Raw genomic sequence first — 240,605 nt, forward strand, 5'->3', positions numbered from 1 at the left:
ATCCACTCATGGTGTCTGCTGGAGACAGGATCAGTATCAGCTTGATGGATCTCAGCCAGGCCCAGCACAACCATTCTTCTTTTATGTTCTAGTTACTGCTCTGTGAAACGATCGTAATCCTCAGGAGCTTTCAGGCTGAGGTACATTGACGGAGACTGCTATTTTGCTGGAAATGCCATCACAGAATGGCAGGCAGCCCAGTCTAAAACCACTCTGGGTCAATAAGCCTGAAATAAGCAACACCTTTAATTCCCAAAGAGTCAGGAAGACAGAAGAATGCTGGCAAGGGGAAGAGCTCACTGTGCATGTTAAGCTCAGTTGTGTTTGCATCTTAGAGGTAAGTTTGAGACTTGACATCAGGCCAGAAAATATGATGATATTTGTATCCTTTTCTTTGAGTTCCACGTATAAAACCCAATGAAATTTATTTCTTTAGGCAGCAAGCCACCAAATGCCCACGTTTTCAGAGGTGTCAAAGCTATTCAGTTAACTTTGTAAATCAATTTACCTCTTTTACTCTCGAGTTGCACTTTTACTTATAGTCTGGTATCTGGTGAAATGAGGTATTTTCAGACATTTCCTGTGAGCAATCTGAAAAAGTATTTATGAACTAGAGTTAATAAAACTAATCCTAGAGTTTGACTTCCAGGGAGATGCAGCACATTTTCCTGATATTATGCAGCCCAAGGAGGTGAATGATTATAAACACACAGCATAGTCTAAAACAAAAAAATCTAAACTTCCATCATATTATTAACAATCGGTGAAGTCTGAAATTCAACTTAAAATCTGGTCCATCAGAGAAAGATTAATACTTATTGAACACTGCTACTTTGGAGTGAATATAAAAATCTTATTTTTATCTTTTGGAGGATATAACTCACCTTTTTCTGTTCAAAGCTTCATTTTGAATGGCCACACTGTATAGGGGAAGTTTGTGCACCCATCAACAAGTAACTCCTGCACATCAGAACCACACTGGATGGTGATGTAGGTGCCCAAGCACACATCAGTCTCCCTGCAAACTACAACTGCTCCTGGGAAGCTGCTTGCCTTGCAGTGCTCTTGAAGAAGCAGCACAAGAGGGCGCCTGATGCCTCAAATATCCGAAGCCTGACTTTCACATACCATCTTTTCTGCAATAGTATATTTCCAATGTCAAATTCGTATCAAAAACTGATTACAGCGAGGTGGGTTATGAAAGGGCATGACAAAGCCCTGAGCAGCACCTTAGCTGCATATGGTTTAGCCCTAGTTGTGGTAACCTACTGATAGCATTTGAGAGTATTTTCATCATCTATTAAATAGACCGGAGTCTCTGTTAACAAATCTGTGTTTTCTCAATAAAAGCCTGTATTAATTTTTGCAGAAAATGCAAGATTCAAATAGTAAGAAGCAGGAGAAACATCTCCAGAGAACGGTAAGACAAAAGCAAAAAAGGTTAAATAATTTTATGTCAAATTTAGCATGGCAACCACTCAAACCATGGACTTTGGCAGACTGCTTGTTGGTTATAACAGAAGCCACTTCCTCTGCAGCAACAAGCATATCAACACTATTGTCTGCTTCCTGGGGACAGGCTTGGGGTGTTTCAGTCCTCTGGGTGGGAGCTCGAAGCTGCACAACGTTGCTTATGAGGAGCTGAGTGATTGAAAAACACAAAGCCACAACTCCCCACCAGTAGCCCTGTGGGGAATTGTCCCATGCACATCTCGTTAGGAAAATGAATCAGGTACTTTTCTCCCTGCCCTGGCTCCGGGCACTCTGACAGCTCCATTCAGCACTGGGGAGGAAGGCTCTGCCCAGGGCTTCTCTACAGCTGCACATGATTCATGCTGGAAGAGCCCCTTTCAGCCAGAGTTAAGGGGTCTAAGTCTTCCAGAAGTTTTTCCAAGTTCATTCTAACATGCTGATTTCTCTTACTTTGAAGCTTTCTTCATAATTGCTGCTTGCACAGCAGAGTCTGGCCTGGTGCACACTGACGGATCTGACAGGCAGAAGAGGAGCAAGCCCAGGCTGCTCCCCAGAAGTCACACTCCTTCTCCTGCAGCAACATCCCCAAGGAGAAACCACTCCATCCTTGCTGCCTTCTTGGGACACGCAGGAGAACCAGAGGCACCCTGGGTTGGTGCCTGCCGCTCTCCTGGTCCATGAAAGTAGCACAGGGACTTTCTCAGTGCTTTCCTCCCATGACCAGCACTGCCTGGCCAGAGCAGCAGGGCCCTATTCGAAGCTCCCATTCTCACTTTCAACTGCTTTGTTTGCCTTAGGGATTCACAACTTCCCTACCCTTTTCTTCCCCTTTACAGCTCCATATGGGGTTATGGAGGCACAGGCAAAGTTTTGCAGGGTCCAGTTGCTCACCCACACCAGGTGAAGACAAACAGCCCTGTAAGCAGCTTCCTACAGAAGACGGAGCAAGGAAGGTGCTTCTGCTGCATCCTCCTCTCGCTCTGCTCCCCAATTCCATACAGGGGAAGCTCAAAAAAGGGACATTCCACTTGGATTTCAGCTGCCAGAGTAGAGGCAAAGTCTTCTCATAGGAGAGTGAGAAAGCCTTTCTTGGTTTGGGCAGAGCACACCACCACGCTCCCCCACAGCAGTGTGCAAGAACAACATTGCGCTAATATATGAGACAGGAAGTGCAACCAAGCAGAAAAACCACTGAAAGTGAATATCTATGAAGTGCTGCCAAGAATGCTAACAACAGCACTAAATAGAAAATGAGAAAAGAGGTTTAGTTAATCTAACTTCTTCCAGTTTTAGTAATCTCTAGTATCACTCATAACAGCAGGTAGAAAAAACAGGTCCTTGGACAGATGCTGCTCAGGGACTTTAAACTTTTACATGGAAAGATGGAGATTTTTTTTCCAAGGTGATGGTGACCTTCTAATGTCTTACCCCAGTCCACAAATTTAAGTCAGTACCTTTGACACCAGTCTGATGATTCAGATAAACTGGCTGGGATTTGTAAACCTTCACCGCATCCCCCACCTTTTTTTATATTTGTACTAGTTCATTACCCATTATCTTAGTTATCCATTCTTGTGTGGTCATCTGAACCATACTTTTATAAGACTTTCCTCAATCAATCCTACCAAGATCTTAGAAGCTCATAGTCAGCTGAGTTTGTATCCCCTACCTGCCTCTACGTCAAGCAGCTGCCAAACAGGACGGCAGTGCCCAGTGGCACTCGGCTGCGGGGAAGTGATGCCTTCAATGACCACAGCTTTCCAGAAAGTTATCCATGCGTGTATAACTTACAGATACAATTTCATGAAACCATAAAGCCAATGTGATTGCTGACTGTTGCCAAAATGGGAGGTTCCCCCTCCTGCTTCCTTGCACTGGCACTCATTTAACCCTATAGCAAGCTGTTCACAAAGCTACACTGACAACAAGTCAACCACTGCAAGAAAAGTGAGTTTTTTCTGCTGACCCAGCTCACTGCAAGTTCACTGACTGCCAGTGCTGGTACGCAGGTGGACTGGGGAGAGAAGGAAGCTCACATGGACTGGGGTACACGACCTTCTTGGCTGAATCACTGAATGATGCACCACATTACTGAATGGGTTGAAGTGAACAGGTAGAGACCCCCATATGGACATCTGTTTAGAGTCTGTAACTCTATTACTGAGCAATTGATTCCACTGAGTGTGCCTCAGTGTGCAGGTTCCAATTTTAATTCCTCAGGACTAATGACCTAGTAAAGCAGACAGGGCAGCTCACAGCAGCCAGAGCTGGTGCTTCAGTGCTGTGCAGCATTCGAGAGGTCCTCCACAGAGCACACCTCCAATCTTCTACGGTTTCTAAAAGCTCTTTCCTGTACAAATTGTGTTAATTTAAATCACTACCAGTTGCAAGATTTTTGGAGCCGAGGTCACTGATATATGGCTCTGCTTCTTTGATTTATGATAGAGTATCTGTACAGCATAACACAAAATATTGCAGCCTTAGCAACATATCATTCCCCTCAAAAGCTTATTCAGAAAACATCATTTTCTACAACATAAACAACCCCCCACAAAAATTATTAAATGAATAACAAGCAGGTGTCACTGTTATTCACAAGACATTTTCAACTCGCTGCTGTTGTACCTATATAATCTACCTAATGTTTGGAAAATACAGTAATTAAATGTGTCATTACTTCCCCTTATAAGTCAGCATCGGATCCTATAAACCTGGAGGTATTAAAAAGATAATTAATCTCCTTAAACTTCAGAAAATTTGATTCAATAATCCTATTTTTTAACTCTCATTCAATTGAATTATGATGAAACTATCACTGTTTTATGTAGCGAATACAACAGATCAATCCAGCCCAAATTTTTAAGTGGGCTTCTGTACAAAATAGCCCCAGAAACCAGAGACCTTTCAAAAAAATCCCAACCTTAAATAGGATTAAGCAGTTTTAGAATAACCAGTTGTCTTATCAGCAGACTACCATCAAATTAAGGTGGTCTGCTTTCTCTCATTTGTAACTCCTCTGTAGTCCAGGGCAAAGAATTGGACCCTCTAGAAACAAAAGCTGTGTACAGCTGTGACAATGACACTACTACTGAGTACAGACACTTGTGGTATGAGCTACAGGCCCTGAATTTACCTTCCTTAATTTTCTAACTGCGCTCTTCATTGTAAATGCTTTGAAAAGAAACCAAACAAGAGAAAGAGAATAGCAACTGCTGATTTAGAACCTACAGCAAACAGTTCTTTGCTGTGGTGATGATAGGGGGTACACAAATGAGTGAAAATGCTGCTTTTGAGGGTGGCAGGAACTGGGTTGGCGTCCCCTGTTCCCAGGGCTGTTCTCTCTACTTCTTTTTACCAGGTGGAAGAAAAAAAAAAAAAAAAGGAGAGCTTCTGGCCTACATTTCTTCAGACAACTGAAAATTCTCAGTGCTGCTATTCGTTCAAAGCCTCCCACCAAGACCAATTATGGGAAGCTTAACAGTTTCTGTTCAGAGTCGCCTCTAAAGAAAGGTAATGGCAGTAAGCGTAGGGCTGTGCTCCCTCAAAGGCACCGAGCAGCCTTCCATCCTGTAGCAATCTCTATCACACTCCTCACTGACACCCAGTAGCACATCAACAATGCGACTATAACACTAGACAGGCTGGAACGCAGCCATGTGAATTTATGGATTCCTGTTCTTTTAAGGAGAATTATTACAATTGTAGCTTTGCCTGTGGATGAAAGCCTCCATGCTGTGGTATACAGCAGCACCTCTAGGAAGCCAAGACAAGGCCGTCAGTGTCCGAAGCCTCACTCTTGGCACAAGAGGACCACTACTGACTGAACCATTCCCCTGGTGACTAGCAGCCACTGGAAAAGTAGAAGGGCAAAAGCCATCCGACACAAGATTTTTAAAAGAATAGAAGAGAAAAAGAGATGCGGTGAAAGGAACATGACTCTGAAGGCTTTGCACCCTGATATCCCATGCAGTGTAATCATGAACAGTGGCAATGACAGCCTGAACTACTGAGGGCAGGACTGGATGCAGGGAGCAGGTCTGGAAATGCTCCTCACCAAGGCTGAAAATGTAATTTATTCTTAACAAAGAACTCAAAAGTACTGAAACTGCAGACTAAGACCATTCAAGATTGTGTACTTTAAACAGAACAGGCTTGATGGGACCACACAATCATAGAAGAAACACACTATTATCCACCAATATAACACTGTGCTTACAGACACACTAAGGTTTTTAGCTTTAAGCAGCTACTTACCCTTGAACGCAATTCACAAAAGCACTGGGCCACTCCAGCAATACTGTGCAGTTAATGACGGATACAGCTGTACGTTCACTGCAGATTTTTGGCAGCTATAGCAACATCATGGGACTGGTCATTTACTGCTACACACAGACACAGAAGCGATTATTTTCCCTTAACTTGTAATTGGGTGTGTCCTTCCAAAAACACTGCAAGGGGACTCTATTGTGCCAGCCAACCCTGGAGGAGACTATTCCCAAAACTTGGGCATAGCCTAGGTACTCTCAAACCTGTGGTGTCACCAAGAGGAGAGATCATCCCTGGCTAGAGAATAAGGCTGCAGCACCAGGTGAAATCACACAGGAGCTCCACATGAAAAAGCAAATCTCATCCCGAGGGAAATTCTGTTTACTTGAATGCCTTTCCTATAATCCTATTTTATGGGCCACACGTTTTGGGAATGCTGCAGAGTCAGGAGACTGGCAGTGACTAAAAGGAGGTGATTTCTTTCAGAAAACTGCAGAAAAGCAGGATACAGCCTCAAACACTCTCATGGCAGCCTTGTGCTTAGCTTCATCTCTATTATCATAACAAATGTTTTGGTCCTAAATAGGTACCGAACTCTAGCAAGAAATCTATAATAAGAGAACTTTAAAATTCACATTGAAACACTCTTTTCTGTTTTGAAAATGGAACATGAAGAATAGCACCTCAGCTTTTTAAAAAATAAGCTCCAAGATGATAGTGTAGATGAAACAGATTTTAAAAAGAAAAGAAGAGTGAACAAATTTTCCTCTATTTGGATTGATGGCTCCCTTCTTTATGGATAGGTCCATTAACTTCCAGATGGAATAGCACACAACTCAGCAATAAGCACAGGTAGAGATTCAAAAACACTAACTACCCCATTTCTTTGGCAGGTTACTAGACCCAGATACTCCATTCTCTCTTTTTGCTGGAATGGCTGAGCAGGGGTGAAGCAATGTCAAGGGTAATCCACCATGCTTGAAGCAAACCACATACCCTGTAACTTTCCCTGCTCCCAAAGACAGTAAATACTGGCAAAGCTGCAAACAACTTTCAGGCTTAAAAGTCAGTTATCAATTGATTCACATTAAAAAAACCCCACTCTCAGCTGTTTTTACCAACACAGCACTTTTGTTCTCCAGCCATGGAACATAATGTTTTAATCCCCTCTACCCCTCGGCCTCCCATTTCAGTAAGAGCAGAGCACTCAGTACCTGGCAGGCCCAAGCACTTGTTAAGCTGCTGTGGTTCCTTTGCATTAGTATTTTCCATACAGTACTTTGAAAAAGAAGGCAGGCAGCAAATACAGTGACTTATAATCCTGAAGAACAATGGGCATTTCTGTGAGCTGGTTTTCTACACAGGATGTGGGGTGGGCCTTCTTGAGCTTGTGTAATCTGTCTGGAAGTCCCAAAACCACGCTCTGAAAACAGGCTTTTCCTTTAACAAATAGTCACACACACAGAGAGTCTAACATTAGTTTACATACCAGTAAGGAAAATTTTCATTAAAAAATGCTTGGAAAAAACCTTACTATCTCAAATAATGTACATGGACCCTACCTAATTAAAATATAAAGCCTTTCTTACTCCAGTAAGAACTACATTTAGGGATGGAAGCTTCACTTATTTAAAATGGAATGAGGAGTTGCATCTCTGGTAGTGCTTTAAGTGCTAATTCATGCCTTAGGATCACTAGAAACCAGAGACAAACTCAAAGGTGCTGGAAACATTTTCATGGAATGTGCTGGGAAGGACTTAAAAACTGAAACACTTTCAGATTATCCTATGAAGTAGGTTTCTCTAGATGCCCTAGTTTTAAGACACTAGATTTAACAAACTTAACAAACTCCACTAAGATCAAGTCTTCCCCCTTCCTCCAAGCAGCACCAGAATACGGTCCACCACAAGAAATTATCTGCTGTACAAGTACTGGACCAAGTATAGCAGAGGTCAAAAACGTAGGAGACAAACGGCTTCCTCCAGAGCTCTCCTCTGGCACTGCGGGGTAACAAGACAGCAGATCTGAAGCAGCATATGAAAAAAGTGCATACAGGAGTAATGCACTCTTTCATACTACTCCAAGCTCAGAAAGCTTAAGCAAGAGTTTTTGTATTTATTTCAAAAGCATTCCCATTTATCTGATAGGTCGCCTGAAAAAAGGACGGACTTCCACCACAGAAATATTTCGATCACAAACGCCTGTGCTGTATCATAGATACGGCACAATAAACGAACTAGAGTCTTTAGATTGGTCCTTGAACTTAGGTCTCAGAGGAATACGCTTCCCAGTAAACAGCAGGCTAATAATTCTGAGCACTGGAAGGCATATCACTGCATTACAGAAGTGCTAGACTTAATTGAGGTGATCACCAAGGAAAGGAACAGGTACTGGGTATGTTCTTCCTTTTAAAGACTGTTTATTGGAACTGTCTGCCTGAAAATTCGACTACTCCTATTTGCTTCTTGAAGCTGTACGACCTGGTTATTCATGAACAATTACTGAAGAAGTAGAGTCATATGAATTCTCCTAAAGTTTGTGTTCATAGTAAACACACAAATCTTATATTTGACAATAAAATTCAGTACCGTAACAAACTGTTAGGAATACTTCCAGGAAGTAAACAGCTGTATGAAACAGGTATATGTTTCAAAAATACTGTATCAATTTACTACTGTAACTCCAGGGCTACATATTTTTAATTCCTAGTGAAACTAGACAGTAATTTGAAGTTTTATCATATTTCCAGTGCTCACAGTTTTCCGAGTTAATCTTTTGGATGCTACAGCTTTTTCTTCTGCAAGTAGCTTATCTTTCCTTCTGTGGGAAATCAGAAAGAATGGAAGTTAAGATTGAGCAACTTCAAAAAAACCCACCAACACTCAAGCATACTGAAATTTATTTTTGCACACTATCAGGTTTCAAATAGCTAGAAAACATCAATAAATCTTTTCCCCACTTTCATATGTTAATTGAGATTAGCAGATGATATTTTTTTAGGCAAATTATGACGGGATGAATCCTCAGCAACATTAAGACAGAGCAGTTCCTACCACACCCTATGATATTTTGACAATTACCACACAATTTGAGTCAGAAACTATTACATTCTGCGCAGAACTGTTTGGCTTCTGTCTTCATCTCCAACAAGTTCCTGCCTGAGCACATGCACTACGCAAAACCAGCTCCTGCAGCTACAGGGGGGAAAGCTACAAGGAAATCCCAAACCTCAACAGGAAGCAACATTCCTGTGATTCAACATGTTGAGTCTTTTCCTCTGAGATGACACCAACCAGCATACAAAGCACAGCTTTAATGGCACGAAAATACGTTTATCCTGTCTGCATTACAGATCCTGGGACCACTTAAGTTTTGGGTGACTGAGCCTATGTCCCGGATCAAATTCCACGGAGTATTACTTTAGTGCTCTGTGTACTTTCAGCTAGGGTAGCGTAAGGGAGAAAAGAGAAACATTTGTTACATGTTGCAAACAACTGCATTTCACCTCCATCACCTGGATTTACTAGCTGTTGATCCTTTCACTTGGGAAAAAAAAAAAAAAAAAAAAGAATATGCTTATACCATAGCATATCCCTATATTGAGAGTAAAATGTTTCTGAGTAAAGGCTTACCGCAGTTACCCTAACACGCTGGAAGAAGACTGCACATCACAATGACTGGACAGGAGGAAGGCGCAAGCCATTTTCTAGGCAAAATAACAATGAAAATACCCAAGGAGTTTTGTTAACATCACAAGCCACAAAACAGAATTAAATTCCATTCTGCTCCCTGCAGTTCCCATCTGGTTTTCATTTGCTAGAGAAGACTGAAGCTTGTATTCAAAAAACAGACTGAGTTGTAAACATTAGTCTCTGCCAGCATTACTAGTAACTCATGAGGTACTGGAGTTACCATGGAAAGGCAAGGGGGACGGTGGGAGAAGTCTATTAAAGTAAGACTTGCTCTGTCATTAAGCTCACTGTTCTAATTGCATTGTTTTAATCCACTAAATGAAAGTGAAAAATGTTTGATTGTCAGAAGAAACACACTTGCAGAAAATCCAGTTCTACTCTTCTCTGTTTTGTAACATCATGAAATCCAACAGGGTAAAGTTGAGAAATGTCAGAACAGACTGCCTGGGCGTCCTTGTTTTATAAAGTTTGTAATTACAGGCCACATACTGTTGCCTAATTTATTTATTGTCATGTTATCAGTAAAAGATCCCTGCTTCATTTCCTGCAGAAAGAGTTTTGTTAAATTGTGACAAACTAGACTACAGCTAAGAGCATCTCATGCTAATATTTAACAACACACCTTTTGAAAGACTTTGCCCCCTATCTCTACCTTAGACTTCCCATGAAACAAAATTCTTCAAACCAAATTTTTCACCGATCACCAGTTATTAGTTTCTAGTTACCCATACCCCTGACGTGCTTTGAAAATCCACTTAGGCAGTTTAAATACAAGTGAAAAAGGAGGGAGAAGTGTTTCTGCAACAATATGGGCCTGGAGGGATTCTGTTTCACATTACACAAGAGTTCTCCCTTCACTTTGATGGATCTTAGATCCATGCTGAGCCCCAGCTCAAAAATTAAATTCAGGGGCAGTAGAAAGTAATCTCCTTGTTAAACAGATCAATCCCTTGTTCACAGCATACTCTCAAAAATGAACACAACTGAGGTGATAGAGCACTACGCCCTGGCATCAGACAATAACCCATACGAGTGGTGAAGAGCAACCAGAGATAACACTTTAAGCCACTTGGGCCTCCCGCACCCACAGCAGGACCTGACACACCACTTCCTAGTTACGGCTCATTAAGCAGCTGGCAGCGTTACAACACCAACTTGAACTTGTTCAGTCACCATCAACACAGCCCTACTGCTATCTATCACTTTTTACTTTGTTGGGTTATTATTTAACTCAGTATTTCTTCCAACTAGCCGCAACACTTCCATGGCTCCTCCAACCCCTAGGCCAAGCTACAACCCCATCAGCTGCCTCAGTGCCATTGTGTCAATCCCTTGCTTCCAGATCCAGCAGACTTCTGTGCTGATAGCCATTAAGTTTCAGCAAGTCCTCATGTAAGGCTTCCTTTTCTTTAACTGTTGTTAAAGGTGGCTCTCATCATCATAGGACCTCCTCTTACTCTTAGATTTGCTCATTGCACTTTTCCGTTTCATAACCTCTCATCTCACCAACTCTCCCCTCCTTTCTCTAGCTCTCAGGGCTGCCTTCATTCTTGGTAGCCCTCAATTTCATCTTAATGCACTCCCTTTAGCCTTGCTATGAACATATGTCAATCTACCACCTGCTTCCTGTTGTTATTGATCTTTCGCCACCACGAACAAAAAATGCTTAAATTTTTAACCAAGTGGTTTCTTCTTCCTTTCTGCTCAGATGCCAGTGTAATTACAAGCAATTAACAGTAATACATGCTCATACATTCAGCTTAGAGTAGTCCAGAGTGACCATTATATGAAAAATTTACCCAAGTCTTCTAGATGTAGTTAATGTTATTCTCAGCCTCCAAGAGATCCTTGTGAACAGGCCACATTATACATGTCTAAGATATGTATAATCTGACCAGCATCTGAAATTGTGAAAGGCTCATTTTGAAATATAAGCTTCTTAAACCCCACCCACCCCAAATCCCCACCCACTACTTACAGACACTTTTCCCACGAAAGGATCACAACTCAGACAAGATTTTGGTGAGTTCTCATACAAGCAGCAAGAGGCTTTATTCTAAAGCATAAAACCAATAACTGGAGCATGATTCCCCCAGCACCCTGAGCTCTACTATCTACAACTTCAACACTGGGACTCGAGAGACTAAAAACATGCCAAGAACAACAGGTGGTGCTACCAGCCCTGCTTATGTTGGGATCTTTCAATACCCACAAAGGACTTGTGTGCAGTTAGCAGACCCCACTGTTCGAATAGAACATACACTGACTTAAGCCCCTGTCCTTCATGTGATTCACTGCTTTACCTTCTGTTTATACACTATGTAATAAAAAATGGTTCCTTTTTATTTTTATAGGGGTAGTTTTAACAATATCCAACTATCTAAGTGTTCATACAGTTATTAAATTGCTGTAAGAACATGATCATCTCTTGGATGGAGTTGCAAAGCAAACTGCACAACAAGCCCACAGAATTGCAATGAAAAAAATTTAACAAGCAGCAAAATTCTTGATTTTCATCTACAAACTAAAAATGTATTTGAGGGCAAATGGAATTGCTCAACTTTCTCACTAGTCCAGGGACCATACTGCTGTTTCTCTTTAATTTAATTTACATGATTCAGACATCATGTGATTAAGGATTTACTGTTTGTGCCTAAACAGTGATGCAAGAGGTTGCAAGTCCTTCTGTAAGCAGACAGCCAGTTTTTTCCAGAGTTCAAGATCCTGAAAACTGTATTCTCAATCAGCACTCTGACACAGTTTTCCAAGGCAGCTAATAGTAGCAAAGTTTTGCTTCAGCAGGAAGAATCACAAGTAGCTGAGATCTGTTCAGTTTTCCAAAATCCTAAATTTAAATGAAACAAGAACTCAGATCAAACTGCAAACCAACATACCCAAATGGAGCATAACCACCACTGCTAAATAAGTGCAAAATATATAGTGGATAATACAGAGAAGACTGGAGGAAGGGAAAACACAGTTCTAAACAGCAGTGATGCTTCTGTGTAGCTGCTGGAGGAGCGTGCTAGGGCAAGCCTGCTGTTTCTATCTTTGTTCCAGACATGGGGACACTTCTGCATGCTAAAGCTAGTATTTATCTGCCTCTTGCCTGAGTGATTCCAGGCCTGTTCTGCACATGCTTTGCAGTGCCAAGAGGCTTCATACTTCTAGGTGGATTGCTGCAAACTGATTTGTCAAGATTATTTATACTAAGGGTATGTGCACACTGATTGCAAATGTAATGAGATCTACATAATAACCCCAGACACATTTCCTTGCAAATTTAAACACCTGTGTACTACTGCCAATAAACTCATGCAACAAGAAAACTGTGGTCTTATACAATTTTTACAGTACCAGTAACCAGGACCATATGCATTTTTTGCATTTCTGTCTCAGGAGAAAATCCAGGGGACTGCTATGGGTTTCTTTATGCCCCTACAGATCAAAGGAGCAATTTAGTATGGCAGAGTGTGTTTTGTTTTTTAATTTTTATTATCATTATTATTATTATTATTATTTTTCTTGTGTGTGTGTTGTTAAGCAGAAGCAGTTTGGCATAGCTCAAATCAGACAGATACTGTTACCAAGTTAGCATATTGATTTGCTTTCTAACATGGATATGTACCAAAAACCTACAACCAACAGTAAATTCTAGCTATGGATAAGAGGAGAAGTAGCAGTTGATGTGAAGACATTAATGGTTATTACCTAAATATATTCATGTTACAATGACTAAGAGGCACTACAGTATTCAGTTTCACTGATTTCTCATATTAGCCGTGCCCGTGCACAGCAAAGTTCCCATGACAGCAACTGGAGAAGCAGTAATTCTAGTTATGAGCTTTAGTAGCTACGTTCTGGGGACTATCCATATACAAGTAAGCTGCATTCTTTTTTCAGTTGAGAGGCTTGATGCCTTTGTGTTGTTTGAAAAGAAATACTACTGTTGAAATGCTGCAATGTAACTGCAGTGGCTGTACTACCCCCTACACAAAGGTCAGCATATGGTTCAATTGGAGCCGATAAACCAGCTCAGGGTTCCTGTGGTGTGGTGCTCCCGCCCCGGCCCTCTCAGCCTTCTCTAAGGTACCCAAGGTTTTGGGGGGAGGGGAACACAGGAAACAAGCGCTCTTCCTGCTCCCCAAACCTAAAAATAACTGAGACAGTATTGCTACAACATTTAAGCCACACAAGTACTCAGTAAAGCCTGAAGTATTTATACTCTCTGCAAACGGTCACACAACTCTTGGGTTTTACCCAGTATCTCTATCGTTATCCAAACAGATCAGTAGATTGTGGCAGGGAAGTTTACTTTTCTGAGGGGTAGAGATGAGCCTGTTGCCAGATGTGTTTTTCAACTATAGGGTTTTTTTTTTTTCCTACAAGTATCTCAGAAGTCAGTTAAGCAAAAGCTACAAGACTATTCTGGCTGGTAAACTCACACACGAGCTTCCCACCATCAAGCACCTCTTGCTCCATTGTGAAAAAAAAATCAGTAAATTTAAGAGAGTGTCTCTTTCACATTAGAATACAAAGGAAAAACACCTTTACATTTCATTTGGGTACAATGTTCTGGAGAAAACCTGAAGTTAATACAAACAGCATGAATAAGCAGCTAGAAAAAAGTCACATACTATACACAACATTTAGAAAAAAATTGCAGCCAGCTGACACTAGACAGATTTTCAATGATGGCATGAAATCAGACTGCACTAAATTATGTTTTTTCTACTTCCATCTATAATAAACATGGAAGTTAAATTCCTATCAATTTAGACTTTTAAAAAATGAACGATTGATTAAGCCATGCAGATAAATTTAAGTCATACAGACGATTTGCAGGACTTCAGAGGCATGCTTACAGGCTTCAGCATTCCATCTCTCCTGCATTTAATGAGGCTACCAATGTGGTGGTTAGAGCTTCTACTCTTTCAGACAGCTACAAAACAAGATTGGGCATGAACATCTAGTTCCAAAACAAGCTTCCAAGTAAAAAGCAGACCTAACTGAACACCCTCCTTTTCTGTGCTGCTCATTCTTGAGCAATCTTCCTCATTCTTCAGCCAGTTTCCATGGCTTCTTTATGTACTTCACAGTATCCATTTGTTGCACAGGAAACCTACAAGCTGACTCTGGAGAAGTCTGGTAGACAGGTGGAAATATAAGCATAAAATTACCATTCTTTGAGCTAGCCTCCAGCCCAGTAATTTTCTTTTGATGTTTAGAAATAACACAGGGTGTCACTCAGATATAAAAAACTATCTTAAGTTTTGAAAGGACGAATCCTTCAGTTTGAGAATGTTTAAATAGGTCTTATGTGCTATATTGTTAACCTATACATACTATTGGTTGACTATCACATACCACAATACACCTAGTTGTACCTATCCAGAAATCTGGGGAAACAATCATGGAATGGCTTTCTAATCCCACAGAAAGATGGCTCCCAGTCACTCTCTCAACCCCAGGAGTCCAAAGCTTACTTAAATTTCACATGTGGGCAGGAAACCAAGGTATTCCACATGGCAGATTAAGTGCCAGAAATCCGTAATAGTTCAGACACAAGTTCCCAACAGGAAGGAAGTTATAGTTAAATACAAGTTCAATCTGTGTTTCCCTCTTTGAGCTCCATAAGATGAATGGAAAAAAACCAAGGCATTCCTGTTACACAACAGCTAGCAATCATGTGATGTAGGATGCAGCACAACTGCTTGCAACAAGGATGCTATTCTCATGCAGAAGATCCCCCTCTAAATTGGTCTCCCAGAATTCTGCAGTTGCATACAATGCCTCTGTTTTCATAATTTTTATTATCTACTCTAGACATAGCCTTGAGCTACCTAAAGTTGTATGCTGTTCCAAGAAGCACAGGTTGGGCCTGCCTTTTTTTTCCTTAGGTGAAAAACAGCTTAGAAAACTCACAAATGCTGATGAGAATACTTTTCCAGTAACTATTCTCCAGCTAACGTCAGGTATACACCCTTTGCTTCAACCCATCTATTCTTTCATCCCTCCCTCTAAAGAGCTGCAGTTACCTCTCAAAGCCTCAATCATCCTTCCTTTGGTCACCCATAACTGTTAAGTATTGCCATTCACATATATTGTTATTTCATGCTTTGACTGTTTATCTTAATGTACTGAAGAACAGTTACTTTTAAAAGGCTAAATGGTAAATGGATCTCAGGTATATGTTGTGAAGGTGGTTTACAGAAGAATGTATTTAATTATTTGGGTTTTTTTCTACTACAGTCAAAAAGGCTAGGAGTCCCCTTCACCCATTTCCAGTTGAACATTTGAGTATTTGATACCAAAGGAGTTTCAAAAAGGTATAAGTCAGACATACTCTTGCTTAATGGGACTCAAATGTTAAACAAAACAACAACCAAAAAAATATCAATGCTTATGTTAGACTTGTATTAAGGGAAAAGCAAATGAGCTTAATGAAGTATCTCATGTGACAAGTAGAGCAAGATTTCAGCTTATGAGCTACAGTAAAAGTGTTTCTAAGCAGCAAAGAAACTTCTCCTTCACTCCAGCAACAGCTGGAGCTCAGACTCAACCAAGAATCTCAGAAAGGCACATAAAGAAAAATAAGGTCTACTGGACTTGTTGGACAACCTGTTCATTTTTTTTTGGTCTTCAATGGGCTGTTACTATATCGGGAATTGATGATGCAGAAGGGTAAAGAGCACCAACTCCAAAACAATACTGATTCTTGCATCATGTAAGAAAAACCTATTTTAAAGTGTTACTTCAGACATCTCTTAAATGATTTTAAATATAGAATGGCTTCTGAACAGCTGTGAAGCTGAAATATCCAAGACTGAAACATGCTATTTCCAGGAAGATGCAACAGATGTTTTACACTTGTTAATATGTACATCCTATTCTAAACAGGATGTAGAGTTGACTTGTGCTGACTGCAATCAGAACATAATTGTTGCTCAACACTTTTCAAGCAAAAAGAAGAGACACCCAAAGCAAGACACTTCCTGTTAAATACATAGGCTGTCTACAGGCAAAAAATCCAAGATTTATGCAGCATGCACAAGTACCCTCCAGCAAGTCACTTCTAGACAGGAGCATTTGTGGACAGCTCAATCCTTGCTTGTGATATGCTGTTTACAAAATACACTGAAAGGATGTGAAGATTAGTCATATGAGAAATTTAAGACATAAGCCTATAGTTCTGATCAGACTAGGTAAGGCAGAGCCATTAAACTGAACAGAAAAGGACCCAAGTATATGAATATTCTTGCAAGGTTACAGAAGCGTGTGGAGTTGAGGGGGTTTCTGTTTTAAATGAGGAAGCAGTTCTGGAACACACATTCCAGTATCACTGCATTGAAACTAAAGGGCATGCTTAAGCAAACAGACAAACAAGAGATCAAGTGCAGAAAGTATCATACCCCTCAAACAGGTTACCTTGCTTTGCTAACTGTAGGATGAGGTTACAACAGATCCAATTATAAGTTTTCCTCCTTCGTATAAGCACTAGCACTTGGTCTATAAGGCAAAATGTAGATAGCTGCTCTGCTCCTTGTATCTGTTAACTACTCCAATGTACTTAAATGGGAACAGGATTATTAATTACACCACTGAAAGAGAAGACAAACCAATTTAGCTAACAGCTGCATTTCCAAGGCCAATAATATTTGTAGTGTACAATCTGCAGCAAAGTGTGGAGAACAAGCTTGCCTGTTCTAGGGAAAACAAAAACAAAACAACAGAACACCACTGCACAACAGAAGACCCTGCACTGCCAACTCTTAGAAGTAGTGCGGGCTTAGCCACAGCCTTCAGAGTATACTCCTAATAATGCTTTGAAACTATGATTCCCTACCATCAATTATGTCTACACTAGCAACTGCACTGTTTGAGGAGTCTCTTGAAAGAGCTCTAAGACATGTAGAACTCAGTATGTTGATTTTGCACTGTATAATTCATCTTACAGCAGCATGATTTTTTCTTCCTGTACTTAGCTCAGTTTGAAATATCCCTGCCTGCCAGCTTTAAAAGATAAACAAAACAAAGTATAAACGGTTCATTGGTATTATTTTTGCTCAAAACTACATAACATATATTCTCTGAAGTGGTCCTTCAATTTTGTAATTCCCTCCCTAGTATAGCAAAAGTATGCTAACATCCATATTCGGTGTTTGCATTTCAGGCCTAATATGAAGTACATGACTTTGGACACAGGGAAGAAAAACCTTAAAATACTAGCCCTACTTGTATATAGAACCCAGATGCATTTTCATGCAATTTTTCAGTGTTAGTGAGAATTTCAATGTAGTATATAGTAGTATGACACAATTATAGTAAAAGGTTTACTGCAAATCAGTAGCAGATTATTAAGCAAAGCTACAATATTTAATATTCACCAGAAGAGATACCATTTAAAGCATTCTGGCTCTCAACTGTTCTTGTACTCCATTAAGTACAGCAAGCAGGTGCTCAACACGAGCTATCAGGATTCCTGTTAAAGTTTGGTTAATCTGTCAAGCACCCCAGACCTGTATCTTTATTATTAAAGGTAGTTACAGCCAAGGACTCAATAGCCTACTGCCACTATTTCCTAGTTACTGCCATTTCCCCTCCTCAACAGAAATCAGTGCAAATTCAACTTGATTATCTCTGAAGAGGAGGCACTCAAGTTCAAAAATTGCTGTTAGCTGAGCCCAGACACAGTGGCTCCTACATGAAGTATAGCCTTTCCTATGCTTGTGCAGAGATAGGAGACAGAAGTGTTTCTCAGAAACAGTTTAAAAATAGGATCTGACAACTACCTAGCATGCCTTTATAAGCTTATGAGATTGCTCCAGCTTACGAATGCTGTGGTAATGGAGCATAGCTTTGGAAATGCACTCAAAGTGTAGCACCACCCCGATAAAAGCAATAGTTTTGTTTTGTGAAGAGTAGTCTTCTAAATCAAGATGGCTGTGACAATGACAATAAGTAACATGCTCTTGTAAAGTTCTTCTAGATGCTATTTGAAACAACTTACCCTGTCTCAGCAGATAAGACTACATCGATCAATCTATCATCAGCCTGACAACACTGGACCACAAACATTGTGGCCCCAAATGAAGCAGCACAACCATTGCACAGTTTAGTACTTACAGGGGAATAAAGCTGGTACAAAACCTCTTAGGCTAGAGACTAAATTACCATCTCGATCTCATGACCAGCTATAGTCTCACAGTCTCTTCAAGGGATTGCTTTGCCTGCACTAGTAGGGCAGCATAGCTTTGCACTTCCAGTTCATTTTCTTTTTCCACTTAAATTTGGGAAATCACATGATGGCCCTCTAACTTGATAAGGAAAGGCAAGGAAAAGAGGGCGTTTAGCACAAGAATGAGATGCTAATGCTTGTTTTCCAGATAGCTCTTCATCTTAAGTTCTTCTTGTGGCCTCCTCACTGGTTTTGACACACTGCAGGTCTGCCACACAAGGTAGTTTTAGATTGCTACTCGGTTGGTCTACAGCAGTTGGACTAACACTGGATCAAGCAGCTATCAAAGATCTGTACATATGACAACCAACTTGACAGAAAAACACTAATTCCTGTGGATCAGATACTAAGAATTTAACTCTACCAATACAAAGCTTCATTCGTTGCCAAGCTACTGAAATTTTCCAGGAAACAAATCCCTTATTATAGCCAGTGGTACTCAATGTCAGAAAGCTACTTATTCTGAGTATACCACTCTGCCTTAAGACTTGCGTACTTCCAAAACTGTTTGAGTCCTGTTAAGGCACGCTGAGTATGACTGCAGCAGTCTTCAAAAGCTAAATGTTTGAAGAGACATGAAATACTGCTGCACTCAAGCTGCATTTCTACTTTTGAATAAGAACAACTGCATGACTGTGCATCATTAACATGCTAGCAGACAGTGCTTCCATACTCGACCACAGGAGTCCAGGAAATTCGTTGAGCCCGTGGTTGTTCCCTACTCTTATTATAAAGCTCCCTCCAGAGGAGTCACAGTAAGAAGTTTCAGCAGAGATAAGGAACCTCTTGTCCAACACTTAATAACCACACAAAGACAGCAGCTAAGTTTTGGTTGGCTTCCAAGATTACATGCAACATGAACACTTGCTTGCTCTGAGACAGGCCCAGCTTTGGCTGCAGTTTTGGGATGCTGGAGCCCATGGCTCAGTAACTTCCTCACTCTAGCACAGCCCAGCTCTCAGAAAGTGGCAGTGTTTTCCCCTCAATTTCTTCCTAGAGATTCTCATTGTGCTTATATTGCCTGCACCTTAGCGTTTACTGAGGACACAGCCTAATTTTGCTCTCCAAAGCAACCAGAAGTTCATCAGAAAGACTATTTCAAATAACAAGGTCATTCTAGGAGAAAACAAATCACCACCCCACTTCACTACATAAAGGTCACACCAGTGAGCTGGACTTGGTGCAAATTCCCACTAATCCTGGGATTAGCAGGCCACACAACAGCTTTAAAAATTGCTCCTTTAAGTGAAGAACTCAACTGTTAAGAATTGTAGAACCAGCCAATAACTCGTTTTCCTTCTAGAGAAAAACCTTACTCGTCTCAACTTTTTCAGAAAAGGTCATGGTAAAATAAAACCTGAAGCAGTGTCCAAAGGAAGCTCCTGCCCTGTCCTGCTGCTGTTCCAGCCTTGAACAGTCTTTCCACATCCAGGTGGATAAACTGATCAGCTAGCAGTCAAACTTGCTCTACTACATGTAAATAATGCATATTCATTTGACTAATGACCACTATGACCCACAGATATCACTTTTTTTTTAAATTTAAGATTAACTCAGAACTCTTCCAGTCGGAGTAATTCTTCACTGAATACTCCAGCTATTAGATTATCAGCCACTTCTGGAAGAAGCAAGCCTATTCAAAGTTTTACCCTGTTCCAAAAAATAAACTCATTGAGTCCAAAATCCTGTGGAAAACTTAACTAAGCTACGGCTGAGAAGAACTAGCATTTCCCTTATTTTTCTAGGTTATCATTTCAGTGAATCCAAAATTATCTTGCCACCTACAACTGCAGGTCAATCGAGGAGTGCTTTACATACTCTTAAAAGGTTTTGAATTTTTTTAATTTTTTTTTTTTAGTATGCTTGACTCTAAGCAGTGATTCTGTACTAGCAAACTGCCTGTAAGAGTTGCCTCTCAAAATTATTTAAGAACTGCATCTTTGCTAAGAATAAACATCTAATTTCACTAATGGTTAAACCCTGCAAGTCTCCATTGTCCCTGCAGCTGCTTCTTCCCACTCCTGTTCAGGCAGGAGTGTTTGCGATGCCAGGCAGTGAACATTTACATCAGAAAACCACCCATTACAATCAGGCTTATGAGCCATTCTTCTCTTGTACTTCCCACATGATCACTTGCACCATCAAAAAAGGATAGCACAGTAGCAAGAATGAACAGCTGGGAAAAGGTGCAGGATCATCTTTCAGCATGAGCACCACTTCAACTGTTTCAACTATGGCATTAATGCATGCTCAGATCTATTACACTGCTAGTATCTCTCTCTCCTTTCTCCCCTACATACCCTTGAACTCGTCAGTCCTTTTGTAGGGCTAAAGGTAAACAACAGTGTTTAAATAACAGGCCTTAGCAAAAGCACAGACCACATATACAAGCACATACAGGCTAACACGGCAAGTTAGAACCACAAGTTTAACTGCTGGAGAATGTCCAGCCAATTGAAATATCCTTAATAAAAGAATTGTAGTTCAGTAGAATTTTTTTTTCCTGGTAAGCTACATGCCTGTCTTTCCCCAGTCTCTCTCACCTACAGCTCCTTTCCTTCCCTTCACCTTCCAGATTAAGACACAGCTTGCATCAGACTGGCCGTTGGGCAAATCCCATTCCCCAGGGTTTCAATCTCAAAGTAGCATGCACATTTAACTCATCTCCCACAGCAGAAGTAATTCAAAATGCATCACTCTGTTTTGAGATTGCACTGTAACACTGCTGGAGTCACTGTTTCTTTGAAGGTAACTAACACAGCTTCCCTGAGAACAGCTAATAGAATAATCTTGAAACAAACAAACAAAAAAATCCTGTGAGCTCATTAAAACTTGCCTTTATTTCTACAGCTTCATAAAAGCATAGAGACACCTCAGTTAAAGTACTGCTGCAATAAGCCACCAGTTATACTGGGAACTATTAAGGTAGTTCACATCTTGGTTTTCATAGCAAAATCTGGTATTAATGTAAGCTACCTAAAAAGGGGCTTTAAAAATTAAAGCTCTAGCTGTCATAGTTTAGCTTTTGATTTCCATATATTCTACATAAACTATAACATAAGCATTCAAACTACTCCCTATTCCATAATTATGGAATACATGCCCAAATGCAAGTACTAATAAAATAGATAAGCGTTTTTTTCCACATCTTCAGTTCAAATTCATGTTTTTCATTCAACACATCTGCAACGAAATACAATGTCAAGTTCCAAATAAATCTGTTCTGTATCAAAAGAATCACTGTACACTGAAAGCCTCTCTGGAAGGTTCCATTACAAACGGAGTATTTACCTTGTGTCATACTATGCCTACACAACAAGAATCAGTAATCCAGTCACTTAAATGTTTGGTCAACAAAGCAACTTCCTCCTCACAACACCATTTCCAGAAAGCTTTACTTTTTTTTTTGAGGGAAAAAAAAAAGCCTCATGACCTCTAGGACTCAAGAATACTGCTCTTTACAGTAGTCTGCCCATAACAAAATTGGTCAGTGCAAATGCTCAGCTGAGAGCCACCATCCGGCAACCAAAAAAAGGGGGGCAGAGGGCTGTTCTTTTAGGAAGCAGAGTTTATGTCCTAAAACCTAGGCTCAAATGATACTTCAAACTTTCAAGACCTCCACACTGTGTCATCCTTAATTACTGTCTCCTCCACTTCTTTCCTGGTATCCTTTATATAACCTACAAAGGAAAAATGTAACACTATTAGATACTTCCAATCCTGTTCTTCTGCCCCTCCCCCGACAACACACAGCTGCCCCGCAGGCTGTATCTGCAACTAATAGGGACTACTTACAGAAGCTCTCAAGTCCCCAGTCGGTTCTTATGTAAGGAGACTCCACCTCACCATATTACTTATGTAACACGTATTAAGTAGCGTCTATTATACAGGAGTCTTCTATGTTAGTCATATACTCAGTTACTTTCATTCCTGTAGTTCTCACACAACACATTCACCAAATATTCAAGCTATATCCCCCACGAGGTTACTACTGTGAAGGAAAAAAAAAATGTTCATATCCATCTGGGCACAGATTAAGAACAGAAAAAGTGCTAGGAAGCATTTTGAAATGGAACAAACCACCACCCTTAAAGCATTAACTATTAGTTTGTTCGTTGGGTTACATGCAGAGGCTAAATTTATGCCCTGCCATACAAGAACAGAACATGGGAACCAGCATCAAATTGCTTTGAAAACATGAGAACCCCACCCAAACAGTAACACAAATTGCATTCTTTAAAGAAAAAAAAAAAAGGTGTTAAATTGGAAAATGTAACTTTTTCACTTCCTCTGTCAGAATATTGAAATTAAAAGAGACCCGGAAAATATATCTGCTAAACTTCCAAGCCTACCCAGACCTGTATGACAAGTCTGTTTTCCTATGAACCTCAGGAAGTAAGACATGGTACGTCTTTACTATATTTGCATACCATAGTTTTCATTTACACTAGGTATATACTTAAATCCCTACGTGAAAGATGCAGGCCATCCACAGCCTAACTTCATAATACATGTCGTATTACCCCACGGAAAGACTCAATGCCTACAACATGATCCGACAACATACACAATTCGATCCATCTCTCCATACAGAAGTTCTGTTCAAATAGAATGAAGTAATTAATAGACCGCAGTTTTTTCCAACCCCCCCCGCCCCCCTAAACCACCAGCAAAGCAACACTGGAAATGCGACGACCTGGTTGTCAGAACAACTCCACATAGCCCGTGCATTTTCCTCAGCCGTTTTAATGAGGTCATTTTACAACATCGCTTAAACTGACTCTTTCGGTAAGTTATTAAGAACCGTTGAATGATTCCGGGGAACCTAACTTACAGACACCAGTGCTCTGACACACGAGCAGGGGGAGCGGGCGGGAAGGCCCAGCCGGGGCCGGGGGAAGGCCCAGCCGCACCGCCCGCTCCCACGCTCGGGCCGAGCGAGGGGAACTTTCCCTTGCGGCCAGCAGAGCCTCACGCAGAGAGGGGGCGGAATGGAAAGCTTTCCCCCGAGAGCGGCTACACCCTGGAGATGGGTGGAGAATGAGAAGCGAGAACCTTCCTCAGCGGCAGCTACACCCTCGTGCATAAGGTTAATGGGGGAAGGGAAAGGAGGACGAACGCAGCACCAACAGCTTTGTGCGGGCAAGGAGAGGGAAACACGGACTCCCCCGGGCAGCCGCCGCCTCAGCCAGTTTGGTCTGCAGCCAAACCCCACAAGAACGCAACGCGGTCACATGACCTCCGGCGGACGTGCAACTCCCTTCCCTCTCCAGGGAGACCCTGCGCCATCTTGTACTGACGCAGTTACAAAAGCAGGCACGAGTTGCTCCTCTCTCGCTCTTCCCCCGCTCCTCTCCTCACAGCCCCGGCTCTGTTAGGGAAGGAGAGGCCAATGCCTGGTCCTGCTCTCCTTTTCACCAGCTCTCCGGGGATCCCCCGCCCGCGAAGTCCTCCCTCGCGCTGAGATCATGGCGCCCGTTTTCTCGCTTTGCACCAGCCTCCCCCGGCAGCTCCCCAACCCTGCCCAGCTGCGGCTGCCCCTGCTGCAGGATGATGTCAGCGCCAGCCAATCAGAGCGTGCCAAGCTACCCCAGCCGGCCTGGCGATTGGCTCCCGCGCAACCCCCTCCCCCCTCCTGACTCAGCCTCCGCCGCGGTTCGCTGCGGAGCCGCAGCCAAGGCACAAGTAGGGGGAGGGGAATAGGAGGGGAACTTAAAAAAAAAAAAAAAAAAAAGCCACCTAACACAGAAAACCGACAACCAAACCCACCAAGACGCCAGCCGCCATTTCGCGCAACAACAGGCAGAACCCGAGCGAGCAGCCCCAGCCAAGCGCCCTAAGGAGAGAGAGAGAGAGACACACAAGAGACACACGCACAGAAGAGTTAGACAGGAAAAAATACCCACAGACTCCGCCATGATCACAAGACGTTTAATCGCCCCCCTCCTCCCTCAGACTCAATGCCCCATTACAGCCGCCTCCTCTGCGTCCAACCAGCTAGCAGATCCCTTCACCTCGGCTCCCTCCTGCCGCAGCAGCAGCTCTTTAGAGCCCCAAACTCTCTCTGCCCGAGGTGTGGGGGGACGCTAGTCTATGGCGCTGCTAACTGCTTCTCCGGTCACCCGCTTGTGGCGGCTCCATCGAGACACGGTAAGAGCTGCCAGCACAGCTTTTATCTGGTGCCCCGAGTTTGCGCACTGAAGGAGGCTCGCTCAGCCCCTGGTGGGCGTCGAATGAAACCCCAGCCGCCGCCTCCCCTCCCTCAATCAGCCGTATCGCTGGAGGGGCTGAAGCCGGGCAGGGGAGGCAGGGCGGTGTGCGGGCAGACGGCAGCTGGCGAGGAACATGGCGAACGGAAGAGGAGCTCGGTACGAACGGCACAGGCTGCGTCCTCCCCGGAACGCTGAGCGAGCCTCTCGCTTTGCCAGCTCCCGCTGGTCCGGATAAAAGCACACCATACCTGCTCCCCGAGTGCCGTTCCCTAAAGGGGAAAACTAAGTTCGTTCGCTGCTCGTCTCGCTCCCTGCAGAGAAGAAACGCCTTCAGCTAGCGCTGTCCCCCTCGCTTTAAGAAAAGAAGCCCTCCCCCACTTGCCTTAAACGCTTCGGGGAAGATTCCCAGCCTCAAGTGCCTTATTGATAGGAGAGATTCTGTGAGAACCTCCACATCGCCCTGAACCGCTCTCCGACAGAGCTCCCCCTCCCTCCCCTTTCTCGCCCCCCTCTTCCCCGCCCCTCCAGTAAGTTCCTCTGCGTGTGCGAGATCCGGTGGGTCTGCCCGGCTTTTCGCGTACTTTGTGGCAAAAATTTACCCCTCGGCTTGAGATTCGTAACGAATAGATGTGCTGAGAATAAGGACGGTCGTGAGGAGGCAGCCGGAGGCGGGGGGGGGGGAGCAGCTGAGGAGGGAGTTCTGGAGTTTCCGCCTCAGAGGATGCAGTTCTGAGTCAGACGTTCTCCCGCCCGCGTTCGGTCCCACAAGAGCCCGGGACGGAACCCCTGCCCCTCCCCCGCGGTCTGCGCCTCCGGGGCTGCGGATCGCCCCCGGCACCAGCCCCAGCTGCAGCCGCCCCTCCTCCGCTGCCCTACTTCCTCCCACACCTCCTCGCAGCCCCCCTGCTCAGCCCCTGCCGCAGTCTGGAGTCTCGGCCGCGCCCAAGACCCGAGCCGTTCGGCGTAACGTGCAAACCGCTGTTGCAAAATGGACACTGAGGGCTCGGCGGGCGCAGACTGCGCTCCGGCCCAAAAGCAAAATGGCGGCTGTTTGGCTTCGCCTTGGTAACCCTGCCCCTGCCAGGCGGGGCGGGTGAGCCCCGTGCAGTGGGAGGGAGGGGAGAGCCGACGCCATTTTCCCAGAGAGAGGCAGTGACATAGAAGGGAGCGTAGGAGGCTGAAAGGAGGGAGACACGGGAGCAGCGGCGGCAGCGGGGTTTGTACATAGGTCCCAAGGCAAAGGCGCTTCCGAGCTGGTCCCTGTAGGGCTCTGCGCACTGAGCTAGGTTTGGGGGGAGGGGGGGTCTCCTCTTTCCCTTTTCTTTCTTTTACCAGAGCCTGCTGGGGGTTCAGTCCTGCCTAGAGTAGGGATATCCGCAGTGGGGCTGTTGCATTGTTTTGGTTGGGATAGAGAAGGGGCTCAGCTGAGGGGTCCTGCTGCCTGGCCTGTGACCATTACAGGTGAGTCTTTGGTTATTACCAGCGTATTCTGCTGTGGGTGCTTGGGGGGGGGAGGGGGGTGGCAAAAAGGGAGTGAAATGCGACGGGAGCGTCTCCTCACCTCCGGTACGAGTATACCTCCCTTCCTACCCGAAATGCGTTTAAATTCTGTTTAAGCTGCCTTTAATTTGCTTTTCCTTTTGTGGGCTTTGGTAAAAAATGGCAGGCTGTCGCTGTATCTTGTGAATATGGCGGGTTACTGTAGCTGGAGGAGCTGAGGAGAATTTTTTTGGCAGTTATGCCAGATTTATGCATTATGCTTGGAAAAAGAACCAAAAGGGGCTATTATGTGACAGCATATGCTTCCTTAGGCTGGTGGTTTTATGAACGGGTTTGTGTGTTATTGGGGCTGCGTATTGAGTTTTATGAAGCTGAGGGAAACCCATTCTCTTCCTCCATCCTGTATATTTTTGCTTTGTGGTGCTAAAATGGCTCGTTATAGGCCTAATCTCTCTGCCTTCCACACCCCCGCCTCCTTTCCTCCCTCCCTGCTAATATCTCCGCTCCATGGTGTAGCCTGGACAAACGGAAAGCAGTCCTCAGGAGTTTCTTTGCCAATTTAAAAGGGGATCATTCTCTCCACCCCCTTTCTTGAGGTTGTAAGTAGTTAGATTGGTGCATCCCTTTCTTGCTTTAGTTCCTGCAGCCGGTATCCGTGTTCCTTGGGCGGCGTATTTCAGTCTTTTTCTTGAAGAAATAAATGTTGGTGGGGTAGACCCTATTGCTGCAGACACAGGGAGGAGAAACAAACGGTTCACTGTGTAGTGCTAAATAGGGTGAGAAACATAATATAGCCTGATTTATAAAGGTCCTATATTCCCCCATACTCAACCATTAGGGAATGTGCAGTGGCTAAAAGCCCTGAGGTCCCCAAAATGGTACGTACTACGTGTCATTAAAAGCAGAAGTTTAGTGGTGCATCTAGATTTAGGAATGTTTCAGTCCTTTTATTTACAGTATGTTAAAGGAATAATAACGAAACGGTTTTGTCATTCAGGGCTCAGATCAGAGAAAAGAAAGAGATAGCCATGGCTGTACTTATAATGCATGATTAATTGATTATAATCACTATACTTCTAGAGCTACTTTTCAAAAAATGTGGAGCAAATTTTTTAATTTCCCTCTTTTGTCCTTTAGAGATTCTAAAAATGGCGGCCTCAGGCTGATGTTGTGGTAATCTAATCAGCTCGGGTCCTCCACACCCCATGCAGTGCGTTTGTCTGCAGCGTATTAGAGACTTATTAGGTTTAAATGAAAAGACTGTTCCCTCCAAATAATGTACGAAACATCTCTTGACTTTACTGCGATTTAAAAATGCTCTGTTCCAGCTGATTAATTTTATTGGTTATGTGTGTGAAAGGCAAGTGAACGAGACCACTCTTGTCGGGGAGAAGAGGGGTGGAAAGAGGTAACAGACTCAAGTAGCTTCTTTGAGGGGTGTGTATAGGTTGCTGTAAGGTAATATGTACGTCGGTTTAACGATTTGGAAAAGCTCCTGTGTTTGTCATAGATCCTGTACATCTGTCCATCTTATTAACGACATAAAAGCAGTAATGTTTATCAAAATAAGTAGTGGATTAAGATCACTAAACCAGCTAAATTCTTTGCAGAATCACATTTGTGACCGTCATGTTCACCTTCCAGGAAATACCTTTGCTGGACATTGGGGTAGTAATTCGATGTATTCATAGTCCGAGAATACTGAAAGAACTTAATACTTACAGAAATAATGTGTTCGATATTATAACCTGTTACTTTATTAAGATGCAGAATTTCTTCTGCCACCACGTAATCCTGGTCTTAGATTTTTTTTCCTTCGGTTTATTTTGTATATTGCTGTATAAATTGTGTATGTGGTAATATGCATACACATACTGAGGGGAAAGTGCAGTCCCTAACCTCTAATTTTTTTCCTAAATGAAATATGAACCTTTTAGTATCACCACTATAAATATGTTCGAGTGGGGGGAAGGGAGGTCACAAGGATTTATTATTTGGTAGTTGGTGTAGTATAGTCTGATACAAACTATGGAGGCTGCAAACTGGATGTTTTAAGCAATTAAAAGAAATTGTCACTTTTTTCTTTTTTGTATGACTGCTTTTAATCTTGTCCTTGGTTTAATGAGGTATGGATTCCTACTCTAGTATAGCTTTGGAACCTTCTGGATTTAAACAATCAAAAGCGAGGTATTGAAATGGCAAAACTGTCTTCAGTCTCTGAAGAATTTTAATTTAGGTACCGTTCAGAAGCACTGATATGTGGCTTAAGGTATACCTGAAGTTGAACAAGAGTTTTAGAGCGTTGGTAATGTGTACCTTTCATGTGTTTTGAGGCCAGAGACTGAGTGATTTTACCCACCAAGTGATGCGTTAATAGTCCAGTACCGCGTGCTTCCATCATACCTTCTTTATAGATTTGATTTTTTTTTTTCAAATAAACCGTGTCTTACTCTGTAAAAAGTACACAAATAAGATTCTAAGAAGTGTATGTACAGGCCTTTTTGGAAACTTTTTGCCTTTTTCTTTCCTTTCCCTAGGTTTAAAGCTCTTGAGAACAGGTTTTTTAACGTTATGACTTAGAGTGCTACACAGCTCTGCAGTCTAACTCCATGGTCTCAGTCGTGTTCTCAAGCAGGCATCTGATTCAAGATTAAAATTAAAAGAAAATAATTTTATACACTTTACAAAAAGTATTATTGGAGGTGAAAGGTAAAATAAACCCAAAGATTGGAATACTCATAGTCACATTTTACAGCTTGTCTTTATAGATTGAATGTTTTATGCACTAAAAACCTCTTGGGAATTTTGACATCTTCCAGAGTTTTCCTGTATGAGTTCTAGTGAGTCAGTTTGCATTTGTGACTCAGTTTCTCCATTTGTAAAAACAGATCTGTGATCTGTTTTAAAGAGACAGTATTACAAAGGAAATTCTACCTTTATTTTTTAACTCTGATGTCAATGTGTTAGAGCATATTCATAAAAAAATGAAATACCCTGCACTAATAAAAACTTCTTGAAAGAGGGGAGGTTAGAAATATAAATTTCTTTTTTTTCAAGAGACATTTCTGATATACAAACATTGTGTTACAAATGCAATAGTATGGACTACAGTTCTAAAACCATTTATGTATCTTCAAGCTTTTCATATCTGAAGGAAAAATCTGTTTAACTGTCACTTAGCCTTTTGGGTGAGGTTTTTTGCCACCTGGGAGATTTCAGAGGGGAAATAATACTGGCTTTTTAGACTATATCTAGGGTAACTTTCTCATAGCAGCAAAATTCAGATTACTTTTAGGAGTTGCATTACCTCATATCTTTGGTACAGTTTCAACGCACACAACTGTTAATATTCTGCAGGAAAGCAACAGAAATACAGAAATCAGTGTCACACTGAAGGCTGTAGTGTCTCTCTAGTCCTGATCTCAGTTTGATTTAAGGACAGTCTTAATTTTGCGTACTTGCTAATACTAATTTTAGTAAGGACTATTTGTGGGACTTAGTTAAGGAGTGGTGTATGTAATTGTAGCATTGTTCTAAATAGATTAAGGTAAATGATGGTTTAATGAAAGTATTTTGCTGGTTTTGTATAACATTCTAACAAAATTGACTAAGGAGATGTGTAGATTGGCGAAGGTATAAAATAAAACCCAATTTGGACTTCTCGAGATATCCTAAGGAAGTCCATCTGTGTTATTGGCCTTGTGACTTCCATACAAATGAGCATTTGTGAGTCTCTCAAAAGCAAATTTTGCTGGACAGTGTTTTTGGAACAGGTACAGTGTTTAAATGTTTCCACTGTGCAAATAGTAGTTTTGATTTATTACTAAGAATGAAACTTAAGGCACCTCTGGGGAAAAAAAAGCTTCAGTGTATGTAGAATGTGGATTAAGAAAAAAAACACTTCATCCTTTCAAATTTTGGGTTGTTTAAAATATTAATTGCAGTGGGCTTTTGAATGGCAAGATGGGCAGGGTGAATATTTCTAACTATGTCAGGGTTTGCATTTTCTTACTAACCAAAGAATTGTCACTACAAAAGATAACCTAGTCTCTTTGAGGATCCGCAATTCTGCTCGTGACCTTCATGTGACAAAAAAAGCCTGCTATAATTGTGTTGAAAGACAAAACTGTTGTTACCTTTAAGGCATAACAAACGAGTTATTTAAAAGAAACCTTGTCAAGGTTCCATACACTTGCTAGGAGATATTGAGATTATTTTTAGTTCCTCCTACAAAACATATTAATGCGGTATTAATGAAACAGGCAAGATTTTAAACTCTTCTGGTTTTTAGAAAATTTTAATGGTTAAGGTTATCTGTAAACCTTTGAAGATGGTTTTGTTGTACAAAGTGTATATATATATTTTTTTAATATGCCTAAGTGGTTTTTTGTATATTTTTTAAAATTTAAATAATAGGTAAGAACTATAGTAAATCACAATGTCCCCTCAAGTTACATGTTTCAAAAGTACAAATGAAGAATATCTTGAAGTATCACACAGATTGCATCCAGTGCAAGTAAAATGTGTTTGTTTTGCATATTTTGTTGAAAGGGTGCTATCTCTCCTTTCACGTGATAATTCATACACTGCTTAGATGGAGATGCAGTGTTATAAAACTTAGGTGAGACTTGGAAGGGACCAGCAGTTTTGCAAATCAGTATGGGAATGCCAAAATAGTATTGATCCTAGTTTTAGAATTTAAAGTTAACATTTTCAATACGTGTAGATATTAAAACGTTGTAGTGCAGGCTCAGGTTTACAGGAGCTTTTTGAAATGTTATTCTCATTTATAGTTGTGTTTTGTGTATTGTTTTATGCCATCATTGTCTAGGTAATCATTTACTTTTATATTTGTATCTCAAAAATAAATTACCATGAAGTTCAAAGACAAGATGATAAGACTAGATTTTAATGACTTTATTGTACTTTATATTACAACTTCAGAAGGAGGATCTATAATCTCTTGTTGGTTATTTTATCTGTCATAGAAAATGATGAAATTAATATCCTATACTAACAAAGTGAAAGTTCAAAATGTATATAGGATGGTAGGTTTGGATCTTTTACCTTGAGGAGCTCTGAATATTTAAATTGGTTTGCTGTTCATTACTCTTTAACTCTTCTAACTTAGCTAGGTCTAAAGATACTTTTTTCCTTTAACAGTGGGTGATATTCTTAACTTGCCTTGAGTAGACAAAAGGAGCTAACTCCTCATTAGTATGGTTATGATGGGGCTGTGTTTAAAACCATATCACAAGTTAGATGATATTCCAAGTCTAGACAGTTAATCCTGTCTTAACTGTTGGCTTAAAGAAACTTTTCCAATGAGAAATGCTTTTAGTAGGTACTACTTAAACTGAAGGTGAAGATTTGAGAGTTACACCAACTTACTTACAGCTTTTTAGGAAGATACAGGGAGATTTCACCTCTCATTTGGTTTCCAAACTTATAGTTCTAGAACTGTGAAAGAAACATGAACACTTTTATATAAAACTGATAAAAAACCCAGTTGTTTTGCTGGTTATAAGGATAAGGTTCCTCCCTCAGATGCTTTGCCATGTAATACAGCTAATTGCTGGTTTTTTTGGTTAGAGTAGAAATGCTTCTTGGGAACCTTCAGTATCATTATGCTGCTTTTTTTTTTTTATGAATGGCTGTAGTGGTTTTTTATAATGTTCATTCTCTACTGTTTCTTTCTAATCATATCTTCTGTACTGGAAGCAATAAAAGACAAACTGCATCTTTTTTTTTCCCTCCCTTCTGTGTGGCAGTAGTATTGAAAGTTAAAAGCTGTGTTTTGTGCTTCCATCGCCAGGCAGAATTTCTTTGTTGTGTTTATTCTAAGGTGACGTATTTTGTATCTTTGTTACTACAATTAAAAATGCATACTGAGATCTCCTTTGAAAACACAAAGATATGAAGCTACAAATCTAAATTTTGTAATGCAAATCAGTCAATAAAGTTTTGGAAGAAAATCGCAATTGAAAATCAAATGTTTTTTGTTTTCTTGAAAGTGGGAAAGATCTTTTGCTCTCTGTATTTTTTTTTTTTTTTGGCTGTCCTTGAGCATGTCATAGTCCCCTCCATCTCTTCCTTCACTCTCTCTTGCCCTCTTCCTCCCAAAATCTTAGTAAAGAGCATTGAAAAATTGCCAAGTTGTTACAGGGAAATATAGTCCAAGTTGAACTGTAGTTGAAATTACTTAAGAGTTCTTCTATGTGCTCTAAAGAATTATTAAAGTTTCTGTTTGAAAGAATGCAACTTTCTGACTTGTGATAAGATTCCTAGGCATAAGCACAGCAATCGGGTGAATGTCTACAAACTGCTTCCACAAGTAAAAGTGCTGTTGTGCTATTCATGTAAGTTAAATGCCACTTGTAAGACAAGGGAACTAGTTTTTGGAATCTGCCAAAGTGAGAACATGTCAAAATAGAAATTTGCTCAATGTCAGATTTGAATTAAGTCAAAAAGAATTTGCTTCTTGTGTAGTAGCTATCTAATACTTACAGTAGATTCTCAGGTCTTATTTAGCAGCATTAAAACAAACAAGGAAGCTTGAATTACTTTGATGTAATGAAATCAGCAAAATATGTTGATTGTTGAAAGCAATACCAGTATGTATTTGTAGCCATTTGTTTTCCCCCCAAAAAGCCACCTTGGAAGGAATACTTGGCCTTAAAATTTAGACCTTCCAGTGACTGAATCACCATGAGGTATACTGTTAGTTTTAATCAAAAATAAATATACTTAGCCCTTACAGTTGTAGATGTGACTTAGAGACTATTCTTACAGTGTGCGGACTATGTGTACTTGCAGAAACACTTTATATTTTGAAAAGTTTGTCAAGAATAATAACAACTTAAGGTAATAATATTTTCTTGGAGAATAATTGGTAAGTCACAGGAATGTTGTGTAAGTTTAATCAACAGTTATTTATAACTGTGATAGAGAAAAATGTTTACAGTAAAACAGCTGATACAAGGAATGACTTAAAGTCAAGATCTTTTTACTGGGAAACTACTTTATTTGTTATCTTAAACTTTGAATTTCTGTTTAAGGGAATTTTATATTGCAGTTGTATTATATGCTACTGTTAGGTAGCTAGTATATACTTCTCCAAGCAATAACCAATATTGCTATCAAAAAGTTTTTTTCTCTTGCTCTTCTTAGTATGCTGTACTTGTTTTGTATTTTACAATTTCCTGACTCTTCAGCTCAAATAATTGATCATTTTTGAATTGATAGGCCATTTTGTGTGTGGTTTCTTTTAAGAAGTATGTCAGGTGTTTAGTAAGCTTACAGACATCAAGTGATTCGCATCTAATTTTCATTTGTGGGGGTCGATTTCTGTAAATATGAAACCTAAAATCTGTAAGCATGGTGTTTTTCTGTGTACGTCTGCTTACTCTTTCTTTGATAGATTTCTGTTCAGTAAAATAATCCTTGTTCTTTCTGTAACTGCGTTTACCTTTACTTCCCTTCTACCACTCATTCTTTTTTTCTTCCTAGTCCGATATTTTGTCTAACTTCCACTGAGAGAAGAAAAAAAGGAGTGAAGAGAGAGAAGAGGTAAGGGGAAGTGTTCCATGTTTTAATGGACTGGCATAAATATTGGAGGAAGAGAGTTCACGTTTCATCCCTTCTTCAGGAACACACAAGAAGGGCATTCTTGGACCAGGTAGTAAAGGGAAGGTAGTCTATGGCCAGTGGAAACTAGCTCTTTATGATGGAAACTTAGGTAACTGACAGACTGATTCAGGGTTTATACTTAAAAGAGCAGCTTTCTTTCCACTGACTGGCATTAGTGTAATGCATGTAATGACCAGTATACTGAAGAATTGATAGTTATGTTATGGAAACTCAGGTTTTTATCCATTAGTCTGGAATACCATGGAGGAGGCAGAGCTTGTTTCATTACTTGTTCTATATCCCAAACTCAAAACCAATTCATGAAGTTTGGCTGTCATTCCAAACATGACTGATGTCTTTGTTGAATGTGAAGTCCTATATTGTATCAGGATGTTCTTAAGTATGATAATTAACTCTTTGGCGTATTTGTTTTTGCTCTGTATTGGCACTGCATTAAAAGCAAAGTAGTAGTAGGAGAAGACTTACTCTTTGGCTGTAGTAACTGGGTTTCTTACATGAATTGGTCTGATGACCACTAGGTCTCCGTCAGTACAACCAGTAACTTAAAAAACCTAAAATTTGGTAGAGTTAGGAATTTAGTACCCTTGAGATCTCTGAAGCTTAGTGAAAATCCAGAAGGGGATGGAAAGGGGCAGGTACATGCAGTGTCCTGGGAGAAGCAGGGAGAGGAAGCATCATGATTTTAGTAATTATCTGTTCTCTGTACTGAAAACTGTCAGGTGTGTAACTCCAAACCAGCCATAGCACCATAGCAGGTGGTTGGTTTTATTTTCTTGTCTGGGAGGTCATGACCGACAGGACACATGAGGAGGAGGTGAAGTGGACCTGGCTGCTGACAACGTGTAGGTCAGTGTGGATGCCATAGGAGGTTTTTGAGGGGCTTGTAGGGGAGGCCAAGAGCAGTTAATATTGCGATGGGGAAGATGTTGAGGAAGAGGGATGTAGGGAACCTTAGGTCAGTAGGAGTGTTTTGGCACAGACTAAAAATACATAGGAAACTTTTAATAGTTTCTTCTATGTGATTTGCAGGAGTTGGTCATCAACGGGTCCTAATTTGTATATTTGAGTGTGCCTGCTGTGTCTCACTTGTACCTACTCCCTTTTTTATCTCAGCACAAATTTGAAGTAGACTGTTAACTTTTCAGTTAGATTACCATTAGGTTAGCAAACAGCAGCAAAGGTCTGAATTTGGACTCATCGCTGTGTCTTAAGCCTGCATACATCATACTGCAACTGCAGTGGTTTAACATTTGGAAATTGGATATCCCTTGTAATCTCTTAGCAAAATCTATACCATGGTGTGGAGCATGTTGGGGGAAACAGAGCAAGAACTTCCTTGTGGGTAAGATTAGTCATTTAGTTGTATATTCTGCTCCTAGGTCTGCTTAAAGACGTGTTATCTCCTTAGAAACAGCCAGCAATAAATAAGTTGAAAGATTTCTTTATATGTATTTATGTTACCTACATATATGCTGCATATATTTTTTCCAGATTACTTTCTGTATAAATACATATGTATATACACACACATGCTCACCCATCTTTGCTATTTGAAGGTTATCTAGAGTATACCATCAAAATGGTGAGTTTCTATCACTAGTTTTCCAAATAACCTAACTATTGTATAGAGAAGAGCAAGTGCTCAGAGCAGTAGTAGAAAGCAGAAGTTTAGCAAAACATTTTTTTCAGTAAAGTCTTTAAATGTTTTCTTCTGTCTCTCAATTAAAAAAAAAACAAAAAAAAAAACCCAAACAAAAAACCACCACCAAAAAAAACCCCCAACCAACCCCCACAGCTCCCTGAATTTATTTTTTTAAATAAATGGGTTTTTTTAAAAAAAGGAAAGGAAAAAAAAAAAGCTTACAGGCAGGGATGCCAAGTGGGAAAGCTCAGTTTGCTGGCTCTGTGAGAGTGTAGGACACTAGTTTTTATGCTGGATTTGTGGACTACAGCACACTGTATTGACAGGGCTTTTTTACTTAGAAATTTATCCTGTGTAGATTGTGCTAGGGCATAGGAGTATCAACTTTTCTTAGGTACATTCTTTTGAATTTCTTTGTAGAAAGGGTGGTTCCCATGACCACAGGTTAAAATTGTTGTCCTGTAGGTCTGAAGGAAGGCATGACAAGAATTGCTTTTGCTAATGATTGCAAAATGTTTATACACATATGATGTAATCAGGGGGAGGGAAGAGGAAAATATTTAGATTGCATGCTCGATAAAAGGCAACTTATACATAGAAGATTTTTTCAAGTATTTGTCCTCAAAATTCTGTTTTTCTCATTTTTCTAGTGCATGCAGTAGGCTTGATTTGTTGTCTCTCAATTACAAGGTACGTAACTGTCGCTGTGTGCTGCATTGAATACCAGCACTTCAAATCTGTTTGTATCCACCTCCCCTTTAAGGGGAAGGAAAGTACCAGCACACCTGGTAGAATATTTTTCTTGGTGTAGCAAAAATCAAAGAGAATATTACATTTTGGTCATCTGTCTCTGTTGCCCGAGATGATTTATGTGAACAACTAATACCAGAATCAGCAGAGGTCTGAAAGCAGTAGTATGATCTTGAAAACCTTTGTATCTTGCCTGACAGACCCTGTTGAGGTGGGAAGCTGTAGTTAGTTTCAGAGTGATCCTGTGTGACTCTGGAGACAACCCGGACCCGCAGTAGCATGAATTTTCTACTGGGAGCAAATAGAAGGTGGAGTTTTGGTGTGGTTTAGTGCTGAATGAGTACAGGTAGACATCTTTTACGTTCAAGTTGACTTTGAAGTTACAATGGGATTAGCATCTTGTGCTGGTTGAACTGAAAGGTCTTGCTTGACTCAAGACTGTCATGCAACTAGTTTGTATATTTTACATCTGAGTGATTTTTTTTTTTTTTTTTTTTTTTTTTAAACCTGTAAATCTGGTAACTGTTCTCTACCCCTCCTCTTCTTCCTTGGTCTGTGCACGAGTAGAAGATAGACTGTACAGATCACTTTGTTTCAGCAATTTCATCTGTTTGTTCCAGCAAGTTTCAAGTTGATTCCCTTAGATTTGTAAATGTCACTTAAAAATGAATCTTTCTGTTTACTGTGTGTATTCTGATCCTTAAATACTCCTTCAGGAAATTGTTACTAAATTTTTGCCTGTAGTCAAAGAGCGTGAGGCAGTCGTTTTACCAGTACTCTTAGTTTAGCACAAGAGAGTTTCTTCTGTACTTGTGCTCAGGGGAAGTGAGCTTGGCTTAAGCATGGGGTGAGCTGCCCATTTCTCCATAGGCTGGGAAACACATGCTGTAAATTGTCAGATGTTCAGGAGTGATAGTTACTCTCAAAAGTTTCAGTTACTCAGTTTACTAAATATGGGTAATTTATCACTTTTACTTTTTACATATTTTGTAATATGTAGTTAAAGTTATATCATTTTGCCTTTAAGGAAAGACAGTTGGTGTATGTGGATAGGTTAGAAGGTTTTGATTTTTTTTTCCCCCCTCTAGTTAGGTATATTTTGTATAGAGACCTTGTGAAGATGCAGAGCAGACGCAGTATAGAGATGATAATTTGGTTAGAATATTAATTTTTCTGTAGTGACATTAGTCAAGGACTTTAAAGTCGCATGCATTAGTATGAAATCTAAATAATTATTTATCTTAGACCAGCACGCTTTCCTCTCAAAAATACCCTAGTTATAGGCTAATCTAATTATAATTAGTGTTGTGGGTTTTGTTTGTTTTTTTTTTTTTAGTCTCTGCATTTAGGGAGAGAAGTGTGGTAATTCTTTCTGCAAAAGCAGAGGTGGTGAAATCCCCAAGTCTTGAAACATGTGAACTATGTAACAACTTTTTTTTTTTTTTCCCTTTTCTTTTTGTCTTGAAATTGAAGATGGGTGGTGACTGAGAGAGGCAATTGCCAGAAAAAATATTGAGGAACTTCAGGTTTATATTAAAGTCATAAAAACAGGAACAAAAAGACTCATAATTTTTGTAATGCTTAGTTATGTAAGAAACTTGAACTGATTTAGTGATCAACTTACTAAAATTATTGCATCCATCTTTGAATTCTATTCCTAACTTTTATAGTGGATTTTCTCCATGACTTTTAAATGCTTTTTGTCTTTAGCATCTATCACATGACAAGAGAATCTGGAAATTGATTTATGGGGAAGGAGAGACAACGAATAATGACACTGTGTGTTTAAAAAAGCTGACAGATGTACTAAGAAGAATAGTAAAATCAGATTTCATTAAATTTTTTTTCTCTTTGGTTTTTTGTAGCATTAGGGCTAAATGTGGGTTAAACAAACAAAACCAGCAAAAAAACCCACAAACAAATGAAAAAACCTCACCTTGTTGTAATAAGTATTTATATTATATTGATGTATTGATTTGTTACTCTTTGATTTTTATGAAAAGTTTTTCATCTGTGCACCCAGTTATATAGGTTCTAGCAGGCTTTTTAGTACTGGTTCTTCTTCCCTCTCTCTTCTTAAAAAAGGCTATATGTCTTGCAGAGGTGAGCTAGCAATGTAGCAGATAACCATGCGAGTTGTACCTTTCCCAGTACAGCAAGTACTGTTTTGTTTCTTCTGGTTTGAAAAATATACTTGATTATTAATAAAAATAAGGGTAAGTCAGAGTTCTGTGATCAGATTTGTATTACTACTTTCTGTTTGAATATAAGGACTGGGAACTCAGTTTCTGAATATAAAAGAAAATGCAAGTAAAAACAAACAAAAAACCTCACTTACATGGAAAATGCCATGGAAAAATTTGCCTGAACTCTTGACACTTAGAGAATGATTGATAGCTGGGATTATGAAACCTTGTTGGAGTCATCTGGACAGTTTGGCTAGACTTCAAGTTCTTATTTTTCAAGTGTACTTTCTGTCTAGGTGATCTATCATCTGCTTGTTTCCTGCAACTGTTTTGTATGCTTTTGATTGTCCTATAAGAAGCAAGTGGAAGGAGGGAAAAAAGACATACTGATAAAATAGGCCTGGAGATCCTTTCTGCTAACATCTGATCATAGCAACTGGATTTCATTTTGAAAGTTTGGACCCTGTAGGATTAGATTCAAAAATACTGATTTAATTTGAGGAGATTACCCATTTACTTTCTGAGTCAAGAGTTGAGCCTTCTGTTTTTTGTGTGTTGTTTTGTGATTTGTTTGGGTTTTGTGTGTGTGGTTTTGTTTGTTGTTTTTTTTGGTGTGTGTTTGGTTTTTTACCTCCTCTGTGTACCAGTGAAAAGTTAAGTTTTTTCTTCTGCTGTCACACAATTGATCTTAGAAGGACATGGTAGAAAGGAAACATGTGGTCTTTGTTAGACCACAGAATAATGTTGTGTAAGTGGAATACCTCAGGGATAATATGTAACTTATTTTCTGTTGTTTAATGCATAAATGATGTTCTTTGTACAAAGCCATGCAGATTAATATTTTGGAATGTGTTGTGCTCTTGTACTTCTCTTATTACAACACAATTAATTAAAAAAAAGTAGTGGTTCTGGTGTCATAAGTGAAGTGGATCCTGAGAAGTATGGTGAGGCTTCAGATATTAAGTCAAAAAAGCTCCTGTATATTCTCTAGAGAGAAAAAGAGCTACTCGAGAAAGTGTAAACCAATGGGATTGAATGATCAAGCGTAATAAGCTCCTTGCAGGAGGTTGATCTTGCACAAGATAAATGCTTTAACCAGACTGAACAAAAAGTGTCTTGTTTAAGATGAAAATTATATTATTAGGGCAAGAAAAACTTTTTAACTGCAATTAAGTAAAAGCAAAGATTCTTAAAATAAGGAATGTGTTTTCATATAATAAAGCTGTGCTGGTAGGGTGATAATGAAGAAAATCTGATGACTCTAAGAAATTGTCAAAATTCTTTAAAAGCTTGCAGTGTATAATCACTGAAAGAATAGAGTGGGCCCTGGCAAAATTGAAGGTGCTCCTCTGTTGAGATGAAGATGTGGTAGGTCAGCTACTTTGCCCAATAAGGAGCTGATCAGTGAACTTTGAACCAGCAGGTTTTGTATCCTGCTTTTTAACTATATGACTCTGAAATTAACCGGACAAACTAGTGTGGTCTTTCTAACTTTCAAATTCATGTACTGCTTGAAGAAAGGTTTTCTTAAATAGTAAATAGTGTATAATCTGCTTGGATTGTAGGAACACTTCTTCTCTAGCATCATTTTTTCCATTCTTCCTGGGCAATTATTTAAGTGAAATGCACCTATGAAAACAGTTTCTTAGAATTGTCTCTGACAGATTGTCAGAATTCTGACAGAATAATGACTTGAAAAAGATGGCTGCTTGCAGAAATTGGAAAGTACCATATTATGATAGCAGATAGTATTTTATGACTCATTAACATATCAAGCTTCAAAGGATAAGCAATCACTTTTAAGATGGATAAGGAAGAAACATCCCCAGTGGTCACATTATTTTCTCTTCTGATCTTTGCAATTTTTTAGTATAATCCAATAAAAATACTGGGAGTATTTTAGTGTGTCGTGACAATACTTCTGGTTCTGACATGATGGAAACTAATTATTTTCCTTCATGCCAAATCTGACATCACTGTAGTGTTCATCATTGGAGGGCTTATAAGGTCACAGTTCTGTAGTAAGTGAGCATAGTGTAATGAGTTTATCCTGGGTCTCCCCCTGCCCTGTAGCAGGAATTCATTGAGAATGGCTAGTCATAAATAATGAGCTACGTTTGTTTGAATTAACTTGTCTGTGTAGGTATTGTGAGTTGGTGACTGCCTTCATTCTTCCATACTTAACGACAGGCAGAGCAAAAGCATCTGAGGGTTTTGTGTGTGTGGTGAAGACCTGAAATGTTAAGGTGGTAAAAATTAATGAAATATTATGGTATTACAATCATGTTCTGCATCTTTTTGGATGGAGCAAATTCTGTTCAGTGCTGTTTGGCAAAAAAAAAAAAGCTCAAGTCTCTGATTTTATTCAGTGTAGATTGGTCTTCTAGAATTTGAGTGAATTCTGACTAAGGCTTAAAGATATATTTCAATAGTGTGCCCTAAGGTAAGAACTTTTTCTTGGATCTGTGTGTGTCCCCCCCCCTTTTTTTTATTTTCTTAGAAGAGTGGTGATGTATTTGCTTCGTCAGAGTTCATGGTGTTAATTGGACCATGCATTAACAATTAATTTTCAATCTGTACGTAGCTTTAAGAACATTAATTGGTCCGTTTTTCTGCATTACTTAAAAACAAACGACAACAACAACAAAAAAAACCACACCAAAAACCAAAACACAAACAAGCCCCCCAACAACCCAAATTTCACTGGATTCTCAGATTTGGTAACCACATCTCTTCTTTCCATGTTGAAAGTGAAAGTCTCTTGAATATATGATGATGGGGCAGCCTCAGTTGTTCTATGTAAACTTGCAGATGTCATAGCCCATGATGCAGCTAAGGCAGGTTTTTCACTTCCGTCTGTCTCCCAGGCATTTTTGTCTTTGTGTATTGATTTCCTCTTGTTACTCTACCTGGTGAGAAGTATTTAAAGAAAATTAAGAAAATCCACACTACTACCAAAAGCAATTTTAAGTGTGAGAAATATCTGTCTAAGTGAAGATCTTGATCCTAGGCAGCAGTCTCCGATACATCTTTTATTCCTTGTTTGAAACACAGTAAAACTTTTTTAGAGCTATCTAATTACAAGCGTATAATAAAATCCCTATTATGGTAATGATTTTTTAGCATAGGTGAAGCTGCAGTTGGTATAATGAAATAATGCTTAACCTATGATAACCGATTTACCTGGACTAAAAAAGTTGATGGTTTCAAGTATTGAGTAGGAATTAATATTTTTTGTTACTTTTTCAGAAGAAAAGAACTAAATGGTAACCTGAATTTTTCTGTAAGTTGTAGATGAGGCCATTCAAGGTTCTACCCTATGATTAAACTATATGTCGGCAGAATAAGTGCTTACCTTAAATGTAAGAAGGGCTTGGGGTTTCTTTTATACCTGCTACTAAAAATATTCTATTCCTGCTTTTGGTTTAAGAGGTTTTTCTTGCTGCTGTTTCTCGAAAATAGTATGTTTTTCTTTATTTTTGTGCATAGCTAGTTATATAGTTTGACATTTGTGATATTTGATAAGAAAATACTGAGCATTTACACAAGGAAAGCAAGATACCCCAATGACTAGTTGGCTTGATTGGTTTCCAGTTCGTTGTATTTGGTGGCTCATGCAATGGGACCAAAACACAACTTCTTCTGTCTAGTGGGAGAAGGAACTGTAGATGGTTTAGGCACTTAAGAGCATGGCAAGATGTTTGACATTAATTGCCAGACTTCAGTAGTGAGATAAAATTTAAGAAGTTAGATGAAGGCTTGGTGCCAGTTCATACCTTAGAGGTGCCTTCTAGATGCCACTTCCATCATCCTGAGGTTGCCGACTTTATTGATAAAAGGAACAAATTCAGATTTAAGTCCACAGTGCTTTTCTGAAGTCCTTTTTATTAGTATACTATTTTTCACTGGAGGCTTATTAGTTTTTTCTTGGCAGTCTGGTGGTGTTTGGCAAGGATGAATGTGTTAAAATGTGTTGATCTTAAAACTGTTGGGCTTTTCTAGACTTCAACTAAGATACTACACTTTGTCAGATGAGAGGAGTGTATTTATTAAGGCACTCTGTATGCTTCATTGCGAAGTGGTCTTTGTTCTTACTATTTTGACATTTTGGAAGGTGTTTGCAATTATTCATTATGCAGGTATTGAAGATGGGGGTATTTTGCTTCAATTACCTAGTCACTTGTGGAAAACCTTGTCTGTATTAAGCTATAAAAATGCATTAGTTTACAAATCTGTGAATGGAGACAGCTGAGGTGCTATGGACATCTCTCGTTTATTTAGTTGGATGTTCTGCGCTACTCGCTAAGAGGAGTGGGAGACTGGTAATAACTGGCGTATAGGTGGTATTGTTGTATTGACTTGTGCAAGTCAAGCAGATTGTAGCTTTGCTCTGCAGTTGAAAACTACTACTGATTCTTTTTAGTTTGCTACTTTAAAAAAAACAAAACCACAAAACAAACCAAAAACAAAAGCGCGCACACAAAAAACCAACCAACAAACCCCACACTTCTAAAAATGCCCCTAAATGGTTACAGTATCTTCTGATGGTGATCTATTAAAATGAATGGAAATTGTTTCATGTAATTATTGTGACTCATTAGAATTATTTTGGTTTAAAAAATACAGAATGGAAGTTACAATATTGTTTCTTTTGACATCATTAGTTTGTATGGTGGACATTGAAAGTTTTTTTTAAAGTGCAAAATGAAAGTGAACAATGCTTTATAAGAAATACTTGAAAAATTCTGTAACCAGGTTTCTGTTGAAAGTTACAGCAACTGGGCTCTGACAACATAGGGCAGTAAGCAAATGTACATGATATTCAGTAAGTCTGCCATAAAGTGAGTCCTTTATCACCTTGCTGAATGGTTTGTTGTTGTTTTTAATCACCGGTTTAAATGATAATATCTTTGTCAGTTTGTAATGTTTTTAAGTTCAGGCCTTAAGATCATCACACTCTTAAGTGTATTTGAAGTTCATAGCTTTTAAAGAAGATTGTTTTATTTTCCTTTTGCTTGTGTAAAATAAAACTAATGTGAAATTCATTGTGACAGATAAGTGATTTTTGGTTTTTTTTGTTAAGTACATGATGTTAAACTGTGTGGTTTTAAAATTAACTGGCTCAGTCTTCTGCTTTTATTGTTTTTTTTAACAGGGTTTGTGGATGCACTTAGATGTTTGCAATGAGCACTGTGGCTGGCATGCCCCAGTGTTTTGGATACCAATGCATAGGACTCCGTAGTAATCGAATTTATCAGAAACGAACGTCATGAGCATAGTGATCCCATTGGGGGTTGACACAGCAGATACTTCTTATTTGGAAATGGCTGCAGGCTCAGAGTAAGTATGTGAACATGATTTGTAAGTTTTAGATACTTTTAAAAATTATTTTTATTTCTTCTCTAGTGGGTATTTTTTGAATACAGCTGACTTTCCTTAGTTTTATTGAATCTTTAATTGCATAAATTAATAACTGTCACTTTATTGTTAAGTCAGTTTCTTCCTCTTCAGGGAGACCAAAGGAGAGAAGCTAAACTGGTTTGCTTTTCATACTAAAAATATTTTCCCATTTCAATGTCCTTTTAACTATATGTAAAAAAAAATTTTAATTTCGCATGTTAGAAAGGTAAATTCATTTGATGTGGAAAATTGCAAGAAAATGGTAGTAATTAGAAAAGGGTGCCTTTATTTTTGAAGTCTGAAGGCCTACCGTAATTGTCTAATACCATGTCTTCACAGAGTCATTATATATTGAAAAGATAGTAGAAATTAACTTGTTAATCACTCATTTCAGTTAGTAACTGTGGATAACTGTGTATAAGGGGTTACAAAGTGCCAACAAAATCCTGAATTCAAGAAACTCTTCCTTTGCATGGAATAAGCAAAGTGAATTTCTGGGGTTTGTAGGGGTTTCCTTTGTTGTTTGTTGGGGGGGGTTGTTTTGGGGGTTTTTGTTTCTTTTGTGGAGAGGGATTGTTTAGGGTTTTTTTGGTGGATTTGTGGTAGAATATCAATAGGCAGGAGTTTAGAGATTTTTCCTGCCAAACATCTTTCCATGTGTAATATCGACCTGGCTGGTGAATGTTTTAAGAGGAGAAATAGCGTTTTGGACACCTTGTTTCTTTTGAGAGGTAAAAGACCAAGTGATGTTAGAACTTCTACCAGTATACGTAGGTACACAACCTGTTGAGCTCTCTATGTTTCAGAATAGTATCTGGATTTTTTTTCCTCTCTTGCTTTTACAGTAGCAGAGTATGTGATAGGTGAGGTTTTGGGGAAGAGTTGGACATCAAAACGTGGTGTTAAGGTTCAAGAGAGTTTGTGTAAGCTACAGTGATCTTGTATACTTCTTTGCGTATACATAGGGGAAAAAACCCAGTTCCTTTCTTAGATCTAACAAAAAAATTTGAATTCATCATTTGTATTAAATTCAGTTGGTTTTGGTCTTGGTTTTTTTGTTTGGTTTTTTGTTTGTAGTGTGTGGTGTTTTTTGTGTGGTGGTTTTTTTTTTTTTACGAATTCACATGCTGTTACTCCTTGCCTTCCTCTGTGCCTTTCTGTAGTAGTATTGAACTTTCATTATGTTTGGTTACCACAAAAATACATTTGCTTGTTAGATGTTGAAACAATGGATTAGACTGACTTCGTATACATGCTTGGAATCTTTCATAAATTGAAAATAAACTTCATATAGTCCTTCATTTAACAGGTACATTGAGTTACTAACAGGAATTTAATGCAGGCAAGAGGCTGGCATGGCTGAGTCAAGACCTGCTGGTCAAACTAAAGGGCAAGAAGGAAAGGCATGGGCAGTGGCAGCAGGGACAGGTATCCTGGGAAGAGTATAAGGATGCTGCCCCGTTGTGTAGAGATGAGGTCAGGAAGACCAAGGTGCAGCTGGAGCTGAATTTGGCAAGGGACATAAAGAGTTATAAGAAGGGCTTTTGCAGGTATGTCAGCCAGAAGATGAAGGTCAAAGAAAATATATTCCCCCTGATTAGCAAGACTGGCAAACCAGTAGCAGCGAACAAGGAGGAGGTTGAGGTACTCAATAATTTTTCTGCCTCGGTCTTTACTGTCAACCTCTCTTCCCACATATCTCAAGTGTTTTTGCTCCTCCACCAAAAGATGGAAACGAAGGGAGCAAAGTCCCTCCCACCGTGTACCTCAGAGGTCCATATTGGAACCAGTACTGCTTATTAGCTTCATCGGTGATAGAGACAGTGGGATCGAGTGCACCCTCAGCAAGTTTGCAGATGATGTGCCTGAGGGACCTGAACAGGCTTGAGAAGTGGGCCTGTGTGAACTTCGTGAGGTTCAGCAAGGCCAAGTGCAAGGTTCTGCACCTGGGTTGGGGCAACTCCCAATATCAGAACAGGTTGGGGGATGAAGGAATTGAGAGCAGCCTTGTGGAGAAGGACTTGGAGGTACTGGTGGATGAAAAGCTGGATGTGACTTGCACACAGTTGCACTCACAACCCAGAAAGGCAATCGTATCCTGGGCTGCATCAAAAGAAGCCTGGCCAGCAGGTCAAGGGAGGTGATTCTCCCCCTCTGCTCTCCTGAGGCCCCACCTGGAGTACTGTGTTCGGCTCTGAAGCCCTCAACACAGGACATGGACATGTTGGAGCAGGTCCAGAAGAGGCCACCAAAATGATCAGAGCGCTGGAACACCTCTATTGTGAGGACAGGCTGAGAGAGTTGGGGTTGTTCAGCATAGGGAAGAGGAGGTTCCAGGGAGACCTTATCACAGCCTTTCAGTACTTAAGAGGCTTTTAAGAAGGATGGGGACAGACTTTTTAGTGGGGCTTGTTGTGATAGGACAAGGGGTAGTGTTTTTAAACTAGAAGAGGGGAGATTCAGGTTAGATATAAGGAAGACATTTGTTATGATGAGGGTGCTGAAACACTGGCCCAGGTTCCCCAGAGAGGTGGTAGATGCCCCATCCCTGGAGACATTCAGGGCCAGGCTGGACGGGGCTCTGAGCAACCTGATCTAGTTGAAGATATCCCTGCTCATTGCAGTGGGGTTGGACTAGATGACCTTCCAACCCAAACTATTTTATGTTTCTGTGAATTTAGGTAGCTTAGCACACACTTTCAAAACTGTGTATAAGTAATATTACACTGTTTAAGAAGCAAATGACTTCCAGTTTCGAAAGAAATGTCATGCACTGTGAGCAGAACTGTTGAACAGCTTTTAAAAGGGATGTATCTCTTCTGTGCTTTCAGTGGTATATGAGGCTGTTACAACTTTGTGCCACTTATTGGAAGAAAACTAAGAATTTGCACGTTTTTGTCACATTAAATTTTCTAAATTATCATGAACACTACTTTCCTTGGTGCAGAATTTTTTTTAACTTGAATGACTCCGTTCACAGCCCTTTTCATTAGGTTTTCCTGTGGTTTTCTTTTATGTTTAGAGAAGGTCATGATTCCTGAGGTTGCTGACGTTCCTTGCAGATGCAGCATGCCATACTGAAATTAAAATAAATAAATATAGTTGTCAGTATAAACAAGATAGAGTTCACATTGTGTTATTTGCTTGATAGTGTGGCATGGCAACCCAGTTAGGAACTGCTTTTCTTCAGATGTTAAATGACTTACCAATTAGGTTAATTCATGTCATCTCTGCCATACTTTTGCTGAAAAATGTGTAGTTGCATGATAGGCTGATTTAAAAGCCATGTCACGCTCTAAAGAAGTGTGACACAAAGGTGTGTCTGTAACCTACCAGCTTGTACAGTTGTAAACCTGTTCTGTCACCGTCTGTGTTATTTTCACGGGTTTTGTACATTTTCTTCCAGAGAGTAACATGTTGGACATAGATTGTATTGCTAGCAATCATAGATGGTCTTTGTGCAAGTTCTGGGTTTTTCCCCAGAAGGAGGAGTTGGAATTTCTTCCCTGTGACTGACAGGTCTGATATTTCTTCAGCAGTTGCTGAAGCGTGAGCAAACACAAGAATGGGGGAATGACAGACCTCTGATTATGTAGGAGAAGGCCCTGGAAAAGCTCTTGGATTAGTACACTCTTAGCACTGAGAGATTTTTCATTATGTTTCAAACTAGTGGCTAAGCCTATTAAAAAGGTGGATAGCTTATGTGATTACATAGTTTCGCGTATTATTTTAATAATTGTAGCAAATAGCTATATGGAGAATAACTCTTATTAAAAGGTTTGAACATCTTAAAAATTGGGTGAAGCAGCCTGTTTCTTATGTTAGTTGTACCTGAGTGAGCTCAGCAGTGGTGGATTGATCTTCATAGTGCCATAGTAGACAGAACACATACATACTTTGCCTTTATTTGTAAAAGGCTTACAATGAATATGTGTGACTTCTTACTGTTAAAGACCTTGTAACAGTAAGTGGAGCCAGCCATTTTGGAAGGTTCAAAATGGGCTTCCAGATTTGAGAGTGTTAGTCCAGCTTAGAGTATGGGTATAAACTACACATTAGGAAATACTGTTCATGGTACTGCTCTCCTGTTTTTCATATCTCTGTATGTTCTTTAGAGAGACACCTGTATAAAGTGTCTGACAACTACAGCGTATGGATCATTGAGTTCAATATTCAGGAGAAAAGATTATGAACATTGCTGTAGTCTTAAATAAATGAGAACCTACCCTCCCATTACTGTTATTGAAACAGGGATTTTTTTTTTTTAAGTATTTTAGGACAATGGGAAGCTTGCTACAGATGGTATAAAGCCAGCCTTTACCTGTAGGGCCTGCTATGAGACAGTCAGCTGGCAGAAACCACTCTGTGGTAGAGAATTAGCAACTCAGTTCTTTGTTGTCTAGGTAGTGAAGCCCATTAGATTAAGTGTCTTGAAACAGAATTCTAATATTGGTTTTCATGCAAAATACATTCCTTTATCTGAGCTGACCTTCAGCTAGATACTGCATAGGTGTGCTGGTGCAAAGGGAAAACAAACCTGACCTCCTTGAAAATTAGATCTATCAAACTGGTGTATGACAGATTGATGCTGTGGAAATGTGCTTGGAAGCAGGTTTCATTTGGAGTTCTGACCAGTGTTTTCAGGAAGTATTATTTAGCTAAGCTTTCATAGCCTGAAACTTGGATACCCACCGGCCTTTGAAAAATTTTGGCTTTAGTGAGATACTGTTTTCCATTTGAATACTTATATCTTTATAGAAGTGGTTGATGGGCACAAATTCTAAGGACTGGTTGTATTTTGGGTGTTAATTAAAAAAGAGAGAGCAGTTTTTGACTAAATTATTACATGGTCAGAAACAAGACAGTATTTAAAAGGAATGGAGTGGAGGAGACAGGTCTTTTTGAAGAAGAATTGACAGTTTCTTAGAATGGTTGATAGTGTTTTTCCTTAATATAGGCTGACTATAAACTCATAGGGACTGAGTTTCTGTAAACTATCTAATATCGTGTTGCTTATTTAATTTCTCACTAATGCCATCTGCTGGCAACATGCAGAATAGTTTCAATTCGTATTGTACTTTTAAACATGAACAGTAGGAAATGACCCAGAATATGACAGTTGTTTCACTTGCAGAATGAAAATCATTTGAGGGGTTTTTTAAAATACAGATGTCTTCGGTTTTCTTATTTATTTGCAAAAATAGGATGTTTCCTGTTTTCAAGGAAGCTCTTTTTATGGTGCTTTTTATTTCATTCCATGTGAATATCTAGCACAGTTTTCAATTACTAACCACACTTTACAAATCTGTATGATGTTTCAGCAAAATGTCAGGGTCAGTTTATCGTGGTAACTTCAAATACATATTGTAATACTCACATTTTCATTTTGATGAAAACTAGAAAAAATACAATAAATATCTCCCTAATTTAGACAGTAAGGATGTGGATGTTTCACGTGAAGTTGAAAAATGTGGTGTGCATAGAAGACTGACAAGCTTAGTGCCTCAGTCTGTTACAGGACTTTCTTATGTTCAAAAATACAACCAAGGAAAGCCTCATAGTGTTCTTTCAGATCTGAATGCTTACACTTTTTTTACTGAAAACTTGCTTTTTGGGATGCCCATGAAGATGCCAGTGGTGAGATTAGTGGGGGTGCCTTGTGACTTTGAGCCCTGCTACTTGAGTAAATAATATTTTTTTAATTGATTTTTAAATTAAGTGATATTCATGCTTTGAGCTGTATAATTATATATTTTACTGAGAGGTATTCCTTCACAAAACTCTCAAATTCTGAGATGCCTGTTTGAGAAGAAGGTCTTGACCTTTGGACAAATGATAGTATAGCAGTTGTGTTTTCTGTTTAAGGTCAGGGTCATGCACATGGTGGGCAGAAGAGGGCTAATAACTAATTCGGTGAAGGGCGTATTAAAGTGTTGTCAGACCTGCTTGCCAGATTTAGAGGTTGTCTGTAGCTCTGTGGAGAAATGATGCTTATTCCGTGCTGCTTATGGGATGAATATCCCTTTTCTATTGACTGTAAAGGGAAACCTACAATGATTAACTTCTGGCTTCAGTGAATGCTCCACCACCTCCTTCCCATATTTCTCAGTCTTCTCCATACTGTTCCCCACCCCAGTGTAGCATTTAATGGATAAATGGAACAGTAGCAGTTACATTCAAAGCTCTGGTGAGCATCTTTTATAATGTAAAGAAATACCTGTGGCACTGCTGGACACGCATTTAAAAAAAGCTTTGCTGAAAGCTGATTCTGCTCTAATTTTGTGTTTATGTTAAAACTTTTAATTGCCTTTGTGTCTCACCTGATTTTCTCCCACTCTTTTTCTGGCTTTCCTTGTTCAAGTAAAAGTGTACATTTTCCTTTTTAACCCTGTACTCTGAATCTGGTTTATGAGTATTAAAATAATTGGGAATAAATGCATTTGTTTGCTGTATTTTGTTTTTGGAAGCCAAATGCTTCTGCATCCCACAATTGTTATGCCTCTAAATATTAAACTTGGTTCTCTTAAGTGGTTTATAAATTGCTAGAGTAGGTAGAAGTAGATTTAGGGAGTAAGATGTATTGTCTTGCCTCATATTTTGCAAGAGATTTAGAATACCTTTTTAATTTTTGTAGGCAGTTGATGAAATAGACATTACCTGTCTTTTTAGGACACTTCCATTCTGATATCTTTTGTTGAATGCTCCCATGTTGAAGTGGCTAGTATTTGGGTCATGGTAATTTTTTTTTCTTTTTTTTTTTTTAATGAAGGAAACTCTCTCAAATTAGTTGTGGCATTGCTCAAGGATGGATGGTACCTGAATCCCCCATGTCCTCTATCAGTAAACCTTCCTGCTCTGAAAACTGAGGTTTTTTTACACGTGCTGTGCTGAAGCAACCGAGAGCTAGGTTGAGCATTGAATGCATAGTGGATGGATGAGAGTAACGATGCTACCGCTTTTCCCTTTCAATAAATGTTGAAGAATAGCAGAAGAAACAATCCAGTGGTTGAGATGCTCTTGAACTGGAGACAGATCAATTAATTTCTGGCCTAGTCACGATGAATGGCTAATCAGTGCTTCCTTCATTGGCGTTTTGGTTGGCGAGATTGTGAGAAGGATTGACTGCATGACATTAATGTGTATGATTACTGTACAAATGCATTATGTCGGTAAATGGGTAAAGGCAAATCGGTTGGAAAGGCACAGCTTTTCCAGCTTTTGTCTGAGTTGTTTGTTGTTGTTGTTAGGTGGTTTTTTTGTTTTTGTTTGCTTGTCTTTAATAATGGGTTTGAAACTGGTATATTCTGAGCTGCTTCTGGAAGATCATTCCAACAGACTCCAGTTAAACTATTTTCAAGTTCAGAAGTTGTGTAAGAAAGTAAATGAGAATTTTGGGGGGGTTTATGGGGTAATGAACTGCAAATGTTTGTCAGAGTTGGTTTTTGTCCCATGCTAGTCAGAAGTTGTGTTTCTGATGTTAGTATGTCACTTGATTTGTGCACTCAGGTGTTCACTCTCTAAAAAAAAATGCAGCTCATGACTATTAGAGACATTGATCTTTTTTAAAAAAGGTGCTTTTTCTTTGGACTCTAGAAACAAAGTCCTCGCCCAGTAGTGTGTTAACTAGTGTTTATTTTTAAACAGTTTTATCGTGTAGTAACTTCACATGGGGGAAAGCTAATAAGAAAAAATGTGCCACCAAAACCATCAGTAGGACACTTTCAAGTACATGTGAAGATATCGTATGTTGTTTTCTGAAGGCTAATGATTAATTATATTCTTACAAAAACTTTTACCAACAAATGTTAGTTGCTGCTGTCCTTTTAAATCCAAGTAATATAACTTGATGGCATAACAAAAGAGCCTCTAATAGGTTAATGTCTAAGGAAAAACCCTGATATGTATTTTAACTTAAGAAATATCAACTATATGAAAAAAAATGAAGGAATTATTGAGAGATTTGTGATGGAGAATAGACTTGAAGCATAACAAAATCAGAAAAGTGAACCAGGCTTTATTTGTGATGCAAGTCAAAAGCTACTTCAGTTTTAGATACTGATATTTTGCCCTGCCTTTCAATGTTTAAAAAAAAAAAAAAAATCTTTAACTCTGGGTTCGTGTGAAGTCTGTTCAAGTGTGATTGAATCATATGGTGCAATGAAAAAACTACAAGTTATTGGCTAAAAGTGTCGAAGTCATGAGAGTATATATATGTTTGCATGTACACCTGAATGTCACTGCTGAGGAGAGGTAATGAAGGTGTAATTGGTACAATTTCTTGTGCTCAAAGATCTTCTTATTTCAGTATTCCTTTATCTTTCTTGTCTTTCATGTTGTGGTTTAGTGCATATAAACCATCATTTTTATAGTAAAGAAGGCACTGCCTTTCACTGCAAAACCTTCTCTTGCAAATTTTTTATCATTTTCTCCGAAGATAAATCAGTAAACTGCCTTTTTAGGTAGATTTGCCCTACTTTACAACTTGTGTTCATAGAAGCAGTGCTCTGCTGCTTCACGTGCTGGCTGGGGCGGGTGGTTGCGGGTTGTGCGTGATGCTGCTGGGGGGTGTCTGGATGGGACAAGACAGGTGCTGGGGGGGGCACTGGTGGGTTGCAGCGCTATGAATTACTGCTGCTATCTTTCATCATAATTAAGCTGAAGTCCTTTCTGCAGCTTTAGTACAACTGTCTAGACTTGGGCATACAGACTGATGAATCCCTGACAAAGTGCATAACACGCTTTTCTGTCCCAGATTTTCAGGTTATGTCATGTGATTCAGCATGTGCTTTTTTTTTTTTTTTGAGAAAAAATTTGTAACTCTGTAGAGGCATAACTTCTCTGCCACTCTGGAAGTTTCATTATAAGTGAACGAGGAAAGTTGGGTGTTGTGTTTGGTTTTTTGGGTTTTTTTTGCCGGAGCGAGGGGACTGTTGTGAGTTTGTTACCCCCTGTCCCCCTTTAGCATGTTCCTTCAAAGAGGAACAACAGGCGGTTAATTAGAAGTTGTGCAACAAGTACCTGTAATTTATTAATATAAATTACATATTAATTGTATTTATTCTTCTGGGTTTTTTGCCTTGCAGACCAGAATCTGTAGAAGCTAGCCCTGTGGTAGTTGAAAAATCGAACAGTTATCCACACCAGTTGTATACCAGCAGCTCACATTCACACAGTTACATTGGTTTGCCCTATGCGGTAAGTTTCATTCTAAGTATTCTATACAAAAGATGTAAAATATGCTGCTCTTAACTAGAAAACTCTGATTGAAGTTTACATTTTTATATTTTACTGGGAGTTGGGGTAAGTTGATTGAAGATAGTTGATTACAAGCAGAATACAGAACGTAGTGCGCTTACCTGTAAAACATAGTTGAGAAGGTAAATAAACAAGAATGAACCATGACAGAAACGAAATTTAAACTATTACTAACAAGTAAGTCTGTGAAGTTCTTTACGAAGTGAATTCTTATACTTTGGCTTAAATAACCATCAGTGTATGAATATTTAAGAGCTATAACTTCTCTTTCAACAAAAATGTAGGACCATAACTATGGTGCTCGGCCTCCTCCAACGCCTCCGGCTTCTCCTCCTCCATCCGTGCTTATAAGCAAGAATGAAGTAGGCATATTTACCACTCCCAACTTTGATGAAACCTCCAGTGCTACTACCATCAGTACATCAGAGGATGGAAGCTATGGAACCGATATTACCAGATGCATTTGTGGCTTTACACATGATGATGGATATATGATCTGTTGTGACAAATGCAGGTAATTAATATTAAAGTAATTAAAAATGTAAACATTACTTAAAACTTCAATCTGCACTGATAGTAAGTGTAACTAAATGGTGTTTTAATTATGTTGAGTCATAGGAAATTTCCCTCCATCAAAACAGTGTTTAAAGATTGTAGGGTTTTTTAATAGGCAAGGTAGTTGTTTAAAGACAGTGAGTATTTTATACTTTATTCCAGTCTGTTTCAACTTGTCATGTTAATTTGTTCATGCATTTACTTGTGCATTGTTGCTTAATAAGGATATGTCTCTTTCCCCTATAAAAAGGATATCTCTTTGGTATTTTGTCCAAGTTATTTGTTAGTATGGTGAAATAAAGACCTACAGGCTGGTTCGTAACCTGCATGTACTGGTAATTTGCATTTTAGTAAATTATGCATATGTAAATTGAGTAACTTGCAGGATGCAAAATAATCTGCAAGAAAATTCTCAAGTATTGATTTCTCTGGGCATGATCTTTGTGATAAGAACTCTTTAATTTTCGGAGGACGTAGTTTTAAGAATTTTGATAACTATGAAAAGACTAACCTAGATTCTTGGGGAGAAGCTGCAGTTAAATGTTTAAACTTGCATGTTCATGCCTAAGGACCTTCTTGATCATGGTAAAATAAGCAGGCACTATTAAATACTTGGAATAACAACCTTACAAAATTTTAGAGCCGATATACTTAGCAGGAGGAAACAAGTCTCAGGTTTCTGGACTTGCTCAGTATTAGCCTGTATTTTTACATTCATAACACTTAACGAATGGTGCTGATTTTATTAGATTGTTGTGTATTTCTAAAATGATTGTTCTGACTGATTCAAAGATGAATTTGAGCTCCATTCTTCTGTCTGCTTACGTAACAAGCTTCTTATTAATCTTTGATGGTCCCTGATTCTGATAATGCTTTCCCTTATTTTGAAATGTATTTAGATCTTCTCTCAGCAGTGGAGCTGTAGGTAGTCACCAGTTAGGTAACATCTGCTTCTTTTGAAGATGAGGTTCTCTGTGAGGAGCTGGACAGAGTTGTAATAAATTCACAAGTGGGAAGATAACAATTTCTGTGTCCCAGTTGTTTCTAGCATTGTGGGGATGAGCATGAACTCCTGTCTTGGGTTAGCCTTCAGTCCAGCAAGCAGCCTCACTGCTCTGACTGCGGGGAGCAGTTGAAGCTCTTCAGATGCTGCACAACAGTGCTACCAGTCAGAGTCATAGAATCGTTTTGGTTGGAAAAGACCCTTAAGATCATTGAGTCCAACTGTTAGCCTAGCACTGCCAAGCCCACCTCCAAACCATGTCCCTAAGCACCACATCTACATGTCTCTTAAACACCTCCAGGCATGGTGACTCAACCACTTCCCTGGGCAGCCTGTTCCAATGACTGACAACTCTTTCCATTAAGTTTTTCTTAATATCCAATCTAAACTTTCCCCCGTGCAGTTGAGGCCATTTTGTCTTGTCCTGTTGCTTGTTACCTGGGAGAAGAGACCGACACCCTCCATGCTACAACCTCCTTTCAGGTAGTTGCACACAGCGATAAGGTCTCCCCTCAGCCTCCTTTTCTCCAGGCCAAACAACTCCAGTTCCCTCAGCTGCTCCTCATCAGACTTGAGCTCCAGACACTTCACCAGCTTCCTTGCTCTTCTTTGGACACACTCCAGCACCTCAGTGTCTTTGTTGCTATGGGAGGCCCAAAACTGAACACAGGATTTGAGGTACGGCCTCACCAGTGCCAAGTACAGGGGGAACGATCACTGCCCTGGTCCTACTGGCCACACTATTCCTGATACAAGCCAGGATGCTGTTGGCCTTCTTGGCCACCTGGGCATACTGCTGGCTCATGTTCTACCGCTGTCAATCAACACCCCCAGGTCCTTTTCCTCCAGGCAGCTTTCCAGCCACTCTTCCCCGAGCCTGTAGCGTTGCATGGGTTGTTTGTATAAAAACATGCATTTATATGTTCTATTAAAATATATAGGTAAAACATTTATTTGTATATATATTTTTATATAGAAAAGTAGAAATAATATAGATATATTTATAAAAGGAAATGGAATAATTTTGTTTAAAAGCAAAACTCCTGTTACTATGTAAAGCAGAAGTCTTGTTACTGAGGGTATTTGTATTTATCTTGTTCTCTGTTGTGATAATTTACCATTTTTTATTTCCAGTGTTAGAGAAAAAATTCCAAGAGGGAAAATGAGTCTAAAGAAGCAGAGAGACACCAGGAGACAGCCACGAGATTGGAATTACAGTGATCAGTGGAATAGAAAATCAGCTAGCAGAGTGGTGGTGAAGACAGTAATTGAGATGTAGTTATAGGCAGTATTCAATCTGAGTAAAGATCATGATGAAAAAAAGAATGTGTCTCTCTCTCTGTGTCTGTGTGTGTATGTTATAGACACAGTTTTAAAAATTGTACTTAAAATAATATGGTCCTTTTAATTTTTTTAAGTGTCTGGCAGCACATTGACTGCATGGGGATTGACAGGCAGCATATTCCTGATACATACCTGTGTGAACGTTGTCAACCAAGGTGAGTATTTTGACTTTTGAACTCTAAATAACTAGAATAAGTGGAGAATGTAAGAAGAGAAGGTACTGGAACACCCAACAGATTAAACACAGACCAGGTAGCATAATCCACATGATTCTCGTTAAAGGAGTTACATTTCTGATGCAGATGATCTTACAAGTCTCCATTCAAGTTCACAGTAGTCATTGTTTTGCCTCACTAGGCAGCAGGGATAAACTCTTGAAATGCTTATCAAAATAGCAATGATTCCTGGATCCTTTCCCAGGCTGACTGACATGGACAGTCCATTCCATACTTCATTTTATGGCTGTCATACTTTGAGAACCCTTAACAGTAGTGTTTTCAGGTCAACTGCCCCACCAGTATCTCTCACTATCTTCTGTTTTTATGGCCCCATTCCAATATGCTGTGGTGCTCACTTGGAGAATTTCTTGCTCATTGATTTTATTTCTTGCCCATTAATTTGTATCCCCTCCACTTGAAGTCATATGATGTGACAAGGAGGGCATTTTGTTCTGACTGTCTGGTAGGTAGATTATATTCGACTGTCATCATAGATATCCTGTGATGTAGAGTATAAAATGCTATCCGCTACTTATGTTGGAGATTGTTAATTAAACTGTGAATAAAAGACATGCCTGTTCAGATAATTTTAATTACCAATAAATGATTCTTTTATTTCTGAGAAATAGTTTGGAACTTGTTGTTATAGAATATTTGTTTTGAATCGTGACAGTTGTTTTGAAGAATCTGCAGGAAAATGGTTTAATGCCTGCTTATCTGTAATCCGTGGACCAAATGTCAATCTTTCTTCTGAGCTATCAAGTTTTGTTATGTTTTCAAGTGATTTGGATGCTTGTATGTGTTTTGCATTACAATGGAATGGAACGGAACGGTACACAACTGATGCTTTTCTAAGTATCTAAACATTCAGCTAGTCTACTGTTTATTAGTTTAATAGTAAATGGGAAATGGTAACTATGAAAAGGTCTTTTAATACTTAGATGTATTGATGCATAAGTGTGAAGAACACAATACAATTTATGTTTTTATTTCAGGAGTTTAGATAAAGAAAGGGCAGTGCTGTTGCAACGAAGGAAAAGGGAAAATATGTCAGGTGAGTAAAGCTTAAGAACTTTTCCTCAGTAAAGGTTATAAAAAACCTGTATAGACTTCAGAGTGTATACACAGTTCCTGCAATTTTGATAGCCTTCAGCATGTAAGGTTCAGTAAATCAATGTCTTTTACTTGATTTCATCGTTACTAAGATAACATTATGTCGGAGTTGTTGCAGAGAGAGTTAATAAGTCTACTTCCTTTTTGGGGAAAAAAAAAATTCACAGCTCTGTCATTTTATCCTTCATAGTATAGTATATTTGTGTTCTCACACTAATCTCTCAAAACTATTCCATTATAGGTGATATTCCTGTCTCTAAGAGTTACATAATTGTGATTTAAAACAATCTAGCATTGTTTTGAGAGGGAATCCTGGTTCTGATTTGCTGGCTGTAGATTTGTGTGTGTGTTTATATTTTGGGGAGTTTAGTTTGACCACAAGCAAAATTGCTAAACTTAGGTAATAAATTATATGATGTTTTGAGGTCTTTTTGGTCTTTAACTAGATGAGACTTGTAGTGCAAGTACTTGTTTCAGTCTCTATATTTTATGAAATTAGCTCTCCTACCATTTATAGAATTTTGAAACTCAGACGGCCTAACTTCTCAGGAGTTCTGTCCAGCCATTACCAAAACATGTTGTGGCTTTTTTGATTGACAGGTGATACCTTCAAGCTCTCTTACAAAAGTCATAATCTTAGAGGAAGTCGTTCTCCTAAGCATTACATGTTTTACTTTCAAATCATGTCTGTGAAGTACTGGAGTATGTGCAAGTATGTGTGTTAGGATTTCTTTAAAAAAAATACCCTGTCGATAAGGTCCTGCTGCCTACTTCATACGCCTTCAGAAAATTCTGAAGTGTGTGATGTGGTCCAGAAGTTTGTGTGTCTTAACAGCGCTTCTTGGTGTGGTTGACACTTTGCTGTCCAGCACTAAGCTGCCTTAAGTCCCTTAAAGCCATTAATGCCTTACTTTGAACACTGCAATCATTTTTTTGTTTTGTCTGTTTTCATTTTAACAGAACCAAACTTACTTTATAAAGTTTTGTTTGACCTGCTAGATGGTACAATTTTCAGTTAGAGTATTAAATTAATTTTTGCTGATGCTAATAAAATAATAGAACAAGTACATTTGTAATTGATTTGGAGTTAATGAGTTCACTAAGTGATATGATATTGTGAGAATGAACTCGAATTTATGTACAGGATAGGGCAAGTTGATGGTCTGAGCTAAGTCATCTCTTAGGATTTGTAGCCACACTATCTGATCAGTTACTATAAACTTAAGGGAAGAGTCAAAATCTTAGCAGCAGCTGAAGAAGAGGTTTTTACCTTTGAAGTTAGTGTTCAGTTCTCCTTAATCCTGATGATCAGTCTTTTAAATCTGTTCTGTGCTTTGAATAGGTAAAGAAATACTAACTGGTAGGTCTTAAGTATCAAAACAGAGTAAAAACAAAAATAAATTCTAATCCTGCTTAGTCTAAGACTCAGTATTAATTACTATGATTCATAATACGTAACCTGAACGTATGCTTGCATTTCTAGTTAACTTTCACTTGGCTAAGTGCACTTTTTGTATGTTGGCTGATGTTTGATCGTTCAATCGGACTTAAAATAATTCTGCGTATGAACTGTCTACTATAAGACATTAGTAAGAATGGCTGATTTTCATAGAAGATTCCAAGTAAGAAAAGCAAAACTGGCATCAATTCGAATGTATCTACTGCATGTTTTAAGTATTCAACAGCAGCACAATGTTAATTGTATGAATAACTTAGTAATAAGTTATAGGTGGTTTATTAAACATGAGATTGCATTATTTGGATGTTGTTTGAGTAAGTATATATTTAGGGCTTTTGGTTTAGGCTTGCATATAATAGGGCTTTTCATTTAGATATGAGAACACAATATAGTGTTTTCTATTTTAAAGAATTCTAAAGAGTTGCTGCTTTAGTCATGTTGCATCCAAAGCTAAATAGTGGGCAGCAAGTAGTAGGTCAGTTGGCTTGCCTCAAAAAAGAGATTTTTATAAGTGAACGTTTCAAATTATATAAAATTTGGTGAGAGTCTTAAACTTCTATGCGTAACCACATCACCTTTTTTCCTGGGCACAAACCTGTTGTTCTGGGGCCTGTAGTTGTATGTGGTGGTGTTTTGTTGTTCTGGTGTAAAAGTGTAATTCTGGTGCAGTTTACTGTGTTTTGGATTGCTTACTGCGTTCCAGTGGCGTGAGCAGCTTTGTTAAGCCCCTAGTCACTTGTAATCTGGATGCTTTGGGTTTGGGGGTTTTTTTTTTGTTTATTTTAAGATACGGTATCTAGATGTGTAACTTGGTCAAGGATGTTGCTTCAAGCTGTCTGGTCTTGAAGTTGGTGCTGATGAAATCACTTGCTGCTTATGGGGAAATGAGTCTGGGCCCATAACTGCTTGTGAAATTTGGAGAGTTTATATCTTGCCTTCCAAGATGCTAAATCTTCCCCTACTGTGCTTTCCCAAGGTTCTTCAAAGTGAAAGCAGGTTATATAGGTTAGGAAGGAGTGTCTCAAAACAACTCTGTGTAATTATATGTTCGGTTGAGGTAATTATTCTTTACAGTAAGTTAGGGCACAGTGTAGACAACAATATTGAAATGTTGCTTCCCTAAGGAAGGCAGTGTTTGGGCGGGGGGGGAGGTTGGGGCAGGCGGGAGGAGAGGTTTGCCTGTGACATAGTGATTCTGTATGTACTAGTGTATGGACTACAAACATTGACAGTTTCAAGAGGGCCTTGGGTTTTCATTTCTCAATCATTGGTTATACTGCTAGTCATTATTCTTTGATTAGATATCTCTTGATGTGTTGTTTTGTTTTGTTTTTTAATGCTAGTTTAGAAAAATCGTCCCAGCAGAGATGTAAATAAATTCAGAAAACCTCATCAGCTCCTAATGTATAAAGTATAATGATGTGCCTAGTAAGTGGTTGAAAAGAACAACCAAGATGGTAAAATCGGATTGCTTACTATGCACAGAAGAATCCTATTAAGGAATGTTGTCAGCAAGAAAAATCCAGAGTAACCAGTAGCTGGAGTTCTTTATTTAGTAAAGAAGGTTTCTGGAATTAGGACTATTGAGTGCACTGATCAAGGCAACATCCTTCTGAGCTCAGAAGGAATGCTTTCTCTGCTCTCATATTATCTGTAAAGCCTGTTTCTATGCAGTTTCAGGAAAAAGTCCTGCTTAGCATCAAGTAGATGTACTGAAGGTAGAATATTTGTAAAAGCTGCTAAAATACAAGAAGCCTGTACTGAGCATATGTGAACAGCAGTCTCCTTTGTGCACCATCTCTCTTGCAATCCTTCCCCTACTTCACAGCCTTTCATCTTGACAGAACTAGGGTAATCCTGTTTCAGGTCAGGAGATGTATTTGTCTGACATAAATGCTGATGTATGCTAAATTTCAGGGTTTGCCTTTTATGTCTGCAGGTACACAGCACAAAGAAAAAATATCTGTCAGTTTGTGTATGGTTTTGTTTTAATCAGTAAAATAGACTTGCCTTTTGTCTTCCCGAGCAGAAGAATGTTATTGTTGGGGGATTTTGAGGAGAGGTGGTGTTTTGCTAAATTGACGTATTTATGCTGAGAAAGGCACTTGACACTGCAAATTGCAGCTGAAATAGTTGATTACAACTTACACATGACTGATTAATAGGGCTGCACAAGAAATGCTGGGCAGTCATTAATTTTAACCCCCTCTAGAATAGTAATCTGAGAGAATCCTAATGCCATATTACAAGTAAAAGCTATATATACAAGTGAACAAGTTAACATTTATTTAGTATTTTTGTTCTGATTCTAATTGTACTTATAATGGAATATGAGAACATAATTCCATCCAGAGAATGGAATTAATTTATTATCTTTTTCTTACCTGGCATTACAAACATCTGCTAATTACCAGCTTCTCATTGGTCGTTCATTTTCATGCTGTTGCAACTGTTGGTGAATTTTGCATATGAGTGCTTGAAGAATTTGTCAGTATGCATTTTTATTTTTTAAAAGCAGGTGTAGAGTAGTGAACGTTTTTTCTATAGTATTTGTTTGTTTGTTTTAAAGATGGGGATACCAGCGCAACCGAGAGTGGTGATGAGGTTCCTGTGGAACTGTATACTGCTTTTCAACATACACCAACTACAATTACTTTAACTGCTACAAGAGTTACAAAAATCAATGATAAGAAAAGGAAAAAAAGTGGAGAGAAAGAACAGAACATAGCAAAATGTAAAAAAGTAAGTGAATGTAATTTCTCTTTTATAACTGTGTTATCAATTATAGCTATGTGACATCTCTTACCAAGAGACACCAGTTTTAAAAATCAGGCTATTGTTATAATAATATTTTACTACCTGAGTTTAGATCGAAATGTAAAACTCTGCAGTAGATGATACAGTCTTCCCTGCCTCCCCCTCCCCACCTTCCACACCCCCTTAATTCAAGTTAATATGTACTAGCCATGAAAGTTCAATTTTATAATTGGGGCAGAATTGTAAGGAAGAATTGCATTTACTGCACCACTTGATCTAGTTAGCAGTGGCGCAGAACAGGCTTTGGATAGTCAAGAATTCTGTGTCTGGAAGTCTTCAATTGTGGTTGTTTTAAGTTCAGAAATGTTTGTTGTCAGTTGTCCTAATGTGACTTTATGTCCATTTATTTGAGTTGAAGTGGTGTGGAAGTGTGCTGTGAGAAAGGTAGCTACCAAACTGCTTTGGTAAACAGGATATTGATGTTATTGTTCACGCTTGTAGCTGAACAGTATACACTATGTGAGGACAAATACAATGTATATGAAGAAATAAAGCATGTGGAATTTCCTAAACTTAACAAGTTCCTTTCTGGAGTTCAGTTTTGCTGGCTTGGATGGAAATTTTGTCCTTTAAAACTAGAAACCAGAATTAGTTACCAATATATTTTTTGAAATCTTGAGTAAAATGTTTCATTTTGAATGAATGTGTCTGAATATAAATTTACTACCACATAGTCTTCCGCTACCTCCCAAAATTGTGTGAGATGATTTAATGAATGAGATTTTGTTGTTGAATGACAAACTTCTTTCAAAAGTTAACATTCTAGGACATCTGTGACCCCTGCTTCCCGTCCCCTCTGCACAAATAGTGTAGTGAGGGATGTGGGCAATTTACAGGTTTACTTGATAAGTATGGTCTGTTCCATAAGTAATTTTTCTGTTACTTTGCCTTGAGAGTCATGTAATATGGGAGAAAGGCAAGGGTACCTGGACTGCTCGCTCTGACATCCAGTATGCACTTAGCTTGGAATGCAGAATTGTTTTTTAAAATATATTTTGTGAGATGTAACCTCTTGCCTCCTTGAGGTTTCAATGTACTTTGTTCTGTTGTTGTCTTGCATGTTTTATTGAGAATGGTCCACACTGGAAAGCTGTTAATTCGTTAAAAGATTTTGAATTCCTGAAGAGATTTTGTATTTTCTCAAAAAATACAAATATCTAATTTTGTTTCAGGCATTTCGAGAAGGATCCAGGAAATCTTCACGAGTAAAGGTAATGTGATTTTTTTGTTTTGTTTTAAACCTTAATTGTACATTACTTAAATAATATGAAGGATCAGGAGTGCAATTGGGGCTATTCATTAAGCACTAAAATACTAATGTACTACATATGCATGATAGTGGTTTTAAATTAAGGTGTGAGCGCTACATCTTTGTTCTGCTAAGTTAACTGAAATGATGTAGTGTGATTTTTTTCATTCTGAAAATACTTGGTTTTCAAGAGCCAGTGGAGGAATTAGTGCTTGTTTGTGCTTTGCAAGGGAATAAAGTTGAGTGCAGACTTCAGTAGAACTTAGTAGCTCCAGCTTTTCATAGTTCTAAGCAGCAAAGGAGTGAAATGGCAGTATTGCATTTCAAAGCTAAACTAGCGGTTCTGTTCTGTCATACCTCCATGTATTCACCTGGACTCTACTAGTGCTGGCATAGTTTAAGGAATCAAGTAGGGATGTCTGCTTTGTAAGATTTAAGTGTTACAGCAGTCTTTAAATTTTCTGCGAGACAAAAATATACATGGTGTGAAAAACTAGGTATTGTCTGTAGTTTATTCATCCTTGAGATATATAAAAATGAATGGGACACAATTTATACTTCAAATGTATAATATGTGACTTGAATAGCGAAGACAGAATTGGGGAATTTATTTTGTGCTTTTTGCATATGGTGGTTTTTAAGGTTCACTTGTGGTTTTTTATGGTTTTCTTAGCATCACACCTTTTGTTAATGTTGTTTGTATGTATGGTTCTCTTGATGCACAAAAGAAATGTAATCAGTAACAGGTAAATTGAATTGCTGAACTACTTGCTTGTTGTATTAATGTTTAATAGTGTCTCTGCTCAGGTGGATAGAAAAGGGAGCGTTGGCTGGCTGCTGCTGTCCGTAAGGAGCATTGCTTGGCTGCAGCCTGGCTGCTGCGTGTGAGGTCTGGAGGTACAATGGCACTTTCTTTAAAAGTGGAAGGATCTGAAGCACTGCAGAGGAAAATTGTTTAGTGAGGAACAGATAAGGGGAGAAAAATTATCTGTGCAAAGCCTGTAACATTAGGGTCGCAACCTTAATGTAGTAGTTGTAGGATGAGTAAAGTTTAGTAAGATGTAAAGTGGAAAAACAAACAGCATGACCCTGGAAGTTGAAAGGGGAAAATCAAAATTCGTATATTATAGGATGGAGGCTGGAGTTCTTTATATTTGTGTATGTTCACAAAAGCTGAGTAGGCAGGGAGATCTGATCCTCCAACTCCTGCACTCATAGATTCATGATGCAGTGCAGTTGTGGGAGGAAACTGTCAGTCTCCATTCTCATCCCACTAAAAGTTATAATCCCTATTGAAGGGGGAATGCATTCCTGAACTTGGGCAGTATTTGTGAAATGATAAAATTCCTGAAAGGGCAAATGTAGTGCTACTGAGTTCAACTCAATGCTTTTAAGTAATGCAGAATTTTATACTGGACTTCCTAAAAAAACCCCAAACTTTAAATCAATGGCATGCCTTTGCCCATTCATTTTGTGTCTTGTTGTAAACTGATTTTTTTTTTTTTTAATTTTAATATCTTACCTTGTAATATCTGGTCACTTTAATTTTTAGGGCTCAGCTCCAGAGATTGATCCTACTGACAGTTCAAACTTCGGATGGGAGACTAAAATCAAGGCATGGATGGACCGTTATGAAGAAGCAAATAATAACCAGTACAGTGAGGGTGTCCAGAGGGAGGCACAAAAAATAGCTCTGAGATTAGGAAATGGAAATGACAAAAAAGAAGTCAGCACCAGCAATCTGATTTTCAAACCTCCAGTAGAGGTAATGAGCTGTACCATGTTGGTTTTGTGCCATGACAAAGAGCCATTTAGATTCCGTGAAAAGTGTAAAAAAAAAAAAAAAAAAAAAAAAAAAAAGATTTCGCATTCACTTTCAGTATCTTGTCTCACCAGATCTAAGCATCAGAGTTTTAACTGCTTTTTCAGAATTTGCAGTTGACTTTTAGACAACCTCTGTCACCCCTGGTTATGTTTACACTTGCATATCAGTTCTCATAAAAATAGCCAAGATGTTAGTCTGAGCCTGAACACTGGCTTGTCCTTAGACTGTCTTTTTGTGGTGGACATAAGGCAGTAAACTTTGCTGGTATATCAGGAGTAGTTAGAGTAGATGGAGGCTTTGAAGTAGGAATCTTTTTTATGCTATGTGGTTCCACATTTAATTGTCCACATTTTTAAGGTATGGTAAGTGTTCTGGATATTTAGGTAGTCAGAATAGAATTTCGTTTATTATTAGTTCATGAAGGATGTTTCTGATGGTAGCTGATAGTCTGATACTGATTTTTTTTTTTTTTTAACTCTTGTGATCCTGTAATTTCTACTTTATGAAGACATTGTGCAATGTCTCTTCCTGTCCTTAATATCAGTTACTTATCAGCTTAAAATCAGAGCCATATAACAGACCTTAGCATTTTGTAGCAGAAATCTTGAGGAGTAGTTACTGTAGCAGATTAATGGAAGCGTATTTGCTGCTTTTCCTCAAAGACCATCATGGCATATGGGAGACCCTCCTTAGAGGAATATCCCTGCTTACAGAGCCTTTTGCCTACATAGAGGCTACTTCCTTTTTGATTGGCAATGACAGTTATGAGAGGTGTGAGTTCACTAATTGTCAGGGTATGTATTGGTTTTTAATTAAAAGGCATCCCTCCATCAGAAATAGGAAATGTAGAAGGTCTCTCAGGATTCTGTTTTTTATTATTTTGTTATTTTTCCTGTTCTGTTTTTCCTTAAATGAATCATTACTGTCCTTTTATGTTTGCATGGTTTGTTTTATTTGAAGGAATAAAAGCCTTTTCAAAAGTGCTAGAGTTAGGTTAGTGGTCGGACTCGATGATGTTAAGGGTTTCTTCCAACCAAAATGATTCTATGATTCTATGAAAGTATTATGCAAAACAATGCAGCAATTTGTCCCAGTAGTGGTGAGAGTTAAGTGTGCTAAGGGATACAGTACTTGAATTGTGAGAATGTGAATATGTTGGTTTTTAGCTGTGTACTTGAGAACCAGGGCTAAAGCATTCCTTGAATCTAAATTAATATCTACTTGCATGGGTATGGGAGCAGGACAATTTCACCAGATCAGTCTGGAGGTTTAATTACAAGGAGTGTTTTTCATACAGAGTTGTTTATTAGTTGTGAAAGTATAATCTGCTGTTAATAATTATGGAAGAAAAGGTAGAAAACAATACTTCATAATGTAACTTATGTCTTTACAGAGTTACGTGCAAAAAAACAAGAAAATTTTAAAAGCTGCCAAAGACTTGCCTCCTGATGCACTTATTATTGAATACAGAGGAAAGTTCATGCTGAGAGAACAATTTGAAGCTAACGGATACTTCTTTAAGAGGTTTGTTTACTCCAAATGTTTTAATAAGGTGACTGTTAAAATGCTGTTTAGCGTCAAGTACAGGTGGGTCTCAGGTACCAGCAGTGTCTTGTATTTCACTCTTGTCTGATTAAAAATAATTGCAGCTGGAATCTGGTCTCCCCATTTATTTCTGGATATCCTTATAGATCTGTTCAGGAGTTACTTTTTTCTCTTTCTCCCCTGGTTACAGGATTCTGCATTCTCAGATGGGTAGTTGTGCACCTTAAACCAGAGATTAGGAGGTTTTACCATTCTAAAATAATTCAGAAAGTAGTGACAAAGACATTATCTTTTTCGTGAGAGAAATAGATTTTTAAACCTATCAGGCCAAGAACTGAATTGGACACAGGTCAACTTGGGGCCGTTTTAGTGCCAGAGTTGCCTAGTTGGTTAAGTTACTGAGCAATACGTGACTGTTTTCTTTATGCTGTCGATCATTTTCAGTGGTGGCATTAACTGCATGGACACATCTACTTGGGAAATTGTGAAAGACCTGTTGGAGAAGAGAGAACACAAAGCTTTTGCTCAGTAAAGACTGAAGGATTCCCTGGCACTTGTAACAGCAGAACTTAATGCATGTCTTGGCAAAAGTATTTAGATGCCCCCTTTCTTCAGGAGAGTTGGGTGCTAGTGATACTGCAGGTGTTAGGGAGGGATGTGGAGGTGTTTACTTTATTGTGTTTTTTTAGATGATTCTATGAGGCACCTAAATTTCTACCTGATCTTCATTATAGGACTTGCCATAAGAAAAGTTTAAGAAGGATTAAGAATCTTAACCTTGTGTATTCCATGTCTAGTGCTTGCCCTGTTACTATTCTTCCCTTTAGATACATTCAGGGCTGTAAGTCAAACGTTACATGTTCTGAGAATACATTTGGAGAATGTACCAGTTAGAATCATTAAGCTTACATACAAATGTGTCATTCTCAGATTAACCTACAAGTTCAGCGTATCATGCCAAACATCATGTTACAAAGCTAACTAATGTGAAGAATAAGTGATATTTAGCATCTTTAAAAATGATAAAACTCTGGTTTTCTCACATCTTTTTCAGGCCATACCCATTTGTTTTGTTTTATTCCAAATTCCATGGGCTAGAAATGTGTGTTGATGCAAGGACTTTTGGAAATGAAGCTCGATTCATCAGGCGTTCCTGTACGCCAAATGCGGAGGTAAGCATATACATAAAGTTCAGCTAGGTTTTTTTTACTTAGAAGTCCCCTTCTCCTTGAGTTTCCTGACTGTTAATTTGAGCAATCTCTACAATTAATCAGCTTCCATACAGGTACCTTTTTTGGGGGGAGGGAGGGTGCAGATGGGTGCTGGGAGGAAGAAAAGGAAAAAAAAATTGTGATAATATAATAATGTTCTCTTGAATACAGGTGAGGCATGTGATTGAAGATGGAACAATTCATCTTTATATTTATTCCATCCGTAACATTCCAAAGGGAGCAGAAATTACTATAGCATTTGATTTTGATTATGGAAATTGGTAAGTATTTGAACATGCTGTTCTAAAATACATCTAATGCTTATTAAGTTGTGATTCAGAGTGGTTGTCTTTTTATATGGTTTTTCTGTCATTTACTTTCTTGTATGCTTTAATAAAACAGGGCTCCTCAAGCATTTTATTTACAATGAGCAGTGTGTGTGTTGGCAGGGTTTCTTCCATATTCTTATTACTGAGTATCAGTTGCTAATTTCAGCAATGTTGCAATTACTTATAAATTATGTGGAAAAGATACAAACTTAGATGAATAAAGATGTACTATGAAAATTTATGTGTATATAGGTGTTCTGTAGTGTGGGGAGAGTAGAGGGAAGAAAATATAGAACTATTTGGTAATACTCTATTTCAGAGTGCATCTGTAATACAACTTCAGGAAGACAGTGTCTGTGGAATTTAGTTGTAAATCCTGTTTGTTTAATATGGGATTAAGAATGTTCAGATACACTGAATGCTTAGTGCCTTAGATTCTCTAACTATGTTATATTTTCCTGTATATAACTGCTGCTACTTTGAATTGGGGAAAGCTCTAGTAAACTTTTGCGTTTAACTGTAAGCATTGTTTTGAAATGGTAAAATAATCGGTTAATTTCCACTCATGTATGTAGGAACTGTTATTCAAGCACATCTTTGAAATCTGATGGCAAAACAGGCTTTTGAGTGATATAATCTAGTAATGATTTCTCTTGGCTAGTAGGAAATGTTCTAGAGTGTAGGTGCTTAGTGCAGGAACACCTAAGCTAATACTAACCTTGGAAACTGAAGCACTGAAGAACCTGTTTCTTTATGTGCACCTGGTTGAGTCCAGAAGCAGTCCAGCTGTTTGGTTTTTTGCCCTGAGGTACTCTTCTGTTGTCTGCTCATAAGTCAGCTTGAGTGCAGTGCTGTGCAGATGTGCCTTCACCACTTCTGGCCTGAGCCAGTTACGTTCATGGAGTACTACCTGTATTAACTGACTTGGGTCCAGACCAGCCCATGGTGCCTTGCACAGTTAAGCGTTGTAGACATACTACATCCCTCACATGAAGACAAGCTGAGGAGTTGCCTGGTTGATACATTTCTTGGGTTTTGCTATTTATCCTGTTAAAATCGTGTAGTAGTTGTGTTTAGTACCTGCAGCTGACAGCCTGTGTACGTTGAACGTGTTTGAATAACAGTTCCTACATACCCAAGTGGAACTTATAATTGGACAAAGTGACTCTGAGTTCTGTCCAGTGTGCTCGTTCTGTAAATTGTCTTCTGTCTTCGCATAAAGCAATAACTCCGTCTTACACCCGTCTGTTAATTTCTTCAGTGTGGTGGTTATATTTTCACACAGGATATACTCAGATTTTAGGTGTCTTATGTCTTTCAAGCAAAGTACTAACCTTGAATTTAGAAGAATTCTCTGTGGCAAACAGCCACAAATTCTGTTCACCATTAGATGAGATTTTTTAATTATAGCAATGTTGTATATCTTGGTGAAAACTTCAGTCATCTGCTTTTAAATGGTCGGTTTGCATCACAGCAGATGTTTGATGTGAAATGTATCAGCTTGTGTGATTTAGCGTTGAAAAGTCTTGTTGTTGTACAGCCTAATCAAAATACACCTTCTTGCATTTAATTACTTTTAGTAAATACAAAGTGGATTGTGCTTGCCTCAAAGAAAATCCTGAATGTCCAGTTCTCAGACGTTCTGAACCTACAGAAAACATCAATACTGGATATGAAACCAGAAGGAAAAAGGGAAAGAAAGAGAAAGATGGTTCAAGAGAAAAGGAGACTCAAAACCAGAACATCACATTGGACTGTGAAGGAGCAGCCACCAAAATGAAAATTGCAGATAATAAGCAGAGGAAACTCTCTCCCCTCAGGCTGTCCATTTCTAATAATCAGGTATTGACACAAAGATGATTGGAAAGAAAAGCTTTTAAATACATATACTACCCTTTTGCAGCTACTAAAGGAATTTTAACAAGTCATTGCAAAGGGAGTCATAATGGATAAGCTCTTTAGATTTTTTTTTTTTTGGTACTGTTCTCCGTTTTCCATAATACTGGATTGTATTTAAAGATAAGTTCGTTCTCATACCAGTTTTAACTATACATTTTTCCTCTGAATTTCTTTGTGGATCTCTGATGTCGTGCTTTCAGGAGCTCAGTCCATTCTGAAGTGTCTTTTGCTTACTTGCTCATGTTACTCAGGAGCGTAGCATTTTAAACACAGCAATAAGTAGCCTAGAATATCAACCCAGAATATCAAGTGTTGGCTGCAGCTCTGTGTAGAAGATGAAATAGAATTTGGGGAGTTTAAGATGAGGAAAGTGTGTTTTGAGACTAAATACTAGATAATAGGTGGACAGGATGGTAAAGCTGCCTGGTAATATACCACAGTAGTCAATTTTAAAGTGATCTTTCTTTTAATGTGTCAGTTTGAAAGAACTAGTGGGAGAGATCCATGAGATTAATTATTAACTTAATTTTGCAGAGCAGCTATTAAATATTTAACATGAGAAGATGGTTACCTTAGTAACTATCTTATCTTTTCTTTCTTTGGGGAGGAGAAGGTGGTGGTGATTTTTTTTTTTTTTTTTTTTTAATTTATTTATATGATTGGTTTTGATGATGATTTAGGGGCAGAGAGAAAGGAGTTATTTTGGGAAGGAGCCATGTCTAAGTTCTTAATCTTGTAACATCACTTAGGAGTGAAGGAAATAAGGTGAAAATGAGCATATCGACCTCTGGCTTTCATAAGATGATCAAATTGTTCTTAAGCTTAATAGCTTAAAAATGCTTGGAAGTCCTTAAGGCATGGCATGTGATTTAGAAAGTATCATCTTCAGAGGCAACATTTGAACTTTTTCACCTTAAGTGATTTTTTGTGTGTTTTGTTTTTAACAACTGATAACTGCTATTTGGAACTTTCTCCTGAGCTTTGACATAATATACAGTGCTTATATAGAACAGTCACAGGAGAACTTGTTTTTCAAAATTGAACTTAAAACAGTAGGAATTGTGAGAAGATTAAAGCTGTTAAAATGTGTAAATAAACATAGAAGCCATCCAGTTAATAGCCTTTTTCCTGGGGTGAAATATATAATGCTGAGGTAATGTGAGTGTATGGGGAAATGTAAATGTATTTTTAAGACAAATGTTAAAAAAAGTTTGATCCTTTATATAAAAGGGAAATTGCATGTGGGACTAGTGAACTCTTAACTCTTCAAAGTTACTGTTTCACGTTTGTGTCTGATTGGGGTGTGGGTTTTTTTTCAAAATAGTTTGTGTTTCCTAATGGTATGGTGCTGTCATTAGATTCTATAGTGAGAGTTTAAATGGAAAGTGTGACTTTAAGAGAATACACTTTTGAGCTGAGAAGAACTTCTGTTTAGCTGTCTGTTAAGATATCCTTTGACATTCATTCTATTTCACTAAAATAAATGTGGGGTTTTAATGGGTATATAATGTAAAAGTAATTCTTTAACTGGTAATAAAATGGCTAGATTTTAATTCTGATTTTTTTTTTTAATGGGGTTGGGGAGTGGGTGTGGGACTCCAAAATTTTAAGAATATTAGTATGCTAAAGAAAAAAGAATTGTATCTAGTTCAGAATAGAAAATGTTTAGTCAGGTGATTATATTTACAAGTTCATACAAAGGTAGAAGAGGATAATAAGGTTTTTTAGTTTTTTGTCTTGATCTGCTGGCTTGGTTACTTTTGATGTAGTGACCTGAGGGTTCTTAGTTCCGTGTAGCTTTTAGTTTTCCCTAGTTTGCAGGAGTAGTAGAGCTTCTGTAAAGCGGTCATTTCCATCTTTCAGGAGCCAGATTTTATTGATGATATAGAAGAAAAAACTCCCATTAGCAATGAAGTAGAAATGGAATCAGAGGAGCAGATTGCAGAAAGGAAAAGGAAGATGGTAAGTTGGGAAGCAAGTAGTTGCCTAAAGTCATCGCTAAGGCTTAGTGACACCTGCTCTTCCCTTGCTAATTGCTGCCTTTTTGTAGGCTTGTAGCACCTAGGTATATACGAAGTCAGATCTGTAGATGAATCTCAACTTAAAATGCAAGGCTTGCTATTTGAGAGCATTTCATCTAGCTCGATCATTGCTTTCTGACAATCTGCTTTTATCTTCAAATGTATATAATGTTCTGTTGTCTTCAAAAAAGGCATCATAGAAATCATCTAGATTTTTTTTTCTTCACTCGTTAGTATTGCATGTTATTTGTAATGGCCATTTTATAGATGGTATTGGGAGTCAGGCTTTTTACCTACTTATTTTTTTGTGTTCCAACATAAAAAGCCTTAGAAATCCTAATTTTCAGAGGTTGGTAGAACATTTTTTTGAAAACTGGCATTTAAAAAGATGCTTTTATTGTGGGGCATTCAGAATGTGAGTGTCTTGAAATTAGTAGTTAAAATATTGGCTAAGTTGCATAATGAAATACTAATATTTGGAACTTTGATTTTATTGTCCTTGCTCATAGAACTTCTGGTAAGTGGAGTTCAAGGTGGCATCAAAACTGTCTGCAGTTTTGACCTTAAAAAAAAAAAATAAAGAGGGATGGGGTATACATTCCTTTGGTCAGTATTTCCTACAACTCTTGTCAGTAGCAAAATTGATGAGACTTGTGTATTAGACATCAGAAAGCAAAATCTACTCAAAATGTATAATTTAATACAAAATCTGAAGAATGTTATCATGAGCTCTAATATTAACATAGAACAGCGTCTCGTCATACTTCTGCGGAATGATTCTCATCAAACATTGTTGGATGTATTGGTTTTGGTCCAGCGGATATGCTTGCGCTCTTTTTTTTTTTTTTTTTTTTCGGACACTTTACATTTTAGTCTTACTAAAGCAAAGCTCTCTGTGCAACTTAGGGACAGCAGGGTTGCTGTAGTGGTTAGAGATGTAATTATTGCTCCAGTATGAGGATTGCAAATAACTGCAAGTTTGCCTTATATTTACCAAGCAAACAGAGGCAGGTTCGGTGACAAAATCTAGTTCTTCACTCACTCATATGAGCAATATACTTGTGGGTGTTCTTTCTTTGATATAAACACATTGTTGCTGTCAGTGCACTGTTGGGCTACAGGCCTTTATTTAAAAAAAAAAATATTTTGTAATAGAAACCCCAAATTCTGCCACCTCTGTATTGTCTTAAGCAGATCTCTTTGTGGATCAAGATATCTGTCTCTGTAGCACTAGGACCTGAATTACAGATAGACAGAAAATACAACTTCTCTGTGTGACCTAGTGTTATCTTACAGGGATTCTTGGATGTTGTTTGTATGTTTTGATATAGCTTGTGACACTTGGAAAATGTGGTCAGAGCGTAATGGAGCTTTCTGTTGTTTCATACATATATTAGGATTTCATATCTTTCTGGTCACTAGTGTTTCATTGTTTTTAAATACTATACATGCAAGTAAGTAGCTCAGAGCTATGTGTTCCTTTTATGCTCGTAGGCCACTGGTTTACTACATTTTTTAGCATGTTCCTAAATCCAAAGCAGGACCCTTGTCTTGTTTGTCAGGGTTGGTATGAATGCAAGCCTTTCTTCAGAAATCTGTAATGATGTCAGTTGTTGTAACATCTCCCTTTCCTCTGAGCTTTCACTGAAATTGACCTGTATGTCAACATACACTGAATATGTTCCAAAATACTTTAAAAAAGTATTTATTTACATATGTGAAAGATCATGACTGAAACTTAATCATGATTATTATTAAATCCATCAGACAAGAGAAGAACGGAAAATGGAAGCTATCCTGCAAGCTTTTGCCAGACTAGAAAAAAGAGAAAAAAGAAGAGAACAGGCTTTGGAAAGAATCAGCACAGCAAAAACTGAGGTTAAATCAGAATGCAAGGAAGCACAGGTTCTCAATGATGCTGAATTTATTCAGGTACTTGGAGATGTATGAAACATCTTTTCTTTCTTTTTTTTTTTTAATTTCCTCTGAACTCAAATATATTTGACCAAATAGTCCTCTGACATTGTATTAGCTCCTGTTTTTTTTTTTTTCAAGAAAATACGTATAGAAATTGTTTATGAGGATTTAGTTACATTAGTTTACTCAAATGTGCACACACACCAGCTGTATAATTCAGTCTCCCTTTGAAGTTCAGGGTGAGAGATGTTTACCAATTCTGACTTCACCCCAGGAGGTGGCTTTCCTTAGGCACCTTCAGATTGCTTCTTTAGTGGGCTATTCAGGAACAGATTATAATCCTTTTTTCTTTTTCTTTTTTTTAAAGGAAAGGAGTTATTAAGGTGTAGTTTGTTCTCAGTTCTTGTAGATATTGTTTAAGAAACATTAAGTATTTTATTACTCTGTTGCTGGATCCTAGTATGTTTCTTACATTGCAAATACTCTACAGGTCTCAGTTCAGGTTGTTTCCCTGTGTGATACCTGTCAGCGTGCTATTAAGTACCTTTTGTGACAGTGCTAAACACTTAATAAACTATAAATTGCAAAAAGGATATTGAACTGAAAGACATCATCATGTAAGCAGCTGATTTCTAGCTTATGCATGAATGAATGTGGTATTGGCAATTCTTAGACAAATCTCTACTGATCTGACCAGTGACTGGTGTGTGTGAATACTCTGCCAATGATACATCAGGTGCTTGGGAGGAAAATAAAGGAAATCTTGTATTTTGCCTTGAAGAAGGGTAGAGAGATTCTCTGAAGTATTTTAGTTCTAACAACAAAAATGAGATAGAGGCTTTTCGGACCTGTAAAAGAAGGGGAACTGACATCGTGTTTTAAGAAAGATGCGTATCTTTATGTGTGTGGGATCTGTTTACTAGAATTTTATTTTGTACTAGGAACCAGCAAAAGAAGAAACTGCCACCAAGCCTACCCCAGCCAAAGTTAACAGAGCTAAACAGAGAAAAAGCTTCTCACGGAGTAGAACTCACATTGGACAGCAGCGTAGACGACACAGAACTGTCAGCATGTGTTCAGATATCCAGCCGTCTTCTCCTGACGTGGAAGTAACTTCACAACATAATGACACTGAGAATGCTGCACTGGTAGCTGAGCCTGAAACGGAAACTGTTGTTACAGAAATGGTTACTGAAACAGAAGTTCCAGCACTTAATAAATGCCCTACTAAGTATCCTAAAACAAAGAAGGTATGTCTCTTAAGGGATAGGGAGATGGACTTCAACATAGATGTAAAGAATTATAGACTGCTTAATCAGTATGCAACTATAGATTTTTAAAAAAAATTGACTCATTTGTTTGAAAATCACATAGCCACTCACTGGTGATAAATTAAGAGATCTTAAAAATTATGTGTAACACCTTTTGGTAGAAGTTACTTTGGATTTTAAGAGACTTCCAAAATACATCTTTCAGAACAATTTTGGAACAAATGTTTTCCAAGGGAAGTACTTTCTAAATGGGCTAGAATAATATACATAAGCAAGACAATTTAAAAGGCAAACAAAATAAATGTGCTTTTGCTTCCTTTGTTCATCATATGCTTTAGAAGGTATTTAATGGTACCAGACAGACTATCTTGCAGGATATACACAATATTTAAAGACACTGGAAAAAAACTTAAACCTACAAATGTGAAAAAAGTGGTAAAGCTTTCTGCTTTAAAATTCTACAGACTGCATTAAAAAGTGACTTTTTTCAGCATGCTTTACAAGTTCTTCTGAACATTTTATTTGGTGGAGGGAAAGGGGGAGGAAGTTGTAAGCTGAAACCTCTTGTTGAATGAACAATGACATTTTTCTGATGGTTTTGTCTTAAAACAAACAAACATGGGGTTTTGTGTGTGTGGTTTTGTTTTGTTTTTTAAGGCACCTGAGTCATCCTCTAACATTTCTTAATTCATCACTATTAAATTCTTGTCAGAGGGAGGCTAGATTCTGTTTCCTTTTTCTCATATTTTATAGCAAAAAAGGATGATATCTGAGAAGTCTGAATCTTACTACACTTTTGCTGTTTCATAGTATTAAGGCTGAATGTCTGTGAAATGTCTCATTGCACTGTACCCAGTGTACCCTAAGTGAAGAGAAAGTCCTGTTTCAAAAATTAATTCAATATAAATAGGTTTGTAAAAGATGACCAACTCAAATGTATTATGATAATCTATGTTAAAGCCTTAATATAATAATAATAATATTGAATGTGCTGTTTCTGTGTGTCCTTAACTTTGTTGAACCATTGTAAAATTTAGGAAGTTAGTTTGTCTGTTAATAGGAACTAAAATCTTTTGGCACATTTTTTCCAAAACACTGAACTAGTTAGGAAAGAATACCCTTTTTTGACAAGTGTACTTTAGGAAACGTGTTGTAATTCAGTATAGCTACAAAAGTGAAAAATGTTCAAGGCGTGTACATCATGTTGACTGAAGCCCATTTCTTAATGATATGGAAACCTGATGAGGAATTGACTTTTTTTCTGTTAATGTTCTGCTATTTCACTTCAGCTTAGGTGCTCAAGCACAAGTTTAAAATTTGTGTAGGAGTTCCGTTATTAAATTCACATTGTAAGCACAGTTGATCTGGGCACTTGTATAGTATGTTCAGTGAGAATTATATACAAAAGAACTAAATGTTAGTTAAAAAAAATAATAAAACGCAAATGAAATCCGCAAAACTTCGGTCGGTAGAGCAAATCTATATGGATTCCTTCTGCCGCCCCCATTATTTTGCTAAAATTGTCCTCATTCTTACCCTGGGTATTCTTAAACTTGCAGCCTGGAAACTATCTGTTTTCTGGTTTGTGTAACCATTGACTAGGTGAATAATTAGCCTAAGAAATTTCTAAAGACCACTGATAAAAACACTCACAAGACAATTTTTTTTTCCTCTCTCTCTCTGTTCAGCACTTGGTCAGTGAATGGTTAAGTGAAAAGAGTGATAAAACAGGGAAGCCTACAGACAGTGTATCAGAAAGGCCTCTGCGCATAACTACCGACCCTGAAGTTCTGGCTACTCAACTGAATTCTTTACCAGGTCTCACTTACAGTCCACATGTATATTCAACTCCAAAGCACTATATTCGTTTTACTTCACCATTCCTTTCAGAAAAGAGGAGGAAAAAAGAACCTGTGGAAAACATTACTGGCTCTTGTAAGAAGGTAATGCTTCCCTTCGTTATGGTTTCCCATCCTATACTAAGTAATATACTAAGTAAAAGTCTTTATTTGCTAGTATGAATTCAGGCAGAAAAAAGCTGGTTGGCCAAACCAGTTCTGTCACCTGTAACATGTTTTGAAATGCCTCATTAAACTGTTATGTCACTGATCTGAATTTGTTTCATTACAGCGTTGGTTGAAGCAGGCTTTGGAAGAAGAAAATTCAACAATGATAGGTAGATTTAATTCACCATCGCAAGAGAGATCTAGAAGTCCAGCCATCAATGGTGAAAATAAAAGTCCTTTATTACTGAATGACAGCTGTTCCTTAACAGGTGAAGAGGCTTTTACTGATAACAGTACTTAAGAGCTATGTCATAGTAGTTAAATGTGGAAGACTGTGGTTTTCAAAGTGAGTTAAAGAAAATTCCAGGCGTATTTACACTGTTTCCTGATACATGCGTTGAAAGGAATGCTTAGTTGCATAGTGGTTGGGATTTTTTCCCCCCATTGATGTATAATTGATACTACTAGATAAGCAACCACCATACCTTATAGTGTTTACAGTCAGCAAAAGACTAATACTTATTTTCCATGCTGTTCTATGTATTCAGAATTCCTGTGAAATTCAGTGGGCCTGTGTTGCACGCAGAGGAAAAGCTGTGTTATCTTGTAGGCATAATACAGAATGGAACATGCTAAAAACTAAGCACACTTCTGCAAGGATATGGAACGTATCAAATGCTTCCTGTGTATGCTCCTGAACTTGGAATTCTCATTTCTTAGCTGAACAGTCTTAAAAATGCATAGAAGTTGACTTTCCGTTTTATGGAAACTCAGAGAATTCTTCCCATCATCCTAGCACAAAAATTTCAGTTACTAGTATATCTGTAGGCTGTTAAAGAGTTCATTCTTCAGGAAGCCTGCCCTTAAGAGATTTTTGGAATCTTACTCATTTTTTTTATGTGCAGTTCTTAATTTCGTTACAGTAATCACAGTCGTTTAAGTACTTTATATATCGAGATCTCTTCTGTTTTCTAATTTTAACACACAGATTTAACCACGCCACTAAAAAAACGAAGACTGTATCAGCTGTTGGAGTCTGCATTCTCAGAAACCTCCACGCCTACTCCTTCTCCATATGCCACACCAACTCATGCCGACATCACTGCCTCCGAGACATCCATGTTTGCTACTCCTCCTAGGGCGAAAACAGAAGATGAAGCTTGTAGAAATGGTTACAAACCCATATATTCGCCAGTTACTCCTGTAACTCCATGTATACATGGAAATACCATGCACTTTGAGGTGAGATTTATAATGAATTTCAATGTGTTCAGAGAATGCGTGTACGCTTTCTAGTGTAAATCAGTATTTGTACTCCTGCTACAAGGGGATGTTTTGTGTTTCTGCAGGCTAAAAAAGAAACTGACTTGCAATTTCTTCTTATTTGTTTAGAATATTTCCTCACCTGACAGTTCCCCAGAAATAAAGAGGCGAGCTTACAGTCAAGAGGTAAGGATCTTTGCCAAAAACTGCAAATAGTATCTTGGTTGCACCTGTATGGCCGCACCATTCCCGGAATGTAAAGGGGGACTTCCCTACAGGTTTTATTTGCATATTGCTGTCTATTTCCACTTTACCTATTTCATTTTCTATTTCAAACTGGTTTCTCTCTCCTGTTTTCTGCATCACTTAAAAATCCTGGTTCCTGTCATGGAAAGGCATAACTACTGTGATTTATAAATAACAGAAAAACAACACTTGGGCTTTTCAGGCTGTGCTCAGATGTAAATTAACGTTTCTCCTTGTTACGGGTGTCTCTTTAATTGTTTCTTTTGAGCCTAATTATGCTCAGAGCGCCAGAGCAGAGCGGGAAGGTAACGAAGGGGTTTAGGCGGGCGAGTGCCGGTGGCAGGCCGCCAGGGGGCAGCGTGGCGCTGGAGACCCTGTGCCCGCCGGGGGGGACACCCAACCTGCGGGTGGGGGCTGCCCGCAACGGGACCTACCGAGCATTTAGCAGGTTTTACTAATGGCGACCTGCACTTCTGGCCAGTCGTGTAAACGAGTCATCCAAATACTCTTCTCTGAGAATTAAGCACATACATGTTTTTTTGTTTTGTTTTGTTTTTCCTCTGGTCAAAATCTTAACAAATGTTGAAATACACAAAATTTTTCATACAATTGTAGCTGTTGGCTAAACTTAACAATTCCTTCTAAACTACAGTAATTGAATTTTACTGTTTATTTGATTCAAAAAGAGAGGTTTTACTTAAGAACTTTTGCTTTGTAATACAAATAATTTTAAAAGGATTCATGAAAACCTTGAAACATGTTGGTTTAGAATAGCCACTTCCAGCCATGAGTATGTTATGGTTTTATGGTTAATACAGTTTTAAGAAGTAGAAAAGTCAGTTTCTATAACTTAAGAGGGGTTTTTTTCCCTCTACAGAATACGGTTTTAAAATTGTCTTAAAATCCTAACGTCTTAGAAAAGCATGCTTTTCTTTTTTCATTTGCGAAATGTTTTGACAGCAAGGATCTGTTTGATGTTGAATTGAAGCGAGTGCTTTGTAGCGTCCTGGCTGGGGACTTGCTTCTGTTAAAGCTCCTCCCTTTCTTCTGCCAGTCATAAACCAGCCTGGCATTTAAAGTTTTTGACTTTGGCTAATGTGCATTTTATTAAAATTCTTTCATCTAAAACATGGCAGTAGTAGAAATAAGTGTCTGGCTGTAGAACTGTTTCTTAAAAATAGATAAAGTTGTAGAACTGGAAGGCCTTTAATCCCACTTAAAGGCACAACTGAATGTCAGAATAGTTGCCATTTTGTTGCAGTATGGAAAAATAGCTGACATGCTTTTTCTTCATGCAGGGATATGACAGAGCATCGATACTAGCACTGAATTCTTTCAGAAATTCCAACCTGACAGAAATGGGCCTGCAAGAAATAAAGACTATTGGATATTCCAGCCCAAGGAACAGGACTGATGTCACACGGCAGTGCACTGGAGAAATGGAATCTGTGTCAGACCTCCAGCTGGGACTCGAAGTAATTGAGCAAAGTGCACTGCATAAAAACCTGGAAGCCCCAACACATGATAGGACTGATTCAAACAGCCAATTAGAAACTGCTCATTGTGGACGGGGCACAATTTATTCTTCCTGGGTAAAAAGTCCCGACAGGACAGGTGTAAATTTCTCAATGAATTCTAATTTGAGGGACTTGACCCCTTCACATCAGTTGGAGGTAGGAGGTGGATTCAGAATAAGCGAGTCAAAGTGCCTGATTCAAGACGATGCTAGAGGCATGTTCATGGAAGCATCTGTTTTTTGTACTTCAGAAGATGGAATTGCATCTGGCTTTGGAAGGACTGTCAATAACGACAACTTGATGGATGGAAATTGCACACCCCAGAATCCTCCACAAAAGAAAAAGGTTATAATTTTAAGAATCATTTGGTCTATCTCATATAGTCTGCTAATGATATTTCTATAACAGAAAAATCAGAATATAATAAAAACCAACCAGATGGCTCGTCTTTAGATACTACCATGTAGGAGACATTATTCAGGGGAAATAGTGAAGATCAAAGAGTAAAGTTGCGTACACCAGTTAGTGAATTTATTTTTTCCAAGTAACAGAAACAAATTCTCTTTCGTTTCATATGAGTCTTAAATGAATTGCTCAATAAATAATTGCTTTTCAGGTTTGAAAATGGTTGCTTATGCCACCACGCATTACAATATTCTATTATACAGAATATATAGTAGCATCATAGAGAAGATACAGTGAACATTATGAATTACTGCAAGAAATTGTGCTAACAGATTGATGATACTGAGACTTTAAAGTTCCAATTTTTATATACTTAAGGTGCCTTGTTTTGACTGTTAGAACTGCAAAGAAATCCGTAGTCCCAAGAAATCTTTTTCTTGGCTTAATTTCTTTTTTATAAAATACTGTGTTTGAAAAATAAGCACAATCTAAATTTGCTACTCTGGTGAAACAGTTCTTGTAGGTAAGTTGTGTGGTCATGGCCAACTCAAACCAAAATTGAAAGTTACCTGTGCCACTGTCTTTGGCTGCACTTCACTGTCAGGTTCGACTCTTTTGCTCCTCACAGAAAGGGTGACAGACGCAGAAGGCAACAGTTTCGGATCCATCGACTTGCCAGTTCTGTCTCATAACAAATGGTAGCAATCTTTCTTGGTTGGAAGATGTGATTTATTTTCTTTATGGAAGTAACGATCAGGGGGGTAGGGCATATTCTGTGCATGTACCTGTGTGCACAATAGGGGTTTGGTTTTTCGGCTCCATCGCACCCCCCTGTACATGCAGCCTCCTGTGTGCTCTGGAGCATCCTGCCAGGAGCACTCGTGGTTCTTCCTTCCAAAGTTCAGACTTCAAACTGAGACGTAACTAAGCAAGATAGTAGGAGCTCTGTTCTCACCTCTCTTTTCTTACCTGGTCCTCACCCTGGGAATTTTATAGATCCCACACATGTTGTTGTAGCACTGCTGTTTCGGCACAGCCAGAAAGAAAACAAAAAAACGCTCCCCAAAAAAACAACCAAATTAAAAACCATAAAGGAAGCCAAAATGTGTATAGCTTCACATTTTTTGTTGCCTGAAAGTTACGTTAATTTATGTTCTAATCGCAGAAAAGTCAGAGAAAATTGTGTCTATTCCCCTGAAAGAATGGGGTTTAGGCTTTTCCAGGACATAAAAAATGCAACTTTTTACAGTGTGAAAAAGGGGCTGGGGAAGTCTCGCCTAAGGAAAAGGTGAGAATTCGGGAATTTTGTAGGAGAATAATAGAAGCTTTTCCTTAGGATCACAGAAGACATGGATGCCCTTATACAGTTGTTAAAGGCAGGGTTTTTGTCATATTTCAAAATTTCTGTGGCCATTTACTCTTCTGTTTTGTCTCAGCATTGTACAAGTTCATCCCATTTCAATATGGTCCTGTATGTAGTGGCCGCACTGCATAGATTTAATCTGTTCTTAATCCTTAAGCTTTCTTTAAAGCAATATTATTCAAGGGATCTCATGTGGAAATAAATTGTTTCAAAGCAAGATCAGTTCTTAAACAAAACTCCATTTTATAAAAAATCTGATTCAGTTCTTAACCTAAACTTTATTTTATGAAAATTCAAATACTTTTAACTGTTCTTACCCTGATATAGAAATGAGGCTTTAATGGATAGAACTGTTTGAAAACAGACACAAAACCTGTTAGGACTGTAAGCAGAGCAGACTGCCTTGTTTTTTCTCTCTGTAGAAGTGGGTGTCAGCTTGTATTGAGGACTAAGGCAGTTAAACAAGAATTTTTTTCATTATTGAACTATTGTTTCTTGGTTTGGATGCTACATGGGTCAGAGTGGGTTGCTGATAACTAGGAGAAAAGATACAAAGACATTAAATGTCATTTGCACCAAATCAGTTTCCTTACTGAATAAAGTAGGTCTGAAAGTAAATATTTTCAGCTTTCTGCTTCAAATCTTGAAGGATGTGTAGTGAAAACATTCAATAACTTATTTTTCTCACTGAAGCTAACTTACTAACATTTAAGCTGTTTTCTATGGAAGCTTCTGTGTACTGATTTATATGGATATACATATATATACACATATGTATATAAAATAGATACCACTTTTCCCTTCATGTGTCATCATTTTTGCTAATGAACTTTACTTGGAGTTTAGCATTAAAATATATTCTTAATCAGTCTCTTAGAGTGAAGACACAAATTCAAATAAACTGGGAAAAGAAAGTTAAATTGCAAATTCTATATGGTAAGAAAAATGTATGAAGAACTTAGAGAATCCTTTGATTCACGCAGTAGAGTGAAGCAGAAGCGCAGTTGTTTTTTCTTATGAGGGCGTCAGACTGAGAGCAGGATGCGACAACTCGTGAAATGAGCTGTACTGCATTAGTGCGCTCTTACTAATGCTGCAGTTCCGGGAAAAACTGCCCTGTCTTGTAGCATCAGCCAGCAGTGTGACTTCAGCAGCCAACCTCTTGCTGACCTGCATCATCCTCTGCTTCTTCCGCGAGGCACAATGCGCACTCCTTCTCTTGGCGGGACCTTTTCCTTACATCACCCTCAGCGTCATTAGTTGCTTAGTACTCTGTAAATTCACTGCAGATACGGTGAAATATCTTCAATTAATCTATCCCTGTTTTCTTTTAGAAGCAGGTGAATTGTGTGTCGTACTGAAAGAATACATTTAATCAGAAGTGTCAGGAAACAGGTAAACTTCCCTTCTAATGTTTGGCTTTGTTTTTGTTTTGGTTTGGTTTTTTTTCTCCACAGGTATCCTTATTAGAATACCGTAAGAGACAACGAGAAGCTAGAAAAAGTGGCTCAAAGACAGAAAACTTCCCCCTGGTCACTGTATCTCCTCACGCTGCTGGTGGAGGAAATACAAGTAATAACAATGGTGCTAACGATGGGTTTAACAACAGCGGTGAGAATGGGGAACAAACAGAGAACGCTGCAAGCCTCCCTGTACCACTGCCAACTGCTGCTTATAGTGCAGCTCCAGAAGACACTGGCAACAACTGTGCAATGAAGGAATCTTCCAGTGAGAAGAATGAACCAGAAGTTCAGTGGTAAGCTGTGAAACTAGAGGACTGATGTGCTGAGGAATTATTTATTTAATTTTAAGTCTTTTCTATTTGAAATCTAGTTTTCATTGATAGGAGTGCAGATTACTGCTTGGAAAGTTCAGCTTAGCAAAGGGTCATCTTACCTCATTCCTCATAAAGCTAGCAGAAAACTCAAAGATTAGAATTCTGAGAAGTTACCCATGAGATACTGTTTAACTTATTTTCATTCGGGTTTGCTTTTTTATTTTCTAAGAGTAAAATAGGCATTGGTTTGAGCAAGACAAGTTGCCTATTTCTGTAGATTATAACATTGCATAGGTAAGTACAGTTGTCCCTCTGTAGCAAACGGCATTGGTGGGCAGGCGTGCTCCTTGCACCATGGCACGAGTTGGGCCATCTGTGCCCACGCAGGTGTGGGGCGGAGGGAGCAGCAGGAGGATGGGGAGGGTGCTGTGGCAGCCAAGATTGGAGTCCAGTTCTCAGTGTGACCATGGCTCTGCACTCGGCTCCTTTGATCTCCACTGCTTTGAGCACTGAGGAGAATATTTTTCATCTTTAAACTTTTCCAAGCATACTGTAGGGGAGAGGGCTTGAACGGGAGAACAATCTGTATTGATTAGCAAAAGCTTCTAGAAGACTTTAGGAAGTCTGTTCTTCAGCAACTTGCTGGAATGCGCTTGTGGTGTTTGCTGTTAAGGCTTAAGCGCGATGTGCAGGGCTGCATGCAGGCTGCTGAACGGGTCCTTCTGCTCAGGTAGAGATACTTGCATCGTTGTTTATGATCGTTAAATGGTTCCCCTGTGGACAGAACACATGCTCTGTTGGATGCCATACAAGATACTCCCAACAACCAAAAAACCTGGGAAGAGATAGCGTGAAGTGGGATAAGATAGAATGGCTTCAGTCTGCGTAATCGTCGCACAGCATTTTCCAGTACATTTTTGGTAGCTGTCTCCAAATTGTTAATTAGCACAAAATAAACCTGCAGATGATCTTTGTGCTGTGGTGAAGGCCTAGTGGTGTTTGGGTTGAACGTGGGCTGAGGAGCTGAACATCCTTCTGCTCAGATGCTCCAGCTATTCTAGAATAGAAGGATTTCGTAGAGCCAGTTGAAGGGAGAACGTAAGTGCAGTCTTCAGAATTTCACGGAAAAGGGGCTGTAAGTTTACTATGCAGAAACTAGTGTACTATATTGTAAGCGAAGAATGTGGAAAACAGACCAAACAAGGAAGAATTTATTAGTAAGTTTTTGCAGAAATCCTGCAGAAAGCACCAAAATTTATTTTAGTACAACAGTATTGTAAAGTAATGCTGTATGTTCTTGCCTGAAGGAAAAATTGGGTTTTGTAGAGTGCTGTCAGTTCCATTCTTCTTGATCAGATTGTGATTGTCAGATATAATTGATTATAAAAGACAAGATTGGTCTGTCATTTCATACCCACTATCTGGCAAGTTAAATGTAGAAGCCTAAACAGAGATATATTTCTAGTTGTGGAGTATTTACGATTGTGGATCCACTATTAAAGAGTAATTTTTTTTTTTTTTTTTAAAAAAAAGAAACTATTTCTAGCTTTGGAAAAAGAGTTTTCTACAAATGGAGACTATGAAGCTGTACCTGCAACCTTTATTTTTTCAAGTGTAGTTTTTGACTTGTCAGTTGTTTAGAAAAATTAAAAACCCCACAGATACACAGATGTTGTTTCCCTATTAAGAGGAGTTGTTAATTCTTCAGTGTAACAAGGCTGCAGGAAATCAGTATATCTAAAGCAGGAGAAAACAGACACAAAATAACAAATGGCATTCCTTATGTATAGCCAGTTATTTGGCTCTCGCGTGCAATCAACATTGTCAGCTTTCTCTGACCCAGTGTTTGCACATACATTTCCTAAATTGGGTCAGTGGGAGTACATCCTCTTACATGTGAAACGTGCTGCTCTCTTCCAGGACTGCATCAACCTCTGTGGAACAAGTGAGAGAACGAAGTTACCAGCGAGCTTTACTTCTCAGTGATCATAGGAAAGACAAGGACAGTGGTGAGTTGCTTTGTCACGTGGAAGGCAGATACATCTAACCAGTTGCCCCATGGCAGTCTGTAATCGTTCTAATACTGTGTTTGGGTCTGCTTCATCTGTAGGGGGAGAGTCACCCTGTAGCCCATGCTCACCGTCTCATGTTCAGTCTCCACCTTCATCTCATTCAAATCTCATTTCCCAGTTGCAGCTTAAGGTCCCTTCTTTCACTGAATTTATGGAAGGTCAGTAAGCAGATGACCTCATATGACACTTGTCATATTGAATAGTCGCTTACAACAACTTTAATGGCTCTTTATAAAGTGCTTAGTGACCTCTGCAAGACTTGATTTTCCCACTTTTATATTTCTCTCTGCTTTATGTCTATAGAGCCTGATCCTGAAAATCCAGAGCCTACTTCTGAGTGTCCGTCCCCAGATAGTTCACAAAAGACTTGCAAGAGTCCTTCAAAAGCAAGCAAGGTAACGCGCAGTGTATGCAGGCGCGTGTGGATTCGTGCGCATTGTAGAATATGCATAGGAGTATGTATGTACATCTCTGATTTATCTAAAAAAGTGTTGATCTCACGATTTACTTCTTAGATAAACATCTGTGTACATAACCTTTCTGTGCAATAAATTATCATAGGTAAACATTTGTGAGAATATTTGTGGTAGTCCATACATGCTAAAAAAGTTGCTTTATGTTCTGTTCTTTCAGTAGCTATACCTGTTTACATATGATCTTGCATTCGGTAGACACAGAAGAGATTGTATCAGTGGATTCACTATCACTGCAGTTCTGCCAGTTGCATGCTGAAGAACAGGCAGGCGGAACTGACAGTAGTAATGTGATCTACGTACTTCTGAACAGGAGTTTGCTCTTGCCGTGTCAGGGCTTGGCCCTGTTGGTCAGGCACTGATACGGAGAAGGATGATAAGTAGCTGCCTCTACAGTATTAAATGAAGTAATTCAGGTTGTAATGTTTAGTACGCTTGCTTGCACACTATGCCAGTTTAAAAGTGTTAAATCACTCTAAAAATGGCTTTATTTTTGTAAATGGTCTTGTCTGGAATTATTTCTTTTAGACCTAGAAATCCAAAACTTGAACAGATTCTGACTTGGACCTGATGGGTCATATTTCTGTTACTGCTTTAAAATACGCTTGCTAGTCTTTGACTCTCAAGAATGATCGATGTGTACTTGCTAAAAATAGTGTCTTGGCAAACGTGGGCTTTGTACTTTCTCTCGTTTTCTTACACCAAATATATCTCCTGTGCCTCAACACTTCTTTTCACCATCGGCAGAGAGAATAATATTCTGAGGAGTTCTTTTCAGCTTAGTGCACACGTAGTCTGATATTGAATGTTTTGCACTGACTTGCTTTCTTTTCCTTCTAGCCCTCTTCACCAAGTCCTGTAGTTTCAACACAGTCACTTGGGAAAACACCCACAAAACCAGATTCGCACTGGGAAACTGCAGCTAATGCACCTGAGGCTGAATGTGCGAATCATCCAAAATCTGAGCTGCAACAAAAACAGCTGACAAGTAACGTCCAAGCACTTTCAAAAAATCACCCATCTCAGTCGCATCTGCGCAGTTCTGCTGAGCAACTTTCACACTCACAGAAGTTGCCTTCTGCACCTTTGAAGCTGCATTGCCCCCCTTCTCCTCACATAGAAAATACTCCCAAGCCTTCGACCCCTCACGCACCCGTGCAGCACGGTTACCTTTCACCAAAGCCTCCCTCGCAGCAGCTGGGATCTCCCTACAGACCTCATCACCCGCAGTCACCTCAAGTCGCAACGCCCCAGAGGGAAACACACCGAAACTTCTATCCGGCAGCACCGGCCCTTCAGCCCAGTAACCAGCAGCAGGCGAGCGGACCCCACTTTACTCAGACGTCTTCAGGACAATCTTCAGCTTCTTACAGCCAGTTTAACCAACAAAATTTGAACAGCAGTGCCCCACCTCCCCCGCCCCCTCCACCTCCTTCTTCTACTTACTATCAAAACCAGCAGCCCTCCGGAAACTTTCAGAGTTACACTCAGCTGAAGGGCAGCATCCCCCAGCAGACTGTGTTTTCATCTGGACCAAATCAAGCACTTCCCGGCACTGCGGGTCAGCAAACGGTGCCGGGACACCATGTAACCGCGGGGCATTTTTTGCCCTCTCAGAACCCCAGTATTCATCACCAGGCGTCGGCGTCTGCTGCTCCACCTCCTCCTCCACCACCACCTGCTCCGGGACCTCACCTTGTACAGCAGCAAAGTACTCATCAGCAGCACTGTGTAGCACACGTTGTCGGTCCAGTTCACGCCGTGGCTGTAGCTCCTGGATCGCACATTCATTCTCAAGCTGCTGGTCACCATTTGCCACCACCGCCACCACCACCAGGTCCTCTCCCCCACCACCAACCTCCCCATCCTTCAACTGGACACCAAGGTTTGCAAGCACAACACCAGCATGTTGTAAACTCTGCACCTCCCCCCCCTCCGCCCCCACCCTCCAACGTTATAGGCTCGGGGCATCACCCAGCATCAGCACAAGGGTTACACCACCCGTCTCATCAAGGACCCCCCCACTTTCCTTCAAATGCTCACACAAGCGTCTCCTCCTACTCCTCACAAGCCCCCCACCATACAACATTAGGACCTGGGCCTCAACATCAGCCTGCTGGAACAGGACCTCATTGCCCGCTCCCTGGTCAGGGTCCTCACATCCAACCTCAAGGACCAAACAGCATCGCCACCCCCACGGCTTCGGGGTTCTGCCCGCACCCCGGCGCTGTCTCCCTGCCCCACGCCGTGCAGGGGCCGCAGCAGGCGTCCCCTGTGCCGGGACAGATCCCCATTCACAGAGCACAGGTGCCGCCCACTTTTCAGAACAATTACCATGGGTCAGGGTGGCATTGACATGGATCCCTTTAATTCTCAACATTTTTAAAGTGTTCTGTAATATAAACTGTGTATATTTCATATGTACCTATTCCAGGTACTTTTTAAAGCTTGTACATGATACTTTGTATAAAAGCAAACACCAGTGCTCTTTCATTGTATTCTTTCCATTTTTTGCTTTTTAAAATTCCTGAAAATGTGCTGTTAAGCCAGTATTCGGTATTTCTTTTTATTTTGTAAGTGAACATTCCAGCTGTTTTTTCTGGCAGTAGGTTTGATGCTGCATAATCTTTAAAATTTTATTGTTGCAGTTAAATTCATTTAGTGAATGTTTTCTATATTACTTTTATACATGTGTAATTAAATAAGTACAACACAGGCTAAGTGATGGCACTAACAATTTTTTTTCCCATTTTCTTCTGTCAACAGTTCTTTGTGTGCATAGAGATAGAAAACAATGCAATACAAATTTTTTATAGTTTTGGTGTGGACATGGCTTTTTGTTTCATCAGTTATTTGCAGAAAATGTAATTTAATGTATAGACTGTTTCTAATGTCTCTGACGAGTGCTGTAAATATTGTATTTCTTTTGCTTGTAAAATTGCTTAAAGCTGCTTTCATTTGATATAGTATTGTATATAATAAGTCTCTTTTGCAAAAAAAAAAAGGAAAGTGTGATCTTTGTGAAAGTAGTACAGTATATGATCTTTAATTTTTTTTTTTTAATATACTGTCACATTGCAGCACTGGTTGGGCATTTTAATTCATGTTAATAAATCACAATTATGTCAGTTTTAACTGCTTGTCCTGAAAGGGTGGTGTGTGTTCAGGGAGGTGGCCTCACATCTGTAAAACAAACACCCCCTTGCAGTCACTGTGAGGCTGTTCCCTGCCCTGCTGCTCCAGCTGTGGCTTTGCTGCTGTAGCATGGACAGAGGTGGAACGGGCTGTGCGCGGGGGGTTGTGTCCCCTGGTGAGTCTGGAGGGGAGGAGAAATCGCTCCAAACACAGCAGGGGCTGTTTGTACTGACACCAGTACCACCTGCAGACTGCACCACAGTCCTGTTTTCCTCCTCTTGTGGGTGCAGTTTCTGGGGACTGAGGCCTTGTCAGACTTCCTAGAAAGTTTAGTAACACTCCACTGCATTAGTAGCACAGTCATCACTGCCCACCCTACCCTTCAGATTCCCTCCTCAAAGGAGAGCTGAGTGGTGCTCGAGGGGGGTAGCAGTATTTTTGCTCTAAGGAAGTGGAGCACAGCAGTGCTGGTGCTGTTACTCAGTAACTGGTGTGTGACAAGGTCTGTGCATGTCAGCAGTGATCGCACAGTTCTGCTCACACAACAGGACTGTTCTCCATAGCTCAGCCTCAGAACCAGAGAAGAAAACCTGACAGGACAGGATGGGAAGTGGCTGTTCTACCCACTGGAAAAAAAAAAAAAAAGCATTAATTGTTTTTAATAGAAAAAAATCTGGGCTACTTTAAATTGTGATTTGCCTCAAACTACTGAAAAATTTTGTTGGTAAAAACCAATACACTAGAAATACTTCCCTGAACAACTGCTGGCTGTGCAAAACACTGACCATGTTTGCATGAGCAGGAGTAGCACATGGTTAAACCATCAACAACAGAAAAAAAACCCACCCCATGCTGTTCTACTGAAAACATCTGCATCATCCTCTATGGCCCACAGCTCAAAGCTGGGTGTCCTGACCCTCCTCCCTGTCAGTCATTCCATCACCTCATACATAAGTCAGGTACAGACTGGGCAGGACTTACAGAAGCACAAGGAGCTGACCCTGGGCTGCAGAACAGGACACAATGTGGGGTTCTCCAAGGTGTCTTGTGCTGCCCTGGCCAAGCAAAAGGCAGAGGTTGCTCACCTTGGCTTGCAGTTGCCACTTCATTCACCTGCTTGTATTTTCTGTGCGTTCAAGAACAAGCTGCCATGACGCGGCCCTACCAGCGCCCAGCCCAGCTATGAAGCCAAACATCATTTTTACCTCTAGCTCTGGATTCCACTGTAGCATCGTCCTTCTCACCACTGTTGTCCTCATGGCTATGAAAAGTTCCACGGTGAGGTGCCCGGGCGGCAGAGGCTGAAGGCACGTGGTCCCGACCCACGTACACGTGTCGCACTTGGCAGGGGCTTTGCAGGTTTTTTTGGGGGATGAGGGGCTGCACCAGCATTGCTTGTTTACAGCAGTTAAACACGTTCTATGCAACACTCTTTTTCAGGTTTGGTTTGGTGGTGGTTTTTTTTGGTCACGTTTCACCTCACAACCACTTAAACATAGCCCCTCATGATGCTCCGATTTACGGCAGGTGACGTATGTTACACATTAACACAGAAAGCTGCTTTTCACATTTTCCTCCCACCCCCCCCCGCCCCGCAGTGACACAGACCTCTAGCACACTAACGGCTGGAGTCACAGCCAGCACAGAGTCCAATGACCAGCAACACTGTCTGAAAAAACAAAACACTTTAATTAGACAACTGCAAGCACCTCAAACAACTGGTTATTGTTACAGCATGGGGCTACCGGCTCACAATCTAGTTATTGCAAAGGCATGTGAATAAATTTCATATGGACAAAGTCAAGAAAAAGTGGCACCGTCGTTACACAAAGATCAGAAGTAAGCTTACATTCATCCCACTGACTTCTAAAAGAGGCCAAACCGCACCTCCATACTGTACATTCTAAAATCTGTATTGCCTATAAGCTTCAGCCTATGCAGCTTTTTTTTTTCCTAGGAAACACGTAATTGTTGCGTGCAGCTTACACTGGGTAACTGTATGTCTAGTTATGGGAAAAAAATAAAGCTAGTGCAATTTGGTTTAGAAACATGTAAAGCTATGAATGGAATGAGCATGATCTTGCTTCTTGGATTATTTTACTCACTGCACTGTAAATATTTGCAGCTATATCCTTCCTTAACTGATTCCAAGCGCACACTTTTATTATAAAAGAGCAGTAATTCTACACAGAGAGTGGTTCTCATGCTTGACTTTTAATTTTTTTTTTTCCTTAAGGTATAGTACAACTTACAGTGCTTATAAAAAGGCAACATCATATGGTACCATGTCTTCACTATCACATTGTAAGGGAGATTGCTATTTTTCTTTTCTTAAAAGCACTTAAAATAGGCAAAAGTTCTAAAAGGGAGTGCTAAATGATAATGCATACTTTATTAGAAAGAAGTCTAGCCTTCCTTTAAAGTGCCATTTGGGGAATGAAATCCTGTAAACCAGAGCCACTTTGTTTAAAATCCAATGAACGGGAACTGCTACAGAATAGAAATTTTACACAATTCCTTAAAGCAGTTTAAAGTCCACTACATGCAATTGGTTTGCTATAAAGCTCTCTAAAACTTAGTCGCTTTACTCTGAAATTGAGTCCCCAGTCCCATATTTAAATGGAAATAAACATTTACAGGGTGCATTTACATACACTATAATACAAGAATGATGTCCCTTTGCCAGAAGATAAAATTGTACAATTCCTCGCCATAACTCAGTTCTGACTTGATAAATTTCTTACGCTCGTAAATTATATAATATGCATCAGCTAAAATACTTTTTTTCATAAATAGTTACAAAACTTGCCAAAACACATGGGGGGAAGTTTCCTCTTTTCAAAAATCCGACATCTGAATGCCACACAACACAAGAAACAATGCTTAAAGACACCGTAAGTGTTTTCTGAAGAAAGTGGGTGAGTAAACTACTAGCTGAAGACAAAAAGACTACCCTTCCCCAAGAACACAGTGCACAAAAAGCAAAATGTCAAACAGTACCTCAAGCAAAACAAAGGTCTGAGGATTGAAGCCAGCTCACGTGTGATCCTGCTAAAGAATTTGTGACAGTCACCATTTAGGTCCGACACACCGGAAAGTGGTTGCTGGCTTTTTTTTTTTTTTTAAAACAGCTGGGAGATTCTGCTAAAAATTGAGCCACGGATGCCGAAGGCATTCTCCAGCTGAAGCACGTTTTTCTGGGACCATTTCTAGCATGGGGATCAGGAAATCTGTAAACTGTGCGGCGTCTTCAGGAGGCCAACCATACTTCTCCACAAGCACATCAAAAAGACTCCAAGGTTTCAGCTTGGTAATGTGTCGGAGTTCTCCTGCAAACAGAAATATTACTGGCATTAGAAAAATACCTCGTTATCCCTGTTAACGACTAATCTCTGTTTTTTCTCCCACTCTGCTTTCACAGCACCTTGGCCATGCTGAGAATCATTACTTAGGAAGGGCAGCACTTCGCAAGCTTGCTTGAGGTCCTCGCAGGAGCTGAGTATGTCCGATGTCAAAACCAAGAGGTCATTCCCACAGCAAATGGCATTTTACACCTGGGCTCCGCCATACGCACCATCTGGGATTTCTCCCGCTGGCTTCGCTCGGTCTCCCGCACACAAGGTCACTCATTCACACACATGCTCATGCCGTGGCAAAGAACACCGTGGGCCTTTCCTTCTGTCAGCCAGCGAACCCAAATCTTACAAACCCCGCTCCAATCCTGAGATGGAGGCCTCAGCAACGCAGGAGAGCGGCGTTCACTGCCAAGCGCACCGAGCAGAGGTTTGGCACTTGGCAGTTTGCTCCACCGCCCAGCCAGCCTCGGTCCGAGTCCCTCCTGAGGAGGAGGCGCCACCGCCGCCCACGGCTCCTTCAGCCCCACCAGCACGAGCAGTGGCAGCAGCTGCAGGATTTGAGTTCCATCAGAGGGGACATGCGGCCAACTCGGCAACGTGTTTCAGACCAAAACGAATGCAGGAAGCAAGAACCCTTCCGCCATTCGAACCAGCAGTATTATCCAGGTCTGTCCACAGGTCATTCGGCAAGATGGGGAAGACTCTTCTGGCTGCTCCCTGCTCCTCCACTGCCATCTCCCTTCCTCCCGGGCATTAATCCGAGCCAGTCAGTCCCCATGTGACACTACAGAACCCGCTTCGGAGACCCCTGTGGTGATTCCGTGACGTGCCCTGAACTGCTGAGGAGGGTGACGGGTTCTCACCCAACGCTGGAAGCTGAACACGACCCACCCGCAGCCTGACAAGCACACTACGCCATCCGCTATGGGGACACGCAGGCCATACTACTTTTAAGTGAAGTGGTTTTGCAACTTTATTGTTGTCCCCGGCTATAATCTACTGCCCATAAATCAACATCAGATGTCAGCTCGCAGGTCTGAGTTTCTGTACATCCCTGTGGCTACAGAAGTTCCAGGGCAGGAGAAGAAACCCCTGTCTTCAGACTGTCCCAGAGAGCCGGAGCACTTGAATGCAACAGATTAAACCCGCCACAGGCCCAGCAGGACACGGTTCTGCTACCTTAGGCCACGGCAGAAGGTTCTAGGCAGGATGCAACATGACAAAGCAGCTCTCTGGGTGCTGCTATAAAGACCCCAGAAGAGCAAGTGTGTAAATGGTTGATCACCTGCAGGAGACCTGCTGATGACAGAAAGTGAAGATGTGCTGCCCACCGCTGGCCCTGTGTCCTCTTTCAATCCCACGGGGCAGGAGGGGTGCGGACAAAGAGGACCGTGTCTCCCGCTGGTTCATGTCTGTCATTTACAGCACAAGCGTGTCCATGTCCCAGCAGAACCCGCCAGTCATACACCACAACGCTGCCTTCGTCCCAGACCGACCCGCGGTGTGAATTCGGAGGAGTGCATCCACTTCAGGCGCACTCTCAGCCCCTCAAAATCTTTGTGCAACTCTGAAATTTAAATGCTGAAAATCTTAACCCTTTTGAAGGTTTCAAGAAGCGTGTACTGGTGACTACTAACGAGAACAGGGAGTAAACTTTCTAATAAGAACGCATAAACTTAAGTATTGCCAAAAAGTGACAGAAAATAGTGATTTGTTATGGACTACAAGCAAAAAATGGCTACAAAAAATCATCAGGTTGTGTCCACAGCTCCTGCAGCTTACAGCATTCATTGCAAGGGTTGCCATAGTTATTTACCAAACTAGACTAACTTTGGGGGAGTGCGTGTGCACGCACTGTCTTCATCTTTGTATTCAACTTATATAGTTTTAGTTTCCTCCCTCAGGCTGTATAAAGTAAGATTGCAAGATGAGCCTCCTGGTGTCACTGTGGAAGGCAAGTTCATAGTGTCTGAATACTCTTCTTATTTTGTGAAGTGCAGGTTGACTTCGAAATACCCAAGCTAAGCCCAGCACACCCTGCACAACACAATATTCTGGAGTTTCTTTCTGCTGAGGAACAAACTATTTTAGCAGTATGGGCTGAATCCTGCCACAAGAAATTCTGTGAAGATTGTAAAGGCGTTTAAGAAGATGGAATATAGTAAAAATTATCTGTGTGGGGGCCAAGAATTAAACTAGTGCATCCGTTTTCAATAAAGATCGTGATGCTGACCATGGAATCAAAATAGGGCAAGTAAAATGCAATAAAAACAACCGAGGTGGCCAAGAAACTCAAAGATTTTATTTTAATGTGGTGGGTCCATCACATTTCCATCCTAAAGCTCCGGGGAAGGCCACCTTAAATAGAGGTGTCTGGTAAAACGTATTTTCATCTGATCTCAAGTGCTCAGGCCACTCAGATGAGGACCAAACGCAGTGGCTCGCTGGCCGGGGTGCAGTCGGTCACCCCCTGCCAGCCCACCAGACACAAACCCTCCTGAGGCACCAGAGAGGCTGGCGGTGCTGGGCTGGCCAAGGACACCAATACCTGGCGCACAATTCAGTGAAAAAGTCTTTAAAAAGTGAGCAGAAAACTCAACAGCTCCATTTTTCCTCCACAAAGCATTTCAGTTCTCCTGACTTGAGACAGTAGTATGACTGGTATGATCTGAAAACGCAGCTTGGGCTGTTACTCCTTTGTCCTGCATTTGACATTTTCTGTTTTCAGTAAAACAGGTGGGATCTGGTACACTCTAGGATTGCACAGCAAACTTGCAGTTATGTTTTGTGTGGTGGGTAAAGCGAGTCTTTTAAAGTGCTTAAATCCTGCCCAGAGCGCCAGCAGATGGTGCCTCTGAGGAAGTCACTGAAGTCCCCAGGGGACAACAGTGACACTTTGCAGTGCAAGATGTCCATGGAGGCAAGTGAAACCACCCCCTTTGTGTACCACAAACACCGCTGTCATCATGGACATTTTAAGGTTCTACGGAGTCACTGGAAAACGTCAACCCCTCTGGTATAAAGTGACAAATAGGAATGTGAGATACAGCACCTTAAGGGGGGCCTGGCTCGGCAGGTCTTTGTATTTCAGTACCTGCCCCTGAGAGCGGCCGCAGACAGGGCGGGTAGGGAGGGCTGGGAGCCTTTCTGCAGGCTCTGCCCCTCACTCCAGCAGCTGCAGCCCCTGTCACGGAGTCATAGAATGGTTTGGGTTGGAAGGGACCTTAAAGCTCATCTAGTCCAACCCCCTGCCATGGGCAGGGACACCTTCCACTAGACCAGGTTGCTCACAGCCCTGTCCGGCCTGGCCCTGAACACTGCCAGGGATGGGGCAGCCACAGCTTCTCTGGGCAGCCTGTGCCAGTGCATCACCACCTCATGGGGAAGAATTTCTTCCTTACATCTAATCCAAATCTACCCTCTTTCAGTTTAAAGCCATTCCCCCTTGTCCTATCACTACATGCCCCTGTAAAAAGTCCCTCTCCAGCTTTCCTGTAGGTCCCCTTTAGGCACTGGAAGGTGCTGTAAGGCCTTCCTGTAGCCTTCTCCAGGCTGAACAACCCCAGCTCTCTCAGCCTGTCTTCATAGGAGAGCTGTTCCAGCCCTCTGATCGTTCTTGTGGCCTCCTCTGGACTTGCTCCAACAGGTCCATGTCCCTCCTGTGTTGGAGGCCCCAGAGCTGGGTGCAGGACTCCAGGTGGGGTCTCACCAGAGCAGAGTAGAGGGGGAGAATCAACTCTTTCAACCTGCTGGACACACTTCTTCTGGTGCAGCCCAGGACATGGTTGGTTTGCTGGGCTGCAAGTGCACACTGCCAGGTCACACTGAGCTTCTCATCAATCAATATCCCCACATCCTTCTCTTCATGGCTGCTCTCAACCCATCCTCTGCCCAGCCTGTATTCGTTCCTGGGATTGCCCCAACCCAAAACCATACCTGGGCAGGTACCTCCTGCCCAGCCCTTTTACTGCCTTGTATCCTTGCGGGCTCTCGGCTCTGAGTTCATTCACCTCACGTAACCTGAGGTGGGTTTTGTGCTGCTGACAGGGCCTGTCTCTATGATCCCGTGCCCGCGGGCTCCAGCAGCTCACTGCCTGCGGGGGGGGGAAGCGCTTATTTTAAAGTCACCCCATGCAAGTTCCACCGCGTGTCCCCCGGCTCCCATACAGTGGGTGCTGATGCACAATAGCTCTGTTTTCAGCTTATCCACCACCTTCCCGTTTTGTTAACCTTTATTATTCCTCCAGAAACCTTCTCCCCTCCACAACAAAAAGCCCCAGCGACTAGTTAGACTCCCCCAAACGCCAGCTGCTCCACCTCGCTGATCCTCACTGGTGCCCTCCTTCCCGCAGAGGTTCCTGCTGTACCAGAGACACCCACACGTGGAACGGGCAGGTCTAATACAACAAGAGGAAGAATCACTGCACTGCCTCCTGCCCTGTGACCCTGCAGCTCAGCCCCCGCTGCCCCACGTGCCCGATGCGGCTGGTGGGCGCTGGCGACAAGCTGCACGCTCCGGCACGGGGAGCCAGGGCTCCGGGAGCCACCGCGCTGCCCTGCAGGAACGCACGCTCGCCAGCTGTGGTCAGCATCCCCAGATGTTCTCCCATCGCGTGATGGGGTGCTCCTGACATACCCTGTCCCTCGATACAACACAGTGCTGTCTCGTGCACTGAGGGGACAAAAAACACTTGAAGCATCACCACATTCCCTCACATGTCAAAAACCCGTCTTAAAGAGCGGGCTGAGCAAAGACAAAGTACAAAAGACAGAACCGTCAGGCCCAGTGCGTTTGCTCAGGGTAATTACTTTCTTGTAGCAACTGGCTGTAAGAGGAGTTGCATTTCTGTATAACGCCAAACGCAGCTAAGCCATCGTCTCTGGTTGCGGTGCCAGGCATGACGGTAACAAGCCGGCGCGGTGCACAGCGGAGCAGCGTGCTCCGTCGCAGCCGTCCTTCCTGCATCCTCTCTCTGCAGGGAGGTTACGGGAGCGTGAGCACTGACTGCACCCATCACCCAGGTACTCCCTCCCCACCTCCGTTATTCTTTAGCAGTAGCACCTGCTAGACCACCATATATGATCAAAAGCAGTTGACAGATGATTTTCCATCACCTTACAAGCTACACATCACTTGGTTCCTTATACTTACAGGAACACTGGACAACAGATAGACACAGACATACGTTAGAATCCACACATTGTTGAGTACATCCCAAAATGAATTTTACATGGAATATTGAAATGAATACTGCAAATTGTGGCTTTTCTCAGAAAACCAAGTTTACACCAAAATTCTTCTTTAGTACAAGCTCTCCATTTAAACGGATATATTTCTTCAGTACCCATAAAAGAACATATTCTCCTTTTGGATAGTATTATGCTTTAAATTAGTGTTGCATAAATACCGTTACCTTTTTTGGTGAAAAACTCCTTGGAATATTTCCCCAACATAGCGTATTTTCGAGGGATTTTTCCCAGCAGTTCAATGATCAATGCTATGTGGTCTGCATTGGAGAACATTGCCAGCAAAACAGAAACATACAACAGTTTAATCAGTACATTGCATGCACACACTAACACTGGCCCGGTACAGACAGAAATAGATTGATCTTGGTAAAAAAAAAAGATGTGCAAGCGGCTTGGTGGCTAATTTGGAAAGATGCTTTCAGCAAAACTTCCTTCTCAAAACAGCATTTGAGTATCAGCTGCTACAAACAAGTTTTGCTGTGCAGTTTAAAATGTACCAATAGTCATTTTTCAGAACATTTAGCTAAAAAAAAAAAATTGTCACAGATTCCTGCGTATTTTGTTTTTCAAAAAGAAATTTTTGTTGTGTGATTTCAGGAAATGCTCCTCAGTGGGACAAGCTACAACCAGCCACAGCAATTCCACTTCTGTCTGCATCACGGCACCTTTCAAAAAGAAGAGGTACTACCTCTGCGATTGAAGAATTCCCGAGAATATTTTCCAGATAGAGCAAAGTGCCTTGGGATATTGCCTAGCAGCTCTATGATGTGTGCTATGTGGTCTATGAGGGAGAGAAAAAAAGGATACGGGAGTGGAAGGGGCAGGGAAAGGATGGGATAAAAAGAAGAGGAAAGAAACTGGAATTAGTAAAAAATCAGAAATAGTTTCAAATCAACAATGTTTGCAGCAAATCCATGCAGAGGTTTCCAGGATCAGCAGAGCTCTGGCATCATCATCAGCATTTAGGAACCATGAATGATGCCCACATTACCACTGCAAAGAGCACTTACAAGCAAACAAGCATGAAAATGGACAGGTATACAGATGGAAGCAGGAGTTAATTCTGATTTTTAAAAAAATTAGTAATTGCCTAACTCAAATAAAAATACACAATGTAAACATTATTCCAGTGTCACTCTTATAAAGAGAAAATACTACAAAGTTTAAATGTTTGTTTCTTTTCTAAACTAAAATGTTGTTATTCTCAATCAAGTTTCCACACATATGCAATCTTACAAGAAGGGCAGTTTAATTCCTTCAGGCAGTTGTTAAGTAGATGAGTATCTGCAGAAGGCAGTTTATGCCCACCCATTGCTAGTGATGGAACTTAAAACTAAAAAGAAAAAAATCATATTGATATTCTGAGAACAATGTGGATGAACAGTTCACTCAAATACAAAACTTAACCCCACTGTAAGCTCACTGGAAATTTCAGAAGAGTGTGAAAATATACAGAAACACACATAATATGTCAAAAGATTCATACCTTCATCCCTGGAATAGTCTTCACCAGAGTGTGGTTCAAACAAATAATCTCCAGTTGCTAGCTCAAAAGCCTATAACATAACATACACATTTATGGGTATTTCAGAAATAACATTTTGGATCTTAAGATGTCAGCAAAACATCACAACTATCTCAGAACCAAGAGGGAACAAACATTCAAAGCTCAAGGCCGACAACTGGACCCGAGGCTAAGGAGAGGCCACTTACCTGGGGACCGTCACACCTGCAGCGCCGGACAGCGGAGCCCGCGCTGCGGCGAGAGCCCCCGGGCTGCCCCACGGCAACACAGCCCCACGTCCGGACCCCGGCGGCTCTGCCCGCTCCATCGGGACGAACAAAGGAGACGGACACAGAATGTGGAACCGCGGTCCCTCCCCAGCCGGCGGCCCGGGGGCTCTGTGGGCTGAGCAGGGAGGATTTGGGTGTGTTGTGCAGCCCCATGCCACTTCCCAGCGAACAGCATCCAGCTGCGGTGGAAGCACTTCTGAACACATCGCCCACATGGGGGAGTGGACGGGGTGTCCGTGTAAGCTGACAGTAAACACGTTTAGCACATTAGTGTGCTGTCTGTTTATCGTGTTAAATATGCATAAGTTAATGAAGCTGAGAGAGCTATTTCTAAATATTTGATAAAGAGCTACACTTGTATCTGAAGGCTAATTATGTGTCAGAGATTGCATGTTGTGGACTGAAATACAAAAGTCTGAATCAGAAATAAAAACCATACATGATCCATCCATAATTAATCACTTGAAACTAGCAAGCAGGGTAAGTTTTCTTGGTGACTCCAAATCTAAAACAGTTTTTAAAAATGTATTTTTGTTGAATCTGAAGTCACAGAATCAGACAGAATCACAGAATAGCTGGGGTTGGCAGGGACCTCTGGAGATCATCCAGTCCAACCCCCCTGCTGAAGCAGGTTCACCAGAGCAGATCGGACAGGAATGTGTCCGGGCGGGTTTCAATGCCTCCAGAGAAGGAGACTCCACAAGCTCTCTGGGCAGCCTGTTCCAGGGCTCTGTCAAAGTAAATACTGCAATCATGGAGTAAAATACTGACATTGATGAAGGAATCCAGAGCAGACACCACAATGACTGATCCCTCCAGGCCATCGCGATGCTTCCATGGGATGCTAACTCTGTGTCAGGGCAGGACAAAACTGAGTTTTTCTTTATGGGTGTAATGCATATTAAAACGTCACAAAGTGCTGAAATAACTCTGAGAGCCCACACCTATGGTCAAACAGGGATTCATCTAGCCTCAGTTGTTAAACGGTTCTCTTTCTGCTCTGGATCACCAATTACCCAAACAGCCACAGGAATGTAATTCTTTCCAGGTGGTTTAAATATCAAACTATTTTTCGTCTCCAAGACCAGGGAAAACATCTGATCCAGAAAATCATTCCAAGAATCAGGCAGAACTTCCTGGCACAGCTTTAGGAGGGGATTTCGCTCTGTCAGAACATTTACTACAAAATATTTGTCTCCTGAAAGCATACACTTTTCTGTTCCAATTTGTAATCTGGAATTGTTAAACCACCTTTAAATTTAGCCTATTTATGGGCACTTGGCTTTTTCAAGCTGTGAACTGCAGTGTCATCCAAGTGGGCTATAGCCAAAATAATTCATTGCAATCATACACAGCAGCCAAAAAAGCAAGAGTGACCCTTGCTGACATTTCTGTTGATCCTACAGACAGGCATTTAATTTCTGAAGTCACTATCACTAACAAACAGTCATTCACTTTTTTTATTGTTCTAAAGCTCAAGATGGAGAGTTTTCATTTTACAGCTCAAAAAAATACGACGGACTTTGTAAGTTACCAGGTATTTAAACTGAGGAAATTTTTAGAGTAGCCAGAGGAGATCACTGGTAGAGATCTCTAAACACAACATGGAGAATATGGTTGTTCTCTTGAGACAAGACTGAGAAGCCCCAAGTGTCCCCTCTGTAACTAACGGGAATATAGTCATTGGAAGAGCCAGGCCAGCTCTCCTGCTGATGGGGCTGATTTCTGAGGACATTCAACAAACTCATTTCTATTTAACGGACTCCTGGGCAACAATGGAAATGTAGTTGAATTTAGCCACAAAGGTAGACTCCAAAAAAATACAGCTTCTGTCCCCAAAAATGAAATCTTAATAGCTTGATATGTCTGTGTGGGCCTAAGAGGATTAAAGTGGAGAAACTGTGCAAACTGTTCACAGAGAAACAAGAGGTAAGCATACCACAGCGGTACACTGGATTTTAGATCTGCTTGTATATAATAAGAGCTGCAAGCTCTCATAGATTTGGGATATTTATACCACCCTTTTGCTGAAGAGAAACTAAAGCTTTTCAAAATTATGATGCTGCTGCCTTTTTCCTTTTTGTATAGCTTTGACTCCATGCCCAGCATGGGCTGCAGCTGCAGCATCTCAGATATTTGATCTCCTGATTCTCCTTAAAGGACTCTGCACCGAGAACAAACTTCTGACTTGGATGCACACAGGACAGCCCAGAGACAGCCTTGCCTTTGGGTGCCATGTAATTATGTGTAATAATAAATCTTAGCGTTCATGCAGGACAATGTCTCACAGGTTCATCTGTAGCAACGCGGTAATAAGTTCCTAGATATCTGTAGGATGGACTGGCTACATAGCAAAAGATACATGATACTAGTAGGGACTCATTTAAAAAATAATAAATCCTTGACCTAGGCTTTTACCGTGAAGCAGAATAATCAGCATTAAAAACACAGTAATGCACCAGAAGGCACATGCACCCGTTACTGAGTCAGCGCCACCACCAGAAGAGCTCTCTGCTGCTGGACTCGGAACCGGCTCTGTGGGCTTCCCCAGCACTCTTCAGCACTTAATGACGCTTTGCACCCAACTGTAGGTACATAAAACCACCCCGTCTCCAATTCCTAAGTCGCTGACACTCTGTAATAAAACCAGGAGGTGGAGACCCTGACAGACAGCAGGTTGGACAGGTCGGCAGAGCACCCTCATGGTAACACAGGCTTAACCACGTGCTGGGCTGTACCCAGCTGGCGTTACCAGCCCTCGGTGGGAAGCGACTTGCCGTCAGCACCCACGCCTGCACACCTGGCACCACTTTGGGACCACCAGTATGAGACAAGACCCTGCCGAACTGGAGAAAGACCAGGGAGGACCTCTAAGATGAGAGGGGGCTGAGTGGGAGATGCAGGAGAAGAGGCTGGTGGGGCTGTTTGTTCAGGTTGGAGAAGGGGAGGAGAAAGGGGAAGTGAATTGCTGCACTCTGCCTGAAAGGCAGGAACAGAGAAGACCAAGATACGCTCTTCCCAGTGAAAGGACAACAGAGAACACACATACGCAGCAAGATGGAAAATACCAACTGGATATGAGGAAAAAATTGTTCGGCAAGATGGGCTGAGCAGTGGGCCAGGCTGTGGGAATGCCGTCCTGACAGATACATACACCTCAGCTGGGTGAGACTCTGAGCAACCTCATCTAACCTTGACATTAACTCTAGTTCAAGCAGAAGGTGGAGTACTACAGTCCCCTTTCAAACTAAATTTGGCTATTATTTCTATGATGCTACAAGTACAGATTAACCATATTTACTTACTTTCCCTTTGGAAGTATTCATTTATAAAAACTAGTTTCTTGACAGAAACTCAGGCTTTGAATTACCATGATCTTTTTTTACTTAATGTTGACATTTCCCTCAACAGAAATCAGCATTTCAGTTATTACATGGAGATAACAAACGAGATAACAGCACACTCAACATATGGCACAAAAGCCCAAGCCAATCATCCATCCTTACTGACTGTACTGGCAATCGCTACTGATCACTTTCCTAAGGTTATGACAAAAAAACAGTCTAGACTCCTTTTCTCCATCTGCAGATGGAGAACCTTTCATAGAAATGGTCACACTGCTGCTGGTTTTGTAGGCTCTAGAGAGGCTATTATACCTTTCCTGCCACGTGATTGCATATGAACGTACCACAACACGAAACTGTTGGCATCACTGTTGTATATTATGGATCCACGTCTAATCGCACAATTGGAAATAGCTACATTTTCACTGTGCGACAGCTGTGTACTCAATCTGGTGACTGAAAATGGATGCATGCCTAGTGAAGGCTGTCTGGGAGAGGACTGCAAGATCAATTCACTTGGACTGCATCAGCCTCCCTGAATTCCTCTTATGAAGCCCCAGCTGAAAAAGGACAAGTTATAGGCCGGAATTATTATTTTGACAGATGAGATCCGGCTCTTGGCCAGAGTTTCTCTGCCCCAGCTGAAAAGAAGTGCTGTGAATAAGAAGATTGTACCTGCTTTAAAAATAGGCTTAGTTTTAAGAACGTGGTTCCACAGGTAAGTGGGAGCATGGAAAGAAGAGTGAAAAGCTTCTGGAGATGCACACCAGCTGGCAGTTTGCTCTCCCATGGATAACCCCCTCTGAGGAGCCAGGCAATAGAAACAATATAAAAGGCATTTTGCACTGTTAGTGCTTGGTAAGAAAGGCCAGATGTACAAAACACAGACGTGCATGAGATGCTTGAAAAGGAAACAGGTTTCTATTATTTGCTGTACTCCAACCTCAGAACCATGCACATGCTGAGTGGTTGCTTTAGAAAGTCAATTTCTTCGGAAAATCATTTTCTTTTGAATGTTTCAGGTTGTCCACCCACCACCTCCAAAAAGGGTATACAGTGATTAATAACAGCATTTTGTACTGTGTCTGCCTACTGAAAAATATGTACATAGTGACTTGAAGTTTTTCTCCTCTCTCAACCAGATTTTTAATTTTCCATTTTTCCTCAAAATACTGCTTCTGTGCAGACTGAGGCTTGTAATCACACCTTCAGTATGTGCCACTCACCCGTACTAGCATGATGATACTCATGATCCCATGGAGACACGATTATTTTTTTCCCCACTTACAACACAGGAAGAGTAGTTAAGGATGGCTACCTCTCCTCTCCACTCCACGTTAGAGGACATTATGGAAAGAAGTAAACTGGGGGCTGAACTACAAGCACCTACCTGTAGGTTTAATTTTAACATCATAAGTTACTATATTCTGCTCAGTCTTCATTCTGTCCCTCCACATTCTCTCACATGAATAGAAATGCTCATAATAAAACACACTGTAAGCTTGCTTGTCTTGTAAAAGCATCTCCCTCACTTTGAAAGCTGTTTGCCTGCCCCCTTTCCCTCTCACCCCGGTAGTATTTTCTTTCATCACTTGGATTCTATTTGGGTAGATAAAACACCAACTACAATTTTCTCCTTCTCTGACTTTCTGTCAATATACAGCTATGATCTATTTGCTAGTTCTTATTATAAAAACAAGATACTTCAAGAATCACAAATCACCGCAAAAGCCACCTCAGAGAAGTGTTAAAATCATAGTCTTGTTAATGTCCTGGCTTGTGACACAGTCATCTCCTCCCCGCAGCTCGAACAAGACTGTACATGATGAACAACAGAAGTCAGATGATGAGACTCATCATTTCAGGTGCTTTTCCTGACTCCAATCCAAAGAGCATGAACAAGGAAAAGCAGAGGAATCCTGGAGCTTGCAGTAATTTCCAGAAGCAATACAAAGGGACACCCTCTGCCAGTGCTACATTCCTTATCTTGCCAGGATTTCTTGGCAGCAGCACTGGAGTACTGTGCTCCATGGTTTTTCAGATTTAGGAAATGCTAAATCATGCAGTGCCTGTTCAGATTCTGCTCCACAGAAAGCAATTCTCCCAATGCTGCAAATTTGGAAATTCAGACTGATAAAATTAAATGATCAAAGGTGGTTTCAAGCCTGCCAAAGGCACTGCTGACTCCAAATCTCTTCCTTTTTTTGGGTGAAAACAAGAGATGCACCTCCCTGTTGGCATCATTACAATAGGGTTTAGTACAGCAAGGGAACACAGAATTTTCTAGAGTTTAATAAATGTGGAGAGAGATCCTCACTGTCTAGCTTTCCATGACAGCAGCTGAGCATCCCACTTAAATAGGCCACATTGTTAAAAGAAAAAGAAAGGGCACTGTGCAATTTCCTTAGGAAAACTTACAAATGTCCAACAGACAATAGCAGAAAAAAAAAAAAAAAAATCGCTCGGACCTCAGACACCAAAAGTTTGGGAAAAAAAATTAAGTTACACTTTTGTTGCCACCTTTGCAGAGCATAGAACAAGCGAACAACTCTGTTGTAGTCTGGAAAAGCCCACTGGCATCCAACTTCTTTCATGGGCTTCACAGCACATCATTCACACACTGATTACAAGCCTCCAAAGATAAGTATCATCCTCTTTTTTCCCCTGCCTTTTTTTTCCTTTATCTTTTTTTTCTTTTTCTTTTTTTTTTAAAGACTCTCAGACTCAGGCCACCAGAGCAGAGGCCTGAGGATATTCCCTGTCATCCTCTAAATCTGAATCAAAAAGGTACTTTTCCTGTTTGGGGCACAAGAACTGGGCCATGTCGAACCATCTAAAATTAGAAGATTCAGCTCACAGGCTGCTGCCTTGCAATGCTACTTATTCACTGACATAACACCAAAAGAAAAAGAACTGTTACATTATTACCACCGAGTTATCTCTCTCTGCACTGTGTTATATGGTATTTGGGCAGAGTCCTTACATGGCTCTATGTAGCCTTCCAGCACAAGTCATCGTGATCAGAATCTCTGGCTACTTCCATGATAAAGACAATACAAATAAAACAAGACTTTTCTTTCCTGAAAGCTGCACCAAACCCATGGGGTTGGTGGCTAGACAAAGCCAACCCGTATTAGCAGGGCCCAGCTGAGGAGAACACTCCATGTAGATGCAACATCCAACGTCCTAAAAGCCAGCCTGATGAGGGAAGAATGCTCAAAGTGGCTGTGCACACATGAGCACGGATGCTTCACATGCCCAGGGCACCATCATCAGACACTTTTGTTTAAAAACATCATCATCACCATCTCCATCCGCACTACTAAAGACTAACTAAAAAAACTCATGAGCAAAGGGTATGATGAAAAAAGACAGCCTGCTGCCGCTGTGATTCAACACAACTTCTGTGCTTGACTTGACACTTGCTGCTCTAAATACAAGAACCAGCAGCTCTGCTATTCTCATAGTCAATGCTATTCCCAGCAAGGAAGATTATTGCATTAGCAAACAAAAGGCACTGGAAAACCTCAGGCTCAAATGGAGATTCAAAAACCACAAGAGCAAGTTAAGACCTCAGTGAATCCTGGCCCCATGCATTCCAAGTAGTCCTTCATAAAATCTAGCCAGGACACATTAAAAGATCGAGGTGTTTTATGTAGACATCTGGAGGTCAACCTGACACAGAAATTCTATGGACCTTAAACTAATTCAAAGAAAGGTCTGGTTTTATTGTCTTTTTTTTTTTTTTACATTGAGACATTATCTAGAACAGGGGTGTCAAACTCATTTTCACTGGGTGCCACGTGAGCCTTGTAGTCGCCTTCAAAGGGCCAAACGTAACTTTAGGACTGTATAAATCTAACTACTCTGACATTCATACAGTCCTTTGAAGGTGACTGCAAGGCTGATGTGGCCCCTGGTGACAATGAATTTGACACCCCTGTTCTAGAATAACTGACACACTAGTGGATCCAGCATCCAGCCTTTGCTCTGATGCTACTTTTCTATACTTTGCATTCACATTCATTCGCATTATTCATATTAGGCACACACTTTGGCAATACGTGTATTATCCTTCCATATAAACTGAGACAAAAGAGCTCATCCAAAGTCAAAATCATAACCAGAATGAAGGACAGGATCTGTAATTATGTAACACGGTTCCCACTGGAAAGCCACACAGCACCTTTCCTACCCATTCACAAATGCGGTGTTTCTGACAGGTGGATATGATCAGAGCAATTCTTACCTAACCTGAACACAACCTCAAACTTAGGTCACTTACTAACATACAGCTACTCCTTAATCGACAACCCTTTTTATTTTTTAATTTTAAAAAAGCAGAGAATGAGAAATATCATGTGCAATCACTATGGAGTCAGCTGGTAGGACACCATTTCGTGTGCGCTCGGTACTGTCACGCTGGGCAAAGTATGGAAGGATGGAAACTCGCCAAGAAAAATAATCGTGGCAATGCTGCTGGACCACTCATTTCACGTAAGTACTGCTTCCGAACATACTCTTAACGACTCAGACTTGTACAAGCAAAGCAACACAACAAAGAAGTCTCCTTGCTCTCCTTTGAGAGCCTTGGACAACATGGCTATCACGGTATCTGACCCGTATTTTGGCTGAAAATAAACACCACTTTCAGCTCCTGCTCCAGCAGACAATCCTTTTGAAAACACACGTAACAGGAAACACTACAGTAAAAACTGAATTAAATATGGAACAAGAGCAAGGTAACCTAGAAGGGCATTTTCTGCACTACATCTAGGTACAAGGAATCCCAACTTGAGAAAGGTAAGTGAGACTACCGTGGCATTATAACACTTCGGTACCTCACAGTTCTCAGCCGCTTTAGCGATTGGAGAGAATCAAATCACGATTTTCAAAGACAAGCTAAATAAGTTAATTGGGAATTTGCAGCTCTGCATCAGGAATGCTTCCCTGGCCACTAATCTCTGTGAGAAGTCCTCTGCAGATAGAGCTGTTAAGGTCTTCAAGCCGGTCCCTGCCTCAGAGCTGTTTGCCACCCGATGCAGGATCAGCGCTCACAGAACTCCGACCCATCTTCTCAACCGTACAGGAATGAAAGCACATCCTGAGGGGCTGTGAAATGCTGAACTTTCAGGTTGAGCTCGAGAGACTGATCTCTGTTTTTCACAGGACTATGTAATGACATCAACTGAATTCAACAATTGTATGTCAGTGCTGCAAGATTATAAAATTTCTACAGCATTTTTTAAGGGGAAAAAAAGCAAAGTCTGTGGCAGAAGACAGAATTCTGGTGTTTCTGCCTCAAACACTTTACTGTCTTTAAGGCTGACATAACAAAAAAGCGTACATATAATTTTCTCACAAAAACAATGAAATTTTGTAAATAAAAGTAAATCTGAATTAAGACACCCCTAGTGGCAGAGATGCTTTAGGCTTTTTTTTTTTCCCCTTGAGTTTGAGAAAGGACTCGCATGAAGAAAGCAGTAACGCTTATACGATGTGGAAAAGGATTAAAGTGTAAGGGGCTGGACAACCCCAAGTACTGTGAGAATATCACATTCCCCCACTTTATTTAAACACAATCCTAGATAGACTTCAGCCTTTTCCATGTGGCTCGAGCTAAAAGACTGTATACAAAATTAGCAGGGGGTAGGTACAACCTTAAAGGATGATGAATATAGAGTATTCAATATCACAAAAAGTATTAAGTTCAAGTAAGGTTTACAAAATAACAGGTAAAAGGCATGAAAGGTCTCTATAGTAATTTGTAGTCAGATAAGAGGATTATTCAAAGAATTCAGCATCAAAACTGCAGAATATTTTCTATGCTTTGTTTTCAATGTCATAGAAAAATTCTACATTTTGCCCCAAATGGAAGAATAAATTTGGAAATGGATGTTTTTTCCTGTGTGCTAAAGCAAAAGCTATAGTATTAAACTCCAGAAGAAACATACTTGCAATTTTACTTATGGGTTAGTTACTTCCAACACATGGCTTGCTGAGCTTATAATATCTGTAGGATTTTATGTTCCTTTCAATCCTCCTCCTCTCCCTCTGAGCTCTGCAATTCTCCTCATCACCCACGCCTGCAAACTGTGTCTAGTATTTGAGTCTTCTCCTCCTCCTCCTCACACTTACTCTTTTCAGACATGTATTTGTAAAATACAAAGATTTGAATAAGTTTTCACTTTGAAAATAGACAAAGATATTTCTAAACGTATTTCCAAAACTATCTTTAATGAGAAGATGCATGTAGCTTATTTGTCCTCAAAACGATATTACAAACAAAATAAGCGATTCAAAAAGTTGAATGATTTTTACTTTTCCTATTTAAAGATTTTTTTAAAAATCTATAATTTCAGTTTTACTGTGTTAAAACAGATTCTACAGAATGTTACCACATGTTTTACTAATAAAATAAATTCCTTCTCTTCAAAGAATCTAAAGCTGTGATTTACAAGCCTAATCTGATGAATGTTTTCACTGCACTTGGCAAGAATTTGAAGTATTTCACTATTTGGCTACTTTATGCAACAAAATGGAACGGAAACACTGCAAACAGTTGCACAGATTCCAAGATGGGAAGGAAACATGCAGTTGTACTACTTCAGTTAGACTTCGACATTCGAACTATACATGTATTTCCCTCCAAACTTGTATCTTTTTGACTGCAAGTTTAAAATGCATCAAATGAAAATTAGAAGTGTTCTCGAAAACACTTCCTTTTGATTAAGAATGCTTGAGAAATTGAAACAGCTATCTGATACAACATAATTTATGATGATGTATTCGTGTCAAATATCAGAACCATCCTCATCAAGTTTCCTCACTAAATAAACAATTGTTTTTAGGAGGTTTACTCTTGTAAAATGCACATTGTATTGCTCTTACCATACATGCTGTACTCCAGATATCAGCAGGTGTACTGTAACCTGCTCCTATTAAAACCTCTATGGATCTATATTGTCTTGTCTGGATGTCTTCCGTGAAGTGTTTATGCTAAAACAGAAAGAATGACATTAATGGAGAAAATGAACACTAAAAAGACCTGTTCTAAACAGTGAAGGCTAAATAGCTTAAAAGAATCAGTTATACTTACCACCCAGCAGGCATTCCCCAGGTCAGCAATTTTAACTCTAATTTTATCTGCATTTCTTGGGTCCAGTGGATTCACCAGTAAGTCAGCAGCACGAGTTTTTGCTAACACAGGAAAAATGCAGAATAGTTAGTATTCTGAACATACTATTCATCATCTCTGAGCAGTTTTGCCTTGACTTTTTATCCAGTTTTGTAATACACTGAAGACATCAAAATCATTTGCTGAATGTTATGCAAAATTAAAGCAACATAAATAGGATTTCTTACCTTACATTTCAAGTGCAAATTTTTGCATTCTTAACTGCCAAATGCCTACTATTAGAATATCCAGAGGAACTTCTAAGCAAAAATGGTGTATATGTTTCGAATAACAGATTCAGACAGAAAATGCTAAAATTTAAACTCCAAGAAATTCACAAGAAAGATCCGTTCTTGGAACAGTTTAGGTGAGAAAACAAATTCTGCACTTCCATCTCCAGCTAAGGTAAAAAAAATTTGGCTGAATTTTTTTTTTAACCTGTCCCAAGGAAAAAAAGACTCATCAAAACTTGGCTGATTTTAGAGCCTACTGGACTGTCACCCATTTCACAGATAATTCAGTGTTGAACGAAAATTCTCTGAAGGTCCTGTTTGCATTCAGTATGATCCAGACTGAAAGGCAGAACTTTAATTAGTCCTGCAATCTTCAGAAGCTCTTGGGACACTGACAGCTCTAACAAAGGACAGTGGAGGACTGTTGCTTTTCTTTGTTTTGACATACCGCCTACCAGCCCCTAAATTGCATTGGAAAGAAAGCAAATTGACTGGAACGTGGAAGATAGAACCAGATATCACAGATCACACAGCAGCAGAGGATTCATTTCAGTTTCCTTGTCCCAAAGCTACCAAGACAAAATTGGAAACTAGTGGTAAGAAACAGGTACTAGATCCAAAAGGCACCTCGGACTCCAATGGGGATATAAAGACCCATTAAACTGGCGTAGGAATTGGAAGAGAAAACCACAAGAGACATGGGACAAGGAGTAAAAATACAGGATATCTGATGGTTAGGAGTGACTGAAGTCAGATTAAGATCTTCACCTGCTGGGACAGCAAGCCTGAACGGGCCATCAGGGCACTGAAGTACTGGCCAACCCAAACAGAACATGGCAGGATCCAGCAGGGGAGAGAAGGAAAGAAAACACCGGACTAAATGGCAGAAGACAAAAGGGGCAGTGACCTCAACAGAAGAGTCCTAAAAAGCTGGAATGGAGTCCAAGACTCAAGTTTAAAAAAAGCACCAATACAGGGCATTAAAGTAAAATACACTGGGAGAACAAGGTTGCAATCCAGCACTTAAAAGATAGGAACTAGTAAGCTTTATATTGAAGTCTTCCCTTACGAGCATGCTGCATAGTACACTCCATTTTTTAAAACACAATCACATACATTATTCAAGAAATAACAGGACCTTTCTCAATTCAGTAGCACTGACAAAAAATAAATACAGTACTAGATAAATCCTTCCCACACACCTTGTTGAAAGTGAAGGACTGCAGTAAATAAAGAGAAATGAAGGGAAAAAAAGCCTCATCAGTAAGATGTCTGAATATGACATTAAAAAACAGCTTTCTTCAAACTTCTTTTAACAGAGGGACCTGACATGGTTATAGGCAAGTGTCTACACTTCTGTGTTTTTCTCAGGAACTCATGAAGTTTATGTCCCATAGTTTCCAAGAAATGAATATGGGACCTTGGATTCTGAATTTGACAAACACGGATCATTCACGACTGAAGGTGAAATCAAAAGCAGCGTACTTTTTAGCACGTACTGTCAAAAAAAATATCCAAAGGAGCTCAACCTGAGCACAAATTAGTGAGCATTTCCAATTTTCACTTTCGTGTGTCCTAGTTCCATAATATTGAGAAGTATCACCTCCTCTTCTCACAGTCTCAGCACGGCAGTATACTTAGTAAACATTCAAACACTAGAATGAGCAGGAAAGTCATGAGGAAATTAATAGATCTATCTTAAGGGCATTTGGTCACACACTGAAAACTTGAAAAAAGGTAAAAACTTAATAGCTGCTCAACCCCTGAATACAAATTGGTCTGTGCACTGAATGAGGCAAGTATCCTGAAGAAATGAGACCGTGTTACTTGATACTGTATAGCAATGCCTAGACAGAGAGAAACATATGAAGTCTGCTTCTCTACAAGAAAAGGGCACTGAAGTTATAGTGGAAGAAAAAAGCACCATTTAAAAATATTGAACAGCCTGCAGCTGTTGTATCTTTCATCTTTCTAAATACCTTAATCTGTTTTATTGCTGTTTAACCCATCATTATTATTGATGCCAACTAATACTAATAACGCTCAGTTTTCCTGTGGAACAAGTGAGCTGTGGCTGGATTTACTGCCTTTCTTCTTTCTTCCCATAAAGGTCTGTAAATCACTCCTGATAACATCAAGGAGGAATAAAGTAGGTTTGTTTCTGCAGCTATAGACCTAAGTTGCTCTCACGATGACAAAACCCAGCTTTATTCTCTGGAGGCATGAGGATTTTGCACATTACCCCAGGAAAACAGCAGTAGAGGCTTTCTGCCTATATACTGTCAACAGCTCAAAGGAAGAGGCTACGAGGCATCTAGGAACCTCCTGTATATCGTTTAAGGGACTACAGAGTGCACGGAGATGGACTGGAAGTCTTATCAGCCTGGATCTTGACATTTTCCAGAAATACAGCTCTACTTGGTTGTATTTTATTTCACATTTCTTGCCTGCTTGCAGGCTACCTTACCTGTCAAGCTCTGTAATGAACTGTCTGAACTGCTCTTTTAAAGTCTTAAACCAAGAAATACACTCAACTGTATTTTTCAATACATGTCTATTTAAATTTAGCAACTTTATCTGGGACAATGTCGATGCAGGCTTGGTGATCTTCTCCTGAGCTATCTCATTTTCTTCTATCCGCTTACAGATTTAGTCTCTCAGTATTTTCTTTATTAAAGTTGAAACCCATATATTTGTCATTTAGCCACTGGCACTATAATAAAACCTATGCGTAATACCCTGGAGCTATTTAATTCAATGGCAAAAATCCAGCTCTTTGCAATGACACCAAGATTTCACCTTCCATGTCTTCTAATAAATAGGATTTACAGGCAAAGATTTTGGATCTGAGCAGTTCTGGTAGCCACAATTTAAATGTCTAAAACCACACGGAATACAGAAAAGCCATAACAAGTTGAGAGTTGGCAACATGCCTTGCAGAACTCATCTTGTTGAGTTTTAATAAAAGGTTAAGAGTGGAACTGTTTCGAACAGAAAAGAACCATTAACGAGTGAATGAAAATACAGCATATTTTTGAATTGAAAAATACAGAATTTTTGAATGTGACTGAGAAAAGATACAACAAGAAACAACAGTCAGAAGCTGGAGCCAGACAAGTCCAAGCTTGCTACAGTTCTTCTGAAATAACTCTGAATACTGACCAGTGGAACACACTTCAACCACACGAGAATTTTTTAGCATTTCATTTGTCCAAATCAAGAGCAGGTGTTATCTTTTTGGAAAATATGTTTTATGCCAAACATAAAGGTTGCCGGGCTTAATAGATGGTGTATTAACTGGCTATGAAGACTATAAAAGGAAGTCGGGTTACATGACATCACGATCACCTTCTGCCCTTAAAACTATGGGTATAATGCTTACTTGCAACTAAAAATTTCCTTTTCTCTTTCTTGTATAGACTGACCTGTCAATGAAAATATTTAATCTACAATAACTCATCTAATACCCTCACAAAGAAGTTCTGCAGCAGGAAAAAACAAACAAACAAAAAAATCACAGTTCTGCTTTTTTCATAAAATGTAAGATGGTAGATTTGCTTGAATTTAACAAAAATGCTTTTGTATTGTGCTCCAAACTGCATCTATCAAACTCCCAGGTTTGAACAATCAGAGGGCTGGAGCAGCTCTGCCATGAGGACAGGCTGAGAGTGTTGGGGTTGTTCAGCCTAGAGAAGAGAAGGCTTCAGGAAGACCTTATTGCAGCCTTTCCATAATCAAAAGGGGCCTGTAAGAAAGATGGGGACAGACTTTTTAGCAGGGCCGGTTGTGACAGGACAAGGGGTAATAGTTTTAAACTAAAAAAGGGGAGATTTAGGCTAGATATAAGGAATACTTTTTTTTTACAGTGAGGGTGGTGAAGCACTGGCCCAGGTTGCCCAGAGTGGTGGTAGATGCCCCATCCCCGGAGACGTTCAAGGCCAGGCTGGACGGGGCTCTGAGCAACCTGATCTAGTTGAAGATGTCCCTGCTCATTGCAGGGGGGTTGGACTAGATGAGCTTTGAAGGTCCCTTCCAACCCAAACTATTCTGTGATTCTATGAATGCAAGAAAAATAACCCAATTTACTTTAAGTAAGCTTAGCTAAACTGTTGCCTTTAATAAGACTATTAATTTTTTTCTTAACCTAACCATTGCCTTTCTATTCCACATATTCCACATATTTGCCTCTTCTTTTTTTAATGTAACACATACCCAAGCTGCTAGACAAAAGCCTTCCATCAACTCAAAAGTGTTTTTCTCCCCTCTCTATTTCTAAAAGCCATTCAAAACCAACACATTTGCTTTTCCTTGAAACCTGCTCTTAGGAGGCCAAAATTCACCACAATGCTTTAGGACCAAGTTAACCTAAAAACATCCTCTTCACTTCTATACTTCTGCTCTGTCTTTTTGCCAAATATCTTCTAAGAGGAAATACTCCATTTGAAATAATCATAATTGAGATTTTGCATTCACACTGTGTATGATTCAATGAGCAAAATGTTCAACGTAGCTGAGACCAAGAAGATGAAATAAGCCAGCAATGAAAAAAAGGGTTTCCAGCAGTGGGCTGGAGCTGTAACCCAACCCCAGCTATGGTTAATCTGACCCCATAGCCCACATTTCTCCCCAGGTCTGGGGACTGCCCAGGAAAAAGCACTTGGGAGCAGTCTGCAGAGATTTCTCTGACTGCAGAGGCTGGCACACAGGCACCATCTTTCCAGTCGGCGCTCCTCAGACCCAAGCGTGATGCAAACCAGGGCATTAGTAGGTTTGGCACCAACCCAGAAACTAAAAACACTTCATCTGTAGGTACAGTCAGCCTCACTGAGAGGCGCTAGACCTAGTGTTCAAGCAAAGTCACAGAAATGGTGTGATGGAATTCTTGTCTGTTATCAAAAAGTCCTTTTGTGTTACTGAAAGAAGTGTGTGAAAGCCTACTCGTAATGCTTGGTACTGAATTGTCAGCCAAAAAAACCCAAAGGAAATAAAAAGTAAAATCTGCATACACAGGTCACTGAACACAGATAAAACATATACATGAGGTTTAACTCCACTACTCATTCTACATAAAACATCACCTACAGCTCTGAGAGACTTCAAGCATGGTATACACCACTAAGAGGAATACTTACTTTTTGGCAAATCCCCAGTGCTTGAAGCTGAAACTGTTCTGCTCCTGTCATGAGGTGGGCTGCTCTCCTCTCTTTCAGTTAAAGTTGATCCTTCAGAAACTGCAGAACCACAAGCTACAGACTCTAGAACCCCAGAGAACACTGAAGCTGAAAATTCAGAGAACTGTGACTCAGGAATTTTATGACGTCCATTTGGCAATTCACCATTAAACTGTTCATAGGAGCTGCTATAAGAGTAATCACTTTTTGCGTTTGGCTCATCAAGATTATACTCCTCTGGATTTGGACATTCTTCCTCTTCATCATCTTCATCTTCGATCTGTTGTTCCAATAGGAATGGGCCATTCACAATATGCCCATTTGCTTTGGGGGATTCTATCCACTTAGGGTCTGTAGGGTCAGTGTTGACAAGTTCCTGCTCAACGTCATCATCTTTTTCAGTGTTTTCTTTCTCTGTGTCTTCTTTTTCATCCTGATCTTCTGCTTCACCTGAAATATTTCAATGAGCAACACAGTAGATTATACATCAATATACCATTTTAAAATTAAGCATTCATAATTTTTAGCTCTTCAGTAACGACTTGACTTCTGACATATCACAAAAGGAAAACACTAAATATAATTGAAATATGCAAAGACGTTAAAATCTAAATTAAAGGCAGAAGAAAGAACTAATAAGGCTGTTGGAAAAAATAAACAATGGGAAGTGGTTCGAGACGGAACAATTTGGAAGAGAAGAATGCTATGAAGGAAAGATATATGACGTCTTGAAAGCAAACTTTACAAATCCATAACCCAATCTGTGTCAAACAGGAAGGCATGACAGAAGTAGGAAAACACGCAATAAGAGCAGAACAAAACTAAACCAAACCAAACAACAGTCTCAGTAGTTGTATTTTTATCAGAATTGGAGACAGGTGACAAGAAAACCAGGGAAGCCAGAATGGAGCTGGGCCACAACAATTATGCTCCAAAACACCAGGACTGAACAGGAATTTTAACAAGACACCTTAAAAAAATTTTAGTGAAGAAGCTGCAATTATTATTACCTGGTAGATCACTACAAGGAACATTTTAAGGAAAGGGGAATGCAAGGATGATTCTAACTACATTCATTTTACGGAGTAAAAATTCATCTTATTTTTCTTCTTTCTCACCAAGATACTCGGTTATGCCACTTAATGTGCTATGACAACTGACTGTTCTGTTGAAGTTTCTATGTGCTCTTTTGTGGGATTTGATAGGTAGATTGCTGTTGATATTTTTATTCACTTCTATAGTGAGTTTGACTTTTCCTTTTTAGGCTTTGTAGTTATGATTCTACGTATAGGAGAGAATGAAACTCAATGATCTAAGAAAGTTTGGAGACTTTGCTCATTGCATCAGATGCGACGCTGCAAGTACTTCCCCCTCTGAAACAGTAAACTCAATAAAAGCAGGTAATACTAACCATCATCATTTCCAGCTTCTTCATCTACTACCTCTTCTATATCGGCTGTTTTTAGTTTCACCTCTGGGTGGTACTCATCTTCTTGTTCGTTTGATGGCACAGCGGAGGTTACATTTTCTTCTATTTTTTTCCTTTCGGCTTCTCGCTCTAGTTCTTCTATTTCCTGCAGGCGTTTTTCTAACAGCTCAGCTTGTCTCTTCTGTTTTTTCTTCAGTTTTTTCTTTTTGTTTTTGGATATTTTTCCAACCTGAAATATTAATACAAATTACAAAAACAAAAAAATCCCTAAACAATTATTCTCAAAGTATCTCACACCAAATTCAATTGCAGTACGATTCCTTTCTATTTGAAAATACCAGATGGCAATTAGTATAATAAATATATTGCTTTTTCCATTTTACTCCAAATCAAGAATGTAGTAGGGTGATATGATGCAAAAAAAGCTATCAAAATCTTAACTAGTTATACATGTTTTTACATGGTTGTATATTAGATACAAGAGGTAAAATACATCTACAATGCCATAGCAAAACTCCTATGATCCTATAATCTAGACTAGGCACAATAATCTCACACTTAAATCTAGATCAACAGATGAGATTGCATGTGGAAGATAGTATGCTATCATATCTAGTTATTTACATATAAATTTTGTACATGATTTCTCTCTCTGTACAATGTAGGTAACGATTAGCGAAAGTATGCTGAGAAAAATATGAGAAAGCCAAAGGGATTGAAAATGGTAAAGAATTTTAAATAAATTCTGCATTGTTCAGCTATTTCCCTGTGAAAGGAAAGCATTTTTATAATTCACTTTTGGCCCAAAACATATGAATCACAAACAACAGATGGCCATTATGAAAAGTTTCACATTTTATATAACATAAGGATTGAAAAACTCAGGTACAATAACAAGGAAAAGAAAAACTAACACATTTGAGCTAAGACTGAAATACTTATATTTTAAATGAATTCTGACTTCTATTTGTACTATTTGATAAATGAGATATAGCCAGGTTTCATTCATTGTTTAGATATCACAGTGAGAAATCTCCATATAATTCAAAAATAAAAAGAACAAAGTGAAATATTATTTTCTCAAGGTTTTATCTGTAAATCCTGTTATCCTCAACAGAAGCTATGGGACAGTCAAAACCAGACAGTTAATTTCACAATCCTATTTATTTTCATCCCTGTTGTATGCCCATTGAAATTACATTCTTTCTGTACACACAGACACAGAAAGCAGGTTTGACCTTAAATATTTTTAAACAGCTGTATTATCAGTGGTTATTTACTATATGTATATGGCAAAACAATCTTTCAAATAAAATTCCCTCTCCTTTAAAGCCTTGATGTCCTTAAGCCATCTGCAATGCATGATGTTTAGTGCATGCACCTATTTTTGTCAGGATTTGAACGGAATGGATTATTCCTCGAGAGATGAAGATGGCAATGCTTAACTTTCTTTGACACGGCTATAGAATTCTAAGCCTATGAGAGTTTCCGTAAGAGAAATACTGTGCTTAAAAATGGGAAGGCCGAAGACATTAAAGGAAAAGCGTTCTTTGAAAGATAAAAGCTTTATTCAAAGGAAGCTTTTCAAAATGGTAGAGACTACCAACAGTCTAATAGCTATTAATACCTACAGACACACAGAAAATAAGATAGTTAATTTGAGTTATATAAGAATACTTACAGGCTTTTGTTGTGGAGCTGTACTCACTAAAAAGAAAAAAATAAAATTTTAAACATATTTTTACAAAAACAACTCTATAAAACCAGAAAGTAGTAGAAATTATGTAAAAATATTCTTAACTAAATATAAGCAATTCTTTTTTTTCTTAGTCAGATTTTTATTGGTATTTAGAAGTACCTGCTGCCTGAAATACTTTTATCTCTCCATTAGAGCATCTGGAATTGGAAGGAGCTAGCATCAATTTCTATGTACTCTGTTGTGGTTGGTGGAGAGTTAATCAAAGTCAGAAAGGAAAGTCTGAATCAGTAAAGAGTGGACAGAAAATCTTAAACGACTGCAGAGTTGTCACAGATGAAATGTACATAGTCATCTGACTGAACAGGTATAGAGAGATTTCAAATAGCTCCGGTAATATCAAAGATGACTACTGTGTTGCGCTCAACAGAATATTCAAATACTCATGTTTCCTCTGTTCTGACATGAGGTGGTTTGATCACTAGGACTGAAGGAACAGAGAAGTGCCGATGGCCAAGCACGGCCAGCATGGATCTCTTCCTGAGCACCTCTCCAAAGGACACCGGCACTGATTGGGCTGATGAGATTCCAGCACTAACTGTGAAAATGTACAGAACGGCAACAAGAGCCACACGACTCCCCCACTCCGCCCCCAGATAATCAAAACCAATGGAAATAACCAAATATGGGAGACAGAGGCAAAGGGGAAGAGAGAAAGAGGAACTGAACGGGGGAGGAGAACCTCTCATGAACTTCTTCAGACACACGGGCGTATGGCGATTAACAAATGCAAAACAAAAAACTGAGACAGTTGAGACTTCAGACATTTTTTATAGGGTTCAGCTCCTGCTGCTAAGTTCAGTGAAAATCTGCTTGTATGGCCCTGAAAGGGCAAGGTTCTCCAAAAACATTCTTAAACTTGAGCACCATCACTGCTCTAAACCAGGAAATCATGCAGAACCTATTCTTGAAATGCTGTGAAGAAAACACATCTTCAACTCCTGTGTGGAGAGCCACAGATTTAATTACAATTTGCTAAGAACAAAGTGTGGTGGTAAGAACTCCATCAATATATTCCTTAAAATGATATTTATTTTAATGTCAGGAAGCAATATAAAGGCTGCACGAACAAAAACAAGTTACTTCCCACACAAATAACGTACAGTCTTTAGCTATATAATTACACCTCATGTAAAATTCAATGCAATAAATTAATAAGATTTTGCACCTTAACATATATAATGCTGTGAAATATTTATGGATTTTGACGACAGTGTTTGTTCCTGATACAGCGGGTATTTTATTATACATCAAAGATTTTAATCTGTAATATATTTTCTGACAATATTACAAAGGTATTTAAATGTTATTTCTCCACTCCCTGTAGCTGATGTGCTGGACTGGCAAATAAATAGCAACCATGGTATTAAAGATCACTAGAAAAGCCACAATTCCTTCTTGTTCGCATTTACTGATTGCTGTGAACTTCTTCACCTTAGTTTCTCCCAGCTAAACATAACGTACAGTTCCTATCTGAACTCTCGGCAAGTTTAACATAAAACATTTCACATACAGTGCTAGGGAGAAGGTCTTATCACTAATTCAGTTAGGTACAACAAATTCCATTTTCAAGGCTGAAAAACTATGGACTTTTCATTGCATACTGAGAATAAATTATGATTGATGAGAAGGCAGATAATTTCACAGGATGCTGATGAACTTGTAATGGAACCAGACACATATTTTAGATAAGATTATTAATTATTGTCAATATTAGAGATGCAAGGCTTCAGTGAGGCTAAAACCCAGCCATTAGAGCTTGTGAGGTGGGAGGAGAGTAAGTTTATACCAATAAATCTTTTTCTGTATCTGGAGTCCCTGAAAACTTGAACGTGCAAAACTGAGAAGAAAGCATTTCCCTGATAGTTTCCAGAGCATAAATAAGAACTAACTAGACATCTGTTTTTCACATGCAACTATGTGAAATGTTAGTTTTCATGAAACTAAATATTGTTAGCGTTAATATACTGGTGGAATTTTACTACACTGCATTTAAATACACTATCATACCTGCTGAGCCAGAGGGGGGAGGAGCACCAGCTTTCTGCCACTCAGTTGCTTCTGCAGCCATTCTACGAACATAGGCATCGTCCACGCACATCAAAATGTTTTCTGGCTTTATATCAGTATGAATGATCTTGCACTTGCTGTGTAGATAATCTAGACCTTGAAGTACCTAATTACAAAAGGATTTTTAAAAGTTTTATTTTAATTACCCAGACCAAGCTAAACATATTTATTAGTAGTACAGAGATGTTCAACTGATTGCCTGTATTCCATATGTGGCCTGATAGGATAATTTATTTAGCTCATAAATGCAGTTACTGAGATGTTCATGAGTAAGACACTGGCTGGCTGATTTGCCTTCATGACAGCAACCTGCTTTCAGACTTCTGTTTCCCAACTGCTCTGTAGTTGATCTGCACATGTGTAAAAAGAATTGATACATCTTCCTTTGAAAAAGGAATTTGGCTGCTCAGTCAGAAAGGCTGATCCTCACTGGTTCATTATTTGAAAGACAGTTATTTGAAAAAAAATCACTCCAAGTACTACATACTGTAACTGAAGCCTGGTTTGTAAATAACCATCTTACAATTGATTATTTTTTTAAAAAAAGCAAAAAGGGAAATGTGGTGTTGGGATGAAATGCTAACTATAGTTTCCCTTAGAATGCCAATAGTAATTCAGCTTTTAATGTGACAAAGAGGTCAGATAAGGATTTGTCCACCTGTATTTGTCACATGTATTTTTCCACTAGTCTTTCATAGTCTCTGCAGGCTAAATTCTGCTAGCTCATATCAAACTTGCATATCCAAAGTCTTAAAAAAAGCACTCTGGGACAAAAATTAAAATATGATTTTTATACAACAAATTTCTCAAATTCTGACTGGAACAGAAATACAACAGCTTGTGTGATTTTACAAGTATTTTAGGTAAGACCTTGGTATGATAAACTGTGGAAGTCGATTACTACAATTACTTAGTACAGAATAACGTAACAGTGTAAACCAAGTTATTGCCATGATAACCTACAGAAATACTGTAGAAAAATATCAGCAAGAAAAAAAAAAGGCAGTAATCTATCTGACCCCATTTAGAAGACTTATTTTAATTTTTAGAGAATGTTCTCCAGCAGGAAACAGACCTCCAGACTCATGAGCTCCAGCTACAAGAGCATCCTCCCACTCTAGGTATTTCATAAATAAACTGGCAAGCTCCTTGCTCTCAGGATCCTTTAAGACACAACTAGCTAGAGTGAACTTTAGAAGTAAAATGTGTTGCTTCAAATACCAGTAACAGAACACAAAGACATTAGTCTACCACCCCATCCTGAGCTAGTACCAGAGCTGGAACATCATCCAGCACACGAGGTAGCTCAGGAGAAGAACAGCAGCAGCATGTGTACAATATTTACACTCAGGTTAATGTATCCTAGAAACACCTCCAGTGCACAGCTCGGCCTTTGCCAGTTCTGGAGCCAGACCAGAACAGTAACTGTTTGGAAAAGCTTTCTTGACACGCCTGTATAAAACCTGTGCATTCACTTGAGCAGCACTCAGCATCAGTGCCAATGGTACACCTAAAAACTGTTGCGTTCCTGATGATTTGGATTTTTTTCCTGCAGATCCAAAATATGCTTGACTACTTGCCAAAGCAACTGAAAGAACATACAGTACGTCTCAAAGTAAGAAATGTTAAAGAAAGGTTGGTTTATACTGGGAAGGCAGTTAGTGGTTAAGTGACTTCAAATTTTAAAAGAGGCATTAACAGCAACATAAAGATGGATTATAATTGTCTCTTCCCTCCTCCACTACACTACAGACCATCTTACAAACTACCATTGAATATGTGTAATTCTGAAGCCAAGAAAAAAAAATATTCCAGAGTACACTGAAAGCCATCAACATTCAGAAGAAAAAATATCTGTTCCACTGCGATACGCAGAAGTGGAATTAACGTGAAAGTAGATTCGATATCTCCCACTTTGAAAAGGTAGCCTCTCTCCCTTTTAAGTAACAGTGCTAGAAGGACAGCTTTGTCTTTAATTTGGCTGACGAGTCTTTTTTCAAAGAAAAAAAAAAAATAGGACATTTTTTACAATCCAAATCAGTTCTATGACTTACCATAAAGACCATTCTGCTAGAACTTTATCATTAGAAAGAACGTTGTTAGCTGTCTTGAAATATGGATCAGACTGCTTCATCCTGAAAACTGGAAGTACATTATACCACTAACCAAGTAAAGAAATGTATACTACAGGGACATGCTTTGCTTTGTGCTCTGAGACGATGGAGAACAGGGAAAACACTCCTAGTTTTTATTTATTTGTCCACTGAAAAAGGAAAAAAATGACATGGGTAATGTATTGTGACTGAAAAATTAAAACAGATCCTGTTACCACAATGAAAAATGTAAATCAGAAGGCTGTATTTTTTCCTTTGTAAATGTCACACAGCTTCACATAAAGAAACTCGTAATTTGCAGTTTCTAATTAATATTAACTTTTTTTTTTCTTTTTCATTCAAGCAGACACACTGCATTGACCCGTTAAACAGATTATTTACTACACTGTAGATCAAAGCAACAGTTAAAATTTCCATTGGCCATTGACACGATGCCCATTTCGGCCTCAGTTTCAGACGATGAACATCTCAAAAGAGACAGATGCTACGCATTTTACAACCCAAAGTAAGGATTCCAGAACTAAATAAATGGACACTTCCAATCATTTCCACTGAAAAAAAAGGAATTGCAGCAACTAGCCCTTTTTTCAGTTCTGCAAGGTCTTCTCTTGCATGACAGTCATATAACTCTACCCCAGGGGGAAAAAAACTGCTTGAAAACAAAATGAAATTTCTTATTAAGAAACTCAACTCTCAGCTGCATTTTAAAATAAACCTAATTTTGTTCCAACACTCAAAAGTACTCAAAAATTGAAAATATGTTTTCCCAATCATAACATAAAAATTTCCTTTTCAACTGTAGCATGAAGTTACAGTACTTTCTGAAACAAAATGTTTTGCTGTACAGTAACACCAGTGCAATAATTGAATGGTTTCATATTCAAGTTTCGTAAATAAGTTTTTAAAACATGTAGCACAAGTTTTGTCTGAGTAGAAGAATAAGGATCTGTATTATATTCAATGAGATGAACAACCTGGAAGTCTTAATGCCACTCTCACTAGTCCAAACAGTTCATTCCAACCTCACAGAAGTTAAACCTTTTTAAACTTTCAGGACTAATCCGTTCCTCTTTTTTCAGGTATCAAGTGTTTTCATTACTTGAAATTTTTACCTTTGCTTACATTCGAAGAGTAATTTAGGTTAGACGATTGTGTGATTCAAACTCTCCCTAAGTCATACCAGCTTCCAAGCTGTATCTAATGCCAAAATCAGGGCAGCCTGCTTGGAGCCTTTACACAGGTCATTTCTATCTCCTAAGAAGAAGACTCCATAACACCACCTAACACTGTAGATAACCTGTTCCAGTGTCTGACCACCCTCACTACAAAGAATTTATTCCTAATATGTAACCAGAATTTCTCATTTTGTAACTCATGTACATTGCTTCTTGTCTCATCTCTGTGTACTCACAAGAGGAGTCTGGCTCCATTTTCTCTATTTGTGCTGAAGAGATCAAAGGTTTTCCCCTTTATCAGCCTTTTCTTCTTAAAAACAAACAAATCAGTTCTCCCAAGACCCCTCATCCACCACAGGCTGCAGCTCCCTCATCTTCTTCGTGGCCTTTCACTGGACTCACTTCAGCAAGCAAGCAAGTCCTGCACTTGGGAGTTCAAAACTGTAGAAAGTCCTGAAGGAATAAACCAGAGCCCCCATTCTGCTGCCTATGCCCTTGCTAATGTGGCCTGCTACGTGGTTTGCTTCCGGCAACACAGGAGCCACCATTGACTCACGTTCAGCTTGTCTACCAGGACCCCTCGTGCCAAGCATGTCATCAATCTTCACATTTTCAATTAGTTCTTCCTTATTCATAACCAGTCTGGCAAAGTGCAGCTCCAACTTGTCTCCTCGCTGAGACACACCTCACCCCACGCTGAAAAATTGTCCTCAACACACTCCAGAAATTGCCTTGACTGCATGTGCCTCATCAGAGCACATATCAAGGTGGTTGAAAGTCTCCCAGCTTATTCCAGTTGTCAAACGAAGGTGCTTCTCATCTACTTCTGAAATCGGCAGCCTGTAGCAGACACATATTTAGCGTGATGTCATCCTTGTTGGTCTCCCCTCTGACACCATCCTACAGCAAAGACTCAAACATTTAAGCTCAATTCCTCTTCCCTCACCGTTCTTTCTAAAGTGCCTTTATCAGGCTACTGCTGCTCTCCAGGCATCTAAGCTATCCCACCACACCTTTACTATCACAATGAGGTTGTATGGATTTCTAATTCCTGCCCTTTGTTCCCCACGCTGTATGCATTCGTATACACCACTTGAGTCAGGCCCCCCAGTCACGATGATCAGAGAAAGCCTCCCCCTAATTCCGTCCTTCAGCCCCCTGTCCTTGTTGACCCCACTTCTCACTGGGTTGCGGTCCTCATCCCTGAAGATCCCATCTGAAGTCCTCCTCTGCTAGCTTACAGGAGCCTGTTGGCAAAGATGCTGGGAAGCTGGGTTCAGAAGTTCGCACCTTCCTTCCAAAAAGGGCTTGTGCTCAGCTTGGATCCATTCAGCGCTCTGGCTCACAGCCTGTTTCTGCCAACAGGCAGCATAACTGAGGTAAGAGCAAACGGCAGCAGGGAGCTCCTAAACCTGGCTCTGTGGCTAAACCCAGTGCATCAAAAAACTACATCATAATTTCTCAGGTTTTGGCTAAACTCCAGGACAATGTTGCAACCAAAGTGAAAATGTTCCAAACAAACAAACAAACAAAAAAAAAAAAAAAACCACCACCAACAACAAAAAAGGCAACATTTACTGGAAACGGTGGATATTTACACGCACGGATAATACAAATACACAGATTCCCATTTCTCAGTAGGCAGCTCGGTTCAGCTGGAGCACGGCCTTACTACAGCTCCTCATTTCTGGTATCTGAGACACCTACTTGTATAGATACTAATGGACCTAAAATTTCAACTGTATGCTAACAAACACATCCATCAGGTTATTTAACTAACTCTGATTAAAGAACTGACAGGCTGATATTCACCAGTTGACATACAATAATAATTTCAAAGAAAGTAACTACATTAACAGATTGCTTATTAATAAAATAGAGGTAATGTTGATGAAAGGCAATACAAGTTACCTAAGCACCACAATATTTCATTCGTCATCTGTAGGTATTAATCTATGTGCTGTTAATAGCGCATACAAAATCAGAGAGAGATCATTTTTCCTGCTGAGACACTACTTCTCCTTAAGATCATCTCTCAGCAATTTGATTTTCATGGTATAGCAAAAGAATATATTTTGAAAGAACATGCCCAGTGAAATGTTTTGAACGGTTTCATCTCTGACTCCATAAAAACTTAAATACACACAGACAATAATTTTCAAAGAACAGTTTTTTCCTTGAGAACTTGTTTTTCAGAGACACAATTTTTGTTCAGTTTTATAATAATATATTATTTCCCACTGTTCTGATGTTTTATTTTCCAGAAGATCTTATTAAAAAGCATGACACATCAACCAAAACTGCAATTGAATATGAATACCCTTACAGCTATGAAAAAACTCATTGCTTCAAATATTTATTTTCTAAAGCAGATCAAGAAACTCCCTCATCAGTGGGAAATCTTTATAAAAAAACAACCAACAAACAAACAACTCAGCATTCAGAAATGCAGGCTATCCAGAAAGATGCTCTTGCAACTCTCCCCTGGGATTACCAGTAAAATGATCACATCTTAGATATTCGTTAGTAAGAATTCAGCTGAAATATCGTCATTCTGAGCTTCAAACTGTTATAAATGGTGGAAAAAAACTAATGAAAACATTAATACATCTTACCTGTCGAATTATACTTTTTACACAACGGATGGGAAGGCCTTGATAATTGGACTTGATTATCCATTTTAGGAGATGATGTCCAAGTACTTCGAAGACCATACAGACATCTGGGATTTAATTAAGGATAATTTCCAAATAAACTTGTTGGTGAGATCAACACAAATGTTTGTGTACTGGCTACAGCAATCATCACCCTGTTTAGAGGGAAAACAGTTCCCCCTAAAACGAGGAAAACATGGTATATGCTTTGGTACTACATTTCAATTATATATAAACACATACAAAACCAGTGCCCAAATGCAGAACAAATTAAAATTTTAAAAATTAATTATGTAAATTTTGTCAGTTACTTCTAAATATTAACAATAGCATTAGGGTAGAAAATGAAATAAGTAATTGTAAAAAAATACATTTATTTTTGCTTTCTTTGAAACAGTTAAAAGTATTGATTTAGTCTATTATCTCTAGTTTCTAATCTATTTTAAATTAAATTAATAGAAGGTTTTAACAACAAAAGACTGCAACAACAGTGTTCTAGACAATAAACCATAATAAATATCTTTTTTATTAGGCTCAATTAAGAATCACTCGCCAACAAAGACTAAAGTAGTAAGAGAACGGATCTCTTACCACGTACAGTTTTAACTATAGAGAATAATGGTAATCACCAAAGAACTCAGAAACAACAAAAATGCAGAACTCGGAAGCAACATGCAAAAAACCACAATGCCAAAAAGTTTAATTTTACACAGCATCTACTACTGGCCACCAACAGAATCCAACAGTAGATGATCAGGGAAGAGTATTAGGAAAAAAACAAGATGTTGGAACTTCCAGTGATTTATGGTTCAGGGACTTCCTAAGTTAGAGATTCTACACTTAATATACCTGGGTAGGTTATCTCTCTCTTGAGGAAATATTCAGATATTCAAGCTAATTGTAAGTTTTACCACTCACAACATTCCAGCAAGAAATTATACAATTCGATTAGACTGAGTTAATCCTCAGATATGAGCTTGGAATGACTTTAATGTCCCTGGAAATCAGAAAGAATGTTAAAATCTTAACTACATGATACTATAACCTTACAAAGGATAATGTAATACAAATAACAGAAAATGAATTAATTGACAGATACTGCAGGAAAATCTCAGTGGATGAAATTAGACAGTCTGTGTATCTCAGAGATCATTCATAGGGAACTACACTGTTAGGGGAGAAATCTTACCCAACTTCTCTAAGTTTTATTAACTAGCGCCTTGGCAATGATCTTAGAGTCACTGTCTTAACTTGTGTCAAAATGAGACTTACCTTTGTTTATGGATCTACCATTTATATTCTTCTCAAGTAGGTGTCTATATGCAGAAAACTAACTCAAGTTTTAAAATTACCTCCCCTAGGCTGGAGTTAGACCAAAGTTAAACAGTCTCAAGACTGGGCAAATTTAAAAGGTCTCAAGACTGGTCCAAAGCACATTGTGAAGAACTGTAACATTTCAATTGCTGCTACCTGTTCATCTCACTTCATGTTCCTTAATTCCTGTGTTAGAGGAGACAGTGAACAGTCATTTCCCAACCATATCAATCAAGTCTACTCAGAATGTTATAAAACTCTGTTCCATTCAGAAGAGGAAATAGTCTTGGTTACTGTACCACACAAGCATCCAACAAACAGAAGTGACTAGCAAAGCACGCAGCCACCAAAAAGGATGAGCAGAGCACATTAGCTCTGCAGGGCTTATTAACTGAGCCCACGCAGTGAAATTGCAATGTGACAGCAACACAGATTGCAGAAAGGCAAGACACTGCAGCATTCAAAAATGAAATTTAGGACACCCACCCACAGTCCTTCAGACCACTGCTGCTGCAGACTCTCCGATTCACATTCCTGCCATTCCTTGCACTTACAGGAGCGTTAAGCCTTGCCAGTAACCAGAATAGCTGAGAGGCAAGGAAGGGGAGAGCACAGAGAAGGCAGGCGCAAGGAGGAATGGCAGGGGCAAAGACAGGGAAGGCCAAAAGAAAGAGAAGTGATGTCTACCTGAAAAAAGATTGCAACGTTTTGCTGGGAGGACTTGGAGAAACTCTAGGCATGTTCAGTACTGGGGAGGCAACTGGGACGGGGAGAAGACATACAGGAAGGAGGCTCAGTGTCTGGAGTAGGTATGTGAAAATGGGACCATTGTCTTATTTATTATTCTGACCTGAGAAACTACCTGTAAGCCAGACCGCTCACAACAAAAAGTTTGGGTAAAGCTGTGCATTAACTATTAGGAAACCAGCCTTGCAAGCCTCAGGATCTTCCTACAGGACCAACATCTTCACAGATGAGCGTGTCCAAAAAGTCCTCCAGCAAAACTAAACCTGAAGCCCACCCAGCAGACATGACAGGAAACATTCTTCAAAACAGTCTGGGAAATGTCTGAAAGGGGGAAACTGAGCAGAGAAGCAAAAGTGAGAGCAAACATAACATAATATTAATCAGCTGACAGGCTTCAGTACTTAAAACTGTTTGTCTTGACTAAAATCCTACCTATAACTATCTACCTATCTACAAACACACATTACAGGAGCATTTAGAAATCTGATGAAGGTTAAGGACTAGTTAAACTAAATGAAATAAGGCTCTGGTACCAACACAGAACACTTCTGGATGTATCTCAGTCACTTCTGGATTGGCAGCAATTTAGGCTCTATGGCATTTAACTAATGCTGTATATTCTTTGGAGATAAATGTATTGCAATCATTATAATGTTTGATTGTGCCAGGAATGTTTCCTTCTTTATTTTTTTACTTGTCTCTCCAAACACTTGTTTCATTATATGCTTATCTGAATCTTTTACTAAAAATGCTGCATTCAAATAAACATTTATTAAGGCTCTAATAAATATCCAGTGCAGATAAACATAATAATCTACACTTACTGAAAACACCAAAGAGCCCAAGTTCGAGTATTCTGTTATTTCCTGAAAAAAAATCATAATTTCAATCTTCTAAAAATGTAGAAGTAGTTAAAAATTATCAGTCTAGTGTGGCATAACACACAATGTTAAAACCCTTCTGTATATACACACTTATTACAGCTCTTAGGAGAAAGAAGACTGTTTTCAGACACGCAGCGCAGGCCAACGACTCTGCACATTCCCAGCTCTTTGCTACACGGTTCTTGACAAGTTTCCCTGTTTGGAAGCTCCATGACATTTTGTGATATTAAGACATCCAGAGGATTCACCCACCCCTCTTCTGTCTTGCTTTAGCTTTTAAATGTATTCCATAACCAATAAGCAAGCCTCTATGAAGCATATGTTGTTTTAATTTACAGTGAAGGAACAGATATTTAGTGACTTGCCCAAAGGAAGTTGAAAACAGCAGAGCATGGAAAAACTCTCAAATTACTGTGTTTCCCTCAGCCTGTTAAACTCAGTAACACTAACGTAGCACTAACATGGCATTTTTAAAACAGAAACAAATAGCAGCAAACTGTTAAAATCAGTAACCTGCTCCCTCCCAAAAGAACCTGCACCAAAGATTATTTTTTTCTAGAAGATAAAAAGGAGTTGATAAAATAATCAATGCAACCACACACTGCTCAAACAAGCAATGCAAATTAGGATGCACAACCTGTTCACAAGAAAACTCAAAGCATAAGATACCTGATATTGTATTCTCAGTGGTGGTTAGGACTTCAACAGACTTCCAGCTGTAATTTAAATTTAAGTCTAGCATCAGCCCATCCTGACTACTGCACCTTTCTGAAAGCTGCACTTCCAGTAAGGCAGGAACATTCAACTTCCACAAAAAACAACTCTGTACTGCCAGAGTCCAAAATGAAGGTAAAACTGGCATAAATCATTATCAGCTGTCCAGTTTTAAAGCTGAACTGAAAGCTTAAAGCTTTAAAGCTAGCTGAACCCGTATTTTTCACTAGTGCATGGTCTCTTTTGGCTTTGTCTACTTAAGTGCTGTATTTCAAATAGATAAAGTTTGAATATGCTTTCAAAATATTATCGCTAACAAAATTTACCCTTCGTGCTTAGAAATGGTTTTCACCTTTAATACAGATGTTTACATACACGTAAATCTTTGCAATAATTTAAGAATGTTATTGGGAAACTGCTCTGTTAAACAGGTTAGAGTTATTTCTGTGTATAGTTATAAATGCATTTTCATATTCCCTATTTCATATCAGTGTTTTACAATGAAAACAGTAAGTCAAAATTTCTGAGTTCTAAAAATAATTTTAATTATTCTTCAGTTGTACAGCTGTCAGCTGAAGACCTGAAGTGCTTTGGTCACATTATTTTTTTGTGAACATGCTTAGACAATAGAGATATTTACAAAATACTTCTTACCAAGCAGCTCAGCTCATAAAATAAAACCTATTTTTTTTCAGCATGACAGCAGCACCAAGAAACCCTTAACAGGGTTCTTAGCCTCACTGTGTTAAGCAATTTCCTTGATCACAAAGCATCTATATTCAGGTTGAAATTCATTTCAATTTGATGATAAAACCTAGAAAAAGCAGGCTATGGTAACTTCACCCACATTCAAACAGCTTTCTACCATGGTAGCCAACCACTGAAGCAACAAGAAACAAATCAAAATGGGACAAAGAGAAAGCTGTTAAGATGCTGTTCTGTTACTGAAAATAACTTGTCCTCACACTCTCATTTATCACAAACTCAAAGGCTTCATAACTAATGTCAAGAGACAAACGGATGGGATGAAAACCACTTGCATGCTCGCCCCTGAAAGCACGCTGTGGTGTGGGCATTCAGATTTACCCACAGTCACCTCCTCGTCTGCTCTCCTGGAGGACCAGCGCCTGTGAACGGCATCTTAACCTGAGCTGCTCAACACTGAGGGCACATCACCAGCAGCAACTTAGTGTTCAGCTCTCCAGAGCTTAACTCTCTGTCTGGTAGTACGACACCATGAACAAGGAGGTCTGCTATTAGGGCTCCAAGTCACAAACACACACATAAATACCAGTTGTAAGAGTAAATGAAAGCACAGTAATATAGTAAGCTTCTAAAAAATCTAATTAGCAAGGATAACTCATTTTAGCTCAACTTTTAAAATCAAATATACTCATAGACCCAAAATTTTGCTTGAGAACAACATTCAGAGAACCATATTCATTCATATTTTACTTTGTCTCTCTCGTTACCTTTTTTTGCTTGTTTTTAAGAGCAGCATTCAAAGGTAAAGCTTTAAAACTTTTGCCAGAAAAGAGGTTAACACCTGGCCAAAAGAGGATCACGTGAACAAGAGAAGAACCTCCATAACCTCATGCTTCCCACAACGAAACAGAAACCAGCGTCTTCATGACACTGACACTTTCTTTCCCTTTAATAGTCCAGAGCAAAACATATTTCCTGTAAGCCTCGGTTATTACAAATTATTCAATAAAACTCCAGTTTTTAAGTAAACTAACTATCTCTAGTTCTGGCAGAGCACGACAGGATTCATGGCAGTTTTTTGGGTTTTGGTTTGGTTTGGGTTTTCTTTGTTTGTTTTGGTGTTGTTGTTGGGTTTGGTTTGGTTTTTTGCATTGTGTTTAGAAAAGCGAAGCTACTTTCACTCCAGTGAGTGCATTACACACCGGACTGCTCTTTGCATCTACATGTATTTTGGTGTTTCTATGTTACAAATTCAAAGTAAGACTAACCAGAAAAAAGCCAGAACTAAATGCTTACTTATCTTAGTAGGTCTTTTTTAATGAAGATGCCATGTTTTCAAAAGGATACGAATTCCATTCATTCCAGAAATTTTGAAATCATCAATTAGCTGTACAACCATATCCTTGTTGGGATCATTAGGGTCACTTTCACGAACCTAAACAATGAATGTAAAGATTGACATTTTAGGAAAAAAAATCACTTTAAAATACTAATTAGTTAGTTTTCTACATGAAGTTAAACAATATTTTGGAGCTTCAGATATCATGGTTACACATAATAAGCCAGCTATCTATAATAGGAAAAAAATGTAAGAGAAGTTCAAAAATAATATTCCACTCCTTTTTTTAAAATTCATTATTACTATTATTATTGGTATTGAGCGCTGTATTGCATGAGTGATACTTACACATTTGAGCAACTTTATTTCATCCAAGGCTGTCTCTGTATAATGCTGGGCACTTTTTACAACTTTCATTGCAACAAACCTTTTCCCCCTTGAAAAGAGCAGAAACATTTTCAACACATGCTCTGAGTATATTTTGCAGGTTGGTACATTTTAAATAGAATATTTCATAACCTAATGTATTCTGACAGAAAACACTGAAATTACACTTAAAACCAACTTTTAACAGTTAACAGCCTGATTTATTGAACATTTTGTCTCCATGATGCTAATGTCTTTAAAAGAGGAACCTGGTTACATGTTTTATCATTTAGTCAAGGTATAATTATATTTTTTCATTAAAGACACAACAGAAATAAAAACATGAGCTTACTCTTGTATGTTCAAGACAACATGCAAATTCAATAAGCAAAGCTAATTTGTCAAAGAAAACAGAATTACACTTACTTCTGAGAGCTTTTCTAAACTACACCCTTAGCCAGGAGCAAAAAAAAAACTGCAGACACCTTTCCACATAAAAAGATAGCAAACATTTACATAACTTTATCATGCATGTGTAACAAAAGTTACTGCAAACAAAATAAAGTAACATATTAAGAAAAAAGAGAATGGAAATAAATGGTTTTCTTACTGCATATCCCAGCATAGCCAGACCGTAGAGAAGTGTCCCCATCCTAACTTTCTAATAACATGATACCGGCCATTGAAAAGATCACCAATTTTCACTGGATGATAGCCTCCTTTCATAAAAAAATCAAGTAGAAAAAGAACATTCAGCAAACAAACAATAATTCCCAGGTTTTCAAGTAATTCTTATAGTATAAATTTTCCTCTTCAAATTGTCCTGTACTATAAATAGGAAATCTAAAGCAAATTTTACTCCAATGTTAAAAATTCTGCCTTGGCCTGGAGGGAAAACACTCATGTCCTGTAACTACGGTAGAGTTTATTCACCCTTCTCTCTTATGGCTTTTATTTGTGGTAATATTACCATCTGCTCTCTATTTCCCCAGGCTTATCTTTCACTTCAGAGAGTACAGGAAAGATCTACATTATTTCTTTATCATATGTGAAGCTTCTCCAGTCAACATATTTTCGATGATTGCAGAATCTCAACAGAGATTGTTTTAATCCCCATTTGCTTTCTAGTAATAAAGGCAGCAATAAAATACTTCTTGAGAAAACCTTAAGAACTACGCAGGCTTGACTGACGCTCTTCTGCTCAGTTCCTGACCCACAGCAGCAACGCATTTTTGTCACGTCTGAGGTTTTTATAGTGAGGAAGAAGAGACAGCAGGCAGCTATGGGCTTTGTCTGAATTGCTTTTTAATTACCAAAGTCTGCAGTCCTCACTTACACCACTACACAGGTCCTCAAAAGCCCCACTAGGCAGAAAGGCCAACAGGACAGAGCAGGCTGGAGCTCAGGTTTCTAGGTGGTGTAAGGAGGTATAATGAATTTTTTATTTCCTTTGTATTTTAAGAGGCATTCTTCCTCTGAGTAAAACCAGGGAAGACAGTGATCACACAAGATTATTATTTAGACCTTAACAAAGTAATAATAACATCCACAATTTGGGCTAAATTGCAAATAAATAATAAAGCTGCACCATGCAACCCCCCAGGACATCACCAGCAGCAGCCTCAGAGCAGCTGTCAAGGAACCGTCTCTTCTGCTCTTTCTCATCCTTCACAATGTCATGCCCCGCTGTCCTTTGGCAGGATCCTCAGTTATTGACTGTTCCACTTAAAATAAGGAAAACCTTAGACTATTTTCTCTAAGTTGCTATATTTGTCTTGAAATCCCCTGAAAATCTTGTTAGAACTGGTGCCCAGTTAAGACAACAATGTGAACTTATCACTTAATTCCTTGGATTTAAAATAGGGACTCTTATCTCCTTTTTATCTGTGGAACAGCAACATCACATCTGGGTATATTTGCATCATTTCTTTGCTAATAAAATCTTTTGCCTTAACAGAAAATTTAACAGATTTGTGAACTTTTCTCAAATGCTTCCAGAGCAGATTAATAATTTTAACACAATTGCATGACAGAACTATGAAGATCACCTATTCAATGTAACGATAAAGCTTAACCAGTGTATTGCTTTAGATGTTGGTATGTCTAAACTGAAACTCCAAAAACACACACACAGCTTCAATATTTCTAAGGTGTAAGTTCAAGCTTAGCAGGCACTTGCTCGTTTGCTCACAGCCTCAACCAAAATCCGAACCATCAGACACGGCCGCAGCTGCCCAGGCAGAGCCTGGAACCTCTGGGGCTGGGGCACCGGGGAAGCCAAACTCACAAGTGTTCGCCTCGGCCAGGCCGGTCTGAACCAAGTGACAGTGACAGACGACTTCAGATGGGCAGCACAAGTCCTGGCTACACAGCACCGGCTTCACGCACCCCCCATGTCCCGATTTACACCACCGCAGAGTGTCGAGAAATGAGTCTGTGTTCACCGGGCACAGCTATGAGCCTGAGATGCACAGACAGACACACAGAGCTCAGTCTCTGCTCCCCCAGCCTTGCAGTAAGGTGTCCAAGTTTCACCTTTTCCATGAAAACTTTGCACAAATATATGAAGACCCAGATACGAGAACAATCTTTAAACTTTTAACCCGTGAAAACCGTATACTGACTATCACATGCAATATTTCGCTTCACAAATCATTAGGTATGCAGACATCAATGTTTTCAGATTAAAAGGAGCAAAGGAAAAAGAATGCCCTGGTTCAGGAGCCATAACAGGGCATCACAGGACTGAGACACACAGAGCCAGGCCAGGACCCTGCTTGGGGGAGACCTGCCCTTCCCTCCCTCCATCACAGGGAAGGGAATGGTCATGACAAGCTGCCAGGACAACCCACAACCACCCTAAAAAACTCCCTTCCTTTCCACTGCTGAATTGTGTCAGCCTCAGCAACAACGTGCAACATTGCCAGAGGGAACTCCTTACTTTTCAAAGAAAAAACAGATTGGTTTTGGAACACCTGATGGGATTTACACTCCAGGAAAGGCAGGGAGACACTGACTTACTGAGAGCAAGTGTTGACTATTACGCTGTCTGCTTCATTTGCAAGAAACAGTATCAGTCACATATGAAGCCCAAGTTTATCACAGCTTCATTATTACAGAAATTGTGCTGAATAAACTCACATTTACAAATCCATACTGACAGAAACATTAAAACCAAAACTTTAATTTTTCTATAAACTATCCTTGCAGTAACAGCTGATGAAAATATTTTGAATAAATACAATCATTTTAACATGGGTATTGACTGATTTAAAAAAACCAACCAAACAAAAAATTATTACTCTCTGGTAAATTCTTTCCATAAAACTCTGTCCAGGATGATGATGTGATAGATGTGACTGGAAGATTAAGAGAACATACAGCAACTTTACCTTTCCATTACTGAAAAGGTTTGCATTTGTGAAACGACTCAAGTCTGCTGACCTGAAAGCAAGAATTATGTAAAACACTTGCACATAATTCACTAGCACAGCATCATTTCTTCTTATTTTTGTCCTGCATGTACCATTGCATGAAAACAGAAAGAAGTATGAAACATCATTTTCTGTATAATCATTATTTCTTTTGCAAACAAATGTAATTAGAAAAATGGAAAAATACTTAACACCTAGTTTAACACCTCTCTATGATTTGCAAAAGAGATTTTAAAATTCAACAATACAAAAATTTCTAGAATGTTTTACAATTTTCCTAAATATCTAGTCCTATTAAATATTTTTTTAACAGTTACATGGCTCCAGATGTATATGAAAACACTCATAATTTGTGCAGCCTTTTGCACTGCCAGAAAGATACAAGTGGGCCTTCAAACATATAAAACAATGTCCAGAAGTCATTTTTTTGCACTAAACAAAATATTTGCTTTTTGACACGTTAACAGCATAACATTCAACGATGAAGAATTTAAATAGTGGTAAACATATGTCGCTAAAAATAGTTTAGGTAAAGAAGTCTTATAAGTCTGCCTCTCTGAAAGCAGCTTTTGGCATACTTGTGCTTCAAAGGGTCAAAAATAATCAAAACCTTGGGACAGCTTTTTCCACTCACAGACAGGAAAGAGAACACTCTACAGAGGAAATCAGTCAAAGACACCGAAGTCAAGTTAATAAACTGGGGGTCAAGAAGTTATTTCAGTAAAATCTACATACTGCAAGAATAACAATACTATATATGTAAAAGTCATCTTATTTTGGTCCCTACAGCACCGTCATAACTAATTATAGCAATACGCCAGCATATGTTACAAATAGCAACAGTGGTTGTACATTCTCTGAGTACCTATACCTCAGAAGGTACTTTCTACTGTCCTAAGCCACAACAGGAGCAACTTTGGAAATGATCAGTTACCATTCCTTTACGCATTACTCTCCAGTTATTCATGTCAGCAACATATTCATTTACAGGTTCTGGACAACTGGGTAAGAACACGCTTAGTTAAATGCATTTTAAAAACTGATGTAGTTACATGATGAATGTAATTACTTAAGTTCTTCATGATACAGAAAGTATTTCTAAATAGTAGTAACAAAAAAGCATCCTTGCAAAATTAGCTGGTTGAGAAAAGTTATGTACTTTTGGAAAAACAATACTGGCATTTGAAAGTATACAATGTATAAGTGGCACTGCTGATAATGTAACAAAAAAACCTGTTGTGCTCTTTACTGCATCACACACAGAGAAAAAGTCTCTCTCACAGCCAGCTAGCTCCATGCACTCAAGAAAGAGGGTCAGAAAAATGAGATCATTATTCCTAAATATCTCCTGAATGTATTGGTAATTGTAGCTGGCTAGTTCTATGTTTGTATAGGGAATTATTCTCTTTGTGAACTGGATGAATGGGAGACATCTCCAGGGGGCAAAGAAGATGATCAGAGAAGCAAAGAATTCCAATTATATCCATGACACGACAGACTCTTGAAAAAAATCTCCAAGTGTTTCAAGGCTTTTCAGAAAAGAAGAAAAAAACCAGCTTTGTTGTCTAAGCACCCCTCAAAAAATCACATAGTTGGACTTTCAGTATCTCCATTCCTTAAACAAATAAAGATTCAGAGAGCATTGAATGTAAATCCAGAGACACCAAGAGAAGTCATTTCACAGATGTGAACAGGCCCTGGAGGACGCCCCCAGGGAACAGAGGTCAGGCTGCTTCACACCCAGGGCTGCTGTTGTCTCTTTCACATCAGGTGCTAATTCAAACTAATCCTATTTCCTGATTAATAATACTATTATGACTATTTATTAACCACCATGTAATGTACTGAAGATGTGAGGCCAGCACATAGCCACATATGCTTAAAAATAAAAAAAATAAAAATAACAACAAAAATACCCTTGTAATGGGAAGTACCATTAACAGGTAAAAAGTTGAATGAATTTAAAAAAACTAATTATATACTCCCTCATCAAAATTACCCTCCTATGAAATTTCAGACTGGGGTTGAGAACAGATGAACTATGCTCTGTGCCTCACTCAAAAATCCTGGGAGATGACATATAAATGAACCAAAGCTTGAACCATCTTTCATACACTTCCATTGATTCAGAGCTTCAAGACCACAAGAACTGAGAAGAACGGAAGTTCCCTTTGATTTTTCAGGAAACCTGCAAGTATTCTTAGTTAATTTTAAAAGCATACAGTTCTTGCTACTGACTTGCTATAGTCACAGAGACTCTAGTTACACAGGTAACTTAGAAGCAGGCTATAAACTTAGACTACTTTTTGTTTGTTTTCTGATCTGGCTTCTCCAGATGGTGACATTTTGGAAGAGATACTGGAACACAGACAACAATGGATTATTTGAAATTAAATGCAGCCCTTACTTTAGGGAAGAATTAAGTGAAGGCCCTGAAACGCTTAACCTCAAGGAAATACAGATGTTTACAAGTAAACAGATGTTTAAACAACAAAACTCACTGATGGAAGATGTTACAGATACCAAAAGAGTTATCTTAAGGAACAAATATGTTGTAACAAACAATTTTAAGAAAATACAAACATGCTTTAGTGACATGTTTTTCTTTGCTGCAGACTTCAACATTTAGTTTGAGTTTACTGTTTGGTTTTCACTACTGGTATCTGTAAGTCACTTAAATATTTCAAATATCACATACTAATAAAACTTCTTACACCAAAATGAAATAGTCACTTTCAATTGTTAAATCTGAAAATGCAAAACAACTCATTCCAGGCTGAGAGAAAGGATTCTTAAAAAAGCACATCTCCAGGCTTACACAGAAGCTTCTGATTATATGACACCATCATATTTGACACAGAAACTGTTTCTTGATATGAGGAATACGGAATACCAGATATAGTCAGTTTGGATACAGTGCTTTTAGGCTGTTCAAAAACATTAATCTTAAGTGATAGAACTTTGATCTTTCCTAAAATTCACACCCTTGAAATCTACTACGATAGATAATCCAAAGTTGATAGATCTGTTATATATGATTTTTCATGTAAGTACAGTGTACATTTTAACCTAATGGGATCAGATTTAGAACTTTAGCAGTGACATTAAAACAAACTTAAGTATTTATACCATTGTACTGTAGTCACGTGTTTTTATGCATTTAATGGTATTTTTAAATGAATATCAATAATCACAAAAATAAAGGAAATCAAGAGCTAAAACAAAGATGTAGAGAGCCTCAAACAATGCTGAGGGCTATGAAAGACAACATGCAAAAAAGAAGCGTTTAATACCTTGGGCTGGTGCAAGTGAGAGAAGGAGGGAAAAAAAAGATACAGATTAAAAAATAAATATAGTTGATGTTGTCAAAGGCATCAAGGTATTTTAGAACCTTTTGGAGTGTGGGAGGGCTCGTTTGCTTTGTTTTGGATGGTTTTGTTTCTCTTGCAACTAACATCAATCACAAAGTTTCTTCTCTGTTCTTATAACCAGGACATCGCGAAGAAAACAGGGATACAATATTTGTATAGTTATTGCAAAATGTATAAATAAGCTACGGCTAAGTGAAAAAATAAAGCTGAAGACAACTGTGCATCTGGACCTGAAACGAGCAGTTCATAATTCTTGTATAAATACTTTTCGTAATTAAAGATTAGGTCTTTAAAAACCTCCCAAGAACCAGACTCAAGACTTGCACGGCAATGTTCACCCTCATTGGCAGTGCTGAACTGCACACACCTTTACAGTAATCTGCGGGATCCTCTTGCTCCTCATCGTCGGACCCTAAAATCTCCTCCTCTGGCTCTGGCGGGGTCGGCTCCGGCAGGGGCGGAGGTGGGGGCGGGGGCGGAGGTGGAGGTGCAGAAGGAGCTTTCTGTTGAGGCTCTGGCCTGAAAATGAAAGAGAGAGCACATTTAGTAATACGGGTAAACCCAGACCTTCAGAGGGGAGGAAAAAACATCTCCGGAAATGAAGAAGTGAAGCGTGTCTCACTTATGTTCTCACTGTCATCCTCCAGACCACCTGGGGACCCCAGGGAGGCACGGACAGAGAGGCACCTGGCCAGACCAAAAGCAGATCTCAAGTGATTTTAGGCTTGACTTACTCGCTGGAACAGCTTGTAAAAGATATATGAAGTATACAAGCAGAGGAAGAAAAGCTCCCAGACTTCCTGACAAGTAAATGAGATGTTAGACCTGTCTTCTTGAGCATGACTGAGAAGAAATATTTTTCAGAGAGTATCAAGCTATTCAAAAGCTCCTGCCTGCTAGCTGAAGGAAGAAAGATCTCATGAACGCACAGCAAGAAACACTCTTCTAGCAACACTGGCCCGAACCAGGTGTCTTAATCCACTTCTCATCTGTAGCTCCTACCAAGACTATGGAAAGCTGTATCAATATACAAAATACTGAAAACAGCTATTAGGAAGAGAGAAAAATTAAACTTCCTAGGCAGCCTATGGTGCACTCCCAGAACACACACAGCACGCTTCAATATGCAATAACTGGGGAAAAAAAAACAACCAATAAAAAACCCCGACAAAACAACCAACCAACAACAACGACACACACACACACAAAAAAACTAACCACGAGCCACACACAAACAAAGCCACCAAATCCCAACACGGCCACCAACTAAGAGATGTTTTTCTGACTGTCTTGCATCTCCAGTTCAGGAGAAACAAAAAAAAATAGAAGTTTTATACCCTATTCTGAGAAAGGCTGTACTTGGTATTTCTGAACACCTACAAATTACATTTCAAAATTCTGAGTATTTTCAATACATGTAAAAAATGAAATCCAGGCTTGAAGCATACCTGTTTGTTAAATAATTAAGAAAGCCTTCTCCAAACGTAGTTATTTTTTATATTCATACTTGTAGAAATAAAAAAATGTATACTTGCCAAATAATATATTTGCAGAATATATTTGCAAAGTAACTTAAACCATTTGCACCACCAAAAGCTGCTATAATTTGTATTTATATCTACTTCAAATCTAAGATGTGTGAAAAACACCATATTAACAGTATTTTGCGATTCATACAATAAAAAAATACAAATCTGTAATTTGCTAATTTTTCAGCTCCTAAAATGTAGATGCAAATACTGCCTTGATTATGAGTAAAAACTATATTTATATCTATCCTACTCTTATAGTCCTCCTCCTTATAATTCCCTCCACCACTTTTTCTTTTTCCACACTGCAATTGTTCCAGACAGACAGAGCATTTGGAGTTGAGGAGTACGCAGTTGGTCAGAAATACATTCCACTGGCAACAGGCGCCGCCTGCACAGCAGCTGCTCCTCTGCCTCTGCTTTAAAGGACACCACTGAAACTGCACACATACCAAATTTATCTGCCTGCTACCCTTTCCAGATAATAACATTCTTCTAGTCATTCAGTAAATGGTCAGATTTTAAAAGGAATATTTTGAACTACTTTATTAATGGTTTAAGTTATGATGAGAAATCTAACTGAATAAATACATAAATGTAATTTTTAACCACATAAAGCTTAGGACAGAATAGAAGAGAGAGAAGGGATAGTTTGTTGGATAAATGTTGTTAGGAAAAAGTTCTTCACAGAAAGGGTTGCGAAGCATTGGAACAGGCTGCCCAAGGCAGTGGTGGAGTCACCATCCCTGGAGGGGTTTAAAAGGTGCATAGACAAGGTTCTTAGGGACGTGGGTTAGTGCTAGAGTTAGGTCATGGTTGGACTCGATGATCCTGAGGTTCTCTTCCAACCAAAATGATTCTGTGATTCTGTAAACAACAAATATGTTTCCACGTGCTCCTACTTACATAAATTATGCTTTTTTTTCGCCTTTATCTTTCCTCTTTTGTTCCCAACAGATATCTCTATATTGTACACTGCAAGGAGAGCAAACCAATACAGTGAATGGAAGACGCAGCACACTCTCCAAGCAGTTAATCTTACTACGCCTTAGATTTATGGCTCTCCAATAGCTGGGTTCATGGTGCCAGCCAGCTGATGGCCCCACGCCGGCTCTGATGTTGGCAGAAAGCTTTAATAAAATAAATCAGCGTAAGGATCTACACGGCAAACCCTGAAACCTCTGCTGAGCACGAGACCATTTGGGATGAACAGATCAAGAACTATGAACACTCAAAAAATTAATAATGCTAATGATGAGCAAGAAAAATAAGGCACAGTAAAACAGCCTGCACTTCATCAATAGGTCTGAAAGCAGCGTGCCAGGTAACACGGGCACATCCCTCAGCGCTTGGACTCCTTTTGGACAGTACCACCATTTTACTTAATTCTGACCACTAGTTTCCACGTTATTATTTTGGTCACATAAGATGGTACAAATATAGCAAAACCTAGAGTAATTTAGGGTGATGTGGTACAACGGCCATAAGTCAAAAATCCATTAAAGTTGTGTCGATTTTGTCTTTTAAAATAACAATTATTTGCTCTATTTCTTCACATGCTAAAGACAATACTTTAAAGAGAATTGGAAGGATTTCTGGAATTGAGATTCATACATTTTGTTTCTCATTTTGGAATCAACATCAAGGAATATCAAGAACCTCCCTCCAAGAACAGAAGTATACAACCCAGATTTCAAAAAAGCCAATATTTAAATTTATTCCTAGGGAAATAAAGAAAATAGAGCTGCTTCTGAGTCTTTTTTGAGCTACTATTTTTGATTTTGTTTTGAAGAGAGTTATTCTTTTCCTGTCTCCAATCCTAGTTGTATATGGTATTCAGGAGTGTTATTTTACTGTCCTTTGCGGGCGCCACAAAGGAAGGAAAGGTATTATTTTATTTCCTTCTGGAGTTATTTATAATTTTATCTGCAAATAACAAAACTCTGATTTAAATGGGAGAAGATCTTTGATTTGCCCTTTTAGCTTTCCTTGCACCTTTTATATGCAAATATTAGTACATGAAGAAGGGTGAAGGCAAGAAATGCTGCTGAGTTACACCAGTTTGCCTGCTAATTCTGCATTATTGGCTTATTTTGCCTTTTTTTGCTCCAGTTTGGGATTCTTAGCAAGAGATTCTTAGCATTGTTCTTTAGTTTTGTTCGCTTTTACATTTCTGGCGTATACGTTAAGATCAAGTCTTCAGCACTTGACTTGGCTGCGTAAATTCTGCCCACAAGTTGAATAACTCATTCTGGCATCGCTGGCGCTTGCTCTTCTGCCAATACACAATTCCACAGTGTTAGGTGGGACATCAGTCAATGAGAGAACTCCAGTTTTGCTATTTCTTAGTAGCCTTTTCATTGAATTGGAAAGATAAGCTACGATGAATGTTCCAACAATATCTTCCTTTTCAATGTATGGCATGAAAATATACTTCACTCAGATTAGATTTACTTTCTCTAATATACAGTTTGTAAAAATGTGAATGATTCTTCCTTCAAAGTGGCCTTTAAAACATCCTTCGGCATTAAAATTCCTTTGGCATTAAAAATCCAGTCACTGAGAAAGCTTTGAGTAATAAACACATATGCTAACCTCCATTTCCTTTTCAGAAACATAACAAGCTATTCAACAGCTGCATTATTTCAAATTATTACTCTCTCTTGTTTCCTAAAATGTTGTATGTAATGATATGCATTAGGTAATGCATGCAGAGGCATATACTAAACCTATTTTTCTTTTTTTTTCTGAAGTAATCACTTGGAACTCTGTGGTCTACCACTACTAGTTTATTCATCACCACCTAAGCATAAACTCTTAATAAAAAGAAGATGACACACCACTTCTAGACTCAGAGTATCCTGTCAGTACGTATGCGGAGAACTGACCATCCCCACAGGCTACAACAACAAACTTTAAACTGTAGCATTACAATCAATTAACAAACACTCGCCAAGATATTTCATCTTTTAATTACTCTCTATTAAACAGACAAGAACGAATTTATACCAAAATTCAATCAAAATACAACGAAATCCTATTTTTAACCAGCTCTTAGAGGGAATGCATAGTAAAAGACAAAAGCTGAAGCATTTCTCCTCTACAGTGAACTTGAAGCACAGTACCCCAGAACGCTGCATGGAGTCTTATAGAAAATCAATTGCCCACTTTAAGAAATGTAAAATTACTGACAACTTAATTTTACTCTTCTCCATCATGGACATGTTGCTCCATGTTCCAACTGGGGAACAGCCAACAATAAAAGCAACCTCCATAACAGTGAAACCTGAAAACGCTGGGAAAATTATACCATGAGAAATTCAGGAAGGGCTGTTTAGGTTTTTTGTTGTTGATTTGTGGGGTTGTTTGCTATTCTTCTGTTCTGGAAAAGGTAAAACAAGAGTAGCAAGGGTGATTAAAAACATGAAATGCCTTCCATATGGGAAGCATCTGAACATACCAGAACTGTTCAGCCAGGAAAACAGACAGCGGAGATCTATGAAATCTTGAGAGACACAGAGAAAGCAAATAGAAAATGACTGTTCACTGCCTCTCCCCACACAAATTGAGCCAGGCTGACAAAAAATGTAAAGAAAAAACAATACTCATACAACATGATGTTAAAAACTAAAGTTACCTTTTTTCCTTGGATATTATGGGTAAGAGAACTTACTGAAGTTCAAACAGGGCTCAGAAAAACTCATGGAGGAAAAATAAACTGAAAGTGAATACAAAACCACCGCTGGCTCATGAAGCCCATCAGCCTGAGACTTCTGGATTTGGTGAAGTGTCCAGCACATCGAGGTGCAACCCTGTGTTTTCCCCAGGCAACTGCTCCTGGCCAGAGGGAGCAGAGATGCACCTCGTGCAGTCACTGCATCTTCAGGCATTTCTTCCTTTTCCTCAACAAATGAATAACTTCCATTTACTAAAACCCAAAACAGACCCCAGGGCTCTTTATCCAAAATACTCAGAGACAAAAAAAATATGTTTTTATAGTTATTATCAAGAAATGGATAAGAATGCACTGCAGGCAAGACTGCTTTACAACAGTATTACTTGAAGAAATCCTCTTCTTGTTCTCCACGGAGACCAGGCATGTAACAGGAGTTCTTCTCTACGTACTGTAGGCAGGATGAACTACTGAATTTGTTAAAAGACTACTTTTAGATAAACAGAACTTTACCTTGAATGTAGCTAAAACCTGCACCTGATTCTCCTGCCCTTAGGAGAGCATTGTCTCAGAAGGAAAACAGAGTGGGTCAAATGAAAAAAAATTGGGAAAGAGGCAGACTCTGAAGGGAAAACAAAACTGCCCTTAAGGTTTTCAGATGAATACATGCAGAGAATTTTTTTGCTAATAGAAAACGCAATTAAAAGGAAGTTAAATGTCTCCCTCATATATTTAATAAAATAAAATTTGGAATAAACTGTATTCTAACAATGTTATGAACCTCCTGTCACATCCATAGAAGCTCTTTGGGGAATTTCAAATTGAAGAGGGAGTGGGGCTGGGAGAGAGAGGCAGGGAAAGGTAAACATCGGAAGAAATGTGCTGTAAGCTTCCTAACACCGAGATGTGAGCCTTAAGAAATGCAGGAGTGGCTGTGGGTCTACCTCCACAAGTCCAAATATTTGATAGTCCCAGGGATCTCTCAGGAGCCAGAGAGCTTAAAGTCCGAAATATCCACATGCAAGTTTCTTCCAGCTGATATTGACTGCTTAGGGACTCAGTTATTTGGATCTCTTTGTCATTTGTCCAAATGGTGCCTGCTTTACTCATTGAACTCTTTCCTGTTCTTTTTCCCAAATGCAGATTTAGTTTAATTAGGCACGTACTTTCTAACTGTGAACTCTTCGAACCTCAGGCAGCTTTAAATGAGGGCTTTCTAAATAAATCCACACGCATACAATACGCAACAAAAACACAAGGAAGAACAAAACAACCTCGAAGTTCTTGCTGAAGGAACAAAATGATGTTGCCTATTTCAAGTTTAAATCTGTTATAATTCTGAATAATGTTAAATTTTAATAGTTTTTATGATAAATTATTTGTAATTTGATATTATTTTTAATTATGCCAGAATTAATCTTACTGTTTTAGAAAAAAAAGTCTGTAAATCCAGAAGTAAACATAGCACAAGGAGACATGTTTTTAACTAACTCCAAACGATTGTTAAAGTGAACTTCCAGAGACTACTTGGCTTTAAATGAAAAGCTCTATTTCTGTTCTTATACTACTGCAGAACTATACTATAATTTCCAATTCTTGAAAATCCGTGCATAAAAAGAGAGACTGCTGGCATGTCACAAGCATGAAACAGTTTCTACGTCTGGTCATTATCAAACAAAATTATCATTCTTCCTGGAACTGTTCACATTTCTTTGAAATACACCACCAAACAGCGATCACAGCGCCAGTGGCAACCCCTCCTGAATGGAGTGGGCTGAGACACAGCAGCTTCTGTAACCTCAAACAAACAGCAAGACAGAGAACGAATTCTTCATTCCCACCTTGCCTACCAGCCTTTTGGAGGCTTCAGTGCGTACCCAAAGTCAAAGTCAAACGCCAAGGAACTCTGACTTCTTCATTCAAAACAATGGGTACTATAAATAAATACAGTTTCAAGCAGCTCGTGCTGCCGTCTGACCAGGCCAGCACCCCAGGCCTGCAGCAGAGCGCTGCTGCAAAGAGATCCTCTTGGCTGCTCCTCAGCACAGAGATGCTCCCTCGCCTCCGTGCTGGACCTACCGATTACACAGCCGTGATGGACAATGAATCCATGAATCCTTCACGCTGCAGCCACATCGGAGGCGAGGCAAGCAGAAGGAACACACTGCCAAGGACATGGCTGGGAGGAAGCAGCAGCAGCAGCCTACCATTGTGTCAAATCACATGGAGCATGAAGCAGTGAGGTCTGCTGGGTCTGTAGCCATTCCAGGAGGCAGCTCTTTTGGGCTTTCTCTGACACAGAGTTACACCAACTTCCCAAAAGTAATTGATTTCAAACTCTGAAAAATTCAGTCCCAAATGAAATTTTGTTCTCAAACACAAGCAATTCTGTTAAAATGTTCTTAAGACAGCAAACCAAAAGCCAAATCTATCCAGGAAGCCTCAATCTTAACTGAACCTGCCAAGGTATTATGTTTTCCTCCACAAATACTGTTTTTCTTGCAAATTTCTACTTTCCAGGCCAGTCAGCCATTACGGACTTCCAGAGGAAAAAAGTCAACAGTTAAAAATGAAAAAATGGACCCAGCTAGCAACACAAAAAGGAAACACTGAGAGGTATACTCAGCAGTTTGCACTTCACCCATATTTCTAGGCACCAGTAAAGTGTTGTGAATGCTGAGAAAGTTACTAGAAGAAAAAATGGATCAATGGAGAATACAGAGTTTCTTATATATGCATCCTAACATGCCAAAATGAAACCTCCACCTAAAGTAAGTCAGATAAGGAATAGTGCCCCAATGCAACGATAAAAACCTAGCTGAAAAACAAGTTAGTCTCATAAACCACATATGAAGCTTCATGTTCTCCACATCCTCTTGCACCGAGTCTTTTCTCAGGCTGCATGGCTCCTTCTTCTGTCTCCTGCATACGCAGCTCCAGTGCCGACCGCTCAGAAAACGCAACAGGAACCACTGGCACGCAGCAATGGATGAAGCCACTATTTGCCTTGGCTTCTTTTTTCCCCTTGTTTGGACTACTTTTAACAGTTTAAAAATGGAAATTAATTTTTTACCTTCTTTTTGGCCTTGTTACATTGTAGTATTTAATTTCTGACTTTGGCATGTTAAATTACAGTGTTTCTAGTCTTTCCATTAATAAGATACAATCAGAAAACATGCTGTTGTTGCTTCACTATTTTAAAGTTGCCATTAGCAACAAATTTGCAAGTTTTGAAGGGGTGGGAGAAGAAGCACCCTCTGCTCTCCAAGAGTGGTATCTGCCCTGGAAAAGTTGGTAGATTTAACTTAATTTGGCATCAAAATCCGCTAAGTCAACAATCCTTTGAAGTCAAAGATGGACTCAAATACGAATTCATAACTAAATTATGAAACATGGGATTTAGTCTTTACCAGTACAAGCCAATAACTTCCATAGAGTTAATATAAACACACAAACACCGCAAAGAAGTATATATTCCATTTCTGCATTAGAAGCCATACGAAGATAACTGTGATAATCTTAAGCAAAATGAGCAGGAGTAAATCAACAAACGCAGTGTTTCACGCCCCTTCTTACCTGTTTAACAGCCTAGTAGAAAAGACTTCATAGGAACAGTGAAATTGTGACCCCGCATTTAATATCAAATATCAGCAGCTTTGTTTGTTTGTTTGTTTTCTATTTTCCCCTCAAAGGCACGCTGGTAAAATGTAATCCTGACTTCACGTTATCACCTCAATGCAAAAAAGCATTTTTCATCTCCATGCTTAGTTACGTTTGGAAGCCCCATTCATCCTGTTACTGCAAATGAATCATGCTCTGGATTATGTCTGGGAACTAAATTCTACAGGGCAATGAGAAAAGGGTAAGCAGACAAGCATTTTGGATGGGACAAACACTGGGGGACATCACTGGCAGGAGGAAAAAAAGAGCCTGAAGGAACAAGTTTGCATGACTAAGTCAGCAATTAGAGGAAATCACTGTCTGAAGCAAATACAAAGCATCACTGCAGCAATAAATTCTGAATGCCACAGTTGGAACTCTATTGATACCAAACTTCATCTTGTTAATCTTGCTTTCGAGAAGCTGGAACATTTCACACAAAGTTCCACATGAACTGTTTCATAGTTCATTTTACATTAACACTCTACATTAACAATCGTAACTTCTTTTCGCTAACAGTCTCTTTCAAAATGGACTGACCTTGATCCTTCTAAAAAACACACAACCCCCCCTCCAATTCCAAATGCTAGTGACATCTCCTCCTTACAACTTCACAAGAATTTTAACAAATGTCTTCACAGTTACTACTAACATTTTATGAAAGTACCTATGCTTGCACTACAGTATCAGTAAATAATAAAAAGCTGAACAAGAGCAACTTAAAATATTTTTCCTTAAATATTAGACGTAAGTTGCAAATATGCATATGATTCACAAATATTTTGCTGGTGTTCAAAAGTTACTAAAATTCTTCCATTTTGGGCACATGTGGCCACAAGTACAATATATGAAATGCCTGTTTTGATTTTCTCTCTATACTGCTCATTCGTGTTAATTTAAGCATCCATTTTCGTAACGGAAATACATAAAAGAAGCAAAGAGATTGCAAAGTCCAGCAGCAAAAGCGAGAAAATGGCAAAATTAGACGTGTTTTTCATGAAAACTCATTCTCACCCAAATACAGATAAATAGCGAGCAGCTGGTTTTAAATATGCATTATTTTCAAATACGGCCTCAAATACTTTGAGGGCTGCACCTATACCTGGAGAAGAACAAAATTTTAGCATCCATTCTTCTATATCTGGTATTATCACAAGCAAGAACATAATTTTATAACCTGGACAGTGACCATGGCTAAGCCAGGACCAAGAAATGAGCTGCCAGTAAGCACAAACATGGCATATTCTTGCCAGTTTTCTTAGATCTGCCCTGTGGCTTTGCTGAGCTTTCCTGCGTTTTGGAGTGGGAGTTCCATAGACGTGAAAAGTAATCAAGAACATCATCACTTTTTAGCTCTGAATTACAGTCCAGAAGAGACTGGGTTTTCATCTCTAGTATGAGGACTTTCATACTGTAATTAAGACTGACTCAATGAGGCCTTCTTTGTCCTCTCGGGTAATACACCATGCAATTCATGACCCTTTATTTGGTCTTTCCATCTTCTTGTCTTCATAGAGGTGGTAGCAATTATTACTGTTCAGAGACATGGAAGCACTTTTTATTTGGATAATTGTTTGATAAATTGATCTAGAACAAAACAGTAACTTTGGTTCCTGAGGGAATAAAAAGTACCTTTTTTTAAAGTGCTAGATCTCTCAATATTTTTTTTTCACTTCACTTTGCATACTTTTTAATGCAAATTCATAGCTGATCTCTTGCCCGACCACCTTATAGAACACAGCATCTTTTATTTATTTTATGAAAATTTCATAATGTATGTTTCCAAAAGCCACTGCATTCAGCGTCCTCTCCTGTTATGTGTTCCCTCAGTGCAGAGGTAATTATTCCTCAGCCTGTAAGATTCCTCCATGCACGTGTTGCTTATTTAGCATTCCCAGGGAAATGCCTTTCAATCCCTAATTCCAATCAACCATTTGTCTTGTGGGTTGTTGAGCCCATTTCAGAGCTCTCCACTTTGTTTGAAGCTTGCAAGTGAAGGTCCTTTCATTTGACTGGATCTCCAACAAGCAGCAGTCAACTCAGGAGAATCAGGGAAGTCACCTCAGTATTTTAGAGTCCTGTACAACTGGTTCAGCTGGCTTGGATGAGGCAGTTTTAGACACTAAATACTGTGACAATTCTTGATGAGGTTTTCAGAAACCCTTTCATGTCAGCAAGTCTAAGAATAACAGTTATCAGACCAACTGACTCATGCCAGCCCAGGCATGCTTTACCTCACAGAATGGATGCTGGATGACTCACTTGTTGGAATAATCCTATTTCTAACACTAAGAGAGATTCTCATCCATGGTGGAAAAGCACTCAAGGAATCCCAGCTGTCATGGTATCCCAGACGAACGTTCTCCCTTGTAGAGAAGATGCAACTGTAAGGATGCATCAGCCTCCTAGAGTGAGATCTTTCCATATCCTATGCTTTGATACCCGAACACTGTGACCGAAGCTTCCTGTAACAGGTCAGTACACTGTACGCCTCAGAAAAGGAGGCTCACCTCGTAAATTCTGAAGCTCTTTACAACATCGCCTCCACCTCTTTTCCTTGAGTAACCCCATCTGAGGGTTTCTTAGGGAAGGACAATGGTGTCTCAACCAGACCACTACACAGAGCTGCTTGCAAAACCGAAGAACTTTATGATTCCAGGTTTCAAAAGTCCAATGTCCAGGGTAATTGCCGTGGCACAGTAAAGGTCAGAAGCGCTCTGCTGCTGAATCCTAATGACAGTAAAGGACAGTGACGTTCAAACCCACGACATACTACGACCAGAAACTGAGGTGCAAAGAACATTTTAAGTTTACTGCTGCTGAAAATGGAAACATTACAGTGTTACGGTGGTGGCAAAGCTTCTGATCCGAGTGGTGCTAAAACTAAGACATGCTACATATGTTTGCAATGTATTGCCTTGACTTTCGCTGAGTCATTGCCAAAGCCAGCTGAAGTCTACGCTGGCATTTGCTCAGTTATCTGACAAGCCTCTGAGAAGTCTTCCCATAGACTATGAGCAACAATGGATGGAACAGAGCTGAAGGAAACTTAGAGCTGAACCACTGTGTTTCAAGAGACGAGGCGGAGAGGAACTGAAAGTGTACCAGGCTCATCTCACCTTATGTACCTATAGTTACTGCAGAGGCAAAGTTGTTTTTCTGCTCCTGAATGAAGACGTGTATATGCAGTCCGTGCCACTGCGCACATGGGCTATCGCTGAGAGCTTTGATTTGCTAAGCCTCTGTAAAGATGGCAACTGAAACACATGCTGGTTGCAGGATGGGATGGAGATATTCCACTATAAAGTGAGGCATCTTTAAATCATCAGCATGACAAGGCAGCCAAGCCTCCAAGCTTAATCCTGATTGATTAGTGTGGGTGCCAGACAAAGGGAACAGGCTAATATTCCTCTGTGAGCTCTTTATCTACTTGGATTTCTACAAGAGTCCCAGTTAGGATCAATCAGTTCCCTTTAGATATCTGACAAATTTCTGCTAGGCAAGACCAGATACAGACTAACTGCAGAGTGCTGGGGTTGGGCAAGAAAGATGATGAGTCACTGAGATGAACGGAGCCCTTCGCACCTATGAAGACTACTGCTTCCAGCCAGGTTCTTCTTCTCAGAAGGTTCTGACTTCTCAGAACATCCCACTTCACCGAGGCGGAGCAAGTACTTTGCAGTGTAGGCGGCACAGAGAAATGCAAAGAGATGAGCAAAGCTTCACCTTAATCCCATCAAAGACAAAAAAAAAACTGCAGGCTTTAAAAATCTCTTCCTTTAACGACTCCTGGTACCCAAAAGAAAATGTAGCATTTCTAGAAAGCCCCCCGATACCTTTAAATTATGCCTTCCTAACTTTTTCATTAGTAACAAAGGAAAATAACTACCTGAAGATCTCATCAATGTAGATTTAAATCTCTAGAAATATAACTTCCAGGGAAGTACAAGAAGCAGCCTTTTTTATTTATCTTAAAACAAAACTTTCACCTTCTTCACCTCACCACACATCACCTGATGTACCAGCCTATCCCTATCAGTAATCTTCACAAGTACATGGAAGACAGCTTGTAAAAAAATGTCCACAATTCTTCCAGTTCTATCCGAATTCCCCTTAGGTATCTGTGTATCAGCTACAACCATTTCTTGAACAAATAATGATGACACATAGTACATGATGACGGGGAGGAGGGGGAGTAAAAAATAAAAATACAGGAGTACAGGAGTCAGTGTCAGAGCTCTCTCCATCCCTATGATCTTATAAAAAGCAGAAAAAGCTATAGTAAGTACTAGTCACAGAGGGTTGAAAGAACAAACAAATTACAAAACCCAGAGAAACTAAAGAAAACCAGAGGGATAGGATTGCCATTAAAAAAAAAAAAAAAAAAAAAATCACACCACCACACTAAGATTTTTCTGGAACTCCTCAAAGACCTCTGTGAAAACGATTTGAGGAGTTCAGAAGGTGAAAACTAGACTGAAAGAGCTACAAGACTATGCCAAAACTCAGTCTATTTTGTCCCTGTTTCGCCTCAGCACAAAACTTCCTTTGTCCTCAGTACACAACACTCCTTGCTGTTTCCATGCAAATATAGCTGTAATCGTTGTGTATATATTTAGCAGTGCTGTTCTGTAACATTAGATAAAAATAAAAATTAATCTTCTATTGCAAACAGCAAACAGTAAGTTTCAATTTCCACTGTTACACAGATCTGCTTTTTCAAGAGATATATTAAAAATTTCAAATGTTTTAGTGCCTTGAAATACATTTCCTATCTAAAAATGTAGGTCTGCATCTCTTCCTTCCCTTGCATAAAAATACCAACCACTGCACAGCATCAGCCTTTCTCCCAGTGCCACCACGTTGCCATGGAAACTGGCCCCGATTTCTGCTGCCAATATAGGTTCCATGTAAGCAGGAAAAGAGCTTAAGTAATATTTATATAACATGCAACAGAGAACATATATATAAGGTTTATTATTTCATTGGAGGCCTATAGACTGGCTGAAGTGGCTTAAGAAATTCTCAGACTGTTTCTATCAGACATTTAAAGTATATTTATTAGCATTTTTTAGTAATACGTTACTAGCCTCAAAGTCAAAGCATAGGAAATACATATGTGGAATTCCGTGCATTCTTTTCTTTATCTTGTTTTCAATCAAAAAGACAAACCCCGTAGTTTGTAAACAAAATATGTTTTGAATTGAAGCGTGAAAAAACTAGAACTTAATTTGTTCCTGTACGAGCAAGATAATCCCTTTGCCTCATTCTCAAAAAGCCATGATAGAAGACCACAGATGCTTTTTTTGTAACAGATTTTGTAACAAAGGAAAGCAAGCCTAACCTTCAGTATTGCCCTTCTTTTAATAGCATGGCACATCTTTTTTTCTCTTCCCCCCATCACCTTCAAATAAATTTCCCATAAAAATATTGCAGTAAAAATACTGCCCTGCACTTTTGGTGGGTTTTGGGGCAGGGGGTGGGGGGGGTGGTTTTGGTTGTTTGGTTTGGGGGTTTGTTTGGGCTTGTTTTCGTTTTGTTTTTGTTTGGGGTTTTGTGTGTGTGCAGTTTTGTTGTTGGTGGGTTTTGTTTGTTTTTTGTTTTGTTTGTTTTCTGAATAGGAGCTGTGTGTGCCCATGCAGCCTCCACTGAATCACAGGGGGGTTGAGGTTGGCAGGGACCTCTGGAGGTCATCTGGTCCAACCCCCTTGCTCCAGCAGGGCCACCTAGAGCCAGCTGCTCAGGACTGTGTCCAGACGGCTTCTTTCGAGTACCTCCAAGGATGGAGATTCTACCACCTCTCTGGGCAACCAACTCGTGCCAGTGCTCAGCTTTCAACACCAAGCATGAGATCAGGAGACACATTCAAACTCCTAAAGTGCAAACAACCCACTGGTTAATGCCCCCAAAATGCTTTCAACAACAAACCAACTTTATTTACTGTAAAATGACACAATGGAAAATACTTTTTGAGTCTATTTAAAGGGGTGGTAAATGCTGCAAAGACTCTTAAACATAGAAGATGAAACTCAAGTCTGATTTCCCTCACCTCTGTCAGACTTTCTCAGAACACTTTTTCAAAGGTAGCATGTTTTGAAAAGAACTACTCATCTAAGTATTTTTTTTTTGTCTGGAAGAATTTCTGGCTAGAAATAGAGAGTGGGAGACACAGAGACACACACACACTCCACATGTAAACAGCCTGGGAAAGACTCTCAAAGCCAGGTTCAAATTCCTGATCTGCATGATCTGAGACATAATTTTTACCTCAAGTATCTGTAGTTCTTTCTTCTGCCATAAGGCAATATCCAAAAGTCCTACCCTCCTTCTCACCTACATAAAACATTTTGTTTGGAAGTAAGGTTAAGTTACAAACATTAACTAGAATAAATTATCTTTCTTGAGACAGAAATCCCACGGAAAAGGGGCTGACCCAAGAAGCCATGTGCAGATGTCCTAAGAAAAGCATGTGAGCAAGCTAAGCACACAGGGACCCCTCTTCCCCAAGCAGTCTCCTGGTCTCCACAAATGGCAGCTCAGAGGCCACCAGTGGGATTCCTCTGTATTTAGTACAATAATCTCCACCTGATATTCGTTCCACAAATCTATCCAGTTTCCCCTTGAGTACATGGAAACTTCTAACATCCACATACTACGGCATGGAATTCCACAGCATACTGACACGTTTTACAAAGGATCATCTTCTTGCGTTCATTCTGCATCTGCCACCTCATGGCTTCAACCAGTATCCTCTGACTCTTGTACTGAAAGTGCCTGTGAAGAGTCAATCTGCAGCCACCCTCTCCCTGGCACACCAGTTAATACACATCTCCTGTATCCCCTCTGCCACCTGTCTTCCAGCTTTGAAGAGTCCTGCTCAATCTTGTCCTTCCTCACAAGGAAGCTGCTCCATAATTCAAGATCCTCCCCTTTCCCCTTCCCCAAACCCTGGCACGCTGTACCCTTTGTATGCAATATTCCACAGGTGATGCGTGATGGGTTTATATGTTTGATTTTCTACTGTGTTGTCTCCTTTTTTATTCCTAACCACGTATTTGCCTTTTTTTAATCACTACTGCACACAAAGCTGATGCTTTTATGAAACACCTATTCCAATAGTTGTTCCCTAAATAATGATTATCACCTCAGAATTCATTATTTTATATGAAAAGTTATGATTGCTTTTCAATGTGTATCACTTTAACATCTATCTAGGCTGAATCTCTTTTACTGTTTTGACATCCAAAATGCTTGATGTAGTTTTTTGACCAAGAACCACCAAGATAAAAATAAAAAGAAGAAATGCATATGCTTCCACAGGTAATATAACCAAAATAAGCTTCTTTGTATCTTCTGGAAAACAAAGAACTAGCTTTGATTGTAGGTTTTTTCTTGTTTTTAACAGCCTATGACTAGTGAATATAACTGCAACTCCCCAGAACTGCCTAATTATTTTCTAATGTGAGTGTGATTATGGTATGAGTTATTACATCTTTGAATAGAAGTGGATTAATCAGTAGCTCTAAAAGGAAATGACATTTCCTTTTAAAATATCGTTTTACATAAAAATAATTATCTCATGAAATCTAAGTCAATGGGATTTTAGAATTGTGAAGAGACCTGAAATTAAAAATATTTACCAAAGTCATGCACAAAGACTCTTGCTTTGCTTTAGTTAACACCAGACAGCTTCATAAAACATATACTTGGCAAAATAATGCAGAGAAGACATGGTCTATCTCAAAGATACTACCTGGGTGTCAGCTCTCTTGAAAAGAATATATGCAATTTATCAATACAACCTGGGACTTCAAAATAGTCATCACACCCCTAGAAATTCAAGTTTGAAGAAGTAAAAATTGTCATTGACAGCAAGAAACATGAAAATGCTAGATAGTACAGACTGAACTACAAGAGAAGAAGAGTGTTCATCATTACAATTCTGAGGCCATATGCCAGGAAAATAAAACATACCTACCTAAGTTAGAAAGGTGAGGAGACTATTAGAAACCTAAGTTGAATTCAACTCCCCCTACAGCAATGGCAGAAAAAAGGGGCGATTCACACATTAGGTACGTAGTAACAACAGGTATTTAATTTCAAATGAGTGCTATACTAATAAACGAATAAATTTATTTAAATAATTTTACTTCTTATCAGTGGGGAGAAGATTACAATTGACAGATGGAGCTATTTGAATTTCAGCGATAACTAAATGTTTACACTCCCAGAACATAAATAAAACAAACTGAGCATATTACAAAATTAAGTTTTGATCAGAAAAACAATGCTTCTCTGGAAACGGCTGCTCTAAAAATATCATAGTGACAACAAGTAAATGATAATAATTTTTAAATTAATTGTATGGGCTTCATTGTTACCTATTTGCAAAAGCCGAGATCAGCTCAGCCAGTGCAGACCAGAGAGCTCCGAGCTTAAAGCAGATTTTGGCTAAGCAGCCTAGAGAAGATCGTAGTTGCTTCAGGCAGTTTATAAATTGGTAGAAATCTTCCATATGCTTGTAGCAAGACAATACATTGAAATGTTTATTAAATTTCATAATGTAGTATGTTTCATTTTCATTTCATTATTACGACTGCATAGGAGACCTGGCCTTTATAATGCTACTTATTAATTATTTTTCAACTGAAAAGAATATATTAAAGACCCTACAAAATAGTAGCAGGCTGTAACTCAATCCAGTAACATAAAGTCATTTTCCCTTCAGCTATTTCCGTACAAATTGCTGTTCTCAGAGATGCCTGTTATTTACCTATGTCTATCATTAAATAAGTATTAAGTAAAATATCTTTCTGAATCATTAAGATACAGATATAAAAGAATAACGAAACAAATCTAGATTGGAAGCGGCTGCTCATTTAAGCACATAAGAATTCTGCTACTAGAGTGATTTTTGCTCAGCTAGTCTGACGTTCAGCAGGATTCTCAGCTGTTACCTTCCACAGAAGGTGCATCTCCCACTGCACACAGACAATGCACACATTTCTCCACAGTATTGGGAATTTTAAGATCAACTCAGCAAAAGACTGAGATCACTGTAATAAATACATAAATCCAACAAAATAAACAGGAATGCATCCTTAAATGAAAACTGCTTATTAAATATAAAGTATTAGTTTACACTTAAATTCCATGGTAAACTGCAGGCAATTTGCTCTGACTTTCCTTTAAAGTTATTTTTCTTACTGTCAGGTTCCCCTGGAAACAGCACCACACTATCTTATATGCTAACATGCACTGAATCAAAGGTAGTTGAAATGGTTTCCAGAGGTACTGCTTAATAATCAGATCTTCAATGAGCAGAAGAAAAATTATTATTATAAAATTGGTTTTAAGCCCTGTGGTTTGTTTGGGGTTTTTTGCGGGTTTGTTTGTTTTTGTCCTTTGTTTGTGTTTTTTCAATCTGCAGAGTAAAATACAATTCTAAGCTGGGAGAAAGATAGCTGAGGGGAAAACTTTCCTGTTCATCTTCAAGGCTTTGCTCACTGACAACTCCAGCCTCTCCGCACACAGCCTTCAGTTGACCTACCCCTGTGAGAGCAGAAAACAGTCATGAAATATAAACAGGAAGATACATTCATTTATTTCCTGTATATTTTCTGACTCTGCTAAGAGAAGTATTAAGATCAATTAAAGGAAAACAGAGACGTCAGAAATGTGACTTAGCTCATGTTTTCCTGCCAGGTTTTGAATTGCCATGAGAACTGCAGCCTCCACCCAAAGAAAGGCTTTTGGTTCAAGAGTGGCGATCACAGCAAAAGCAGCAAATAATAAGTCCAAAGATTTTGCCTAGGTCAAGACACAAAAAAAGCTACATTGTTTTGCCTCTTCAGCCTCTGCCCCTTTTTTTGTATTTATTTCAGGCATTTATTTATGTCAAGTGTTTAATACTTAGTTATGTGACACATTATCCCCATGAAAGTAAACCACAATCTTCCTATCAAAGGAGTGGCAGAAGTAGACAAAAATTAAGTACTCCCTCCCTTTTTGCAAGGTATAGGCTGGTTAAATCATACAAATATTTGGTTTGCTGAACGGTGTTATATTGCACACAAAATTATTCTTACAGAATTTGACATTAATTCATCCACGTTGCAGTTACTCCAAGTTCAGACAGTGAAACGACAGAAGCAAAGGTGCATGGGGTGGGCTGTGAGCAGGACCACACGAGAGCAGCCAGTGCCACCATCACCACAGGCAGAGGTTCTCCTCTGGCATCCTCTACAGCACTACGGATTCTCTAAGTACCTTCACTGTGATACTGCTATTTAATAGCTAGAGAATGGGCTTGTAGAGCCTAAGACAGCCGAGGCATTTCCCCTTGCAGGATTCCATCTCCTACTTCTCTTTTGCTCAGGTTAATGCTTGTGTCTATGTCACCTCACCAGAGACACTCCTTGCATTTGCATCAGAGCAGGAAATCAAAAAGAAATCAAAACAATAAGTGGCATGTATTAGGTTCAAAGTTCTTCAAATGAGAAGTTAGTAAACTCTAAACATGGATAAAATGTTTCAGGAAACATCTCCTGAACTTTCACAATATCCATTGCATTCAACACAACAGTGACTGCATAGCGGACCTGGTGTTTATCATTTTATTTATTTATTATTTCTCAACAATGGCTTACAGAAAATTAATTTGCAAAATGTGGTTCTTAAAAGCTTCATCAACAATGTGTAAAGGAAGGATCAGAATCCAGTATCACTCTGAGTACTGTAATGGAATGAAAGTGTCAGAATACACACATATACAAGCAAAGGAACATGCACACACATGAAACCACACAGATGCTTCAAAACATACAGAATTTGGGGATTTTTTTCCCTTTCAAAACCCAAATTTGACACAGTGGTTGTTGCACTGTATTACTTCCCATGCTCTACTTGCTGTAGTTTTATTAGTTCTTTTAGATGTTTTAATTCTTTAGAGAAAATCAGAACTTAAATGCATGGATAGTGCTCCATTTGACTACATCCCAGAACGAGCTCAAACTATAGCATTCTCCTCTCATATTTGCATTGCAAACTGAGTTACCAGCTGAAAGGCAGGTGCAGAACTGCCCTGTTGCCATCCCCAGTGGCGGAGAAGCCAGGACAGAAACAAGGGAAGGGCTGCGGCCTGCAAAGCCAAACTGTTGGTTTGGGGTTTTTTTAATGCAGAGGAGAATAGCAACATATGTCCAATGAGTTCCTAGAATTCTTTTTTTTTTTTCCTCAGCTTGTGACAGTTCTGCAAGGCAAAAAACTGAGCATATGATTCCATGCCTAAAAAAGGTTTATGGATATAGACTTAGAGAAATCCCTACAATGCCTGCAATGCTCTGATGTTTTGTTTTTGTTGTTTGGTAATTTTTTTAACTTAAATTACTCTGCTCTTTGAAAGAGACTGGAAGGAATTCACTCATGGAAAGGATCAATTCTAAAAATAAACAGACTGCCTAAACTGTTAAAATCCTTGCTAAAGCCCCAAAATTTACCAAGAAACCTACCTAAACAGGACAGGTACTGGACACACAGTAGTTTTATTTAGCCTATGGCTGGAAATAAGAGTTCTTCTGTCTACTTCCTTCTTCTGCCTAGGACCAAGTAATGATTAGGAACTTCATCCAAATGACCCACATAAATTTGCTAAATTTAAAACTTCACAGAATTTTTATTGCATTTTTTTCTTTAGTGTACACTTGCATGAGCTTGAGTAACACTAATAATTTCATCTTTTACAAGCTAAAAATCACTGTAATGGAAATGAAAAGAACAGTTAATAATTGTGTCATTAAGTATATTGCTACGTAAGTGACTACAAAGTCTAGACAAACTCCTCTGCAAGAAGTTAAATACTTAAGGTGAAAAAGAGACAATGTGGCTACAAACAAAGTGTTCTTCAATATTTTCCCTCTATATCAAAATACTGAAAATAGACCTGGAATGTAGGTCTTTGGAGGAATATAAAAAAAATAAAATAAAATTGAAAACAGCAACTAACTTACAAAAAAATTCTTTTCTTAAAAATACACTCTGCAGATCACATTTTTACAGCTCAATAACCAGTCCGAACCAAAGGAGGCCATGTTTTGCAGAACAAGTCTAAAATAAGCATGCAAAAAGGACAGTAAATTTTGAAAACTACTGCTGCAAAAGTGTATGAATAGAACAGCAAGTGACAGTTTTGCAAGTTGCTTTCAAACCAGTAGAATGTGCCCTCAATCCTTCCAAGATATGGCTTGTAGTTAAGACATGTCTGAATACAGGGTCTAATCCAGACTGAAAGCTTATAGATGTGGGCACACTCCTCTGCCAACTCAACTTCAAAGACCACAGTAGGCCATGCTTCAAGAAGACTTAAATCTAAATCGTAGCACAAACAACTCTTAACCTTTTATCTCCTTTACTTTTCCCACCTAATCTGCAATACTTTAGAAACTGCAAATAATTAGTTAAAACAGGACAAGTTATCCTGAATGGTAGGATGAAGAACCATTTTATAAAAACTTCAAACGGAGAGTCAAACCTCAGAAAAAACCCCAATAAAATTGCCCAGCATTTGTTTTAGGACTCAGCCTTCACTGGCGAGTGCACCATAGTGGTGTTAAAAACTGTAAAGGCCTAAAGATATAATGAAATAAGTCTTACCAACAACAGCAACAATCTTCTAATAAACAGTCTATGATAGTGGGAATAAAGAGCAGACTAGCACTGAGGCTCAGAGTTCATCAAGATTGACAATAAGCTGGTTCCTGTTAGAGCTGAGCAAAAAGCTCTGAACCCAAAGACACATTAACTTTTTCTAACTGATTTGGTCTAATAAAAGCATAAGGTATTCAGTAATGTTTACTGTTTGCATAGCAAAGTTATTTCAGAAAAATCGCCCTATTCATAACCCTGCATCCGCCCTGATGATGGACTGAGCTGTTGGGTGTAGTTCTAACAACAATCCTTCTGCACACACACACAATGCAGAAATCTTCAGATCAAGACTCATGGATTTGGTTTCATCTCTGTTTCCCCACCAGGTGCCCTTCAGCAACTCTTCAGTGACAACCGCCTCGGCAAAATCCCATTTTTTTTCTTCCCTTCTGGCAGAAGGAAGAAACTGCAGTCCAGAGTTACACAACTTATATAGTACCCTAAATCCAAAGTCACACCACCTGCCTTCAAAACTGCAAACTGGTCTGGCTGAGTATAGCCTTTCTCTTGAGCACCGCTCATGAACTGTCATTCAGATTTAAAAAAAAATACAAAAATTAGACTGGTGGGTGTAATACTCTAGGCAGCATGTGTTACACGTACATAGTGGTGAAATGGAATTCTAATTCTTAGCAGACTATAAGAAACTATTAACACCTCTAAAAATCCAGACTTGAGAAAAATGGAAGTGGCATCATCAGCTGCCTCATCAACGGTCATTTCTGAGCTGACACTTCACCGTCTGTCAGACCCGAGGAGCGAGGTGACGGTGGTGACATGGACACGCTGGTGAGAGGCCGTGCAGCTGAGGACGGGTGACAGTGGGGGAAGAGGGGACCCGAGTGTCTCTGTTCACCAGAGGGTGACAAAGGGATGTCAGTGTAACGCCGCTGTGAAGAGGGCATACCTGATCCTGGCGTGTATTTCGTGAAGTATTTCCAGATGATTTAGGGCAATGTTGACATCACTACATGATGCACTGTGATATTACTGTGTCCGGTTCTGGGCTCCCCAGTTTAAGAAGGACAAGGAACTACGGAAGGGAGTCCAGCAGAGATGGACTGCTACAAAGATCATTTGGGGTCTGGAGTGTCTTCCTTATGAGGAGAGACTGCGAGAGCTGGTCTGTTCAGCCTGGAGAAGAGAAGGCTGAGAGGGGATCTTGTCAATGTTTATAAATATCTGAAGGGTGGGTGTCAAGAGGATGGGACCAGATTCCTTTCAGTGGTGCCCAACAACAGGATGAGGGGCAACGGGCACAGACTGAAGCACAGGAGGTTCCATCTGAACATGAGAAGAAACTTCTTTACTTTGAGGGTGCCAGAGCCCTGGAACAGGCTGCCCAGAGAGGTTGTGGAGTCTCCTTCTCTGGAGACATTCAAACCCACCTGGACACATTCCTGTGCGATCTGCTCTGGGTGAACCTGCTTTACCAGGGGGGTTGGACTAGATGATCTCCAGAGGTCCCTTCCAGCCCCAACCATTCTGTGATTCTGTGACATGCAAGACAAAGATTTGCTTAATATTTATTTCTAGTTTCTAATTACAACTCATTTTTTCACTTTTATTATACTTTGACTTCCCTTTCCAAAAGAAAAGGAAAAAAAAAAAAGGAAGCACATAATTATATACCTATTAAGTGTGGAGAAAGAGTGCAAAAGGCACAGCTGGCATTCACACAATTCCCGAAGTCAGGGACATGCCAAATAGCAAAGCTTTGCATGGTGGTTTCCACACAACCTCACAGAGGCCTTCTGTTAGTTAGCTATGCTACATTTCATTTATACGTCTTTTAAACCCATATTCCCAAACAAGACTTGATTCAAGAAAGCATTAATAAAGTCACAACTTCATAATTTTTTGAGATATGGTTTTTTGCCTTTACGGACCATAAAACGGGCTGTATTAACACCGTATTTTTAAGAAAGGAAGTACCAAGAGCATTAAAAACTTGCAAAGAAGATTTCAAAGAATCTTTTATTTCCTTAAGTTTGCAGCAATCATGTGGTTTTTGTTTTTTGGTTTTCTTTAATAAACTTTTTGAGGAGTTCAGAAAAGATGAGCGAGTAGAATAAACCAGCATTTTCCATGGAAAATATTATTAGACTGTCACTAATCTGAACTGTGTCAAAATTTCATGACTAACCTTCTAAAAGTGCCTTCTCATTTTGCTACAAAAAAGGGAGAGGTGTAACTCATTTTTATACAAGGACATTTTTCAGCATTTTAAACTATTTCCAAAGCTCTGGATAAACAGAATATCACTGAACAAGCCTTGTAGCTTTCAGTAATTAAATTAGTGTGTGGGTGCAAGCAAAAATTTTATGGTAGTATTATGGTAGATGAAGACTGAAGTGAACATATAAGACTAGGGTCAAATGGCTGTGAGATGGTAACAAGCGTAGGAAATCATCATGGAGATCTGAAGCATACACAAACAAAAAGGTGGATGTGATGCCAGCTACCACATGTAAGCGCCAGAGAATGGGATTTACGCACCAGTTAAGAAAACAGAAAGGCAGCAGCTGAATCTATTCAAATTAAAAATGAATGCCATGAATCTGCAGGAACAGGCTATACGATAGCTTGAAACTTCTCAACTAACAGAAGCAAAACATTGAATAAAGAGTAGAACAGAACTTCTAAAGTTTTTTCATTTTTAAAACAAGTCAAAATCAGGATTGCAACCTAAAGCCATTAATACTAAGCCCTGAGGTTAATTCAGTAACTGTTAAAATTAGGAGGACAACAGAACTGAAATCTTCTCAGAACTAATAATCTTCTTACAAGAAAAAGTTCTGGCTTTGGTTCCTTACATGTTAAAAGGAGACTTCAAAACATTGTCATGACTTCATTGATTCTGCATGTACTTCCAGTCCTTCTGTTTCTATAAAAACACATATAAAATTTATACCATGCATACATAAAGAACCACAAAAACAGGTAAATACTGAAAAGGTTTGTCCAGTTTTGTGTGAACCCCATGACCTTGCATCTATCTCAGGTATACTGTAATTACCTTGCTGCTGCCACCAAAAATTGTCTTGCAGCTGCTTACCAGTCTATTGCCTAAGGAAAGGGAAAAAACCAACAAAAACAAAAAACAAAACCAACCAAACCACACACACACACAAAAAAAGCAAAAACAAAAACAAACAAACAAAAAACCCCACAACAAACAAACCCCCCCACAAACAAACAAACAAAACCACCACACAAAACATCACCACCACCACCACACACACACACAAAACCAGCACCACAACTTCCGGAATTTAGATATTTTTCTTACTTCAGACATTAAACAACCATCTATGTTAGAAGATTTTGTAGATGGTTAAAAGAATTACGTGGTTATGATTTCAGAGACACATTGGATCATTAACCTAAGAATCAAGATGAGATGTGAGGTTTTATCCCATTTTGTCCCCCCCACCCCAGTCTGACTTTATAAGGATTCAACAACTCTGTCACTTTAATTAAAACAGTGAGAACTACTAATGCACATCTGACTCATGCAAAAAAACCTCCAGCAAAACAGGGAAGATACCAGACTATAAATTCTACTTAAAAGATGTAAAAAGTTGGATGAGAGTATCAAAAACATGTTGGAGAGTGGGAAGGGAACAGTCCAGAACACCTTCATAACTTCTGTATACATTTCAAAAATAAGGTAGTTTATTTCTGCTTTATTATGTGCATGGCTTGTTCAAAATGATAATAATTAGAAAGAAAAGAGTCATGGTCTTCTGCTGAGCACCTGAAATGGCTTCAACAGCTTACTAGTCACCATTTCAAAAGAGTCTTCACAATAAAGGACTATTACAGAATCATTTCTAGAAGAACATTGAGTTTATGATTTTTACTATATACTACTGATCACTTCCAAACCCACACACATTCATTTTTTCATATCTACAGACCTGAGACTTTATTCAGCGATCTACATTGACCAAGTTCTTTAAAAACTTCCCATGAAATTGCAACACCCCAAACTTGTATATGCAATTTAACCAAAGTTCTGCATTTTTAATACAAAAGAACAGAACTGGTTTTCTACCTGTAGAGAAACAATAACCAGCAGTTGCATATTTTTATCTTCAAAAAAATATTTTTCTTAACCTGAAGAGTTCAAAAACTATCAGTGTCAAGAATGGTCCATGAGCACTCAGTAAGAAAAAGTCTAGATCTACTTGGGCCATTTCCATATTACAACTTCTCAAAAATAAAACTTATCTTGAAATAGATGGAGCTACTTTGAGCTCTGCTAGCAGAAGAACAGTGGCACAAGTCAAATCAAAGTTGCATCTAGTCTGTCATTCTATTTCTGATGGGGCTGGAAGTGGACACCTTGGGAAAAGCACAGCAATGATCAAACATGCAACAAGAGCCAAACACCAGCCCAGTCTGCAAGAATTTGTCATAGGGGCTTCCTGGGCCACAAACAGGATCTTTGTATTTAACACTCTTCAGTGAAGTATTTTTCTATGAACTTGTTCAGTCACCTCTAGAATTGATGAAAATTTAATATTAACATCCTGTGGCAAAGACTCCCACACACTTAACCACCCATGTTTGAAGAATAATTTCCATTTTTGTTTGCTTTTAGAAATTGTCTGCCAGCTCCCTGTATTGGAAGAAACAGTGACAAATATTTCTTATTTGCTTTTTTCATGTCACTCACAATTTTAAAAATCCCACGTCAATTCTCTCAATCATTTATTATATTCTTTCTGAGATGGCGAGTAGACAGAGTGCTATATTTAAGGCACAAGACACTGTGTATTTATCCACTGATCACGATTCCTTTCCCGATAGTCCCCTAACATCCTACTTACAGTCCTATTACAGCACTGAGCTGCGACTTTCATGGATCCACTGCTCCTCCAATACTGACAACTGCACTAGATCCCATCACTAGATGTAAAGGTTTTTCCCCCATGAGCTTCATTTTACTTTTATTACACTTTTATGTACGTTATCTCCCTCTTGTAGAGTTTTTTCTGTAAGTTTTCAGTAATCCCTCCATTTTACTATCAAGAACAAATCAGTATGATCAGTACTAACACTACAAAAGCCAGGAGGTCACCCTCTCTACTCCAATATTTTTTCATTTGCCTCCAGCTGCACACCACTCTCCTGCTAAATCCAGGGAAAAAAAAAAATCCCTAAAGCAGATCAAACTGGTTAATGTTTCTGTCTCACAAGTTAAAAGTAGTGCACAGAAGAGTCACGAGTGATACCGCTGATGCAAGACAGGGCATGGAATAAACAGCAGAAGAATATGCACAGCAGAAGAAGGAATAAATCATCACCCTCCCTCCCTTCCTTCTTTTTGGTGGCAGATCTCCCTGCATCTCCCTTTCCTGGGGCTACGAGTGGACCTGTGGTACAGTCATATGTAAAGCCAACCTGATGGCTCGCTGCCGCTGTGAGTCAGTCCTGCTCTTCTCTCTCATAGTCATGGCCACGTAGTCCTGCCCTCTCCTTTCCACCAGCTCTCTCACTCGTTTATTCACTTCTTCTGGAAGTTGTTCTAACAAGCTGAAGCCTAACAGGCACATTGCAAACCGAGTGCAAATGCAGGGATAATCACAGAATCATAGAATGTCCTGAGCTGGAAGGGACCCACAAGGATCATTGAGTCCAACTTCTGTTCCTGCATATGACAACCCCACAGTTCACACCACGTGTCTGAGGGTGTTGTCCAGTCTCTTCTTGAACACTGTCAGGCTTGGGGCCATGGCACCTCCCGGGGAGTCTGTTCCAGTGCTCCAGCACCCTCTGGGGGAAGAACCTTCTCCTAATGTCCAACCTAAACACCCCCGGCACATCTTCCTGCCACTCCCTTGGGTTCTGTCATCCGCCACTAAAGAGAACAGTTCGGTGCCAAACATATGATGGTGCAGACAAGACTGCACAGAAGATCGCCCAGTTATTTCAATGGTAATGAGCTCTTGGACTTGCTATTATTCAATATATCTTCTGAGTGATTTTTATTAGAATTATCTCTTTAGAAACTGTCAGAGTGAAGCTTTACAATTGACTTAGGCTGATCCAAGTTGATGTTTCCAGTGCAAGGGACTGTCCTGCCTTCTGCTTATTTCCAGGCATTTCTTATGCCTGCATTTGTGCTCACACTGCTATCCCATGTAGTTCCCTAATCCAGCTGAAAACCTCCCTCCATCCTCTCTGGCAATTTTCAGGCTGATCAAACCTTCATCCAGCTGACTGCATCAGAAGCACCAGTGCCAGCATTAGAGAAGAACAGCAGAAGCAAGTGCTGGGGATAAGTGAGATTTTAAATGTAGGCTTAAGCCAACTGCGAAATTGAGCTCTTGATATGTATTTTCAAGATGAAGCATCTCCTCCATGAAATTTTACACAGCACCTTAAAAACCATGCAGTAACACATACAGTACAAATGCCTTAAAGGGTAAATATACGTGTTTCATCGTGGACTCTTCACAAAGAACAAAACTCTGAGGTTACCACAAGGCTGGGTGATTCACCCCAACATTTATTCTGTAATTATACTGAAACATATATATACACATACAAACACGAATCATCTTATACTCTCAGTCTGTGCAGTACTGATGGCCTTGTACTGAAAAGCCATTGCCATTCTATGTAGGTTTCAGCATCATCTATACTAAGCCTGACTGACCTGATTAATTTGACATTCTTATGATAAAGAAACTAAGCATTTTTGAACAGATGTTGACTTCATTAATGCAGAGAATCTATAAATAAGTGAAAATTTTATAAAGATACGTATTATCTCTATTTTGAGTCGAGATAGTTTGCCAGAGGTAGAAAGCTCTTACATTTTTACTGTATTAGCAGGGTTCCTTTGCCAGGTGTTGCCTTTCTTCTCAGAATGAAACTGAATCGTGCAATATTTTTAGCCACTGATACTTGAACTATAATTTCTCAGGTCTCTCCTTCTTTTAAACTGTTCCAGAGAAAGCAAATGCCATCACCCTCCCTAAGACACCTTGTCAAAGACTTGGTGAATTGTAAATACTCTTCCTACCTCCAAAGAGGACTATCAACAAGGCAGCCCAGCCTCCTGGGGTTACTAACCCTTAGATCAAATGTCTTTTCCTACTAGCATGATGTAGCTACATACTGTTCTAACTTGAAAGCTTAAAAATCTTTCCTGCAACAGAAACATAACAGGTTTTAGGCAGGGTGAACTTGAAACAGTTGTTATGGTCAATAATGGGTGCTTTCATGTTTCAAATGAGTCTTTGATGGCATTTAGATCTCCAGCTCCCAGCCGATGTACCCAGATCACTGAAATGGGCAAACAAACACCTAAGATAATTTTCTAGGGGGTTTTTGGTCTTTTGTTTTGTCTTCTCCTTTCAATTCAGAAAACTTTTCTTAAAATGTTACTATTGAACTAGGGTTAGTATTTACAAGAATTTTCCACTCCAAGACTGGTCTAAGAAAGCTGTGGTATTGATTACAGATAACACCTTTTCACATTCCACAAGTAACTATTTGTTGCCATGCATAATACACTAAGCAGGATGTTAGAATGGGAACACATCATTACTTGACATGAATTCTAACAGGACTGCCAATGCCTTGCCTGAGCAATATTTTCATTTTTAGAAATACAGAGGTAACGCACTACAGAAGGTATGCTGCATGTGCAATCTTCATAGGTGAAAATGCTACGCTAGTAACTAACCTACAGTTAAACTAAATACCACTGGAAATCTCACTTAAATTCCACCACCAACATGGGACCACAGATGTTACCATCAGCCTTCTTCCCCACTTCCCCTTTCAAGAATGAAGTCCCCACTCTGGAGGATTAATGACTATTGTTCCCCAAATACACGATGTGTCCCCAAACAGTGATGGCACTGTTGCACCTTACGCAGTTTTTTAAAATATCAATGCCCACATTCTCAAATCCTTGTCAAACAACCAGAATGCTTTAAAAGCCAAACAGTTCCACTGCTGTTAGTAAGAATTTCTGAGACAAGAAGTTAAATGCCTTATACTCCACAGATTAATTGTTGCTGTTGATTTGTGAAATAGAAGATAAGAAAGATGTTGGACTAATTAACGCTCAAGACTGTAAAAACAGAAACTGTCAAAATGCAAGGATAGCCAGCTACCCTAGCCACTTTTAGAGATAGGTGATAAAATGTCATGCTTATGATGCTCGTCAGACATCCAGGACCCAGCAAAAAAATCCCCAAAATCTCAACTTTCATCGCCCCAAACTGGAAGGAGTTGGGTGATAAGGCTCTACAAGAGCAAATGAGTCTGTGCTTTGTACGTGAGCTCTTCTTCCACATTGACCTTCAAGTAGCGACTGACTCTAATTTTTGAGTGGCAACCATATACCTAAAAATACTTGATTACTTTTTCCTACTATTGTTTAATTTTAATGTACATTAAACCCCAAATAATCAAGCAGTATGCTAGTCTGAAAAATCTCACTATCTAATTGTTAAGAGGAAAGAAATGTCTGCCTAGGTGGCAGCTAGACATTAGAAGAATTAGTAAATAATTTAGTTATGTGAAATTATGCATTAACTCTATTAACCATTTGATTACTACATATATTGAAAAATGCCATATTCTTATTGCATAAAACAAACGAGCATTCATCTAGATTAATATGTTATTTTTTTGTCAGAATTTCTGTTAAATCTTAAAATTTGAATTGGGACATTTTCTTTTAGCTAATGCTTCAATGTTTGCAAGCTTCAGCTACAATAGTGAGGACCAGAATTTAAAAAAGGCCACAAAACAGCGCTGAAGTGTTAAGGCTGACTTAGAACAAGCGCAAGAAAATCCCAGGTGAATTTTTAAAACTTCAACATTAATCTTATGCTAGAAAAAAAAAAAAAATAATAAAACCCCCTCAACAGCTTGTGGTATATGCAATCACTGTCCTGCTCACAGGTCCTCTCCTCCCACCCAGCTCTGGAACTCACCTGGTGTCCCAGGGAACTAACTCAGCTCATTGACATGTAAAACTTGAGGGGGCAGAGGGGGAAGGAAGACTGTGAAAAAGTGAAAAAGCTGTGGCAGGACCACTCGTTTCAGCTGCAAAACTCTTCGGCTGAGATCAGCCCTTCTCACGGAGCCATACACAAGAGATATTTATCCCCTGCGGTTCAGTGAGAAGCATAAGGAGCCTGGGTAAGCTTGTCATATCACCAGTCCCAAAATCCTGTTACAGAATTTGCCAGCAGGAAATCCAGGAAATATCCACCTAGAAGGCAGCTGGGGCAGTGTAAGGTATCACTAGCTCTCTAAATACTTGTTTCTGTGCCAGGAACCCGCCTTCCTGTAGGAAAGTGAATAGAAAAGAGATGTGTTCAATACCATACCCAAAAGTAACTGATCTTTAATCGAGGTGCTGCCTGAGACTGATTGCCTACTAAGCCCACACAGACCCAAGCGGGGCAGCAGCGCTGCCACTAACTGAGCCCCCCACACTCACCTACACAGCTCATTACAGGTGTGCAGATGCAAACAGCCACCACCCGCTAGAAGCTTGAGAACAACAGCTATTTCCCACGGTAACATCAAAAAATTGCAAGAGAGTGCAAGCTACACAAAAAGGTAAATTAAAGCATGTTAAAAATAGCAAAGAATCATCACAACCATGCCTTAGTTCCTCTCTGATCCATAAACTCATACACAACATGCAGAAATAAAAATGACACCAGTTGCAAGAATGAACAGAATGGCCTAGAAGTTAAAGCAGTATGAATATATAGCATTTGATAATCAAACACAGGCTTTTTGCTTTGACTGTCACAGGCTGGCATCATTTCAGACACAGCACAATCAGACCCTGAGGGAGAGCAATGACTTCTGGTGCTCTGCTGAAAACCCTGAGGACAATTCGAATGCAGCTGCTGATGAGGCCTGGAGGGAGATGCAGCAAGCTTTCCTCAGGCAAGGATGTTTCCATCATAAGCCTGGGTAAAATGAGCTAGAAACAGGAGTACAGGATGGAGACAGGTATTCTGGGTACAAATTAATACAGCTCATTGAAATCAAAGTTTCACCAGCCTCAGCCAGTACCTGTTTCTTTTAGTGAATGCTTCAATGTTTGCAAACTGCAGGTATAACAACAGCAGGGAATACCATCCACAAAGTTGTCAAAAAAATGCTGAAGTGTAAAGCAAGTGCCAGAGAAGTCCAGGTGAATTTTTAAATTCAGTATCTTTTGTTAAAAAAAGGTAAGAAATACCCAACTTAGTTAATTATGTAACAAATTTTTCAAGATACATTGCGTTTACATGTGACTTTATATTTATGCTTTTCAGGAAACCATTAAACATAATTTATCAAAACTGAAGTCTCATTCGTTCTAAAATGCAAAAAATCATTCTCTTCAGATGGTATTTATGTCATGTCTTTCCACGAGTCATCTTTGTTGGGAAGAAATATGTACGTACATCTTTCACACTGACAATGCCAGTCTTTAAGAGAAAATCAAATCACTTGAAAGAAAACTTTTAAATAAACAAATCAGAATTATACCATCAAAAAGATATTGGCATCTCCTGTGAACAAAACATTTTCCTTTTGTGTTTATATCATTAACAAACATAATTACATCATAACAGCACCATCATCTTAATTATGTTTATGGATTCCAGTTGAACACAAGCTTGGACTGTTCCGAAGTGCACAGATACAACATGTGCAATCAACTAAAACTGTTTGATAGAAACAAACAAAAAAAACCCCACACAAACCAAACCCTAAGCAATGCAAAATATGACTTAAGCAAAACACATATTCAAGTATATTCAAGTATATAACAAGTAATATATATATATAACAAGTATATTCAAGAGAGTTTTGAAAAATTAAACTAGTAATTTCAGCAACACTGGAACAGTCTTTACCAATATCTAGACATATTTGCCAAACTTAACTAGGGTGACGCCCATAAAACTAAGAAAAAAAGATACTGACAAAAGATATACTTATTACAATACTATTACTCTCTTTTCCTCGTATTTTGTAACATGTTTTGCCCCTTAAATTTAACATAAATAGTGCATTACATGATTTCCAGCAATTGCCTCTTCTCTTAAGATCTGCATTTGAAGTCAAATCGACATACAAAATAAAAGCTGACTTACAAACTCTCAAGTTTTCACCTTCCTATTCAGTTAAGTGATTCACTCCAAATCACCTCCACTGACACGTTGTCAACATCACTCACACCTCTACACAACACCAATTTAAATCCTCCAATCTGGCACAAGTAAACCAGTCTGTATTTCACTGCCATTCTAGCAATTTCTATTAAAATGCAGTGAAATAACACTGTAATTGAGAGCAGACTTCTGCATTACTATGAAATTACAGGATTGAAGGCTAACAACAGTGACAAATACGACAAAAAAACCCACCAACTAGAAAGCAACTTTAAGACTTTCAATCTTCACACTTTAAATTATGAAACTTCGGTTTCCAGAATCGGGAAGACTTGATTTAAAAAGGACTAGATTATTTGGAAAGAAAAAAAAAGATGTATCAATACCTTCCTCCTCTAATCAATTAAACCACTCACTGTGATCCATTTACATTTGGCTTTAAAAAAAACCTTAGTGCAAAAGTATGTTAGAGAATATAATTTTCAGATTACCATCTCCAAGCTATTTTTAAACAATATAAATTTTATTGCAGTGAAAATACTAAATACTTTTTCATAACCCTCCAAAGCAGTTTGTGACTGAACTCTGCCGACAGACTGAGTATGAAAATCCTGTCGATACCTTTTTCTCTAAGAATTCTGCCTAATCCTGCTTCCAGAAAAATCACTTTTACTTAGCAAGAATTACTTTATTTTTTCATTGCTTACTGATTCTTCAGTATCTGGGTCATACAGCAGGCTACCAGCACTATTTGAAAAGCTACAACATTAGTTGAAGTACTGTAGCCTGTGATCCTCCTATCCAATCAGTGCAAGAAACAAATCAACAGGGAACACAAAATATATTCAGGTGGGGCTAAAAAGGACGGAGACAACATTCCGGTCGATAGTACTGAACACTTGCAGTATGCACAATATAAATCACTGAGGTTTACATTTGTATAAAAACAGCTGTAGCCCACTAATTATTACGATTTGTCTATCCTAACAAAAATGCAGTGCAATGTGTTTTGCAGTAAAATCCTTGTGCACCAATATCCATGCTGACAGTTAACTGCATTACACTCAGAATTAGTTTTTACCCATCTCTATTTACATTAAAATACGATAGTTCTCATCTCCTTTAAATACATAACACTTTAAATATTTAATCCATATCCTCCTTTTGCTTTTTTGGCAATTTACATTGCCAAACTCCTATCAATGAGCTACTCAATAAGCCAATTGTTCCATTTTTTTCTGTAATTCTGAGTATCTGCAGTTTGCATTCCATTATTTAGAATGGGCTGGTACCAACTTAAAACATACAAGTCAAAGGCAAAAATAACTTTCCAGGTGTTTAATTATGAAGAAACTGTTCAAGTTTGCCCAGTTATTATCTCACAGCAGTTTCCGCACAAATTGAAATGATGGTTTTATTAGCAATGAATAAAGATGAGACTGCCCAAGGAAAGAGAAAGTTTCAGTATCACTTGGCACACAACAAGTATATCGGTCACATGTGCTGAAGGAGTTAAATTATCACATCATTAAATAATTCAGTAAAAAGCTTTATCTGTCACAATTAAGGCAATGAATTTACCATAAATAAGTAAACAACCTCCCTCAAAACCCAAATCTTATTTTAGGTCATACGTGAAGTAATACAGAAAAGCAATCATATGGGGGGGCAGTGACGGGAGGGGGAAGAGAATAAAAGAGGATGGACCATATCTGAACACTCCTGCCCTCAAGAAGTCCAGTGAGGAGCTGGCAGAAGCCTGGGAAGACAGATCCTAAAGCAACTCACACCTGTCCATGGGAAAGGCCCGACCAGAGCTATTTGCAGTAAAGGGCAGGAGTCTTCAGATGCCAGGCAATGCAACCTGGGAACAAACTGCAGAGCCCAGAAAATGAGTGAAGTTATTATAATGTGCATAAAGACTTTTTTTCCAAGTTATATTTTAGGTATGGCATTGTTATCCTAAAAAAATAATGTCTGCTCTCTGAAGAATTCTGTATTTGGCTGCAATCAAGCCTGATGGCTGGGCTGAATATCCTCCTTTTAGTCCAAGTAAAAAAAGGAACATTAGGTCTTTCACACAACAGCTGTAAAAAAAAAAAAAAAAAAAAAAAAAAAAAAAAGAGACACACAAAAACCACCACAAACCAAAACAAAACCACACTGTCCAAAGCACTGACAAATCAAATCCAGTCAGTCAGACTGTAAAGCATGTGAAGAATTAATAATTTTATAAATAACAATTATGAAATTAAATGGGTTAGGGAAAACTGTTGCAGTCATATATGCCACTGTGTTTTAAGCAGGAAAAAAAAATAGCAAAAATGCCGTGCCTAAGGTCTCAGGAACAAGAGTTGTGTGGAGATTTTTTGGGTACTGGGTTTTGGTTTGGTTTTTTTTTTTTTTTTTTAGTACAGTGCTTGCTAGACAGGCAGACTTGAAAACATCAGCAAAATAGCTGCTTGTTGGACTTTGTTTCTACTCTGCTCATGCAAACAGAGCTCTGTTTACATTCTTTGTAAATAAACAGGACTGCACATACACAAAAAAAGTCTCACAACCCTCAAATCACATAATCTATTTCTCTTCCTGAGAAAAGCAACTTGGCAAAGCCTCAAGTATTAGCTAGCTTGTGGGCTCTTACAATAGAAATAATACATGCCAGGTTTTCTGAATACAGATGTCAGCCAAATATTGGCTAATACATTGTGGGTCTGTGTTTTTTGTCTGCTCAGCTACCTTGCAAAGGAATTGAGCAATCTCTTGATGCTGGCAGATCAAATTAACGACTGGCCTTCCTATCCACCTTGGAGATATCACTCCGCTTCTAAACAAGGATATACAATTGCTTTTCGTTTTTCTTAAATGGGTCCAAGAACTACTTTTGATTGCTATTATCAGACCAGAACGCACAGAGGCAGGAGTTGTAGTCTGAGTTGGTTTATGCTCCAGAACTCTCTACTATTATTATGCATCCCTGTGCTATCTTACCTCGAATGGGTTTTGCAACGATCACAGAGGACAAGTTCAGCAGAGTAAGTAGCGCTACTTGCAGTCATTGCTCAGCTTTGCCTTCATTAGACGTACGAGCCTAACATCTCCAGCAGGTGTAGGTCTGAAGCATAGAGTATATATTTAACACATTGCAAGAAGATACCTCAGTTTTCCTTTCCAGAAATATAGGTCTATAAACTGAATAGGAGTTAAGTAGCAGGCAAAACTCAGCATTGCTAAATTTCTAAGAGACTGAGAAGTAGTAGCAAAGGAACTGCGCGTTTTGTATCCTCAGCTGATCTCAATCTTTTGGATGCCCTTGTCAGACGGCCAAAAACCCAAACAGACCTAGATCCAGTTTTGACAGGTGCTATTAGGCCCCTGGGAGAGCAGTGTTAGGTTATCTGATTAAAAGCTAATCATAATAGAAACAGATCAAGCGAGGATCAGCAGAAAAACAACAGGTAGAGAAACCCTAACAACCTAATCAGTGAAAATGGAGCACCCGAATCAGCTACTCTCAAAACCATCAATTAGATCATATTCCCTTAGTGTGAAACCCACCAAGAAGAGTTAAGCAGGAAACATCTTGAAAACTAAAGGTTACTGCCTTAGGAGTACAGGACTTATTATGGGATGCACAGAGGAAGAACATTTTGGGATTGTGTAAAACTTACCGTGGGATTGTGAGAATGTGCAAGACATTATGAAATGTTTAGGGGAAGGCAGTAGAGGCAGAGAAAGACAGAGATAAAAGTGGATAAGGGAGAAACAAGTATGGGAAAACAGCAGGGAAAGATGATAAATGGAGCAGGTCAAGTGCAAATGGGTGGATGATCAGTGCACTTGTCTGAGCCCTGCCCTTGATCACAACGGTCTATCCTATATTGACATTTAACCCTATTTCTGTCTTCGTTGTGGATACACTTTCTATTCTGCGTATGTATGAACTCAAGCCAACTTCAAGCCAGACAGGCCAGCATGTAGATAAGAGGTCTAAGTATTAATACTAGCAACTAGAGTGAGCACACAAACCCCAGGGGCTCACAAGTCTAGCTGCCAACAACTGGGGACACCAACGGGTCAAGGCTTCAGCAACTACACAGACCTTTAGAACTGGCTACTGGGGGGGACCCATATAGCGTGTGTGTGAGTTTGTGTTGAAAATTCCACTTGTGGACTTCGATCCTGAGGAGCTGGAAACGAGGAACCAGACTGGGCTGTCTGTGCAGTTGAGTGCTCTGTGTACATTTATGTGGGTGCTAATAAAAGCACTGGTTTGAGTCTCTGTTGATCTGTGCGGCCAGCTGCGTATTCATTTTCTCCATGGGAGCGTGTGTGCATGCATGCACACCTATAGGGAATAAGCACTCGGTCTCAATACTGGCTGGCCCTGGGGACACAGAACCGCAGCCGCCTTGCACTCACCTATTTAGCTGGGACAGGAGGGACACCCCTGGGATCCAGTGCCCTCCATGTTTGCTTACCTCTGACAACTGGCATGGCTAAAAGGACACGCACCTTTAGCACGTTTCTTAGCAAAGCTACCAGTAACACTTCGAAGGTGAAGTGTAAAAAGCTGCCTTAAATTCGAGTTTGGGGTAGTCCATGCCTGCGTTTTGCTAAGGCGTTTTGTAAGCCACTGAGTATTTATACGATAGCAAAAAAATGTATTAGCATTCTCAGGCACCATTCTACTTCAATTGCATGTCCTCTGGTTCTTTTAATAGCCCTTGAAATTCCTATGTGCTAAACACATTTGAAAGGAATCTCAACTAGATCTTTCCTACGTGTTTTCAAGTCAGGACTCAACTGCACACTGTTACAACAGTAATGTTATACAGAAGAGTAACACAAATAAAGCAAAAACACAGATGAAACAAAGGAGATGTAAATTAAATTTCAAGGACACATTTACTAAGTTTGCCTTGGAGAAACTTGTAAACAGATTTCCAATGAAGAGCAACAGCCCCTTTAAATACTAGTGGTCTGCACAAAGTATCATGCATTCTCTGGCAGTACACTACAGCCAGGGAGCCCAAGGAACGGGGTCTACATTAATTCATCGTCTCAGTAATCCACCCACAGACACCACAAGTACTTGTGAGGAAGACTTTTCTTCCTTGACCACCAAGAATTTCTTTGCAAGATCACCGATAATTTCTTTGTGAGTTCTACATTCTTTTGCTTCTATTGCATTCAGAGGAAGACCGTATCTTTTTTTATTTGGCTTTCTAGACTAATACTCTGAAACATTAATTACCTGGGAAGAAGCCAAGTGAGACTTCAAACTAAGTATATAAAGACTGTTTGTACTCTCATTCGTATTACATTAGAATGAAATATTTTAATTGATAAAAATGTACTGTGGTTGACCATCTTTTTCATATCTCGTAGGGAAGTCCTGGTCCAAAGCTGTATTACAGCCTTCTCGGAAGCAGACACCTCTCACAGCTAAGACACCAGGCAGCAGTGGCAATTCCTGATTCTTGTCACATACGCAACAGGAGCTGTCAGAAAGGCTTTACACTGTCATACTGGGGATGACAAAGCACCGCTCTGAGGAAATCACCACACGTGGTCTCCTATGAGTAAAGTAATCCTTTTATAGAAGGACTCAAAGAACAGAGCTAATTCCAAACATCTTCCATTCTAGTTCATGGCATGGAATAAACAGAGGCTGATAGTCTGTTCGGTATGTGGGCATAGCAGGAACTGAACGCTTCTGTGTACAGCGGCCATAGCAGCTGAAGATGACAGAAAACAAGAACATGCAGGTCCTGATGTTGGATACAGAATAACAAAACATCTGTCCACTGAAACCCGTAGGAACTTCAGATCCCTTTTCCACCTCCACACATACAAAAAAAAAACCCCACTGCTGGATATTCTGATAAAGAGGTTACAAAACTAAATTATACCGTCTCTTTACAGTAGTATTAATGACAAAAACAGTTCTCCCAGTTTCTGCCAGAACTACTGCTAATATTTAAGCTTTGACAACAAAGAACAAACCTTAAGAAGAGTTTCTGCACTCATAGGGTCTTCTTTGCCCCTAAAAAGATAAACAAGATATACTCTATCCTCATGCCCAGTAATATCAAGCAACAGAAGTGAGGACAAGTCCTTGGCTTCTCAGTAAGGCTGTGAACAGCTCAGTAGATTTGAGGCATAGGAAGTTGTTTCATGAAAACAAAGCACTGAGTTCTTAAAATGTTTCATGTTACTCCAATGATATTTTGCCAAATAAGAATTAGCTTTAAGAAATTATCTTCCATGGAATCATGCTGCTATAAGTTTTGGAAAAAAAGTCTTCAAGACTAACCAGCACAACATTAAAATACAGATGTTTCACAAGCTTTCAAGAGAAGAAAATATGATCTTTTAGTAAATGAGGTATCACCAGTTTACAATAGTTTGTTGTTCCAGAAGACAAGAAGATAAAGTTAGAATTAGGACACATTTATCACTACAGAGAGGTTATTTCAAGTGCCTTCTGAGCAGCCTATTAAAAACAACAGTCAAAATTTCATACAAATGTAACATCTACATGGGATGTCGTTCTAGTCTCCAATATTGTCCAGTCATGGAAGAGAAGCAATCTACCAGCCTAATTGACCTAAAGTTATAATCAGAGGAGGAAAGCTGTGTAGACAAACTTGGTAAAGAACTGGCACTCCTTTGCTTGTAGCATATATAAAAGGCAGAGCTTGCAGCTGCACACATTTGTTTGTAATTGGAGCTTTAAAGAATAAAAAGAGAGGAAAAAAGCAAAGCAAAAGAAAACAGCCATTCATTACCCATCTAGTCAACAGCATGAGTTAGGCATCCTAGATGAGATGACTTGCATATTTGTTTTTAAGGTAACAGTGACTGGATTTTGTCAGAAAGTTCACCCAAGCCTAAGGGTGAGTGTCTTGAAAAAAATACAGAAGCACCTGGGGCAGATCCTGGCTCGGGAGTGTAAAATTCCTACAGACAGAACTAGTAAAAGACCTTCTGGTCACAACACCCTTTGGACAGAAAAGGTACTTTTCAATCAAACAGAAAGACTGATGGATATCCTCCAAACTGTATGGCAGGATTCACTGCAATTCACAACCTAAGAGATGCCACAAATTCCTGGTAATATGGTTATAATACAGAAAATATGCAACAAAATTGAATGCTTATATTGGCATGCATTTCCTGAACCTGTTGCTTAGCATCTCTTGGTAACTACTCCAATTGTGGATCAATTAAAATACACATATCGCATCACAGTAAATTTACTGACTTATATGAACATCTAAATATTTTGTTATTCATCTGTAAGTATATAATGTGAAGATGGAGAAAACCACAATGGAAATTATCCTGTAACACAGCACAGCAAGAGAAATGCAGTCACCTGGCAGAGGTTCACACTGTTTTATGCAACCTATCAGGTAATGTTCCCTCACGATCTGTCTAGGGGCCTAGAGTGGACATTTTAACAAAGTCATGATTAAGACAGCAATCAGGCAAAAAGTTTCACGTCATGAAATGGACTTAAATTGTAATACAAAAGACTTTGCTTAAAATAGTCCGTTACTTTTTGGCTGACCTTATACCCTGAAGTGGAATTAGACTACATATGTTTACCTCAGAAAGTATATTGTTCAATATATTGTTGGGGGGTTTTTTTAGCCATTAACTGTGTTCTTATCGTCACTGGATTGCTTGAATTAGTTTCCAGTGAACAGTTCTCATACAGGAAAATCTCATACAATCCCCTAGCACCTTCAAGCTCTCCCAAAGTTCTCTCATTTTAGTTCCAACAGTAAGTGCCAAAAAATGAGATTTGTGTTTTCAGAAGGTACATTAGAAACCTTCTTGTGATAAATATCTCAAATAACTGCAGGATGAAAAGCTTTTAAAGATTAAAAAAAAAAAAAAAAATCAAGTGGCACACAGAAGATGATCTGGCTAGTAGGGACTCTTACGATACATTTCACTTGTGATTAAGTATCAAAGTACCTTATTTTTTTACACATAGCAGAAATTCCAGGCAGACACAAAAATAAACAAAGTCTATCACTGAAAAATAAAATACACTTCAAATTCTAAATCTATTCAAAGCCTGCTGATGAACTGAGACAGACACCATCAGCTCTAAAAAAAAAATACCAGCAGTGTCCCCTGAAAACATCACTTTGAGTGAAAAAGCTGCTCTAGAAGTGGCTGCTTCTGCATCCACTATTTCCATATTTTTTCCTTCTTTCCTTCTACACAAGCACAACAGCAACTTGCAGCATACCTTGTCTCCACATCCCTTTCATGCTTCACTTAAAAGCTTTACACACTAAAACAATGAGCCTGTGAAATCTTTAATATGAAAAATACACAAAACATAGGATTTGTTTTGGTCCCATTTTAGTAATCTAGAATTAAGTATCTAGTCTAAGATAGTTATATATGCACATTGTCACCAGAGTTTGGCAGTGGAAAGTAGTGTTTCTTTGGAAAAGTATGTTAGGGCCCACATTAAGACAGGATTATTTCCTCCCTACTTCCAAGATAAAATACAGCAAATAGCAGTATTAGCTTCGAATTTTGGGGGGAAAATTTAAAAAAAAAAAAAAAGGAAAAAAAACACGTAGTGTTCGTTGTTAGCATATATTACTTTAAACAAAACTGAGAAATTAAAGTCATATGACTAGTAAAAATAAATGTGAACTGTCCTGAAATGGAAGTTAGGCAATATTCCTTTTACACTAAAAAAAAACCCACCACACACAGATTTAAAAAAAAAAAAAACCACAAACAAAAAAACCTCACAAAACCAAACACCACCACCCACAAAAACGACATGAGGGAAGACAGCTCAAGATGACATTTTTCAAATATGTTTAAAAGTCAGTGGAAATGATGAAATTATTCTTGTAATTATTTTTTGCTTCAATGTTCGTTAAATAAGTAACAACAGAATCGTTACCTTATAATGCCCTATTATCTAATAATTATTCCAAAACATTTATTTGACACACAGCAACATCAGTTCATACTGAATGTTGTGAGCTGATGGTTTGTCTACTTTTAAACATGCGTTCCATTTCTGTAATTCATTACAAGTGACATTTCTGCTTTAGGAGAAGTAGAGCATCCACAATTAAAATAAAAAAACACGTGCGCGCGCGCACACACACACAAAACCCACAAACAACACACAACACCAGAAGAAAAAAAAACCCCATGTGTTCCTAAACCTGAAGGAATCTTCCAGCATCGTAGCCTGTTTCACAATGCCTCATATCAACTAACATTAGATCTCTTAGAAAATGAAGCAGAGGGTACTCAGTCTCCATCTTTTTTCTTCCTCCTCATTATTTTAGATTTATTTCTCCTTTAACCCTGACTGCATTCTTGGGATGACCTGATGAAGAACCCATGTAAAAGCATTGAGAAATACATTAGTATGCTCTATAAATTACAAAGAGAGAGAGGTATACATAGCCCAAGGCTAAAAAAAATAACTGTCCTTAAACCTTGCTTGCACCACCCCACCCTAAATACTTCTACACACTGAAAAACACAAACTTTGCTGTCCTACTGTCTATTGAAAGTATCTTCCCTTTACTGCTATTTATAAAAGTCCTCAAAATCATGAAAATTGAATTATATACACACCACTGATCTACTTTAAGACTGCTCATGAGTGGCTGCTATTTTTTTTTGAAAAAGACACTGAAGCAGAAATTCATTTTAAAGAAACGTGCATTTGCAGCTGTTACAAAAAGACAGGAAAAGAGCACATCAAATATTTCAGACTTTTCAGCCTTGCTAGTAAGCTTTACCAGTAAATAACCTGTGGTCAAACTGCATTGCTAAGATGACATATCATAAATTTAGAACCCAAAATCAAAGCTAAAAAAAAACCAATTTCTTTGTCCTAAAGTATGGAAAAGAAAAATACTGTATACAGAAAATACTGTATACAGGTTTGCAGTCTAAGAAGTAGAAAGTGATCCAGGAGGAAGAACCAACTTGTCTCAAAACAAAATGAAACAGAAACTTACAAGGATCTCCACAAAGCCCTTAAAAATTTTTTTAAAAAAAAATAATAAAATAAATAAAATCTGTACAGCTCAAAGGGTTGACTGTACTGTATATGAGAAGAGCGCGTAACTCACACAACAGAAATTAAAATATTTTTGCTTTCTTAGGGGTCTTGAAAGACCATCCTCCTCCATCTGGCTGCTGCTACTCGCTTTCTAATGACATGGCAGGGCTTGGACAAGTAACCTCATGCAGCCTCCCCTGAAACATAAAGAACGCGGGGATACACGGTAGTTAAATTACTGCTTATTAGATAAAGAAACCAGGCATGTGTCACATTGTAAGCATGTTGGAGGAAAACATTTCCAGGGTATACCTAAAGCACAGAAATCCAAACAAATCAATTCCGTGTAACAGGCTCCAGTCGTTACCTGATCCACCGTAACCTCCACGTGTACACACGCATCGTTGTTACCCGGGCTACCTTATCAACGGGAACGACTTTGTCACAGGCTGCTAACGCCTGCACGGGCAGCGCTCACCACTCGGGAATTTTGGACTTATAGATGCTGTCTGTGCCTGCTTAATGAAATATCCTGTAGCACACCAAAACACTGTTATCTTATCCCTCCATCTGCAGTTACAGTCTTTCTAGGGGGCAGGTGAGGAGAAAGGAAGGATGAATCTCACTACAAAAAGAAGTCTCAGGTTTGTGTTAATCTACTTTTCAAGGCTGCAACATCTTCAACATCTCAGAGGATCCTCAACAAAAGTTGTTCATCTCACTTTCTTGACAATGTCTCCTAAAAGCCTCTTAAAAACTTAACAACCAACTATCCCAAGAGAATGCTGTACGATTTCTAACATGTTGAGCTTCCATAAAAGCCAAACCATCCATTATATTTCAGATCACTTCTCATTTATTTTTTTTTTCCTCTAGAATAAGACAACATGTTGGACTTGGCAAGCGAGCTGGAAAACCTACAAACACTGAACTCTCTTGTAAAAACAAATACCGACCAAAGAAAGAGGCAAGTGACGGGCTTCTCTCTCTCGTTCCTCCTCTACTCCCGTTTCACCAGTTTCTGTAAATGCAGGGAGCACCTCCTCTCCTATCCTCTCCCCTCCCCTCCCGCTGTGCGAGCGCTGTCTGGCAGCCTCTGCTAGCATGGAAAACAAGGAACAAGACATGGACACTTTCAGATCTTCCGCCCAGCATTTCCACTCAGAGCACTCAAGCTTGTCAAAGGTCCAACCACTAAGAGCAAGGGTAAAAACAGATAATAAAAAAATATGCAAGTGTGGATTATTCCCTTTATGCGTTTGTCAAAAACATGCATACTTTTGTGTCTGTATGGTATGAATACACACTGCAATTTTGCTATGCAGCAGACTGAGGACAGTTTTGCAGTTCAGACACTCAATACTACTTTTTTTTTTCCTTAAAAACATCTTATACAGTAATTTTGGAAGGGTCTTGAAAGGAACTGGCAGCTAATAGGATAGACAGCACTGTTTCATAACAGCTTGCAAAAAAATTCAGTCTATTTTTAGAGAGACAAAAAGAATGTGGTTATTTAAAAAAAATAAACAAAACAAACTCTTGGATAATATACAAAGTTGTTTCCATTTATAACTGGCCACGTACATCGTGCAGCTGATGTGTCAAATCAATCTCCAGGTGAACAGTACCACATATTTAAATCCTCAAAAGAAATCTATATGCATATACAACATTCACATTTTAATCTTTATTGCAAGATAAGACATCATGCTGTTATAAAATGTTACTTTTTAATGAAAAGCTTTTGAATGGATCTCAGACAAATGATCCTTTTCCAGCTACATGTTATAATCCTTTACAGGGATGTATTCATCTGAGGGCTACCATTAGTTCAACTACGAGCACGTTTTGCTCAAAACCAGACTGATCAGTTTTACCATACTGCATAAAATAGATAAAATAAATACCTATATTATATAATGAATTCCCCCACAGCAATGCCAACAAAAGCCTCTCCAAAAGCCAAGTGAACACCTGTTTCCTTTACTATTTTCACCATATCATCCCCTCTGTTATTACCACCATTTTATTAGTATTGTATTTAAAAATTTCAGGCATCAGGGTGGGATAGAGATAAACAAATAAACATTAACATTTTCTTTCATGATTCTTAATTTTGAATATATAAATAAATATCTCTCACAGCTCTTCTTATATTTCTCCATTTTGGAAAGGTGACTTAACAACCCATTCCCCCCCACCATTTTCTGTATCTCTCGTTGTTGATATTTTGTTATACAGCTGGTGAAAGGCAATGCAGTCTGCTTCTACATCTTACTCAAATATACATATAAATCAAAATAAACCGTTCATGTTGTCTTTTAAAACCATGCATGCCACACAAGCACTCCTTCATTCTGAAAAATGCCTTTTAGTCTGTTTCCCTTAGACAGCTTTCAGTACATTACCATGTCTTTCTACGCTGAGCCATGCAATAAAATGTACTTTAGATAATAATTTAAGCTAAACGTATAGTTTTAATGCTTAAAATTAATAATTGTATTTTTTTCCATCATCCAATATTAAAATAGCAAAACAGAACATTCAGATGGTCTTTTGCATGCAGACAAAATGATTCCTGCAAATAATTTGGGGGGAAAAAAAATGATATTATGTTGCTCTGGATTTAGGCAATTTTTAAAATAAAAATCTCCCTCAAAACCCAGTCGCAAGCAACACAGAAGTGTGCACGGCTGGATCATTTAAAATCATCAAAATAATCACTAGAAGGTGATATTTCGCATCAGAAAACTTAAAGTGCATTCAGTACCTTGAAATACTTCTTTAAAACGAAACCGCTTCTTGAAATTGTGATAATCTGATTGACACATAAAATAATTGCTTTAAAAACACTTCTGAGTCATTTCGTCCTTACCTGCAGGCATGAACCATTACTGCATGCAGCGACTGCTCCATTTCCTAGCACAGACTTGAACACGGATCACATCTATCTTACAGAATGTGACTAATCGGAAGATTTGCGATTCCTGAGCTACTTTGCAAAGGACACTCCCTTTCCACATAACAGGACATGAAGCGCTTCACCAAGTTATTATATTTCCTATGCATCTAAATTGAAAGGAACCCTTTGCAACCGCGGAACGGTTTCCTGCAACACAACAAAAAAAACCAAAACCAACAAAAAAACGCGAGTTCTTCAAAAATTCGAAACCGAGATGCTGTTGGCGTGACAGTGAAAAGGAGCAGGGTCTGCAACACCAGCACACACAAACCAGCAGCCTGCTCTAGGATGATTTGCATGCTGCAGCCCAGCAGGCTTCGTTTAAAAAAAAATATATAATAAATAAATCAATAAATCTCTGCAAAAACGCACAAAGCTTAACCAAAATAAAAAAAAAAAAAAAGCCAATGGATACGGTACGATAACCAGCATGCAATACGTGAAAGATACCAGCAAACTTGACACGGAAAATGAGGCAGCCCTGCCGGCGTTCATGCGGGAGATGCAGCCGTACCTTTCTGAAGAGGACGACTTCTCAGAGTTAACTGACATCAGCAGCTCAATCTTCTGCTTGATTTCTGGAAAAATCAGAGAATATTCACAACCGAGACCGCCCGGCCCTCGCTCTCCAAAGCCTTACTAAGCGGAGGATCTGATCTCCCTCAGCCCTTTTGTTCGGGAGGAGGCCGCGGCAGCCTGGCTGCGGGTGCGAGGGCCGGCCCAGCCGCGCTCTGAGGGGACGAGGCGGGAGGCGGCGGGGCCGGGCCGGCCCGCGCACATGACCGGGCACGGCGGCGGGCGGAACCATTCCGCGGGCGGGGGGGGGGGGGGCGCCTCTCCCCAGCCGGAGCCGACGCGCTTACCGGGCGAGTCCCAGCGCCAGCGCCGCCCGCGGGTGCGCGGAGGTGAGTTTCTAAAGGGGGGGAAAGCGCGAAACAAAGGATTTACGTAACGGATTCTCTTCACGGTTAGTTGCCTAAGCCGCAACGGGCACCCTCGGAAATCTTCAGATCAAAAGCCCTCAAAAATATGGCTCTTTGAATCATTCTTGTCACAAAGAATGAAGTATTAAATCACTACTTTCACACATGGGTTAGAAATCAGGCATGGGAAGCGCTACGAACACCTGGATTTTATTTTTTAGTGCCATATCTCTAACCTCCTCCAAATATGCTTAGAAAAGTAATACTTAATTTTCTTTAAATATATATTAATTGCCATCTAGCACTCGTAAGGACCCAGCGTAAGCAGCCACCAGCCCAACCCCATCGCCGCGGTCCCGGGAACCACCCGGCAGCGCAGCCCAGCACGGTCACCCGGACCGGGGCAGATGCCGCCTGCCCCTCGTCTCACAAGATCCCGTCCAAGCAGGACAGAGAGACTGCCAAAAAATTAATTAACCGGGAGCTCTGAAATCAAGACGTTTGAACCCCAAAAAGTCAAAGAATAACGTCACAAATGTGAAAATCATTTTAAGAGCCCATCCTCGCCGGAGACCATAGTGCCACTTGTGGAAATACTGCTAAGCCCTGCGCAACATTAAGACTATGTCCACTTGTTCACAACCGACATAAACTTCAGCTATTTGGGATCAACCATTCTACAACAGGAGAGCTTCAACCTGACTTCTTTTTCTTTTTTTACATGTATTTCAGATAAAAAGCCTCAGAAATTTCTAAAAACAGAAGAAGAGAAACTAGATTTTTTTTTTTTTCACGTAAGTTAAAAAGTCGTTATTAATACGTGAATGGGTTTATCACCCTAGTGCTCTTGTGGAAGGGCTGCAAGTTAGCAGCAATCACCTGGATGAGCGTATGCGACTTGTTCTTCCCAAAACAAACAGAGAAGCCGATAAGGAGACTATCAGTTCTTGCATCCAAAGTACATGCTCCTCAGAGCTTCCAAGACATGTCTTTGAAATGTCCATATGTCCACAACTGGCTCCACCACACGACTACGAGGCCCACGCAAAACTTCTTTTAACATTGCCCATCCCAGGTAGCAGAGAAGCTCCTCTGGTCACAGCTACCAGGAGACTTTGCTGCCCACCAAGACTCGTGTCCTAGCATGGGCAGAAGTTCAGCGGCAGCAGGGATGTCCAGGATGGCAGCTGGGAAACCTCCCAGGCTCTGGGCAGCTCCAGAGCGGCAGTGTGCTGGAGAAAAAGCTTGCTGACCTAGTCTCTTGGAACTGACTACCGAAAGTCCATAGCAGTTCTCGTTTAGGCCACGTGCATCTTTCCCTCCGTGCCTCACTTCTCCAGCTATCCAGAGCGGATGACAGCATCAACTACACTCCCTGGGGTACAGAGGTTTCTTCTGTTAAAAAAACAACCTATGATAAAACACCAGGGAGCACCCCCAAACACCAAATGATCTAATTTTGTACTCAGTGCAGTCTTGAAAATGGCTATTATGGCTTCGAAAAATGGCTATTAAGTAAGCCTTAAAACTGCACAGTGGCTAAGAACTTGAAACACTGCATATCCACCTGATCACTGAAAGGCCCAGTCACATTATAGCAAAAAAAATTCTGACATGTCATTAAGAACTACGTTGCACTGCATAAAGGCTCCACGAACAGTTTTAACAGCTTTTCATTTTCAACTATACAATCATACAGTTATTTTAAAACAGATTTTTAGTGCAACATTTTACATTGGTGTTGATAATACAAATTATGCAATGCACTGCATACATTGTTACTGATTTAAAAGATTATTTTAAACAAGTGGAGGAAGGCTAACCCTATAATATTAGTGTTATCATAACACAGTATTTTCCAACATATGTACATTTAAACTGTCTGAAGGCAGTGCAAAAGATCAAATAGACCAAAGACCAGTAGCATGGTGAGATCAAAAACATCTACTGCAGCACTTAATCAGGTATTCAGAACACTGGAAAAATATTTATCTGAAAGAGATGGCCTTTAAGAACATTCAGAAAAAAATTACTTCAACGGGTCGCTGAATATAGACTATTTCATATAACATAGGTTAAAAGAAAGTATATGTGGTGTTTTTTTAAGGATCAGGTCACCCACAATTCCTTACGGATTGTCTCTTCATACTCTGACCGAATATGGTTCAACAAGAACAGGATGCTTCATTACACATTCTGATGACACATTTATGTTGTCAGTACTAAAGCTACAAAAGCTACACCACAGAAATTTTTGTGGGATGGAGTAGACTAAAGGTTTGGACAGTTTTGTGGAGAAAGCTTACCCCTTTAGTACTCTACTTGGTTTTTTTAACCTTTTTTTTACCTTTCTTTTCTACCTTTTTTTTTTCTTTTTTTTTTTTTTCCTTCTGCATGAAGGAATGTTGGAAGGCAGCTCTCTCAGTTGCTTATCCTCACTTTTGGACAGAGACAGAAATGACAATTTGGAGGTGCAAACCAAAGTTCATGTCCTCTACCACAGACCCTTGACACTATGTTGCTCAATCTCAAAATCCAACTTTTTTTTTCTAATTTCATATAGAATCACAGAATCATAAAATCGTTTACATTGGAAAAGACCTTTAAGATCACCAAGTACAACCGTTAACCTGACACTGCCAAGTCCACATCCAAACCATGTCCCTAAGAACCTCATCTACACATCTTCTAAACACCTCCAGGGATGGCAACTCCACCACTTCCCTGGGCAGCCTGTTCCAATGCCTGACAGCCCTTTCATCAAAGAATTTTTTCCTAATATCCAATCTAAACTTCTCCTGGTGCAACTTGAGGCCATTTCCTCTTGTCCTATCACTTGTTACCTGCAAAAAGAGACGGACACCCATTTCAGTACAACCTCCTTTCAGGTAACTGCAGAGACCGATAAGGTCTCCCTTCTCCGGGCCAAACAACCCGAGTTCCCTCAGCCGCTCCTCATCAGACTTGTGCTCCAGACCCCTCACCAGCTGTGTTGCCCTTCTCTGCACTCTCTTCAGCACCTCAATGTCTTTCTTGTCCTGAGGGGCCCAGAAATGAACACAGGATTCCAATGCTGAGTCCAGGGGGATGATCACTTCTCTAGGCCTGCTGGCCACACCATTCCTGATACAAGCCAGGATGCTGTTGGCCTTTCTGGCCACCTGGGCACACTGCTGGCTCATGTTCAACCCCGGTCAATCAACACCCCCAGGTCCTTTTCCCCCAGGCACTTTCCAGCCGCTCTTCCCCGAGCCTGCAGCGCTGCCTGGGGTTGTTGTGACCCAAGTGCAGGACCCGGCACTCGGCCTTGGTGAACCTCAGACAATTGGGCTCAGCCCATCGATCCAGCCGGTCCAGATCCCTCTGTATGGCCTTCCTACCCTCCAGCAGATCAACACTCCCACCCAGCTTGGTGTCATCTGCAAACTTACTGAGGGTGCACTCAATCCCCTCATCCAGATCTTTGATAAAGAGATTAAACAGAACTGGCCCCAGTACTGAGCCCTGGGGAACACCAGTTGTGACCGGCCGCCAACTGGATTTGGCTCCGTTCACCACAACTCTTTGGGCTCAGCCCTCCAGCCAGTTCTTTACCCAGCAAAGAGTACACCCACCCAGGCCATGAGCTGCCAGCTTCTCCAGGAGAATATTGCTAACACCACACTACAAAATTTTAAAAATAAAATCCAAGATATAAGTTACTTTACTGCAAACGTGAAGTCTGGATGCTCTAAGAGGTACATAAAGACATTTCTCTCTGATGGCATTCCAGCACATAATTTAGTTTCACCTTTATTCAGTGGCAACAAAGATTTATTTAATATAGTGATAAGAAGAATTTAAATAAAATAAGACTTCCCAGGAAAAAAAAAAAAAAAACTAGCATCATTAATGAGTGTTCCATTCCACAAGCTGATAAAATTTCCACCACAACATTTTGGGGTTTTTCTTGCTTTCCCTTCTCTGCTTCTCTCCTATTAATTTGACTTATTTTCTTACTTGGGATTTACCTATATTTTGTCTCTGCTGAGATTTTTGCAAGTGGACCCATTTTGTTAATTTTTAAAAGCAAATCTGTACCTTTACACATCCATAATTTACCCCCAAGGTCAGGCTGACACCACCATTATCACTCCCGATACAAAACTTATCATGGAAATAATATCCCCAAAATAAGACAGATGAGCTTTACACTAAGTGCCTTGTAAGCCATAAGAGAAAAACAGCTGCAGAAACAGCAATGTTATCACTTGTTTATTTTGATTATTTATAAATTACATATCCAGAAATCTGGGCTCCTTTACAGAATTAATTAGAACATACAAATTGCATCCCAAGTCTAAACAAAAAAGAAAAAACTCTCCAAATGGTGGTTACCCTACCACCCACTAATTCAGCCTTCACAGCTCAAAAGAATGCAAATTAGAGTAATAACTTCAAGTTTTTCTAAAAAAAAAAAAAAAAAAAAAAAAAAAAAGAAGAAAAGTTTTACAACCGAGCAGCTCTTCCTGAAGGCCTCTTGGTTCAAGCCCCTCCAACCTGACACAGAGAACCAACACTTCAACTTTAGGGTGACCTCAAGTGCTGTGGCACAGACGTAAATGCTGGGCTATTCAGGACCAGCATCTGTTAGAGATACAAAGAACAACACCTTTAATGGCTTTTATGAGTTTATTAGATAACTGTATTGATGAATGCACAGCAGTACAGTGAACCTCTGCTTAGCAGGCAAGCACTTATATTTGCACTGAAGATTTTTGGACTGTCCTAATTTCAGAGGCAACAAAAAGATGGCACTGTAAGTAGAACCACATCCAGAGGAATAGATCATAGCACTCTGGCTGAAAAAAGATGAGAATTAATGAAAATTAATGCCAGCAAATCCCAAAGCAGCAGCTCATACAATAAATTTTCCAAGCTACAAAATAACAATAAATTCAGGTATGGGCAGCAGTATCATTGTAACCAACTCCCCAGTCATTCCATGCACTTTTTCAGCGCACTTTGAGTAATTTTATGTTGTATACAGATCAAGTGGCAGACAACTGGCTCTCATCCAAGACCTGAGCAAAGCAGATACGCTAAGTCTTTAAAGCCATACTATTCAAGCTGTGATTGAATGAAAACAAAAAACAAGCTCAGAAAGGCCCTGCACTGCCCAACATGGCTTCATAATCATCATGGGTTTGTTTTGTTTTAACCAAAGCAAAGCAGAGACAAAGTATTTACAGGAATACTGTGCTCAGACTTTTTTTTGGCCCAGTTGTTGCCTCCTCTGAGATGTTCAGGTGTAGATTGTGGGTTAGGTCAGAGAAAAATGCATCAGGTAAAGTTAAAACGGAAAGGAGTCTCCTTTTAGAGAAAAATCATTTGTTCTGCCAAAAAAGAGGAGACGACAGGCTTGGAAAAATGGAGAAGAGAGGCTGGCAGTTTCTAAACTCAAAGGGAATTTGTAGGACAGCATAATGCCAAAGGCTGCAAGAAACCTAAAGTTTCCATAATGAATCTAGAACAAACTACCTCAGAAAGGATAAGGGAAGAAACTCCAGACAAGCCAAAGAAGTTAAGCTATTTTATTTCAATAATGCGAAAGAAGGAGAACAAAAATCTGCCATGGGAATCAGGAAACTCTGAGGAATATGCATGTAATCTGGAAAAAAAGGAACAGGGGAGTACTTCTAGCCTGGAGTTTTGTTTGTTTTTACCAATACAAAAAAAAGAGTTCTCCACAACAAAAGAAAAAAAAACCCTAGCTGCTGCTTAAGCACAGATGGAAAAGTGTGGACAAGGTATTCAACACTGCACAAACTGCTCCCTATGACATATGGGTAGATAACAGAGTCACCACCATTTCAAAGTCAACTGAGGGAAGTCACTGTTTCACTAAAAACTTAATCGTGTCTATTGCAAACAGATTATCTCAGTGGTCTACAACACATTCATCAGTCAAGATTAAAATACCTTACTGACAATGCATGTATTAAATTCATCCAGGGCAGAGAACCACTGCTGCAAAACTCAACTAATACAGCTGGTTTGTTTGCCTTTTGGGAGCAAGGGAAGAGACAGAGTGGCAGGTAAACCCCCGCCACACAAAATTCTCTTTTGCTTCAGTCTTCACCAGCAAGTGCTCTAGCCACACCACCCAAGTCACAGAAAGCAAAGGCAGGGACTGGGAGAATTAAGAATGGCCCACCGTAGGAGATCAGGTTTGAAACCACTTAAGAAACCTGAGAGTGCACAGGTCCATGGGACCTAATGAGATGCATCCACAGGTCCTGAGAGAACTGGCAGATGAAGTTGCTAAGCCACTATCCCCCATGTATGAAACGTCATTACAGTCTAGTGAAGTCCCCACCGACAAGGGTGATGTTTCCCCTTTCCTAATTTTTGAAAAGGGAAAAAAGGAAAACCCAAGGAACTATAGGCCAGTCAGTCTGTGCCAGGGAAGATCATGGAGCAGATCATCCTGGAAACTAGGCTAAGGCACATGGAAAATACAGAGCTGACTGGTGACAGCCAACCTGGCTTCACCAATAGCAAATCATGCCTGACAAATTCGGTGGCCTTCTACAACAGCATTGCAGTGCTGGTGGATAAGGGAAGAGCAGCTGATGTCATCTATCCGGATTCATGCAAAGCATTTGACACTGTCCCACACAACATCCTTGTCTCTAAATTGAAGAGGCATGGATTTAACAGATGGACCAATCGGTGGATAAGGCGCTGGCTGGATGGTCACATCCAAAGAGTTGCAGTCAATGGCTCAATGTCCAAGTGGAGACCAGTGACAAGTAGCGTTCCTCAGGGGTCGGTATAGGGACCTGCGCTATTTAACATCTTTGTCAGCGACACGGACAGTGGGGCTGGGTGCACCTTCAGCAAGTTTGCTGACAACACCACGCTGTGTGGTACAGTTGACATGCTGGAGGGAAGAGATGCCATCCAGAGGGACCTTGACAGGCTTGAGAGGTGGGCCCGTGCAAATCTCATGAAGTTCAAAAAGGGCAAGGTCCTGCACATGGATCAGGGTAATCCCAAGCAGAAATACAGGCTGGGTGGAGAATGGGTTGAGAGCAGCCCTGAGGAGAAGGACTTGGGGCTGTTGCTTGATGAGAGGCTCCATATGACCCAGCAATGTGAGCTTGCAGCCCAGAAAGCCAACCATATCTGAGCTGCATCAGAAGTGTCACCAGCAGGTCGAGGGGAGCAATTCTCCCCCTCTACTCTGCTCTGGTGAGAATGCACCTGGAGTCCTGCATCCAGCTCTGGGGCCTCCAACATAGGAGGGACATGGACCTGTTGGAGCAAGTCCAGAGGAGGACCACGAAGATGATCAGAGGGATGGAACACCTTTCCTACAAAGACAGGCTGAGAGAGTTGGAGTAGTTCAGCCTGGAGAAGGCTCTGGAGAGACCGTAGAGCAGCCCTGCAGTACCTAAAGGGGACCAACAAGAAAGCTGGAGAGGGACTTCTTACAAGGGCATGTAGTGATAGGACAAGGGGGAATGGCTTTAAACTGAAAAAGGGTAGATTTGGATCAGATATAAGGAAGAAGTTCTTCACCCTAAGGGTGGTGATGCACTGGAACAGGCTGCCCAGAGAAGCTGTGGATGCCCCATCCCTGGCAGTGTTCAGGGCCAGGCTGGACGGGGCTTTGAGCAACCTGGTCTAGTGGAAGGTGTCCCTGCCCATGGCAGGGGGTTGGACTAGATGATCCCTTCCAACCCAAACCATTCTACAATTCAATGATTTACACACAACTTCAGAGGTTTGCTCCTCAACCTGTTTTAGAATAAGTACTTTTAAAATAAGAAATAGTTCTACAAAGTGAACTCCTGGAATCACAGGCTCTGGCACCAGCGGTTTCAAAATGGCACAAACACAGAGCCAGCCTAAATTTGATCAACATGTGGCTATTAAATGAGATTGTACTCTTTGTGCTTCCACACAATTACCCTAAAATAAATAATTCTTCCAGACGTTACTAAGCTTTGGAGTGAGAAAAACAAACAGTAGCTTTATGGACTTCTGCAGGTCTCCTACGCACAACATTCCCAGCAATGCTGATCCATAAGCCAGTGACTGACTCACTGAAGAATAAGTGACAGAAAAACAGCTGTTTGCAATCTTCTGTTGGGGAGATTACATTAATATTTTTAGTATCATTCCTCTTCAGCATCATAAATAATATTTTTGCTCAGGGCATGAGGAAATTACAATCAAACTTTTAGGTTATGCCGTACTTGAAATATTAAAATCGTCATTTTAAAAACCTGTTTACTTCAAATAGATAAAGCTAACCCCTGTCTTTCCTAAAAGTACATACAAAAGAAGTCTGTAGTATCAAAATGCACAGAATTTTAAACATTTATGTAAGAGTCATGTTACTTCTCTGAATGTAGAAGATACAAAGGGAAGCATAGATCCTTTATTTATATGAACTGTAAAAGTCCACACATAAGCACCAAGTAAACCTGGGTCCTACTCATGTGCAGCTTGGCACACATACATAAGAGGAGCCAATATCTGTCCAGGAGAAAAAAAAAAAAAAAAAATCAAGAGGAAAATCTGACAAAAAGTAGTATTTCATTTTTCCTTGCATAAAGATGAAGATGGACTTACTCAGTGTTTATAGGTACATGAAGTGGACTTAATGTTACTGATACTAAGTTGTGGGGGTTTTTTTTAAGAAATTATACATTGCATCTGATCTTCTCCTAGCAATCTCAGAGATACAGAAACACTGATTTTTCATGTTTCTGATATAGTTAAAACTCTACTGGAATCATCTGCTCAGGTACTTTTAAGTTGTATATTCATAGTAATATAACTGTTATCCTTCCAAACCAAGTTTTCCATACCTGAGCTGAGGTTGACAAACCATACTTTTACAAAATATTTTGAGGAAACTCTGTCTGCCTTCAAAATGGCTGCCAGCCCCCAATCAGTACCCAAGAGATAAGTCAACCCTAATGCTCACAGACAGATATCTTTCATCCAGATGACACCACCAGTTGTTTAGTGCTGTTCTCATTAACACAAATGGAAGCCAAAGCCAATCTGAAAGATAGTGTATACCTCTAATGGCAGCCGTTGCCTTATTTTTGCAGAGGAAAATGAAAGACCATTCATTGAGAACTTACTGAACAATGGTTTTTTACTCAAGAAAAATAGCAACACTAGTACTATAATTTTAAAACTTCATTTAACTGAATCTTCACCATAAGGAGGACACAGAAAAGCACGGGATGCAGAAAGGAATGAAACGTGGTAGCAAGGGAACACACACTGCAGGAGATCTCAGGGTGGAAACCAGAAGCTTGAGAGTGTCCATCATACAGTCAAGTTTGTTTCCGCTTCTCCAAAAGGGAAAATAGCATACAAAATACACAGATTAGTTTGCCTTTTACTTGTTTAAATATTAAGTTTCCAAATATATAAATATACAGCCCAAGTCACATAATTAATACCACGGAGGAATTTTTAATACAGCCAAATTCTCAAATTTCTTGTTCATGTTTATATATGGAAATTTTCGAAGGGAAGTTTGTGGATAAAGTTGAGGAAGTATTAGGTATATAAGAAGAAAATCATTAAGATATGCTACAATTACTCTAAAAATGGCCCATTATAAACCCATTATAAGCAGGGAATGAGAAGTGGAGTTAAATATAACTATGCATTTGAATTTCTTTTAAGTCACCTACAAACTTTAACTAAGCCTTGTTGACATAATCTGGCATTTGATCTTTTGCCAGGCTGTGGCATTCATTAACAAAGTGCTTACTGAAACACAAAGGTGACATTAAGAGGAGTTCTTCACTCTGGTAGTTCTCCTGGGTTTGGCAGCATTTGCTGTCCCAGATGCACATCCAGAACCAAGTTGTTGCTTTTCCCTCCCTCCTGCATCTCAGCCCAATAACTAACTCTGCCTGACGTATGTTTGAAAATCTGTGGTTGCACAAAAAGCCATTCTTCAAAGAAAAAAAAATACAAAATTTAAACTTCTTTTTGCATAACTACTTGGCAGATTAAATACCAGTAAAGCACACTAAAGAAAACATTATTAACCCTAAAAATGACTGTGCTTGTCATTTTCTAATTATTTATGTCTTTAACATTATTTATACGTATAACGTGGCTTATATTATACTGTTTATATTCTTTATATTGTATTAACTTTATTATTTACATGCATTTAACCTTCATGAGAAAGGTTTTCTTTTGAGGGAACAGGGATAGAGTTGAGAACATTTCTCAGAGCTGCTGGAAAACTGAAATCTTATTCCTACAAGTAGTTAGAGACAGAATGATTTAAGAAGTTATGACTGTTAGTTGAAACACAATAAATGATTAGCTGTAGTTTTTAAACCCTGTCTAGAGCGAGGCGAATGGCTTGCTGGGTGTGGGTAGCAGCTCTTCTGCCAAAGCTGAAAGAAATTCAACTTCTGGTATAATAATAGGGTGTTAATTTTTTCACACCCTCAAACCACATGACTTCTAGTATCTTTACTGTCTTAACTCACTAGACAGAATGGATAATTTCCAATTTCTAATCTGAAATATTTCTAATTTATTCATTTTACAATCTAGCGAAATATTTCTAATTTATTCATTTTACAATCTAGCGTACAATTGTTACTGTGTTGGGATTCTTTTGATAGCATCTTCTTTCGGGTCTACAATTCGCCTAAATGCCTCATGTGCGGCTCAAATACTATTATTTTTCCACTCATTTGTTATGTGCTTTTTCCTTAAAATTCAAGTAAGAAAAAAATTGCTCTAATGTTGCAGAACGACAAATTAAACTCCAGCCTTAAGAAAAAACAGGATTCTATTCATCCAAACTGAGTCAAGCATATGTTACCTTCTAAAGTCTAAAGCAATGACTCATAAAATCTTGCACACACTCTAATTCCTGCCTCTCTCCTAGGAGATAAAGCTACATGATTTACCCAAAAGGATTAAACTGGGTCACAACTATTGAATACATGTTATAACCTTAAACTCCAGGTTAGAATTTCTCCTTAGCCTTACTTTTTATTATCCTTCACTGTTCTAAAAAGCTTTGTGTTTTTACTTTTTATTACGAATTTTACAGTTAGAAATCCTGGTAGTAGAAATATTTTTAAATTGAGATATTTTGAAAGGATATTCACAGGATGTTTTTCAGGATGATCTGTCAAAGTTTTTATATTGTGATCATCACCATGGCATATACATAACTGGCTTTTCCAAATATTCTTGCAGGTTTTCAACGTTTCTTATCCAGCAGATCATCAGGCTCTTATATTCCTTGAATTCTCAGCTCTAAAGAGGACATTCTCAGCTCTGTTCCTCTAGAACAGGAGATAGGGCTTGTTTCACTTTTCCTGGCCTCATAAGAGGACAAACCGTTCTCAGAAAAAGCTCCATCAGAAAAGTACATGTCATCCTGAGCACAAAGCAAGCCGAAAACCTCCCCACTTGAGCGGTGAGTTGTGCCCGCTGGGACACGGGTCTGCGTGGTGATCATCTTACCAAAGCCTAACTCTTCAGGAACACTGGGGAGGTTACAGAGTCATCTCTGTCAAACTTCAGTTAAGATGTTCCTTAGCGTTTATAAAGAAGGAGACAAGGCAAAAAAGAGAGAAACAAAGTAGGGTTTTTACACAAAGGAATGAGAGTGTCTGTGAACAACAACAGGACGAGCATCCTCGGCGGCCGTTAAAACTGCCAAAACCAAGACAGTGATGTCAGCTGGACTATGCTACACTCGCCACATAACATCCAATTCTCCTGCTGGTTTTACCGATGGCTCCTTCATTTGGACGCTGTACAACTGCTGTGTAAATAAGCCTGTCCATGTCCACTGTGCAGTCTAGGTTCTGGGAATCACTGGCACCACTGAATGAAATATTAAAGCTTTATCTCACAGCAACCTTCCCAGCATTACAACAAACCGCAGAATTCCGTATCTGACCAGCTTGCCATCCTTCAGCATGCTCTTTGCAGCTTGTTTCTTTTCAAAAAGACAACTGAAGGGCCCATGCAAACTCTTGAAGGACACTGAAAACCTCTGTTAGAGCCTGTCAGACCAACATCAGTGACTGCAAGGAGATGGTTTTGGACCATGGCACCGGCACACGATGCCTTTGCCGTCCCTGGGGTGACACACACAGCTGGCAGAACAAACAACGCGAAACCATCGCCACTTTCTGGTCATCCAAAATACACATGTGCTAACTGTAATAATATCTGTTTCTCACATCTGGGTCTGCCCTCCTGTTACCGTAACCATTGCCAATGAAAGAAAAAGTTATATTGCACAGAAGGAAATCTTTGTTTATTGTAACAGACAACCAGCAGCAACAAAGCTGTAACAATCATACCTGAGAACAAGTATGATTCCCCATTAATACAGCATCTTTCTCTTATTTTAAAATATTATTTTTGCTAACTAAATAGATCTACCTATCCTTAAATTACATCTCAATCAAGTTTAAGCTTTTAGAAACAGTATTTCTAGTAAACCTATAAGAAAAATTAAATTTGGAAATTATTACCAGAGATAAAATTGTACCGATGACAAATTTTAAACATGCATGCAGTGCCCACGAAAGGAGGAACCTTCTAATCGTATTTCAAGTTTGTTTCTCACATGTATTGCCAGTGCCCTGGATTTACATAGCAACACGAAAAGATACTGCAGATTTTTCTGTTGGGCTTCTCCCTAGCTAAGAAACAACATAGTAGTAACACAGCAAAGTATTTATTTAAACGGATACAAATGTTAAACACCCTAACACCAATAACTTCGCACTCACCCAAAATCTTCAAGTAAAGGACATTCTTCTATTTACACTTTCTTTTTTGCAAGGAACAGATGTACCTTTAAATCTTGAGATGCCTTTCTTTGTAAAGTCTGAATGTAATTACAGTATAATACATACATGTACTGAATACCTAGTATTGACTGTGTAGGAAAAGAACAGACTATACTCACAAAAATGGAAAGAAAAAATATGAGGTACTTCCAGTTAAGGGAGTGCTATGAAAGTCTTCTAGTCCTAAAGGACTCCCATCAGGAATATTTTTTTTAATTTTATAGATAAAATGTACAACGCACACATGCAAATACATGTCAAAATAACCCCTTGCTTTGCTTTTGCTCTGTTCTTCAAATAAATGAGATGTCCATTTTTTTTAAAGCAACAGTATACATATGCAACAACAATAACTGATTAGAAAGGCATCTCAAAAAATATCTACAAACTTTTACTCCAAGATTTGAGAAAAGGAATAAGATATATTTTTAAAAATTTTTCTTATCAGAAGAAAGTGTGGCTGCTAGAGACAAAATATTTCCAGAGGCAAGAAAGGAGTTAAATGTAACCACAATAACAGAGGTATTTATATAAAGCAGAGGTCTGTCCAGACATGAGATTAGATCTTGCAATCAGTAAAGCTGTTTACATCTCTGCTGCCCTTTTTTTTTTTTTCATTAATGCCTCACCTAAATTATATCATAATCAGCTATTGCTGATGAAAAATTCAGAGCATGCTTTGCTGGTCTGTAAGCCCACCTCTTGAACATTAAGACTTCCAAGGTGGGTTTTTTTTTAGCTCTACCTTTTTTCTTTTCACACCCTCTCCCCTTCTCCATCTGACTTCTCCATCACTTATTCAGCAATCACATGAGAAACCTGGTATTGCCTTGTCTAAAAGCCAGCTACAAATAGTTTCTTCTGCAGTGAAGACACAGTGATGTAGGTGGCAAGTCATCACCATCCACTCTGCGAATGTGTGGTGACATCATTCAGTAGCTAGTTATGGTCCTCCGTTACCTCCTGTCTTCTCCTACGCTGTATGGAGCGGATTTTGTTGAGTGATGCTGCTAAAAGTGAAGTGTGTCACTCAGCCTTCTCCTCCCCTGCAACCCCACCAGCTCCTCTGCAGGTCCCAGCCCTGGTGGCAGCATCTAATGAGTCAGCAGACAATGGCATTTACACGTCTGTACCCAGCCAATTGCTTCTTCAAACTATCGAACTCCTGTGCATTTCAGGCTTTTCCCGCATACGTGAGCAGAGCAAGACACCTTGACTTGACTGTTGGCAAGAAGCGTCTATTAATTTAGGTTTTCAACAACATAGTCCTAATTTTGACAGCTGTTAGAGCAACACTTTAACAATACACAATGTTGAACATAATGCCAAGTGTCAATTATGTCTTTAATAAAAATAAAACCCTACTGGAGGTAGAACAAACTTACTTTAAAAAAAGACCAATGCAGATAAAGACATCAAAAGGAAAAATAAAATGGGAAAAAAGGCAGATTGGCAGGTTATCCTCTACCTACTACTTTAGGTTTCACTGAAGGCTCAGAAAAACGGTCCATCCTTGGAGCATTTCCCTTTTTATAAACATGGGAAAAATTTAAAACTATGTTAAATAAAATTTTAAAAGCTCATGAAAGAACACTGAAACTTAAATTATCCAAATTCTCTTCCAGTTTCATTATCACTTTCACCATTCCCTAACATATCTAAGTTTATAGTCATAGAAGATACATGCTTGAAAATCAGATCATTCAAGTTTCAACAGGACTGGCAAGTGTAGCCCAGACAAAGCATAACAATGATCGTCCTGGCTCCCTGACAGTGAAAGAAACACAGTTCAAAGATTATATGTATTTTTAAAGGCCACTACTACTTCACCCTACTTACAGGAAACCTAGAATAGACACAGATTTATATAGTCTTTATTTGCTCCTGGTATTTAACACCCATGAGACACCTTTATACATGCATAAAAAGGAAAGCAAAAATGAAGTAATAAGAGAGAGAAGAGCCAACTTCACAAGGTGATTCTAAATAATGTAATTTTGTTCAGCTGTAAGAATCACCAATTTACCTTCAAATGTTAATTAAGAACTAGATGAAGGAAAATAGATGTGAAAGAGTACAGAGACTGTTGGGAGACATAGGGAGCAAAATAAAATCAGCAGAAATTACTGCGAGCAGAACAAAATCAAGCACAAGAAAAATAAAGCAAAAATTCTGGGAGAAGGAGAAGGGAAGAACATTGAGAGGGAGAAAAGGAATGTCGCCAAGGCAAGAAAAGATAACTGAAGACAGTAGGTAAAGAAGGATGAGAAAGCTCAGAAGAGTGCAGGAAGAAATGCGAACTAAAAAAAATGAGGACTAAATCTTGCAAGGGAAAACACCTAATGCAGCAAATGTGCCCAACTTAAATCAGCCAATGTGTGCCTTTTTAGGAGAAGAAGGGGAAGAGCACTGTGAATATTTCAAGGAAGATCAACGTGTGCTCTTCTATGTACTGTCTACACAATACACCAGAATATGTACTGGAAAATCATACTTCCTTCTTTTCCTCCCAAAAAAGGGACACGGCAGTAAGCAGGTCACTGCTCCCCCTGCTCCACTTGGCAATTCAGCAATGACAAGAGCAGCTGCAGAAATGCCAGGTCTGGAGTTGTACACAGCACCCGGCATTTAAAACCATGTTCTGGAGGTTCCTATATGCTGGAAAATAGGATATATTGAGTACAATTTATATCTATTTTAAGCATGTACAAAGTATAATTAGAACACCTGTAGCATCTGCTTTTTTAGATTAGAAATTGAACTTTTGCACATAAAAAACAAGGCAGTAGAGTGATATCATGGACAGAAAAAGTAGAACGTGAATTTAAAAACAGGATTTTTTTCAGACTTTTTTTTATTTTTACTGTTATTTTTCATGCTTATTACTAGAAGACTGAGAAGAGCTTGCTTTTTTATTTTTTAAAAATATGCAACACCCCCAATTGCTATGTTAAAATTGGAAAGACTCCCAATCAACATGAGTCATCAAACCACTCCTCCAACAAGAATAAAAAGATGGCAAGACTTAACATCGCCCTGGTTTATTTTCACTGAGAAATATCAACAGGAAAAGCGGCTGAAAGCGATAAAATATTCAGACTTACTTTATCCCGCAAGGATAATTATTACTATTATTTTGTTCCTTTTTTAACCTGCTTGAGAAAGCACATGAAGTGACTAGATAAATAAAAGGCCAGATCCAGAAGAAGTGTAAATTAAGTTATTTTACATTACATTTTGCTACAATGAAACATCCTCTTAAAAATCTAGCTGGAACACTTTCAAAAGCTACCAGACCCAGCATTTGTATTGTATAAATCCCCGGTGTACTATGGAGATCGTTGAGGATACCAGCTTAATTTTTAAAGAGATAAGAAATGGCCTTCCTGTGGTAACTTGTCCCACTGACTGAAGAGGCACGATGACAATTTTCACCACTAACTTTTAGGTAGAATTCATTCAAGCTGCTTGTCAGTATCCACCTCTGAGTTACTTGAGGATCCTGTTGCCACAGATGGAGAAACAGGAAGTTCAGGACAGAGCTCACCTCATTAGTTGGTTAATCTAATCCCAATCAAGGTGAATCCCCTCAAGTGCCAGTGTCTCTCCACCGATGATAAGGAAGCCTGGGTAGCAGGTGGGATGTAGATGCCGACAGTGCAGACACACATGTGAGGTCCAGTGAATCCCATCCTTACTCTGTAGATTCGGGCAGTTGGATCCAGGTATATAATCTTTACCTATATATTTACCAATTCCTGTTGTGATTTAAGGTGGGATTAAAATATCATATGCCACTCTTCTTAGTGTATTAACTACACTGACTCACTTTCCTTCCATAAGGTATAAACAGGAAAGGAAGGCTACAGCTTTGATGGTTTTGTTTGTTTTACAGTGGAGTCACTCAGATGTTCAAAAATGTTTTTAATTGCTATTATTCACTGCAATCCAGATACGATAGAGGTTAGGAACAGGTACTAATTTGGCTACATTAGCACATAAATCCCCCTATATAGAGGCAAGTCATCAACCATATTAACATTTATTCTTCTTTGAAAAAGAAAAGAACACCGATCTGACAAAGTTTGAAGACAGGAAAGGATTAACACATCAGGGAGACTACCTTATAAAAGTTTTTAAAAAAAAAAATCAAAACCTGAAAGAAGAGTGCCCAGGCATATCAGCTAAGAAAAATATTTTTTTAAAAGGTAAAAAACAAATTTCTGCTGTATTTCCTTTATTCATTGTTATATTCATATTTGTGTAAAGCAATACAGAGAAAAAAAAATTAAAAGTATTAAGGCAAAATACACAATGAAGTACACAACAGCACAGGGTAGTTTAAGTAGCGATGTAACTCCACTCAGGCTGATAAAGTTACATATGATAAGTCTGAACAGGTATATTTGGTGATTAAGAGATACATACAGGACTATAAGAACATTTTCAGCCCTATATTGCTCCAAATCTCTATACATATAAAACTTCTGGTTACCAAACCAAACTCTTAAAACCTGGGATAGAAACACTAAGCTCCATTGCAGAATTGGTATTTTTATTTACTGCCCTAGAGAATTTAAAATATCAGTGGGGATAAATATATTGTTATTGTCGTCAGCACAACAAAAGAGCTGCCAAAGTAGCCACTACATTGTTCCCAGAGTCCAAGTGCTCCAGAGCGGGTACGGCCGGGTCTGTGTTCTGTGGCCTGGGCCAGGCTCTGAGAGAATCTGGATATTGCCACAGTTACAGCAGACATTAGTGACCCTTTGCAACTCAGTTGTACATTTTATATTCTTTTTTTTTTTTTTTAAACTTTGAAGCTACTACCACATTGAGTCCAATGTATGAATGTGTGAGTTAATGTCAGTAGACACACAGAAGGTTTGAGAAACAGAATCCCCAAATCGCTACTCACTGGAAAGACTTAAGTATCTTACAGTAGGGCACAGTTTAGCAAACAGCAAGTGAAAAATGACTGAACAGTTAAACAATAGAAAATTTAGTCCTGTAACCATTCATTGAAACACGCCTACTAGGAGGTGGCTGAATGATGGAATAAAAATTAATCTTCCACAGTCCAAGCAACAGGCAAAACTGAAATAGACCAATGAACAAAGACAGATTTTGCTACACAGCAAAAGGTGCTATATCAGACTGCTGATATAGTATCTTTCCATTCTGACCTATCACTTCTATTATAAATGTTTATACTGAAATAAATTATGCAGATGGTTTAAAATACAGATAATACACAGTTAAAATTCAAGCCAAAAGTATGATCATTAAAGTGAAAATATCATCTAAATTGTAGGCAGCTTTTACTATTAAACCATGTCACAAAGCAGAAACTATTTTATTCTGTCAATTAACCTACAGTGTCAGAACACCTAAATATCTTTAAAGAAGCTAACCAGAGGTCGTGTAGAGATAGCACCAGGAAGGGCAGGTTCATGTCTTGCATACTGCCGTGCATATACAGTTGGGTACCAATGCGAGCTTAAATACCTTTGCATTACACTCCTGACAACTGTATCTGCATACCAAGTGTCCAAGCAAGTACAGCTGTATGAGATACTGTTAGTCAGATTTTTAAAATAAATAAATAAATACATATCATACAACCATACCCCAACTACTTTCTGTGCATTTCTGGCACAGCACCCATGAAAACCACTCAAATGGAGGAAGATTTGTCTTCCGCTACTTCACTTTTCTGCTTTTAACTTCTCCTTTGAGATGGAGATACGGGCGTTTTGTAAAATGGCCTGGAATAGAAGAGGGCTCACACAGGTGTGGGATTCTTAGCCATCACAAGGCTACAAAACACCAGAAGTGCAACATACTGTAAAGCTTGACAACTAGGTGTTAGCCTTGACTATTTGGCCCTACTTGCACAGTCTCGCTGTACAAACAACTGGGGCAGAGTTTATATTTCCTCCTCTTATCAGGAGGATTTCCTTTATTGATTACTTTGTTTAAAAGCCAGGGCAATACTGGCATCTTTTCTGTAACTGTTTAGAGTTATATTTCTTTTTTCTTAAGGTCTCTCCTCAAGCAAGAGCTTTTGACTTGAACTGTTTTTTCAATACTGCTTGTCACACAAAGCTCTGGCTTTCGTTGGTACGCTTTGAAGAGGACCTTCCCCCTCCTTTGTGCCGTTGGAACGCCCATCAAAATCAAATATTCCAGACTGATGCTAATTTCACAAATTTTGCCTTAAAGGTTTGAAAGTTTACAGCCAAGACTGGGCCCTCTTTACTAGTTAAAGAGTTTCTGGCAAGGCTAAAACTAACACAGATATGAGACTGTAAAATGTAACCACACTTAGGCCATACAAGGTCAGATAAAACCATGCGCATCATTAGCTGGTAACATATGCCAAAAGCAAACCTGTGATCTGCATGTGTTACTCACATGTGGTGTTATTAGCCAGAGTCCCAGTGTAAGCCCTCCAGGGCCTTTACTCATCTTTCCTTACTCAGTTGTTCATACATGTTCTTAAATCATGTCAAGGATTCCTTTTTTTTTTTGGCCTTGTCCTTAGGCTATTTTTGTACATCAGAAAGACTATCTATACATTTTAAGCTGCATGTTAACCTCTTGAGATCCACTCAGAGAAAACATGTTTTAGACTACTAGTCCCCTTTATATTGTGTGGGAACGCTAATAAAAGAATTTTTAAAGGATGTTTTCTTTCCTCAAAGACAGTACAGATTACATAGGGACAGCAGTATCAAGTTAGAAAAACACTTCTGCCAAAATCTGAATATGGACACTGGAGGTGAAGATCAACACTTTAGTAAAGTCTGGGAAAAAAAAATCATAAATACGGATTAGGGCTACAAAGTTGGTGAAGGGTTTGGAGAGGAAGCCATATGAGTGGCTAAAGTCACTTGGTTTGTTCAGCCTGGAGAAGAGGAGACACCTCATTGTGGCTCCAGTTTCCTCATAGGGGAGGCGGGGGGCAGGCGCCAAACTCTTCTAAGAGTGACCAATGACAGAACCCGAGGGAATGGCAGGAAGATGTGCCGGGGAGGTTTAGGCTGGACATTAGGAAAAGGTTCTTCCCCCAGAGGGTGCTGGACACTGGAACAGGCTCCCCAGGGAGGTGTCCCGGCCCCAAGCCTGACAGTGTTCAAGAAGAGACTGGACAAGGCCCTCAGACACACGGTGTGAACTGTGGGGTTGTCCTGTGCAGGGACAGGAGTTGGACTCAATGATCCTTGTGGGTCCCTTCCAGCTCAGGACATTCTATGATTCTGTGATTAAAAACAAAGCAATTTTTTTTTTTTTTTCAGATGGCAACTTCTACCTGGCTGAGTTCATTTTCTCAAACAGCTTTGTCATCCTGTGGCATTGCTGTGACTGGCTCAAAAACCGGCAGCCTACATAATTTGAAAGGAACATGTGAACAATCATGTAGTAACTAGGAAAACAAACATGGCAAATAGCTGCACTTTCCATTTTTAAGCACGAAGCCAGACACAGTTACCTGAAAAGATTGCTACTGATTAAGTATTATTCATTTCAATTCATCTAACCCTCTTGGTTGGTTCAGTGTTTTGCAGGTTTGAAGGTCTCACAGCAGGTTTCATCACAGCTTTCCAATGCTGAGACAAGAAGCATTTCAGCCTTGCTATACCAAGAGAGCTAGATCGGCTCTCTGAAAGAGGATGACATGTTTATTGCTGACCTAAGTTCTGCCCTGTAAGACTCATCTTGACAAAATACCTGTTAACCCTTGATGAAAACTTCCAGTAGTATGGTGGAGTAGAAAAAGCACTGAAATCAATATTTTATTGCCATCCATGTTTAACACTAAATCCCTCTAGTAATCCCTGTTTACTTAACAGTTTGCTTCACTGTTAAAAAAAAAAATCATTAATCATCTTTTTCATCCAGCATTGCTCAAGGCAGACTGATTATAATGCTGCCTTCTCTCTCTTTGTAAGCAAAATGGTGTAGAGGACACTTGGCACTGTGGATGCTGTTGAAGCATGGCTTTTCTTTCACCTCAGAGACAGCTGTACTGTGTGCAGTTCCTCAGAAAACTCTGATCATGCCCAATCAATATACCTTTGTGTTTTATTGACATAGCATTGTAGCAAAAGTTCGTTCAAAATACAAAATGTATTTTTTTTTTTCCCGGAGACTGTGGAGAGCGCCAACTGCCACGGAGATACCCCGACGACGAGTCACCCTTTTGAGGACTGTTATATTGCCTTCCAATTAAAATCACATAGATTTTTTCCTTCGTAGGTATTTTTTGTACCTTTACAAAGAAATGTAGGCATAAGTATGCTCCAAATACGTATCCATGATATGGTATTAAAGCTGTTTTAAGATACACTTCCATGCCAAGTCCTTATTTTTATCTCCTTCAGCACTGTAGCCATGGAGCATTTGTGGCAGACCTCAAAGCCTCCTAAGACTCCAGTTTTCCACATTCCAGCTCCAACACTGCCATTCACAGCAAATGCCAGCCAGAACATCTTACATAATAACAAAGTATTCTTATACGGTGTTTACATCACATTAGCCTCAGTTAGGGTTAGAACACGTTGTTTCGTATAAAACCAGGGAGAAGACTGTCTCCCTGAATGAAGAGTTTACAGACTGGGAATACAAGGAGTATACTGTGGGGGAAGAGAAGGGAGGCATGGGGAGATGAAAGCATTTATAAATGCATCTACACAGACAATGTTATAACTAAAGTAATGCAATTGCCAACCGTGTCCATCATCCCCTCAACTCCTTATGAGTATGATGGCAGAAATGGCTAAGGAGGTTGAAAAAGAAGAGTGCAGCAGCTACAAATGTTGGTGATGGAGGGTATTTATAGGAAAAGGACCACCATGAAAGGAAGAATGGAGCACTTACAGGAGATAATAAATGAGTGGGCAAGGCTTACAATGTTGACAGACGTGAAGAGACAGACGATGCAATCAGATTTGCACACGAGGGAGGAACACAGTGGGCAAGTGCAGATAATAATAAAAAAAATAAGCTGGATCAGCTTAACAGCCAACGTGATGAAGACATTTTTAAAAGGATACTTTGGTCAAAATAAGAAACAGAATACATTCCACATGCTTCTTGGTAGGACTCAAAGGGATGATCCCACAGTAACCAAGTTGGTGGATAAGGCATGCATATTTTCTTTCTTGCATAAATTGGTCCTACCCACTTGAGAGGCTGCCTTTTAGCATATAAATATATTTTATTGCTCCCAGTCTCAATTAAGATGCTGTTCTGCATCCTGTATTTTAAGAGATAGCACAACATCAAGCACTCTAGCTTTTTTTTTTTTTTTTTTTTTGGAAGAGCTTTAATGATTCCATACTAACTCCACATAAAATGAACTGGTAGTCTAACACAATTTCATCTGCAAGATGGTATCTTTGGCAGCACAGTGTTCTTTAACATATGGGACTAATATTATGCAAAATACAGAACCTTGAAGGAATAGGGACTAGTAGTCTCCTTGCTGTGATGCCTCAGAGAGCAGGAACATGAAAATATTATGAATTAAGTGATTGTGTCTTCTAGAACCATATACTTTAAAATACCTTCCTCTCAGTTGTTGCATGACATTATCATGACAAAACTACATTGATCTCTTAAATAAATTTTCTTCTAAATCTCAATTTAATTGTGTATTTACTGAGCTGTATGTCTGAATAGTAGGTTACTAGCAGTATCTCAGTTATATTAACCTTTAAAACACCAGTGCATATATTTTACGCTGCCTGTATCTGCTTTTTGCTTAAGTACGCAGCAATATGGAGAGACCATGACACTATGCTTATACTCTAACGTCTTTCTTGACTGACACATTTCTGCTTCATGAAATAACTACACAGTGTCACTGACTGCTAATAATTATCAACAATGTCACACGACCAGTCAAAATTTCCTTTCCCCAAACCACAAAGATACTAAATTACTCAACTAGTTCTCCAAGAGATGGTCATAGGTCTCTTCTCTCAATTCTTTGATGACACGAGAGAAATCAAAGTAGCCTTTACTCACTACAGTTTTCACTCTGAATCTACTCTCAACATCCAATTTTAAAATAAACTCCTCTACCTAAGTGAAGAGGTCTCTAAGCACTACTTCAAGGACAAACTTAGCATGCATAATTTCTAACTGCATGTGGCTTGCCAATTCATGTGAGAGACAGGAGGGTAAACAGCAGCTTTTCATATATGTATGTATAAAAATCAGTGGGCATATACCTAATGGTTTTCTATAAGCAAACACCAGCTAATAAGCAACAAAGATCAGAACCTTTTCGTCTCTCAGTTGCTGCTTTTCTCATTCTTGAGAAGAAAGCCCTTTTTAAAATTAAGTCAAATTATGTTAATTGAGTGTAATGATCTTGTAGCATTATCACTGTCGTAAGCACTACCTGCTCACTGAGACAAGTCTCGGAAGACTTCAAATTGTAATAGTCATCAACACAGGGATGAGACGGCCCCAACTCTCCTTGTCATCAGGACAATACAGTTCAAGTTCTTTGCTTTTCTAGCACCAAGGCAATCGATTAAATCAAGTTTCATGAAACTAAAGCTAGAAGTGAGAAAAATAACATAGAGGTTTGAGTGATTTCACTTTAAGTTTTAACTGCAGCTGTCAGAGATGTCCAAGTTTTAGGGACACCTGCAATATTTATTTCGAAAAGTTTATGTAGGTTCTGCTAGCTTTGTGTTCATTTGTAATCTGCATGTGAGTCTGAATCTTAGAATGTCTTACCTCTTCAATGAGCTCTTTAACTGAATGGTGTATTTAATTTATACCCCATTAGAAATAAAGAAGGTAACTAAAAGGCAGAAATATAACTTCTGAAATCTAATGAGACAGGATTTCACAGGATAATGCTTTAATATTTGTAGATCACTAATCAAAACATGCAGGGTCGCTCTTAAGGTCATTCATTTTCAAAGCAACATCTATTGCTTTCCTTAAAAATAAGTGGACTATTGTACATTTAATCATTACAAGCAAAGAATACAATAATGTAGAAGAATTATCATTCTCTTTGAAGAAAGACATCCCTAGACTTGGCTTTGTGCTCGACATAGTTTTCCATGTAGGAAAGACATGTCTCAAAATTTGATGCCGCTGTTACTGATGAGGGAGCTCACGACTGAGGAATGTCCAACAGGGCCTCCAGAGCCCCCAGCTCAAAATTACTTTCTAGGAGGAGGCAAATGAAAAGAATATAAAACCTACTAAGAGGATAATTTAAGAGAATGCAAAGTATTTTTCTCTGTTAGAGCGCTGGCAGATGGTAAGCTATCACAATGTTCAGTATTATTTACAGAAAATAATTACAGAGCTTATCATGATCTAAAAGATAAGTCACTACACCAGGTTTAAAGTCCTGCAAAATGAAATACATGTATAGGAAGAAAAACAAAACAAAAAAAGGCCTCACCCTCAAAGCTAAAACAAAGAACATATATACAATACACAGTACAACAGCTTAATGCATCTCTTAACTGGGAACGTGCTTATTTTTTTTCTTCTTGTTTGGTTTGGGTTTGTTTGGTTTGTTTTGTTTTTAAAGATGACAATATACATTTTGACAAAGCTAGAAACCAGTCAGGATTGAAGCAGAAAGGAAGGTCCCTAGACAAGACACTGAGTCTCGAATGTTCCCTGGCCAAATCACTACAACTGTGCTTAGGAATTGTCGAGTCAATACCAGCCTGCAGACGCCATTCGGTAGTGTCACAGTGTGAACAATTCAAAATTCAGATGCGAATAGGATGAAGAATTTCTAAGAGTGCACATGACTTTGCAGTGCTAGCTGCTAATTCAGTTAAGAGATCCTTTTGCTTTTAGTTTTCATATTTTTTTTGCCATTGCACAATAAGGGGCATGAGGAAGTTAAGAGCAGATAAAAATGCAGCAGCACTAACACACATCATAACCGTTTGCCACAGGAATTTCAAGTGCATGTGTAACAACACGCAATCCTTGCACAACTGAGTCTTCCTTATACTAGTGGCCCGTGTTCTGAAAGCTGCAATCAATCACAGAATCACAGAATGTTAGGGATTGGAAGGGAACTCAAAAGATCATCTAGTCCAATCCTCCCGTTGGAGCAGGAACACCCAGATGAGGTTACACAGGAAGGTGTCCAGGTGGGTTTTGAATGTCTCCAGAGAAGGAGAATCCACAACCTCCCTGGGCAGCCTGTTCCAGTGTCTGTCACCCTCACTGAGAAGAAGTTTCTTCTCATATTTAAGTGGAACCTCTTGTGTTCCAGTTAATATCCATTGCCCCTTGTCCTATCATTGGTTGTCACCAAGAAAAGCCTGGCTCCATCCTTGTGACACCCAACCTTTATATATTTATAAACATTAATGAGGTCTCCCCTCAGTCTCCTCTTCTCCAAGCTAAAGAGCCCCAGCTCCCTCAGCCTTTCCTCATAAGGGAGATGCTCCACTCCCTTCATCATCTTCATTGCCCTGCGCTGGACTCTCTCCAGCAGTTCCCTGTCCTTCTGGAACTGAGGGGCCCAGAACTGGACACAATATTCCAGATGAGGTCTCACCAGGGCAGAGTAGAGGGGAAGGAGAACCTCTCTCGACCTACTAACCACCCCCCTTCTAATCCACCCCAGGTACCATTGGCCTTGTTGGCCACAAGGGCACAGTGCTGGCTCATGGTCATCCTGCTGTCCACCAGGACCCCCAGGTCCCTTTCCCCTACACTGCTCTCTAACAGGTCATTCCCCAACCTACACTGGAACCTGGAGTTATTCCTGCCCAGATGCAAGACTCTACACTTGCCCTTGTTATATTTCATTAAATTTTTCCCCGCCCAACTCTCCAGCCTGTCCAGATCTCGCTGGATGGCAGCACAGCCTTCTGGCATGTCAGCTGCTCCTCCCAGCTTGGTGTCATCAACAAACCTGCTGATAGTACACTCAATTCCCTCATCCAAGTCGTTGATGAATATATTGGATAATACTGGCCCCAGAACTGACCCTTGAGGCACTCCACTAGATACAGGCCTCCAACCAGACTCTGCCCCATTGACCACGACTCTCTGGCTTCTTCCCTTCAGCCAGTTCACAGTCCACCTCACTACCCGATCATCCAGTCCACAGTTCCGCAGTTTAGCTGTGAGGATGCTGTGGGAGACTGTGTCAAATGCTTTACTGAAATCAAGACAGACCACATCCAGTGCTTTGCCATCATCTATTCACCTGGTTATGTCCTCATAAAAGGCTATGAGGTTGGTCAAGCACGACTTCCCCTTGGTGAAGCCAGGTTGACTGCCCCTAATGACCCTCTTACCCTTGATATGCCTTGAGAAGGTGCCAAGGATAAGTTGTTCCGTCACCTTTCCAGGGATGGAGGTGAGGCTGACATCAGAGAAATCATTCAGATAAAAACTTGGAAGTCATGAGGCTCAAAACAATATTTTTTCTCCTGGAAGGCAGACTAAAAATCAAATATTCCTCCAAATTTAAACATCTTGAGAACATTTATAGGAATTCATCTTTTCCCTTTAATTGTAGACTATTACTTAGCTAATTATTTTCTTACCAAAGATTGCTTTCATCTGTGATGTATTCGGGTTCCAGGTCTATAACTATATAGTTGAGATAAAGATATTGCTGTATAGAAGAACTTCTAACGTCTTCATCCATCTCTAATACAAGTATCTAGAGTAGGCAAAATAGGCAAATAATTTCCAAAACATATAGTAAAAGATACATAAAAGATGTGTCAGTCCACAAAAGAGTCTGACAAACAATTCTACTTTTGGAAATTCTGTAGTACACAGATACATCACTTGAAGGGATAAAAAATATATTGGGCCTGTTTAAAACATCACAAGTGTTAAAACCATCCTCTTAATTTTGATCTGCTTTAGATCTGACAAGTACTTCCTTCTCTGATGGAGAATCTGACTGTACAAATTTTCTGAGTGCTTAAGCATTTAACTTTCATTTGGTAATTTAATAACTGTAAATGAGATGCACATAAACAAAGAATTTTTGAGATCCCCACCAGGTGAGGTCTGAGATGGGAATGAAAGGCCTCCTTTGTCTACCTAAAAGATGCTTTTCTATGTGACCTCTGACACATCACTTAAATTGCAAGTAGGAGCCTAAAGCTTTTGTGAATCTCAGGTTATATTCCTATGTGACCTTTGCTAAAGGTTTGGAATTTACCTAGCATGTTATTACAAAAAAATGGTTTGTTCAATTTAGAATATCAATGAGCTACAAGTAACATAAAAAGTGAGCAACGTGAAATATCTAAACCAAAATTAAATGTAGGTCTCATGGAAAAGAAAACAGTCTCGTTTACTGATGTCTTTAAAACAGCGATTCAAGAACACTTGATTCAAATATATGCATTGCTACAAGCACCTAAAAATCAGTACAACAACATTGTGATTATAAATCTAATCATATTCATCTCCGTATACAGGATTTATTAAATTACCAAAGGTCTTGATTTCAGTTCATCACCAGCAGCATCACAATCAAATAACGAAGCAAATTCAGAAGTAGGCTCATGCTGGAATAATCCACCGTGACTTAATATTTTAATTATGCATGTTTCAGCCCGCTACGAACTACTGTAAGGTTTTCCTTTACAAGTCCAAGATTTTTTTTTTTCCCCCAATCATTGCCTAAATAAGTAGTGAAGTATTCCTAGTTGCTTTGGTTTTATATCTTCATGGAGGTCTTCACAAATAATATTAATAAATTCCCTAATGCCTGGTTTAAAACTTCACTCCCCAAATCTGACCCAGAAAAATTTAATATGCCAATTTCTATGATTACTTTTTAAAAATAATTCCCAAGCAGCCTCCTCAGTGATCTAATTTATTTAAAGTAAAATTAGCTTTCTCTCCCTGTTCTTCTGGTATTAAAATAAAGCTGTGTCCCATTGTATTTTCAGGTGGTTTAATTTCATATACTAAGACTAGCGCTTTGATTGCTCTTCTGACACAACTGGATTTGAGCCTTTCAACCACTTCTGCCCACTCCGTACTTCTCACCTCAGTGCAAAATGCCACATCTAAGGCAATGACATCATCCTAACAGTATTCAAAAAATTAAATAACACAATATTAGCTTCAATCACACTAGTAATTTCTATATGCATTGTTAAACAATACTGCACAAGCTAAAGAACAGCATAAAATTGGTACCTACGGTTCTTTGAAATGACAACCCCAGCAGACCATGTATTGCAGTCCTGAAACATCAGGTCTATAAAGCCAAATCCACACTCCTGACCACTGCAACTAAGATACTCAGACAGACTCATAGTCTATAGCCAAAAATAAAGCAGTATAGGAATAACTAATATCTGCTTTAAGCTTTAGTTTTAAAAACACCATGATGAGAGTTTCCATAAGCTCTTCTTTCTACACCATAGCCCAATAATGAGTCACAAATGCAGTCACAAATCCCTGTCAGATAGAAGTTCCAGGTTTGCAGAACACAAAAGCACATTTTCCAAAGCAGCACATCTCAAGTACAGCATAAGAATAATATCCAGAGAAGTACGGCTCCCTTTCAAGCACAAGGCAAATCTACAGCACAGCTGGGTCAAAGCTGTACTGCAACAAGACTGCAAAACGCTGGGTCAAAAATTCACTGAGTGCAAACTGCAACAAACAGACCCACTGCTATTGATCAAAATAAGCTCTCTTCCAGGGTTCTGTAGAAGTTGAATTCAAATTCTCCATTAAAAGAATGCCTAGTAGTATAGGTGCGTTACTAAAAAAATGCTTCTGTTTATGAAATAGCAAACAAATGCAAACCAAATTGCAGCACCTTAAGTGTGACACGTCAGTCTAATTTCAGGAAATTCTTGCAGCCTAATGGAGCCACCACCTGAATTCCCTTTAGATTGAAGACTGAAGGAAAAAAGCCTGAGAATTTCTCCAAACAATATTAACTGAAGTCACAAGCTAAGCACAAAGCGGTTCTACGAGACAAAAACCTGGGCACAATTCAGTTGTCTTCATGCTTAGAGGAACATGAAACCACAAAAATCTCATATTCTAGTAAAGCTCAGTCAAATACTCAAGCTATGTATTTATATTATGAAAAAGCTTCCACACCTCCTAACTGAAATGTAGAAATTCAACACCGGGACTATAAAGAGCACTATAATACAGGGAACTTACTCTTGCTATGAAACATAATTCCGCAATTTTCCTCATTATTTCAGAAGTACAAGGAAGCACAACGTGTTATGCACAAAGCACATTTTCAGCAGGAAAAGAGACAACAAGGTCATCCAGGAGTGCTTTTCTCCCAATGACAATTCTGGTTAATATTTATGCTGATTTTAGGACAATTTTTTCTTTAACCATGCCCACAATTTAAATTGGGAGACAAAAGCACCCTTTTCCCATTCCTTCCCATACTACTTTTCACAGTTAATAGTATCTATTAAAATAATGTAATGTTTCAATTAAATTTTAAAATTTAATTAAATTTTAAAATTCCAAGTACATTCACAAAACAAATTGAAATGGGTAGAAATACTTCCATAAATGATCATTAGAAAGTTGTCGCAAATGAATTGCATCCTTAACAGATCCCAGTTTCCTATGGCTTGAATCTTTTCTCCCCACGACTTTCTTACTACAGTTACTGCAAGCTTCTCCAATACGAGCTTCTCCAATACATCTCTGATATTTCTTCCTGACACGGGAGGTCAAAACTCAGTGCCCGGCCCAAACCAGGGCTGTGCAGCCCAACAGCTCCAGCATTTTCACGAAGGTTTGTCTGTGAGACCTGCGTCTCTTTCTGGTTCAGTTTAAGGACTGTAACCAAAAAAAGGTAGTTGCTTGCAAAGCCTGTCAGGTCCCTGGACGACTCTGAAGCTCTCTTGACTTCTCTGGAATACTACCTGTAACTTGTAGTTACATAAAACATATATTTTAATGCATACTACTACTTTTAGTCTATGCCTGATTCATATGCACGCCGAGGGATTTATTAATACATAAAGCTCATCTTAGCCCCTCAACATGCTAACATGGAGATTAGTTTCATTAGCTAATACAGTTTAAAGCAAATTAGAATAGAATTTTGAATATATCACAGCATGAAGAAATGAGTCCTCTTCTACTTGACAGACTATTTTAGAGAAAAACATAAGCCAATGTGCTCTCAGCATTTAAATCCACCAAAACAAAATTTAATTTCTATACTGAAGAATAAAAGCAAAGAAAACCTAACTGTAGAAGAGGACAGAACTCACAGAAAATCTGAAAAGGACAATAGTTGCGATCCCTCATCCATTTCAGAGTGGAATACACTTAAGTTTCTCATTCTTCAAGTGAGAAAAATCAGACTGGGTACGATATCATGACAGTTACAAGGACAGTTGCTGTTTGGGTTTTTTTGTATAGTCCCCATGATCCTAATATCAAATAATAAAATCTATCTCTGTGAAGCATTTTCAACATTGCATTTTTGACTGATTTTATTGATCATGCAATGCAAAGAGAAGCAGGGAAAAAAGTCAAGCCAAGTGTGCAGCTGAGACTCAATGGTAACTGATGGGGAATGTCCCACTTGCTTCCACAGGACTCCCAAACCTTTGTGGAAAGATTAAACAGGAAAAAAAAATATAATTTAAAAAACATACTAAAGAGTATTGAAAGAAGAAGCTGTGGGGGGAAGGGGCTGGAACTGACTCCTCTTAACTATTTGAGTATCTCTTTATGTTCAAATTATTCATAGCATACAGATAACCGGCTGTTTTCCCAGATAAAATTTCAATTTTAACCCTGTAGACATTGCCTATCATTTACACAGCTCTTTATATTTTGAACTTCATTCATGTCCTACAGAGAAGTCACCTTTTGTTGAAATAGAAATTAAGAAAAATTCAACATGTACCCTGCAAACAAACAAATACTTAGACACAAATGGAAAGAAATTTTAACTTAATGGGAACACCTAGATTTTGTAGCATGTGACTTAGTTATTTTTCAAAATAACACCCTGGTCTAAGCTACTTGGATAATTACCTTATTAGAGTCTGAGACAACAGAAACATACAGCAGAAAACTGCAATACAATAGAGACACTATTTTAATTCATATTCACTATTTACTAAATTACTCTTATAATTCCCTGCAGCCAAACTGCATTGCATTTGCTCTTCTTTTTCAAAGAAAAAGCAAGCAAGGAAAATAGCTCTACTACACACAAAGGAATGTTTTTGTATTGCAGCTGCCAAAAATAGATCCGGGCTTTGCCGATCCCGTTTCTCAAAAGCATGCAGTACTGAAGAATGAAAATCCACACAGGCAGCAGAGGGACTCAGGAGATTTTGATGCCCAGACCACTGCCATCTCTCAAAATTTCTCAGACAGCCACCAACACGTACTGTCAACTTCATATTTCTTGTAGTTCTGCAAAGTCACTGCAAATCTTTTTTCCCGGCCTGCCAGGTCACGCTCAAGGAGTCACTGGAATACAGATGAACCACAAAGTCTTTATATTTACCGGGGTCTACAAACACACACGTACTGGTAGCACCTCCTGAGCACAAATAATAAGGTACAGGAAGAAGCAATAAACTATTTTAAGCACTTCTGGTGATTTTAAAGAAGCAATAGATCGATTTGCTTGGATAGTGAGTGTTCAACCTCTACTGCTTTAGAGGATCTTCTGCTCTTCAGAAGCCCCTGTCTCCCTTACCACAGAAGCAGCCTGCAGACCCTGCTCCCCAGGGCAGCGCTGCTGTGAGGCACGAAATCACATTACTGTTGTGCTGGATCCCTGGGAGACGTAAACCAAGCACATATAAACAGAATTTACTCTAGCTTCAAGAAGCAGAGGGGAAAATTAAAAAGACTTCTTGTTTGCATGGAAAAAAATACTGAAAGGATGTGCAGTCTATAAGCTTTAAATTGGAAGGCACTGCAAAAAACAAAATAAAATCAGATTAAATGGCAGGAGTTAACAGAGCTAACATTTGCAACATGTGAGGCAGATTAAAAAAAAAAGACATCCCACAAAACCTCCCACTTTCTGATGTGCCTTGGACAAAAACGCAGGCCTATCTACAGAGCGCTAATCCTGACGGGATACTTGCTGAGGCAGGTACTTCAAGCAGCCCATCTGTTGGTTTGTTGTTGTGGGTTTTTTCCAACATATTCAAGGATTCTTGTTTCCAAAGAAAACAATTCTCTCCCTGATAGGAATGTGATCAGGGACCTGCTTAGTGACTAAGTCAGTAACAGAATATCCAGCTTTTACAGGAACAATGGCATTCAGAACTCTTTCTTAACAAGATCTCCAGGAAAAAAAAAAAAATATATATATATACACACATCTACTGAAGGACTGTTCAAACATCAGAAAAAAAGTCAGAACAAGAAAAGCACAATGGATACTGAATCATAAGGAATGCTAAGTTTGTGTCATGTCTGTCCTGGTCCTTACAGAACCAGGAGCTTCCTCAAGAGGCAAGAGAGCATCAGCAAGGCTGAAATTAGAGAAAAATGTCAGAAAAGTGTTAAAGGAGAAACATTTGGAAAGGCTCAGCCGCAGAAAGTCTGTGGTAACACAGACACCATGCTGTCACAGAAAGCAAAGCATTCAGAACAAGAATGCCACGAGGGCACAGACACCTACTGTGCAAAGTACTTGCCACACCTAAAAGAAAAGCTGCTAAGCAGCATTATTAATATTTTTTACTACGATATGCCCCAATAAAAAGAATGGCTAAGAGAATTACAGGTTTTTCTTTAAAATAGAAGAATAAATACCACTAGGATTCAAAATCAACACAATGACAGAAAAACACATCTTAATATATAACCCAGGCAAGTTTCTGCCTTGCACTAACACAGACCATCTGAAACATAAGCAGGATACTTCATCTGTAGGAACACGCAACAATGAACACCAATACAAAGAAAAACAGGGCAAGAAAGTCAGCACTGGACTCTGGGTTAGAGTCTAAAAACCTTTAACAGCATTTACCAACTCATTTTGCCTCATGTTCCCCTCTTGAATGAATTTTAGCATTTACATTCCCTGCTCAATTATCCCATACAGTATTGACGTGGCTCTATTGCTCCTCACGCCTGAGACAGCCCATAATTGCAAAGCACTTTCTATACATCCTCTGAGAATACCGTACATAAATGATGAATTATTAAACTTAATAAGAATCTTATAGCAGCAGACTCTACAGACATAGGTCTTAGCACAGAATAAAGTTTTGGAAATCTTTTCCTTCTTCCCCAGTAGTGTTTAAATGCCTGCTGTGATATGGTAAGATTAAACTGTCTGCACTTACAGAGGGACTGCATGCACAGAATCAAGTTACAGTGGTAATACCACCATGTATGAGGTAAATACATTTAAAAAAACATAGAGAAGGAGTTGAAGTTAATCAAACCTGTAAAACAAACAATCCCAAAACAGGTGCGATTCTTATTTGCCCAGACCTCACATACCTAGACAGCAATTTATGGGAACACGACCACTTATTTTAAGAAGCACCACTCGACCTGTCTAACAAGCAGTTCAGTCTGGTCTACAAGTCGACTGGGCACAAAACCCATCAAATTAAGCATTTTCTACTCCACTTGAAAAACTACTTCAAGGGAATGCTGCTGCTGCTGCATCATCCACACCAGAAATAGGTTAGGAGAAATGGCATGGCACAGGGACTGAGAAGCAACAATCTGCAACAATCTAATACACAGCAGACAGGGAAAAACAGAAGAACATAGAAAGGCAAAATATAAATCACTCCAAGATAAATTAGCTCCTCTGGCCAGTGCTTGATAAAATCATTATAAAACCTCACAAAATAAAGACTACATGCTAAAGCAAGAGAAAGCACTACCTTCTCAAAAACATCTCAGAACCGCAGCAGGGTTAGAGACCTACCCATTAGTGACAGCACAAAGCATAGGGAATAACCCCCAAAGAACTAAAGCTCCCAGGAAGAGGGAAAGTCTATTACACTCCAATTAAACCTCACGAGAGAAAAGCGCACTACACAGATGGCTCAAAAATGCATGTGGAGTGGTACAGGTGGGATGGAGCAGGCAGACAGGAGCTCCAGTAAAACCACACTCAAGCAGAAATGCCACTATTAGGACACACCAAGAATTTCATTATATGTATTCCTAAAGTAATAACCCAAACAGAATGGTGATATAACTTAAACAGTTCCTAAGCAGGAACATTAGCAACAGCATGTTCAATAAATGTGCTGAAAAAGAAAAAGGTTATACATATCTAAATAAAAGGACAAGATACCTCCAGTAAGACAGGTCCTGTGACATAAGGATACGGTTTGCCTGCATGCTAAGCTGTGCAGGAAGCAAACTGCGTTCACAAGCCATTTAATGACAAGTCTCTTTAGTCTGCTATCTCGCATGCAAACCCAGCTTGTGTCCTGTGCTGTGGCACCTACACCAAATAATATCTAATAGCCATATCCATTAACAAGTGTCTATTTGTAACAGACACATTTGATATTTCATAAGTTCATCCACAGCCATAAGTAAATTCATATTGATTTTACATTGACTAGTTGTAAAGTGTTACATTCACACCAGTGAGGATTTGTTTTTCAAGCAGCACTGATAGAATTCTTTCTAACTGGCAGGCTGAAACAAGTTTCATCAAGTAGTATGATGATAATTCACCTTTCTAAATGCATAATATACGTCGTAAACATATGAAAGTGAAAGCATTTCCTATCTATCCAAGCAAATACACCTACCTGTCCTCAGTCACTAATCACTCACACCAAGTGTTTTTTCAGAATACCTCCTCTCTAGACCATGATGATTTTATATACAATAAAGTTTAATGTTTTCACTTTAATCAAACCTCCTGTTTAGTGTCCCATTTCAGATGACAACATTAATTGCACTTCTTGTATTTTTTTAAATTGATATTGCCACCTAGTGGTTTGTTTCAACAATATCAAATAATCATAAAAGCCAGCATGAGAACATCAATGTCTAATTTAAGCTTAAGAAAACCCATCAGATCTTTTTTCCACCAGTACAGAAAAATGTAATACTGTTCTCCACCAAAACAAAGGAAACAGTCAAGGACTACTTATACAATTAAGCATAAGGTAGAAATAATTCTATTTTAAAGAGAATGTACTACAGGTAGAATAAAACGGTATCATCAAATAATTTTATGTTATGTAATAATCCAATATTGAACAACTATGCAAACACAATTTCAGAGAAAACTTATCATTACTAAATCTGCTTTTAAAGACGGGCAGTAGCTCCAGGAGAAGCACAGATCTCCATGCAGGTGGCCATCACCCTCACTACGAGAGGTTCGGCACGGGACTCGCTCGGCTGAACAGACAAGGAACGGCTGTTTATTGAAGAGAGCAAAGGCCCTGAGACTCGACTTAGTGGCCATTTGTGAAAACATTTGGGACTCGTGGTGGAGAGTAGAGAGGAGTATCCACAGCACGTGCAGAAGAGAGCCAAGGCTGTTGTGGTGGTGACCTACAGGTGATGTGGGATATAAATGCACACAGAACCAAAATCTTTAATACAGCTTCTCTAACTCATGCAGCACTGAAATTTGTAATAGCACTGAATTATCCGCTTTACATTCACTTTTCTATATCTGTATTACCTGTTTTAACTGCTATCTATTTGGTGTTATTATAGCATATCCCATAAACATATGTATATTTACACATGCATATATGTAATACAGAGAGCAGTTATTATTACTGCGCCTTTTTTTTAAACACATTTCATATAAAAATGCTACTGATGTCATAGGTGAAGAAATATATAGACCAGAAAATCTTTTGCTTATAGCATCGTTCTCTAAAATAGTCAAAAGACCTCTCCATTATTTCATGGTACATTTTCCATCTACTTTAGAACACATAGAGTATTTCTATAATGAAGAAAGATCATACCCCGAAAATGCATTCAAGCCCCTTCAACTATTTCAGCTTCAATGTCAATTCAATACAGAATGCTACGTAGCTTTGTCCACTTATACATAAAAAGCCCCTAGAGCTTTTTTCATGACAGCAGGTACAAAGGTTCTTTTGAGAGAAGAAAAAACAGTTTTCTAATGAAGTGTTGAATAACTACATGTTAAATGTAAATAAAACCAAATCTATTCTGCAAACTACCACTGTTTTAAGATACTACCTCAAGATTTTTTAAGATTCAACCTCAAGAGGTATTTACAAAGCCAATTTGCAAATAAAATCCCACTAGCCAGGATTTTCCCACTATGTACTACCGCACTTGCCAGCATAGAAATAATTTTTAAATGTTAATAAAATAAAGGCCATATAGACTTTCTGTAAAAAACAAAACAGACTGTATTTGAATTTTAACTCAAAACTAATCCCCTTAAATTTTTCAAATGTACAGAAAGAGCCTTTTTCTCTGATATAAATTCTGCTAATGAGCTACTTGCAAATATGCTCTCAGATGTGCTGTACCACTTTTAAATTCCAACGTCATCAATTTTCCTGGAAAAACGTCCAGAATGCCATTTCACTTCAGCATCACTGCACTACATTTATGCCTTGTCACTGCCCATCTGCCTCTGCAAGCTCTGAAATCACCCGAGCAGCAGCAGCCAGGTTCAGAGTACGGCAGCAACTTTATGAATCCAGCAGACTTGCGTCCAGGTTATCTGAATGAAGAGCAGTGATGGATCCTCACCACAGACCACACAAAGCAAGACTCTGTGGCCCACATATATATGGTGTTGCCATTGTTTGTGATGGGCCACAGGCTTTACGTGAAGCTCGTAACACCAGTCTCGGGACCTACTGGGCTTTGCCTGAACACGTCGTGGCCTGCCTGAAGAATTGTTTTAGCATTCAGCAGCAACAGTCTACGGATCAAATTACTATTACCTACTTCGTTTTAGCAATTGCTTAGCTTTGTACAGTTGTGCAGTGTAGCACCTATTGTTATATGTATATCTGGGACTAACGGAGCAATCATAATTATTGTGTGTAAAGTGAACTATTTAATATGCTGGAATAAAAAGCAACATAAAGGAATAAAGACGTGCAGAGGACTAGAGAGTCACAGGATGAGACAGAGACCCAGGGCGACAAGCACCTCACTATCATCTGGTAAAGAAGATTCTTTTGAGCTAGAACTCACAATAGTATAATGAAGTTCCTGGTCTTTTCCAAATCTCCCTGACGCTGCTAAAATTTTAAAACATTCACCTGGGAACAGGCTCTGGCAACAGTGATCTGTTATACTGTGCCTTGTGACACCAGGAAAGGGAACTTGAAAGAAAGTTTAAGCCTTTGATCTCCTCAGGGATCCCTCCTTCATAAAAATGCTGAATTGTGACTGCTATGCTAAAAAGAAAAAAAATCACTTTAATCACCCAAACAGCCTCATTCTGACCAAATGAACGCATGTGTTTGTTTTGTAACTCAGAGTTACTTGGCTGCAGGCAACGAGCATGCCGATACCTGTGTATTAGTGAAACCTGATAGCAACGCATCCCTTTTATTCACTTTTCTTCCAGCTCCATCAGTCTGTTGCTCTTCATTACTCCACAGAAGAGATGTAAAGCTACTGACTGTCCCTTACACACCAAAGCCTACCACAGCCTATAATCCTGTGATTGACACTTGTACATGGCATATTGAAATAATAAGCTTGAAATTCCTCAGGCATCTAACTCCTATTTCACAGGTGGGTGAATTATTAAGCTACTACATAAGCATGAGAACTGAAACTTTAAAACAAAACTAGCCATTCACAGCAACAGAGGAAATAACCCAAATTCTTAGATTCATGACTTGAAATCCCAGGCTCATTTTGGCACCAAACTCAGACCTGCAGATGGCATCAAAGTCTGCAGGAAAAGTAGCATTTCAGGCACTCCCATTCCTTCGGTATTTTGCACTTCTTGGCATGTCCCCTCCCCACCCCTTCTTCATTACCTTACTGTCCTCGCTGAGCTTTTCTCAAACACACATCTCTACTGAGTCACTGTAGACTCACATTTAGTAGCTGTCCCCAGTTTCCCAGCTCCTTCCTCAGCCAGGTACAGGAGTGGCACACGTCAGATCACTCGAGCCCGTTTGGATCTAGGTTCACAGATACCATCAGGCTCACACATAAAATAAGACGTTGCAAGTGATCTACTGAGGTGGCCTTACAAATCCAAGAGCTGCCACACTAATTTAGATCAAACACATACCTAGGCCAGTATTGTACCACTAGGTGCCCATTTAGATATGAGTATACAAGTGGATCACTGTATATTAGGACAAACTTACATGACAGGGCTTCAGCAAACACTGGCTTGGAAAGTCGAATTGCACTGACAGGAGTATACTTAAAAACTACTGGCTGTTCTAGCATCCAGTCTTATCCTTCTTAAGCCTATTTACAATTTGGCCTCTATAACATATTGCAAAGCCACACTCTGCAACTTGTACTGCATAAAAAGTAGTAATTTTTTTGCATTAAAGTCACTCGTTGGATAGCATTGGTTTGTAATGAAAAAGGCAAGTTATTTTTTCTTCCCTTTCTATACCAGTTACGATTTTTCAGGCACATCAAAATGCTCCTTAACCACCTTTACAGATCTGAAAAGCACTAGCCATAAATGAAGCTGTCCAATACCCTCAATCACCTTTACCACCTCCTTCTTGGAGCAATTTCTAGTTCTACATCATCTGGTTTGAGGTGGTAGGATATGAACCATGTAATGCAAGCACAAATGAAACCACAATTTATACAGAAGCAGAATTTACTTTAAAATATTTTAAAATCAGTTTTCAAACATGAAAATAGCCACTAAAAATCTGGCTTAAACAAAGTAATCGGGTAGTGAGGTGGACCGCAAACTGGCTGAAGGGAAGAAGCCAGAGACTCATGGTCAATGGGGCAGAGTCTGGTTGGAGGCCTGTATCTAGTGGAGTGCCTCAAGGGTCGGTGCTGGGTCCAGTACTATTTAATTTATTCATCAACGACTTGGATGAGGGAATTGAGTGTACTATCAGCAAGTTTGCTGATGACACCAAGCTGGGAGGAGCAGCTGACACGCCAGAAGGCTGTGCTGCCATCCAGTGAGACCTGGACAGGCTAGAGAGTTGGGCAGGGAAAAATTTAATGAAATACAACAAGGGAAAATGTAGAGTCTTACATCTGGGCAGGAACAACCCCAGGTTCCAGTACAGGTTGGGGAATGACCTGTTAGAGAGCAGTGTAGGGGAAAGGGACCTGGGGGTCCTGGTGGACAGCAGGATGACCATGAGCCAGCACTGTGCCCTTGTGGCCAAGAAGGCCAATGGCATCCTGGGGTGGATTAGAAGGGGGGTGGTTAGTAGGTCGAGAGAGGTTCTCCTTCCCCTCTACTCTGCCCTGGTGAGACCTCATCTGGAATATTGTGTCCAGTTCTGGGCCCCTCAGTTCCAGAAGGACAGGGAACTGCTGGAGAGAGTCCAGTGCAGGGCCACGAAGATGATGAAGGGAGTGGAGCATCTCCCTTATGAGGAAAGGCTGAGGGAGCTGGGGCTCTTTAGCTTGGAGAAGAGGAGACTGAGGGGAGACGTCATTGATGTTTATAAATATATAAAGGTTGGGTGTCACGAGGATGGAGCCAGGCTCTTCTCGGTGACAACCAACAGTAAGACAAGGCGTAATGGGTTCAAGCTGGAACACAAGAGGTTCCACTTAAATTTGAGAAGAAACTTCTTCTCAGTGAGGGTGACGGAACACTGGAACAGGCTGCCCAGGGAGGTTGTAGAGTCTTCTTCTCTGGAGACATTCAGAACCCGCCTGGATTCCTTCCTGTGTAACCTCACCTGGGTGTTCCTGCTCCGGCAGAGGGATTGGACTAGATGATCTTTTGAGGTCCCTCCCAATCCCTAATATTCTGTGATTCTGTGAAAGTTGTCTTCGCTGTGTACTTAACTACAGCCTTAGTTGCACTTAACTGGCATTCTTTTAATTACTTTCTACTTGGATTTTGATAACATATTCCTTACTTGTTTCTAGGGTTCAGCATTTTACTGTTTTGCTTCTACAGGATACATGATCTCAAACTGCCCTCCTGTCCCTCACCAAAACTGCTAAGTGACCACTGGGTATTCAGACTCTGGCAGGAGAAAGGAATAAAACCAGCTGCTTTAATGCGCTTCCACAGCCCTGCGTAGCACAACGGAGCAGGCACAGCCTGTGCAACTGCCCACGGCTCAGCAGGACCAACCCAAACCAAAGCCCAACCTTCTGAAGGTCCTGGGAAGGAATCTGGAGTTGCTTCTCTCCTAAGCACTCTGGAAGAGGGAGGAGTGGCCCTTCTCTGCAGGCTGTACCTTCTCTCTTGAAGATACAGCTCAATCATGTTATACAAACAGATATGTCTCAGATCGTGAGGAGGGAATAACAGCACATATAGGTGAGCAATAGCAGGAGGGTAGTGAGTGGGAGACAAGCACAACTATTAAACAGAAATTACTGGGGTGATGGGGAGAATAGAAGAGACTGATCAATGGGAAGAAAAAAAAGACATTCCAAGAGAGAACAGTATAATTTTAGTACAATTTGAAAATTAGTAAACAATTGATTTTAATAACAGAATTTAAGGTACCGATATTGTACCTAGATAGCGCTGACCTTTATCGCTTCAACAAGAACAACAGAGATATTAACTTTTTTCCTTAGGGATAGGAAAATATAATTAACCTTTAACTATGGAATTCTCCCACTCATTTTAGAAAACTGCAAACTAAGCATTGACAATAGCTCAAGGCAACTGAAGCCCTTGATTATTTTAGTCTCCAACATTCAAATTATTGACTTCCAATTGACTAACTTCAGTTGAGGAAAAAAACAGTAATTTGCCTTTAACCAACAAGTTCAAGATAAGATTCCTCTAGCATTAACACTCAAAGAGACTCCTTAGTAGAATATTATTCCATTATCCAGGACCTTGATATAAAAGTCAAAAGTCCACCAGCTGTTTTGCTGAACAAAATTAGAATATGTAGTATTTAGACATATGCACTATTTTAATCACAGGATTTCCAAATGTGTAGGCTAAATTAAAGTACAGATATACCTCAAAAAAAGTTACTACCTTTACAGACATTCACTTTGAAACTTACTTAGACCTCCTTTTTCAGGTGCTTGTTCATAATGTCTTCTGTTAAATACAAAAACTTCTATGGTTATCTTAGGCTCAGGTACACACTGCTGCAGTTCTGCTCAGTAACGTGCATTATTACACTACATTTATCTTCCTAGCCATTTCTCCACATACCTTCTGCACATTGTCAGGGATCCATTCAAACACAGCAGCTCCCAAAAGCAGAGTTCATCCTAAAAGATGTATTACTGGGGTAGAAAGAGGGGCAGAGGAGTAAAACTACTGCCAAAGTTCTGCCACCTTTAAACAGAACTATCCCCCTTCCTTTACAATATTGGAAATCATAAAGATGGGTAGAAAGACAATTTTTTGTTCCTTCAAATATTAATAAAAGAATTTTTAAATATTTTTCCTTTCTTTTAAAAACAGCCTAGCAAATTTGGGCCCAGTCCCTAAGTCCCCATAGGCAATTAGAAGCGAATTAGCTATTTACTATTAAAATACAGGCTAGATTACAAAGGCAAGAGTTGGGCAGAATTACAACAGGAGTAATCAGTAAGAAAAGGGAACAATTATGAATAAAATTGCTATATAGTTATGTTTTCATTTTTAACAGTCCTATCCCTTTCTTCCGTAGAGAACTGAGGTCACCTCATTTGCTTTCATTAGATATTGACATAACTTTGGGTACTATCCTAAATCTTTCCCAGTCCTCCTCTGTAAAAGGTTCTTAAAAAATTAACATTAGCTTCTCTGACATTCTTCAGTAAATCATCCCAAGAACAAATAAAAAAAAATTTTAAAAAAAGCAGACAACAATCGCCCTACATGCGTTACAATTGAGGGGCAGATACAAGACCACCTCAGACTGCGAGAGTTCATGGTCGTTCTCGTATAGGGAGCCCAGGGGCACACCTATAGCCTTTGATCAATGAACAGAATCCATTCAGCAAACACCCACAGGCACAGCAACTACCTAACAGATGCGGCTTTTAAGAAAAACAACTTGTCACAATGCAAAATAACTATTTTGTCTGAGCATAACTAACACTTGAGGAAGCTTTGAAAGACTTCTGCAATTTCCTGGTCACCAATTAAATTTCTGGTCTTCCTCATCTATACCTAGATTCAGGCTTCCTTCAAACAAGGATTAAAATAATTTTTCACTTCTGTATACATTATTATGTATACGTGTGTGTGGGTTTATGTTTTTGTGTGTAGCAGCAAATCTAGTAGCATTTTCACATGAGAAGACAGGAAAAGGAAGCCCGATAAGGCTTATTATCTAAAGCTCATTGTCTTATGCAATCACAGCCAGAGACCCAATGAAAACAGTTTTCATTACTGATATAGATTTACTCTTTTATTACAGACATTAAGATGACAAACGGATCAGCAATCAGTGAATCCAGTCCAAGTGCAGGTATGCTCACAAGAAGCATGTGCAGTTTCCACTACTGCCTTGTGGTTCACTAGTTAACGCACAAACAGCCTGTGCCAACCTTTGCCCCTAGCTTTCTGGGTGAAAAGACGACAATCCTTAAAGATTGCAATCCTTGAAAAACATGAATGGAATTTAAAACAAAAAATCAGGTTTTAAATACAAAATCCTCGTCTCTTAAGAGTAAATTAGTAAAACAAATGTCTTGCCTCTGTTCCTCAACAGGACCAGCAGTTCTCCTCTAAAGGAGGAAATTAGGAGAGTTTAATCCAATACAACTTTCTGATATGTTCTCATTGTCACACACTTCTATTTTTTTAAAATAATTTCTAGCTTAGCTAGACACATTTACTTCTACAACTCTTACTGCTCCAGAAAATGCTAAAGATTTTACACAAATTTTATTCAAGAAGATTCACGCTGTAAGGCAGCAATTAAAAAGTTCCATGAGAAGAAGAGGTTTTCTTTCAGGTTTTACTTTTGCCCTATGTCTAGATAATCTATGGTCACCAAAAAGGATTGTGTGCATGCTTTCTAATCTTTTTTTTCCACACACACTAAATCACTGAAATGGTCACAAAGCATATTTAGGACACCATCAAGAAACCAAGTAATAAAGGAATTCTTTCCTTCATGTTAATATGTGGGAATTCAGTGAGGTTGTCCAAAACTAAAAATAATTTGATTTGGTCTAGTCTTCATCAAACCAAATTACATTTGTTATACAACCTGACATTCTTATTTATTCAGTAAAGATTGTCATATACATTGTAGTTTTGAAAAAAAAAAGGCAATAGCTTCTACAGTCCACCATCATCTTGATAACAAAAGGAAGAGAGAGAGAGATGTTTATATTTCAAAATCCACATCCAGGCCTTGTCCAAAAAATTTATTACCATCCTACTCTGTAGCTACAGTAAATAAAGAGTTAGAAAAAAAAAATGCACTGCAGAACAAGTGGCCTGGTCATCATAAACATTACACCCCAACGGCTCATGTCACTATGATCAGAAACATGAAAAGCAATAATTTTCCCTACCTGACCAAGGTACTCTTGTTTAACATCAACTATGCCAAATCAGGGTATTTTCCTTAATAAAACAATCAGCATGCTAAGCCCAACATTATTTCATCAAATATAATCATTACAAATGAAATTAAGGTCCCAGGATGGCATCTCTCTTCATTGCCTGTTCAAAACCTGACATAACCACGGAGCCCCGTACAGGCCAGGATGTGGGTGGCTGGAGCCCAGCCCTGCTGACAGGGACCGGGGGTTCCTGGTGACAACAAAGCTGAACAGCAGTCAGCACCACAGCGCTGCAGCAACGCAGGAAAATCCAATCCTGCGCTGCATCCGCGGCAGAGGTAGAGATGTAACCATCACTCTCTCCTCGGCACTTCTCAGATCACACCTGGAGCTCTGGTCCAGTTCTGGTCTTCACAATTCATGGACAGACTGGCGAGCGCCCAAAGGAGGGCCATGAAGATGCTCAAAGGGCTGGAGAACCCTCTGAGGGAAGACTGAAGGAGTTAGGCCTCTTCTCCCCAGAGAAGAGAAGGCTCAGCAGGGACCTCATCACAATATTACAGTACTTAAAGGGCTACAAAAAGGAGGAGTCTCTCTTTTCACAAGGAGCCACACTGGAAGGACAAGGGGCAACAGGCATGAGTCGCACTGGAAGAGGTCTCATCTTGATATATAAAATAATTTTTTTTTACAGTGAGAACAATCAATCACTGGAAGAATGTCCCCAAGGACACAGTGGACTCCCCACGCTAGAGGTTTTCAAGATGTGGCTGGACAAGGTGCTAGAGAATGACACATAGGCTCCCTTTCCCACTAAAGGCTGGACAAGATGGTCTTTCGATGTCACTTCCAGCCTGGGCTGTTCTATGATTTTGTTCTACAAAAAAGGCATGAATCTTGGCAAATTTGTATGATCAGATAATTCTTTGAGAACAGATGTCCTGACACTTACATGACTTTCATTATACAAATCTACAAGTAGACCTCTACAGAATACTGGAAATTCTGGAGCCATACCCATTTCAGAAATTAAGTTTATCAGACCTGCAGGATGTTTTCTTACTACATGAGACAGAGCTCAAAACAGAAAGATGAATACATGTGCTACTTTACACTGAAATTTTCTCTAGATTCCATTGGATCCCACAAAAAAGCCTTCGATCTGTGTTTTATTATCACATTACAAAGATGAACATTGGACTGACTCGGGTATTCAAGATCAAACATATCATCACACCTTGCTTAAATTAAACTTCTATAATCTCAATACATGCAATTATTTACTTCCTTACAGAAGAATTATTACTATTATATCTAGACAAGTAAAATCAACTTTCTTTCAGATGAATCTTTCTGTATATTGTATTCTTTAAGAAGGCACAATGTTAAGCACCCGAAGCCCACATACGCTAAGTGGGCAAATAACCAAGATAGAAAGTTACAGCCCTGCTGTATGGGTAACTTGATGAAATCTGAATATTTGACAGAAACAGGACAGTCTGTACACACTGCATGCAAGTCCATCTATTATAACCAAAATGGAGTGATAACTTATCTTAAAATAGTGAGATACCATTTTTTTCAGTTGCCTGGATAATTGAATTCAATATAAGGGCATACCAAGTAGATTTTATCTCATGAGCTACTTAGCTTCTACTTTCTTATTTTTCCACCCTATTAATAAAAAATAGGGATTCACCTCCACCAATTCTCACCATTGACTTAAGGGGTCAACACTGCGCAGTTACGGGACCAATCTCACAGCCTTCCACGGCAATTACGGTCATAACAGACAAAAAGCTATTCAGAGTTAAACACTGTAATTTTTTCTTCTTCTTGTGTCATCATCTTAATACTCTTCAAACAAAAGCCTGCAAGTAAACGACAATGCGATATAACTCTCCTAGCCAATTCTAGAAGAGGAATCCTGCAGTTCCTTTGAAGTACATTGTTACCAGCAACAATGGAAGCTGCTTCATAAAGCTATGACCCAGCAGAGGAGAGCCTTCCTAAGAACCACAGTTTAAAAATAAAAACAAAAAAAAAAAACCAAAACCCAGCTTTGGATTCAAAACCAAGTCATCATTTTCATGTACTGAACAAGTTCAATACAGGGAACTTACAGTATAGAATTTCCACCCCTCAAATCAACATTTTCTTTTGCAGCTACTGTGCATTTGATGTGCGTCACAGATACTGTAGGGCTCTAACACAGCAGTATATGCTGTGGCAGTTCAATTTAAAGCAAGGCTAGGAACAGGACAAAACAGATACATTTGTTGACATTGTCTTCTGAAATAGTGTCCGACGCTGGCTTTACTTTGGGAGCCTAAGCTATTTAGCCACATGCAAGGAGACTTGAAAACTTGAAAGGAGTTTCCCTTTCATAAGGAAGCATAAAACAGAACAGGACGCCTCCATAGCATAAAAGTGGTTTGAAGAAAAAAGAAAACATATGTAGCAGAGAAGAAATGATGGCTCTGTTGTCTACCGCAGCAAAACCACTGTTTCCCAAGGCAACTGAACACATTGGACCATTGCATCTGGAAATGCCTACTCAGTGTGGCAAGAGGCCAGCTACTGACTGCGCACCCTGACGCCACAGTAGCCAGTTTCTTCAGCAAACTCAAAAAGAGTGCCAGTTCTGCACTTACTAGGTACCGTGACGGCAAACTTCTGACAACTCACTCTGCAGGACATCCCGAGGAAGCCCTGTTAAGAGGTGTACTAAACGTTGTATCATCTGAGTAGAAGAGAAGTTTATTAATAACCTTGTGGTTAAGATGCAACTGAAAACTACAAAAATAATTCCTAACCTAGAGTTACAATAAAATTTAAGCTAATTTTGTTTTCAAAGTGGCAAAACAAATCCATGTAATGTTACAAACTGACTTCCCAAAAGGTTTTGGGAAACAAGGGAACCAATCCAATCAGAGTGCATATCTTACACATAAAATCTGTTTCCATTGCAATAACTCCAAATTCACACAACAGAAAGTATCATGCAGCTTTCATGCAACGCTGGAGGAAACAGCAGTAGCAGAACAGGATGTGAACAAAAAGTTAGCTATCAAAGCCTGACAACCACAACACCAGCATTTCATTGGTTTTACACATCTCAAAGTGGAAAAAAGCCCATTCATCATAACTAAGAAGAAAAAAAAACACACCACACACAACAAACCTCCAGGGTCAGGGTCGTATTATTGTTTACTTCTATAGAAACCAGAAAGAAAAAGACTTTGCCCCTTAAATCATTTACTATAGCACATAGTAACATCTTTACCCCATCAGATATAAATCCATCCACCCACCATACCCTTCTTCCCAATTCTAAACACTGGTTGACTAGGAAGAGAGATGAGGAATATCAGGATGTACGTTTTCCTGACAGAACAAAGTAAGCAGGCTGGATCCCCAATCAACAAAAACAAAGAGTCTACTGGTGACTCAATGAGTCACCAATAAAATCTCACTGAACAAAATACAGTAAAAGTTAGTGAGAGAAGTACATAATCCTATGAGGAAAAAAAAAATAAAATAGGGAGGAGTCTGAAACCACATTATCCTAGGAAAGAGTAGTTACAAGCGGGAACACTACAGATATGGAAGAATGCTCCTACATAGTTCAGTGAAAACAGGTATCATGAGAATGAGAAAAAAATGAACTGGACAGTGACAAGAACATGAAGGGTTAGCAGAAGATGGGAAAAAAAAACACCAAAAAAAACCAGGCTGCGATTTCTGTCCATTTCTGCAAGAACAACAGAGATTTTAACAAACAAACAAAAAAATACCGGTGCAAGCATTGCTGGCAATTTAACTCATCTGGGAACATGAAACCATCTGACAGTAGCAAGCAGGAGGCAGAGAGCAAGATGAGTGTACCAGGCTGTTAGCAGGGTAAGCAAAAGGACCGCCTATAGATGGGACAGTGCCGCCAGAAAGAAATCAAGGAGAGAAAGAAGACCATGAGGATGAGAGAACTGGAAGGTAAATCAAACGGGACACGAGGGCTGCAAAGACCAAGTATGTGCGGACCCCCGACAAGCAGGGGTTTGTTTCTCCAAGACAAGCGCCGCGGCCATGCCCGGAGCGGGTCCCGCTGGGGAGAGAGGCCGGCCCGTGCACCCCGGGAGGCCCTGCCCCGAGGAACCCGAACCCGGGGCCAGAGCTGGGGACGGTCCCCGGGGAGACGTGGCGACACCCCCGTGGGAGGGCCCGGCCCCGGTGCGGTGCGAGCGGCGGGGGGTGCTCTGCCGGGGGATGCTGGGCTGGGTCTGTCCCGGCGGCGGGGCAGCTCCCCCGCCAAAGCCGGCGGCGGGGCCGGGACAGCGCAGGGCTGGGGGGCCGGGCCGCGGGGCTGCCCTGACAGACGCTGCGGGGCGGCGGCGAGGAACGCGTGAGGGAAGGACAGACCGCGAAGCTGTCCCGGGGGGAGGCTCCGTCCCAGTGGGTCGCGGATTCCCGTACTCACTTTTTGTGGGGCGGCGGGTGCTTGTCCCTCCTGCCGGCCGCCGCGGACTGCTTGGGCCGCCGCCTACGGGCCTGCAGGGCCAGCACTGCCGGGGAGAAGAGAACAGCGGGGAGCCGGCGTGAGCGGCGGCCGCGCTGCCCCCGCTCCCGCCCCGCCGCCCGGCGCCGCCCGGCACGGCACGGTGCACGGTACACGGTGCACGGTACAGTACAGTACCTTTGCGCGAGTTCATCGCCCCGCGCCGCACGCTCCCCGGCGGGCGCGCCGCTCCCCGGCTCGCCCAGCGCCGCCGCCAGTCGGGACCGCGCCCCCAGCGCCGGCCGGCGGCAGCGACACCCCCCGCGCCGCCGCCAACTGCGCAGGCGCGGCCCGGCCGGAAAGGCGGGGGCGGGGCGGCGGCGCCTGGGGGGAGCGCGCCTGGGGGGCAGCTGGCACAGGGGGCAGCCTCGCCTCCTGGCCGGCCGCTGCCCCTTCTTCGGGCCCGCATGAGTTACTGGGCTGCTGCCGGGGTGGGTTTGTCAGGTCGTCGAACCAACTGGAAGTGAATCTTGCCAAATTCTGGGTTACGTTCGGAGCGGTGAAGTGATGCACCGTGCAGCTGCGCCCTGCTGGGACCTGTGGCAGAGAGAGCTGGCGGTTTGTCCCCCGGGCAGCAGCCGGGGCCAGATCAGCTTTAGCTGGTGCCCGGACCTGTGTGGAGTTACATGCCAGGGCCAATTAACCTCATGACACAAATCCAGGGAAATTAGATTTCCTTAATTCTGATTCTCACTAAGTTATTTAATTGTCATGATGGACAACTCTTGGCAATTGGCACAGGAACAGGCTGCCCAGGGAGGCTGTGGATTCTCCTTCTCTGGAGACATTCAAACCCTCCTGGACGCCTTCCTGTGTAACCTCATCTGGGTGTTCCTGCTCCGGCAGGGGGATTGGACTAGATGATCTTTCGAGGTCCCTTCCAATCCCTAACATTCTGTGATTCTGTGATTGTTGTTTGGTTGGTTGGTTTTTTATTGCCGATGACATCTTGTTGCCCGCGATACCAGGCTCTGTAACTGCCACTTCTCGTTTGTGCTGTGCATAGCACGGCTTCAGTTTTGACAGGGTTATGACTGAAATCTTGTGTCTATACCTTGTGCCTGGTGCAGAAGATGATCTGGGTCATATCAGAAACTCCAGTACAAGTATGAGGCTTGTCTGGCTTATCTTTGCATGGGACTGGGGTTCAAACACATAGTAACTGAAACGGGGAACAGTCACTCAGTGTTGAGAGTAAATGGCAAGACAAAGAATCCCTGAGGATGAAGATCTAAAAGCAGCTGCAGTCAAGGTATTATGAGAGTGAAGGGAACTAGCAGTAATCACTGGTCTTAAGTAATTGGATCATTGGGATTTCAACCAGACAGAAAATTGAATCCCTAGTTATGGTTAGTTCCATTTAGGAGGGGGGAGGAACACAAAGATAAAGCTTGACAACTCAAAAGAGGAGATATCACAATGTATAATACTTTTTTTGTCCAGCTAGAGAGCCCGGTGAACAGAAAACAAGAGGGCTGTGAAGTTTCTAAACTGCAGACCTCATGAGGTGCCACAGCTGCATTTCAAAATCAAAACATTTTCTGTGTCCCATCCTCCATCATAAAAGAACACAAGAAAAAACATTTCCAGTATAAACTACTACTGCAATGTAGTCATGTTACATGGCTCCCTTGTTGTGGTTTGTCTTCTAGTGATGGTTCGGTGTGATAGGTCAGGCGGCAGAACACTCTACTGAAATTTAGAAGGCTTTCTGCTCAGAAAGTTTAGATGCATGAAAAATAATAGTTGAATGTTAAAAAGCAGATTACATATTTACCCTTTGTTTCCAGGCTTATTTTAACTTCATTGGTTCAATTGTGCTGCTGCATGAATACTTGTCCCTGTATAGAGAATGGTAGAAACAAGGAGCCGATGATGGAGAAAATGGCGCAACTCTTGGGTTTGTTTTTTTTTTTGTCAGAGGCATTGCTGGCTTTAAGTTAACCATGTAGCAATGGCTGTAGAGCAGAAAACACATCAGGGTCCCAATAATCTGTTCAGCTGCTTGTGTGCAATTCCATTTACTTCAATAGGAGGTTTATATGTAGAACTGATTGGACAATTGGGTCTTAGATAAGTACAGTGAGCTTTGCTTACATCAACAGGATTATAAATTTGCCAAATCTGGAGTCAGGAAAGAATTTCCCTCATGAGCATAACACCAACAACATAAACAGGGCGAGGGAACAGTCTGCTAGCACACAGAGAAGGAATTCTGTTAAGACCAGGTGGGTGTATACTACACAGTCAGTTCCTTTCAATTCTAATGAACACATATTTGGGGACTGTATTATTCCTGGGTTTTGTCGTTTTCTTCCATGCTTCCTCCCCCGCCAAAATAGCCACTCAGAGGACGCTTGTGCAGAAGTGCAAAAAGATCACTTGAGACTCTGTATGTATGTATGTATGTATAGAGGATTACCATGTGCAATTAACTAACTGCAGAGTAAATTAAGGCCAGTAGAAGCTAGATGTATTTCAGAAAAGAAAAAAAAAAATCACCTTATTTCTCAGACTCCTGAGAGTGTAACTCCCTTCCTGAGAACACAAACAGTAAGTGAAAATTAAAAAAAAAAAAAACCCACAAGAAATAATTTGAGGTATGTGGTCATTAAGAATGGATCTACACTGGACTATGTCTATTTGAATCTACTAATTTCAGTGAAATTCTCCATCCTTATTTCAATATATGTCTTATTGTAACTTCACTTTTTCAAAAATAAATGATGAGCCAAGAGAGAAGACAGACTAAATCATTATACAACATAAATAAAGAAGGGTGGACTGGCTCAGAATGTGTCTGTTTCTGACTGTCTGTCTTTGAACAGAAGAAGGGAACAGGTGTGTTTTATTACAAGGATTACCATAGAGCTCATTCACTCTGGGGAAAGGCCCTATGAGATTTAGGTGATATGACTTACCCAGAAAGGAGGGACAGCAGCGGATTTAGGTGATCTTAGGTGCAAACATCAGAGGAGGAGGAGGAGAAGAAGAAAATATCAAATTATGGAACGATATTTTTACCTGTTTATGATACAGTTTGGACTAGTCACCTGACACCCCACGTATGTTTGGTTTGTTTCCTTTCTGCCTAGCTTTGAAATATCCCACTTACACAAGAAGACATTAACTTTTCAAACATGAATGGAATACATTTGTACTGAATAAAAAGTTACCTAACAGCAATCCTGTAAACATGATACTGTCATCTTTCTGAGAGTAATTCAAAATTCTTCCTTTAGCAGAGGGATTTTAGAAGATTTTGCCCAGATTTCTGTTCCAGTTCCTTTCAGCATTGCTTTTCCCACTGTGTGGTAGCATGCTCTCTGAACTGCACTTTTTCAGAAATCAGGATATTAGGCAACTTCATGCTGCTCTTGCACAGAATGGAACAAACAACAACATGTAAGGCAGAGGGGAAAAAAAAAAAGATGGATAGTGGAAAAAGGGAAAAGAACAATGTAGTGAAAGGAAATTCCCAGTTAAATGAGAGTTCTTATTAATATGCAAGTCTCATCCTCTCGCTTTTCATGGTTGTCTCTTGTTCCTCCAGTTGCCACCCCCATTCTGCATTTCTTTACGATACACTTGTGTAGGCACACAAACAATGAGTCTGTCCTTCCCTTGTTCTCTTAAAGAATTTTCTGGCTACCAACATGCTTTTTTTTTTCCCCCCTCTAGCATGTAAACAAAGCAAAGAGGACAATTCTCAGCTCATTTTTGAGCAACACAGACAACAAACTTACAGATAGGAAGTATTAAGCAACACTAACTAATAAGCTGGGTTTGCTTTTAAAGTCAGAGGGCTGTTGGCTCATCACTGCTTGAGTATAATCAGTTAACATTAATAGGAGCAATGCACACATTAAACAAGAAAAGTAGGCTTGTTATCTCAGTAGTGTAACTGGAGAAAAATAGCAGGAAGCATGAGCTGAGATTTCCAGAAAAAACAGGAGGTCAGAAATTCCTGAATTTAGATTCCTGGCTCATTCACTGATTCATTGTGCTCTTCCTAAAGCAAATTACATGACTCATTTTCTTCATTTATAAAGTGGTATCGTGTGTTAACTGCAGTTAACATTGGTAGAGAATTCTTATTTCTTAAATAAATGTGGATTACTAATAAAAGAAGAAAGATCTAAAGGGCAAAGGAGACCAGTTTAACACCAATTTGACATTGAAGACTTACCTATGCCCAGAAATAGCCGCATCAACCCAGATACGTAGTGTACATAGTGTAAAATAGGGCATGAACTGGCATGACTTAACTCAGAACTGAAATAGGATTAAAACAGACTGTGGCAATATTTCCATTATAATATTTCTCCTAGTGTTAAAGTACCTAGATTTCCAGAATTATGCATTCTAGCTTCCCCCATTACTTCCAGCAGGCTCCCAAACACCCCTTCAGTTAAGCTTCCTTGTTTCCTGGGTCCTTGCCTTAAATTTCTTCATTAGCCCCTTCTCCTCCTGCTTCCCAGCTCACTACCCAGCTTGTGCTTCTCATTTCAGCCTCCCTCATCTCCTTGTTCCAATCCATTGCCTTTTTTATTCTGTGTTTAAACTGGATGATTTCTTCCTTCATGCTGATTAAAGGCCAGCAAGGGAAGAGAGGATCACGGAAAGATTAGCGACTGCTCTCAGTTTCCTGATCAAACACAACACAAGCAATTATAGGGAAAGTTATTCAGCAGTGACAAAACAACACAAGCAATTATAGAGAAAGTTCTTCAGCAGTGATGCAGTGGTGATTTGGACTCAAGCCTACAATTTCTCTCTGAATGGTAGCTATGCAGTCTGGTTGTGCATGTGAGAGATTTATCTGCTAAGTAAGCGTGGAATATTTGGAGACTTAATTATTAAACTCCCACATGTCTCTATCCAACACATGCAAAATGCTGTTGTACAAAGTCTCATCATTTGGCCAAATTTGAGAAGATTTTTTTAGGGATTGCAAAGGCACATCTGTGATATTAAGGCCTCTTTCCATGAAATCTCAGCTTCCTGTGTAGAGGTAGGGATTGCCAACCAGCGAGATGAGAATCCATTAGGAATCAGGTGCAGGGCTTACCCAGTTTCCTTTTCTCTTAGCTTGGACTACACAAACAACAGTCACAATGGAAACAACAAGGGACCAACTGTAAGCTCAAGCTTAATGCAAGAGAAAGCAATTCACTCACTTTCTCTTGAAGAATAAAGTCTCTTTCTTCACAACCTCCCCTGTACTTTTACTTGATACAAGACATTTTCACAGCCTTCAAAAAAATCAGACACCAGCTGACTGGTAGGATGATGCCATGTTATGTCAGCAGTGACCCAGGTGTCCTTTCTTCACACATCCTTCGGTGTGACATCACTACAACACCCTCACAAACACCCCTCTGGGAGATTAACAGCCCTTATTACCCGACTGCATCTCAGTAAGGACCAGCGTTCCTTTACAAACTTTCAGGTTACAGTGGATTCTGAAACAAACTTCAGTAAAGAAGCACTTGCCACACTGGTTTGTCTGGGAATAGTTAGAGAACTTCAAGCTGACAGCAGAGTAAGCTCGTCCTGTTTCGTAGGAAGCAACCTTTTGGTAAACGATGGCTCGGTTGCAGAGGCAACACACATTAGCAGCTACAGTTATCTGTGTGCTCTGATTTACCACGAAGGCTCAGAACAGTGCTGCTTTTGCTTAATTAGTCTTGACTGCGTACTGCAGTGCTAGAGGGGCATTTCCAAGAAGTTTCTCAGGATTCTTTGAATATGATCAAAACAACGTTATTTTAAAAGTATGAACTATTTCATTGCTCAGCATGGGATATTTCATCTCATATGATTAAAATTTGACAAAGTTAGCAGTAACTGCATCTTACAAAGTGAAATGTCAGCCAGCTTCAATAGTCATGGGCATTACCAGCCTAGACCATAGTGTGTGAAGTAGCCATTCAGTCTCATTCTTCCTGGCTATGACTATACCATATCTATACCATGTAAAATGGAAAAATGCATTTTTTTAAAAGCAGAAAATGTTACAGCTAATCATTAAAATAAAAGCAGAACTGTCTTTGCTTGTTAGCCAACCAGTAGTTCTTTCCAGCCTTCAGAAAGAACACTCATAAATGAATTTTGTTTCTTTCAAAGAACTGAATAAAGACTGATTATCCACCTCTAGGCACGTGAAATTCCCTGTGCTCCTACTGTGAGATGTATAGC

The 240,605-nt window shown here is 39.5% G+C and overlaps 2 protein-coding genes and 1 long non-coding RNA gene across 11 annotated transcripts; 1 reads left to right on the forward strand and 2 right to left on the reverse strand.

The window, feature by feature from the left end:
• Positions 1-23,395: 23,395 nt before the first annotated feature.
• LOC136000846 (uncharacterized) lies at positions 23,396-25,309 on the reverse strand. Its single transcript, XR_010607749.1, has 3 exons — positions 24,684-25,309; positions 24,439-24,505; positions 23,396-24,040 (listed from the first exon to the last, which is right to left on the reverse strand). It is a non-coding gene; the product is annotated as an uncharacterized LOC136000846 (long non-coding RNA).
• A 654-nt stretch (positions 25,310-25,963) lies between these two features.
• KMT2E (lysine methyltransferase 2E (inactive)) lies at positions 25,964-89,272 on the forward strand. Of its 5 annotated transcripts, XM_065658681.1 has the most exons (28): positions 25,965-26,342; positions 33,891-33,950; positions 36,324-36,363; positions 43,765-43,949; positions 53,093-53,204; positions 53,549-53,778; positions 56,241-56,321; positions 57,380-57,438; positions 61,526-61,698; positions 62,946-62,984; positions 64,575-64,787; positions 66,241-66,371; positions 67,447-67,564; positions 67,775-67,884; positions 69,513-69,774; positions 71,695-71,793; positions 73,620-73,784; positions 74,711-75,019; positions 76,729-76,983; positions 77,171-77,315; positions 78,035-78,288; positions 78,439-78,495; positions 79,854-80,417; positions 83,298-83,596; positions 85,538-85,626; positions 85,728-85,847; positions 85,993-86,084; positions 87,003-89,272. In XM_065658681.1, exons 4-28 carry the CDS (start codon positions 43,879-43,881, stop codon positions 88,515-88,517), a joined length of 5,562 nt encoding a protein of 1,853 aa, XP_065514753.1. In that variant the 5' UTR covers positions 25,965-26,342; positions 33,891-33,950; positions 36,324-36,363; positions 43,765-43,878; the 3' UTR covers positions 88,518-89,272. The 5 variants fall into 5 exon arrangements, with proteins under 5 accessions (XP_065514755.1, XP_065514753.1, XP_065514752.1 ...); XM_065658680.1 differs by lacking the exon at positions 36,324-36,363; XM_065658683.1 differs by lacking the exons at positions 36,324-36,363; positions 71,695-71,793 and having other exon boundaries at positions 25,964-26,342.
• Positions 89,273-90,988: 1,716 nt separating this feature from the next.
• Positions 90,989-234,621, reverse strand: SRPK2 (SRSF protein kinase 2). 5 transcript variants are annotated; one of them, XM_065658685.1, is made up of 17 exons: positions 234,543-234,621; positions 234,327-234,411; positions 140,062-140,213; positions 133,500-133,608; positions 132,872-132,959; positions 132,532-132,619; positions 126,782-126,888; positions 120,818-120,983; positions 118,733-118,758; positions 117,034-117,280; positions 115,584-116,072; positions 110,141-110,241; positions 109,933-110,040; positions 99,390-99,459; positions 98,592-98,684; positions 98,068-98,160; positions 90,989-92,626 (listed from the first exon to the last, which is right to left on the reverse strand). In XM_065658685.1, exons 1-17 carry the CDS (start codon positions 234,556-234,558, stop codon positions 92,442-92,444), a joined length of 2,223 nt encoding a protein of 740 aa, XP_065514757.1. In that variant the 5' UTR covers positions 234,559-234,621; the 3' UTR covers positions 90,989-92,441. The 5 variants fall into 5 exon arrangements, 4 of the variants coding, with proteins under 4 accessions (XP_065514757.1, XP_065514758.1, XP_065514761.1 ...); XM_065658686.1 differs by lacking the exon at positions 234,543-234,621 and adding an exon at positions 185,975-186,038 and having other exon boundaries at positions 234,327-234,383; XM_065658689.1 differs by lacking the exon at positions 98,592-98,684.
• Between the last annotated feature and the right edge of the window lie 5,984 nt (positions 234,622-240,605).

This window comes from Caloenas nicobarica, chromosome 1, assembly GCF_036013445.1.
Source record: "Caloenas nicobarica isolate bCalNic1 chromosome 1, bCalNic1.hap1, whole genome shotgun sequence".
NCBI lineage: Eukaryota > Metazoa > Chordata > Aves > Columbiformes > Columbidae > Caloenas > Caloenas nicobarica.

Bases quoted from the DNA above. Each gene is read 5' to 3' on its own strand.
- SRPK2 (XM_065658685.1), bottom strand. The intron at 132,620-132,871 runs GTAAGTATCACT...TTCATTGTTTAG, and splicing joins AAATAAAGTTGCTCAAATGT to GTTCGTGAAAGTGACCCTAA. The intron at 116,073-117,033 runs GTTAGTATTACC...GAAATATTTCAG, and splicing joins AGAAGCTGGAAATGATGATG to GTGAAGCAGAAGATCAGGAT.
- KMT2E (XM_065658681.1), top strand. From the start codon at position 43,879: ATGAGCATAGTGATCCCATTGGGGGTTGACACAGCAGATACTTCTTAT. The intron at 53,779-56,240 runs GTAATTAATATT...AATTTTTTTAAG, and splicing joins ATCTGTTGTGACAAATGCAG to TGTCTGGCAGCACATTGACT. The intron at 61,699-62,945 runs GTAAGTGAATGT...ATTTTGTTTCAG, and splicing joins ACATAGCAAAATGTAAAAAA to GCATTTCGAGAAGGATCCAG.